At 43.7% G+C, this 220,613-nt stretch overlaps 4 protein-coding genes and 1 long non-coding RNA gene across 10 annotated transcripts; 3 read left to right on the top strand and 2 right to left on the bottom strand.

Annotated features, from left to right (window-relative positions):
- Positions 1–82,193: 82,193 nt before the first annotated feature.
- Med21 (mediator complex subunit 21) lies at positions 82,194–89,441 on the bottom strand. The gene is made up of 4 exons (XM_028891667.2): positions 89,335–89,441; positions 83,874–83,988; positions 83,155–83,255; positions 82,194–82,570 (listed from the first exon to the last, which is right to left on the bottom strand). Exons 1-4 carry the CDS (start codon positions 89,374–89,376, stop codon positions 82,394–82,396), a joined length of 435 nt encoding a protein of 144 aa, XP_028747500.1. The 5' UTR covers positions 89,377–89,441; the 3' UTR covers positions 82,194–82,393.
- Positions 89,442–99,423: 9,982 nt separating this feature from the next.
- Tm7sf3 (transmembrane 7 superfamily member 3) lies at positions 99,424–133,563 on the top strand. Its single transcript, XM_028891636.2, has 12 exons — positions 99,424–99,568; positions 111,479–111,633; positions 113,750–113,900; positions 114,784–114,904; positions 117,193–117,364; positions 118,469–118,646; positions 124,991–125,077; positions 125,469–125,549; positions 126,561–126,713; positions 128,334–128,431; positions 130,392–130,554; positions 132,625–133,563. Exons 1-12 carry the CDS (start codon positions 99,493–99,495, stop codon positions 132,885–132,887), a joined length of 1,698 nt encoding a protein of 565 aa, XP_028747469.1. The 5' UTR covers positions 99,424–99,492; the 3' UTR covers positions 132,888–133,563.
- Positions 133,564–136,488: 2,925 nt separating this feature from the next.
- Positions 136,489–160,380, bottom strand: Fgfr1op2 (FGFR1 oncogene partner 2). 2 transcript variants are annotated; one of them, XM_028891633.2, is made up of 7 exons: positions 160,041–160,380; positions 150,078–150,214; positions 147,235–147,352; positions 145,896–146,038; positions 143,243–143,356; positions 140,301–140,414; positions 136,489–138,383 (listed from the first exon to the last, which is right to left on the bottom strand). In XM_028891633.2, exons 2-7 carry the CDS (start codon positions 150,210–150,212, stop codon positions 138,246–138,248), a joined length of 762 nt encoding a protein of 253 aa, XP_028747466.1. In that variant the 5' UTR covers positions 150,213–150,214; positions 160,041–160,380; the 3' UTR covers positions 136,489–138,245. The 2 variants fall into 2 exon arrangements, with proteins under 2 accessions (XP_028747466.1, XP_028747467.1); XM_028891634.2 differs by lacking the exon at positions 143,243–143,356.
- A 60-nt stretch (positions 160,381–160,440) lies between these two features.
- Ints13 (integrator complex subunit 13) lies at positions 160,441–192,530 on the top strand. 4 transcript variants are annotated; one of them, XM_028891630.2, is made up of 18 exons: positions 160,441–160,973; positions 161,780–162,015; positions 163,447–163,521; positions 172,059–172,261; positions 172,975–173,055; positions 175,016–175,106; positions 176,551–176,679; positions 178,236–178,320; positions 182,088–182,177; positions 182,304–182,393; positions 183,293–183,471; positions 184,484–184,654; positions 184,942–185,096; positions 185,406–185,636; positions 188,877–189,016; positions 191,373–191,508; positions 192,002–192,079; positions 192,179–192,530. In XM_028891630.2, the coding sequence occupies exons 2-18, from the start codon at positions 161,791–161,793 to the stop codon at positions 192,216–192,218; spliced, it is 2,199 nt and encodes a 732-aa protein (XP_028747463.1). In that variant the 5' UTR covers positions 160,441–160,973; positions 161,780–161,790; the 3' UTR covers positions 192,219–192,530. The 4 variants fall into 4 exon arrangements, with proteins under 4 accessions (XP_028747463.1, XP_028747465.1, XP_028747462.1 ...); XM_028891629.2 differs by having other exon boundaries at positions 160,454–160,973; positions 182,286–182,393; XM_028891632.2 differs by lacking the exon at positions 192,002–192,079.
- A 19,823-nt stretch (positions 192,531–212,353) lies between these two features.
- On the top strand, positions 212,354–220,318 carry LOC119087646. 2 transcript variants are annotated; one of them, XR_005091145.1, is made up of 3 exons: positions 212,354–212,783; positions 215,807–215,932; positions 219,154–220,318. It is a non-coding gene; the product is annotated as an uncharacterized LOC119087646 (long non-coding RNA). The 2 variants fall into 2 exon arrangements; XR_005091146.1 differs by lacking the exon at positions 212,354–212,783 and adding an exon at positions 214,495–215,298.
- The last annotated feature ends 295 nt before the right edge of the window (positions 220,319–220,613 follow it).

Genomic DNA, 220,613 nt, shown 5'->3' on the forward strand with positions numbered 1-220,613 from the left:
AAGACACCTGCCAGCATACATGAAAAATTTGCTGACTTACCTCTGAGATGCTAGGACAGCTGGCAACATAACATACAACATTAGGTCGGAAAATTGCCATCATTATCTTCCCTTCCCTCCTCATCAAAGACTTCAGGACCCAGGGAGTGCCTGAAAGTGAGCATAGAGCCACGCTACACTGTGTCCCCCACACAACCGTGGGTAACGTATACATCCTGCACAGTAAGAGAGTAACAGTAAACACTGATTTCAGCAACCTCATCTGGTCTGCCCCTCATTTAAACCAACAACGTTGGAAAGACATACTCTAAAGCCAGGTACAGTGGCTCATGCATGTAACTCCACAACTCCGAAGGCTGGGGCAGGAGCTACAGCAAGTTTGAGACCAGCCTGGGCTACATAGTGAGTTCGAGCCCAGCTGGGGCTACAGAATGAGACCCAGTCTTAACAACAACAAAAGCAGGCTACAGCTTGTCTTTGGCATATCCAGACTGCCTGCTAGGCAGAGACAGGATCTCTGCCGTTTTGGTCTGAGGATTCAGAGAGGTAAGAAGTCTCTGGTGGCTGCAATTCTGCTTCTCTTTCAGCTTTTACCCCGATATTTGACTCCTGGTTTTTATTGATAAGACTAATTAGGAGCATGCTTCACAGACAAATTGTCTTGAAAAAACAAAACAAAACAGCACATGCAGCAGAAAATTTTCACTCAAGAGGTAGAGAGGTGGCTCGGAAATTAAGAACTTTGCTGCTCTGCAGAAGAGCAGAGCTAGGTTCCCAGCATCCGCAGCAGACGGCTCACACTGTAATTCCAGCTCAGGGACTCTGAAGCCCTTTTCAGCCACTGTGGGCACCTACACACAGGCGCATGTGTGTACACATACACAGAGACACGTGTGTACATAAGCAAATAAAAATACCTAAATTTTTAAATATATAGCAATTAAGGAATGAAGAATGGTTCCATCTGTAAAGGGTATAGCTCAGTGGTAGAGCATTTGCCTAACATGAGTAAGGCCTTGAGTTCAGTCCTCTGTATCAGGAGGAAAACAAAACAGATTTCCCTGTAGGATAGTGGTTAAGGGTGATCAGAGGGAAGTTCACTTCCCAGTACTCTGTGTGTCTCACAATCACCTGTAACTCAGGCTCCAGGGTACTGATGCTCCCTTCCTGTTCCCACAGGCAACTGCATTCACATGAACATAGCCACACACCACACATATAATAAATCTGTTTTTATAATAAGGTGGAGAGTTATTGAGGAAGTTGCCTCTGCACACGAATGTATACCTGCATCTGCATGTGCACACATAGAAAAACCACACAGACAGATACACACAAACACTAGTATTTCTAAGTTTGCCAAGAGCTGGTGACATATGCAAAGCCTTGAGGAAAGAATTATAGCGTTATTTCATTCTCTCTCTCTCTCTCTCTCTCTCTCTCTCTCTCTCTCTCTCTCTCTCATATTCTGTACTTTTCCATACACAGCTTAAGAAAACAAGCAGTTTGGCGTTCCGTGTATTTATGAGGAATTGGTTCCACTTGCATAGTCATATAGTTCCACAGCTGTCATATGCAAACAGTGGGTTTAACTGTGATCAAACAAGCTTGGCGGAGGCCTGTATGTACACTCCACTACTTATAGTATATACATATGCATACCGACTCAAGAATGTATGACCAAGAATTTTTTATGGTTTGTTTGATAGCAAATTTGAGTTTCCAAATATGTATGCTTTTTCTCAACACTGCGATAATGTGAACTAATCTAGAATGTTTGACTTGAGCATAAGTTTGGCCTCTAGATAGCTTGAGATCATTCTAAACAACTTCCCTTAGGAAGTCATTGATGTTATCCAAACTGAAACATTTTAGAGCTATGCACCTTTTGAAAGTTTGGTGAATTTTATGGATTACCTTTCAAAGTAATATTCTGAATAGTATTACTTTATATAATATAATATAATATAATAATATTCAAAGTAATATTCAGAAAAATATCTAAACCAGGGAGTGGTGGTGCATGCCTTTAATCTCAGCACTTGGGAGGCAGTGGCAGGTGGATCTCTGTGAGTTCAAAGCCAGCCTGGTCTACAGAGCAAGTTCCAGGACAGCTGTAGCTAGAGTTTTACTGCCTTGCCCACAGGACAAATCTTTGTCACCCACCAGTCCCACAGCTGCTCAGACCCAACCAAGTAAACACAGAGACTTATGTTGCTTACAAACTGTATGGAAGTGGCAGGCTTTTTGCTAACTGTTCTTATAGCTTAAATTAATCCATTTCCATAAATCTATACCTTGCCACGTGGCTCGTGGCTTACCAGCGTCTTTACATGTTGCTTGTCATGGCTGTGGCTGGCAGTGACTCCTTCTGCCTTCCTGTTCTTTCTTTTCTCCTCTCTGTTAGTCCCGCCTATACTTCCTGCCTAGCCACTGGCCAATCAGTGTTTTATTTATTGACCAATCAGAGCAATTTGACATACAGACCATCCCACAGCAGACAACCAGGAACCTGTATTGAAAAACAAGCAAGCAAACAAACAAACAAAAACAAAAACAAAAACAAAAAAGGAAAGTATGTACAAGAGAAATTAATTATACCAATATACACTTATCAAAATGCTAAAAAAAAAACAAATTTGTGATATTGCTATATGGTAGGTAGCTCTTAAGATGATGACCAATTATCCTTATGATTTTTGTTGCCTTGTATAATTTTCTCTCTTGAGTGTGGGCTGGACCTTGTCATGTGTTGTAAAACAGACAGTGTAGTGAAAGCGATGGTTTGTTATTTCCAACACTGGGTAACAAAGGACTCTGGCCTTCCTTCCACTCATCCTCTCTTGTCACTCACTTTGGTAGACACTCGACGATGCTCTACTGTGACCTACATCATAGTAGGGGTCACAGACCCAAGAACTGAGAGAGAGACCCAGTCCAAAGCCACCAAGAGCCTGGTCTTGGTGGCCACACCTTTAGTCCCAGCACTTGGGAGGCTGAGGCAGACAGATCTCTGTGAGTTGGAGGTCATCCTGATCTACATAGTTCCAGGTCAGTTAGGGATATACAGAGACCCTGTCTCAAAACAAAACAAAAAAGCCACCGAAAAGTTGAAACTCTCAACCTAATAATTCCTGAGGAATGGAATCCTGCCTACAATCTTACAAGGAAGCTCAGAGGCAGAATTTTGTATTGCAGCTCCCTTTCAACACCAGGTGTCTATTATTGCAGCTCCAGACCCGGGTGAGCCATGCCGGGTCCTACCCTACACAACTGTGAAGTAATAAATCCTTTTGTTTTTGTTTTTTCAAGACAGGGTTTCTCTGTGAAGCCTGGGCAGTGCTGGAACTCACTCTGTAGACCAGGCCTTAAATGCAGAGATCCACCTGCCTCTGCCTCCCAAGTGCTGGGATTAAAATTGTGATCTACTCCACAAGACAATAAATTGTTTTAAATAAAAAAAGTTTGGGGGTAATTTGTCACACAGCTTTAGATAAAACTAAACAGTTTTCTGCAGTATGCTTTATTAATGTGTTAAACAACATCAAGACTGATAAGAATTTTGTAGTAGTGATACATATCAGCAATATTTTGAGACACTTGAAGTGACTTTAATGTGGTAGATAATGTGCAGTAGCATTTCTACTGGGAATAAAGTCACAGATATCACTAATATTACTGTGATTTCCTGTCTTCTGTTAGGATGAAAAAAATCATCATTTTTGGTTAGTATTGAAAGAAATATAAGTATGCACATGTTGACTAGAACTATACACATATTTTATTCCATAAAAATTTATTCTCAAGAAAATTCTTGGAGCTGAAGGGACTGTTCAGAGCAGTTAGGAGCATGTATGGCTCTTGCAGAAAACCCACACTCAGGCACCAGCATCCCATATTGGGAGGCTTACAACTAACACCAGCTCCAAGCAATCCAGCGCCCTCTTCTGGCCTCCATGGGCACCTGTACTCACATGTTCACACACACCCCCAACACCCACATAATTAAAAATAAATCTTTTTTAAAATCCTTCTTTTAAATAATAGTTAATTTGTGGGACTCCTAAAATTCATTCTATCTATCTATCTATCTATCTATCTATCTATCTATCTATCTATCTCAGTTAATAACACCAGGTGAGTGATATATGCTGTAGCCATTGCTAACCTTATTTTCTGGTGGTTTAATATAGATTTTATGTTCTTCTACCTTTTTCCTCTTCTCCAAATTTATGCTAAATTAATATGAAATATGTAAAGTACTTGATATTTATAAGTGAATATGACTTAGCCTCAGACTATTTGAATTGTTAAAATTAGCTCTTTAGAGATGTGTGAGCTCTTTTAAAAATCCATACACTAAGAAAGGTAATGAAGGAGTTTCCTTTAGTGGTGGGTGTGGTTTCTTTCCTTTTCTTATAGCCACCCTGCTCAGTGGCTTTAAGCACGACTTCAACCCCTTCAAGCATATGTTAACTGCTTGTCTAGTTGGTTAGCTGATGAAACTAGAAAAAAGGCAGATGGAGAATGTCTCAAGGGGCTGGCAAGATGTCTCAGCAAATGAAGGTTCCTGCTACTGAGCCTGATAACACAAGTCTGATCGCACATGTAGGAAGGGGAATGTCTCTGACTTACACCCCAGAAATAGCTCAGATGCCACCTGAGCCTCAAGAAAAAGTCTAATGTGGGCGCACCTAGCAGAAGCGTTTGCCAGCATCTTTGCTTAGAGGGCAGGACAGACTGTAGGCCCATGTGTGAGCATCAATCCCAAGCTGGTGGTGCTGTTTGGGGAGTTTGAGGGATCTTTAGGTCATGGGACCTAGCTGGGGACATGAGTCTTTGAAGTTTATACTCCCCTCTGCTTACTACCCAAGCTGTCTGCTTCATGTCCACCAAGTTGAGGGTCTCAGCTTCAACCTTCTGCCACCATGCATTCTATCAAGCCTTTCCCACCTTGCAGGACTACACTTTCTCAAAACATGAGCCATGAACCACTGACAGATATTCTACCACAGCATTAAAGCCACGAACACAGGCATGGTTCTTCTACTCTCTGCCACAAGGTACTCATCCATATGGGAACAGTGTAGAAGATCCTCATTATGGGAGGATAATTGTTGTGGGGGGGAATCAATGAAGTATTAGAAGTGTTCAGTTGGAACCCCCAGCTTGCTCCTCCATGATCCAGAAAGCCCCATTCCTATATTTCTCTCCAAACCCCGTCACTCAGACTCTCCAACAAAGAAAAGGCACCAAAAATCCCAGTTCCACATTCTTGGTGACCATTGCAACTTCCTCCCCTGTTGTTGCTGGCAGTCCAAATCCCCACCTAAAACATTCAGCTTTTAATCATACTTGGGCACAAGCCCAGCTTGTGGACAGACACATCATCACCCTTGCCTACAGCCTATGATCTTCCTGCTTTAGTTCAGGGGTGTGACTTCTCTGGCCTCAACCTCTGGGACTGGAAAACTTACCCAGGAGTTGCTTTGCTCAAATAAACCGGTTCTACTTTTTTCAATTTGGCTTGTTCTGGCTTACTGTGTCAGTGGAGAAACCTATTAAGAAGGACTAGTATTTGCCTGTAAATATTGAAGAAAATGGGGGGGGGGGTGTTTTTGCCTTTTGGCAGGGAGATTCTGATGCAGTCTAGGAGTCTTGAAATGGATTCATTTTCTCTGCCAGTTAAAAAGTTAAAGAGTAGGAAACATCTGAAGCCTAGCAAGTAGCAACAGAGAAGTATTAAGGCAGAATAGACAGTTGAAGAAAGGTATTTATTGAGGTTGAGGAAATACACACACACACATGCAGCACGCACAGAGAGAAAAAAGACCCTCTGCAAAGACTTTCTGAGATGGTCTCAGAAAGCTGAAAAGTCTCTTGGGGGGGGGCTGGTGGTTTTAAAGCCTCTGAAGCATTTTTCTTCCCTACTTCAGGGTTGGTGACTTTCAAGACAGATGGTTGATCTGTCCATAACTGTTGTGTGACATCCTGACCTGGCCCTGAACTTGCTGAGTGAGTAAATCAGCAGGGGCCTGCTGGTAGCAAGTCAGGAGGGTGAGGAAGAAGCCTGCCACTTCAGATTTGCTATCTCTTATTGGAGAAATTATTTTGGCCACTCCACGTAGTTAAAAGGATATTTATTTAATGGCGTAACTCACAAATTAAGTAATGGGTAGGTCACAGGGTCTGGGGAAGGTGTAACGCAGTCCAGCGGTGTTCTCCGGAGCTCTGCACAGTCAAACTGCACCGGTCAGCTTCTGGGCACCGAGAGAGCGCCCAGAGAGAGCGCTGGCCCATCCAGCTCTCGGGTCCCCCGGCGCCTCCCCCTCGCCCCGTCTCGTAGGCATGACAGTTGCCAGAGTCTCAATGGGGGTTGGAACTTCCAGATCCAAGCTGAAATGGCTACCCACTACATCTCCCCCTTTTTGTCTAAATAAGAAGGTTCTAAACTAATACAAGACTATATACAAAGGAATGGTTATCAAATATTGTCCAGAAATAATGAGAGATAATGACCTAGATAAGATGTAACTACAACCAATGCAAACAATATCAAGCAAGAAACACATACTAAAATCCAGAGAAGTATAGAGCATAGGTAAACAGCATGTTATAAAGATCATTCAAAGGTGTCCTATCCTAAAGAACCTGAATCTAATACTTAATATGTTCTATCTAAGATATTATATATACCAAGTTGTAACTATAACTGCTAGTCTTCAAACCCATCAAAGACCTGAGAAGGAACATAATGGTACCTGAGAAATGGTAGATGGATGCAAGCAACTTTCGGGAATCTTGCAAGAGTAGACCAAGACAGCTGGCAGCCTGGACAGTCACCTAATGTTGGAGACGGCGGGAGCCGCCCAGGCCTTTGGAGTTTGCCCCACGTGAGCGCCAGATATTGGAGAAATTATTTTGGCCACTCCACGTAGTTAAAAGGATATTTATTTAATGGCGTAACTCACAAATTAAGTAATGGGTAGGTCACAGGGTCTGGGGAAGGTGTAACGCAGTCCAGCGGTGTTCTCCGGAGCTCTGCACAGTCAAACTGCACCGGTCAGCTTCCAGGCACCGAGAGAGCGCCCAGAGAGAGCGCTGGCCCATCCAGCTCTCGGGTCCCCCGGCGCCTCCCCTCGCCCCGTCTCGTAGGCCTGACAGTTGCCAGAGTCTCAATGGGGGTTGGAACTTCCAGATCCAAGCTGGAATGGCTACCCACTACAATCTCTCCTATGTAGCCTTGACCCCTCTTCTTACTGTCTGCCAGAAAGTCTGTCTCACTTCTAGTCTTTCAATTTCATCTTGAAGAATGAAACTTCAAATAAAATTATGATTAGAGTTTAAGTTGGGAGTGGTGGAACATAGCTTTAATCCCAGCACTTGGGAGGCAGGCAGCTCTCTGTGGTAGAGCATGAGACTCTTAATCTCAGGGTCGTGGGTTCATGCCCCACATTGGGTGCCAAATAATGCAGGAAAAGGAACTCCATGGATTACCAATAATGAATCTATTTATTAAGGGATTATATGGGGTATCAACTCACTGATACAGGATATGACCATTTCAGTAGCAGAGTCCCTGGAAGGCTGAGAACTGGTCCCACATTGTTTCATGCCACCAGGCTCAGTCTTCACCATCCAAGAGTGTGAGAGAGAAGGGGCCCACATACATGCTCCTCAGGTCTTAAGCTAGCCACTTAAGGTACCCCAAGGTCATAGGTAGAACGAATAACTACTACATATATAGACAGTTCTAGGACACACACACACACACACACACATATGGAGAGAGAGAGAGAGAGAGAGAGAGAGAGAGAGAAGGAGAGAGAGAGAGACAGGCAGACACACACACACACAATTAAAAATTAAATTTAAAAAAAGAGGGGAGCCGGGCGGTGGTGGCGCACGCCTTTAATCCCAGCACTCGGGAGGCAGAGGCAGGCGGATCTCTGTGAATTCGAGGCCAGCCTGGGCTACCAAGTGAGTCCCAGGAAAGGCGCAAAGCTACACAGAGAAACCCTGTCTCGAAAAACCAAAAAAAAAAAAAAAAAAAAAAAAAAAAAAAAAAAAAAAAAAAGAGGGGAAAAAAGACTAAGCCATTGTCAAAAGCTAGAGATAGACCCTAGAGTGGAAGAGAAAAGAAGCCTCCATAGAGATTCAATTGCTGGTTATCTTCACGTTTGGATGGTTTTTGCTTCTTTGCACAATCTTCTAACTATTTGGGACTAAGCAATAAAGACCTAAGAGAGCACCATAAGGTATGAATGACCTCACTTCGCAGGCATGAGTCTAAGTCCCTCTTTCAGTTCTGGGGCTAAAGTTGGGACAAGGCTGTAAAGGGAAGTTATGAAACCTGTGGTTTCTTTAATTATAAAGTCTTCTAGAAGAATCTGGGGAAGGCAAGATCATTTCTTGGATGGGCGGTTACATCATCTATTAATGCTTTTTGCTGGGTGCTTCCCGAAAACTAGAGTGGAGAATAAACAGCAGTCCAGGACCTTCCTCACACTCTGCCACACTCTCCAGCCGCCCCAGGTGTGATTGCTGCCTCCTTCTGCATTCTCTGCTGATTTGGTTTCCTGGTGGAAGTAACCCAAACATGGCTTTCGAGTGGAAAGTGACTCCTCTTCCTCCTCCTCTTCTTCCTCCTCCTCTGTGGTTAGACCACACAGGACCTCTGAAGAAGGTCAAAGTTCACCTTCATGTAATAGCAATGGGCAGCCATGGAAGGTTTTAGAAAGGTGGTTAAACAAACACTTCGATGCCAATGTGAACTCCTCTTCACTCCGATGCCAGGGTGAACTACTCACTCTGATGACAGTGTGAACTACTGCACACTCTGATGACAGTGTGAACTACTGCACACTCTGATGACAGTGTGAACTATTCTGAGGGGAGCCATGTGGACATTAACAGACCATGTAGGTTTTAACCTTAAGCATTATGCTGTATACCATGATGTGTTTGGGACAGAAGTACCTAGATGAGCAGAAATGTGTATCTGGTCTACTGGGAGTACGTCTCATCCGAGCTGAGTGCTACACAGTTTGTGGAAAAATAGATAAATTGTAAAACCACAGAAATCCTCTTTCTTAAGTGCATTTCCAAATGGACTTCCCACTTACATTTCCCTATGAGGCAAGTATGGGCCAATTAGGGGACATGGTTCAGTGGCAGACAACTGGCCTTGCCATGCACGAGACCTTGGGTTCAACCATACCCCAATATGTGCACACACACACACACACAGAGAGAGAGAGAGAGAGAGAGAGAGAGAGAGAGAGAGAGAGAGAGAGAGAGCAGTATTTAAGTATAGAAACATAATAAAGTATTTTATTTAAATGGTACTATTTGAGTTTATCTCAAATATCACCAGTTTTGCCATGGGAAGACCCTTAGTATCTGTCAATGAAGAACATGATTTTATTTTTAAGATTCTTTTAAATTAATGTATATGTGTATGAACCTGAATGAGTTTATGTGCACTGTATATGTATAGTTTCCATGAAATCAAGAAGAGGGTGTCAGATGCCCTGGAACTAGAGTTAAAGGCAATTGTGATCCACCTTGTAGGTGCTGGGAAATGAATTTAGGTCTTCTGGAAAAGCAGCTTGCTGTGGAATATGATTTTTCACTAGACAAAGATGTGTTACATTTGTTTATGCTGTAGAATATTACTTTCACTGTGTAAAGGTGTGTTACTTTTGTTTATGCTGTTTGTTTAAGTATGTAAAGATGTGTTATATTTGTTTCACCTTGCCTGCCTAAGGCACCTGATTGGTCTAATAAAGAGCCAAACAGCCAATAGCTAGGCAGAGAAAGGATAGGCAGGGCTGGCGGGCAGAAAGAATAAATCGGAGAAATTTAGAGAAAGAAGAATGAGAGAAGGAGGGGGAGAGAATGAGGAACATGCCTGGGGCCAGAAGCCAGGGAGATGCCAGACAGACAGACATAGAGAAGCAGTGAAAATAAGACATACAGTAGGAAAGAAAAGTAAATATCCCTGAGGCAAAAGGTAGATGAAGAGAAACAGGTTAATTTAAGTTAAAAGAGCTAGCCAGAAATGAGCCTAAGCTAGGTCATGCATTTATAACTAATGAGAAGTCTCGGTGTCACAATTTGGGAGCTAGTTGGTGGCCCAAAAGACAAAATGCCTGGTACAGCAGCCCAGCTCTCTTAGCCACTGAGCCATCTTTAGCCTCTGAGAAGAATACTTTGTTGGAACAATAAGGTGGCTTAGCAGGAAAGGCTCTTGCCCTGCAAATTGATGATCTGACTTTGACCCCCAGAACCCACTAATGGTTGAAGGAGAGAACCAATTTCACAAGATTGTCTTCTGATTTGTGTATGCATGCCATGGCAGGTACAACAGTAATCAATAAGATAAAAATGAATAATTTGTTACAAATTGCTTCCATATTCCATAAGCACTGTTGGTAAACCTTATCGTTACCTACATAATGATAAGGAGAGCTCCCTGTGCTCAATCAGAAAAGTGTTTAGAGTCTTGTTGCAGCTGACCAAAGAAGAAGGCTATTAAGAACCTTTACAAGCACTACTTTCATCCAAAGATCCCAAAGCAATTGTGTTTACACTTGTGTGTGACAGAGGACAACCCTCATTGTCATTCCTCAGATACAAGGCACCTTAAAAAATATGTGTATGGGTGTTTCACATGCATGTATGTCTGTGCACCACATGCATGCCTGGTTCCTATGGGGACCAAAGAGATCGAGTGCCTTGGAACTGTAATTCCACACAGCTGTGTGCTGGCAACTGGGAGCTGGGATTCTAACCTGGGCTCTCTAGAAGAACAGCCAGTGCTCTTAACTAAGGAGCCAACTCTAACTTTCATTTTGTTTTGTTTTGTTTTGTTTTTTAAGACAGATTCTCACTATGTAGCCCTATGTGTTCTGGGACTATATGTAGATGAGGATGGCCTGAAACTCACAAATATCTGCCTGTCTCTTCCTCCCCAGTGTTGGAATCAAAGGCATCTCCATCCCTGGAGCTTGCTGGCTAGCCAGCCCAACCATCAGTGAGCTTTGGGTTCAGTAAGAGATCCTTCTCAAAAAAAGTGGAGAACAATAGAAGAAGAAGCCTTTTCTTTTGGGCCACTAAGCAGCTCGCAAATCATGACATTGAGACTTGTTCTTAGTTATGAATGCTCAGGCTAGCTTAGGCTCATTTCTGGATAGCTCTTTTAACTTAATCTGTTTCTCTTTATCTACCTTTTGCCTCAGGGTTTTTTATTTTTCTTTCCTTCTGTACATCTTCCTTTCACTGCTTCTCGTGTCTGCTGCCTGGCTTCTTGCCCAGACATGTCCCTCGTTCTCTCCTCCTCTCATTCTTTTTGAACCTAGATTTCTCCTCCTATTTATTCTCTCTGCCTACCAGCCCCACCTATTGTTTCTCCTGCCTAGCTATTGACTGTTCAGTTTTTTGTTTTTTTTTTTAGATGAATCAGGTGCCTTACACAGGCAAGGTGAAACAAATGCGACATATCTTTACATAATTAAACAAATGCATCACAAACAAAAGAAACACACCTTTACACAGTTAAAGTAATATTCTGGAGCATAAACAAATGTAATACATCTTTGCCCAGTTAAAATATATCCCACAACAAGAAGACATTTGGCATTGACTTCTAGCCTCCATACAACAGATTGTGCATGCACACACACCTATACTATGCACACATACACCAAAATAAATAAACCCATATCAGTAGCCTCACTGGACATAAAGCTCTGACTTCAATTCCTAGCACAAAAAAAAAAAAAAAAAAAAAAAAAAAAAAAAAACCAAACTTTTTTTTGTGTTCTTTTTTTATTTTATTTAAATTTATTTAGAACAGAAGCCCACATCAACAGATCCACACCATGCTCAGAGTCACCATGAGTAGTAATATAATCTGGAGACACAAACAGGCATGTAAAAAGCTTCTGGATACAAAGTGTACACTACACACACACAAAGTGTACTCACACATACATACACGTAGATGCACACCCACACATGCACACATACAGTTGTGTACAAACAAACATGCTGATTGAGCATGTGTATCACCATCAAAGGCGCTCCAGAGTCCGCATCAGTGTCAACACTCAGAGGGAAAGTGGGTTTCAGCTTAGAATTCTATGTCCAGGTTTGCTATCAATTCGGAACAGCTTTATTTTCAGATATGCACGCATCGTGTGGACGTCTCCGGGAGGGCAAACAGACAGGACACCAACAACAGACCAAAGACAGATTCTGTTCACCTAGCTTGGTGAACCAGTGATTTAATTAGGGTCACTGGCACAGGCATGGACCTAGCGAGCAGCTACCACGCTGAGGAATCTCCCTCTACTCTGTACCCACCAACCATCAACCGCCTGCGTATTTCAGGGGTCTATTGCCTCTGACAGCTCACCCAGAGTGACTCGTTTCTTTTCCAAATTTTCTATTTCTGTTCTAGTTTTATAAACATTTCTGTTCCACACTTTTTCTCGTCATCATCTTTCCCAGCATAACTTCAATTCTCGTTTGTTCCAAACCTGCTCGAATTAATCAAATCTTTTCCAGACTTGTGGTCTGCAAATGAAAGTTGGGGAGCTGAGATGGGTGGGGCTGGCTTGCCAGGGAAGGAGAAAGTCCAAGGAGGTGAGAGGGCAGTTCAAACAGGGAACTCAAACAGGCACACTCCCAGGCTGGCTGAGAACCCAGCCGTTAAGGTCCCCACCACCGTAGGATTTCTGCGTTTGCTCACACATTTAAACAGGATAGATACGAGACTGTTTCACGTTTGGCACAGGCCTGGACTATTTATTACAAGATTAAAATAACCCAGGCTCTTTCTGGAGCTGCCATGGAGTCACACCCCAGGGACCACATATTTTTGTTCAAGACCTTCTGGCCACACATCGACCTCGAATCCCCAAGGATGCTTCTGAACTAAGATAGATTCAGGGATTGGGAGGGGCTGCTTGCACAGGCAGGAAATGGCCCATGGAGGGGGCAGGGTCGATGGCTTTTGGGGGGAGTGGTTGCCCTGGGAGACCTCCCATCACCCCATGGGCCCGTGGCTGCCTGGCTTTTTCCCCTGCTCTCATAAGGCAGCCTGGCATTGGAGCGGAAAGAATGTGTGTTCCAGTTGGGACTTGCCCCACTGAAAGAAGGTTTCTGATCCATGGACAGTCTGTCTGTCTTGGGTGGGGTGAATGGGAAGTGTGGTCTTTAAGAGGAAGCCTCTTGGGGCATCAGGTTGCACTTACAGAGAAAGGAACCTGCCTTCACCAGCTGTGTTTGTATTTAAGACGGGGCCATCATGAGAAAACTGCAGAAACCAGTCTATAGTTGGTAAAGCCCTCTTGACCAATTGTAAAGGATGAGGGTGTGACTCAGTGGTAAGTGTCTTCCTGCCACTGCCAGGCACTGGATTCATCAGCCCTGCACCCCTCCCAGATAAAAGTTCTCTGTGGTGGCTACCATTGGGGTGTCAACCTCGGGGTCTGGAATCACCTGGGATTATCTTGGTTAGGTTAAATAAGGGCAAATTCAACTTAAGTATAGACAGCAATACTCTTGTGAGCTGGGATCCTGGGCTGAAGAGAAAGGAGGAGAGGTGAACACAGAATTTATCCCTCTCTCCTTCCTGTGGAAGCAATGTGACCAACTGCTCCTAATGTACCATGACTTCCCAGCCATGATGGGCTGTACCCTAAAACCGTGTGCCAAAATAAACCTTCCCTTTGTTGCTTTTGTTGGGGTATTTTATCATAGCAACAGGAAAAATATGAATATACTCTCTGAAGTGGACCCTAACTGGAGAGGGAAGAGGAGGTCCGGGGGTCTCCTCTGTACCTCCAGTCATACCCAAAGGCCAGGCTTGAGTTTTGGGGGCTGGAAGAAGGCAGAGGAAACTCAGAGCCTGCGAGTGGTGGTAATTTCTACTTAGCCTGGATGTCTGTCTTGCTGTGGGCCCAAGAGTTCTAGAGCCAGAGCACCTGAGGGCTGGGGACAACAAGGAGAGAGGGGAAGGGACAGGAAGGAGGACAACGGAGAGACAGGAAGCACACATGGGTGGCCCATTCTACAAATGCCTCTTATGCTCTGATGACCCCACCCTGGCAGCGTCTGCCTCGGGCTAGGCTCTAAGTGTGTCTTCCCCAAACATGGAAGTACTAAGATGAGATCAGAAGTTAAGTATAGAGAAAAACAAGCAACTGAGTGCTTACCGGAGCGTGAAGAGGGTGGGGTGGGAAGGGACAGTGCCAGGGGAGAAAGCTAACTGTACTTAGTAGGGAAGCACAGCTGATGTCTGGCTCTGCCGTTCAGTACTTAGCCCAGCTCGCTGACTCTGAGATCTGTTTTTAAGTTAACACTTGTTGTTGTTGTTTTGGTTTTTTGAGACAGGGTTTCTCTGTGTAGCTCTGGCTGTCCTGGAACTCACTCTGTAGACCAGGGTGGACTCAAACTGAGAGATCTACCTGCCTCTGCCCCCTGCATGCCAGGATTAAAGGCGTGCAAGTTTTTTTTTTAATAGGCTTTATTTTTTTAGAGCAGGTTTGGGTTCTCAGCAAAGCTGAGTGGAAAGCACAGAGAAGGCCCACCTACCCTTGGACCCCCACCCCATTATCCACATCTAGTCCTGCAGTGACGCGTGTGTTACAAATGACAACCTGGACGACTCCAGCTGAGGAGTCAAAGCCCAGCCTCCACTGGGGTTCAGTGTTGGTGGGTGCCTTCAGTGGGTTTGGAAAGGGTCCAGTGACTTGTGTCTGCACCACTGTAGCAGCACACAAAGCAATCCCACCCCCAAAAGTCCTCCGTGCGTTGCCTGGTTGTCCCTTCCCGGGCACTCACTGACCTCTTTGCTGTTTCCACCACTTTTCCCTCCCTGCTTTCTCCTGGAGTCTGAATCATACAGGTGTGGCCTTTCCTAGTGGCTGCTTTCACTTTGTGTGTTAGTGTTATGTAGCAGTTTCTCCAAAACTCAATAATATTTAGGAAATTAAAAGGCAGGCTCACTCTTTAAGATTCGAGAAGTAGCCTAGACCAGATTACTATTGCCGTGATGAAACACCATATCCAAAAGCAACTTATGGAGGAAGGGTTTGGTTTGCCATTCCACATCACTGTCCATCACAGAAGGAAGTCAGGAAAGAAACTCAAACAGGACAGGAACCTGGAAGCAGGAGCTGATGCAGAGGCCATGGAAGGGTGCTGCATATTGGCTTGCTCCCCATGACTTGTTCAGCCTGCTTTCTTTTAGAACCCAGGACCACCAGTCCAGGGGCAGCACCACCCACAATGGGCTGGGCCCTCCTCCATCAACCACTAATTTTAAAAAATGCACTACAGGTTTATCTGTAGCTAGATCTTTTGGAGGCATTTTCTCAACTGAGGCTCCTTCCTCTCCAATTACTCTAGCTTGCATCAAGTTGACATAAAACTACCCAGCATAGGAAGTTAACAACTCAAGTGTCTTAGGAAGTTCCTGAAACTGACCAGATGTACAAGGACCATCTCCATTTCCAAGATTATGTAAGCAAGAGGACTGCTGAGGAGACAGAGACCCACCAAGGTGCCTGAGAGAGGTGCAGACAAACCAAACTCCCTAGAAGACAATCTCCAACTTGTAGAGCTGCCTTCAAGTTATACAGTGAGCTCCAGGATTCTGATTTTTGTGAGCCACCTCCCATGCTGGGGAGGACTTTGGTGATGCAGCTTTCCTTGAGTCACTTCTGAAAGTAAGTAAACCCAGTAAATGCATTCATTCACCAAGTTAGACTTTAGTAATATGCTTACTTTGGCCTCTTATCAATTCTCCATGTGGAGATAGGGGACATCATATATGTTCTTGCCTCCCCAGGAACAGTGTCACTGAATGTACAAATAAAATCTATGCAAAGAGAAGCCCAAAGGATGAGAGCCAGATAATGTTTTTGAAAAGTAGAATAATGGTAATTGAAGATAGACTACAGAAAGTAAGACATTTACTACTTGAAAAAAAAAACCCATTTATATAGAAGATATTTAGCTAAAATATTATTAGCATATCTAAAAATATCAGCTTGTGGCTGATGTGAGTGAGATGTCTTAGTAGGTGAGAGTGCAGTAGTCAAGAGGTGGAGGCAGAAAAGTCAGAGGTTCAAGGTCATCCTCTGCTACCATGGTTCTCAACCTTTGGGGGCTGACTGACCCTTTCAGAGGGGTTGTATATCAGGTATCCTGCATATTTACAGTACAGTTCATAACAATAGTAAAATTACAATTATGAAGCAGCAATGAAAATAATTCTATGGTTGGGGGTCACCACACATGAGGAGCTGTACTAAAGGGTCGAAGCATCAGGAAGGTTGAGAACCACTGCTCTACTATATGGCAAGTTTGAGACCAGCCTGGGCTACATGAAACCTCAAATGTCAGAATGATAGAAGGAAAGAGCTGGTTTTAATCTCAGTATCATTATTGGGTTAAGACTGTATAGAACTGGCTGGTTGGAACTGGCTATATAGACCAGACAGGCCTTGAGCTCAAAGAAATCCCCCTGCCTCTGCTGCCTGGGTACTGTGGTTAAAGATTTACACCACCATGCCCCACCGATTCAGGGTATCTTGGGCATAATAACAGTGTGTGGAACATGGCCCCATTAATTATTTGTGTATATACACATAACCTTTTTGTACATGTTTTATTCATTATCTGTGTTTTATGTACATAAAACATAATGTGTGACTATTATAAAATATTAAGAACCAGACGTGATGTCTCAAAACTGTAATCGCTGTGTTCAAGAGGCTGAGGCAGGGAGATTGGTGTGAGTCCAAGAGGCCAGTCTGGCTACAAAACGTTTAAAGGGATACACTTCTTTTTTTTTTTTTTTTTTTTTTTTTTTTTTTTTTTTGGTTTTTTTTTGAGACAGGGTTTCTCTGTGTAGCTTTGCGCCTTTCCTGGAGCTCACTTGGTAGCCCAGGCTGGCCTCGAACTCACAGAGATCCGCCTGGCTCTGCCTCCTGAGTGCTAGGATTAAAGGCGTGCGCCACCACGCCCAGCTAGGGATACACTTCTAATGCTAACTTAATTCATTCTTGTCTTAGATGGCTCAGTGATTAGAACACAGACTGTTCTTCCAGAGGACCTGGGTTCAATTCCCAGCATCCACAGGGTGGCTTGTGATCAAGTTCCAGGAGATCTTCTGGCCTCCAAGGACACAGTGCACAAACCTGAAGGCAAACCACACATACACATAAAAAAAAAATGAAGCTTTAAAAGCTAAAAACATCATTGAAAAAGGTTAATAAAATTCATTGTCAGTTCTAAATCAAGTTTCTTCTCTTTGTGAGAGTGAAGCTGAGGTGGGAAGTCTTAATTACAAGTAAAGAACAAACATTGACTTTAAATAAAAGTAATAAACATTGGTTAGACTTAAATAAACCAATTAGGATAATGTATTATTCATTGGTTTTCTTCCATTAGCTAATACCCAAATGTATTCTCCATTAGGTGACATTTCCTATTTTTAGACTCCAATTTATGTTCTCAACTGACTTAGAATTAACTAGTCAGCTCCATGTTCTGAGCACAGACCAGAGATGCAGACAGCAGCCAGACACCTCTCCCTGCGCTAACAGAGACAGCCAGCCTATCAGCTGTGGTCTTCACTGCTTCTGACTAGTCTACAGAGACTGAATGGATTTCCCTGTTAAGAGGAGGGAGTTTTCTCTAGCACACTGGTGATACTCCACCTACAGGAGCCCTCGGCATGTAAGAGCAGCAACAGTGTGGTGAGTTCACCGGGGCCCTGAGCTGCTCACCGGGGCCCTGAGCTGCTCACCGGGGCCCTGAGCTGCTCACCGGGGCCCTGAGCTGCTCACCGGGGCCCTGAGCTGCTCACCGGGGCCCTGAGCTGCTAGGCCAGTGTTTGAGACTTCCCTGGAGAATGCAGATTGAGTCTCTGCATCAGCTACAGAGCCTTTCCATTAGTCAGCCTCAGGAGAGAGGGTTAAATCATTGGGCTCTTCCCAGTTTACCATCTAGGAATCAATGAGCCAAAATCTTTATAAGACAAAGGAAACCTTAGTGATGCCAGGGACTTCTAGAGAAATGCAAACTTCGGGGGAAAAAAACCCAAAACTTCAACTCACCATTTGTTTATTTCTACTGTTACCCATCCTCCAGTCCCATTTCTTTTTCAGTTGGCTGGCACTGACTCATGTCAACGCCATAGTCACCTTAAAACCATTTTCCCCGTCAGCATAAAGCCTTCTCCAAGACTAATCATGCCGCTATCCTCTAGCCATTGTCATCTCGAAAACAGAGCCGATGTGATCGCCTACGAGAGATCCTCACAAAGGCTGAGGATATGACTCAGCAGGTAGGGGTGATAGCTTTTCGGGCCTGATTCTTGAATTTGATCCCCAGAATCAGGTAAAAGCCAGGTGTAGGGGCACGCCTACCCTGAGCTGGGAGTTGGGGACAGGAGAGTCATCCAGAAGCTCAAGGGGTAGGGGAAGCATAGGGTGCTCAAGGAATAGGGGTAGCCTGGGGTACTCAGTCAGCACAGGGTAGACCCAAGAGACTCCACCTCAACAAGGTGGAAGGTGAGAACTGACTCCTGAAAGTTGTCCTCTAGGCACAAGCACACATCATAAATAATACATAATTTGAAAAGAGGTCCTGGCACTGTCCATGGACGGTCTCTCCTAGAAGGCAGACAGGTGCACGAGACCCCTTTGATCCCCAACCAGTCAACAGCTGCTGAGGAGGAAGGGGTTTCCTGCACGGGATAGCTGCCTATCAGTTGCCCACGTTCCTATAAATAACTCCAGTTAAATGTGCTGGTTTGTTCAGCCATTGGAAAGATCAGACAACCTCCTCTCCGGATTTCTGTCTTCTCTGGATACCAAACACCAACTCAGCCTCAGCCTCCACTTCCAAACTTGCCCAGCGACTACTTATGCCGAATGTCCCCAAGCCGATCCTCTAACTAGGATTCAAAATAGTTACAGACGCTAAAATGAGATGGGCTAATTTCAGTCTCTCCACATAGACAATGAACCTCCCGTGGTAAGTCCAGGCTTATCCGCACCATGTTCCTGGTGGGGTCCCAGGCATGTTTTGTGTCTGGTTCATGCTGGAGTTGCTGGCTGACAATTCCACTGAGTAGGTTAGTGGAAAGCAGAGTAATGAAAGCAAGAACCGCTGTGGAGTCTTCTAGAGAAAAGCGAGTGTGAAGAGAGAGCGGTTTGGGGAGGTGGGGAGCAGGATAACATCCGGTGTTGGTTTTTCTGAACTAAGAACTGTGGGGAGAGAATAGATTTTGGAAAGTCTGGGGTGGAGGGGACTGAAGAGTTGCCACCAATAAAGCAATGGATGGATCCCTGTGGGACGTTAAGATGTGTCTTGGGCCAGGTGATGGTAGCACACGCCTTTAATCTCAGTACTTGGGGGGTAGAGACAGGCAGATCTCAGGGTTCAAGGCCAGTCTGGACTACAGAGTGAGTTCTAGGACAGCCAAGGCTACACAGAGAAACACTGTCTCAAAACAAAATAAACAAAAAAGATGTGTCTTTGGGAATTTAAATGGAACAGCTGTGGAGGAAGAAGAAGAGAGAAGAGGAAAAAGGAAGAAAACAGCCTTAAGACCTGCCAGAAAACATTTAGCCCCACTGGGCACAAGCTCATTTAACCTCACTTTTGGCTCGGTGGCAAATGTCTCACTTCAAGGTCGGTACCCACAGTGGCCCTGATTTACCTGTGAAATGTCCCCTGTAGGTTCATGTATGAGACAGTATTCCCAGCTGCCGATACTGTTTTGGTTGAGTACAAGACCTTTCGGCAAGGGAGCTTTGCTAGCGCAAGTGGCCGCTGGGGAACAGACCCTGGGCGTTCCAGCTCGTCCTGGGCGTTCCAGCTCGTCCTGGGCGTTCCAGCTCGTCCTGTTCCTGGCTGCCAGTGCAGTGACCAGCTGCCCCACACTCTTGCTGCTGCAGAACCACAGACCTCCCTGTGATGGACTGTATCCCCTCAAAACACAAGCCAAAAGAAATACGACCACCCTCAAGGTGTTCCTTGCCAGATCCTGATCCCGAGGAAAAGAAAAGTAGCGAACACCTTGACTAAATCCTGGAGTTGTCTAGACTAGTTCTTGTCTCATTTCACTGTAGATGTGAAAATTTTGTCCCAGTGCAATCCAAGTTTGTGACCAGCTGTTAGCAACTAGGCAGCACAGTTCAGAGGAGGAACACATACACCTGCTTCTCAAGCCAGGGTGGCCCCATGTATGGACAGCAGGTTCAATCAGGTTACTCAAGCTTGATCAGTACCCATCTTACTTCTTATAGAAAAAAATATGTATGTGTTTACACACACACACACACACACACACACACACACACGGATTTATTAGAGTGGCTTACAGACTGTGGCCCAGCTAGCCCAACAAAGGCTCTCTATCAACAGAAGGTCCAAGAATCCAGTAGTTGTTCAGTCTACAAGCCTGAATGTCTGAGCTGCTCTTCAGTATATGCTGGAATCCCTGAAAAGTAGGTTCTGATGCCAGCTGAAGAAAAGGACTTGCTGGCAAGAGCAAGCAGTCAGAGGGAGGGCTTCCGTCTTCCATCTCCTCTATACAGGCGGCCAGCAGGTGTGGCCCAGATTAAAGGTGGATGTTTCCACCTTGAAAGATATGGATTATAGGTGTATTGTCCCACCTTAGAAGATCGGATTAAATGTGGGTCTCCCTACTTCAAAGGACTTAATTAAGAGAAAAATCCCTTACAGGTGTGCCCAGTCACTTGGGTTTTAGTTAATTCCAGATGCAGTCAAGTTGACAAGAACAGTCATCACAATTGTCCTGAACTATTTGAATGAAGATGGCAGATTTTGACAAGGGGGTCTGACCTTCTGACCTTTTCTAATGACACTTGGACTATTTGGGTTAGGACTGAGTTGCAAAAACTTGAAATATAAGCCCAAATAGCTGGCTTCCACAAATTAGAAATGGGTTTCCTCTTGTGTAAGATAAGTCTAGGCAGCACAGCTGCTCTGTGAGGCCAGCAACAGTTACTACCTCAGCAACAGTCTCCAATCTGTCTGCAGTCCTGCCCTGCACAGGGTCTGTTCTCAAAGTTGCCCACATGTACCAGGCTTTTCCTTTTGCACCACCAACCAGCTCCCAAACCATGACACGGAGACTTATTATTAGTTATGAATGCTCAGCCTTATCTTATGCTCATTTCTGGCTAGCTTTTTTTCTTTAACTTAAATTAACCTGTTTCTCTTCATCTACGTTTTGCCTCAGGGCTTTTTACCTTTCTTTCTGAATGTCTTACTCTGTCTGCTGGCTGGCGGCTGCCTGGCTGGTCCCAGGTCTGTTCCTCTCTTTTTCCCTTGTTCTTGTCTCTCATTCTTCTCATTCCTAGATTTCTCCTCCTACTTATTCTCTTTCCCGCCAGCCCCACCTATTCTTTCTCTGTCTAGCTATTGGCTGTTCAGCTCTTTATTACATCAATCTGGTGCCTTAGGCAGGCAAGGTGAAACAAATGCAACAAATCTTTACATAGCTAAACAAATGCAGCATGAACAAATGTAACACACCTTTACACAGTTAAAGTAATATCCCACAGCATAAGCAAATGTAACACATCTTTTTTTTTTTTTGGTTTTTCGAGACAGGGTTTCTCTGTGTAGCTTTGCGCCTTTCCTGGAACTTGCTCTGTAGACCAGGCTGGCCTCGAACTCACAGAGATCCACCTGGCTCTGCCTCCCGAGTGCTGGGATTAAAGGCGTGCGCCACCACCGCCCGGCTTTTTTTTTTTTTAAATGTGACACATCTTTACACAGTTAAAGTAATATTCCACAACACCCCAGGATCACCAGACGCCACAGCATGTTAGCATGCCAGCAGAAAGAAGCGGGAAGAGAAAAGAACTTGTGGATGTATCTGGGGAGACAATTTCCTAAGACAATTCTAGAAGGATCTACTGTCTTAGTCACTGCCGTGAAAAGTTTTCTTTTGAGGTTGAAACATTCCATCCTACAGGGAAGCTCCTTAAGCAGAAAGCAAACAACTCAAAATAGCTTCAGAGAGTCCCTGAAACTGATCAGATTCATTAGGCCCCACCCTCCCAAAGTCAGCAATAAAGCTGCCAAGTGTCACTTTCAGACAGGAAAGCTATAAAGAAGACTCAGACGAGCCAAGCTGTGAAGAAGACTTGGAAGACAGACCAGCTACCTGGAAGAAGCAGAAACCAGCCAGGCTGCCTGGAAGAGGTTTAGACCAACCTGCTGAGCTGCCTGCAGGCTGTGCAGTGTGTCCCAGTTCCCAGCTTTTGTAAGCTATCACGTGTGCTGGGGTGGGCTTTGGTGATGCAGCTCTCTTCAGTCATTTCTGGTCCTGTAGGCAACCCCTCACCCATATTCTGTAAGTAACTCCATTGTAAGTAAAATTCATTGGTTCTGAGAAGGCCAAGCAAATACCATGACAGGCTCCTAATGACTCAGTTAAGAACTAGGCTTCAGTTCCTACCTCTTGAAACTGGGCAGACAGTTTCTGAGGAAGCCATAAACAAAGGTCAATCCATCACCAACGCCTCCCCACCAACCCCGACAGCAAGGATGAGGGGAACTGCACATGCAAGGCCTGAGCCAGTCCCCAAATGGAAAAACTGTAGCCTTAGTCAACCCCTACTATCCCTAACTAATCAGAAACATACTGATTGCCACTGGTGTAAGCTAATCCTAGATAGAATGACCTCACTGCCTATATTCCTTTAGCTGTGTATAAAAGAGCCTGCAAGCTTCTCTCGTGGTTGCCATTTTGCCTTTGTGTCAGATGTGTGGTGCCAGCATGCTAGAACTCTCGAGATAATAAATGCTCTTGCTAATTGCATACATGGATGGTAGTCTTTTGTGGGACTTCTTGAGAACCCTAATAATTCACAAAGTTGGACTTTTATAATATCTGTACTTGAGATTGTTGTGGAATCCTTATCTGGGATGAGTAGACATATATGTAGAGTTGGTTACACATCTGTCACTGTTCTATTGCTGTGAAGAGATACCATGACCAAGGCAACTCATATAAAAGGAAGCATTTAATTGGGAGCTTGTTTACAGTTTCAGAGGATTAGTCCATGATCATCATGGCAGGAACCAGACAAGCATGGTAGTTGAACAGTAGCTGAGAGATTTACATCCTGATCCATAGGCGGAAGACAGACAAAATGACCCTAGGACTGGTGTGGGCTTTTGAAACCTCAAAGCCCACCTCCAGCTGACGCATCTCCTCTAACAAGGCCACACCTCCTAATCCTTTCAAAGTTTTGCAGCTGGTGTCTGGGGAACATTTTCATTCAAACCACCACATCCTTAATTATCCCTAGCTACAAGGGAGCATGGTAAATGTATTTTTCAGGGATGCCAGACAGCACACTGCACAGGGTATGCTGACACTGGAAGTATTCGTTGTTTATTTGGCGTGCTTATTTAATGGAGAGCCCAGCATTTCTGTTTGTTAAGCACACAGCTGTAACACTTTCATCTGACTAGATATACTGCTACAACCAACAATATGGAAGTTCTCATTCACAGCTGAGCAGAGGGTTAGCAGTCACTGCCTTTAGGGCCTTGGGATTTTTTTGTCTTTATTTTGTTTTGCTATTGCTCTTAATTTGGGTTTTGCTTTTTATTTACCATTATTTAATTCTTTTGTTTATTTATTTATGTATATGTATATGTCTGGTGGGTGTATGGCATGTGGGTGAATATCCCATCAAAGGCCAGAAGAGGGCATAGGATGTCCTGGAGCTGGAGTTATAGATGATTGTGAGTTGCCTTAAGTAGAAGCTAGGAACCAAATCTGGTCCCTGGTAGAGTAGGGAGATTTTTAACTGAATCATCTCTCCAGCCCCTTTTGTTGTTGGGTTTTCTGTTGTTGTTTTGTTTTTGAGACAGGGTTTTGCTAACTCACTCAGGCTGGCTTCCGTGTTTATTTCTTTGTCTACCACTTAAAAAATGTTTATTTTTATTCCTTTTAGTGCTTTTTAAAAAGTATGTGCATGTGTATGCGTGTGTCTGTTTGTCTGTATGTCCACTGAAAAGGCCAGAAGAGGGCTTCGGATCCCCTAAATTGGAGTTCCAGGTAGGCATGAGCCACCAGTGGGTGCTGGGACCCACACCTGGGTCCTTTGCAAGAGCAGCTGACAGAATGCAGCGAGTGCTCTAAGTGCTGGGCCGTCTCCTCAGCCCCTTGTCTACTTCCCCCATCCCCAATTAGCAAGTTTTTCTTTTCATTAGAGCAACCTTTCCTTCCACATGGCCTCATTTATAATATTACACACTTTCATGTTGGGAGCACAGTAGAAAGCATTGTGTATTTGAAGTTTCCCTTGAGGGGCAATTTCAGAGAGAAGCATTTAGCTCAAAGCAGATAACTATGCCAATGGAATCATAACATTGTCTAAATCTCTGATCCTCATCCTCTGGTTTCCATCCTAATCCCTTGCAGCACTGAGCGCTGTGGTTTTGTAGTTAATTTTAAGGAAACAAACATGGGCCTCAAATGGTGATGTCACTGTAAGAAAGGGAGGAAATGAGAGAAGATGTGGGAAAGTCAGATACTTTATCATCCATTGTAAGGGAGTCAATATACCACATCTAACACCAACAAATCACCAATAGTTGAACATTTGAGCTATTTAAAGTTTTTTAAATCCTGTGATTCATTTCTTCCTCTGAAAATGGAAAGGAGTAGACTGTTGACAAGGCGTGGGAATTTCCTTCTTGGAATAATAAGCAGGGTGATTTAGCAAGAAAGCAAAATGATTAGTCATTATGACCAACAGAGTGGACCTTAATCATCAATAAAGTAGATAAGGGGGATCCCTGTGGCTCGGAATCTTCATACTCAGGATTAGATGTAAAGACCCAAGTGAAGCTGAAAGTGATGCTTTTGCCATGAAAAAAAAATCCTTTTTAATTTAAGTGGAAAATTTAAGGTTACAGCGTCAGCAGCAGTGGGAACGGGCTGAAGACTCAGCACCACAGTCGCCTGAGGTAATTGAGGAATTCCAGAGAACTCACTTGGTAACACCAGGGTTCCTACTTGACTGCAGAGAATTTCCAGATGAGCCAGTGGGAAGCAGAGCTACAGGCAGTTAGGAAGAGGGTGTGTGTGTGTGTGTGTGTGTGTGTGTGTGTGTGTGTGTGTGTGTGTACACGTGTGAGTGAAGGTGCCCACAGAGGCTGGAAAAGGGTTTCAGATGATCCCCTGGAGCTGGAGTTACAGGTGGTTGTGAGCCACCTGGCATGGGTCTCAAGAACCACACTCAGGCCCTCTGCAAGAGCAGCACATAGTCTTATCTGCTGAGCCATCCCCGGTCCCACTTAGGAAGAAGTACCAGCTAACGGCAAGGTATAGGGAAAGGATAAGGCACAACCAAGTGTGGGTGTGGGCATGGGTGTGGGTCTGGCTTCTCAAGGGAGTCCTGGGGGTGGGGGGCAGAGTGATGGCTCAGGGGGTAAAGGTGCTTGTCTTAGAGTCTAGAGACCCGAGTTCAATCCTGGAGCCTACATGATGGAAGGAGAGAGCCAGTCACTGCAAGTTGTCCTCTGAACGCCACACCTGCACAAGTGTGCATCCCTCCACAAACAAACAAACAAATGGATGGATAAATACATAAATAACTTTTTTAAAGCATACAATTGAGAAAATTATGGGCTAGAGAGACAGCTCAGAAGGTAAATGTGCTTGCTTCCAAGACTGATGGTCTAAGTATGATCCCTGGGACCCACATGAAAAGGGAGAGCTTACTGCCACAAGCTGATCTCTAACCTCCACACATGTGCTATGGCACACACACACACACACAAATAAATAAATAAATAAAAATAAATAAATAAATAAGAGAGTTGTGTTTAAGTATCTTTACAATTTTGTGTGTATTTTGGTAGTTTCTGACATCTCAATGGGACTTGAATGAGATCATAGATGGTTCCTGAGGGGCCTTGGATAGAGCAAAAGCTGACAAGGTGGAACCCTTGCCTGGTGTGGTACACAGTAAGATGAGGTGTTTTCACTGGACCAAAGCTTTTCTACTATTAGTAAGAGTCCCACAGAATTGCAGTTTCACCTTTGGGAAAGGAGTATATACACTCCAGGGTCATGTCACTTGGGCCTTAAGCATGGCTCACTCTGGTTTTTAGATGCTTATTTGGAAACATCTCTGTATAAAAGGCATACCATCTCTGCATAGGCAGCTTCCACAGTACATTCTGGCTGTCCTGGAATTCTTGATTCCTACCAACAGGCTTCAACCAGACTCTGGAATGGGACTTTCCTTCTCCTTCCCACATCCCTTCTGCTTTCCCTTTCCCTACCCCATTGGTTTTAGGTCTTGGTTGTTAGAGTCTCTGGGATGGCAGACTTTTTGGTAGGAAGCAGTAGGTTCATCTACGCATTAGGAATCATGTATTAGAACTCTGAGTAACTCTTAATTCTAGGAATGGAGATCACTTCTCCAATGTTACTTGGCTTCAAATTTTTTAAATGTTTTAAAAAATTTTAAATAGCTCCAAATGATTCTGGGCAAAACGGACATGCCACTAATGCAAATGCTATTTTATTTTAAAACATTCCATGTGATGCAGCTTTGCGGGACTCTGTTAAAATAGATCACTCTGTGATAATTGTAGGGTGTGCAATCGCCTTTCCTTTTGGTAGAATTGCTTCCTACTGAAAACACTGTAATACAATGTGGACAGGATGTAATGTATGTTTTGTTTCTTTGTGTTAGCAGGATAGAAGAAATACTTCATTTTTTTATTTTGTAGAATTTTAAATTGAAGTAATTTTATATTGGTGTTGCTCATTCTGAAATAAGATGTTCATTGTTAAAGTTAAAACAACACAAAATTATATAAAACATGTAGTAGTAGTATTTAGTAGTAGTAGATAATATTTTGTAGTAGTAGATAATATTTTGCCAGAAAGTTTCTGTCAATGTATTCCCTGTTACACACACTCTCCAATAATGGGAATTCTGACACTGCACCAGGGAAGGTTCAGGAAACCTGTGTTCCCGACTTCCACCGGGGCAGACCTTTCTAACTACTGTGCCAGTCATGACTTCCACAGCTAGATCATTAAAGGCAAGCTGGCTGCAACCTGGTTGTCTCTCTGGACCTGTTACTCCAACTCTCTGGAATCCCAGATGCCATTTAAGAAGTCCAGTGACTATGCAGCCTCCACACTGGGAAAACCAGTGGAGGACTGTCATGGTCGGGATGTGAAAAATCCCTCACAGGCTTGTGTGTTTGAATGTGTGATCTCCAGCTGCCAGTTGGAGACCTTCCCTTAGAGGAAGTAGGCCACTGGGTTGAACTTTGAGATTCTATAATCTGACCCCACTTCCTGCCTGGTTTCCATGTTGAGCAGCCTCACACTCCTGCTGACACAGCAGAGAGCCCTTCCCACAACCATGCCCTCACACTGTGGGTGGACTACCTCCTCTGAAACTATGAGCCCCAGCTGCTCAGACCACCACAGGCCAGGGCCAGATGTGTAAATGAACAGGTGCTGAGACTCCTTCAGCCCCAGCCACAGGTGAACCCACCATTGCTTGAGTCAGCAGAGCCCAACTGAGCTGCCCCCAAATTCCTGAAAGAGCTAGCCAAGAAAATTTGTAAATGATCATTATTGCTCTAAGGACACATTTTAAGGGTGTCCTTATGTGACATCAGGTAACTAATGGCACTCCCAGTCCTTACTTAAGTAAGATGTGGCTACCATTGTCAGTTAAGAGTTACTTGGAAAGATGTTTTAAGGAACATATAAAGTTCTAAGAGTGTGAATGCAAGGCTGGAGAGATAGCTAAAAACAGTTAAGAACTCTTGCTGCTCATCCAGAGGACCTGATTGCAGCTCTCAGCACCCACTTCACAGTTTATAACCACCTGTAGCTCCAGTTCCAGGGGATCTGATCCTTTTTCTGACCTCCATGGGCCCCAGCACACACGTGATGTACAAACATGCATGCAGGCAAAACATTTGTACATATAAATATAAATCTTTAAAAATGTGAATGAATACTACTCTGTATCTTACTGTATAGCCTTTTCATTTAATAGATATGTAATGAATAGCTTTGCACATCAGCATATATTTTATTGTATTTTGCTTATTTATTTATTTTGGTATATTTACTCACTCTGTAGACCAGGCTGGCCTTGAACTCACAGAGATCCACCTGTCTCTGCCTCCCGAGTGCTGGAGTTAAAGCATGCGCCACTCTTTTTTTTTTTTAATATTTTTTTTTTCATTTTACAATACTATTCAGTTCTACATAATAGCCACAGATTCCCTTGTTCTCTCCCTTCCTGCCCCCCTCCCCTTCCCCCCAGCCCACCCCCCATTCCCACCTCCTCCAGATCAAGGTCTCCCCCGAGGACTGGGATCGACCTGATACACTCAGTCCAGGCAGGTACAGTTCCCTCCTCTCAGATTGAGCCAAGCATCCCTGCATAAGTCCCAGGTTTCAAACAGCTAACTCACGCAACGAGCCCAGGACCTGGTACCACTGCCTAGATGCCTCCCAAACAGATCAAGTCAATCGACTGCCTCACCCATTCAGAGGGCCTGATCCAGTTGGGGGCCCCTCAGCCTTTGGTTCATAGTTCATGTGTTTCCATTCATTTGGTTATTTGTCCCTGTGCTTTATCCAACCTTGGTTTCAGCAATTCTCGCTCATATAAACCCTCCTCTTTCTCACTAATTAGACTCCCAGCGCTCCACCCGGGGCCTAGCCGTGGATGTCTGCATCCAGATTCCTCAGTCCTTGGATGGGGTTTCTGGCACAACTATTAGGGTGTTAGGCCATCCCATCACCAGAGTAGGTCAGTCCCGGCTGTTTCTCGACCATTGCCAGCAGTCTATTGTGGGGGTATCTTTGTGGATTTCTGTGGGCCTCTTTAGCTCTTTGTTCCTTCCTTTTCTCATGTGGTCTTCATTTACCATGGTCTCCTATTCCTTGTTCTCCCTCTCTATTCTTGATCCAGCTAGGATCTCCCACTCTCTTTCCCTCGACCCTCGCCCTTCATTGCTCCCACCCATGTCCAGGCTGTTCATGTAGATCTCATCCATTTCTCCATGTCTTTCTCGGGGTCCCGTTTTCCAGGTAGCCTCACTGGTGATGTGAGTAGCAGTCCAGTCATCCTTGTTCCACATCTAGCATCCTCCTATGAGTGAGTACATACCATATTTGTCTTTCTGAGTCTGGGTTACCTCACTCAGGATGATTTTTTCTAGATCCATCCATTTGCCTGCAAACCTCATGATGTCATTGTTTTTCTCTGCTGAGTAGTATTCCACTGTGTATATGTGCCACAATTTATTTATCCATTCTTCAGTTGAAGGGCATCTAGGTTGTTTCCAGGTTTTGGCTATTACAAACAATGCTTATATGAACATAGCTGAGCAAGTGCTCTTGTGGTATGATTGAGCATTTCTTGGGTATATGCCCAGGAGTGGTATAGCTGGATCTTGGGGGAAATTGATTCCCAATTTTCTAAGAAAGCGCCATATTGATTTCTAAAGTGGTTGTACAAGCTTGCATTCCCACCAGCAGTGGAGGAGAGTTCCCCTAGTTCCACATCCTCTCCAGCATAAAGTGTCTTCAGTGTTTTTGATCTTAGCCATTCTGACAGGCATAAGGTGGTATCTCAGAGTTGTTTTGATTTGCATTTCCCTGATGATTAGGGATGTTGAGCCTTAAACGTCTTTCAGCCATTTGAGTTTCCTCTGTTGAGAATTCTCTGTTTAGTTCTAAAGCCCATTTCTCAATTGGACTGTTGGTCGTTTTGATGTCTAATTTCTTGAGTTCCTTATATATTCTGGATATCAGTCCTCTGTCACATGTGGGGTTGGTGAAGATCTTTTCCCATTCTGTAGGCTGTCACTTTGCCTTGTTGACCGTATCCTTTGCTCTACAAAAGCTTCTCAGTTTCAAGAGGTCCCATTGATTGATTGTTTCTCTCTGTCTGTGCTACTGGTGTTATATTTAGGAAGTGATCTCCTGTGCCAATGCGTTCAAGACTCCTTCCTACTTTCTCTTCTAGCAGGTTCAGAGTAACTGGATTTATGTTGAGGTCCTTGATCCACTTGGACTTAAGTTTTGTGCACGGTGACAGATATGGATCTATTTGCAGCCTTCTACACGTTGATATCCAGTTATGCCAGCACCATTTGTTGAAGATGCTTTCTTTTTTCCATTGTACCCTTTTGGCTTCTTTGTCAAAAATGATATGTTCATAGGTGTGTGCGTTAACGTCAGGGTCTTCAGTTCGATCCCATCGGTCCACGTGTCGGTTTTCATGCATGCGCCACTCTTTCGTCACACTTCACACCTCAGCCTGAACCAACTACACTTTATTTTCTCAGCTTTAGTGGAAGAGAGTCTCTGTTTAGTCTTTTAAAAATAAATGAAGTATCTTATAAAAAGACGTATAGCTGTGTGTAGTGCTTTATATATATATATAACCCCAGTTCTCCAAAGTGAGAGGTAGAAGGGACATGAGTTCAAAGCAGCCTGGGCTGTATGAGATCCTGTCCAAAAACCAAACAACTCCCTCCAAAAAAACCTCACAGTAGACATACGATAAAAATTATTAAAATCAATTTGTTACAGTAAAACAAATGTTAGTGTTCAAGGGAACATTAGGCTTAAACAATGAGATCAGGAGCAGTACGAAAGGAAACTTGAGGCCAGTCTCCACAGGTTCCAGCTGGCTCCCGTAAAGCCCCCAACCCAGGAACATATGCCAAGCACAGGTGCCCTTCACAGGCCCTTATATCTAATCATGGCAGACAGACTTGTGGGTAAGGACAGATTATAAACAGCCTCCTCCTCTTCTAGGAAGGAGACCACCCCATACCACACCATAGGCAAGAAGCCAGCTATGAGGTAAGGAGGAAAGCTACAGCTGTGTCTTGGTAGTTGTAGCAGGAGTTAGCTTCCTGTATGCAGAAAGACAGGGTCATGTGAGCTATGGGTACACAAACATGAGACAAAAGACAGCATGTGTAATTAATACAAAACAGTATCAGCCAAGGTGAGCTGGCAAACCATGCCCAGGTCAAAAAAGAATGAACAGGGGTAACCGATTCCTGATCACTGTCCTGATTGGGTGGGCAGTGCATGACCATCTCCCCAGCTAGGTCTGGGGGACATGCACAGGGCATGTGAGCCCCATTAGCTTGGTCTGTTATATGCCCTGAAATTAACCGTCAATAGAAATGACCTTAGTTCTTGTCCACTTTCTGCTATAATTACTATAAAAATTCCCTAGGCGGACTGATGGCTCTTGGGACTCCTAGCATTCTTGAGCACCTTTCTCACTTCTCAATAAACCAACTTTTCACTTCTGTGTCTGAGTCTTTATTCACAATCAGCACAAGACAATGAACTTCAGAGCCACTGACTCAGGCTGACTCACAACCACTGACTGCTCCACCCCCACCAGGTTGAGCTCCCCCTAAGCTGAGAGAGGATCCACTGCTCTCAGAAATCCATATCAAATTCATTATGCAATTTTGTACACTTTTCCCCCTCGGCACATTTAAAATTTAAAATGTTTATTTGTAGTTTTTCTGTGTACACATGTGCCTACAGAAGTCAGAAGCAGGCATCAGATCCCCTGGAGCTGGAGTTACAGGTAGCTGTGAGCCACCTGACATGGGTCCCCTGCACACACTCTTAGCCACTGAGCATCCCTCAAGTTTTCTTTCTGTTTTTATTGGAGCAATCACACTGTTTTTTATATACTGCCCCTGGCCGCCTTTGCTCGGGGATCGGCAAAGCTGGAGATATGATCAGGACTTTCCAAAGGCTTGTCTACCCTTATCACTTTTAGTGGGCACAGAAGTTTGTCAGATGAACTTAACAATTAAAATATTCAGTCTGTCTTTCTTTTTAAATTAAAATTATTTGTTCATTTGTGTGCATGTGTACTGACACTACGGCACATGTGTGGAGGTCAGAGGACAATTTGCAAAAGTCAGTTCTCTCCTTTCTACCACGTGGGACCTGGGATAGAGTTCAGGTCGTTAGTTTGTCAGCAAGCACCGTTACCAGCTGAGCCATCTCACGGGTCTTTGCTTCTTTTCTCTACTTACGTACTCTCTCTCTCTCTCTCTCTCTCTCTCTCTCTCTCTCTCTCTCCTTTCTTTCTCTTCCTCTTTCTATCCTTTCTTCCTTCTTTTTTACTTTCTCCCCTTCCTGTTTTAAACTTGTTCTTATACAGCCCAGGCTGGTCTGAAACTCTCTACGTAACTGAGGTTGGCTCTGAACCACTGATGTTCTTGCCTCTGCCAGGTGCTGAGATTATAGAAATGTGCCACCAAGCCTGCTCTACCACCTTTCCTGTTAATGAGAGAGAGAGAGAGAGAGAGAGAGAGAGAGAGAGAGAGAGAGAGAGAGAGATTGGGCCTTGCCATAGTCAGGGTTTTTATTGCTGTGAAGAGACACCATGACCACAACAACTCTTATAAAGAAGACATTTAATTGGGCTGGTTTATAGTTTCAGGGACTTAGTGTTATAGAATATTATTTTAAGGTGTGTTACTTTTGTTTATGTTGCATTTGTTTAACTCTGTGAAGCTGTGTTACTGTGCCTGTCAAAAACACCTGATTGGTCTGATAAAGATCTGAACAGCCAATAGCAAGGCAGGAGAAAGGATAGGCAGGGCTGGCAGGCAGAGAGACTATATAGAAGGAGATAGAGATCTAGGAGCAAGAGAAGGAGAAGAGATCAGGGTCCAGCCACTCAGCTACACAACCAGCCATGGAGTAAGAAAGAAAGGTATACAGAAATAGAGAAAGGTAAAAGCCCAGAGGCAAAAGACAGATGGGTTAATTTAAAGTTAAGAAAAGGCTAGCAAGAAACAAGCCAAGCTAAGGCCTGGCATTTATAATTAAAAATAAGCCTCTATGTGTTGTTTATTTGGGAGCTGGATGGTGGGCCCCCCAAAAAGAGCAAAAACAAACAACAACAGTTTAGTCCATTATTGTCATGGTAGGGAGCATAGCGGCATGCAGGCAGATGTGGTGCTGGCTACATCTTGACTTGTAGGCAACAGGAAGCCAACTGACTGACTCAGTGGTATCCTGAGTAAACCTCAAAGCTCACCTCTACAGTGGAACACTTCCTCCAACAAGGCCATACCCACTCCAACAAAGCCATACCTCCTAATAGTGCCACTCCCAATGAGATTATGGGGGCCAATTACATTCAAACCACAGGCCTGGTGTGGGTTTTTGAAATCTCAGAGAATACTCCCAATGTCACATTTCCTCCAACAAGGTCATGCCTCCTAAATCCTTCCCAAACAGCTCCACTAACAAGTGACTAAGCATTCAAATATGAGCCTATGGAGGCCACTCTCAAAACACCCATCTATCATAGTCATCCTCAGCTACATAGCAAGATCGAGGCCAGCCTGGGATGCATGAGACTATTATCACAAACAGAACCTCAATTTGGAAGGGTCAGATATGGGTTAATGGTCCTATGATATGCTCATGTACAGAGGCTTGTCACCTTATTGCAAAGCTGTCATTAAAAAATGGTGACCTGAGCTTGGTTATCTGCATGGACAGTCGTGGGTTCCACCCCTTCTAGTGTTAGTCTCTGGTCCCTTCACACTCCCAGGATACCTCATTCCCTTGATGGACACATGTGTTCTAATTGCCCCATATTAATCTTTTTCAGGGTTATGTACCCTTTGTCTAGCCTGCTGCTTCCACAGAGTGTTTCTCAGTAAGCATTGCTCCATGGTGACTGAATGAAAAGATTTCTAATGACATTGGTCATGTGAAATGGGTGACCAAGCCTCAGCAGAAACTCCGACTCTATGCATACACCTCTTTCTTGACTGCTCATCTGGCTTATATCACTTTTTAAGTTGCTCATATGTGTGTACAGAAAGGAAGTTGTCTCAAGAATTCTACACTATACAATAGAACTCTGCTGCTCAAAAAACAAAACAATTCCCTTAAACAAAGACAACTTCTCAGGAGTCAAGCAGTTCTCTCAGGAAGTCAACAGTGCTGTGAGTGGACTTGTTTCCTAGTGTTCACTTCTGTAAGCCACTAACAGGTCAGAAATCCTCTTCAGCGATCTAAACAACAGATGACCACACACCTCTGATTTTTCACCTATGTGGAGTGATATTCACAGTGAGCTTCCATGGAGTCCAACCAGAAGTAAAAAGCACCCTGGAGGTCTTCACCCATTCTAGCAGAGCTGTTGATGGTAAAGTAACAGAAACAGAATTAGCCTGAAAAGCAGAGGGGGTGGGGTGGGGGGTGGAGGTTGCCGGCTTACAAAATCCAAGGAGGAAGTTGTCACTGGTTAAAAGTGAAATGTCCCCCACAGGCTCAAGTGTTCGAACACTTGGCCTCCAGCTGCAGATGCTGCTAAGGGGGCTGTGGGACCTTTAGGAGATGGAGCTGGGTGGCAGATTAGGGCCAGAGGAAAGGAAGTTGAGGGCTCAAAGCTGCCTATGCTCCTAGTGCCAGCTACGTCCTGATCCTCCAAGGCGTAACAAGCACAGCTACCCTCCTGCCACCATGAACTCCACCATGCCTTCCTCACCATAACGGACTTTCAGTCCATCAGTCAAAATTAGTCTTTCTTCCCCTTAACTGTTGGGCCACAGAAAACAATGGGAACCAGGGACTGGAAGTCTGCCAGGCCCTCTCGGCGCTTGGGATCTCTGCTTCTCTCCAGCTGCTACCTCACCTTCACTGTAAATCTACCTTCTGTCCCAGGAAGGAACCCTGATGACACACAACGGTTTTCTTTTCTAAAATCTTACACCTCCATTGTTTAGAAAATCCTAGGCAAAAAACTGGAGGTCCAATAAGATCAAACCGCAGAGGAGATAGAGTCATGCATGAACTCAATGGCTCCTGACCCAGTCATCAGGGTAAGAGGGAGAGACCAAGGGCAAAGGAGACCGAATCCTGGGGGAGGGTGGCTGGAGGAGCATGGGGTAGATGGGTGCACAGATGTGCCCTGCCTCTGTTGGGGATATGGGCTGTCTTACCTAGAAATTCCTAAGCTCCTGAGAAAGCAAAAAAGAGTGACTGAGTCTTAGAGAGTGGTTTTCCTAACAGCTTCTTAGCTCCAGACAAGGACAAGACACTCACATTCTCTTGAAGCTCAGTGACAACAGGCTTCACTACAGACACTGCAGGAAACGCAACAGAGGGGCCTGAACATGTCACACTGGAAACAGACCCTTTGGGTAAAGACCACAAAGCATGACCCTTTCCTATTGCAGAAGGCTAAAACCTCTGCGGACTCAGGAGTTTCCCCAAGTCCCAGGGCTGCTGCCAGCCACAGCAAGGCAGCTGAGCAAACTGGAGAGATGCACTTGAGACCGGGGCTGGGGCCGGGCTGACAGAATGCCTGCCTAGCACTCAAGGAGCCCGGCTTCCCACCCCAGCACCGCAAACCTGGGTGTGAGTGGGCACACCTGCAACCCAGCACTCGAATGTGGGGGCAGGAGCGTCAGAAGTTCAAAGGCATCCTGAGCTACATAGTGAGTTTGAGGTTAGCCTGGGCTAAACGAGACCCTGTCTCAAATATATCTAGAAAGAAGTCCACTTTCCTCCTGACTGCCTGGCATCCTTCCCTTCCCTAGCACTGTGTTGTATCAGCACTTGATTTCTGTCTCAACCTGCCCCACAGCCGGCACTCTGAGCAAAGCCCACACAACTCAAGCATCTACAGCAGCCCAGAGGGAGAGGAGGGGCCGCAGGCTGCCTCCCACCCAAAGCAAGCACTGTGACAGCAGTGGGAACTTGCTCTTGGTGACGCAACAGCAGAAGATGCAGTTTTACCCACTGTAGGAAAGGAGAATCCACCTCTGCAGAAGGAGGCAGCATCACACACACACACACACACACACACACACACACACTGAGAAAAATAATCTTTTAAAGATTTATTTACTTTTTAAATTATGTGTCTGTGTGTGGGTATGTGAGTGTGAGTGCAGGTGCCCTAGATGCCCAGAGGGGGCATCACATCCCCTGGAACTAGAGGAGGTTGTGAGCTGTGGACATGAATGCTAGGAACTGAATTCAGGCTCTTTGCAAGATCAATACTCACTCTTAACTGCTGAACCATCTCTCCAGTCCCCTGAGGGGAAAAGAAAATTAACAATACTATGTAAGGCAAAGAATTAAAGGCCACCACAATAAAAGGTGTGGTTTGCTCACAGTGCACCTGTCTATCATACAAGTGCAAGGTGCTGGGTTTAGTCTCCAGCATGGCAAAAACAGAACAACAAGCCAAAGAGCTTATATAAATAATAGAAAAAGTGGTCAAAAGTCACAAATTAGTAATGAAAAATACAAATCATCTCTAAACATCTGGGAAAGATTAATTAGTGGATTAATCCACTAATACTAAGGAAGGTGGTTTAAAACAACAAAGAAAGGTTTTCGCTGACTGAATTAACTTAATGACCAGGCTTCGAGAAGTCTGAAGCCAGTGTTTGCTCTGTGGACATGTGAAATGTTGCCCTTCTCTCCCAAAGCCACTTGAGGAGAAATATCAAAACATGGCATCTACGCTCTTCAGTGCAACAACCCTCTACTGGTAGGACTTGATTCCAAGGAGATAAAACACTTTGGAGAAAAGGCACTTATACTTTGTAACACCCAAATGGCCCTCAGTAGAGTTGGCAGGGTTAAGGGTGGAACCGGCATCTATAAAATATTATGCAACCTAAAAGTCAGCAACTTCAGACTACGTCAACACACATGGCTTCAGTGACTGAGTCGTGGCATTCCATCGGCTGTATCACGGTTCATCAGCAGAGTCAATGTAACTCTACCCCTCTTAATGATAGACTTTGACACCTGGCTCGTTGTCACCCACATTATCACCATCCAGGGTGGCAGATTATGACACACCAGGCTATTCCAGCCTCAGGACTTTCCCTTTATCTTTTTTCCTTCCTTTCCTCCCTCCCCCTTCTTTCCTTCCTCCCTTCCTCCCTCCCTTCCTCCCTCCCTTCCTCCCTCCCTTCCTTCCTTCCTTCCTCTCTCCTTTCTTTCTTCTTATCTTAGTCAGGGTTACTATTTCTTTGATAAACACCATAACCCAAAACAACTGGTGGAGAAAAGTGTGTGTTTGACTTACACTTCCTAGTCCATCACTGAAGGAAGTCTGTAGTGGGTAGCCATTCCAGCTTTGGTCTGGAAGTTCCAACCCCCATTGAGGTTTTGGTAACTATCACTCCCACAAGGCGGGGCCAAGGGAGTGCCTGAAGACCTGAGATCAAGATCAGGAAGGGCCACGCTTTCTTGCTGCTGGGAGCCGGGACGCTAGAGGTGGATGGAGGAGAGTTCTCCAGAGAACGTCGCCGAACTACTGCTGTGTTTTCCCCAGAACCCTCAACCTACCTATTCCTTCATTTGTAAGTTACACCATTAAATAAATCTTTTAACTATGTGGAGTGGCCTTAATAATTTCACCAATAGAAATCAGGCAGGAACTCAAGCAGGGCAGGCACCTGGAGGCAGGAGCTGGTGCAGAGGCCTTGGAGGAGTGCTGCTTACTGGCTTGTTCCACATAGCTTGCTCAGCCAGCTCCATGGGCTGGGCCTTCCCACATCAGTCACTAATTAAGAAAGCACCTTAGAGGTTTGCCTACAGCTTGCTCTTTTAAAGGCATTTTCTCAAGTGAGTCTCCCCTCTTCTCCAATGACTCTACCTTGTGTCAAGTTGACATGTAAAACTAAGCCAGCCCATGTCTTCTAGCTTTCTTTTCTGATATAGTATCTCACCTATCCCAGTACCCCAAGCTGGTCTTGAACTCGTTGTGGAGCTGAAGCTGGCCTAGAACTCTTGATTCTCCTGCCTCTATCTCCCACATTCTGGGACTGCAGGTTTGTGCTGCCACAACTGGTTTATGCCACGCTGGGGACTGAACCCGGGGCTTTCTACACACTTGGCAATCACCGTGCCACCTAAGCTGCATTCCCAGCACCTGCCACCACACATCTTTAAAATTCCTAATTTTTTTTTTTTTTTTTTTTGGTTTTTTTCGAGACAGGGTTTCTCTGTGTAGCTTTGCGCCTTTCCTGGGACTCACTTGGTAGCCCAGGCTGGCCTCGAACTCACAGAGATCCGCCTGGCTCTGCCTCCCGAGTGCTGGGATTAAAGGCGTGCGCCACCACCGCCCGGCAAAATTCCTAATTTTCAATGAAACACAGTAGAGTGACACACCGTGTGCAAGGCCTCATCTCCACAACGGTGCGGTCAGCGAGTTCACTCCGCATTCTCTCGTGCACTCAGCACCTCCTTTCTCCAGTCCACCTCTGCTCATCTCAGACTTCAGGTCACCAGCTGAACACACCCTCTTGCCGATATTGTGGACGCTTGGCCCCACTGTTCTCGTGGCAGGGGCTGCAGGGTTTCCTGTGCCGGCCCCCTGCTCCCCTTTCACCTCCACGTTAACACACAGCGTTAGAGGATCACACTTGGGCAGACAGGTACATAGCACTTGATAGTCACCAATTTCATCTCAGATCTTGTCTTGGGTTCAGTTCCCACAAAGGCAGAGCAGGAGGCACGGGTTTGAATCTCCTCAAGTACAGGAGTAAAGAGATGAGAGAGATGAGGAAATGATGAAGAGGGAGAAGGAGAGGGAGCGGGATGGGCCAGAGACACCATTCTCAAGGGGCCAGCTGCTTACTGCTCATTTGAGCAGCTGGAACTCGGTTCCACTGCAGAGGGGACCTGAGAGGCTGCATGGAGCCCAGCTGTGAATGCCCCGCCCCGCACTCAGCAGTGTCAGGGGTTCATTCCAGGAAGCCTGGTGCATAAGCCCGGCAGCTTCTCCGGTGACCCCCTCCCCACCCCACCCCCAGCCTCTGCTGCTCTTCGCTGATCTCTCACACTCGCCAGTGGCCTGGTCTCCCCATTCACGTGGGAACACTAAAGATCTCAGAAACTGCACAGAGTCTGGCACCCCACATCCACCATCCCCCTTTCTCCTCACTGTACAGTCAGTGTCTCCCTCCCTCGCTCAGGCTAAACTGCCGGCCCAGCATCTCGTCCTTCCGTCTGCTTGATGACTCTGCTGGGTTGACGGCTTCACGTTTTGTGTCTAGAAACTGTCTCTCTGGCCTCCTTGCTCCTATCCTGGAGCATCCAGACCCCTTCCTATCGCCTGTGCCCATCCCACCGACACTGGTCCCTCTCCTGCACACACGGATTTATCGGAGGACTATCCGTGTGACTCTTATCCTGCCCTCTCTCCTCCCGTTCATTACTAAGTATGAGGGTCAACGGCTGTCCTCGAGGTCACAAAGGAGTTCCCGGGGCAGGTGTGGACACGGGTGACAGGAGAGCAGGGGTCAAGGGGCAGCAGCCATGTGTTCCCTAAGTTAGTGTCTCCCCTGTGCTCATACACCAGCTCCTTTGGTTTTCCTCCTTCTCCCTGGCCACACCTTGTCCCTCCCTCCTCATGCTGTCACTGAGGCTGTTTGTAGTCCCGCCACTCCCCACCGACAGTCAAGTGTTGTGGAATACTATTTTAAGGTGTGTTACTTCTGTTCATGTTGCATTTGTTTAACTCTGTGAAGCTGTGTTACTGTGCCTGTCTAAAACATCTGATGATCTAATAAAGAACTGAATGGACAATAGAGAGTCAGGAGAGAGGATAGGTGGGTCTGGCAGGAAGAGAGAATATATAGAAGGAGAAATCTGGGAGGAGAAAGAAGAAAAGAGATGGAGAAGGAAGGAGGACTCCAGGGGCCAGCCACCCAGCTACACAGCAAGCCACAGAGTAAGAAACAAAGAAAGGTATACAGGAATAGAAAAGGAAAAACCCAGAGGCAAAAGATAGAGGGGATGATTTAAGGAAAGCTGGCTAGAAACTAAGCCAAGCTAAGGCCGGGCATTCATAATTAAAACTAAGCCTCCGTGTGTGATTTATTTGGGAGCTGGCTGGAGAACCCCCCCAAAAAAGCAAAGCCCCCCAACAACAGTCAAGGCCTGCAGAAACATTCCAGGTTTTGCCCCAGAACTCCAGACTCGAATGCTTTTGTTACCTCACAACTCAATTCTGACACTTTAATCGTCATGAAACTTCACCTATGTTCTCGGGAAACGAGAGCAACTACTGCTTCCATCTGCTTAAAATAGTTTTACTGTAAATAATCACTGAGTCCAGAAACTTGCAAAGTTAGTAAACAATGGTCCCTGTACTTCTCATCCCACGTCTCCCGATGGTCACATTTTACAGAGCTGCAGTAACCTCAAAACCAGGAAGTTGACATTGATACAACAGTTCTGCTGCCGGATCACTCAGATCCGTAAGTCTGCCTCTGCTCTGAAGACACAGACCTGAAGCCTGCATGGTTGCTTCTGCCTATATCCCCAGCACTCAGGAGCTGAAGCAGGAGGATTGCCTCAAGTTCTAGGCCATCCTGTGCGAGAGAGAGAGAGAGAGAGAGAGAGAGAGAGAGAGAGAGAGAGAGAGAGAGAGAGAGAGACTATTCTGCTATGACCACAATCCCCTCATTTCCATATCTAAAAATTACATTTGTTATTTTGTGTATATGCGCACACTTGCACATTTGTGTGTTCTGTGGTGTGCATGCAGACATCAGAGGACAACTTGCAGAAGTCGGTTCTCTCCTTCCGCCCTGTGGGTTCCAGGAACTGTTACCAGGCTTGGCAGCCGCCCCCCTTCACCCACCGAGCAACATTTCTGGTTCCTTCATTTACATATGTTTTGAATTTTTATTTCTGTCAGATCCTGAGAGGAGGAAAGTGTGTGTTACTTAGCTCTGGCCTGTCCATGTTGAACACAGTGCCCTGCTCTTAGAAGGCACCCCTAATGTTTGGGGAAAACAAAGATGGAAAAAAAGAAGTTGGATTTAGCCTGGAATCCAGGATAGCTTCTCTGTCATCCCTGGGCTCCTCCCTCGATTTGTGTCCTGTCTGTGATACCAGATGCAGGCCAGCAGTAGGAGTGTGACGCTGACCTCACACAGTCACAGTAACCACAGCCCTGTCTGTCGAAGGAGGAACCTTTTCCATCCAGTTCCTTTTTTGGGAATATGTCCGATCATGCCACATGGCCAGTTACCCTCCCCACCTGCCTGACACAGAGCTTAGTCTGTCTTACATCACTGGCACATTCCTGTGTGCACCAGGGCATTGTCCTGACCTCAGCCTTTCAGGTTCTCAGCTGACCTGTGGGTCAGTATCTATCTGAAGGCCAGAGGAAACTGCTCAGCCCCGGCTCCTGGCTAGTTGCTGCTTACCATGAATTTCTTTGCTTGCTGTTATTCTTTGTTTTTGTTTTTTTTTTTTTTTTGGGGGGGGGGGTTGGTGTTTTTTTTTTTTTTTTTTTTTTTTTTTTTTTTTTTTTTTTTTTTTTTGAGACACAGGATTTCTCTGTGTAGCTTTGCGCCTTTCCTGGAACTCACTTGGTAGCCCAGGCTGGCCTCGAACTCACAGAAATTCGCTTGGCTCTGCCTCCCGAGTGCTGGGATTAAAGGCGTGTGCCACTACTGCCCGGCTGTTATTCTTTGTTTTGTTTTGAGACAGGATCTTGCTGTATAGCCCTGGCTGACATCAAACTTGTGATTCCCTCCTTCATTCACCCACTGTTGGGATCACAGCCATGCACCTCACAGACTGTAGCTCATGGTCACGCACTGCCACACCTGGCTAGCAATTGCTTTTGACAGTCAACATTGGTTTGCTTAGTTACTGTCGGAGTCAAGAGGGGACTCTTGAGATGGAATGAGAGGGAAGACAGCAGCTGTCACCGCAGGGGTGGTGGTGCATGCCTGTAATCTTAGCACCCAAGAAGCAGAGGCAGGAGGATTCCTGCAAATTTGAGGGCTATCTGGTGAGATCCTTTCTCAAAAGAGAAAGAGAGAGCAGGGAGAGGGAGAAGGAAATGAAAGGGGAAAAAAGGAAAGGATGAGTAATAGAAAAATGAAAAACAGCCGAAGAAACTGCATAGATCACTACACATATGTTCAGGGGTATAGACCCCACGTGTGTGTGTGTGTGTGTGTGTGTGTGTGTGTGTGTGTGTGTGTGTGTGATAAGCAAAATACAATAAACTGTTGGAAGAAAAAATAAAGGAGTGTTTGACCAGCAGGGATCCGTGTTGTTATAAGTTCTAATCAGAGCAGAAGCCATTTTTGTGTTTCCTTAAATAGCCTGGTTAAAGTCTCTGAAAAGAGGAACACCAGCTCAGACTCTCTGTGGCAGCGTTGAATCTCTGACATGGGAGAGCAATGATTCCATCTCTAAGCTGAAACTCACTTATCAGCTGCGGTTTGGAAACTATGTACAGTCATTGTGGGGTGATTTCATGCTGTCAGCAGGATAGCTTGGAAACAGTTCACAAGGGGATTCCTTTTCACTGGAGGAGGTGAGCAGCATGGATGGGAGGTGATACCTGGGTGCCTTTGCCCTGAAAACGTGGAGATTGGAAGCAGTTTTATGTCCACTGGGCAGAGGCCCACTGGTCTGCATCACAGTGGGCTTGATGGTGAGGTTCAGTGCTTCAGAGAGCCCATACAGAGGGCAAGGGCTTAGCTCAAGCTCTTTGTTTAGTCAACTAGTGTTTCCTTGACACTCATAATAGTGTCTGGCACATGTTGGGCTCTTGGGAAACTTTTGTTACATGAACAGGCAATACTCAGACCATGAACAAAGAAGAAAGAACAGATAAATATGTGTTCAATTGCCAATAAGCCCAGGGCATTCTGGGTAACAACGGCACAACTCAGACTTAGTCATAGACTGTAGGGTCCCACTGCAAAATGGAGGCAGGGGAAAAACAGGAGTAAGAAAAGCAGGAACTGTGGGACAACCCAAGGAGTTCTGAAAACCTTCATGGTCTTAGGCTAACTTGGGCTCGGCTTGGGCCGTTGGTCTGCTCTGGAAGGCAATGTGCAACACCAGAGTCCTGTGGTTGGCTAGAATCAGAGCTAGGCTAATGGAGAGCAGCCCAGCCTAGAAGAACGCCACCAGCTGGAAGGAGAACAAGGAGGATTTGATCTCCTGACAAAAGCAACTTGACAAGAACTAATCAGGGTGGCTGGGTTCCAATGCCAGCCAAGAGCTAGAGTGTGGTCCCATAGAACTCAGACCAAAGCCCAGACTTGCCGAGAATACCCAGACTTGCCAAGAATACATGAACAGTAGCTTGGGGAAGCTGTGTTTGATGGCTCTGTGCGGATGGCCCAGGCTTTCTAGGTCACTGTTGGTGCGTCTGATTCCAAGGGTCACCAAACTGGGGGAGGGCTGATAGTGTGTGAAGGGTTTCCCCTCCACATATGGCACTTTCTCATAGCGTGATGAAACCCCTGACCAAAGCAACTTAAGGAGAACTAGTCTATTCCAGCTCACCATTCGGAGGTCCAGTCCCTCAGAGTGGCAATGGTGGCAAGAGTGAGAGCAGCTGGAGTTGGTAGCAGGGTGAGGCAGCTGCCACTTGTGTCCAGAGGCAGGAAGGGGAGACTGAGTGCTGCTTCACTGCTAACTTAGGCTTTTTATCCAGGCCAAGACCCCAATCTATGGGATGGTGCTGTCTACATTCAGGGTGGATGTCTCAGAAAACACCCCCACAGACACATCTAAAACTGTGTTTCTACGGTGATTCTAAATGTCTTCAAGTTGACAGTGGAGATTAACTTTCACACATGGTGACTTTCAAACCTCTGGGTAACTTACATCTCATCCAATTATTCCAGTGGCTTTTGTTTTCTTGTTGATGTGTGATGACAGGACTTTTTTATTATTATTTTAATTAACTACATTGACTAACACTATGTCTCTAGCACCAAGACTTGGCACATCATAGGGACATAGTCTGAATTAAGAAAAGAACTAGGGCCTCCCTGTGAGAGAGCATGTAGGGTAGGGTCTCATGTAGCCCAGGCTGGTCTTTGCTTGAACAGCTGATCTTCCTGCCTCTTCCTCCATGTGCTCCCACACATGGTGTTTTCCCATCAGTATTTTCTGTCAAAGAAGAGCACAGCTAGGACAGTATGAGGTTCAGAAACGGAAGAGTGTGGGAGGCCAGCTCCCACCTTTTCAGGGGTTCTTATGAGGAGGAGAGAGGGGTAACAAAATATTAGGTAGAAAAATAGTGAAGAGGAGAATGACAGAAACACAGGCTATCTTTGGGAAGACCTGGGTCAATACTCAATGGCCTTTTCTGTTTATTCAAAAGGGCTTTTTATAACAACATCAAGGGGCAGGGCAAAAGACCTCCCCCTTGCTAGATCAAATCACACTACACAGCCAAGTGTAGACCCTTCCAAACACCTGGTAACCATGCACGTGGTCAAATCATCCCATTATGCAGCCCTTCTGGGTAAAGCAAGCTCAGGTTCTTGGACCCCAAGTAAGTTCTCACTAGGAAACCTCTGTAGGTCTCTATAACTCCCACTTCTTGATATTTTAAAGAGCCCCTCAGATCCCTCAGATAGACTGTGTCTGTTTTAGGTCATCTTCTTCTCCTCTAATCAGCCTTACCTGTCATGGAGATACACTTTCTGTCAAGTGTACTCTGTTTTAGGTTGGCAGCTAGCAAGGACTTACCTGTCTCTGACTACCAGCCTCTGGCAGGGGAAAGTACAGAGCTTGACCTTATGCAGCTCTGACTCAGGTCCCTAAGAACTTGCAAGTAGCTGGAACAACCACAGCAATATTCCTGCTTCCTAGGGCTGCCACAACTCCCAGTAAAGGAATAGAGGATGACCAAGATGGAATGTCCTTTTTGAAGGGGTCTAAGATGTCTATAGCAGTCTTAGCTGCACCAAGCCCTTTTTTTAAATCAATAAACTCCTGATGTAACCACATTAAATAAATCAGTAAATTCCTGATGCAACTGCATCAAATCTAAAGACTCCCTTGGTGTCACCAAACCATGGTTCATTAATATCAATAAGTTAACATAATTCTAGCATGAATATTACTATACATATTTACAATTCTTACAAACTTACATCCAAAAGTAAGCTCTCAATAGGACTATTTACACTTTACAAACTTTAGCAAACATCCAAAAGTAATCTTTTAACAGAACTATTTACATTTTCTTCTAACAAGACAGGGGGTACATAAATTGTGAATCACCATAGTTAAAATTGTAGGTGAAATCGCCGGCGGTGGTGGCCCACGCCTTTAATCCCAGCACTCGGGAGGCAGAGCCAGGTGGATCTCTGTGAGTTCAAGGCCAGCCTGGGCTACCAAGTGAGCTCTAGGAAAGGCACAAAGCTACGCAGAGAAACCCTGTCTCAAAAAAAAATTGTAGGTGAAATCAAAACTGTTTCATTTCTGAAGTTTGAAGTTCAAAGTCAGTTCTGAGACCAGTTTTAAAGTTCCCCTGAAAGTTTGAAAACAGAGCCTAACTCATCAGCAGCTCTGGAGTCTTTGAATGGTGGTCCCATTACCAAAACTTGTTGCAGTGCAGCAACCCAGTCCAAACAAGTCTCTACATTTTCTGGTAGCCTTCTCTAGGAAAACTGCCCTAGGATAAAGGTGGAATTACTGTACTGAGCTGCTGTAAAACTCTTTGAAAAACTTTCTGCTCAGCTAGTAAGAATCAGGAAAACATCTCTTAAAGGAGACACACATTGGTTTGCCACTAGCAGCCAGAAGCAGTGTGGCTCCGGGCTCCATTTACATGCAATCACACTATATTACCCTGGGTGTCTAGCTGTTCATTACTGGGAGCATTTGAAATCCTTATACCTCCTTCCCTCTGCTAGCTGCTTCTCTAATACTGGCTTGAAGGGGAGACACAGGGCTAGCAGCAAGGGTTTGCCATACTCTAGGAGGCTTTTGTGCCAGGGCAATTATGGGCAAGTTTTCCATTCTGATAGATGACCTCCCAAGTGACTCTAATTCTGCCCAACAGAAGGAAGGTGAGTACCCTTCTGAGAAGAGACCTGAAAAGTCTCCAATTTTTGAGAAAGAGAAATTTCTAAGTCTTTCAAGCCCTTCAGTTCTTCCCTTGTCTCATACCAAGACTTCTGTTCCTTAAACTCGGCTCCAAGAGAGAACTGACCCTTATTGAATGATTTTGTAAAAATGTCCCTGTCTAGTGGCAGCTCCAGTGGATTGAAGGGTTTTATTGTGCTCATGTCTACCTCAGGGAAAATTCCCCCCTGCCACTTAGGACTCAGATCCAAACTGCCCCAAATAAGTGCCCACAAGCCAAAAGCTTCCACTGGGACCTTTCTGGCCCTTGCTCCTCATAATGTTGAATTTCAACTCCAATTCTCCCCGATGAGTCTGCATTCAGGGTTCCATAGTCGGAAACCAAGGGCACAGCTCCTCTACAAACTAAGAACTCTGTACTTGTTGCTACTCTACCTTAACTCCCTATTTTTCAAACTCTCTACAAGTGAATATTCAAACATCTATCTACTATTTCCCTGCCCCATATCGGCTTCTCTTTCTCAGACTGCTAAGTCTGCAGTGACTGCTCAGTCCTGGACACTTCTTTCTGTGCACCAGGTCTGGCACTAGGGAAATTCTACTCCTACCCTAAATTTCTTCCTATTAGGCCTACACAATATCTCTATACCTAAACCTTATATTTTTACCTAATTTAGTAAATAGAAATTGAGAGAGGAAAAAAAACAGAGAGACAGAGACAGAGACAGATACTTGCTGCAGCCTAACTTTTACTACTTGCTTTGGCTTAACTTTTAGCCATTCTGCTTTATCTATATACAGTTTTACTCCTGAAGAGTAGAAAACCACTGTCTAATCCTTAATTCATAACGGGACATGTCCAACTGTCTCTGCAGTGCCCACTTCTCATTCTTATTTATTTCCTCTGTATCCAAGTCCCTGTTCAGGTGCCATCTGTGAAAGGCCAGCTCCCACCTTTTCCAGGGTTCTCATGAGCAGGAGAGAGGGATAAGAAAACATTAGATAGAAGGATAGTGAAGAGGAGAAAGACAGACATGGGATAGCTTCAGGAGGACCTGAGTCAATACTCAATGGCCCCTTCTGCTTCTTCAAAAGGGTTTTTTATAACATGCCAAGGGGAGAAGCAAAAGACCTCTCCCTTGTTAGTCTTGTTAGATCAAAGCACACTACACAGCCAAGTGTAGACCTTCCAAATACCTGGTAGCCACATGTATGGTCAAATTATCCCCTTATGCAGCCCTGCTGGGTAAAGCAAGCTCAGATTCTTTGACCCTGAGTAAGTTCTCACTAGGAAACCTCTGTGGGTCTCTACAGAAGAACAAACAGTAGGAAGAAGAAAGGGGAGGAAGAAATGCTTAAGACTCCTTACCAATTGGGCCAGGACTGGGTTTGAGTTGGTTACTCCCAGTTACTGCCATACTCTGACCACTCCTGACTTACCTCTGCTCTTTCAAGCACTGCCTCAGAGAACACTCCAGGACAGAGACCCCACCCACTTCATGCCATCTTTGTTCTGACCTGACTTCTGCAGTGTGCCTGCTGCAGAAGCTAATCCCCTCAGACTCCCTGCACCCAACCCCACCATGAGCACTGCCAGGTCCCACAGACAACTGCCCCCCTAAGTCTCACTCAGTACCTGTGGCTCCTTCCAGCACTTCTCACCCTGCCCCCAACCCTAAAGCTCTCCTGCACAGGGACTGGAGTTCACTTCCCCTCCCCCAGATTCTGATTCCTACATAACTCAGCCATTTTACCTACCCACCCTCTTGGGTCCCATGAGCTCTCTCAGTCCTCTTGGCCCCTCTCGCACCTCTCTTCTCTTCCTCTTTCTTGCTCTCCTCCCCTTTCTCTCCTCTCAAAGCTGGGTTCAGTCTAAACTCTTCCAGATGACTCTGGCTGTGCTCTCACTCATACCTACAATAAAATCCTCCTCCTCGACTATACCTGGAGCAGCCCTGTCCTCACTTACATTCAAGCACCAAACAAGAACTGTGTGTGTGTGTGTGTGTGTGTGTGTGTGTGTGTGTGTGTGTAGCAAGAACTCCACAAATAGAATGTTAAACGGGACCAAACCTTACTCAGTGGGAACTTGTAAATGGTTCTAAGAAATAGCAAAGAACACAAATTGTTTGTAGATGGGCCAATGAGTGACATCATCACCTCTAAAGGAACTTGATGTTTTGGGAAAAAGCAAAAACAAATTCACCAAATAGTTGTGAGAAGTGGTGGGAACCTATCTAGACTGTCAAATTCTTTGCCTCGTTTCTCACAACAGATAAAAATAAGGAATTTTAAGTGTAACCTAAAAGTGGGGAAGGAAACCCAAGCAACAGACCAAGCAAATACTTGTAACTAGCAGAGTGACTTCTGGAAAGACGGTCTGTGGTGACATGGAAGGAGTCGAATGGTCATGTCCCCTGATGTGTTTGTCTCTCAGAAGGGAAGTTTTTCACTTTTTCTTCAAACACCTTGGTCTGGCGAGATCAGCTGCGCCCTAGAATCCAGATGGAAAGCAAACAGGTGGGCCCCCAGAAGAGTCCACTGAGATATAGGTGGAGGATTCACCAGGTGGGGCCCCCAGCAGAGTCCACTAAGATACAGGTGAAGCATTCACCAGGTGGGGCCCCCAGCAGAGTCCACTAAAATACAGGTGGAGCATTCACCAGGTGGGGCCCCCAGCAGAGTTCACTAAAATACAGGTGGAGCATTCACCAGGTGGGGCCCCCAGCAGAGTCCACTGAGATACAGGTGAAGCATAAACCAGGTGGGACCCCCAGCAGAGGCCAATAAGATACAAATGGAGCATTCACCAGGTACATTCCCCAGGAAGTAGGGTTTCAGGGAGAGGTAGGGCTCAGAGCAGCAGGAATGAAGGATCCATGCACTTGGTCCCCCTTAAGACCTTCTAGTGAGCCAAGTATGGTGGTGCAGGCCTACAGTCCCTGTACTCAGGAGCTCAAGGCCGTCCTCAGCTACATATAGAGTTCCAGGTCAGCCTGGGGTACTTGAGAAACTATCTCAAAAGAATTATTACATTAATTTTTTTGGCTTATAATTAGAACAGGATGTCCAACAACTTCCGGAATTTCTCTAAACATATTCCTGCCATTTTCTACTATGTATTTATGTGAACTACTGTTCTTGATTATTAAATCAAATGTTGATCAACTTTGAAGAACACTGAAGATATCCTATGCCCTTCAGATCAAATATTTAGCCAGGATTTAATTCTTTATTTAAAAAAAAAAAACCCATATCCTTCTAATTAACATGTAAATTTCTTTTGTCTTTAGTAAATGGTAAAAGTATACTTATACCAAAAAACTGTTTTTAAATTAACTTCTTTATTGTTTATTATTACTAAATGTTGGGTTTACATACCTAATTTATATACCTATTTACTTAGGATGGTATAAAGAATTCTCAGGCAGAAAAGATTTATAAGTGAAACAACGTAAAAGCATTCTAGATCACCCTAGCATCCGTCCATTCCTCTCTGGCACTCCTGTGTTTGGGTTCAGTCTCTCATTCTCTCCTCTAGGTGAGTCCAGAAGCTCTGAAACATGTGCTGTTCAAACCTTCCTTCCTGCTTGGCCAGTGCCCTCTACATCTACACAAGCTCTGAGAATTTCCCCTTTTCTGCAGTGTATGCAGCACTTGTGAGGTGAAAATGTCATCTGTGCTGAGAAGGATCAACATCTACCATAGACGAGAGAAGGAAGCATTCACTTTTTATTCCATTTTTTTTTTATAATTAAAGAAAATACAAACCAGACTCGAGCTCTCTTCTCTTACTTTCTTTTTGTCTTCCCTCCACCTTTATTTTCTCCTGTCAGTCTCTCCCCAGCAGCCTTGCCTCCTCCGGTCCTGTGCTATTTCTGGAGTCTGTGCTTTTGCTAAGGACTGTCTTCCATGGAGTGCCCCCATCTGCCACCTGTTCTCTCTTCTGGCTAACTCTATCATTGGATACACAGTGATGGGAACTCTGCTGACCCGGATTCCGGCTAAGGTGGTTAAGGCATTTGTCCTCTGTGCTCCCTCTGAAACCCAGGCCCCTCACGTGGCAGCATCCCATTGTCTCTCTGCAATTGCCTCCCCACTAAGTTATCAACTCCCAGAAGAGAAAAAAACAGTTTTTATTCAACATTGAATGGATTCCCATGAATGGGAATGGATGAAATGGGAATCAAATGAATCCTCACATAAAGTTTGACACAATTTAAAATGCACTAAAAAGGGAGTGATTAGGTAAATGAATGCCTGGATTAAAGATGGGCACCAATTCTGTCACTTCATTGTCCATTAAATCTGGGTTGGCATGACACTGTTATGACCATTAGAGGACAGAACAAATGACTGAGTGCTAACTTTGGGCCAAGTCTTTGGGACTCCTGGCAACACTAACTTCTTCCTCTTGGAACTGAGTAGCTATGCTCTGCAAATCCACACAGCCATGGAACGTCCTCCTGGGGGAACCATCGGCTTGGCCAGCCCCTGTTGCCAACATCAGCCCATGTCAGTGCCAACTCAATAGCATGTGACTTGATTATTCTGAAGGTGCTCCTCTGTCCTCAGGAGCAATTGAGCTGCCCCAATGACACAAACAGAATCGAGCTGAACTGTGCCTAGCAAGCCCTGGCCATATTGCAAATAAAGGTGTCATGGTTTTAAAGCTTGAAAATGGCTGTTTGTAACATTAGAGGAAAACAGTGGAATAGTCCTGCTGGCTGAATTGAAGGGTTTTCTGGTCACGGCCACTTTCTTCCTTTCTTACCCTGTGTCCTTCCATCTTACTTCCTTGCTCAGTTGCCAACAACATTCCTAGTGACTTGTTAGGAGGCCCTTTCAATGTTATAAAATACTATAAAAAAGGTACATTTTTTTTTTATAGTTTCACAACTTCCAGAAATATCATAACTATTTTTCTTAGAAAGATGGACCTTTTTGTTGGTTATTTTATGAGAGAGCTCACCCTGTTGTGGAATATTATTTTAAGATGTGTTACATTTGTTTATGCTGTGGAATATTAGCTTAATGATTCAAAAATGTGTTGCATTCTTTTACGTTGCATTTGTTTAACCCTGCAAAGCTGTGCTACTTTGCCTGCCTAAAACACCTGGTTGGTCTAATAAAGAGTTGAACAACCAATAGATAGGTAGGAGAGAGAAACAAGCAGGCCTGGTGGACAAAGAGAATAAATAGGAGGAGAAGAGCAAGAAAGATGAGCGAGAAAAGAAGAGGGGACCAGGGGCCAACCACCCAGCAACCCAGCCAGACACGGAATAAGAAGGGAGGAAAGATGGAAAAGCCCAGAGGCAAAAAGTAGATGGGATAATTTAAGTTAAGAAAAGGTGACTAGAAATAAGCCAAGATAAGGCCAGGCATTCATAAATAAGAATTAAGTCTCCATGTATTTGTTTGGAAGCTGGGTGGGGGCCCACAGAGCAAAGAGTGAAGAAAAAAACCAACTACATCACCCTGCTTTGCAGTCTGGCCTGGAACTCACTGTGTGGCAGACCTTAAACTTGAAATTCTCCTCTTGTCTTGTTGAAATTACAGATGTGCACTTCCATGCCTGTCTAGGAGATGCGTGTTCCTTTCCAACAGGCCTAGTGGCTGTAATCCGAGCACTGTGGCAGCCGAGGCAGGAGGATTGCCATTAGGCCACAATGGACTCATAGTAAGTTCCAAGCCAGGCTGGGCTATGGAGTGAGATGCTGTCTTGGGGGTTGGGGGGGAAACAGGTAGGGTGGCACACATCTTTGATCACAGTACTTGGGAGGCAGAAGCAGGCGTATCTCTGTGAGTTCAAGGTCAACTTGGTTACACAGTAAGAAAAACAAGCAAACAAACATGAAACCAGGGCTGGGGACACAGGTCAGTGGTAGAGAACTTAGCATGCACAAAGACCTGGGTTCCATCCCCAGCTCTGAAACCAAACCGAAAAGAGCATGTCTTTCAAAGACTTTTCCAGAAACAAAGCAGGCTGTCCTCAGGAGCAATGAGCAGGGACACTAAGGGCCCATCAGAGCTCATATGCTCTTCACGATGAGAAAAGAGAATCTTCAGCATCATCTCTGTTCAGGTTTGCACTCAGCTGTCTGCAAACTGATTTTATTCCCAACACTTCTGACACTTCTGAACACAAAGCTTCTCCCTCATAGGCATTGATTCCTTTTGTTTGTTTGTTTGTTTGTTTTGTTTTTTGTTTTTGTGTTTTTGAGACAGAGTTTGCCTGTGTAACAGCTCTAGCTGTCCTGGAACTCACTCTATAGGCCAGGCTGGCCTCAAACTCAGAGATCCACCTGCCTCTGCCTCCCGAGTGTATTAAAGGCGTGCACCACCATCACCTGGTGGCATTAATTCTTTAACTTGGGATTCCACCTGCATGCCCTGCGTTCAGCTCAGTTCTGTCAGCTGCTCAGAGTTAGTAGATTCCACAGGCTGAGAACTCAGTCACTTTACACACTAACACCTAGTCCTGTGACCAACCAGCCACGGAATGTATGTGTGAGGCAAATGGGTGGAGGCTCCTCCTCAGGAGTGGTAATTTGCTCACAAAACTCAGGAAATGCTTTTTGTCATCATCGTCATTGTTGTTATGATTTAAGAGGAGCCAAAAGGAAGGCTACACAGGGTAAGGTCCTGGGAAGCCTTCCTGCTCCCTCTCGGAGCACACCATCCTGCCAGCCCCTATGGCCTCCAACCTGGAAGTTCTCCAGATAACCTTGTTTCAGGTTTTGATGGAGGCTGTGTCACATAGACTTGATTGATTATATCATTGACTGTTGGCGACTAAATTCACCTTTAGTTCTTTACTCCCTGGAGGTTGTGTGGCTCGAAGCTCCAACCACATACTCATTCACATGGCTGTCTCCTCTGGCACACTCTCTTGGGCCACCAAGAGCCAACCAGCTCAGCTATGGCTGGAGGGACTTGCATGAACAATAACAGCATTATTCATCTCCCATTCCCCCTCTCCCCACTACTAGGGCACTTCCGGGGGCTTAGCAGCTCAGAATCAGGAAGGAGGGACAAACCCAGAGTAGGGATTCTTCTTACACATCAATGTTCTGAGCCTTCTTTCTGTAGTCTGTTAACATACACCCATCACCCCCATGCTCTTTTTCACTTTTGGAAAAATGCAGAATTTATTTTTTTGCGTGTAAAGATTCCCACTTTAAGATGAAATTCACGTTAGCATGCCTTTGACAATGGCTCAGTCAGCCTTCCTTCCTTTCTTTCTCTTCTATCCTTTCTTCCTTCCTTCCTTCCTTCCTCCGTCTCTTTCTTTCTTTCTTTCTTTCTTGCTTGCTTGCTTGCTTGCTTGCTTGCTTTCTTGCTTTCTTTTCTTCTAGCACTTCCTGTGTCTCAGACACCACTCTTGGTATTTCAGAGGTCTACCCAGAGACAAAGTCCATCATCATGGATCTGAGATTGTGTAGGGTTGACCCAGCATGTAAAGAAATGTATAAAAGGACTGAAGAGATGGCCCAGTGGTTAAGAGCACTTACTGCTCTTCCAGAAGACTGGAGTTCAGTTCCCATAACCCAAGTTAATCAATCAGTTTAAAACATCAGTAACTCCCAGGTTCAAGGGAATGGATGCCCTTTTCTGACCTCTGCAGGCACATGCACACACGTGCGTGTGTATACACACACACACACACACACACACACACACACACACACACACAAATAAATAAATAAATAAATAATAAAAATAAATCTTTAAAAAAGAAGAGTAAACAAAATGATTCAGGGAGTGCCAATAAGGAACTACAGCCCATTACAAGCTAGCGAGTGGCTGGGAGACTGTTTCAGCTTTGGTATGAAGGAAAGTTCTAGAAGCAGTGGGTCAGCAGAGGGGCTGCTTCTCTCACTACAACTTGACAGGCTAGATTAAGAAGAAAAGCAGAGCCTCGTTATGAAATCCACTAGAGCTTTCTTGAGTGGTGGCTTCATGTGAAGCAATCCTAGGAAGTTGCTTCAGTGTGAACAGATCTCTCCCTCTCTCCTATTTTTCCTGAAAGGATGCCACAGAGTTGCCCAAGAAGCAGGAAGGTATGTGTAAGGGCTGTGATAACAATAACCATAACTTGTGGCTTATGACAACAGAAACACATTCTCTCACACTCTGAAGGGCAGGAGTGCAAAATCAAGGTGTGGGCAGGGCCATACTCTCCTCAGAGCTACACGTTCCTTTTTATGTCTCCAAATCTTCCAGTGACTATCAAAAATCCGAGTGTTCCTTGGTTTGTGGACACATAATCTCTTCTTAATTTCTTCCCCAGTTATGGTATGTGTCTTCATGGCCTTCTCTTCATCCAAATTCTCTTCTCCATTTTTCCTTCCTTCCTTCCTTTCTTTCTTCCTTCCTTCTTTCATTCTTTCTTTCCTTCCTTCTTTCTTTCCTTCCTTCCTACCTTCCTTCCTTCCTTTCTTCTTTCCTTCCTTCTTAGCTGTGCTGGGATCAAACCCAGAGCCTCACCATGCTAACCAAATGCTATTCCAGTGAGTTTTATCTTTCCCTCTTTTAATATGGATACCAGTCACTGCATTTATTGCCTTTTCCCAATATGGCCTATCTTAGCTTGCTTATATCCACAAAGACCCTACCTTAAACAATGCCATAATCATATGTTCTGTGTAGACGTGAGATTTTAGGGCACTGTTCAACCCACAATAAAGATACTCAACTAGAACTCTTATTAGTGGGGGGAAAATGCACCTTAGCAACTTGGTGTCATCTTGGGGTCAAAGAGAAAGGCAAACTGGAGATCTCCTTGGTCACAGGCTGTAGATTCAAGGAGTCATGACATTTGCTTACACGGATATCATTTTGTTTCTGATGTTGCCTCCAAGAGCAGAGTCAAATCTTGTAAGTCACTGAAGCCTCCTGCCAGAGATGGAGGGAATCGCTGACGCAGGATTTGGTGAAGCTGGATGAGATCACAGCAGCCCAGGGCAACAATATTGGCTGCACAGAAAGGTTGTCTGCAGCTCGACCTGAGGTAGAAAGCAGGACTGCCCCATGCTCAGAAGTGCTCAGACACAGAACATAGAGAGCTCTGTGCTTCACTCGCTGATCCGACAAACCTTTATCTAGCACCTTCCGTCGGCCTCCTGGCGTATTAGTGCTGGGAATCAAATGCCACTTGTTCTTGAGCAGGTCACGGTCAGCCAAGCGAGGTGACTCTGCAGTACAGCTGCTGACAGTAATAGAGGAAAATGGGACCCCGAGAGTTGAACGATGAGTGAGTGTTGCTAACCTCCCTTATGCCCCACACACGACTCCAGAAGCAGTACCCCCAGCCTCCTCTACTTTCTAAATTAGTGCTTCAAGAACTATTTACACACTTCAGAACATTAGCAATCTGATGTTTGTGACTTTCCAAAGTAATTCCTTCAGCTGGGGGAGTTCATGGGGAAATGGCCCCATGACAGTCTCAGGCACCATGCCCTTCACTGCTCAGTGTTCCACCCCCAGATGCCCCAGTTTTACTTCATCATCCCTCTTTCAGCTTCTACTTCAGACCCCATGCCATTGTATAACATGCTTTCTATGAAGACAGGCTGGCAGACGCCGAGCACTTAACTCATGGAAGCTATCACTAATCATGTCCAACACTTGGCTCTGTCCATGGTTACATCTGTAGCTTCATTCCTTTTCTAAGTCTTCTGGTTGTCTTTGTAAAACCACACATACAGTGCCAGCACAATGGCTTGAGAGAGCAGCATCAATTCCTTCATCTTTACTCACCATCTGTCACCTCAGTGTAGGGACAGGTGCTTGCCACTGTAGGTGGCCATTGTAGGGAGTCTAGCAGTAAAACTCCAAGTGTCCTTATTAGGGTTTGAACAAAGAAAGGACCATCGCAGTTCAAAAGAGTTAAGACCTTACAAGAATTGATGTCTTTTGAAACCTGGGCTTTCCCCCAGGACTAACTCCTTGGAGTGGGCTTCCTTTCTCTTGTGTTTTTCTGCTCTCCAGTAGAAGTTGAAGTCACTCACTGATCAGTTTCACCAATAACACGCATGTGGTGACATTTACCTCCAAATAAAAATTAGATGGCTAAGATACACCCACTAAGAGCTCTACAGATGAGTGTGAACATAGTGACATGACTTGGCTCCCTTTTCTATATGTGTACATGTGTGTGCTTGTGTATACACAGGTGCATGGAGGTACATGTGTGTTGTTGGGAGGCTTTGCTGATCAGAGGTTGCAGTCTGCTATGGCCTGGCAGCTCTCTCTGAGCTCGGAAACATGGAGGACCCCCCACCCCAGAGTGGGGCTTCCTTCCCTCTATCTGACCTTATTTGGAGAATGTCTCTAGGCCCAGATGCCTGACTTACCTCTAGTGACCATTGATGCAGTTCCCTGCAGGAGCCCTTCCCTGCTGCCCACGTGGTAACTGGACGTTGTGCTTTTCGATAGGACCATGCTTCCACATACGATAGGAGCTTCCTGATAGGAGCGTGCCGTTTAATGTGAATCAGGTGATGCCCCAGCACTGTCCCCATCCTTTATATTCCCCTCACTCTGGGTGAAGTTGAGCTGTCTCACTGAAGCTGTATCCTGGAAGGCTATTTGCCATGTTCACAGGCCGTCCAAAGCTCTCTGTCATCCTTCTGCCCCTTTGTCTTCGTGGACTGGTGGCCAGTGGACCATGAGGAAAAAGGAGAATCCACAGTGTGTGTGTGGGGGGGGTGAGTTTGTCACGGGGGTGAGTACGTGTTGGTGTGGGTGCAAGCAGGTGTGTGTGCATCTTCACTCTGTAGGTCAGGCTGGCCTTGAACTCAGAGACTGGCCTGCCTCTGCCTCCCAAGTGCTGGGGTTAAAGGCGTGTGCCAGCACCCCAGGCTATCCACTTTGTTTTTTGAGACAAGGTCTCTCATTGGGAGTCACAAATTTGGTTAAGCTGGCTAGCCAGTGAACCCAGGATACAAGTGTGCATAACCATGCCCAGCTTTTTTTTTCTTTTCTGAGACAAGGTCTTACTCTGTAGTTTCGTGAGTGCTAAGACTTGAACTTGGGCCCTCATGCTTTCTCAGGGAGGATTTTACCAACTGAGCCATCTCCTTAGTCCCTTGGTTCACTTCTCTTTTGCAGTAATGAGCACCGTAAGTCTTTGAAGAGATGAGCACAAGGCTGAAATACCACCACTTTCTGCCAGAAGGAACATGGCACAAATTGCTTTACCTTTTCAGCTAGTAACCTTGACTATATTTGGGAGCTATATTAAAAAATAGCAATTTTCTTTGAAAACTGTCTGGCCAACCCTGAGCTCTTAGTTCCTAGAGTCTACTGCATGACACTTGTGTGGTCATACCTAGCATGTGCATAAGCTCCTGGACATGTGATCACTTCTGATATTTTCACTTTGCCTTTTAAAAATATGCTATGAATGTCTTTGTGAATATAATGCTAGGGTCTTCCAAACACATAAGCGAACAGACCAATCACAATGACGCATGTGAGCATGAATGTGCTGTGTGATATTAAACAGACTAACTACCAGGGGCTGTTGGTGAAATCATAGCCTAAAACAATTAGGCAGGGCTAAACCAGACTAGCATAGACAGACTTCTGAACTGGCACACAGCATAGAAGGTAGTTCTCTTTATGTCCAAATATAGATGTCGACTCATGCAGTCTGGATTACCCTCTGAGGGGCAAAATGATATCATTGAAGGAGGCAGAATGACATCACTCTGCAAATGTTTCTTGTCTGTCTGGTCTGGGAGACTAGACATTTTCAGTTCCTATTTCTCAGGCTTTCCATGAGTTTCCCTGAACACTGCTCTCCTTGAGAGAGGCTACATCAGCTCCTGCTTCTTTTCAAATTTCCTGCATGTTACAAACATTTATCCATGTCTGACGTGGAAACTGGTTCCCACCCTGTTTGTTCTCCTGGAACTGATCTCAAAGGAGCCACTAAAAGTGGTTCAGCTGCTCAATCCAGTAGGCTTCTGGTTTGTTTTTCTGGAGCTCTGTACAGCTGTTGGGGCTGCTGACCAGCTCCCTCCCCATCAGCCTGTGCTTGTCTCCCGCATCCTCGGATTCTGAAGATCACTTCCTAGGAGGTTTTTCCTTGATCTTCTTCCAGAAGATCCCTTCAGTGTCCTGTGTAGTCATATTTCAACCTTCTGTTCCACCCATAAGCCCAGTTGGGCAGCACATCCCCAGTGTCCCCACATTTTGCTCATTGCACACTGCCTGTTTAGCGTGTGAACACTTGGTCCGGAGCTGGTGGCATTGTTTAGGTTGTGGAACCGTTAGGGGGTGGAGCTTAGCTGGAGAAAGTGGGTCATGGTGGACAAGCCTGGAGGGTAAGCCCATCATCTGGCCTCATGTGCATTCTGTGCTTCCCATTCCTCCAGATGTGAGGCACCAACGAGTCTCAGCTGCACACGCCTGCCACCAAGGACCTCTTGCCCTCATGCCCTCCCCTCATGATGGCTGTACTCACACACTGTGAGCCACAACAAACCCTTCCTTCCTTCCTCAGCTCGCTTTTGTCAGGGATTTTTCCCCAGTACAGCAACAAGAACAACACACCAGGCCTCAGACCAGGTCTCTGCCCCAGCCAAGAGCTTTCCATGTCATTCCAGCATCCTGGAAGACTGTTCAATGATGCTTTGTTACTTGGTCTTAGCAAATCCTTTGTACTCATCTCTCACCAAGGAGCATTACTGCCCCCTTTCGTGTGCCTCTTTATCTCTTAGCTCTCTGCCTTCTACAAATGTCTTATAAATCCTGCATAATCCAACTCAAGCATTTCCCCTGCTGTGTTTTTCCTAGCACCTTGCTGCTGGCTGCCTGGGCTCCCTGGTAGCATCCGTAGCTTCCTCACTGTTTCCACATTTTTACCTTCTATTTGACTAGTGTAATCATTCCCACATTTTATCACTCCCAGCTGCACCCCTGTTGTTCCCTTACATAGTGAGTTCTGGAGAACAGCCACTTCACTGTCTGTTTCCATCCTGGCCACCCAACCCATGGCCTTGCAGGTCACTGCATCCTCAGTAAGCATTTTTCACATTGAGACAAGCTTATTTTTCAAAGAGCATATAATCAGTTGTTTTGCTACCTAAAGTGTATGGGGGGGTGCTTATCATAGATCACTGTATCTTGGACCATATTTATGCTTTTGTGTCAAAGCTCTCTTCCATCTGTATACATCATTAAACTAGATGCAGGAGGTGCTCTGTGATGTCTTATCCCCAGTTGCCTCCCAGGGCAGGCAGCTTCCTGCATGATCAAGATGCTCTTTGGACAAACAGCTCACTTGGTTAAGTCAAGTCAGTTCTTCTAAAACACAAGGTGTCATTTAGTAAATTCCTTCTCCTAGATTAAACAGAGTCTGGAAATATGTTATAATGGATGCCTATAGGTTTTAATTTTGTTCAGTAAAATAAATAGTTACTTGAAAATATGCCTGGCTCAGCTCAAACCTGATGGAGCAGGTCTGGGTATGGCAGCTGGATGAGTACAGCTCTTTGTCTGTCACCTGCCAGGAAGGTCGCCTTCAACAGTGGCCTCTATCAGGACTGTCCAGTGGAAAGCTCCCACTCAAGACATCAGAAAGACAAGCTCCTAGTTTTTCTGGATAATGTTCTGCATCTTGTATTCCTGAAGTCAACTTTATAGTCCTGGGGACTAAACCCAGGCCTCATACACCACTATGCTACACCCTTTTGTTTTGTTTTTTTTTTTTTGTTTGTTTGCTTATTCTTTTAAGACAGGATCTCACATTGTAGGAAGGCTGGCAATGGAACCCACTGTATCCAAGGCTAGCAATAACATCATGGCAACTCTTCTGCCTCAGCCTCCAAAGTGTTAGGATTGCAGCTGTATGTTGCTGAGGCAGAGAAGGAGGTTTAAGCGACATTGAGATTAGCTTATCAGGGAGCCGGGGACAAGGCTCAGAATAAAGCTCTTAGCATGCAAACATAAGGACTTGAGTTCAGATTCCCCCAGAGCCCACATAAAGCAGAATATAGCCATGTGCACTGTAATCCTAGCACCCCTACAGTGAGATGGGAAGCAGACAGGATACTCTCTGTAGACAGAAGTTTCTATCCTGCCAGCAACTCTCAAATAAACACACTGAGGCTTATATTAATTTCAAATGCTCAGCCAATAACTCAGGCTTGTTACTAGCTAACTCTTACATTTTAAATTAACCCTTTAAATTACACTTTGCCATACGGCTTAGTACCTTTTCTCAGTATAACATGCTCATCTTGCTTCTCTCTGTGTCTGCTTGCTACTCCAGACTCTGCCCTCCTTCTTCCCAGCATTCTCCATCTTTCCATCTGGCTATCCCACCCAAACTCTTCCTGCCCTGCTATAGGTCAGTCAGCTCTTTATTAAGCAATGAGAGTCATACATAGTCACAGTGTACAGAAGGATTGTTCTACAGCATTCTTCTCTGACCTCCACATGCATGCCTGGCACATGCACATTTGAACTCTCTCTCTTACACACACACACACACACACACACACACACACACACACACACACACTGAGATAAGTACATAATATTTTAAAAAGCAAATACAAAAAGCCCCAATCAAATCCAAAATAACAAATACAAGAGAAAAAAAAGGAAAAGAGAAAGTTCATTTTTAAGATTTAGTTTTATTTTCACGTGTGTGTGTGTGTGTGTGTGTGTGTGTGTGTGTGTGCATACGCATGTGTGTGTAAGTCACATGTGTGCAGGTGCAGGGACCAAAGGAGGGTTTCGGATCCCCTAGAGCTGAAGCCACAGGTCCTTGTGAGCCACCTGACTTGGGTGCTGGGAATCAAATTTGGTATATATGCAGGCAAAACATTCATACACATAAAATAAAAATAAATGTTTTAAAAACAAAAATTAATGAAACCTTGTCTCTGCTAAGGTGTCCTGTAAGCAGAAGCAGCTGCTTCCTGTGTGTCTGCCAGCCTGCACTTGTCTCTGTCTCCCTGGAGAAAAGCTGGGTACATTCACAACTTTGTGTGTGTGGCTGGAGTGTTGTCGGTACTGTGGAACTGGGCTCGCTACACTGCTTGGCAGAATTAGAGGGCACACACTGTGCCGACAGTCTTCGGCAGCACTGAGAACTAGGTTCCCAAACCTGAACAGTTAATAAGGAGCCACGGTGAAGTCCCTACAGGACCTCCTCAGAGAGTGAGAAAGAGCCTTTGTTCTTCTTCAGAACAACTAATCCCTCTGGTTACAGATGCACATCATGTGACCCCAGTGGACTGAGGCACCTGTCTTCCTGCGGCGGGCCTCTCACAGCGACAGTGGGCAGGTCTCCGAGATGAAACTGTTGTCCTGAGGACAGGCTGCTATTGAATTCCTCTCTGGATTCATTAACTTTGATAGAGAACAGCCGGCATTGTCTTGAATTCTTAGGATTAATCACACAGAAGACTTTGGGCAAACATCTCAGAGTCTGTACCACTGTCAGTTTGAAATCTTTTCTCACTAAATGAATAATTAACTGTGTTTATGTCACAGGAAAATGATGAAAGGAAAATGTCATGCTCTGTAGAATAATTATATTTTGGAAAACTACATTTTAAACTCACAATAGATCTGAGTAGAGGATGTTCCCAATTTCCTCACATGGGGTTTTCTATTTTGAGTCAAAAAAAGGCCCGGTGTTTGGTTCCTATCTGTGGAGATGGTCTAGGCTGCTTCCCCTGCGCCTGTCAAATTATCTGCCTGAGACGTCTCATGTGCCCAGCCAAGAACACAAGCATTGCTTCTCAGATGACCCAGAAACGGCCAAGAACGGGAGCCCAGATGCCAGACTGTTTCTGTCACTTCACACGAGAAATACTGGACAAGCAACACCAGCAGATGGCTTATAACGTCATTGTTACTGAGAGGACTAAGTGACTTCCTGCTTCTAATGTGATCAGAAAAAAGAGGGCAGGCAGTGAGGACTGTGGATGACATTTCATCTAAGTCTAATCCTGATCCTCACACCCACGATCAGAGATTCCCATCAATCCCCCAGAAGACATTATCAGCTATTTTCCTGCCATTGAGATCAGTAACATATGTAGTGAGCACATCTGACATTAAAGACAAGCCAGGTGTGCAACAAATAAAATGGTTGCTAAATTATCAAGATAACATTTAATTTTAGGGACAAAATATACATTTGTTTTCAACAGGTGTTTAAATGAAAAAATCAGGTCATGCAAAGCATATGTATTATGAACTACATTTTGCTGAGATGATATGTATTATATAAGAAGGCAAAAGGACTGTAAACAGACACCAAAATGTTTTCAATACCTATTTTGGGATGGTGAAATAATAGATGTTTTCCGCTGTCTTCTTATTTTTAAAAATCTAGATTTTTTTTACATTATCTCTAAGAAAATTCACTATAAAGTAAAATTTAATATTATTAATAAAACCATGCTGAAATAGCTATAATTTATTTTTCTCTCCATAGTAATATCTAAGGAATTTTTTTTCTCAAAGATTTGCTTTTATGTGGATGAGTATTTGGCTGTGTATCTGTTTGTGCACCATGTGTGTGCAGTGCCCTTGGTGGCCAGAGGGGGCATCAGATAGCAGGAACTGGAGTCACTGATGGTTGTGAGCCACCATGTGGCCTGGCAACCAAACCTGGGTCCTCTGGAAGAGCAGGAAGTGCTCTTCACTGCTGAGCCATCTCTCCAGCCCTTTGTTCTCAGTTTTATGTGATTGATGGAGGTGGGGTGTGCCCATGTATGAAAGTCAGGTGACAAGTTGGGGAAGTCAGTGCTCACCTTCCCCAGTGGCTCCCAGAGACTGAACAGGGCATCAGTCCTGGCATTTCCTCCTTTACCCATGCAAGCATCTGGATGCCACCCCCCACACCAGGTCAGTCTTCAACTCTCTCCAACTTCAGCCTCCCAAGGTCAGAACTACAGTGGGTCCTCCACACCCAGCACGTAATCCAGCCACACTTTGAAAACAGCTCGATACACTAAATCTGAGCATGGAAGTGGACATTAGGCAGATGAAATAACTTTTAATTATGTTTTTTTTTCTATTTAGCAAATAGCAAAACCAAAAACTTGTAGGGAATTATTCATGAGGCAAGATAGATGGCTACTTAAGTGAGATGAATTGTCAAGGGCTAGAATTAGAATATTATTTTGTCATGTTTGGCTGTATTTCTTAGAAGCCTGTTCTTTTCTAATGAGAGACAGAAAGGGAGTGGATCCGGAGGGGAGGGGACGTGGGGAGGAACTGGGAGGAGCAGAGGGACAGGAAACTATAATCAAGATAGATTGTATGAGAAAAGAATCTATTTTCAATAAAAAGGGGTGTGGCTAGAAAGCAGGCTGTGTGACTGACATCTCTCCATTTCTGTCACTAGGGAGGCTTTGCTGTCCTGGTGCTCTAGCTTCCTCTCTCCTGCATGCCTTTGCTTCTCTTCAGACTCAGCTGTGGGATTCTTTTAATCTTATCTGTGGTTTACGTGAAATCTTTGGGAAATGCCAGGCACTACCATTTCGCCTCCGTTATTTGCCACCGTGGAGGTGGCCCTTCCTTCTCAGACTGAGAGAGAGAAACCCAAATGCCACAGAGGAGGCAGCACAGACAGAAGGAACTGATAAGCAGCCAGAGCTGAGGAAGTCAGTGGACCATGCCTGGTTCTCCCCAGAACTGAGAGCAGTCTCTGCCCCGTTGACCCAAGTGTTAACCCACACATTAAATATTAAAACTATCTGTTTAGGCCTTGATAAAACCCATGTGGCCAGCCTGACAGCAGACTTGCTTCTTTTGTGCTAACTGCAGAATTCCCCACTGGACCACAGAAGACTTTCTACCTCGTTGCTTGGATGTGTGTAGCTGGAGTTTTCTCCAGTCCTGCCTGGCCCACGGTCAGGACAAATCTCTCTCACCCCCGAGTCCCACAGCCACTCAGACCCAACCAAGTAAACACACAGAGACTTCTATTGCTTACAAACTGTATGGCTGTGGCAGGCTTCTTGTTATCTACTTCTTCTAGCTTAAATTAACCCACGTCTATTAGTCTATAAGTTGCCACATGGCTCGTGGCTTACCAGTATCTTTACATCTTGCTTGTCATGGTGGCGGCTGGCAGCATCTTCTTGTCTCAGCAATCCACTTCCCAGAATTCTCCTCTCTGCATATCCCGCCTATACTTCCTGCCTGGCTACTGGCCAATCAGCATTTTATTTATACAGAGCAATAGCTACAGCAGATATGTTCTCAGATTTAGGAGGAAGAGGCTTCAAACAAAGACAACCCAGTTTCCAGAGTGAGTAAAAATTCTGTTCCACCATAGTGGAAATTTTACAATATTTTGTCAAAGTTTTAAGACACTGAGAAGGGGGATTTTTAAAAAGAGGTATTGAAAATATGGTATAAAAGATGTCAGACGTTTTACTTAGAAAAATCTACAAACCAAGAATCTGTAGAGAAGCACAGAGATTAGAAACAAGAGAAGCCACCCTCCTTGTTGTCTACCATCTCTGACTACTGCAAGTTTCAATGTTGTTAGAATTCCTGGCCACTCCTCCAGCCACATGACCGTGCATGCACTGGCAAAATGATTAGTCATTCCAGGGCTCTATGTCCTAGCAATCCATGAACTTCATGGTCGTGTAATTTGCGTGCAGCATGAGTACACAATCTAAGCGCATGCGTGGTGTAGCTCCATAAGCCCATATGTGCATGTGCAGGGGAATCCAGAAAAAGCAGGTCACAGACTCCCCCCCTTCTTTTTCTTCTCCCCCCACTTCCCTTCACATGTCTTCCATAGGCCTAAGCACATTCTCTTCTGTCCATCCCTAACAAACTCTGATAGTGGGTTTTGTTGTGCCTCGTGGCTTTTCTCACAGCGCCTTAATAAATAACATTGCACCATAGCATAAAAACCAACACATGTGGCTTTTTTTTCTTTTCTTATTTTATTTTGTTTTGTTTTTTGAGACAGGTTTTCCCTGTGTAGCCTTGGCTGTCCTGAAACTTACTCTGTAGACCATACTGGCCTCAAACTCAGAGATCCATCTGCCTCTGGCTCCTGAGTGCTGGGATTAAAGGCGTGCACCGGGCTGGAGAGATGGTTCAGCAGTTAAGAGCGCTGGCTGCTCTTCCAGAGGTCCTGAGTTCAATTCCCAGCAACCACATAGTGGCTCACAACCTTCTGTAGTGAGATCTGGTGCCCTCTTCTGGCCTGCAGGCAGAACACTGTATACATAATAAATAAGTAAATATTTAAAAAAAAAAAAAAAAAAAAAAAAAAGGCGTGCACCAACACTGCCCAGTTAGTTAAAGCATTCTATTCTTTGTGTGTGAGAGAGACACATGAAGTCACATGTAGGTGCTGGGACATGTGCATGTGAGGCCAGAAGTTGATGTCCCATGTCTTCCTAGATTGCTCTGAGCTTTATTTACTGAGGCAAGGTCTCTTGCTGAAGCTGGAGCCCCCTGATTCAGCATGTACCACACACACAGTACACTGTGGGAGGCCAGCTCCCACCTTTCAAGGGTTCTCATGAGCAGGAGAGAGGGATAAGAAAATATTAGATAGAAGGATAGTGAAGAGGAGAAAGACAGAAACACAGGAGAGCTTCAGGAGGACCTGGGTCAATACCCAATGGCCTTTTCTGTTTATTCAAAAGGGCTTTTTATAACAATGCCAATGGGCGGGCAAAAGACCTCCCCCTTGCTAGATCAAAGCCAAATGTAGACCCTTCCAAATACCTGGTAACCATGCACGTGGTCAAATCATCCCATTATGCAGCCCTGTTGGGTAAAGCAAGTTCAGATTCTCAGATCCTGAGTAAGTTTTCACTAGGAAACCTCTGTGGATCTCCACAACACACACAATAAATAAACAAACAAACCAACAAAGACAAATGGGTAGACGTTTTGGTTCTCAAATGCCTTCTAAGGAATGCCTAGTCCCTGCTTTGGCACTGTAACTGTCAAAACCCAAAACTGCTTCTACCCTGCAACTACTTTAGGGAAAGGCATACCTCAGCCTTTCCCCTCCTTTTTTCCCCTAGAAGGTAAATAAATAATTTTTGTTTCAGTGTTCCCAGTCACCGTCTTTTTATTCCTGTAACATTCCACCCCAGCCCTCCCATTACCATTCACACTGTGTGACTCTGAGTCTTTGCTCAGCTTGTTCGTCTCTAAGGATGCAAAAACACCAAGTTCAGATCACTCCCACAAATAGGGGTAGAGCCCCTTCCTGAGGTCTGCAACCCTTGAGTCCCATCTAAAAGAAAAAGATACCAGGAGGCACATAGTAAGCCCCACCTCTTATAATCACAATTTATGCCTACTGGGCACAGACCCAATGTTACATTGGTTTTCTCAGTAACTGTCTAATTTCCCAGAAAACTATGAGGGTAAAAGAAGGAGAAGGAGAAGGAGGAGGAGGAGGAGAAGGAGGAGGAGAAGGAGAAGGAGAAGGAGAAGGAGAAGGAGAAGGAGAAGGAGAAGAAGAAGAAGAAGAAGAAGAAGAAGAAGAAGAAGAAGAAGAACAACAACAACAACAACAACAACAACAACAACAACAAGAACAAGAAGAAGAACAAGAAGAAGAACAAGAAAAGAAGAAGAAGATCAGTGCTGAATCACATCACCATGTAAGTTCTGAGTTATACGTAGCACACATTCCTTGGCAACTCTTCCTTTTTTATTTAGCCAACATGACAAAAAGCTGACAGTGAAATTCCATCTCAGGCCTAGCAGCCTTCCTGAATCCCTGTGCATCAGCTGTTGTTAGAAATGATACGCACAAATCACAGGAATTAAATATAATCCATGCACTAAAGAAAGAGCTTTAGATAGGCAGGGGAGAAGTCTCTCCAAGCAGCACTCTTGGGAAATGGGGGGACTTGCTGTGACGACTATCTGCTGAAGCATTTGGAAGGAGCAGGTGTTGGAGTGACCATGGCTGGTCAGGACAGTGGTGTCCAGCTGTCTTCAGTAGTTGCAATACCTACAGCAACTCTTACTGGTTTTGGTTTTTGTTTTTTTTTTTTTTTTTTTTTGCTTTGGGACGGACTTGTTATTTCAATAACAATGCCTTCACCATGTGCTAAAAATCATAACTTAAAGACCATCAATACAACCCTTTACCTAGTAGAGACTTCCTTACATTTTTAGCTCTGGCAGAAGAAAGCTGTAACTTGGGAAGACTCTTCCAGCTGAGTAAGGTAGCACAGCCATTATCCCAGCTACACAGGAGCCCGAGGCAGGGGGATCACAAGTTCAAGGCTTGCCTGGACTACAGAATGAGTTCAAGCTCAGATGGTCAAACTGCGAGTCCCTGTCAAAAATTAAAAGACAGCCCAGAGGCAGAGGGCTTGGCGAGCACCCACAAAGCTTTGTCCCCGTACCACAAAGAGGAATCTGTGACTTTAGCCCATCTTCGGTCCAGATAATACACAGAAACACCGTGACATTCTGGCTAATTCTGACAGTGAGGGCAGCTCTCCTCTCGTAGGTTGACATGGTCTATATGGGTCATTCACATCCTCAGAATTATTCTTCTCAAGTTCCAATAATTCAAAATACCAATGACATCAAGCTTGGATTACAAGAGAGAGGAGTGGAAAGAAACCGGGGGCTATCTCAGCAGCAGAATACTTACCCCACAAGGTCCCAGGTTCCAGTCCCAGCATCCAAAATTTGAAATGGAGATGTAATCAGTATTGATTTATTTAAAAGCAATAAGCTGTATCCTATAGAAATATATACACTTTATTTTCTATATACACACATAAATAACTTTTGAAACAGAAAAATTTTGTCAGTGCTGGGTTGTGGCATCCTTTTCTGCTTTGGGTCAGTCATAATACATTGTTTGGTTAAAGTATGTGAAGAAAATCTAAATAACCATTTTATGGAGAAATATATAATTTTTAGGATAAATATATACATTTTTTCACGACGTGGCTTGTTATATAGCCTTGGCTGGACTGAAGCTTGCTATGTAGATAGACCAGGCTGGCCCCAGATTTGCAGCAAACTTCTTCCCTGTGCCTCCTGAGAGCTGGGATTAAAGGTGTGTGCCACCATGCTTGGCCAGGAGGAAGATTTTAGTGCCATTTCAGACAGTTGTGCTTATCCTTCTTTGAGACCCTTTTGTGAGACAGGGTCTCACTCTATCTGTTCTGGATCTCACTAACTGGACAGTGCAGCCTGCTTCAGCCCTACCCAGTGCTGGGATGGCAGGCTTGCACCACCATGCCCAGAGTTTTACACAATGCTTCCACGCAGTCATTGTTAATATTACTGGCTGCATATCAGAAACAACCCCATGTATAAGGAAACTGTCATACTCATAGACAGAATACAGTCTTCTAAAACTCTTGATTTTTCACCTGAAAGCTAAAATTTTATCATTGGCAACACATGCCCTTCCTCGAAGGGACAGGGTTAGTTGCATTGCTTGTGTGAAGTCACCTGGTTACGACTAACCAGCCTGTGTCAGTCATTAACACACCACTGCATGGAGCCCATCCCTCCTGACATGCAGCAGACATACTTTGCGGATGCAGGCTTCACGGCTGGCCCCACAGAGTTCCGAGGGTGTGTGGTCATGAGTCCAGATCGCAGGAATTTTCACTGCTTCTTCAAATGGGTTCTTAAGCAAAGTAATTGTTTCCTCTATTCTTTCCTGAGAACATAAGCCTGTAAGAAATATATGACAGGCTGGAAAGATGGTTCAGTGGTTAAGAGTGCCTAATGCTGGAGAAGTAAGTACACACTAACACTCACAAAGGCCACTCACAACCCTCTGTAACTCCCGCTCCAGGAGATCTAATGCCCTTTTCTGACTTCTAAGGGCACTTGCGGTCACAGGTATAACTCCCCCCCCCACACACACACACAAATATGCATGCATCAAAATAAAATACCTATTTCAAAAGAAAAGAGTACAATGACGAATTTGATTTTGTGTTGAACTCTAAGGCTTGGTTAATTTTACCAATGGCTGCTTTAAAAAAAAAAAAAAAAAAAAAAAAAAAACTAACGCTAGGGGCTGGAGAGACAACTCAGCAGTGAAAGTGCATTTGTTGTTTTCAAAGATCCAGGTTCAATTCCCAACACCTACACAATGGCTCACAATCACTAGAACTCCAGTTCTAGGGGGTCTGGTGCCCTCTTTTGGCCTCCCTGGGTACTGCATGTACATGGTACACAGATATGCAGGCAAAATACTCATACACACAAAATAAGAATAAAATTAGAATTTTTTTGAGTCAGGGTTTCTCTAACCCTTGCTGTCCTGGAGCTTGTGATGTAGACCTGGCTGTCTTTGAACTCATAGAGAACTGTCTGCCTCTGCCATCGGTGAAATAAAATAAGACAGAGAAGTGAGTGAAGAAGACATCCCGATGTCAACCTCTGGTCCCCACATGTACACACACTGTGAGCACACCTGCATACATACATACACCATACACACACTGTGAGCATACCTACACACACACATATACACCACACACAGACACACACATACACCACACACACTGGTGAGCACACCTGCACATACACACATACCACACACACACATACATACACTTATACCACACACTTTGGTGAGCACACTTGCACACACCACACACACACAGACACACACCACACAGACACACACACACATATATATACCACATGCACACTAATGAGTATACCTTCACACACACACATACACACACCCCACATATATCACACACACTGGTAAGCACACCTGCACCCACACATACATACACAACATGCACACTGGTGAGTATACCTGCACACCACACACACACACACACACACACACACACCACAAACATTGGTGAGCACACTTGTACACACACACATACACACACACCACATGCACACCAGTGAGCGCACACACACACACACACACACACACACACACACACACACACACACAGGTGGAGCCTCTGGCCTGCCCTGTATGGTTTAGAAAGCCCCATTCCTGTCTTTCTCTCTCTCTGTCCCACCTTCTCAGAGAGTCTCCAAACGAAGGAAAGGCATCAAAAAGCCCAGTTCCTCATTCTTGGTGACTATTGCGGCTTCCTCCTCTGTTGCCACCAGCCACCCAAGTCCCCACCTAAAAGCCCTCAGCCTCTGACCATATTGGGCACAACCTCAGCGTGTGGTGGACACATCATCACTCCTCACCTACAACCTATAGAATCTCCCTGCCTTAGTGTGGGAGGGCAGTGGCCCTCTGGCTTCAATCTCTGGGACCAGTGAACTTGCCCAAGAGTTGCTTTGCTCAATAAACCTGTGGTTATACTTTTCAATTTGGCTTGCTCTGGCTTACTGCATAGGCAGAGAAAGTGATTATGGGGGGCTCTGTAGAAAACCTATTAACACACACACACACACACACACACACACACACACACGCCTGCACATGCCTGCACACATATATATCACACACACCTGCACACATATACATCACACACACACACACACACACACACACACACACCTGCACACATATACATCACACACACACACACACCTCCACACATATACATCACACACACACACACATACACCTGTGCATATACATCACACACACACACACACACACATACACCTGTGCATATACATCACACGCACACACACAATTATAACTGAAATTTAAGTAGCAAATTTAGATTTGCTAGATTTCAAAAACATAGATTTCATACTTTAAATGAAAGGGTTCAAAGCTAACTTTGGAAGATTTAAAATAGATGAGATAAATGGGTATAGAGTTGTCTTAAGCGGTCACATAGATTTTTATTGATGGCATATATCATTTTTGGCAACAACATACCAAAGATGAAAATATTTCCAAACATCTGTTGCCAAAAAGCTTCAGAGAGCCATTCTGGCAGTGTAGGTGGAGTTTTCCGGTCCTAGGAGCTGCTTCCAAATTACCACACTGAGGCTTATATTAATTACAAATGCTTGACCCATAGCTCAGGCTTGTTACCAGCTAACTCTTATGCTTAAATTAACCTATATTTCTTATTCACTCTCTGCCACGTGGCTCATGGCTTGTTACCTCATTTTCTACATGTCCTGCTTTCTCAGAGGCTGGCTGGTATCTCCTGACTCCTCCCTTCTCCTTCCCAACCTCCTCAGTTTGATTGTCCCACCTAACTTTATTCTGCCTTTCTGTAGGCCAATCAGCTTCTTTATTAACCAGTGAGAGTGACACATATTCACAGTGTATAGAAGGATTATCCACAGCATAGCAGAGAGGTACAGATTCCACATCAGGTGCCTTTCCCCTTGAAATGACAGATTAAAGTGTGTGTTGGGTGTGCACACAGACAACTTCTTGTGTCCAGTGTTCCAAGTGGCATTGTATTGGTCCTAGTGCTTAACTTTTCTGTGGCAGGCCTAAAATTCTTTACCATGAATATGTGTCTACACACTTTGGTTTTCATGTTTAAAAAAGAATATTTCATCATTGGACATGAGTTTCTGCCTGCAGGGTGATACTAGTTCAAACAGAATCATAACACTAATTTTCAGTGGACTTCAGGGAAATCAGCTTTCTGATACTGCTACCAAGCTAGCTAACCAGGCTCTCTCATGTCAGGAACATCGCTCCAGTCAGGGCCTGTGTAGGGCCTAAACTCAAGGTCAAACTGCCCTCTTGTGGTCTTCTAAGACCCTTAATGTGGAAGTTTTAAGTGCATTTGGCATAGAAATTATTTATGAGTGGGTGGATGGATAAATAGGTAAGTAGATTTGATAGACAGACAGACAGACAGACAGACAGACAGAGACAGGCAGGCAGACAGATAGACAGACAGATTTCTAATACTGGAGCCCAAGCCCAGGGCCCTGCACATCCTAAGCAATTACTAGGTGGTCTATATATCCTGTCTGAATTTTAAATGTTCTTACATTTATTTCACATAATGTAAAATTCACACTTTAATGACACAATGAAGTATTTTTAGTGTAGTCACAGATTTGTACAGCTGTTTAACCTCTGAACATTTTAACTTCCCTGATCCCCATAATCATTGACTTTATTGTATGGTATATGTGTGTTGTGTGTGTATGTATAATATACACACAAACGTACATATCCAATACCTACATGTATGCACATCATATATGTATGTATGTAAACGGGTGTTCCAGCATGCAGTGTTTTCATTCTTTCCTCAGTGATTTGCAGCATCTCCTGTGACACCCCAAGTTCAAACACCTGTGTAGTAGACAGTGCTTCATCTCTGTGCTTTCTCTCATTGATCAGTTGATCTGACCCTGTAATAACTGGAAGGGAAGTGTGGTCGGCAATCTCTACCACTGAGCTACATCCTAGGCTCCTGTGATAATGATGAAAACAAGCTCCATCATGCTTGTCCTCATGTGGATCTTAAGTATCTGGTGCCTTCTTCTGGTGTTCAAGCATACACACAGAACACTGTGTACATGATAAGAGAGAAAAATATTACAATTGTAACTTGTTCTGTGCTTCAACGTCTTGGTGATGTCACAGGCATAAAGAGAAATGGACCTGGATCTCAGGCTTACAGGGAACGCATCTGACCCTGCAGTACGATGTGTGTTATACATTTACATATACATTTTATTTTTTAAGTATTTTTATTTATATAGTTTATGCATATAGGCGTTTTATCTGCACATATATCAGTATACCAGAAGAAGGCATGCATCTCAGGAGACTACAACTATGGATGGTTGTGAGCCACCATGTAAGTGCTGGGAATTGAACTCAGGACTTCTAGAAGAGCAGCCAGTGGTCTTAACCACTGAGCCGTCTCTTTAGCTCTACACTTTATAATGTAAAATACTTTCTGTTTCTCCTTTATTAAAAGTTTTTTTTTCATGGATTTAAAAAAGTGCTTGTCCTGCACCAAGATGGATTATTGTATGATTCTCATTTTAATTTATTAGTGTGTTAAGTTATATTATCATATTTAGCTGGATCAAAGATTCCATTAATTGCAAAATACATTATTACATTTCAAAATGATCAATGAATTTTAGTTTTAAAAAGTGAACATTTAGCCAGGCAGCGGTGGTGCACACCTTTAATCCCAGCACTCAGGAGGCAGAGCCAAGCAAATCTCTGTGAGTTCGAGGCCAACCTGGTCTACAGGACAGGCATCAAAACTACATGGAGAAACCCTGTCTCGGAAAGAGAGAGAGAGAGAGAGAGAGAGAGAGAGAGAGAGAGAGAGAGAGAGAGAGAGAGAGAGAGAACATCTAAATTAGCAAAAATGTGAAGTTATTTATTTCTTAAAGGTAAAACTGCCATGCATTCATTCCTGAGATTAAACATAGATTCAAAGGGATTCATTCAGTTCTCTAATTGCCAGTGAATTTGATTTGTTAGTATTTTTCATGTTTATTAGTGAAATAGGTCTTAATTTTTATTTTTGGACTACCACTATCAAATTGATGGTTTTTCCTATATTTTGTGCAAAATCAGAATTCAAAGACTAAATTTTTAAAAATATTAATTTAATTATTTATTTATTTTGAAATAGAGTCTCAGTATTTAGCCCTGACTGGCCTGGAACTCACTATGTAGACCAGGATGGTCTGGTCACAGAGATCTGCATGCCTCTGCCTCCCAAGTGATGGGATTAAAAGTATGTACCAGCATGTGCAGATAGATTTATTTTATATTTAATTATGTGTATGTGTGTATGTGCATGCACCTGTGAGCGTGTGTAATGCAGGTCCCCAAAGAATCCAGAGGATGGTGTTGATCTGGGGCTGTCAGATGTGGACACTGGGGATTGAACTCAGGTACTCGGCAATACATCCTCTTATTGGCTCAGCCACCTCTATAGGCCCCAAAGACCAATTCTGAATGAATAGTAAAACCTTCCAAAACTCTAGCTTGGTGCTTTATTTGTGGGGAAGTTTTAATTCTTGTTTTAATTTCTGTAACCTAAAGAGGTATTGTGCATATATCTTCTTGTGCCCACTGCTAAAATTATTTTTCTAGAAACTTCCCTTTTGTCAAGATTTTCAGTATTGGCATATATCTTTAACTTCAACTGTTCTCAATGTTTTAATGTCAGTGCTAGGCTTTGGCTTTTTGTTTAATATTATTTATGTATGGCACCTCTTTTCCCTTGATCAAACATGCTTGCCGATTCTGTACCTTTACATTCTAACGTTGTGTGCCTATTTTCTCCACCATATGATTGTTTTCCATCTTGCTGTTACCTTTATTTCCTTTCTTCTCTTTCTCTAACCCAGTGGGAAACTCAGCTCAGGTTTAAGCTTCTTTCCTAATAAGAACAGGAAGTTGAATCTTAGATTTTTGACATAAATACTGTCTTAGCTGGGCACAAGTTATTTTATTTCATTAAGTTCTGGATTCCATTGTTTTCTATTATATTCTCATTGACCTGAGGCATTTATGCTTCTCAGTGCTAACAATTGTTAGAGTCAAAGCACTGGCCTTAACAACACCAGCAAGCCAGGCTTGCCCACCCATCCCCAAAAGACCAATTAAAGAGACAAATAACAGGGAAAAGCAGAGAAAGACCTGTGGTGATATTGTGTTCCCCAATATAGTGCACCCTAATAAACTTATCTGGGGTCAGAGAACAGAACAGCCACAATATTAAACATAGAGGATAGGCAATAGTAGCACACACACCTTTAATCCTAGCATTCAGGAGGCAGAGATCCACCTGGATCTCTGGGAGTTCAAAGCCACACTGGAAACAGCCAGGCATTGTGACACACAACTTTAATCCCAGGAAGTGATGGCAGGAAGCAGAAAGGTATATAAAAGGCAAGGCATGAGAACCAGGAACTAGAGCTTGGTTAAGTTTTTAGGCTTTTGAGCAACAGTTCAGCTGAGATCCATTTGGATGAGGACTTAGAGTCTTGCAGTCTGAGGATACAGGATCAGCTGAGAAGTTGGCAAGGTGAGGTCAGCTGTGGTTTGTGTTCTGTCTCTCTGATCTTCCAGTATTCACCCCAATACCTGGCCCTGGGTTTGTTTTTATTAATAAGACCCTTTAAGATTCGTGTTACAAAGACTATTTGTTCAATGTGGTCACATGAGGACCAGTGGTCCCACACCCCTCAATCCATCTTCCTGAGGCAATAACTAAGCAGTTCTGGTCAAGGCGTGGTCCTGCCCATCAGGGACCCACCATTGTCTAGGATCCATTTTCTCTTGCAAGGTTCTGACATGTTATCAGGGCTGTGGGATCTCTTCCTGGGAGATCATTCCTCCTCTGGCTGGCACTGTAACCATTCTGACCAGAGTGAAGAAATTGTAAGTGGAAACACTGTGTTCCTCCCTTCAGCTATCAGACTATTTAAACAAAGGTCTCCAGGGAACTGGAATTTCACCAAGGGTTCATAGTGGGAAAAGGAAAAGGCTAACATCTAGCTCTCTAACCACAAAGGTTGTATTTGTCTCCATAGCTCAGTGGTTCTCAACCAGTGGGTTGTGATCCCCCTTTGGAGGTTGCTCAAGACTACTGGAAAATGCAGCTATCTATATTACAATTCATAACAGTAGCAAAATTACAATTATGGAGTAGCTATATAAATTATCTTATGGTTAGGGGTCACCACAACATGAGGAACTATGATAAAAGGTTGTAGCATTAGGAAGGTCTCCATACTGAGGCTTAGAGCTTGTGGTCCTTCAGGATCAGAGATGATGAGCCCTATTGAGGAATGGGTGAAAGAAGGGGTGTAGGACACACTGCCATCTGTTGTTGACTCTGCTTCTTTCTGTGTTGAGCGTCTCTAGTCTACCCACGTCTACAGTTCTCAGAGCAGAGACAAGGGGTACACCCCTAGGTCTCCTGGGCCTACCTGGCACCATGGCAACACTTTCTGTAGTACCCACTTTTACACATGGCATTTCTTGACCTGATGTACACATGAACAACGTACATCAGGAGGGGCCAAAGAGTTTTCCAGGAGTACAGGGTTGACCACTCCTTTTTCCTATTTAAATCTTTATAGTAAAGGTTGCTTTGTGCTATCATTATTGAGACAAGGTCTCACTGTGGTTGACCTTGAACTCAGAGATCCTCCTGAATCCTGGACTTAAAGGCATATGCCACTATACCCATTGTTTTGTTACTTACTGATGTGCTGATAGTTGGGTGTGGTAGTGCAGGTGTAATTCCACCACCCCAAAGGCAGAGATAGATCAAGAGTTTAAGGCTATCCTCGGCTACATAGTGAGTTCAGGAACAACCTGTACAGTATAACAAAGAGCCTGTCTCAAACAAACAAAAAGCAGAATTTGGGAATGTGCCTCACATCTGTAATTCCAACACTTAGAAAGTTAAGGCAGGAGAATTGCCATGAATTTGAGCCCAACTTTTGCTACATAATGAATTCCAGGCCAGCCTGGGTTATAGAAAAAGATGCCATCTCAAAAAATCAAACCAAGCCGGGCGGTGGTGGCGCACGCCTTTAATCCCAGCACTCGGGAGGCAGAGGCAGGTGGATCTTTGTGAGTTCGAGGCCAGCCTGGGCTACCAAGTGAGATCCAGGAAAGGCGCAAAGCTACACAGAGAAACCCTGTCTCGAAAAACCAAAAAAAAAAAAAAAAAAAAAAAAAAAAATCAAACCAAACAAAACCAAAACTTAAAGGGTTATTTTGGCTCACAGTTCAAGGGTACAAACCATCACAGCATGGGAATCATGGTGGCAAGAACTTGAAGCAGCTGGTCACACTGCATCCAATCAGGAAGCAAAGAGCACCCCCAAAATTATAACCAGGCATGGTGGTACATGCCTTTAATCCCAGCACTTGGGAGGCAGGGACAGGCAGATCTCTGAGTTTGAGGGCAGCCTGGTCTACACACGTTGTTCCAGACCAGCCAGAGCTATACAGTGAGATCCTATCTAAAAAAAAAAAAAAAAAAAAAAAATTTAATATTCTCCATGTCTATATGAGTACATGTGTGATTTGCAGGCCAGAGGAGGGCATCCAACTCCTCTGAGCTGGAGTTACTGTGTTTGCAGGTGCCCAGCTTGTTACATGGATGCTTTAATCCAAACTTTGGTTCTCGTGATCTCACCAAGTGCTATTAACCACTAAGCCATCTCTCCAGCCCCCATTTAATAGAACTCATGGTTTGATCTGCTGATATGTCTATGGTGATATTTTATACTAAAATGTTATTTATATATTAATAAATAAAGTTGCCTGGGGGTCAGAGCTATTAGCAAGCCATAGGAAAGCTGGGCAGTGGTGGTGCATGCCTTTAGTCCCAGCACTTGGTAGGCAGAGCTAGGTGGATCTCTGTGTGTTCAAGGATACAGCCAGCATTAGAGACACACGCCTTTAATCTCAATACCAACCATAGAAGACCTGGAGGTCTGTACAGACAGGCAGTGACAAGGCGGTCATATGGTTGGGTTTACAACCAATGAGAAGGCAGAACCAGAAGTCTTTATAAAGACTTTAACACAGGAAGTAGTTCTCTTTTGGAGAGGTAGGACCACCGCAGGAGGAAGGGTAAGGTTTTAGCTTTTAGCTCTGACCTCTTGGCTTTCTTCTTTGCATTGGTTCTGTGTTTCTTATTTAATAGGACAGTTGGTTACATCTACATATGTCCTTTATGGTTTTCATTTATATTCAAAAGTGATATTGGTGCACTGCTTTTTACACAATACTTAGGGCCTTGAGTGAATCAGAGTGTTCTTTTCTCTCTGCTTTTAGAAAGATTATCTGTGCCTTGATAGTTAGCTACGCCCTACCAACAAAACATACCAGTTAGAATACATCGGTTAATCTTTGACTTCCTTTTATGGTTTGATCACAGAAACAGGCATTTGATTGTTCTTTATATCAGGTTCTGTTCTAGTTACTAAGAACACAGCAGGAGCAATGTAGGAAGCCAGTCACATGACTACAAACAACAGAAGCAAGAGCTCAAGAGGACATAGAGTGAGTGGGATGAGTTGCCGTCTCAGGTAAGGAATGGTCTCTGAGGTTTCTTTTGTACAGACATGAAGAAAGCTGACCCCAGGATGACCAGTACAGGTGTTGTGGAAAGAGCACCCAGGACACAGTGCTGTGGTGAAGGAGCCTGTTCTGATTAAATATGAACAGTCAACTAAGAACAAAGCAACCATCTGTCAGATTAGCATGACATTGGGAGGCGGTTTAAAGAGCTCAGATTGTTCCTCTGAAAGAGCAGAGTATCTAGGTCATTGTTTTTTGGGGGGTTGGGGTGGGGAATATATTCCTTTTGAGATGGCTAATGTCCCTATGTAGCCTTGGCTGTTCTGAAGCTATGTAGCCCAAACTGGCTTTGAATTAATGGCAATCCTCCTGCCTCTCCCTCCCCAGTCCTGGGATTATAGACTTAGTTAGCATAAGGCCCAGCTTCCACTTGATTCCTCAATAGAGGATCATGTCAAACTCTCAAATCCTAACGCTTTGATTCTGTGATCTCTTAACACACACACACACACACACACACACACACACACACACACACACAGACACAGAGAGACACAGAGAGAAACAGGGAGAGGGAGAAGGGGAGAGAGAGAGAGAGAGAGAGAGAGAGAGAGAGAGAGAGAGAGAGAGAATGATACCCCTATATTCTCTAGAAGGATCTGTGGTGATATATTACTTGTACTTTTAATAAAATTTGCCTGAAGATCAGAGGACAGAACAAGCCACTAGATTAAACATAAAGACCAGTCAGTGGTGGCACACACCTTTAATCCCAGTACTTGGGAGTCACATGCCTTTAATCCCAGCACTAGGAAGGTTGAAACAGGAAGTGATATGGCTGGTGGAGAAAGGCATATAAGGTGTGAGGAGACAGGAACTCGAGAAGCCTTTCAGCTGAGGACTCAGAGGCATTCAGTCTGAGGATTTGTGGAGACAGGATCTTCTCTTTTTGGATGAGGAGCTGTCAAGGTAAGAAGTGGCTGTGGCTTGTTTCCTCTGATCTTTCAGCACTTACCCCAATATCTGGCTCCAAGTTTTTATTATAAGACCATTTAGGATTCATGCAACAAAGGATCCAGAGGATACTTTCTTCAAAGGCTTTTAAAAACAAAGATCATTATTGGGACTGGAGATATGGCTCAGTAATTGGGAGCATTGGCTGCTCTTGCAAGGACCTGGGTTCAGTTCTACATCTACATAGTGAGTTTCAGGATAGCCAGGGCTATGGAGAGAGACCATGTTGCAAAAACAAAACAAACAAAAACAAACCCCCCCCCCAAAAAAAAAAAAACTGGCACAAGAAAACAGTAACTTCAGCTAGCCCTGGTAGTATAGACCCATACTCCTAGCTACTCAGGAGATACAGAAAATGGCAAATTCAAGGCCTGCTTGGGCTCAGTGAGATCAGGGGAAGTTAGAGAGACACTGTCTCAAAAAGTAAAAAGAGGCCGGGCGGTGGTGGTGGTGGTGGTGGTGGTGGTGGTGGTGGTGGTGGTGGTGGTGCACGCCTTTAATCCCAGCACTCGGGAGGCAGAGCCAGGCGAATCTCTGTGAGTTCGAGGCCAGCCTGGGCTACCAAGTGAGTCCCAGGAAAGGCGCAAAGCTACATAGAGAAACCCTGTCTCGAAAAAAACCAAAAAAAAAAAAAAAAAAAAAAAAAAGTAAAAAGAGGACTGTGGATATAGGTCAGAGGTAGAGTGTCTAGAAAGCATAAGGCTCTGGATTCAATTTTTAGTACACACACACAAAACACAAATAAAATCCTCTAACTTCATGAAATGTCCATGCTGGCATACAAGATTAGGGTTGGGTTTTGTTTTTGTTTCAGTATTACATATATTTAATGTTAGCAAGGTTAGAGGTGGTCAATGAAAGGAATTCTATGATGAGGCACTGGCTAGTATTGCAAGATGCTATGGGTTTCCATTGTTGAAATACAAGGCATCCAGTGAGCAGGCAGCATTAGGGACTTGGCTCCATGCCAATGACAAGGTAGCAGTTTCTACGCAGCAGCTTTCACAAGATTGTTCCCAAACTTTCCCTTTATGTTCTGTTCAGTGCCACATATCAGTTCCTCACATCTGTCACAATCTTTTACATGCCTATTCACATCTTCAGGATGACATTATTTTTCTGTTCTTTTTGGTCCTTTCCTTCTCCCACTTCTTGAATTCTGTGTGCCAATTCCCTGATCAAATCACTCATTCCTGTAATATCTGTAGGTCTCATTTCCATGGCTACATCCCTTTGACTTGCCTTACTAGTAGTAGGAGAGACATAGATCCTTAGTGCCAGGAATCTGGATTTGTTCAGATATCACTCAATGAAAGGTCTTAATGTTCCCACTGCTGTGGTAAATGATAGTCCATGGTAAAAGTTCACTTCTCGGATGCAGTCACTTAGTAACTTGCTCGACAGTATCTAGTCAGAAGATTGTTAATAAAAGCAAGATGCCAGAATATTATTAGTATACAGAGAACGGCATGCCAAGACTCCAGGAAAGACATAAGTTAATTCATTATGTTCAACTTAGCTCTATATTCTCTGGAAGGAGCCAGAGGATACCCTCTTTAAAGGCTTTTAAAAACAAAGATCATTGTTGGGACTGGAGAGATTGCTCAGCACTGAGACACTAGCTGCTCTTGCATAGGACTTGGGTTCAATTTCCAGTACCTACATGGTGGCTCCCAACTATCTTTTAACTCCAGTTCCTGATCTGATGCCCTCTTCTGGCCTCCAGGGGCACCAGGCACACCCCACACAGTATGTATGCATATATGCAGGCAAACACTTATAAAAATAAAATACCATTTTTAAAAGACCCTAATGGCTGTTGTAGTAAAAGATGTTCACAGTGACATTGGCTCCTTAAATTCAATTGAATGGTGGGGGAGGCAGAGCAGTGGGAGACAAGGATCAAACCCCCATAAACAAGAACACTATTCTATTGACAAGTTTTTTTTATAACATTTGATAATAAATGACTACCACAGAAAATGTTACAACAACAACAAAGTTCAAGAATGTCTAGGCTTAACCAATAAGTTGCAACTTTTGTAGCTAGGGCTGGAACTCCTGAACTTTGAAACATAGGAGAACTTGATTACAAAGGAAATGATGGTCAGAATGCTCTGGATGTTGTTCTGGAGGGCTCTTCAGAAATTTAAGACTTTGGACAACAATGAGATCCAAGAGTTGGATGAGTAATCCCAGTTGCAAATGCTGATACAAATGTTGGCAATAACAAATTCAAGTAAAATGGAGAAAACATCACTGAGTTACTGATGTAGTAGAAGTATATTGATTAAAATACAACAATAAAGGTCTACATGTTAGTAATATCTGAAAGAGTGGCTGGAGATAAAGTTCAGAGGTTAAGAGTAAGAGCACTAGTTGCTCTGGCAGAGGACTGGGCTTCGATTTCCAACACCCACATTATAGTGCAAATACTTGCAACTCCATCCAGTTCCAAGGAATCTGAAACCCTCTTCTGACCTCTGAGGGCACCAAACACATACATAGTACACATGTATAAATATAGGCAAAACATAAAATGAATAAACCTAATAAAATTAAAACATCATCAGGAGAAATACTTTCAGGTAAAGAGAATGAGAAAGAATCAACAATTCAAGAAATGTACCTCACTATCAAGACAAGGAAATTAAGAATACAGGGGAAATAGGGTAAGATTATTTGAACATGGTTCAGGATGACAAATTCTCACAATAGCACTGGAATTCTATAGACAGTAAAGACGTCACAACAAAGGTAGAAACAAATTAGAATGTGTGACATTCTGGTAGAAGAAAGCATTTCAGATGATTACTATTTCCTATCTGCTCTAATTGTTTCTTAAAAATACTTTCAGAAACTTTTGATATAAATTTACATGGTACCACTTAAGGAAGCTAGACACCTACCTAAACTGAAATGTCCTATATCTCTGCCTTTAAGATTATGTTGATCTGTGGAATGGATGCAATAATACAATAAAGGTAAGAAGAGGGTTGGGGATGGCTCAGTAGCAAAGTGTTTACCCAGCACATACAAGATGCACAAGGTCTGGATTACACACACACACACAAACACACACAAAACAAAACAAAACAAAAATAATATACACAAAACCTCAAAGAGCTTTATTGTATATTTGTTTAATTATATCCTGAACATTAGTACAGTATCTACCTTGAAAATTCTAGTCAGATAAAAAATGACATAATGATGTTTGAGGATGACTCAACTGCAATTTTAAAGCTTTTTATTTTATTAATAGTGGATCAGAAAATGGTGAAAACTAGTTAAAAAGGTAACACAGTCAAAGCATGTGATGTTCTGTAGCTGTTGGTAGAGCTTACACTGAATCTGATGCAGCACTCTTAGTGTCATCCAAACAGTTCTTTTCTCAGTCACGTGTTCTGTTGATGCTACGAGTCTGGAAGAGACTGGCTATGGGTAACACTTCTGGTCTTCAGCTGTGACTGTGCAATATCAGCAAGTGCACTTTGGATCTTCTCCAGAAGCATATCTCCCCGATAAACAACATCCTCCAGACATGTAGCAGCTTCATGGTTTTCTTCTTCTAGCTTATATAAGCTAGCAGCCTTTAAGACATGAATTTTAATATACTCAGAGATGAAATGGCTAGAAACTAAAGTACAAGTATTTATTTTAAAATCAGAATGATTTTCCAACCATTGTGTTTTATCTTTTAGTAACAGGTATTCTAAATATCAACTTAATTTTTTCTCTGAGTTATTAGAAGACTAATTTTCTGTCAGAATATATAGGTATATATATGTGTCCTGTGTATACAATGCTTATAGACACTGTTTTGTCCATATTCAGAATGCCATTCTCCACTCACTCTTCTGGTCAAACAAAATGAAGGGCATTAAGGAGACTTCTGCCTAAGATGAAACTGCTCAATGTCAATCCTGCCTTGAACACACATGATCAGATCTTTTAAGTCAAAATTGGACAATTATTCAGCATAATTTTCCAGAACGAGACCCTGGATTTGAACACACATACACACACACACACACACACACACACACACACACACACACACACACACTCCAAAATAGCTCCCATTTAAAATTTAACCTTAAATTGAATGTCACAACCTCCTTTAATTCAAAGTTCTCTACCACTAGTCATTTTATCACAAGAAAAGAGTTTTCACCTGTAAAGCAGCTGTAGACTCTTCACTGGGTAAGGAATCTATCAAAACATCAATATCTTTTGCTGTTCGTGCAATCAGTGCTGCAAAAAGCTGGGCATACTCTGAAGAAAAACATTAAGTTAAATTATCAAAGTCTTACATTTTTATAAGCAGAAATTATAAACTTAATAAAACTAGAAAAGCTCAGCTAACTTTCCAATACAGCAATTCTAATGGTAAAGCATAATATGTCATTTTATTTCCTAGGACATTTTGGTACCTTGAACAAAGGAATCCATAAATGAGACACTTTTCTTACTAAAGTCATACAAACAAAACTCAGCTCAACTCATACAAGCTTTCCTCTAAGGGAGTAACAATCTTTTTTTTAATTGGACGTGAACAGAATTATGAAGCATAATGAATTGAGTTGATGAATTCATTCCTTGGCCATCTCTGAGATAGCTTTGCACATAAGAGCACTTGCTACCAAATCTAAGGACCTCAGTTTCATCCCCAGAACCCACATGGTGGAAGGAAAGAATAGCTCCAGATCCTTTGACCTCTTGCATGCATGCTATGGCAGGCACACCCACATATACACTAAATAAATAAATAAATGTAAAAAAGAAGAACTATTTATGGCAAAACTTACAGTAACAGAGTCCAACCACAGTCACATTTTTACGAAGAAGCTATAAACTGTAGAAGAAATGTCAGTCAAACTAAGAAGACCTCACCTTCTGTAGGATTGGCTGGTTGGTCTTTATTAATTGCTGTTTGAATGTTACTGAAAGAGGCGGGAGGACCACACTGCTGTAACACTCCAATGGCATTACAAAACTGATCTGCAAGCTTGAAAAAAAAAGAAAAAAAAAAATCAAGGTTACAAAGAGTTGTCAGTTTTAAGGATTTTATGAGACATGGTAATAATTTCGTCATAATAATGATCTCAAAGCAAACTCCTCACACAAAGGAATATTTTTATATAAAATGAGCCAGTTATTACTAACAATGACAGAGTTTGTACAGCTAAACATGCACTCTTACCAGCAATCTATTTATATCTAGCCTGGATTAAATGGTTTAATCACACAAAGAAATTTAAGTTTGGTATCAGTCTAGGTGCTGTGGGATGGTCTGTATGTCAAATTGCTCTGATTGGTCAATAAATAAAACACTGATTGGCCAGTGGCCAGGCAGGAAGTAGGTAGGACAAGGAGAGAGGAGAAGTCTGGGAAGCAGAAGGCTGAGGCAGAGAGACACTGCCAGCTGCCTCCATGACCAGCAGCATGTGAAGATGCCGGTAAGCCACCAGCCACGTGGCAAGGTATAGATTTATGGAAATGGATTAATTTAAGCTATAAGAACAGTTAGCAAGAAGCCTGCCACGGCCATACAGTTTGTAAGCAATATAAGTCTCTGTGTTTACTTGGTTGGGTCTGAGCAGCTGTGGGACTGGCGGGTGACAAAGATTTGTCCTGTGGGCAAGGCAGGAAAACTCTAGCTACAGTCTAGGTGAAATTAAATTTGTATCAATCTATCTTAAAGAACTGATACACAAGAAATCTGAAGACTCAGCCATAGTGATTGTTTTATTCTCTCTAAGTGGTTCTGGAGATTGAGTTCTCAAGAGAAGGCTGCTCACAAATAATAAAATCAGATATCCATCCCAGCAGATACACAAATAGCAATAGAGAAACAGACACTAAATGGTTAAGAGCACTAGCTGCTTTTTGCAGAGAACCTGGATTCAATTTGCAGAATCCACAGCTCACAACTGTAACTCTAATTCCAATGGATTCGGCATCCTCTTCTGTTCTCTGTGGGCACCAGGCACCCATGTGGTACACAAGCACAGGTGTAGCAAAAAACACACACATTGAAAAAAAAAAGGCTCCTTCAAATCATAACTCAATAAACAAATCCTAAGATACCAAAGTGGTTGAACTGGTGGACAACAAATTCTATTCTTATTCTAAGAATGATGGTTGCAAGAGTCTGTTCTTCTTCTACAGTGTGGTTCTGAGGTTCAATATTAGGGTGTTAGACCTAGTGGCAAGTGTCTCTACTTACTGAGCCACTTTGTCAGCCCCTAAATTATTGTATATGCTAACTTTATTTATGTGTATCTATGTATGTGGACCAAAAGCATTCAGTGCCCACAGAGGCCATCAGATCCTCTGGACTGGAGTTTTAGATGTGGGTGCTGGGAGTCAAATTGAAAGAGCAGGCAGACTCTTAACTGCTGAGCCATTTCTCCAGCTCCATATGCTAATATTTAAAACCAAAACCAAACAAGCAAAAAAACAGGGTTAGGAAAATGTTAAACATGAAGACCAGAATTTGGATTCCTGCACCCACATCAGAAACCCTTCAGTCACAATGGTCATCTGGTCTATCAGAAAACATGAGCTTTTGGTTCAATGAGTGTAGCTAGAGTTTTCCTGCCTTGCCCACAGTCAGGACAAATCTTTGTCACCCACCAGTCCCACAGCCGCTCAGACCCAACCAAGTAAACACAGAGACTTATATTGCTTACAAACTGTATGGCCGTGGCAGGCTTCTTGCTAACTGTTCTTATAGCTTAAATTAATCCATTTCCATAAATCTATACCTTGCCACGTGGCTTGTGGCTTACCGGAGTCTTCACATGCTTCTTGTCATGGCGGCAGCTGGCAGTGTCTCTCTTTCCCTTCCTGTTCCCTTAATTCTCCTCTCTTAGTCCCGCCTATACTTCCTGCCTGGCTACTGGCCAATCAGTGTTTTATTTATTGGCCAATCAGAGCAACCGATTTGACATACAGACCATTCCACAGCAAATGAGACCTTAATCAAAAGAGAGAGAGAGAGAGAGAGAGAGAGAGAGAGAGAGAGAGAGAGAGAGAGAGAATGGTACAAGAAGTTATCCTCAGACAACGCTGGCCTCTACAATAAGCATGCAGAGGTAAATGCACCTGCACACACCCACACATACTTAAACCACACACACACACAGAGTTCAGTTGGTAGAGTATTTGCTTAGCATATATGAAGCCTTGGGTTTGATCCACAGCACTGCTTAAACTGCACATGGCAATACACACCTGTAATCCCAGCACTTGGTGGCAGGATGAGAATTTCAAGGATATCCTTAGAGTCATAAGTGTTTGAGGACAACCTGTACTACATGAGAGCCTGTCTTGACCAGTGGTGGCACACACCTTTAATCCCAGCACTCAGAAGGCAGAGGCAGGCAGATCTCTGTGAGTTCTAGGCCAGCCTGATCTACAGATCAAATTATAGGATAGCCAGAACTACACACAGGGAAACCCTGTCTCCAAAAACAAAAACAAACAAACCAAAACAAACTAATCTTTCTTTTCTTTTGTAAGTATTGAGATATATATGTCAGTACTTATTTCAAGCAAAAATAAATACTATTAAAAAGCAGTAGTCGTGGGATTGCCTAAATCTGACTAGCAAATATATCTACTATGTTCCCAAGGTTAACAACAAAAAAGTAATGTAGAAAGCACATGATTTCTTTTCTGTGAACAGAGCAGTTGCCAAATTTAAAGAAACAGTGGGAGTGTTAAGAATATAGCTCAGTTGGTAGATTGCTTGCCTAGAATACATGAAGCCTTGAATTGGATCCCCAGCAATGAACAAAACCTAGGAGTAATAGCACATACGTGTAATTCTGGTACTCAGAAGGCAAGGAGAACAGAAGTTCAAAGTCATCCTCAACTATATAAGAAGTTCCAGGCCAGTGTGGACTACATGAAAAAAAATTCTGTAAGTTGCCAGAAATGTAATTCTTCAAGACTCAAATTATAATCTTGATGCTCAAAATATTTGTTGTTGGGGCATGGCTGTGCACACCTTTTTTTCTAGCACTTTGGGAGGCAGAGGTAGGTGGATTTCTGTGAGTTTGAGGCCAGCCTGGTTTATGTGGAGAGTTCTAGTCCAGCCAGAGTTACATTAGATGACTCTGTCTCAAAAAAAAAAAAAAAAAGCAAAACCAAAAAACAATGAATTCAAGAAATTTGAATTCGTACCATTTGCAAACTAAACACATGTATACCCCCCACCCAACTTCTCACTAGTCCTGATCCCTGAAACTTCAATTACTATTTCCAATCAGGAAACAGCATTTCTATTGTTTTGCTGTCATCATTTCAATGACAAAAATTTGGGTTATTATTGAAAAGCTAACCTGGGTGGCTTTTCTTTTCTTTTTTCATTTTTAAGTTGCAGCATTCCATTTTGTAGCGCTGTTATAACACATAGAAAAATATAAATGAAACTTATTCAGTACAGTAGCTATGTGTTCTGTCCTGCAAATGCTTTCAAGACCCATTGTTCATCTGTTCAAAAAAATATTTATTGAAAACCCAACCCCATGACAAGTACTGTATATAAATATTATAGAGATGAACATGACATAGCTTCTGTACTCAGGAGTTTCCAGATGGTAGAACAAATGTTAATATTGCTCTATGTTCCAATCTACTTTAGCACTTAAGAGCTGAAAACAATTTCCTCTAACTTCCTAGCCATGTGTGGGGTTTCATCATCTAAAAGTCTCTTGAGTTTATGGCATCTTTCTAAGCTCCTTGAGGAGTAGCTTTTTGTAAACACATTGCCTATAGACACAGTAGGCATCCATGTTAGCTAAATTATCAGTATTCCTAAGATGAGTCAAGACCATATGGTATTTTTACTGTCCTAACTACAGGACCTACACAATATGCGATTTTTTCCCTGAGATGAGCTCCTACACTGCATTATTAAGATTTGTAAAACCTCAAAGGAGTATTTTCTTGGGAGAAGTTGGCTGGCAGCCCACAGAAATCTTTGCAAAGCAGAATTTAGCTTAGTGAATACATCAACATTTAAGGCACAGCCCTTCAACTTAAAAATTATTTACACAGAGTAGGCAGTTTTCCCAAAAGTAGATTCACAATCTCAAAGTACTCTCAAAGTGATGTATTGCCAAATAGCCAAGTTATGACCTCCTGTAAGAAAAACACTGGCCAGGGACCAGGTATTCTTTTCAGTAGAGGCGCTTTTCCTAGAACATCAGGCTACAACCAGAATGACACTGAGATTTTAACTACCAACGGAAAACTGTTGCACTCTTAATGGAAATAAGCAGAAGTATTTTTTATTTTTGTTTTTGGAGTCAGGGTCTCTCTCTACATAGCTCTGGCTGTCCTGGAGCTCACCATTCTTGCTCAGCTCAGAAAAATTGTTTAGTTTGTGTGTAGTTACCATTCATGTATAGTAAGCAAGAATAACAGCCAGAAGGGACAAAGTTAGTACAGCCAGCAGTTTTCAGGAGCTTCTGTTGTAGATTTTGATTCCTAAGTTGTTGGGCAACCTGGTCTCCACAGTGATTTCCAGGTCAGCCAGTGTTACACAGTGAGACCCTATCTCAAAACAAAACAAAAATTGTCCTTGTGTGCAGTTGTTGTCCGTGGTAGTGCGTTGCAAGAACTTCATTTCTGCCTGTAAGAGCCATTCAGGGCAGATCCTAAAGCGGACCTAAACAAATGGAAAGCCATCGAGAACCAGATCTGGAGACTCCTCTAGTACGTGGGACTCTTTAAGGACTGGTCAGAGTGGCCCACAGGAGCCAAGGCAAGCTCACATTCCAACACAAACACTCAACACTTTGTGGTGGTCGTCTGTGTTGTTTTCTGAGGTGGGATCTCACTCACACTGGAGCTCAGACTGGCCCCGACCCCTGGGACCTGAGCTCACTCGTCCCCTGCTACCCGGCCAAGCACCTTGAGTCCCCTCAGGACGGGCCGCGGGTCCCCTCCCCAGGACGGGCCGTCGGGTCCCCTCCCCAGGACGGGCCGCGGGTCCCCTCCCCAGGACGGGCCGTCGGGTCCCCTCCCCAGGACGGGCCGCGGGTCCCCTCCCCAGGACGGGCCGCGGGTTCCCTCCCCAGGACGGGCCGCGGGTCCCCTCCCCAGGACGGACCGCGGGTCCCCTCCCCAGGACGGACCGCGGGTCCCCTCCCCAGGACAGACCGCGGGTCCCCTCCCCAGGACGGGCCGCCGTCTCCTCAGACCCCGCCCGCGGCCCCCCTGAGGCCCGGCCGCCCTCTCCTCAGACCCCGCCGGCGTCCCCCGCGCGCTCCCCACGGCAGCGCGCCCCTCCGCGCGTCTCCGTCCGGAGGCAAGGCCGACGGAGGAAGGGAGCCCTCACCGAGTTCACCGCGTCCTGCAGCTGCGTGAGCCGGTCCGCCATGTCGCCAGCGTACGCACAGACGCCAAAGCTCCCCGCTCGGCCGCGATTGGGCAATTTATGGCGGATCTGGACCAATCGCAGGGCTCCGTTCCCGGGGGCGTGGCCGAGGACGCACGCTGCCGGGAGGGGCGGGGCTGTTGGCCCGGGCGGACCCGGCCAGGGAGGCGGATCCCCGTGCGCAGGGGCCCAGGAGCCAGGCGATGCTCGCTTCCTCCCGTCGTCCGCGAGCCGCCTGCAGGCCGGCCTGTAATGCGCTTTGTTTGTGCCCGGGTTTTGCTCAGTGCATTACCTGGAATCCTTGTTTTCCTTCACTTTCACTTTCCAGGCGGACCACAAAACACACACGCGGCAAGCCGGTCACAAATGCTCGGGGTCCCAACATTTAAATCCAACAGATTAACCTTCGCCAGGAAACCAAAATGGCTAAAAGAGGGTGTCTGGTTCGTTTGGGGCAGGAGGTGCTTAGCCAGCTGGAGGCCAGATTCGTGCTTTCATTCTGAGTGGGGAGGGGTGCCTTTTGGAGAAGCGGGCACGACAGAAACGGAAAGCGGGGGAAAACGAAGCATTTAACTGCGCCGTGCTGAGGAACGAACGACAGGAAAGGTGAAAAGGAAGGGCGTTTGGGGATAGGAGGTATGTAGTCGGCACTGGTAGCTAATGCCTTCTGTGTGACTGTGAGGAGGACTGGAGGAGAGGGCAGGACTCTGGCCAGAAGAGAGGGTCCCCGAAGATAAGCAAGTCAGCCGGGTTCAGTCTTTTTTTTCATCCCAAGATAGGGTTTCTCTGTGTAACAGCCTGGCTCTCCTGGAACTCTCTCAGTAGACCAGGCTTGCCCCGAACTCACAGAGACCCCCCCTGCCTCTCTGCCTTCGGAATGCTGGGATCAAAGGCGTGCGCCACCACCGCCAGGCCTCAGGTTCAGTTTTAAGGAATTTAGATTTAGAATTGAGACCTATTTACAGTTTTACATGTGAAGAAGGATGTTGTGAGAGATCTGTACACTGTGTGAAGATGTATTGCTGTGATTGGTGTAATAAATAGCTGACTAGCCAACAGCTAGGCAGGAGGCTGGACTTCTGAGTAGAGAGAGATCTCTGGGGGAAAAGGCGGGGTTGCCAGCCATGCGCAGAGGAAGCAGGATGGGCCGTAGGGAGTCAAGGTAACCAAGCCACATAAGAGAATGTAGATAAAAAGACGTGGGCTGCCAAGCACGGTGGTGCACGCCTTTAATCCCAGCCCTCGGGAGGCAGAGGCCAGCCTGGTCTACAAGCGAGTTTCAGGACAGGCTCCAAAGCTACACAGAGAAACCCTGTCTCAGGGTGAAAAAAAAAAAAAAAGACATGGGTTAATTTAAGTTATAAGAACTAGTTAGAAAGAAGCCCAAGCAAAGGCTGAACTTTCTTAATTTGTAGGAAGTTTCTGTGTCGTTATTTGTGAGCTGGGGGCCCAAGAAAAATCCGTCTATAGAATGATAGCAGGAAGGTTATTTCTGTTAGTTTGGGGATGAGCTGATGGGAAATAAGTCCTGAATCTGCAGATGCCTGGTTCCTGGATTTTCCACAAACTCTTTATCATAGTCCCCAGACTGACTATTCCTGGGTATCTTCCTGGTGTTGCGGTGGGTGGATGTGTTAGCCTGTTTTCTGTTGCTGTCACTGAATAGCATAGACAAGTAATTACAAAGCACAGTTGACTTACTTCAGTGTTCTGGAGACTGGGAAGTCTGCTATCAAGGTGCTAACATCTCGATGAATCCTAACAGAGGAGGGTATAACACGGTGAGGCTGTTGTGAGGTGTCTTCTTCCACCAGAGAAGACTGCTCAGACATGGATTTAAGCCAATAGGAAGTCTTTATTAGCTAACCAGTGACTACACTGCGGATTCAGGATCTCATTTGTAGTACCAAGCTTTCCTCGGGGGAGCTTTGAATCACAAAAACCACATACTGGGCTGACATACTTCAGTTACGTTGTGTTAAGAACAGTTAGCCAGAAGCAGAACTACAGAAGTAAAAAAGCAAGGTCAGTACATTTAGAGAGTTTCCCCAATCTATGGACTTTGATAGATTAGGTCTTCGTTTTCATTTTGGCAGGTGGTGCTGTCTACGTGCTGAGTTTTATGACCCAAATGGTACAATGTCATTTCCATCATGGAGTCAGTTGTGCTAAGATCTGGGGGCCTGTTACAAGGCAGAACCAGAGAGCCCAAGAGAACACTCTTTAATCACATTAGCCCATTAATACATGGATGAGCCTTTAAGGGGCTTTGAAAATCCAAACTATAGAGTCCTTAAGACCCAGTCACCTTCCATAGGTCTCCCCTCTTAAATCCTATTCACATATGACTTTTAAATTTAAATTTTAAATTTTAAATTCCAACAATTTGAAGGGCATTTTGAAGTCATATCGAGGAAATAATTTTTGAGTATCTCAACGTCTAAGATTTATCCCACCCATCTCTGGGAAGTTCCACTTTGGTTTCGCACCTCTCTTGATTTCCACCAACAGTCACTATCTTTGTGGCCAAACTGGGAACCTCCATTGGTATTGAACTTCCTCATGTAAATGAAATTAATGGTTAGGTGTGGTAGGGCTTAACCTTTAATCCCAGTATGGATCTCTGAGTTTGGACCAGCCTGGTCTACATATCAAGTTCCAGGCCAGCCAGAGCTACCTAGTGAGACCATGTCTAATGAAACAAAAAGTTAGCCAGATGATGGTGGCACATGCCTTTAATCCCAGCACTTGGGAGGCAGAAGCAGGCAGATCTCTGTGAGTTTGAGGCCAGCCTGGGCTACAGAGCAAGTTCAAGGCAGCCAGGGCTACACAGAGAAACTCTGTCTCGAAAAACCAAAAACAAACAAAAAGCTGGGCATGGTAACACACACCATTAATCCCAGCACTCACAAGGCAGAGTTAGGCAGATCTCTGGGTTTGAGGCCAGACATGCATGTAGACAAAACACCCATGCATATAACTATACAAAAGCAAAAAAAAAAAATAAATAAATAAAAGCAGGCAGAAAAATAAAAACATTTTGAAATTATTTATTGTGTGTATGCATTATGTGTGTGTATATATGCTACAACATGCCTGTAAAGGTCAAAGAACATTGTTCTCTATTTCAGGTGAGTCCTAGGGATTGGACTCAGATTGTTAGGCATGTACAGCAAACACTTCACATTCTGAGCCATCTTGTCAGCTTGACCAAACATTTCTGAAGGAAAAGTTAAAACAGATGGTGATTGACTGATAGGATGTAGTTTATCACTGTATTAAGTGGGCTTAATTACTTTATCATTTTATTAAGTGGGCTTAATAAAGAATTCTGAGTTTTCAGCCCAAGAGAACTTGAGTGTTGGCAGTATAGGGACCACCTCAAGACAACCCATGTTGCAATGGCCAAAGATTCTTGGCCAAAGTTAAGTAATACCTGTGAGTCTTCTTCTAGGCCCATCTACTTCAGCACACACACAGACACCCCAACCGCTGGCTTTCCTAGCTTATCTGTGCACTATTTGAAGAGTCCTGAAAAGGCTGTGGATCTGTGTTAGCTTTTTGATACTATAATATGATCTGAGATAATCAACTAGTCAACAAAAGATATTTTATTCATGGTTTTAGAGGTTCTGCCTGTTACTGATTGGCCTAATAGGGTCAAGTGGCAGCAGGTTGTAATGGTGGAACTCACTCTATGGGCAGGACACAAAAGGAGAGAAAGGAGAAGGGGCCTGGACTCTGTTATCCCCCTTAAGGGCCACCCCAGTTACTTAAGGTGACCCCTCCTAGAATATGTAGTAGTATTGTGTTCCCCAAAATATTGTGGACCCTAATAAACTTATCTGGAGTCAGAGAACAGAACAGCCACTAGATACAGAGGCTAGAAAATGGTGGCACTCACGCCTTTAATCCTAGCATTCCAGAGGCAGAGATCTACCTGGATCTCTGTGTGTTCAAGGCCACACTGCAAACAGCCAGGCATGGTGACACACACATTTAATCCCAAGAAGTGAACATTTAATCCCAGGGAGTGATGGCAGAAAGCAGAAAGGTATATAAGGCGTGAAAGCCAGGAACTAGACTGGTTAAGATTTCAGGCTGTGAGTAGCAGTTCAGCTGAGATTCATTCTGGATGAGGACTGAGAAGCTTCCAGTCTGAAGAAACAGGATCAGCTGAGGAATTGGCAAGGTGAGGTAGCTGTGGCTTGTTCTGCTTCTCTGATCTTCCAGCATTCACCCCAATACCTGGCTCAGGTTTGTTTTTGCTAATAAGAACTTTTAAGAAAAAGCCTCTTGCCTGTGACCTTGCGGGCCCCATCTCAGACCCAAGCTACACTCAGCCAGTTGTGGTGGCACACTGGTTGGATTTACTGAAGAAGGCAGAGGCAGGAGGATCCCGAGTTTGAGGCCAACCTAGGAGAAGCTTCGACCAGGGCTGAACCTGGCCACAAAACAGTGGTGGTGGAATCAGGGAGGCAGTGGTTGCTGCTCCACGTTGCTAGCTTCTTCTCATCGTGTTGGTGACTGCGGTGATGCTGCTACCTGGAACAAAGGGTTTACTGCTGCTTGTTCAGAGAAGAATTGCCAGGACCATCGTGTTACAAGAAAGCATCGGCAAAGGTCAGTTTGGAAAAATTTGGCAAGACAAATGATGGGGAGAAATTGCTGTGAAGATATTCTCTTCTAGGGAAGAACATTCGTGGTTCTGAGAGACATTTATCAGACTGTGATTGCTCCAAATCACAGAGGAGGCAAAAAAAAAAAAAAAAAAAATTCTGCAGGGAACCAAGACCATGTATAATAGCAACTTTGAAATCTTCAGAAAGATGACAGGATCCCACAACGATGATTCCACATGGACTATGGTAAAGCCATTAAGCTGATTAACACCACCAAAATATCGACTTTGGACTACAAATTGGTCAGGACAGTTTTGAGATAGCTAGCTGAGATGATCCAGCCTGACAGACTACTTGAACAAGGACTTGAAACAAGCCCTGCACTATTGGAGAAATTATTTTGGCCACTCCACGTAGTTAAAAGGATATTTATTTAATGGCGTAACTCACAAATTAAGTAATGGGTAGGTCGCAGGGTCTGGGGAAGGTGTAACGCAGTCCAGCGGTGTTCTCCGGAGCTCTGCACAGTCAATTTGCACCAGTCAGCGTCCTGGCACCGAGAGAACGCCCAGAGAGAGCTCTGGCCCATCCCCAGGCGCCTCCCCTCGCCCCGCCTCGTAGGCGTGACAGTTGCCAGAGTCTCAATGGGGGGTTGGAACTTCCAGAACCAAGCTGGAATGGCTACCCACTACACTGCACTTTCTCATTATGCAGAGACTGGACAAATGATAGAGGACTTGACAATTAACCCAAAAATTTTCTTTTCAGGATTCCCTAAAGATGTCTTCAGCCCCAGAAAGCAGTAATTTTAAGAAAATGATGCCCATATACCCAAGAGGTGGCATGAAAGGTTTTCTGGTCATTTAATGAGTTATGGATATTGTCATTATTTATGATGGTTGGTTACAAGTTGTTAATTGTTAATGGTCAGGAAAAAAGCTGAACATGGAGATTAGATTCAGAAGTTTTGTTTTTTTTTTAAAAAAAAGAGAAGGAGGAAAAGGAAAAAGAGAATATAGATATGAAGTAGATCATTGAGTCTACTCTGAGAAAAAAAGATAAAGAAATAATAAGGTAAATGGGCAGATCATTGAATCTTCTCTAAAAAGAAAAAGGGGAAGATATAAAAATGACAAAAGGTAGATTATTGATTCTACTATGAAAAGAAAAAAGAGAATATGGATATGAAGATAAAAAGGCCAATTATTAAATCTACTTTTAAAAAGGAACTACTTGTTTTAAATAGGATAAGTAATGAAAAATTTTGTCTGAGTTTATCAAATGTTACTGGACTGGACATTGTTATGTATTAATGAAGTTTTTTGTCTGAATCTGTCAAATGTTAATGGACTAAACATCATTAATGTAATTCTTGACTGTATATATTGTATATACTTATTGGATATAGTTTTTCTTGTATTAGTTATAAGCTTAAAAGCTTTTTTAATTTTAGACAAAAAAAGGGTGAAATGTGGTGGTATTGTGTTCCCCAAAATATTGTGCATGCTAATAAACTTATCTGGGGTCAGAGAAGAGAACAGCCACAATATTAAACATAGAGGTTAGGCAGTGGTAGCACACGGCTTTAATCCTAGCATTCCAGAGGCAGAAATCCCTCTGGATCTCCGTGTGTTCAAGGATACAGCCAAGCATGGTGACTCACACCTTTAATCCCAGAAAGTGAGCCTTTAATCCCAGAGAGTGATGGCAGAAAGCAGAAAGATATATAAGGTATGAGGACCAGAAACTAGAAACATTTGGCTGGCTAAGCATTCAGGCTGCATTCGAGAAGCAATTCAGCTGAGATTCATTTGGATAAGGACTCAGAGCCTTCCAGTCTGAGGAAACAGGATCAGCTGAGGAAATGGCTTGTTCTGTTTCTCTGATCTTCTAGCGTTCACCCCAATACCTGGCTCCAGGTTTGTTTTTATTAATAAGAACTTTTAAGATTCCTGCTACAAGAATATACCTCTTAAAGCTTTTGTCACCTTCCGGTAGTAACATTCTGCAGAAACGTCTGAGGCATGTGGACTGCTTGGAGACTCCTAAAATCCAAGCTATCATAAGAGCCTTCCTTCTAGACAAGACTCAAATGTTTCTATACATTTTTGTTTGTTTGTTTTTGAGACAGGGTTTCTCTGTGTAGCCCTGGCTGTGCTGAAACTCAGGGGCTCTGTAGACCTTGAGCTCCACCTGCCTCTGTAACCTGAGTGCTGGGATTAAGGTGTGTATCACCACTGCCCAGTTAATGTTTGCATACGTTTAAACTGAAGCCGTGAATTTTCTGAAGCTGTGGCAATCTCTGAGGCTGTGCAGAGAGCCTAGCCAAGTGCGTGAGCCCCAGGTCTGTTGGAGACTCCATCTTAAAAAATTAAAAACCAGCATGGACTCCTGAGGAACAGCATCCAAGACCTGCCTCTGGCTTCCATGCACATGTGCACTTTGCAGTTTTCAAAAGCACCCTTATGCAAGGACACAGGCCCAGAAACTGTCCCACCGCAGAATGCCGCTTCAAACGGTCACCACTCTTTATTCATCGTTATGGCGAAGGGCTCCTGTTTCAAAACGGCTGATGCAACTCTTCTAATTTTGTCTATAATAACTTCCCCTTCCTCAGCCTTTTCATGCCCTTAGTTTACTATGGTCTGTGCACCCCATTGCAGTGTCTGTTCCCGTGGCAACTCTCTATTCTTCCCAAAGAAATAGCAGTCTGTGGAGAATCTCTGGGTCTGGTTAGGTTGACAATGTTTTCTTATAAGCAAACTTTAAAAATTAAACGTATCTCTTAAAAATCGTATTTTCTTATTCAACAGACACAGATCCTAAACATAGCATTTTAATATAGAAATATGCAGAGAAAATCATTAATTCAACTACTTGTTAGTATTTTAAACACTGATTACATATGATATACATATAATATATGTGAAACCTATCTTTCTATGAACGTAACCATAAGTGCATATTTTAAAGGAAAGAAAACCCCGTGTATACATTGCTTCATAAATCAATTGTCTTTTCCTAAACACTTCAAATAAGTCAGTTACTTCCTGAAACATTGCTAAGGGCCACATAGCGTACATGGCTATCATAGGCTATCACAGACTATCACAGGCTATCTGGTCTAATGTCAAGCACTTGTCTTTTCTTACAAACAACACTTTGAACATTTCTTGACACTGATTTGAAGTTTTATTTTTACATTTTATTTATTTACTCATTTTGTGTGTGTAGGGGGTTGCACACATACCACAGTAGAAGTCAGAGGGCAACCTGACTTCTCTTTCTACCACGTGGATCTCAGGAATCACACTGAAGTCATCAGGCTTGGTAACAGGTCCGCCGCTGAGCCATCCACTCAGCCAGTTTTTGAGGCTACTTTTTCTATCTAGTTAAAGTGCTGCGCTAACACCATAAAATTTTTTTTTAGGGGCTAAAGAGTTGGTTCAGCAGTTAAGAGCACTGGCTGCTCTTTCAGAGGACCTGGGTTCAATTCCCAGCACCCACGTGGCAGCTCACAACCATCTCTAACTCCAGTTCCAGGGGATTCAAAGCCCTCTTCTGGCCTCCTCAGGCACTGCACGCACATGGTGCACAAGCACCCATTCAGACAAAACACCCTCACAGAAACTTAAACCTCAAACAGAAAAGCAAGGCAGCTGCCCCAGACGCATCCCTAATGGAACCCCATGACCCTCTTCTGTACACAGACTGTGGTCTCTTCAACAGCACATCGGGCATGAGACTTGAGAAGGGCAGTGAGGTTGGGAGTTTCAAGGACGTTTAGCTTAGAGGAGACAAAACTTTCATTTTTGCTGTGGTGCTCAGGACAACTCAGCACACACTTCAGAAGCAGCTCTGAGGGCAGCTGTAGTAGCTCAGGCAGTTGCTGCAGGAGGAAGCAATTTTCCTATGTTGCAAAAACCAACCAACCAAACAAAAACTTTATCAAATAAAGGACCACATGTGTGTAACTGATACTTGAAAGACGCAGGCACATGCTTACTGACTGCGGTGTGACGACTTGGGATGTGTGTCCTCTCTTACCATTCCCTGAAAGTGATGGATACCTTCATGCTAGCTTTCACAGCACACCCGTAAGCACAAGAACACTTTAGGTCAGATGTTCAGACATTTACGATTCATAACAGTAGCAAATTACAGTCATGAAGTAGCAATGAAAATAATGTTATGGCTAGGGTCACCACACATGAGGAGCTGTATTGAAGGCTCGCAGCATTAGGAAGATCAAGAACTGCTGCTTTAGATGGCGTTGCATGGGAGTGAGTGCATTAATGCCCACTACATTAATTTGCTTATTGATTTTATCATCATGATGATGATGATTTTGAGACAGAGTCTCACTATGTAGCCCAGCCTGCTTGCCAGCTCTTAGCAAGCATAGAATTACAGGCACCAGCCATTCTGCCTTCCTCCTTTAAAAAGTTAATTGATTTATTTTAGAAAAGGTTTAGGCTTACAGGAAAAAAAAAAAATCACAAGAGTTCTCACACTTCACATCAGTTTCTATTATTGCTGTCATTGTTTTTTTGTTTTGTTTTCTTTTTTCAAGACAGGGTTTCTCTGTATAGCACTGGCTGTCCTGGCTTGAACTCACAGATATTATTTTATTTTATTTATCTGCCCGCCTCTGCCTCCTGAGTGCTGGAACTAAAGGCCTGTGCCACCACTGCCCACCTTGTTATTGGCATCTTACATTGAAACACATGTCAAAAAAAAAAAAAAGTGATACTGGTTACATTATTAACTCAAGTCCAGGTTTTGCTTGTTTTTTGAAGTTTTTTTTTCCCCAATGTCCTTTTCATAACTGCTTTTTAAGATACTGAACAACCTGTTTGTACTCCATTTTATAATCGCACCCTGGGGAGGCTGAGGCAGGAGGACTGTCCTCAGTTCCAGGCCAGTGTGGGCTACATAGCAAGACCCTATCTCAATAAAGTAATATTCATTAGTGATGGTACAAGTTTATCTCCCTTGGGAGGAAGTGGCAACAAGTCAGAAGTTCAAGGCCAGCCTCCACAGCATAGTGGTCGGAGGCCACCCTGGGCTCCATGAGACCTGGTCTCAAAAAGAAAGTTAATTTGCACTGTTAGACACGATAGGCCTGGCGTGGTGGCACAGGCCTTTAATCCCAGGAGGCGAGCAGAGGCAGGGGGATGGATCACTGAGTTCGAGAACGGCCATGTATACAGAGGGAGTTCCAGGGCAGCCAGGACTACACAGAGAAACCCTGTCTCAAAAAAGAAAATAAAATAGAAAGGAAAGACGCAAAGCGTAAAGCGAGAGCACCGCCCGCCCGGGAGCCCCGGCAGGAGGCGCGCGCCCGCAGGGCCGGGCGGGCACGCGCGCGGCCGGCCGGCCGGAAGAGCGCGCCTGGCGGGGCTGGGCGGCGGGCGAGCGGTGCGCGCGGGCGCCCGGGGGCAGCACCCCGACCCTGCGCGGGGCCCCGGCCCGCCCGCGCCTCCGGCCCGCAGCGATGTGGCGGCTGCGGCTGCTCGTGCTGGGGATGCTGGCGGCGGGCACCGCCGAGGCCCAGGCGAACTCCACCGACGGTGAGCTCCTCTGCAAGGCCGCAGGCCGCCCGCGTCTGTGCAGCCCTCCCCGGGCAGCAGGCGCGCCTCCGGCCGGCCGGCCGCGGGTTCGGGACCTGGGCCATCCTGTCAGCGCCTCACGGGGGCTGGGAACCGGGAAGAGATAAGTAGCCCCCCTCTCCGACATTCGTCCCTGTAGGGAGCAGCCATGTTTGTGGTTTTAAGTGGACTCGTTGAAACGGCCCTCTCAGTTTACTCCTGTTGGCACAGCACCCTGGAGGCTGCGGCAGTTGGGTTAGGAGTTCGAGGCCAGCCTGGGGAGTGGGAGTCGCGGCCCAAACAAACAAAAACTAAAACCAGACCTAAAGCCTCGGCGGCGACAGGCAGCTGCATCTGTCGAGGAACTAAGGCATTCCAAGCAGCAGGTGGCAAGCGGGTCAAGTTTTGCAGTTTGAGATGGGACTTGAAATCCTATGTCATGTGCTGAGTGAAAAGGCTTTAAGTGACTGCTGGGGGTGCGGGTGGGCTTTAATGGGAAATATGAAAAGCACTAATTGTGCCAGGCTGGTGATCACATGCTTCTTCTGGTGAAGTTATTCCTTGTTTGGAGCTTGAGACAAGTAGCAAAGACAACGAACAGTTTTCTGGGCGATGGGACCGTTTTTTTTCCCCCGGATGCTTATCTCTGAAAAGCCTTGGTTAGAACAGCATTTTAGGAACTTTTCGTACAACTAAGGCCAATGCTGAAAAGTAAAAATACATGTGTTTTGAATGAATACACGCGCGCGCGCACACACACACACACACACACACACACACACAATTTCTTGGAGAAAACTCTGGCTTATAGAAGGGGGAAGCACTAGCCACTGGCATTGTGCCTTTCCTTGGCTGAGTTCCCTAATCCTGGAAGCCTCAGGAGATAATGGTTTCCCCTCTGCAGGCTCAAGACGTTCACTGCAGGAATGAGCAGCTGGTAGCAACAGTGTGGCGCCCTGGAAATTCCCTTACACTTCAGCAAAGCCCCTTTTTGAAAAGGATACCTTGCCGAGGGGGGGCGGGGAATTGGGGATGCAGCTTAGTTGGTAGAGTGCTTGTCTAGCACCTAGGAAGTCCTGATTTCCACCCCCAGCCCACAGGGACCGGGTGTGGCGGTACATGCCCAGAGCCCAGAATTCACAAGGTGGAGACAAAAGGTTGTTCAAAGTCAGATTCAACTACATAAGGAATATGAGGCCAGCCTGGGCTACATGGGGCCCTATCTCAAAACAAAGCAAAACTTTCACAGCATGAGGCTTTCCTTGTCTTTCTGTGAATCCTTGCCTTTGAAACAGTCTTCTGAAGAAGATGAGAGAGCGGAGGGCTTGAGTTTTGGGTTGGTCTAGAAGAGTCCCTGAGTCTGGAGGGCCAGGAACCAGACTTTCTTATTTCTAGTTTGGAGTTTCAGTATTAATAGTATTTTCTTTTGCTCTCTCACCTCGGATTATGGCAGGCGCCTGGGCGTCCTTTCTGCCCTGTTACTGTTGCTTCTTCAGGAGAGGGATGGGACTCGACTCAGCAGCCGAGAAACACTTCATTCCCCACGCCTGGCTAGCACGGAGCCACAGTAGAAGGCTTGATGACCCTCCCGGGAAGCCGCTGGGTTGTTAGGATACAAGTGGCAGGAACTGGACAACCTCTGCAATTCAGGAGGATCTGCCGGACCCCAGCAGGATGAGGGGCCGAGCCCCCAGGTGGTGGCTTGATGCTTAGCTAGGGTTGGGAGAGAGATGGAGATCCTGGGGTGGCTGGAGAAGCTGCTTCCTCGGACAAGCTGGGGGGATGAGGGGGGACTGTCTGTATGTCTAAATAGTCCCCCTTCTCTTGGAGTCCCAGTCTCTGCTTGCCTAGGTGTTTTCATTTTTGTTTTAGATTCATACCCAGTTGCTCACCTGGAAACCCACCCTGTAAGAGTGAGTGGGGCGCACCTTTTGTACTTTGGGAAGTGCCTTGAGTAGGCCATGGGTGCTTCTGTGTATAGATGCACATGGTAACTTTCTTCCAGAAGTGTTTGAAAGGCCATGTGTTCATTGTTGTGTGTCCTTTTAGTTTATACATTTACTTTGTGGAATTGAAGAGTGGACCCTGATCCCTGCACATGCCAGGCAAGCATGCCACCACTCAACTAGATCCCCGATTCTTGCCTTTTAATTTTTTTTGGGCTAATGACAGTTCATCTGAAGATAAAAACAAGTAATCAGTAGCTGAACTGTAATTCTGAGCACCTCAGAGGCTTCGGTAGAAGGATTGCCTCCAGTTCAAGGCCAGTGTAGGTTACACAAGACCCTATCTCAAAACAAGCCAACAACCTACAAACAAATAAAAATTGTGAGAGACAGTTGAATGCCAGCCTGCTGAAGTGGCTGGGTCATTCTTGCTCAGTGTTTGGACGGAGGAATTAGGAAAGCTAGACTTTGTTGGCACTCCTAAAGTTGCCTGCTGCGTGCGTGTGTCACTGACAGGGAGGGAAGTGCGAGGTACATTTTAGTTACGCAGCAAAAGAAGGAGTTGGCATGTTAAGATGGGGTCTGATTGGGAAAGAGGAAAAGATTAGGAATGGAAGGCCTTTCTAGAATGGAGTTAGTGGAAGGAAAAAATGTTTCTGTCTGATTAAGGATGGGAAGTGCGTGTGAAAATAGAAAATCAGTCCCTTCTATTCTATGGCAGTTGGGTTGTTTTTAGAATGTCAGACAAAGCAGAGGCAGAGCACAGTGAGTCAGCTCGCCATCCTGACTGGGCTGCCGCTCTCTAGGGCCCTTTGATGTGCAGTCTGTCTTCTCCCTCCCCACCCCACCCCCAGTCATAGGAGCTAATTATGCCTGTCAGATGCTTCTGGTGACTCCTTTTCCAGATGGCCTGGAGGTGAATTAGGCTCCTGTTAACTTCTGCAGGATGTATTTTGGGTATGTCTTCTCTTGCCAAGTCTCTTTTGTGAGAAGAAATTAAATCAGTTTCCAGACCAACTGTTTGGGAAGTTGAGGCAGAAGGATTGCAATTTCAAGGCTCATTTGGCCAGTAGAGTCAGTTCAAGGGTAACGTGGGCAACTTAGGCCCTTCCTGAAATGCAATACTAGAGAGGAGCTGGGGTGTGGTTTTTAGTGGTGGACTGCCTACTTAGTGCTCGAGAGGTTCTGGGTTTATCTCCAGTACCAGAAAACAAACAAAAACAACAAAACCAAACAAAAGGGAATTAAATGAAGTTTCTATCGTGTATGCAGTAAAAACTGTTTGACTTCTCTCTCTCTCTCTCTCTCTCTCTCTCTCTCTCTCTCTCTCTCTCTCTCTCTCTCTGTGTGTGTGTGTGTGTGTCCTCTGCGTCCTCTGCCCAGGGCCTCATATGTTAGTACACACAGTTTCTTCCTACCCTTCTTTTCTTTCTGGATTCTTTTGGTGATGCTGAGGATTGAACCCAGAGCCCTGAGCAAGCTCTACCACTGAGCTATCCCCCAGACCCCACAGTTGAGTATCTCTCATTGTTTCTGTGGAAGTCCCTCATTGCTGCTTTTGATAGGCCCAGCATCTCTGGGAATGTTCACCTCCACTCCCTCTACTTTCTCTGTAGGGCCAATTTGAGAATGCCTGGATATTTTTGGTTTTTCTTTGAGGCGGGCATCTCCAAAGCGCTGGCAAGCTAAGGAAGCTCATGATCCATACTCTGCAGCAAGTGATGGTTATAAAACCATTTCCCCATTTGTTTGGTACTTATAGAAGCCCAGCGGCTTCTGTAGCATAGTTACCTCCCTTTTACCGTGAGAGAGGAGAGGCCCAGAAGAAAGAAATACCTTGCCTCAGGTCCCGTAGTTCCGTCTCTGTTGAACAAGCACTTACTGCCAGACGACTGGTACAGTGCCGGACGCTGGGTCGTCAGATGTGACAAGGACCTGCATCACTAGAAGGGAAACCACACAAGCTTGGGCTGAAATGCCATCTTCTATACACATTGTGCAGTGACTCCTGGATGGCCAATCTCTTCTGTACACATTGTGCAATGGCTCCTGGATGGCCAATCGTTCCCACACACAAAAGAGCTCAGTTAAGAATGGAGAGGGGTGTGTATGTCTCTCGTAGTCACCGAACGTGGTGTTTGCAGTTCTCAGTTACCTGGAGAGCTTTCGGTTTTGTTTTTTGAGACAGGCTCTTGTACAGGCTGGGCTAGCCTTGAATGACCCACATAGCTGTGCCTGACTTGAACTTCTGACCCTCCTGCCTACACCCTTCTCCCCAGTGTTGGGATTACAGCACCCAACACCTGCTTCTGCGTTGTTGGTGATCAAATCCAGGGCTTTGAGCATGCTAGTCAAGCCCTCTACCAACTGAGTTATAGTCCTAGCCCTTCTCCATGTTGTTTGAATGAGTGTTTGTTTTTAAATTCATGTTTGCAGCTACTGCTAGGGATTTTTATTTAAGTGGTATGGCTCAGTCTTGGCAACACATCACCTCCACGTGATTGTCACAAACAACCAAGATGTATTGTAATTTCCTTATGATAAGGACAATTCTGATAACTATAGAAAATGTGATAAATAAGGAGCTGTGTTGGAAAGAAGGAATAATTTAAGGTACCCGTTATTAATGTTACTGATATTAAAACAACAGGACCAGGTTTTAGATGCCGTAGACAGTGTCTCCCCACCCGCCTTCACTATCTGCCTGGTTCCTGCTGCATGTGTGTGGGGGTGGGACTTCCGTGAAGCACAGTCTCTGAAAATGCAGTCCACACCAAGCAAGAGTTCTGGTGTTTCCTGGAAGTCTGGGTGGAGTTCTTAAAGGAGGCAGAGGCTTAGACTTTCAGTCCTACCCTCTAGATAGTGTCAAGTGTTTGCTTTCATTTATGACTTTTTAGACAGGAATACACCTTAAATACAGTTTAACCATAAGGCCATCTTATGTAACAACTAAGAAGCCAGCAAAAATCTCACGTAAGTTAATCATCTGACCTATAAGCTTTCTAGAACACTCCCACAAAACAGAACCAGTTTATTTTGGTAAAATTTTGAGAGAGAGCCTCATGTAATGCAGGCTGTCTTCAAATTCACTATCTGGCTGAGGATAATCTTGACCCCGCTCTTCCTGTCTCTACCTCTGAGTGCTGAGATTAAAAGTATGCTTGCCATGCATAGCCATTTTTCTTAATTTGTTTTCATACTAGAATAGCAGCATTTATCCTCATCAATAGATGTGTTTAGTCAATATGATATGCATACACAATGCATACTAAATAGCTTTAAAAAGGACCAAGCTATCCAGGCAGTGGTGGCGCACGCCTTTAATCCAAGCACTGGGAAGCAGAGGCAGACAGATCTCTGTGAGTTTGAGGCCAGCCTGGTCTACAGAGTGAGTTCCATGACAGACTCCAAATGCTACACAGAGAAACCCTGTCTCGAAAAACCAAAAATAAATAAATAAATAAATAAATAAATAAATAATAAAAAGGGCCAAGTTAGACTTACTCTTTCCCCCTCAGTACTGGTATGGATTCCGGGGCCTCACACATGATACACAAATGCTCTATCACTGATCTACAGCTTCAATATTTATCAATATTGACACAGACAGATGCCTAAATTTTAGTAAGTGGTCTGTTTTAAACATTTACCTGTCCTTCTTGCACATATGTGGAAATAAGCATTACGCATCTTGATACTAAGTCCTCAACACAGAGTTGGCCTGCATACCCACAAGCAATGTATCCTGCAGATTCAACCAGCTGCAGAGTGAAAATAATTTTTTAAAGTACATCTGTGCTGAACGTGCACAGACTTTTTCATGTTGTTGTTCTCTAGCAATATAGTGGCGTAGCACTTATGTTAGGTACGTAAATAACACACAGATAAATTATGCATGTGGATAGATGTCTATCACAGCACCATTTTTAAAATACCTATGTTATGTGTGCATGCACTTGTGCAGGCAAGCAGGGGGACATAGAAGCCAGAGGGGCATGTCAGGTACCCGATCTACTGCTCTCTGCCTTATTCCCTTGAGAAAAGGTCTCTCTCCGAACCTGGAGCTACACTGGTGGCCAGAAAGCCACAGCGACCTTCCTCTCTCTCTACTCTTCATAGCATAGAAATAACAAGTGTATGTGCCTGTGCCTGGCTTTTTTAAGTGGGTGCTGGGATTTAAACTCAGGTCCCCATGCTTGCTCAGCAAGTGGTCTTATCCACTGAGCCATCTCTTCATCTCCTACTGCGTGTACCATTTTATGTGAGGCATAGGTAGGGATTAGTAGTCTGGAGAGTTTGGGACTTGTATCCTGTGGATGTGAGGGATGATGGTACACATACCAGGTGACAGCTGTGGGGTGTCTGTGCGAGGGGAAGCAAAGAACAGGTGCTGAGAGTCCCCATATTGTTTAATGTCTCTTTTCCTTCTAAGCACTGAGAATTGAACATAGCTTTTTTGTGTGTGTATGTGTGTGTTTTGTTGTTGTTTTAATGAATTTAAAATGTAGGCTCAAGGCAGAACTTGAACCCTGAAGCCATCAAAGCTGGAAGCTTTCATCAGATCATGACATTTCTTTCTGATAAGAACACTTTGAAACTTGAAAAAAAGATGTGTAAAGAAAGCCACTTTGTAGTTGGAAGGTTTCTCCTGTTCGGTCCAGCCCCAAGGTCCCGCAGCTGCTTATAAAATAATCACTCAGAGGCTTAATATTATTTACAAACTGTATGGTCTGTGGCAGGCTTCTTGCTAGCTAGCTCTTATATCTTAAATTAACCCATTTCTGTTACTCTGTGTTTTGCCACATGTTCCACGTCTTACTGGTCTGCTGGCATGTTGTTCCTTGGGTGGCAGGCTGGTGTCTCCCCAGACTCTGCTTTTCTGTTTCCTGTCTCTCTCGTTGGATTTCCTGCCTGCTTCTAAGCTGCCATGCCATAGGCCAAAGCAGCTTATTTATTAACCAATGGGATACAGCATACAGAAACACATCCCCCAGCACTTCCCCTTTTCTGTCTAATCAAAAAGGTTTTAGCTTTAATATAGTAAAATTATATATAACAATCAGTTATCAAACAAGAGTTACAGTTATAATATCTAGTCTATTTGTATTTGGCAAAGTTAAAATATTTTTATCATCTATCCTATATTTGTGAGTCTGATGTTTCATATCTAATTTATCTTTTATCATAACCAAGGAAAATTATAACTATCTAGTCTTTAACTCCATCAAAGACCCCAGAAGGATACAATATTACCTCAGTAAATAGGAAGTGCATTGTAAGCAACTTCCAAAAATCTAGAATGACAGAGACAGCTGGCTGCCTGGACAGTCACCCAAAGTTCTTCTGCAATGTTGGGGCATCCATCTTCAGCCTACAGGTCTAGATTCTCTCAGTCACTTCTCTCTGTGTCCTGTAGAATGTCTGAGTGTTTCTTTTGTGAAGCAGGAACCTGAAGGACCATTTCGCCAAGCAAAGTTCAAGGGTCACCTTTCTATGGGTCCTGCATGTCCAGTCAATACAACATTTTGTCAAGCAGTCCAGGCAAGAACAGTTTCTTGCCCAATGGCTACCTTTGCCACAATGAAAGCAAACTCCATAAGGAGTTTCTTTGATGCCCATCATCTTCTCTGAAGTAGATTGGTGCTGCCAGGAGCAGACATGTCTCATAGTTCAGAAAAGTCAAAGTTCTTAAAACATTTTAAATGCCATATTCTGTAGGTTTTTCAAGTGTTTGAAGATTATCTACCTAATTGCACTATATCTATGTAAACGAAGAAAACTTAACTAATGTGACTATAAGTTAGATTATCATGGATGACTAATAATTAATTTGTATTTCTTAATTATACATTACAATTTCAAATGAGCTGCACAAATGTAGTACCTTAAACTAGAGTAGAAATATACATGCATTATAACAAAATGAACTTTAAATTTGTATCAATAAACTAAAATCCATAGCAATGTAAAACATTTCAAACAAGTTGCTTTTTAAAAATAGATTCAATAATCTACCCTTTTGTCCTATCGTATCTATAATATCCCCTTTTCTTTTTTATAAAGAGATTGCATTTTTTTGTTTTTGTTTTTTTGTTTTTTTTTGTTTTTTTTGCTTTGTTTTTTGTTTTTCGAGACAGGGTTTCTCTGTGTAGCTTTGCGCCTTTCCTGGAACTCACTTGGTAGCCCAGGCTGGCCTCGAACTCACAGAGATCCGCCTGGCTCTGCCTCCCGAGTGCTGGGATTAAAGGCGTGCGCCACCACCGCCCGGCTAAGAGGTTGCATTTATAGTCAGCCTGCTTTAAATAAAAATAAACATTTATAAATAATATTTTGGGAATTTGGGCATAGCTTCTCCTACTACTTCCTGCTGGTTGGGGCACTGGCATTTTTATGGGGATCCTGAGAAAATTAAGAATTATAGTTAAATCTTAGATGTGAGGCTGTATTGACCTTTCAGGGGGGTCTTGGTTGATCAAACCATATTAGCTTGGAAGCAATCCACAGGTTCTCATCTTCTGTGGAAACAAAAACAGAACCTCTTTTCCAAAGCAATATATCCTTAAACATAAATTTTGAAGTCAAGATACCTTTAAAATACATATATTGGTTTAACTCAGCAGCCTTTACAATCAAAAAATTGCAATTAAAAATCCCAAAGACAATATAATCCAGACTCTGTGTATAATTTCTACCTTTACATTGTGGTAGTATTGTGTTCCCCAAAATATTGTGTACCCTAATAAACTTATCTGGGGTCAGAGAACAGAACAGCCACTAGATACAGAGGCCAGAAAATGGTGGCACACATGCCTTTAATCCTGTCACTTGGGAGGCAGAGATCTATCTGGATCTCTGTGAGTTTAAAGCCACACTGGAAACATCCAGGCATGGTGACTCATGACTTTAATCCCAGGTAGTGAGGGCAGAAAGCAGAAAGGTATATAAGGAGTGAAAACCAGGAACTAGGCTGGTTAAGCTTTTAGGCTTTTGAGCAGCAGTTCAGATGAGACCTATTCTGAATGAGGACACAGAGGCTTCCAGTCTGAGGAAACAGGATCAGCTGAGGAATTGGCAAGGTGAGGTGGCTGTGGCTTGTTCTGCTTCTCTGATCTTCCAACATCACCCCAATAACTGGCACCAGGTTTTATTTTCATTAATAAGAACTTTTAAGATTCATGCTACATTACATGACTTAACTTTTATATTACTTTTTACTGTTTCTTTAAAGACTTTATTTTTTAAAACTATCTATTTCTTTATATAACTGCATATATTCCTTTTCCTCTCTCTTCCAAGCCTACATACATTTTTTTTTCACACACTGTAAACTGTTCCATCTGAATCTGTCTTATTGTGAATCTGTAATCCTTCTCTGCCCAGGAGAGATTTTAAACTGTTAAACTGAGTGGCTAGGACAAAAAAGTGGCAGCCTTGGCTGCTGACTCTGCCCACCTCAGCTTCCCAATGTGGTGGAGATATCCAGGGGAGTCCGGCTTACACTGCCAACTCTGGAGTCCATGCTGCCAACAGGCAGTGTGCAGCTGGCCCATAAACCCTTCCTGTCTGTATGAGTAAAAGCTAAATCCGCCATGCAGCATGTTGCGCAGCTTAGAGATAGCTCTGTGTACCGCAGCAGGAATCTGCCATGCTGTAGGTCAAGTCCAAATGCCGCAGTTTGCCTGAGACACAGAACCAGGAAGCCGTTTTTAGCTCCATTTTAGAATCTTTTTTTAAAGCTTTCTCAGGTTTTGGGTGGAAATTCTTGCAACCACTTCTGGGCACCAAATGCAGTCAAAAGGTTTCTCCTGTCCTGCCCAGCCCCTCAGTCCTGCAGCCACTTATAAAATAATCACTTAGAGGCTTAATATTATTATTCACAAACTGTATGGTCTGTGGCAGGCCTCTTGATAGCTAGCTCTTATATCTTAAATTAACCCATTTCTATTAATCTATGTTTTACTACATGTTCTGTGGCTTACAGGTCTGCTGGCATGTTGTTCCTGGGGTGACAGGCTGGCGTCTCCTCAGACTCCACCTTTCTCTTTCCTGTCTCTCTCCTTGGATTTCCCACCTGCCTCTAAGCTGCCTTGCCATAGCCCAAAGCAGCTTATTTATTAACCAATGGGAAGAGCATATGTTCACAGCGTACAGAAACACATCCTCCAGCACCACTTGACTAATTGACATGTACTCTCACTGATGATATCACTCCTCATGTTATCAGTGTTAATCCCAAAGGTGAGAATAACACCACTACCACAGTTTGAGCCAGATTTGAAGCAAACTTGATTTTTATTGGGGTGCACCAAGAGCTGGCAAGGGACTGCCTCCTAAGTTGAGAGCAGTCCCGAATCCATCTCTTAGGCCCTTTTAAGGAGTAAAATCACTAGTAGTTTTACAGAAGGGAGACAATGAGACAATAAGGAAATACAAAAAAAAAAATAAAAAAAAAAATCGTGTGGTCACCCACCATGTGATTAGGGAGGGTCTGGGAGGGTCAGGGTGTTCTCAAAAATGAATCAAGGTCATGGGCTGGGGAAGGTTGGGTTTCAGGAAACAGCAGCTCAGCTCTCACAGTAATAGAAACTTGTCTTTACAAACACAGCGCAATGGATCCTGCCTCTAAAATGGAGTCAGGCAGGTTCTTCAATCAGCTTCCAGTTGTTTGATCATTTTAATTACCGTGCTCCTGCGTTTCTTTCTAAGGACTCTATTTTATCTTATTGTGTGGGTGTTTTGCCTGCATGTGGTCTGTGCAGTACGTGTATACCTGGTGCTCAAGGTGGGCCAGAAGAGGGATCCCCTGGAACTGGACACAGGCAGTTCTGAGCTGCCTTGTAGGTTGGGAACTGAACCCGGGTCCTCTGGAAGAGCAGCCTTAACTGCTGAGCCTTTGGTCCGTGGTTCTCCACTGTCCCTCTAGTATGTTGGTGCCTTGGAGATTCTGGGTTAAAGATTTAGGTTAAGGAACGTTGACCACCAACATATCTCTAGAGATGGCTCAGTCTCTTCCAGGCCTTCTGACCTGTTCTGGCTCAGAGTCTGTGTCATGGGAGACAACAAGGGCCACCAGAACATCTTCTAGAGCACATTGGAAGCAAGCCCAAGAGATGATAGCATGCGCCTTGGATAGACAGGCTGTAATGAATTTGTTTGCATAAGTTTTCGGTACAGACAGAGTGATTTTATAAGTACTTCCCGATACTTGCCAAATGGAGAACATGAGGGGAAATGTGTGTGTGTCTGTGTGTGTGCTGGGGGTGGGGGGGTGGGGTGGTGGGGGGAGTGGGGGTGGGGTGGGGTGGGGTGGGGTGGGAATGAAACCAGAAAATGGATGACAGATATGAGCTGCGAGCTCCTAGCACAGTGGAACATTAGTGATCCCTGAGGGCCAGGACAACTGACCCCATTGCAGCAGACAGGCCAGAAAGCACATTTGCGTTCTTAAGACAGGGCCGTTTTAAAAAATGAATTTAATTCTCTGTCATTGTCATACATGGGTTTGGAAGTACCTGTTGGAGACTGATGGGCTGAATGGTGGGACCACAGCTGCAGAGAGTGTCATCCTAGAATGTATCAGTCCTGGTTCAGCAGGGAGGGTAGGGCCAGCTCTTCCTGTTCATCGTTGTTGACAAGGCTAGTCATATGCAGACCTAGTCCAGGCAACCATGGCTGCTGTGAGCTCAGGAATTCAATGTCTATGTCTGCTTCACACCCACCACCCAACAACAACAGGCTCTTGATCTGCCTGTAGCCCAGGCTGGCCTTGCCCTTACATAGATCCCTCTGCTTTAGGCTCCCAAGTACTGAGATAGCAGTCGTGCACCACCACACCTGACTGGGGGTTCTGAGGGTGAAATTAGCGGTGCACGTTTGTTTATGAGTAAAGTTTCCATAAACTGATACTAGAGGTACAATATTGTAACGAGAAAATTTTCCATTGTAGGTTTCCTTGAATTTTCTGTGGGAAAATTTACATACTTTCTGCTCAGCAGGCCCTTTCCACAGGGCGCCATTCTGCGTCATATTTCAGGCAATGTGACCTTCCTTCTTTTCCAAATACACTCACAGTATCAGAACACCACCGTTTCGTTTACTAAGGTAAGTAGAAAGGATTATTCCATAAAGAGATCATCTCTGTAATGTTGTCTTGTGTGTTCACATCTGGTGTCTGTTTAGGTGTGGGCCTGGTCTCCAGGAGGCCTCAGTCATCTTTAGTTACAGGATCTCATTGCCTAGGCTGCCCTCCGTTCCCTTGATTCACAGACTGTCTAGAGGAACAGAACTGCATGGGGTTCTAGAAATGACTTTCCTCTGCCCCTTCTGATGGCAGTGGTGCTCTTGTGTTTTGTTTTTTGGTTGTCATGGCAATGGGTCTTTTGAAGCCACTGGCCCTATGCTCTGACCACTCTCTGAGGCTTGCCAAGGTGAAACTCAGCTGCTGCATTTTTCCTTCTCAATCCCTTGGCTTTAAGAGAGCGTTCTGATTCCACGGCGGAGGACTGAGGGTTTAGGACAGCTTCAGCTGCCCAGGGAGGCTGGTTGCCTGGCCAACACGAACTCTTGTCTTAAAGGGAAAGGCTCACCAACAGGCTGGAGACATAGCTGGTGGTTAAGGAGCACTGGCTGCTTTTGCAGAGGACCTGGGTTTGGTTTCCAGTACCCACGTGATGGCTCACAACCATCCCTAACTCCAGTTCCAGAGGCTCCGATGCCCTCCTCTGGCCTCCACAGGTGCCAGGCACACATGTGGTATGCAGACATGCATGCTGGCAAAAATATTCATACACACAAAATAAAAATAAGTGACTAAATAAATAAATCTTTAAGACAAAAGCTTTTTGTAAACTGAACTCTTTGGGGCCAAAGCTCCTGTTTTGTGTTGTTAGCCAGAACCTGACAGAATAAATCTTAATTCAACTGAACTGTAGTACTTGAAAAATTCCATGTACAATTCCTAGAGTTTCTGTTTATTTCCCCCCACCAAGCTGGGAATGAAACCCAGGCTGTCACACTTGATAGGCAAGTGCTTTACTGCTGGTCTACACCCTGACCCCTAGTGTCTTGGTTTTAAAAGATGGAAGCTGAGGACCGAGGAGATGACCCAGTCTATAGGGCTTGAGTTTGATCTCTAGAACCCACCCAAACAAAAAAAACCCAGCCAGGTCTGGTGTGGGTTCGTTACCTAGCACTGGGGAGGTGGAAACAAGGCTCACTGGCTAGTCGGTTTAGCCAATCAGTGAGCCCCAGGTTCAGTGAGAGAACTTGTCTTAAAAAATAAGCTGGAGGGGATGGAGAGATGGCTCAGTGGTTAAGAGTACTTGTTGTTCTTGGAGAGGACCTGGGTTCAGTTCCCAGCATTCACAGGACAGTATCCATCTTTAGCTCCGGTCTCAGGAGACCTTTTGACTTCTGAGGGCCCCAAGCAGGCACGTGGTGCACATACATACATGCAGGCAGACTACTCGTATACATAAAATGAAACAAATAATAAATCTAAAAATATATAAATTAATTAAAGTAATAAATTGGAGAGGGATAAAGGACGACACCCAGTGCCAACCTCTGGCTTCCACATATATGCTCACATATTAGCATATGCACATATTCACACTTGCACACACACGAATATATACACATACAGATACTTAAAACCATAACTGGGAGGTGTTCGTGAGGAAGCCTTTACCGATAAGATAGCGCCCCTATAAAACAGGCTCCACAAGAGCGCCTTCCTCACTCTGCTGTGTTTATGAACTCTAAAACCTGTGGTAGTTTGTTACAGCAGTTCAAACTTACTGAGGCAGTTAGTATATATTGCTAAATTTCTGTTTATTTATTTTATATGGGTATATTGTTAGGATATGTGTTTGTGTACCATAAATGTGCCTGGTACCTGTATAGACCAGAAGAGGGTATCAGATTCTCCGGAACTGTTCTGAGCCATCATGTGAATGTTAGGAATTGAACTCAGGTCCTTTGGAAGAGCAACCAGTGCTCTTAACCACTGAGCCATCTCCAGCCCTCAATGATGATGTGTTTCAGAGAATTCTCCTATGCGAAGGTGTGGGTATGTGAACATAGGGCTGAAAACGCTATGAAGATTTTTTCTTTTTTGTTTTGCGGGGTTTGGAGAGGGCTGCACTCACTGGCTAGCTCTGCAGTGTATGTGATTTCTCAACTCTGTCTTCATGGTGGCTTTGCTTCCCAAATGCAGACTCTCCTTCCGGGCACCTCAGAGACAGGTAATGACAGAGGGCTGGTTTTCATCCTTAGACCCGAGCAGACTATGTGCACTTGGTACTTGGAGACGAAAGATGCCAAGCCTGTTCAAAATGTGGCCATTCCACTCTCCTACTCAGAAAGAGGTAATTTCCCAAGTTCATCTGTGGAATATGAGCTTTGTTTGTAGAAACCTAAGGAAAATTATCCTGGTAAAATTGTTTATTACAATTGCAGTTTATTTAATCAGAGTGTTTTAGTGTAAGCGGCAGAGAAAGCAGCATTAGAACCAGCCCTTCATAGTTCCATGTTATTCTAGGCAGAGGCGGCAGTAGGCTTATCCGAAAGAAGGTGCAGGGTTTAGAGAGTGGTGAGCAGTGGGAGTATCTAGAGCTGAGAGCAAAGAGCCTTGAACACAGTTTGCATGCAGTGCTAAGCTGGGTTCAGAGGAAGCGTAGAGGGTCTGGGCAGAGGAACACTGTCTGTTTCGTCTTTAGAGGGACTGATGATGTCGCTTGGTTGGTCAGGCTTTGCCCAGCATGCATGACACCCTGGGTTCCATGTCCAGAAAACTGGCCACTGTGTCGCGTCCTGTAATCCAGGACAGGGGAGGTGGAGACGGGGGACTAACAGTTCAGAGTCAGCTCCATGGCAAGTTGAAGGCCAGCCTGAGCTACAGGAAGAAGAGCAGAGTGACAGAGCAGTGGCGAGTCGGAGCTCTTTCGACAGCGTGGGGATGAGACAGGCCACAGTGATGGCTAAGTGACGTGGGGTGAGGAAATTTAGACTGTGGACGTTGGGGAGTAGGGCTGGGGAGCAGCTCTGTGGTAGAGTGCATACAGCCTGGGTTTGAAAAAGACATTTTGACGGGGAAGGGGATGAAGAACCTGTCATGACTCAGTCATGATCCAGCAGCAGCACTGGTGTTGTGTGTTGACATATTGCTATACAGGAAGTTCTCGTGAAGGATCTGTTTCCTGGAGCATGATAAGAATTCTTGGGTTACTAATCTCACCATTTTTCATGCAGATCCCATTCCTGGAGGCTGTAATTTGGAGTTTGATTTAGATATCGATCCCAACATTTACTTGGACTATAATTTTTTTGAAACAACTATCAAGTTTGCACCAGCAAACCTAGGCTATGCAAGGTATGGCTGCCTCTCCACCTCTGCCAAAACCCCACTTAGGATGCTCATGGCTGCAGCACAGCCAACTGCCTCAAGCCCCTCATTTTCTATAGTAAAGTTGGATTGCTTTTTGTTTGGGAGGGTTGGCATAATTTAAACCTCAATGCTAATATTTGAGCTATTGTTTATACTGAATAATCTCCTTCTTAATTCTTTTGAATTCTTTATTTGAAGAGACAGGTGTGATGTGAGCCTGTTGCGAGCTTGGAAGTGCATCTTAAGATTTATTTTTATTATCAAGCGTGTATGTATATGTGTCTGTGTGGATATGTGTACATGAGTACCTGTAAAGGTTAGAGGTGCCCGATGCCCTGGGGTAGCAGGCTTTCTTTTAGGCCACCAACCAGCTCCCAAATCATGACATGGAGACTTATTATTAGTTGTGAATGCTTGGCCTTGTCTTAGCTCTTATTTTAATCTGTTTCTCTTCATCTACATTTTTACCTTTCTTTTTATATGTCCTACTCTGTGTCTGCTGGCTGGTGGCTGCATGGCTGGCCCCAGGCATCTCCTTCAGATCTTTGATGCTCTTCTCCCTCTGGAGTTAGATTTCTCTTCCTACTTATTCTCTCTGCCTGCCAGCCCCTAATGTCCCTCTCCTGCCTAGCTATTGGCCATTCAGCTTTTTATTAGACCAATCAGGTGCCTTAGGCAAGCAAGGTGAAACAAATGCATCACATATTTACATAATTAAACAGATGTAGCACAAACAAATGCAACACATCTTTACATCCTTAACAAAGGTAGCACAAACAAGTGCAACACACCTTTATACAGTTAAAGTAATATTCCACAGCATAAACAAATGTAACACATCTCTACATAGTTAAAGTAATTTCCATGACACCCTGGAACTGGAGTTACAGGTGACTGTGAGCGGCCTAGTGTGGGTGCTGGGACTGAGCTTGGTCCTCTGTAAGAGAAATATGTGTACTTCACTGCTGAACCATCTTTCCAGCCCTGTCTTAGTTTTCTCAAAGCATTTAAATATAGCTTTTTAAATATAGCATTTAAATATTTAGGGCATTCCATAGCCCTAAATTCTTACACCTTATGAGGATTTAATTTTCCAAAACTCTGCCTCAGTTTCCACTTTATAATAGTAAGGACCGATTGACAGCTCTCTGCCCACCCACCCCCACAGTGCTGACTGGGGAGTGCTCTTGTTGTTTAGTCCTGGTGCTCTAATGAAGAAGCACTTGTTTTATTTTATTTTCTGGGGTCTTTGAGGTTAGACTCCCTCTTCTGAATTCCATGGGTACTCACACTCACAAGTGCAGGCATGCACACGTGCGCACACAAACACACACACACACACACACACACACGCTAACAATCAAATCAAATCTCTTTGTAACCACATGATACAGTATCAAATGGCAAAGGTGTCATTGATCTGGGCCCATCCCGCTTCAGAATCTCTTTTTTCCTTCAATGATGTCGGCCTCTGTGTATGTGTGATAGTCAATGCTGCTGTCATAGAGAATAGGCTAAGCATCCCTTCTCTGAAACATCTGGGGTCAGAAGTGTTTGAAATTCCCATAGGCCTTAATGGTTGAACATCCCTAAATAATCTGAAAACCCAAATTACTAACAAATCTGAAACTTCAGATATCATAGTAGAGCCCAAGAAGTTCTAGGTTTCAGATTTTTAGATTAAGGATTGTCTGTACTGTAAACTCCATGGGTGGATTATGAACAACAGAAATTTACTAACTTACTTACTTAAAGGCATTTGTTTATTTGCTTACACGTGTCCCTGGCTGGCTCAGAAGTCTCTGTGTAGACCAGGTTTGACCTGAACTTGCATTGACCCTCCTTCTGCCTCCCAAGTTATAGCCATGCACCACACCCAGAAGTTTTTCTCACACTATGAGGGCGGCACCTTTGGGTCTGGCGGGGCCCCTCCTGCAGGTACAGACTTCTTATTGAGTCCATGTGAGAAGGGAAGAGTGCCTGAGACCTGTCGGGGGCCTCGTCTGTAAGGACCAGTTTCACTCAGGAGGGTTCCTCCCTCATGACCAACTTCTAACACTGTCACACTGGAGGCAGGAACTTCAGATACGAATTTTGGGCAACATAAACCCAGCCCATCACTGTGTGCTGCTTTTCTCTACAGCACCACTTAGATTCCAGCCCTAAACTTGGAACTGTGTCTGCAGAAGTTTGAAATGAGAGCTCTGGCTCCTTCTCCTAGACGGGACTTGAGCCACAAGGGACTGATGCTCAGTTTTGTTGGTTGGCTTTAGAGGTGCGGAGCCTCCACCGTGTGACGTGGGCACGGGCCAGGAATCCAGGTGGAGGTTGCAGTATGATGTGTATCAGTACTTTCTGCCTGAGGGCGACCTCACTGAGGCCTCGCTGCTCCAGCATCTTCAAAGGATGGCCCAGGTGCCCCAAGTGAAGGCCAGTGCAGTCAAGGTGAGTCTTCTTGCAGCTCATGTGGCTGGGTTGGGTGCTCTGACATGATAACATTTGAGGAGAAGCAAGTCAATTCTGTCTTGATTGCAGCCATATCTGTGACCTCATCATCCTGAGGTAGGAAAAGAAGTAGGCGATAGTTTTCCATACACTTCAGTAACTTAGATAAGAACTTCTGGCAGGTGTAAAGGGAAAAGTCTAAAAACTGAGAAACCACTGGAGGATATACAAATAGGTATTAATATTTTTAACATATTTTACAAATTCTTTGAGAATTTCATACATGAATGCAATGTATTTTGATCATATTCACTCCCAACTCCTCCCTATAACAATCCCCAGATCCACAGCCCCCCCCCCACTCCTTCCCAACTTCTTATCTTTTGTTTATTTCAAATAACCCACGGAGGACAGTTGGTGCTCCCATAGACTTGTGGGTATGAGCCATCCAGTTGAGCATGGTCAACCTACCGGAGCTACACTCTTAAAGAAAACTGACTCAGGGCTGAAGAGATGGCTCCGCTATTGGGAGCACTGGATGCTCTTGCAGAGAACTTGGATTCAGTTCCCAGCACCTGCATCAGGTGGATCAGAACTGCCTGTAACTCCAACTTCAAGAGGATCTGCATCCTCTTCTAGGCTCCATGGGTACTGACACTCACAAGTGCGAATTCATACATGCAAGTACACACACACACACACACACACATGCACACATGCACATGCCCTTAAGAAAAATAAAATCTGGGCTGGAGAGATGGCTCAGCGGTTAAGAGCACTGGCTGCTCTTCCAGAGGTCCTGAGTTCAATTCCCAGCAACCACATGGTGGCTCACAACCATCCCTAATGAGATCCGATGCCCTCTTCTGGCCTGCAGGCATACATGCAGGCAGAATACTGTATACATAATAAATAAATAAATTTTTTAAAAGAAGAAAAAAGAAAAGAAAATCTTTTAAAAAAAGAAACTGATTTTCCCTCCCCCAGAAGCCATCAGCTGTCAATAGCTCCTGGGGACTCTATACCGGAGTGTGGATTGGCCTGGTTTGTGCAGGTCTTGTGCACAAAAGCCATATAAACACCACTTGTTATGTTTGGCTTTAGGTGGTTACCCTAACAGCGGATGATAAAACGACTGTGTCTTTCTCTTCCCTCCTGGGACAAGGAGTCATTTATAATGTCATCGTCAGGGATCCGTCCCTCAATACATCTGCTGCTTATGTTCCTGTGCACACATATGCCTGCAGCTTTGAGTCAGTGGATGGTAACTGTATTTCTCCTGGTGAGTATCTGGACTTAAACCTGGACAAATTCTTCCTTGACTTTAAAAATCAATTTCTACTAGTGAAGCTTAAGATTACTCAAAAATGCTTTGTCTAGCTTTCGTTCACCAGTTACATTTGTAAGACACGCCCACTCCCCACCCCCACCCCCGCATCAGGGCTGAATTCACTAGTTAAGAGCACTTGTTCTTGCAGAGGACCCAGGTTGGCAGCTCACAACCATCCATAACTCCATTTCCAAGGTATCTGATTCCCCTTGCTGACCTGTGAGCACCAGGCATGCGTGTGGTGCACAGACCCACATGCAAGCGAAACACTCGACACATAAAGTAAATCACTCTGAAAAAGGCGCCATATGCTATACTCCGTGCAAGGTGGCAGAATAGATCAGCGCAAAACTAGAGTACCGAGACAACAACAGACAAACCCAGAGCATCGAACATTTACCGGGGGTCAGTTTCCCCACCATATACTCTGTGTGTGTGTGTGTGTGTGTGTGTGTGTGTGTGTGTGTGTGTGTGTGTGTGTGTGGTGAGGGAGATAAGATGGGTATGCTATATTTATAATACACACACACACACACACACACACACACACACACACACACACACGTGAGAAGCTAGTGGGTACCAGAAAGGAAAAAACAGCAGGAAGAGGAGCAGTTGCATGTAGATGAGAGGAAGGTCTTAGCCACCATGGCTGGTGAAGGCCTTGCAGGCAAGAGCATGTCTGGGCACCGTACATGCCCGGCAGAGGGACAGCCATGCCGAGCCCTGCTCCTAGACACCTGCCTGGAGGTGTGAAGCAGGACAGTGAGAACAGCAGTGGCTGGAGGACAGGAGCTGTGAGGCCAAGGGTGCGGGGTGGTGGCTCCAGGTGGGCCTTGAGGGGCAGAGTGGGCTCTAGTTTTCCTTCTAGAGGAGACAGAAAGCACTGGAAGGTTTTGACCATAGGGGAGGCATCCTGATCTGACTCAGGCACTGTTGGGGTCACCCAGTGCCTGAGGAGAAAAGAGAATGGAGAACAGAAACAGCCAGATGCGTCAGGAGGCTCCTGAAGTGATGCAGGCGAGGGATGCTGTGGTTTAAGGAGAACGATGTCAGTGGAGAGGTTATGAGGGGTGGGGTGTGCACAGGTGGTTGTAGCTAGAGTTTTCCTGCCTTGCCCACAGTCAGGACAAATTTCCCACAGTCCCACAGTCCCACAGCCGCTCAGACCCAACCAAGTAAACACAGAGACTTATATTGCTTACAAACTGTATGGCCGTGGCAGGCTTCTTGCTAACTGTTCTTATAGCTTAAATTAATCCATTTCCATACATCTATACCTTGCCATGTGGCTGGTGGCTTACCAGCGTCTTCACATGCTGCTGGTCATGGCGGCAGCTGGCGGTGTCTCTCTGCCTCAGCCTTCCACTTCCCACAATTCTCCTCTCTCCTTGTCCCACCTACTTCCTGCCTGGCCACTGGCCAACCAGTGTTTTATTTATTGACCATTCAGAGCAATTTGACATACAGACCGTCCCACAGCAGGTGGTGCACCTGCTTACACTTTATTTTGAGATAATTTCACAGGAACGATGGAAGGTAATATAAAGAAGTGTGCATGCTCCTCACCCTGCTCTCTCGGGGTCAGTTACTGTGCAGTGCTGTTTACTTCCCTTCCTTTACTGTGTGTGCACAGTGCACACTTGCCTGTCTTTCCCAGTCACTTGAGAGTAAGTTGCATGCACACATACATGGGCGGGACCGTTCCCCGGATGAGGAACCTGTACTGTGTAAGGTGGGGAACGTGAGCTGAGCATTAGCCAGGTGTTCGTCACTCTGCTTTCTCACTGCGGGTGCAGTGTGACCAGCTCCCCAAGTTCCCGCTACTGCGATTTCCCCACCGTGAAGGGCTGCACCCCTGAAATGTGACCCGGAAGAGTTGCTCCCCCTCCCCCTCCTCTCTCTGTCTTTCTTGTTTGTTTGTTCTGTTTGGTTTTTTGAGACAGAATGCCTCTGTGTTCTGTGTAGCCCTGCTGTCCTGGAACTCACTCTGTAGACCAGGCTGGCCTCAAACTCAGAGATCTGTCTGCCTCTGCCTCCTGCGTGCTAAGACTAAAGGTGTGCGCCACCATGGCCCGGCAACGCTCTCTCTGTTAAATTGCTTCTATCCCAGCAATAGGAAAAGAAACTGCGGCTTAGATTTGGCTTGAGCTGACGCTAGAGAGGGAGAGCTGACGCACTAACGTAGGAAGGGCCTTGGTGTTGGGCTTGGGGCACGCTTTGAAAGTCACTTTGGGACCTGCTCGTTTGAGAGCCCCATGAGACGTTGCCACAGGCCCTTCCAGGGCACACAGCAGGGACGGCTAGGACTGGAGAATATCTGGCTCAGGATGTGTGGCCACAGCCCGTTGGCTTCCTGCTGGGAGTGAGAATGTGGAAAAGGAGAGAAGGGGGGGCCTGAAAGGTCCTGCTGAGGTGGCTGAGGAAGAGGGGGGTGGGGTGGGGCAGAAATCGATGTTTCCTGAGGGCAGTGTGAGAAAGCTTGTCAAGAGCAAATGTGGCCAGCCGTGTTAAAGCTGAGGAGAAGCCCTGTTGAAAAGCCACCACTGGCTTCGAAGCACGGGGGTCATTGATGCCAGTGAGGGCAAACAGGACAGGGTGGGGGAAAGTCCAGTAGCTCTTACAAGGGGCTTCCCTCTAAAGAGTCGTTGGTTGTGGTAGAGCCAGCGGTTAGCTTCTTCCCTCTGCTAGAGTTGTATCCACTGTTAAAAACACTTGGACCCGTGTTCCCAGCACATGGGTGGTAGAGGCTAGAAGATCAGTTGTTTGAGGTCATTCTCAGCATATAGAAAATTTGAGGCCAGCCTGGGCTTCATGAGGCCCTTGTCTCAACCGTTTCCTTCCTCGGTAATTTATTCTAAATGTAGGGCCTTGTGCATGCCGGCCAAGCAGGGCAGCTCTGCCACTGAGCTGCCATCCTGCCCCCAGTGACTCTTGGTAAAGCTGTGAGGAAGAAGGGGGCTTCCTCCAATGGGATGATGTCACTGCAGCGAGGTGGAGGGCTCTAAAGACAGCGCAAGCGGGTGGGATTGATAATCAGGTAGCAGGGGATTTGGTGGAAGGAGGGTCACGAGGGGTGATGTCGGGGTGGGGTTCGGTATGAAGTGCAGTGTCAGGATTCTTGCTGAAGAGCGCCAAGGTGATCGATGTCACTTTGAGGGTGGGTGGAGGACGGGGATCCTGTTAGATATTTAGTGCAGTCAGGTAACAGGGAGGCTAGTTCTTGCTCATAGGAGTTTTTAGAGACCCTTGTTGAGACTAAACTTTGCAAGGATGTGCACAGAGGGCCCAGGAGAGGGTTCCAGAACCTGACTCATGTGGTCACACAAAGACAGTCACCTGACTCAAACACAGCCACCCCTGCTCAAGATCCTTGAGAGAAAGAGCGGGTTCCTGCGAGTGTGAGCTTGCCCATTGGGGTTCCTCCAGCTTTCTCCCTCAAGCCCCTGCTGGTAGGTCCCCGGCCCGCCCTCTCCATGCCCAGTTGTCCTTCAAGCCCAAGTGGAGGCTCTCGGGGATGCTAGTTCAAGTTTAACACGGAACAGGCCCTTCCAGGGCACACAGCAGGGAGGGTGTGTCCACCTTGCTTGTTCCTGCAGGCCTTGGCTTGTGGGTCAGAGCCTCTGGTCCCTGATGGCTGAAGGCAAGCTTTGGCTTTTCTGACTTGTTCACTCTTTGTTCACACTGCCACTGTTATATCTAGATTCTAGTTTTTAAATTTTCAGTTAATTAATTGGTAGCTTTTTTTTTAACTTTAAAAAAAGCTTTACATGCCAGGCAGCAGTGGCACACACCTTTAATCCAGCACTGAGGACACTTTACTATAAAAAAAAAACTTGTGAATCACAGAAAAAAAATCTTATCTAGGAGAGCAAGATTTATACTGTCCATGGGAAATTAAATACAATGTTTCTAGGGGTGTTCTGAGGTCACTCAGACTTGCTCTGTACTGAGGATGACCTTTCACCACCTGGCTCCCTTCGGCCACCTCCCCAGTGCTTGGATTACAGGCGTCTGTCACCATACATGGCTTAGATTCTTAGGACAGTTTCCCCACCCCCAGGTTAATGTGAGTAATTCTTCCCTTACCCTTCTATCTGGGTCTGTGACAGGGGAGAGCTCCTCTTCCGTGCCAGAACAATGGGTAACTCTCTGTATAGTCTCGGGCAACCCCCGCTATCTTGGTGATCTTACATGCTACTTACTAGAAACTACTCCGTGTGTGTGTGTGTGTGTGTGTGTGTGTGTGTGTGTTTGTGTGTGTGTGTGTGATGGCGGTTTGAATGAGAACGGCCACCATCCACCATAGGCTCATATATTTGAATGTTTGGTCCCCCGCTGGTGGAACTGTTTTGGAAGGATCAGGAGGTGTGGTCTTGTTGGAGGAGATGTATTACTGGGCACTGAGGTTTCAGAAGCCCACGCCAGGCCCAGGCCCAGCCCCATTCTTTCTGCTTCCGGCTTATGGGTAAGATGTGAGCTCTCAGCTCCTGCTACAGTCAGGCCTGCCTGCTTCCATGCTTCCACCGTGATAGGATGCTCCTGGACTCACCCTCTGAAACTGTAAGGAAGCCCCAATTAAGTGCTTTATTTTCAAAGTTGCTGTGGTCATGATGTCTCTTCACAGCAATAGCACAGTAACTAAGGCAGTGTTCATGTGTGTGTGCATATGTGTGTGTACATGCGTGTGCGTGTGGAGGCCCGAGGTTGGTGTTGGATGTCTTCCTATGTCACTCTCAACGTCATCTTTTGAGACAGAGTCTTTCACAGACCTGGAGCTCTCTAGTGTGGCCGGCAAGCCCCAGGGATCCTCTTCTCCACCTCCACAACAGGGAGGCATTCACTGCCACATCCACTTGTTATGTGGATGTGGACCTGAACCCCTCCTCGGCCTTGGGGGGCGTTTCACCAGCTAAGCTGTCTGCTTCGCCCCCAGGTTTTTAATGTGAAGAAAAACCAGGCAGGCAGAACTCTCCACCCAGCTCCATGGTTTTGGTGACAGTCACCCACGTTCTGAAGCAGAATGTGCATTTTTATCCTTCATGCAGTTGTCCTGTGGATCTGCCCTGATTCACAGACTGGCCTTATGCCTTTCATCTGTAGCTTAAACACATGTCCTCACGCTCTCTCCATTGGACACTCTGGAGCAATTGATGTATTTGACTTTGTGGCCAATCTGTAAGTTTTTCAGAGTGTGTAGGTGTTTTGCATCTCTACTTATACAAGGATCATTTCCTCATGCTCATTTTGAAGGGTTTCCAAGGAAGGTGAATTTGGTGAATGGTGTTTTCTCTTGATAAGGGCTATCTTTTTTAAAACATCAGAGTAATTTATTTACTTTTATGTATGTGGATGTTTTGCTTGCACATGGTCTTTGCACTCTGTGAGTGCAGTGCCAGCAGAGGCCAGAAGAGGGCATTGGATCCTATGGAGCTGGGGTTAGAGCTGTTGGTGAGCCACCATGTGGGTGCTGGGAATGGATCTGCATCCTCTGTAAAAGCGACAAATGCTCTTACCCTCTGAGCTGTCTCTCCAGCCCCCATTGCTCAGTGTTTCTGAGACAGGCCTCACTCTGACTGTAGCACAGTTGGCCTTGAATATGCAGTGATCCTCCTGTCTCAGCCTCTCGGGGCTGGGGTGACAGGCATGCATCACCACAGTGGCTGAGTCAGGTTGTAGCTGAGGAATTTTCTTTGAGTCGCCCCACTTTTCTCCCTGCAGTTTATTTGTTGACCACACAGACTTGTCGTAGGCACATGTTCTGCCATACCCTTCCTAAAGAAACAGCGTGGGCGCCAGGAGCATGCGCTGTCTGGTTCCATACCCTTCCTAGAGAAACAGCGTGGGCGCCAGGAGCATGCGCTGTCTGGTTCCATACCCTTCCTAAAGAAACAGCGTGGGCGCCAGGAGCATGCGCTGTCTGGTTCCATACCCTTCCTAGAGAAACAGCGTGGGCGCCAGGAGCATGCGCTGTCTGGTTCCATACCCTTCCTAAAGAAACAGCGTGGGCGCCAGGAGCATGCGCTGTCTGGTTCCATACCCTTCCTAAAGAAACACCGTGGGTGCCAGGAGCATGCGCTGTCTGGTTCTCCTTGTTATAAAAAGCAGCGGTTGGGCGTAATCACCTGCACAGATTAATTCATTAGGGGAACAAGGATATTTTTAAGAACATTGATCTTGTGTGGAGTTAACGATTCTCAAGCCAGTTCATCTTCCTTTCTATCCTGCTTTGCTTATTGATTAATGAAGATGCATTGACCCACTAATTTTTATTTATCTATTTACGTATTTTTAAGGAAGAGTACCCACCAAAGTGTTCTTCACTCTGCTTGCCCTGCTTGGGCTCTTCATTTGTTTCTTTGGACACAGATTCTGGAAAACAGGTACCATTTCCCACATAGACCCTCATTCTGCTACTCTGTGGCTCGCTTGGACTACATAAAGGAGACTCTTTCTCAAAGAAGAGGGAAGCATGATAAATGAACCATGAAATTAGCAAATAACCATTAAATTATGTAAGAGGTACAGCACAGGCCAATACAGCTAGTGTCTGATGATGCAGCCTAGAACATTGATTATCCATTTAATAATAAAACTGTTACTACTGACTTTTAACGTTTCCCTGCCTTCCCGGTAACTGTTCTTCTGGGAACGGCCTGGTGTATGAGTTCTAGATGCTTGGCACAGACTTGTAGATTAGATGCCTCCATTGTGCTGTGCAGATGCCTGACGAACGTTTTCACTTGTTTCCCATTTCCTGATGGTTCCTGCTAGAATTATTCTTCATTGGCTTCATCTTCCTGGGGTTCTTCTTTTACATCCTCATCACCAGACTGACGCCCCTGGAGTATGATGGTGAGTCCCGGTGACGGTTTAGCTGGATGTGCAGACAGGAAGCTGCTGGGTTTGCATCCACTGTGCCTCCCCTCTTTACCCGGGCTGTGTGTCATAAGCATCAAGTGTGGGATGAGGGGCAACCTGTGCCTGGAACAGCACTCCACATCCCGGCTTGCTCTCCTGGGTACAGCAAAGAGCTAGTGCTAGGGCACACGCCTGTAATCCCAGCACTAGGAAGCTGAGGCAGGAGGATTAAATATCTGAGAGTAGCCTGTGCTACATAGTGAAACCATGTCTCAAAAAACAAAACCAAGCCAGGGCGGTGGTGGTGCACAGCTTTAATTCCAGCATTTGGGAGGCAGAGGCAGTGGGATGTCTGAGCTCCAGTCCAACCTGGTCTACAGAGCGAGTTCCGGGACAGTCAGGACTATACAGAAAAACTTTGTCTTAGAAAAACAAACCAACAAAAATCAAACAAACAAGAGGTACAAGCCAGGAGTGGTTCACCAGTAAAGCTTTTGCCTGGCCAGGTAAGATCCCAGGGCCACAGAAACAGAAAACCTGGGTGGGTGGCATGGACCTGTTACTCCAGTAGGTGTCAGGCGGAGGCAGAAGGGTCAGCATGAGTTTAAGGCCAGCCTGGGCTACACAGTAAGGCCCCAGATAGCACACATTCCCCACTGGGGGGGAAACAGCTCAAACACTTCATTATTTCTTGAGACTGTGCCTGATGTAACTCAAGCTGGCCCCGAACTCACTGTGTAGCAGAGGATACCATGAGGTTCTGATCCTTCACATTAGTGCTGGGGATGGAACCCAGAGCTTCACGCCAGGAAACACTCGACCCACCGAGACACATCCTCAGCCTCCCCAATCACGCCGCCCCGCCCCCCAGCCCCCATTTAAGGTTCTTCCTGACCAAGCTGGTCTGTCCCCAGCCCTGGGGTGACAGTGTCTTTAAGGACATGTAGGCTGAAGTTGAGGTTGAAGCCCACTGATCCACCTTCCTGTGCCTTCTTCCGTGTGCAGTTCGTCTGGTCCTCACGGCTGTAGCCGGCAGCGTTGGTGGGATCTTCCTGGTGGCCTCATGGTGGCGGTTTGGAACCCTCATGCTCTGCATGCTGTGCGTTGGACTCGTGTTGGGCTTCCTCGTCTCTTCTGGGACTTTCTTCACTCCTCTGGGTAGGAGACAATGACTCTCATGCTGGCGGTGTGTGTGTGTGTGTGTGTGTGTGTGTGTGTGTGTGTGTACACACCACGCGCGCACTGAAGCTAGTCAGGAATCAGGATCCTGGAGTGTGTTGCTTATCTCTGCCTTCTGAAGAGCCGTGGCACGCGCACTGATGGCCTGGCACTTTTAGAGAGGGTCAGCTCAGATTAAGAGTCCTTTTCTCAGAGCACCTTCCTAGGGGATCTTAGAATGTCCTCAGAATGGCTTTCTTGGGACTTCTGTTACAGGTAAGGTAGGTAACGGGGCTCGTAGGGCAGAACAGAGGTTTTATTTTTATTTTATTTTTAAATTTTCTTTCAGTTTCATTTATTTTGATACAAGGTCTTTCTTTGCAGTCCAGGCTGGCTTCAACTCATGCCAATCCTTTTGTTTCTGTTTCCTGACCTGACCTGAGATTACAGGTGTGAGCCAGTGACCTTTTGAACATTTTAAATCCTCAGCGTCATGCCCAGTATGTCTCACCGATGACCAGTGCTGCTCTGATGGCACTGACTTGAAACCTGGTGCTGTGACCAGTGTTCTCTTGCTCCGTCTCCACTCCGCCCTTTGTCATTTCCACCTCCAAGTGCTCCTCAGGCAGCTCTAGGCTGGTTCTGCAGGGTTCCTTCTATTTTGCAGAGGACCCAGTTTTTAAAAATTGTTTACTTTTTTTTCCCTTTGGGAACAGGATCTCACTGTGTAGTTCTGACTAGCTTGGGACTCATTGTGTAGACCACATTGGCCTTGAATTCACAGAGATTCTCCTGCCTCTGCCTCCCGAGTGCACCACCACACCTGCTTCGGCCTCCCAAGTGTCTGGGAGTGCAGGTGTCTGTCACCACATGCAGATTTTTTAACCTATTCTGCAGAAGAGGACCCCTGTAGCTCTGGGTCACCCAAGGTGTGTCGCCCACTGGATTGTAGCAGCAGGAAGTGCATGGCGCACCCTGGCGGCCCACACCCTGGCGGCCCATGCCAGCCTGTCCTGGAGTTCCTTATGAGCAGGAATTGGCTTAGTGGTTCAAATCTTGATTTTGAATGTTGTCTGTGGGGATCCCCCCATTACAGATCATGAAAGCTTGGAGCTGGAAGAGAGACAAGGAGACTTCACACAGTATAATCCAATCTTCCCACTTTGGGTGTAGGAATCAGACCCGAGCCACAGGGCTGAGGAAGAGGGCAGGGGGTGTGTATGGCAGCCTCTTCACGTCATCCTCTAGGTCCCCTCCACTTTCTAAAGCATGCCTTTAAAAAGAGACTAAGTCAGCTGGGTGAGGCTGCACACACCTTTAATTGCAGCACTGGGGAGGTGGAGACAGGTCGCGGATCTCTGAGTTCAAGGCCAGCCTGGTCTACAGAGCGAGTTCCAGGACAGCCAGAACTGTTACACAGAGAAACCCTGTCTACAAACAAACAAACCAACAGACACAGGGTGTGTGTTGATTACACTGACCATTAAAGAAAACCAGTGTGCTGGCTGCCAGCACATTCCCTGGCTGGCACTTTAAGCCTTGTGTTTGTGGACAGACACCGAGACAATGAAATTTAATTTGTGAACATCTTGTTTATTCTTGATTTCTATGTTTTTCCAGGAAATCTAAAGGTTTTTCATGACGATGGAGTGTACTGGGTGTCGTTCTCTTGCATAGCTCTGCTCATTCCCGTCATCTTCATGGGCTGCCTAAGAATAGTGAGTGTTCAGTACAGTTGGCTTCACTCATTAACACACCCATCCAGCCTGCAGGGAATCACTCATTGAATCCTTTTTGTGTTGTATTGGCCAGGGAGGGGTGTAGCTGGAGAGTTTTCTCTCTGGGTTCCGCCAAGCCCCAGCAGTCTGACAGCCCACTTATAAAATAAACACACAGATGCTTATATTATTTAAACTGTTTGTCCTAATGGCTCAGGCTTCTAGCTATCCCATTCTTACATCTTAAATTAACCCACTTCCATAAATCTATACCTTGCCATGTGGCTCGTGGCTTACCGCCATCTTCACATGCTGCTTGTCATGGCGGCAGTGTCTCCCTCCACCTTCCTGTTCTCTCAATTCTCCTCTCTGTTAGTCCCGTCTATACTTCCTGCCTGGCTACTAGCCAATCAGTGTTTTATTTATTGACCAATCAGAGCAACACATTTGACATACAGACCATCCCACAGCAGAGGGGTCTGTGGTTATCTGGGCTGAGGAAGTTCTGTGATTATCATGTGTGTTTGTCCTTGTTTTTCTTCAAACAAAGTGGTTATGTAAGGGTCTCAAGTCAGGTTTGCTTTCTCCACTGATTAAAGAATTAAAAGGCAGGAAAGAAGTCACACTCTTAGCAAGTTTTATTAAAAGCAAAAGTGCTGGTATACATAACCCATACACACACCTTACACACAGAGACACCACACCAATGTGGAGGGGACGAACCCCTCCCGCCGCCCCCACATATAGACACCATACTAGTACAGAGAGGACACACACCTCAAACACACACCATACCAGTATGGAGGGGACCCCTCCCCATACACACACAGATACTAATGTGGAGGGGACATACACATACCATACACAAAAACGGACACACCAGTATGGAGGGGACACACACCCCCTACTCACACAGACAACACACCAGTGTGGAAGGGAAACTGAACCCATCTCAACCCCCAAGGGCTGGGACTGCGAACTGTCTCTGGTGGCCTGGGGTGGGCTCCCTCCTCTGACTCTGGACTGGTCCACTTAAACAAAGAGAGGGAACCGACAGGCCTGATGCCAAGTAAGCGTGTTCTGGACCAGCTTTAACGGACCTGACCAGCCTGGACTGGTCAGCCAGAGGGCCGTCAGGTAGATAAGCCTACTGGCTTGTTTCCTGTAAGAGGATAAAGAATCAGGAAGGATGCCATCTGCATCATCTGTCTGTCTGTCTGGCATCTGTGCAGCCCCTGTCCTCAGAGTATCAGTGCCTTCCAGGACCGGGAGCAGAGCCAACCACCTTCCTCCACTGCAGCAGCCCAAAGAGGCTTCAGCTTTAGCCGCCTCTGTGGAGTGGGTCCCTGATTAGATTTTACTGTGGAAGTTTTTTGGGGAAGATTGTTTTCTACAGTCTAGCTGTGCATTGCTCGGTGGCAGCACTACATTCTAAGGACATTGTTAGACAATTTTGCTATGGTTCAGACATCAAAGTGTACTGCCCAGACCTGGAGGGCCAGTCACCATGTAGCAGAATCCTACGGAATGGTGTCATTGGCTGTATCAATGTACAGTGTTTAACTTTTTACCTAGCATATGCCTGGTGCCCACAGACACTAGAAGAGGCTGTCAGATCTGAATATCCACTTGGGTGCCAGGTCCCCTGCAAGAGCAGCAAGTGTTCTGAACCACTGAGCCAACCCTATTTTGATAGCCCAAACAGTGTGGTAAGAACCTACTATGGGGGGTGGGAGGAGCCAGGAGGAGTTAGGGGACAGGAAAGAATTTGATAAAAATAATGCTGTCAGAATTCTCAAAGAATAAAACCCATTCTGGACATTAAATGTGGGTTTTACTTGTTTTCTTACTACCCCTTGTCATTGCTGTCTTGGGTCCTTTCCATAGCACCAGGCAGTGGTGAGAGCTGAGGCTGGTCTTGCTGTGTGGGTGACACCCTGTCTCCTCTGCTCTTCCACAGCTGAACATCCTGGCTTGTGGCGTTGTGGGCTCCTACTCTGTGGTGTTGGCTGTTGACAGTTACGTGTCCACAAGCCTCTCCTACATCACTCTGAACGTCCTCAGGAGAGCTCTCAACACGGGTTTCCGAGGAGCTTTCATCAGAGTGCCCTTCCAGACTAACGGTAAGATTCTTGAATCCAGAAATCAGAGTGATGTTCGAATAGGTGCGCCGACTACTAACCCACCCTCCCAGGAGCACGCAGGCATCACCTGGGGCTGAAAGATGAAACACAGTTCAGATGCCATGAGAGTGCTCTGCCAATAAGCAAAGGATTCAAATGTCTCTTTCTAAACATCTAAGCGGACTTTGTTAGCTGGCATACCTGTTCATTCTCACTCAGATGGGGAAGCTTTTGACAGCCATGGGTGGGGGCAGATGAGGAATGAGAAAGGTATCCTAATTTAATTTAAAATGTATTCCTTCATTTCCTTAATGAAGATTGTATTTATTTTCAATTAGTGATCATGTAGTTGCCTTAATTAGACAATTTTGTCCATTACTGACTTTCTATCTTAAGTTGTCTTTGAGACAGGGTCTTACTCTGTAGCCGAGGCTAGCCTCAAACTCACCGTGATCACCCTGTCTCAAGCCTTCCAGAGATGATGACAGGCGTGAACCCCAACACACGGTGGCCTTTGTTACCTTTTAAAGGAAACAAATGATGCACTACACATCTACAGGGTTTTCAGGTTTTGTTGATTGCAGGAAAGCGTGTCTTAGAACTGGGGGCTTAGGAATGGCCCAGCAGGGCCTGTTGGGAATGTTTAGGGCAAATCTTTGCCTCTACTTAGCAACAATCCACATCTTCCCCTTTGGATGAGAGGTCAGCAGTGGAGACCTTGTGTTCAGAGAATTTTCTCCCTGGGGGTAGAGGTATCTACCCCTGTCCTTCTAAGTTCTCCACTACAAGGATGGTTCCACCAGAGTTCCCTGTGGAGACCCAGTGAGTTTTTGGGCTTAATTACAGAGCCTGGGCAAAAGGTTGTCTTCAAGAGCTTGGGTGACTCCAAGGCAGCCACTCTGGAAAGTCTACACCCAGCACAGGCAATGGCGTTCCCATAGCTACGTCTTTGCTGGACGCTCATTGGAATCTGGGCATCATCTCACGCCATACTGTGTTCCCTGTGTGAGCAGTCTGTCCCCACCCCGCCCCCTGGAGAGGACTGGTGTATGTGGAGAGTGACTGGGGCAGCCATGTCTGTGGGCGCTGCACACACATGTAAGGCTGGAGCTCCAGGGAGCAAGACAGCCAACTTTTCACCACTTGCTTTGACTTTCTGGATGCCTGTAGTAGAAGTCTGTGGTATCTCCTCACACCTTACTTGTAAGTGCAGAAATACATGTTTGGACACAAGTCCAACCCTGGAAAGGAAGACGTGGGTTTAGCCCGTTGCACATTAGAAGTTAAACAATCAGAGGCAGGTGTCGTGGTGTACAGCTGCACTCCCAGCATTCAGCGACCGAAGCAGGATTGCCATGAATTTGAGGCTAACACAGGCTCATAGTGAGTTCTAAGTCAGACTACAGAATTCCATCCTAAAAACAAAATGAAAAGAAAAAGGAATAAAAGGGGTGAGGGAAGATAAAAAGAGAAGGACTCGGGGCCAGGGAGATGGCTCAGTGGGTCAGGTGCTTGCTCCGTACCATGAAGACCCGAGTTCAGGTCCCGGAACCCAGGAAAGGCGAGCTGGACAGTGCGTGTGTGACTCAGTGGGTGGGGCTTGCTGTCAGATCAGGGTCAATGGGAGAGCTGTCCAGACATGACGGTGCCAAGCCATAGAGACAGACACCTGCTGCCTACTCAGGCTCCCACACACGTGACTCTGCACACACTGAAAATATACAATTTTGGGGGGAGGGGTTGAGACAGGGTTTCTTTGTGTAGCCCTGGCTGTCCTGGAACTCACTCTGTAGTCCAGGCTGGCCTCGAACTCACAGAGATTCCCCTGCCTCTGCCTCCCGAGTGCTGGGATTAAAGGTGTGCGCCACCACCTGACTACAGTTGTGGGTTTTTTTTGTTTTGTTTTGTTTTTTTTAAATAAAAATATCTGGACTTGGTGGCTCATGTCTATAATCTTGGTATTCAAGAGGGCAAGGCAGGAGGATTACCAAAGTTTAAGTATAGTCTGAGCTATAGATTGAGACACTGTCTCCATGAGCACATGAGTACAAAGTTACTTCTTCCCTTTAGACTTCCTCGTCCTGGCCGTGTGGGGGATGCTGGCCGTCAGTGGAATTACACTGCAGATCCGGAGAGAAAGGGGACAGCCACCTTTCCCACCCCATCCCTACAAGCTGTGGAAGCAAGAGAGAGAACGCAGAGTGACTAACATTCTGGACCCCAGCCACCATATCCCTCCGCTGAGAGAGAGGCTGTATGGCCGACTCACTCAGATCAAAGAGCTCTTTCAGAAGGAACAGCCGGCCGGAGAGCGGACACCCCTGCTTCTGTAGACGGCTGGGGGCTTGGTCAGTGGGCCTCACCCTGGAGTTCTCGTCTAGACTGCCCAGCTGTCCAGGTCCAGTGCGGGATCAGCTACGGTCAGTGATAGGGTGGGTGCCCGTTGACAGTAGTGGAGTTAGAACATTCTAGGTGACGGTGAGAAAAAAAATCACCAAACAGCTGGTTGTAGAATGCTTTGCCTCATTTCCCACAATCCTGAGAAGTTACCCTTGGTTTATAAATACGATTGATGTGTTTTATAAAATATACCAAAAAATAAAAGTGTCAGTTCTCCTTCAAGCCCTGGGGTTTTCTCTTACAGCTTCCCGAGCAGTTTGACTCGTCTGAACCTGTGGAGGGAAAGGCTGGCACTGGGTTTTTGTTTGCTTTGTGTGTAGAGGTTTAGGAATTTGATCCTAGGTCCCTGAATGGTAAGATTAAGGGAAAAGCAATCCCCCTTTCCATTAAAAGCAGTCTGATTATTTGGCTGCATCTTATGTTTTAAATCAGGAACCCTTCATTTCTTTCAATGTTTAAACATTTTTTTAAAGCTGTGGGAAACTATCCTAAAATGTATCAACATAAATTCCCTGTTGTTTTGCCTCTGAGGCTTAAAGTGGTAATTTATATAACTAAATTATTTCTGTAATTGAAAGTAGCTCAGTTTATTAAAGATAATAGAACTTTTGTATTGCTAAGTTATTTATAGCCCAGATGCTGTTCTTGTTTGGGGCCATTTAAGGCAGTGTTGAGGGTTGCATTGGATGAAGAGTGGACTGTATTTTGTCAGGACGGGTGGTTGCTGCCTTCCTGAGTGTCACTAACAGGAAACCTTTTTACCGCCTGGTGCTGTGGGAAGCGGCCGTATCAGCGCCCTGTGAGGTCACTGCTAATGACTGCTACTGGGTTATGGAGGCCGGTGCTCTGCAGCTCAGAGGGAGCCAGCTAGGGTGGAGACACTCGGGAGCTGCTCCTTAGGGCGCCCTGGGTTCTGTAAAGAGGGCCTCTCTCAATGCCCAGGGCCGCACACCTCCCTCTCGGGGTTGTGGGCTGAGCCGGCTTCCTGACGTGTGGCAGCTGGTTGTGGCTGTGGTGTGCTATACCAGTGGTTAGTGAGGCGTCCACCGAATCCTCGATGATGCTTTTTAGTCTCTTCACAGGTAGTGGGAGGAGTCTTCGGTTTGGGTTTTGAAATGTTTTGAAGATAAAACATAATGAGAAAATGACAAAATGAACCACTTTTGTTTCAAAAAATTCTTATTCTGTTATTAGTGTCTAGCTTCACAATGAACTTGTTTTTTGAAAAAGACTTTACTGTAGTGACTCTGGCTTCTGTCACACGCCTGTATTTGAGTGGTGTGGACTGTTGGAGAGCAGTTCTCTGTACTGTCGGAACACACTGCCAGTCAGAGCTGTAAACGGCAGAATATGCTTTCTTGGAGGGAGAATACAAGTTATTTTTAAATTTTCATAATAACTTTCATTAATTCCACTTGTATAACTTTTGTAATAAATACCTATTTTGAAAAATGCTTAAGGCCTCCTTATTGTGATGTCTCTAGAAGTTTATACTGGCCATGTTTGTACTTTTACAAACAAAATTATTTAATCTGGAAAATAGTTGTTTTAAAAAACTTAGCTTAAGGCTAATAGGAAGTAAAGGATATACAGGGTGATATATTATAGTTTGCATATATATGTATATCTAAATTTATTAAAAAGAAATTTTTTCCGAGACAGGGTTTCTCTGTGTAGTTTTGGTGCCTGTTCTGGATCTCGCTCTGTATACCAGGCTGGCCTCGAACTCACAGAGATCCACCTGCCTCTGCCTCCCAAGTTTTAAAATATTTAATGATTTATTTTATATACATTAGTGTTTTGCTTGCATGTATATCTGTGTGAGGGTGTTGGACCCTGGAACTAGAGCTACAGAGAGTTGTGAGCTGTGATGTGGGTGCTGGGAAATGAACCTGGGACCTCTGAAAGAGCTGAGCCATTTCTCCAGCACCTAAATTTAATTCTTGAGACAGGATCTCATGTGGCCGGCCTATGCTGGCCTTGAGCTTGCTGTGTAGCTGAGGATAACCAAGCTGTCTGAGACGAGCATGGCCTAAGGCAGCGTAGGTCATGGTGGAAAGGCTCCAGATGCTCACAGCCTGATTACGGTGTGGGGATTTGCATTGATGCACTTACTCCCTTTGTCTTGACAGCAGGAGTTAACATAAAGCCCTTTCAGAGCAGGCTGGTATTTGAGAAACGGTTGGAATAACACTGAGCTTTTGGCCACAGATTCCTGCTAAAATCTGAGAGTGGGAACTGATAGGGCTCTTGTGTAGCTAGAGTTTTCCTGCCTTGCCCACAGTCAGGACAAATCTCTGTCACCCGCCAGTCCCACAGCCGCTCAGACTCAACCAAGTAAACACAGAGACTTATATTGCTTACAAACTATATGGCCGTGGCAGGCTTCTTGCTAACTGTTCTTATAGCTTAAATTAACCCATTTCTACAAATCTATACCCTGCCACGTGGCTGGTGGCTTACCGGTGTCTTCACATGCTTCTTGTCATGGCGGCAGCTGGCAGTGTCTCTCTGCCTCAGCCTTCCGCTTCTCCAAATTCTCCTCTCTCCTTGTCCCACCTACTTCCTGCCTGGCCACTGGCCAATCCATGTTTTATTTATTGACCAATCAGAGCAATTTGACATACAGACCATCCCGCAGCACTCTTGTATTTTAAAGGCATCACAAACAGAAAGTGCTAAGTCTGTGGTCATAATCTCTGTAGGTAGCCTGGATCCCAACCAAGCAGCTCCATTTCCTGCAGTTGTACTGAAAGTCCCCATGCAGTCTTCTGGCCCCAGCTTCTCGAGAAGAATGGCCTGTGTTTCAGCAGTTAGCAGTTCTATCCTGAATACAGGGTTAACTGCTGGTACTTGAGGAAGGCTCCGGTTGTTTGAAAATGTGGGCTAGTTGATGTATTTTGCGGAAATGGAGAATGTCAGGGATGAGGTTGTATGCTGTGGTCTGCACTAGGGCTAGCACCGATGTTCTGAATATACAGCCAGCAGGATTTGCTAACAAATTCAATGCAAGATATAAAGAAACTACGGTCTAAGATGCCACCATCTTTGTACCCTGCAGCTACCCTTGTAAGGATGGGGAAGACTGAAGACGTTTGGGGATGAAGAGTTTGGCTTTGGGCAGTCTCAGTCTGAAATGTCTCTGTGGCAGAGATGGATTAGTGTGGAAGGTGGGAGAGGTCCAAGTGGGAGCTGTAAGTCTGAGAATCCCAGGGCATCAAAATACTCCATAGGTTACAGATGGGTGAGGCCTCAGAAGAAATGAGGGGGTTACAGCACCGTACAGGAATAAGGCATTCATGTGCATGAACACATCTCCCTCATACACTGGTACAAATAGTCCCCCACCCCCCACACACAAAGAACAGGCCTAAGGGCCGAGGACACAGCTTAGTGATAGAGCATTTACATACAGAGCTCTGGGTTCAAACCCCCGCACCACCTACCCCTCCTGCAAAGAGAATAAGCTTCAAAAAAAAAAAAAATTGTGTAAGAAATGTTAAGTTTTGTTTTAAAATTAAACCTGAGACCATACCAGTTTTAAACACTCATCTTTATTGATAAAATAGGCTCCTCTTCAGCACACACTCTTAGATGTAAGCTTAAAGCTGGGGTTTTTTGTGGGGGAGGGGGCAGTGGAAAACTTGCTAGAAACAAAGCAAATGTCTTTCAGTACTCACAACCGTAAAATTATATTCAAGAAGACAAAGGATAAATAATTTTTTTATAAAAATAATTACTTCTCAAGTAACATTTCACAACAGAGCTGCTCAACTCATTGCCTCCAGCTCACCTCAACTGTGCAGGCTTTCTTCTCTTAAAGTTCTGGCCCAGGGTAAGACTATGTGGACGGATGTACCATTACATTAAGGGTACTCTCCAAAAACCAACAGAAAAATCTTAAAAATAAATTCACTGATGTATAAATTAGTAAGGCCTCTGCATAAGAACTGTTTAACTGTTTGGAGCACTGGCCCTTCCCTAACAGCCCTGTGACCCCACTCACCTCAAACAAGACTGAAAATTTCTCAAGTGAAAAGTCCTTTGAATTTTGCCAATATATGAGATTACATGTAAAATTTTAATGCAAAGTAATATTTACTTAAGTGATATACTTTAAAGTAGAACTTTCTATTTGTGCTAATTTTAATATGTACTTGACACACAAGTATAAATACATTTTTAACCACATTTCACAATCTTTTATCCTTTTATTCTGATCTCTACACATTAAGAACAGCTTGGGTTTCAAGCACACGTCTGTGTCTTCACATGTTGTAAATGTATCCTAAGTGCAAAGGAGAATGTCCATGGGTCTGCACTTTGTTCTCATTTTCTGAGTCACAGGTTGTAGGGAAAACCTCACAGGTTCTAAGAACAAAATGGAGCTTAGACTCAGACCCAGAACTTTGTTTTTGGAACTTGCATCTACTTTTTAAGTATTTGAAGGGTAATTCATTAAATACAAACAAAGGAATTCCAAATTTACTTGGAGACAACCATACCCATCTTGTTACATTAAATATGTTAACTGTCCACTAGTGAGCTGTCTCAGATCCTTAAACATCAAGTACAGAGGAGGAAAACCAGTTTCATTGTTAACCAAGAACCAAAACATTCTTTCAGAGTAGTTTAACCTACTAAATGTGTCTATATATGGCTGTCTTTCTTAGAAAGTAATATTCCTTCTCTTTCCTTCCTGAGATGGTACTGCATACACTCAAGCAAGTCATGGATAACTGCTAGCAAAAAGTTATGCGAACTAGGTATGCTGTAAGTGTATGCCTTCAGTGTATGGGGTGAGCAACACATCCCTAGAGCCTTTGACAGAGACTGAACAATGAGAAGGTTGACAGATAACCACGAAGGCAGAAGCCTCGTGGTCCATAACCTGTTCTGACTCAACAGAATGGACAGACTTAGAACAAAGTCTCCCATTCAGAAAACCACAGCAAAACTTACAATGTAAAGCTGGGATAATTTAGGATTTCCAAACGTTTATTGGGAGTATTCAGGGTGGCCCATGTATCACCCATGAAGCCAACAGCACTTCTGAAACTGCAGTGCTCAGTAGCACCGTGAAGACTCACTGTTCATTCCGCTGCTCAGCTTCTACTTTCTTTTATATTTTGCAATCTAGTTTACAACCACTGATTATACATTCTTCTGTTCTGTCTCTTTGCCAGTGTACTTGGACATACTATAGAGGAAAAAAGGCTGATTGAAGTTGGGGTTATGTTCACTCATCCACTCACTTCTGGGCCCATCCTAGTGACCACGCAGAAAGCCACTCAGCTCTTCCTCAGACTCAGGTCACTGTTAGTCACTAATGCAGATAAAGAGGTACTCTCTGATGCATCATCCTTTCGCAGGTTCAGAAAGGACTCTCGAGTTATCTGAAGGATCTCTCGCAAGCCTTTGTTTTCTTGCTAAAAGGAGACAAGCAAAACTGATGATAGCTTACGCCCTATGCAAATGGGAAAGCACTACATGTGCAGAGACAGAAATCGCTTTTTTGGCCACCTGTAAGATTGCTACAAGGTACCTCTAAGAGGAAAACGTATTTTAAAACAGACATATGAAGGTGTGCTATGAGAAGCAGGCTCTGGGACCACATAAATGGACACATGTACTACGTGCTGCGGACAGTTCACAACCTGAATCTAAGATTTTAAAGCTGGGTGGTGACACCCACCTTTAATCTCAGCAGTTGGGAGGCAGAGGCAGGGGGATCTCTATGAGTTTGAGGCCATCCTAGTGTACATTGCAAGTTTTAGGCCAGTCAGGGCTATACAGTGAGACCCTGTCTCAAAAACGAAAACCAGATTTCAAATGCTGTTAAAGACATAGGGTAAGTATTCAACCTCCCGAGAGCTGCAAGTCTTAATGTGTGCAGATGGAACAGGTAAGGAGGCAGAGATTAGCTTGTTCTGTGAACAGACTGGAGATGAGTAACAACCACATAAACTGATGCTAGTTATAAATTTATATGAATAATACCTTGGGGTAGATTTCATCACTCAGCAATAGTTACTATATGTTTCCCTCAGCAAAATATGAGATCAGCAAAACTAACTGAAGTATTATTTTTCAAAAAGAAATGTAAATGATTATTTGGAATCGTGAGAAATTTTGTCATCTTATAACCTATTCTCTACAGCTGTCTTTGGCCTCACTTTCTAGGTCTCAACAGTTTGGCCTAGGGTTGTTTCTCAACATAGTCCTGCCTATCTGCTTTGTCTGTGACTGCTTTTCATTACCACGATAAATCTGAGCAAATGTAAACTGTTCAGTTTGCAAATCCAAAGTACTTGCTTTCTGGTCCTTTGTTGATCTACCCTTATTATACAAATGGGAGCATACTATATGCTCAGAGACAGAAATAGGTTTTATGGCCATCCATAAGGAATTTCCTGATCATTGTTGGGTTTATGTGTTCTGTGTGTGTGTGTGTGTGTGTGTGTGTGTGTGTGTGTGTGTGTGTACACACGTGGAGGCAAAAAGCTGACACCAGGAGTCTTCCTCTCTGCAATCTACTTTATGTTTTGAGACAGGGTGTCTTATGCAACCTGAAGCTTACTGTCCTGACTTTTACATGGGTGCTGAGGGTCCAAGGCCAGGTCCTCGTGCTTCACGGTAACCTTTCACCCCCTGGGTCAGCTCTCTCGCCCCACTGTTGTTTTTTTTGAGACAGGGTCTCATGTAGTCCAGGCTAGCCTAGAACTCACTGGGGGCAGAGGGTGACCTTAAATTCCTGATCCTTCTACCTCTGCCTCCCAAATTCGAGAATTACAGGAGCACCACACCTGGCATTATTTGTGCATCATAGTAACATTTTTCTAGATCAGTATGATCTTCAGCACAAGGAACTGAATTTTAAAAATTATGAAATCAAGGAAATTCATACACACACATTCACACACACACACACACACACACACACACACACACACACACACACACGAGAACAATACAGACTCAAAACTCAATTTTCTCTTTTCAAGATAGGGTTTCTGTGTGTAGTCTTGGCTGTCTGGGAACTTGCTCTGTAGACCAGGCTGTCCTCGAACTCACAGAGATTCAACTGCCTCTGCCTCCCAAGTGCTGGGATTAAAGGCGTGCACCACCACGCCTGTCTTAAAAATCAACTTTCTCAAGTACTGATGTATTCATGTGTCACTGATGATCCCAGATTCTTGCATTACTACCCAATGGCCTATTTCACACTATCACCACCGTCCACACTCAGAAATCATTACCACCAACTCAAAAAGAGTGTATGTGTTAAGATTGGGACTGTTCTTTGCAGGGATACTTTCCACCCGTATTTGAAGTTTAAAACTCACTTCAAGTTGAAATATTCGCTCCTGTTCCTTGCAACCCTGCTGTTCGTCGATTTCAATGGCCTTTCTCATCACTGCTGCCATCTCGGTGATCTGGTCCACATGTGCTTGCAACTCCTGGAAGAGAGGGCAGGCACGGAAATGAGAGAAAGATTCCGCTAGCTCAATCTGGATTCTCTCTTCTGACAGAACCACACTGCCACCCAACACAAGCATGATATCCTTATGTTGCCTTGTAACATGAATCATGACAACGCTGGTGCACATCGGTGTTAAGAATAGAATTAATTAAAGAATTAAAGGGGCAGGAGGAGCTCTTTGAGTTTGAGACCAGCCTGGTCTACATAGCAAGTTCCAGGACAGCTGGGACTACACTGAGATTAAAAAAAAAAAAAAAAAAAAAAAAAGAATAGAATTAAGGATACACATCACAGTATAACTCAACCCTATAGCAAAATACTTAGTTCATTTCACAATGACCAAGGAGATTTTCTTTTTCCCAGCTGCATGTACTATGGTTAAAGTGATGGGAAAGATAAAAACCTGCTGGCACAGGCAGTGTCTTTCCTTCCCTCAAGCCTGCATGATTCAGTCTCCTCTGCAGGAGTAATGCCTACATGCTGATCCCAAGTCAACCAAGAGCCTTTCTAGACCTTAGCCCTCCTCAAGAACAGGATGTGTATTGTTTACATCTGTCTATTATTTAGAGCTTGCTGAATAAGAATTATTGAGCAAAATTAACAAGTTGCTATGGAGTATTAAAACACGAAGCTTTTTTTTCCCTGACAAAAACAGAATTAATTTCTGCATGATATAGATACCTGTATTATTGTTTTATAAATTCTTTCTATCGTTCCTTGTTTTTTGCACTGCTATGACATGTCAGGCACTAAACCAGGTAAAAGAAGCACAATTCCTCTTAAGATACCTTCCCTGAACTTATGAGCTTTTGTTTAGCAAAGGAGACAGACAGTGGGGTTTAAAAATGGACAGGAGCTCTTGAATAATCATTCTCTCTCTCTCTTGGGGGGGAGTTGAGACAGGGTTTCCTGTGTAACTGTCCTGGCTGTCCTGGAACTCACTCTATAGACCAGGCTGGCCTTGAACTCACAGAGAACTGCCTGCCTCTGCCTCCCGAGTGCTGGGATTAAAGGCGTGCCACCACTGCCCAGCCCACTTTCTCAATAAATAGTTTCTATTGATCATTCTTCATTGGGAATAGAATTTACTATATTAATACAAAAACTAAATTTGAAATTCAATGAAAAAAAAATCCCCAAATGAACATCAAGTCTTTCAGACATCTGAAGCTGATCAAGACCTTAAAGAACCCACATAACTGTTAAACTGGAAGATGGAAATACAACAGAACTATCTTTGGTAATTATATTTAATATATGTGTATGTGTTTCTAGGAGTTGAACCCAGGACCTTTAGACTAGGCAAACACTCCATCACTGAGCTACACCCCTAACCCCATTTAATAATCTTCAAGAAAAGGATGTAGGCCCTCACAAGGTTTTGGTTCTAGGGATGGATTCCAGGGCTACACTCCTAAACCTGTCTTAATGGAGAATCTCTGTAATGGAAGCACTTGGAAGATGCCATAAAGAACTATCTGCTCTGTCTTGTACAGTAGAGTTAAAATGAAAACCAAGTATGTTAAAAATTGGTGATTCTGTCTCTCACTTGTATGGGTGACACTTTTAAGTATTTAATGGTGACATGTGGCTAAGTACCTTCCACATGATACACAGATGCCATCAATTCAGGAAGGTGTACTGGACAGCCCTGGATTAGCCTGTGGTAGCAAAGCTGTTACCAAGGCAATTGCTCGCCATTCTCTGTAGCACCGCAAATCCCTAAGACCCTGTTACAGAGGACACACAGAGAACTGAAAAACTGAATACCAATGACTTTCTCAATTTATAACTGGTCAGTACTGTGGCACCAGCATAGGTTTAAAAGGCACATAGGAAGCCAATAATTTCTTGCCTTTGAAATGGAAGAAAAAAAAGAGGGTGCTGATTTTTCAGTATAGAGTCTGTTTTAAAAAGATCATAGGAAAAAAACAAAACAATGCTTAGTGTGCGTTACAGGCCCAGTGAATGGCTCACTCACTCATTGGAAGTACCACACTGCTTTTCTGGGACCCAAAGCAAGAACTGTGGCTCCCAAGCCCAAATGTCAGCACATCATCCTGAAACTGTCTTGATCTCTCTCCATTTCCAAGTCTGTCCTATTTATTATAATAATTAATCATTATCAACAATACATTAGCAATAGATAAGTAATATTTATTATTTCTACTCTGCAGCAACAGCCCAGATCTTCAACACTTCAAAAAGAAAGAAAGCGTCACTATGTAGAGCTATAATGTCTATGCAAAAGGCATTCCTGTGTGTGAACTCAAACCAAAGAACTACAAATAATTAAAATCTAAATTACAAACTTTAAGTTTGATGGACCAGCCTTTTATAATACCAGGCTAAAGTTATTATCAAGAAAAAATATTTTTCTTTTTTTAGACAGGGTCTCACTGCATACTAACCCTAACCCTACATAGTTACATAGACCAATCCAGCTTCAGACTCATAGATCTCCCTGCTTCTGCCTCCTGAGTAAGAAAACACTTAATGTGTAGTAAAGCAGTTTTATAACAACAAAAACTGCAGTGATGTCTAGTAAGAGCAAACAAAAGACGGTAAACAGCTCTAAATCTGTCACATAATACACAGTGGCTTACATCCTGTGCATGAAACACAGAGCATTAAGGACAAAGAGTTTTAGACTCAGCAGCATGGCCATGAAAAGCACACCGTTCTTCGATTGATTTCATTTATTTGCTGATCTAATCTGGAAGGGCAATTCAAAATAAGACAACTTTTAAAATGGACCCCACTTCCATCCACCCCCGCCAAAGTTGACTGTTTGATTTAGTGTACATTCTGATTTGCTTCCAAGTGCCGCCTCTCCAGTCCATGCTGAGGTGCTTCAAGGACGTGCCGAGATGCATCAAGGAAGAATCCTTCGCAGCTGTTACGATGTACCATGTCAATCTGTAGTACAGAGTCATTATAATGTTAATACGGAATTCATCCGTAATTTAAAAACTGAATGAGTGGTTAGTTCATGCGTGTTAGCCAACTGTTGGAATGTTTGTTTTTTTAAGATTTCCAAAAAGGCATCTGTTAAAAAAGTAATGTAAAAATAAGTACTTGGATGAAACTGAGTTATGTTTTCTAGTGATTTTTAAATATGGACTCAAGAAGCTCTAGGTGAGTGCAAATTTCTGTATTACTGTAGCCTCAAGCAGGACACATGCTCCAAAGTACAGCTATACTCAACTGTGTTCCCCAAAGTGTGTCACAGAATTATTTCTATGTTTAGGCATATTAGACCACTTTGTTTATGAAAACTGATACTGCTCCTCCTCCTCTAGTGATGACTCATTTTCCCCACACTCTACCTGTTAGAGTTACGTTTGTTTCTCAACCTCCTCTTACACTGCAAGCTCAACAGCAATGTGACCCATTCCTTCAATTATCTTGCTCTTGCCCGTAACGACTAATCCAATGCAGGGTGTTAAATGTTTGATTTACTGAACCAAAGTGTCTCCTTTTTGGGAAAAATCAAAATCACAAACATTAATATGTATTAGTTAAAATTAATAGCAAATAACTGAACAGTCATTTTATGGAAGGCAAGGATCAGCACTTAGATGAACTCAATCTACACAACCAATGTTAACGGAAGGTTCATGGCTACTTAGGAAGTGTTTAACTTTTTTACCTAACGGGACAGCACTGATGAATGGTACACCCAATGGGCTTTTTGGGGGGGGGGTGTTGAACTCAGGGGTTCAGGTACACTAAGCACATATTCTACCATGGAGCTATGCCTCTCCCTCTCAATGTGTTTCAGAAAACATTTGCTCTGACACAGTCACTACAATATGGGACTAACAAGATCTTAGTCTACAAAAATTTTTGGTGGTATTTACTCTTCTTTTAAAACTTCAAAATTTTGGTTTTCAAATTGTAAAACAAGAGGGCCTTTTGGAATCTCAAGACTGCACTTCAATTCTTCTTTATACTTAGTTATACATTTACTTAATGTTTGGAGAGGGAGAGTAGAATCCCATCCCATGGGCATCCCACGTAGCCAGGCTGGCCTAGAACCCTGACCTTCCTGCCTGTATCTCACAAGCACTGGGATTAAAGAGCTATGTGACACCATACTTGGCTTAGATATACATTGAAATACTCCATAACAAATATTGACATTAACCAGTGACTTTACATTCAAAAGACCAGTTAAATACCCAAAGTCTTCCATTTTGTTAGGGCATGAGTATTATAAATAGATATTATTAAACCCAATTTTAGTTCTTTATTCTCCTACTAATTGACACAAAAGGTAGCTATTACAGTCTCTAATATGTATAACTGTCACCTAAAGAATATTACTAGTTATTAAATTCTGATGGAATAATTTAAAAATACTACAGACACCAACTGGAAGAAATATTTTAAAGAATCCAAAATATGTGTAATAATTGAGAAATACATGTATCTTATAACTATCATTACTTCTTAAATAGTATTAGTTGTAAGTAGGTTACTTCACCATTGCCTGAAACAGGTAAGAACCAGGCATCCAATCTAGTTTAATATCTTTATTTCCACTGGCACTCAGAATTCAGTTTAATGTAAACTATTCCGGTATCTGGACAGCAACTGCCCCCAAGTGACCCCAAGTAAATGACTACGAAAATACTGACCACTCCAGCTTTGGTTCTAAAAGGATGTCAACTACATGCAGTGTCCCCAACCCCATGGTTTTTCATGAAAATAAGTTGTCCCCACTCAGACTGAACTCTTCAGGAAAACAATCTACACTCAGCAGCTTGCAGACTTTGAAAGCATTTCAGTTCCTGTTTGTGTAACAGGTAGCAGTACACAAATTTACTGGAAAAAATAATACTTAAAAGTAGAGAATCTTAAAAAATAATTTTAAACTCAACATACTTTTATTTTTAAAATAGTTTATTTCTGAGTTCATACACACACACACACACACACACACACACACACACACACACACACAGAAACAACATTTTAAAGTTACTAAGGACACCAATAGGGAGGCAGAGACAGGTGGATCTCTGTGAATTTGAGGCCAGCCTGGTCTACATAGTGAGTTCCTGGACAGCCAGAGCTACACAGTGAGACCCTGTTACTAGGGAGCAATGGGAGTTAGAAGAATAAGCCAAGGAGAAAACAATACACAACAAGAAATGGGCAGAGAGGATGACAACAACAGAAAATGCCAATTAAAAATGTGAGCTATTTCTGGGTGTGGTGGCGCATGCCTTTAGTCCCAGCACTCAGGAGGCAGAGGCAGGAAGATCTCTATCAGTTTGAGACCGGCCTAATCCACAGAGTGAGTTTCAGGACAACCAGGGCTACAGAGAGAACCCCTGTTGTGGAAACAAAGATGGGGAGGGAGGTATTCTACATCACTGAAAGAATCGGAACACAGGTTAAGGAATGGCCCCCAGTTTCCATTTCAAGTCAAATTCGTAGACTGGTTTACCTTTGAGTGTTGCTCTTTTAACTTCATTATTATACCCGGGTCATCTCTCTTGCTAGCCATTAGCAACCGGAACATTTGCTCTCGATACTTGCTCATTATCAGTTCCAAGGCTGACTGGTGTTCTTCCAAGGATGTTCGAAGTTCTATCAAGAACAATGTGCTTTATTCAAGTAAGTTAAGATTATATAAACTATGTTCTTCTATATAACATTCATCAAAACAGTGACATATAGGATATCTTAAAAAGAAAACATGCAAAAAGCTCTTCATTACTTTCTATTGAGATAAAAGTTTATGCTGTGTGTGTGTGCGCGCATGTGCGTGCGCACACCATGGCACATGCACAGAGGTCAGAGGACAACTTGCAATTTCACCTTCTACCAGGGGTTCCAGGAATGAAATGCAGGCTGTCGGGCTTGGTGGCAAGTGCCCTTGACCCACTGAGACATCTCTCATTAGGTTTTTAAAGTGTTCACTTAAAACTCATTTCTTAAAAATCATTTCAGAGCTATGAGGCTGGACTGGGGAAAGTTCCACCAAAGTCTAGCACTGCGATGAACCTGGGCACTTAGGCTGAACACTGAAGGAACGAGAATCCTAAACAAGGAGCATCAGTGTGAGGCTCTACCAGGAAACTGATCTGCGATGGCAGAACAAATGCTGTGTGGAGGAGAGCGTGGAAGAGGACAGAAAAGAGACCAGGAATTGACTGAAGGTCCTTGTACAAGGAAAGAAAAACAAATGTTTAAGCAAGAGCATCATGGTCTTTATTCTGGGAGTTCAGACTAACGCTTCTGTTGAAGGGTGGAGGGAAGGCAGAGACTGTGCGCAGCCACGCCAGGACACGGAGGAGGGAGCGGAGTTCCTTTACAGGAAACAAAATCAGTGCAAAGCAGATGGTGAGGAAAAGCAGCTAAGATGATGCCAAGCAGGGCAGACCTTCACAGAGAGGACTGGGTAAAGCAGCAGTAAGTACCATCTAGGCAGAGACCAGAAAATGAGATTAAATATAAAAAAAAGAAACTTCAGTTGACTATTTTCCCCTTTAAAAAGAGGATTCTATTTTATTTTATGTGTATGTGTGAACACCTGCATGTATGTCTCTGCACCACATATGTGCCCGGTGCCCCAGAAGAGGGTGTCGGATCCTCTGGAGATGGAATGATGGGCAGCTGTGAGATGCTTGATGTGGGTGCTGGGAATTGGACTGGGTCCTCTGCAAGTACTCTTAACCACTGAGCCATCTCTCTAGTCCCTCTGATTTGTGAACATACGAATTAGTCCCACACCAGTACCACAATGGCAGATGAAAGTCCTCTTTCGTGACAATATATCTTACCTTTGTTCTCTTGCTGCAATTCTCTGATCTGTCTGTTTTCTTGCTGGATTCCCATAACTAGTGTGGACCTTGGCCGATGTCTTGCAACTTCATTAAGTTCTTGGATTTCTTCCTGATACTAATGAAAAGATTAAAGTACAACATATGGCAAGTCAGTATTTGTAAATTTTTACCTGCTATATGAATATAAATGAGCAGACCCTCCAAGAGTTAAACAGAAGTATTATATGACCCAACATTCCTTCCTAAGGAAGAGAAAATGTCCATAGTGCCATTACTCATAATAGGAAAAAGAAAGAAGAGTTCAGTACCCACCCACTGAAGAGAGAAGAAACAGGACACCATGTATCTCCTTGCAGTATTACTGGGCAATGAATAGGAGAAAACAACAACAACAAAACCTGACACATACTACAACCCAGATGAGTTTTAAAACCTGATAAAAGGCCAATCACAAAAGGCACATATCTCATGTCCTACTCACATGCAGTATCTAGAGCAGTTAAATCTACTGGGAAAGGAGCTTAGGGGGTCCAAGGTTGAGAGGGTGGGAAGCTAGAACGATACTTTAAAAAAAAACTATAGTTTGCTTAGCATGAGCGAGGCCCCAGGTCTCATCCCCAGCACTGCTGATGAGGGGAGAGGGGGTTGAGATGAAGTCTGTCTATTATGTAGCTCTGGCTGTCCTGGAACTCTGTAGACCAGGCTGGCTTTGAACTCACAGAGATACATCTGCCTCTGCCTCCCAGGTGCTGGGATTAAAGGCATGTACCACAACACCTGGCTGGATTTTGATTTTTTTAAAAAGTAGGAATTTAACTTTAGAATTATTCATTTTTCTTGAGGCATTCTTACTGGATAGCTATCAATGATTTCATCATAATATTCCTGGTTTTTTTTTTGTTGTTGTTGGTTGTTTGTTTGTTTTGTTTTTTCAAGACAGGGTTTCTGTGTGTTGTTTTGGTGCCTGTCCTGGATCTCGCTCTGTAGACCAGGCTGGTCTTGAACTCAGAGAGATCCACTTGGCTCTGCCTCCCAAGTGCTGGGATTAAAGGCAAGCACCACTGTGGTGGTATTCTAATTGTACTGAAATGTGATTTTAATTGTATGTTAATAAAGTTGCCTGGGGGTCAGAGCTATTAGAGCCATAGACAGAGTGTGGCGGTGGTGGCACATGCCTTTAATCCCATAGATCTCTGTGTTCAGGGATACAGCCAGCATTGGAGACATACGCCTTTAAGACCTAGGGGGCTGTACATTCAGACAGTGACGAGGCAGTCACGTGTTTGGGTTTACAACCAATGAGAAGGCAGAATGACTGGAAAATAGATTTACACACAGGAAATAGCTCTCTTTCGGGAAGCTGGGACAGCAGAAGGAAGGGTGAGATTTTAGCTCTGAGCTCTGACCTCTCTCTTTTACATTGTTTCTGTGTTTCTTATTTAATAAGACGGTTGGTTACATCTACACACCACCACCTCCTGGCTCACATTCCTGGTTCTTAACTTCAGGTGTCAAACTCTTTTGTAAAACAAATCACTCCCAGGTCTACATTAATCACTGCCATCAGGCTGGATGGTCAAAGAGCAGGTGGCTTAGGGAGACACAGCAGCAAAACAGTCACAGGGAACTTGCTCCATCCACTATTTCTGGTGACTTCCAAAAAGCCCCAGTTCAGGGCTGCTTTCTTTCTTTGTTTTTCGAGACAGGGTTTCTCTGGGTAGCCCAGGCTGGCCTTGAGCTCAGAGACCTGTGTCTGCCTTCCTAGTGCTGGAACTAAAGGTGTATGCCACCACTGCCCGGATAGGGCTGCTTTCTTAAAAGTTGGAAATCTTTACGGGGGGATGCCTTACACAGTAGGTGAACTTAATCATTTACTGGAAGATTCTTCCACATGTTATTAGCAAGAAGCAAAACCTACTTAATTCCTACTGTAAATGACAGATTTAAAACATGCTAGCAAAAATGAACTTGAAATGACTGCATAGGATAAAAATTAGCTATTTCCTTACATCATTTAAAAAAAAACTATTTGCTTGTTAAATAACACCCAAGCACTTTTATAAAAAGTATAAACGTCTTGACATTATATAATACAGCAAAATAGCTAATGTGTGCCAATATTAGTGACATGTGTTATCTGGTCTTTATCAAATGCATTTAGATTTAACAATTTCACTTATTTTTAATTCAAATGTGCTTTTCTGTCAGAAGAGGGATAAAATTTATAGATCTGAAAATAAACCTACCTATGTACGTGTCACCAAAACATTTTAATATACCCTACTCCAAAGTGAAACACACACACACACACACACACACACACACACACACACACACACACACACGGGAGGCGACCTGAAAACTCTAATTAGAAATGATTTGACCAGGTAGTGGTTTACTGTGGTATCTGAACGAGAATGGCTCCCATTGGCTCATAGATCTGAACACTTGGTCACCAGGGAGGGACATTATCTGAAAGGATTAGGTGTGGCTTTACTAGAGGAAGTGTGTCACTGGGGATGGATGGGCTTTGAGATTTCAAAAAGCCCATTTCCAGCCGGGAGCCTCTTTCTTCCTGTTGCCTGTGGATGCTGATGTAGAATTCAGTTACTTCCGCAGCACCATGTCTGCCTGCAAGCAGCCATGGTGATACCTATGATGATAATGGACAAAACTTTTGAAAACTGTAAGTCAGCCCAATTAAATGCTTTCTTTTGTAAGGGTTGCCGTGGTCAAGGTGTCTTCACAGCAATAGAACAATGACTAAGACATTTATGATTTAAGTGTTGCCCAAGTATCAATGAAGCTTTGTTTAAGTGAGCCAGCAAAGAAAAACAAACCTGCTTCATCGCTTCCACTCGCTTGCTGAGGGCCGTGGTCTGCTCGATGAGAGACTCTGCTGCATCGTCATGGTCTCGCAACCTTTCGACAAGGGCTTTGGCATCAGCAAGTGCCTTCTCAATTGTGCAGCTCATTTCTAAAGGAATACCAATAATAAATTAAAATCAGGACTCAAAGTCAACGTATCACCATACCTTACTTTTACTGCATTATAGATATGCTTCTTAAGCTTCACTTTCTAAAACTGTTCATTATTTGGTATTCTGTTGGGATACTATGAACTTAAATGAAAATCTAAAAAGATTCTCCCTATGCCCCTATACACACACACATTCTCTCTCTCTCTCTCTCTCTCTCTCTCTCTCTCTCTCTCTCTCTCTCTCTCTCTCTCTCTCTCAAAACAACAGCCAAGCTGGCTTTTGTGTGCTTTGCTATGTCAAAGTCTCAACCTCCTCCTGGATGAGCTACTGAATGTTATGTAAAGTGACATAATCTCAATTCCTGCATTTTTCTTATGGGAGGGAAAAGTTTCAACAGAGAATACCATTAGCCACTATAGGCAACTTTCAGTATGTTTTAAAGAGACACTAAAGGGGATGTTGAGATGGTTGAACAAGGAACAGAAGCATCGGGTGTTCAGCTGCATTCTGAAGGAGTCACCAAGGGCAACACTTAACAGCAGCAAGAGAGAGAGGAGCCTTGAAGAGGCCAGGCCTGGGAGGCAGTGTAGCAGCAGCGACACAAAGGCTGGCCATCTGCTGCACGGGGGCCACAGTCCAGAGGGTAAACCTCCCCTCTGCAAGGTGGGGGTGAACAAGAGTTCCAGCAGTGATCACAGCTGCTGAGAAGGATAACCTGGAACCCACACAGTGGTCTTACAGTGGAGGCTGATTGACAGGCTAATCTCCAAAGCAAAACAGAAATTTGAAAAAACAAGGGGTCCCTGCCTATAACAGATTCCACAAAAAAAGAGAAATGTAAGAAATGCTGGATATAGAATTCAGCAAAGCTGGGTAGATCTCTGTGAGTTAGAGGCCAGCCTGGTCTACATAGTGAGTTATAGGACAGCTAGACTACAGTGAGACACTGACTCAAATAAATAATACGTAAGGAAACAAACAAAGAATTCAGGAGAATAATTTTTAAAAGAGAATGGTTAACAGTGTTTGCTGCTCTTGCAAAGGACTGTAGTTTAGTTCCCAGCACCCATGGGGTGGGGTGGGGGAGACGGCTCACAACCATCTTTAACTCCAGCTCCAGGGATCCAACATTCTCTGGCCTCTGCAGATACTCCAATGCATGTGTGCATACCTACACAGACACACACAAACCCTGAAAAAAGAAAAAAAAGAAAGAAAAAAAGAAAAAAAAACTAAACAGAAATCTTAGAATCTAAGAAGAATTCAATAAAATGGTTTAAGATAAATTTTGTTGTTGGTTGTTTTTGCTCTTTTACTTACTCTTTTGGCTCTTTGTTCTTTGGACTTTTGAGGGCCCACTACCCAGCTCCCAAATAAATCACACATGGAGGCTTATTCTTAATTATAAATGCACAGCCTTGGCTTGGCTTATTTCTTGCCAGCTTTTCTTAACTTTAAAATATCCCACCTACCTTTTGCCTATTGGCTTTTTCCTTTTCTCTATATCTTACTTTCACTCTTACTCCATGGTGGCTGGCTGGGTGTCTTATCCCTAGCATCCTCCTCTTTCTTGTTTTCTTGCTCCTTCTTCTCCCAGATTTCTCCTTCTATATATTCTCTCTGCCTGCCAGCCCCACCTATCCTTTCTCCTGCCTCCCTATTGGCTGTTCAGCTCTTTCACAGACCATCAGGTGTTTTAGACAGGCAAAGTAACACAGCTTCACAGAGTTAAACAAATGTAACATAAAAGAATGCAACACATCTTTGCATCATTAAAACAAATGTTCCACAACATAAACAAATATAACACATCTTAAAATAATATTTCACAACAGAACTTATAGCACATAAAATGTTTGTATTGGAATCTAAGATCTCTAAAATCAATTATCCAAGTCCCAACCTTGAGAAAGTAGGAAAAGAGCAGAATAAACCCCAAGTAAATAGAAGGTAAAACCCAGTAAAACCAAAGGCCAGTTCTTTAAAGCAAAGAGGGTGGTGTGAGTGTGTAATGGGGGTGGGGGGCGTGTAGAGAGAGATCCCAAGAGAGATTGAATAACCAACTCAAGAACAAATGAAGAGCCAGCAGTGGTGGCCCATAATTTGGTAACCCCAGTACCCAAGAGTCTGCGGCAGGGGCATCAAGAGAAGGAGTCCAATCTGGGTCACAGTCTGTCTCAACTCCCAGTCCCTTAAAGAACAAGAGAAATCACTGCAGAACCATAATTCACTCTAAACACATCTTATATACATGAATTAGATAATTAAGATTAAACAGATTTGTGGTGGTTTGAAAGAAAATGGCCCCCAAAGAGAGTGGCACTATTAGGAGTGGCCTTGCTGGAGGAAGTGTGTCACTGTGGGGTGGCTTTGAGGTCTCTTGCTCAAGCTTCTCTCAGTGTGACAGTCAGCTGACTTCCTGTTGCCTCTGAGTCAAGATGTCAAGATGTAAGGACTGTCAGCTCCAGCACATCTGCCTGCATGCTGTCATGCTCCCTGCCATGATGATGGACTGAACCCCGAAACTGTAAGTGATCCACCCCAATTAAATGTTTCCTTTATAAGACCTGCCCTGGTCATGTCATCTCTTCACAGCAATTAAAAACCCTAACTAGGACAAGATTAATTCCTCAAAAACCACAAAGGACAAAAAGTCATACAAGAAGAAACAAATAATTGGTAATACACCTATAACTATTATAGTCACTGGAGTTACATAACCAAATTCCTAAAGCTATTTTCTAATAAGTTTAAATAGTAAAGAAATTGGAGTTAAAAAATATCCTGCAAAAGAGGCTCCACATCCAGAGAGCTTCAGTGGCAAGTCCTACAATACACCAAGGGCTGGAGACATGGCTCAGCAGTCAACTGCACTGCTGCTCTTGTAGAGTGGGTACCCATGAGTGGCTCACAACCATTCCTAACTCTAGTTCCAGGGGACCTGACCGAGACCCTCTTATGAACTCCATGGGCACTAGGCACGCACCTGGAGCACATACATACATGCAGGCAAAAGGCTCATACATACAAAATAAAACAAATAAGTCTAAAAATTTATTAAAAAACAAAACACCAAAAGAAATAAAATCATGTCTTGTTCAAGGGTCAGGCAGGTCAATATGGGCACTATCTTAGAAAACAAAACAAAGCAAACAGTATTATACAATTTCTTTAAGGAAACTGAACACTTATATGGTGGGGAATGGTGGCACACACCTTTAATCTCAGCACTCCAGAAGCAGAGGCAGATAGATCTTTATGAGCTTCAGGGCAGCCTGATCTACAAGGAAAGACCCTATCTCAAATAAACAAACAAACAAACAAATAATGAAAATAAAAGGAAAGAAAAGAAAAGAAAACACTTTCAGATTCATAAAGCAATTCAGCATTTAAAAGATCTCAACATTATTCTGACACCAAAACCATATAAAAAGACTAGGAGAAAAACAAAATAGGGGTTGGGGATTTAGCTCAGTGGTAGAGCGTTTGCCTAGCCAGCACAAGGTCCTAGGTTCGGGCCTCAGCTCGGACAAAAACAAAAAACAAACAAAAAAACAACAAAAAACCCCACAGAATAAAATTTCTCATGAATATAGTATAAAGACTAAATACTTTCCCCACTAAAATTATAACAAGGTAAGGATGTTCCAAATACCGATCTTGTTGCTAGGGCAATAAGGGTAGGGGGAAAGTATCAACTGGGGTGCATACAAGAAAACTGCTCTGATTTGTGGTCCATGCTGCTACACTGAAAATCCCAAAGAATAAAAACAATGTCTCTCAATGTGTTTAAAAAGAGACAGGAGTCAAGTGAGGTACACAGAGAACACAAACTTGGGTGGGGAGGGAGGTGGGGAAGACATGAGAGGAACTGGGGGATGAATATAATCAAAATACAGTCTATGAAATTTTCAAAAACTAAAAATGTAAAACATAAAATTCCTACAATCTATGATTTTAGCATGTCCATTGGATACAAGAACCAACTGTTCTTCTATAAGTTAGCAATGACAATTTGGAAACAGAATTAAATATACAAAAATTAGGTAATGTATATTACATGAATTAATTCCTGAGAACCCACCAATGACAAAATGTCACAAAAAGAAATGAGGGTATAATAATGTTCCTAGAACCATTTAAAAAGCTACATTCATAATTATGCATACATTATAATTGATATAATAGATAAATGAAATTCTTAGGCATACCCAAAATATATACAGGATCTATATGCTGGCAACTACAAAATGCTAGCAGAAAACGAAGTGGGATCTAAATATGTGGAGAAAATACTGTGCTCAAGGATTTAAAGACTCAATAGGTTTTCAGCTATCAGTCTAATGCATCTAGAAACTGACAAGCTGATTTTTAACTCCTATAAAAAGCAAGGAAACCCAAATCACCAAAACCATCTTGCAGAGATATCAAAGTGTATGATTTAAGACTCACTTTGCATAAAGCATAGCAACAAGACTGCTCTGATAGTCTGAGACAGAACAGAGACCCAGAAACAGGCCCACAGAAGGGTGACCCATTTATTTCTGAAAATGTGCAAAGGGAGCTGGGTGTGATGCTCACACTCCTGTAATTCAAGTATTGAGAAGGCTGAGGCAGGAAGATCACTACTGGGGAATATTATATTAAGGTGCGTTACTTCTGTTTATGCTGCATTTGTTTAACTCTGTGAAGCCGTGTTACTGTGCCTGTGTAAAATACCTGATGGTCTAATAAAGAACTGAACGGCCAATAGAGAGTCAGGAGAAAGGATAGCCGGAGCTGGCAGGCAGAGAATACACAGAGGGAGAAATCTGAGAGGAGAAAAGAAGTAGCCAGAGAAGGAGGACATCAGGCCAGCTACCCATGGAGTAATAGTGAAAGTAAGATTACAGAAATAAGAAAGGTAAAGACCCAGAGGCAAAAGATATACAGGATAACTTAAAGTTAGAAAAGCTAATAAGAAAAAAAAACAAACTAAGGCCGGGCATTTATAATTAAGACTACGCCTCCATGTGTAATTAATTTGGGACCTGGGTGGCAGCTCCCGCCCCCCCAAAAAAGGAGAAAAACCAACAAACATATCACTGCAAGCTTGGGGCTAGCATGAACTACCACATAGTGAGTTCAAGGCCAGCTTGGGCTACACAAAGTCCAAGGACGAAAGAGCAAGGTTTGAAGGCAAGTCAAAGACTATTATGTGCTAGAAAGATACTCAGTGGTAAACAGTGCTGGCCGCTTAGCTATGAGGATGATAGTTTAGACACCAAGACCCTTGTCAGGCGGCTCACAAGTGTCACTAACCCGAGTTTCAATCTGAAGCCCTCTTCTGATTGTCAAGGGCACCCGCACATGTGTGTACACACATACCCACTTTTTTTTTTTTTTTAAAAGAAAGGTTAGTATTTTTTCAACAAATGGCATTGGAAGAACTAGACACCTATATGCCGGAAAGTAATCACAGCACAATTCTTATTTGGTTTATATAAAACTTTATGGTTTATAGAAAGCTTTTCTCAAAATGGAGCACAAATTTTAGTATAAAATGAAAAATGGTGATATTATAAGGGGAAAAAAGGGGGCCAAGAAAAATTTCTGTAATCTGGAGATAGTCAAAGTTTTTTAGGCATGATACTGAAAGCATGAAACTTTATGTAAACCATAAAAACCACTGATAAATCAGGTTTCATCCAGATGATAAACTGACTACCAGACAGCTAAGCCAGTCTGGAGAAGACAAAGGAGACCTGGAGTAAGCATGTCCAGGTTACACATCTGATGAAGTACTCATCTAGGAAAAATGTCAACGTAGCAAGAAGAAGTCTAATTTTAAAAATGGCCAAAAGACTTTAATTTACACAAAAGACTAAAAGATACACAGATGGGGGGGGGGAAGCACATGGAAAGATGTTTACTGTCCTTTAATTTCTGACATCCATCACAGCCCTACTCAGACTGCTAGGTAATGCGACTTGGACTAGGCTCTGTCCCCCCACCGTCTGTGCTGAGGGTCAAACTCAGGTTGTCAACGTTGGTGGCAAGCCCAATAATTCTAGTTAATTGAAAATGGTAGCTTTCTGGACCTGAAGAATACCATCTTATTTTGTTGAAATGTTACTCTTTTTTTCCACTAAGGAAATAAACTCAAGGGTTCCAAATGCAGGAGCTGAGCCGGTAGGGCCCGGACTGGACCTCCACAGCCAAGCTGGTCCTGAGACCCCGCTTGCTTCTTCCTATGTAGAAACTGTCTCAGCATCCTGAGGCAGAAAGAACAAATTCCCTGACTCCACAAAATGGAACTTCTAAAAGATTTAAATTTTTTCAAGTCAGCCAAGGTAGATGTATATGAAGAACAATTTAAAAAACAACAAAATTTTACTTTTTTCAAATAACTACAAAAATCTAGCAATCGTTTTAAGTATACATTAAATTAAGCAATGAACATGGTGGGTTTTTAAAAAAAGGACTACTTTAAAAATGTTCTCTAGGCTGCACAAAAACTAACAAAGTGAACTACATTTTTACATCTTAGAAGTATAAAAATCCATTTACCCAGAAAGAATCATAAACAGATAACTCAATGCCTAATTTTATTAACATTTCAGAAAAACAGTGACGCTTCTTCTGAAAACCTGTGTACTCATTTCCTGTTTGCAAAACCTCAAAAAAGCTTAAAATATTTTATAATATGAATTTGCTTTGCCATTCTTTTTGAAAGATGCTTTCTCTCCCTTTTTAGCTAGTAAGTAATGTGGGAGAGATACTCTTTTCCATATTCTGCTTTAAATTAAAAAAAAAACAGATTCCAATTTAAAAAAGGAATATTTTCAAATTTATCTGCCTATTTTCTCAGTACTTGTCTTAACTACTCATAATATATTTAAATTATCTCATGCAGGTGGGCTGAAATTCCAGGGGTATGCTTTTAAGAAACAACCTTCTCTCTTCTTTTGCTCCCTGCTTTAGCCACATTTTCACCCACTCCACCACTGAGACATCTGCAGCCCGATTCTGACAGATGGCTTAGTGCTGTTGCTGACTCAGGAGAAACCACCTCCCACCCACAACAGCAATTGCCAGCTGTTTACTTTTAGCTCTTAGTTAAGAAAAATATAAAGAAATTCAAGTAACTCTTGCTTCTTTTATAAACTGATTTACACATTATTCAATTGTTGGAGATACACAAATGAGGTGTGATATATGACAGATGTGTTTTTAAATGTCAAAAATTTAGTTTAAAATTTTTATTGCTCAGGCAGGTACCTCTAATGTTAGTAGTTAGATAATATTGTATTAACTGGCACATGGAAATAACAAAATAAAAATGTGTTTCAAGTCTTTCAGAGAAATTTTATTTATTTATTTATTTATTTATTTATTTATTTATTTATTTATTTTTTTCCCCCCGAGTCAGGGTTTCTCTGTGTAGCTTTGCGCCTTTCCTGGAACTCACTTGGTAGCCCAGGCTGGCCTCGAACTCAGAGATCCGCCTGCCTCTGCCTCTCGAGTGCTGGGATTAAAGGCATGCGCCACCACTGCCTGGCTCAGAGAAATATTTTTAAGAAATTAAGAATGTATATAGATAGCCAGGTATGGTGGCACACACCTTTATCCCAGCACTCAGGAGGCAGAGGCAAGAGGTTTATCAGTGAGTTCAAGGCCAGCATGGTCTAGGACAGCCAGGGCTATGTAGAGAGACTCAATCTCAAAAAAAACCAAAAAAAAAAAAAACAAAAAACAAGAAAACAAATGTACATAAACTGTAGTCAGATTTTTCTTTGGGCCACCAACTCACAAATAACACAGAGACTTATTAATGAAAGCTTGGCCTTAGCTTAGGCTAGTTTCTCCTCCTCTTCCTTTCTCTCCCAGGAAATCCTGCTTATACCTCCTCCTTCCTAACTATTGGCTGTTCAGCTTTTATTACACCAATCACAACAATACACCTTCACACAGTGTACAAATATCCCATAATGGGGCTGGAGAGATGGCTCAGAGGTTAAGAGCACTGACTGCTCTTCCAGAGTTCCTGAGTTCAATTCCCAGCACCCACATGGTGGCTCACAACCATCTGTAATGAGATCTCCTCTGTGTACATAATAAATAAATTTAAAAAAAAAATCCCATAACAATAAATGACACATAAAAATGAGCATCTGTGCTGACACATGCACTATTTGAATGCACAGATAATTTCTACTCCATGGACATGAATGTACTTGGAGCTTTATGAAGAAAATCTAAAAGGAACACAAAATTTGAGAGAAAGAACAAATCAAAACCAATTTACATGCTCTCTAGAATGGTGGCTAGGCTGTGTGTGTGTGTTCAAATTAACAATCCAAAGAACTAACCTAACCTAAACCAGTTATTTCAAACATATGGATCTTTGCATGAATGCATATATGAACACTATCAAAAGCATTTGTGTCATATAAAATCCTACTTGTCAAATATAAAGATACTAGCATAATCACTTGAAGCCATGATGTGTGTGCATGCACATGCATTTGCTATTATATACAATCTCCCATCAACTAATAGCAAAAGTACAATTACATATATGTTAGGAATACAGGGCTGCTCATATTCAAAACAGGTTAAGGGCACTGACCCTAAAATAAAAAAGTCCCTTTGAGTTTTAATGTCCTGATTTTTAAGGGACTGAGAATTTTTACAGCAGATTCTTTAGAATGATTGCATTATAAATATGTATATATGTATGTATAAATAATGCTTGCTATGTGCCAACACTGAACTACCTTTTGTTTTAAAGATTAGTAAGACATGATCCCAGACTCATGTTCAAGCTGGCAGGAGAGACAAATAACTAACAAATACATCCTAATAAATACTGCAGAACTATCAAGAGCTCTGGGAGCTCACTGTATTATCAATGCCACCCAAGGGAGTCTAAAAAGAATGATCTATGAACTGGGTTTTGATAGATGGTGAAACAGCAGGAAAAGCAAGCATCCCAACAGACTACACGGTCGTACAAAAGGCACAGTGGTGGAAATGGGAGGCGCGTCTGAGGAAATATTCAATAGCCTGGCATGGGTGGATGGTCAAGAATTAGGGGCAGAAACAAGGTGACACTAAAAAGGTAAAATATGATTTGAGATAGTACGGTAAAAGGCCCTGACGAATCAATATGCTTAAATTAGAACTTGAAAAAGTTTCAAGAGAGATAATGCATTTCACAGTAAGTATGGAAGGCGGAGGCAGGGGCACCCGTTTGGGGTGGAGGAAAGGTAACCGTCACCGTAAAAGAAGAAATAACCTGGGGTGGGGTGAGTGGAACACAGAACCTCAGACAATTCTGAGGTCCGTGGTCTGGAAAGGAGCGTGGACACTGCCGATCAGGGTCGGAATACAGAAGAAAAGCAGGGGAAAAAAAGAGTCCTCGCTCTTGTCAATTAGTGGCTGACCATGGAAGTAGCAATATAAAAACATGCGTCTTTCAAAGAAAACCTCAGAATGGGATAAAGAAAGGTCTGCGGATCACATATACACACAAGCATCCTGTCCACACGCATCACCTGAAAGCAGAGAATTGCACTGTTCTTGAAAAATGGACACCTTTCTGAAGAAAACCAGTTCTTCAACTTGGAACAGAATTTGCAAGGGCACTGCAGGGTTAAAACAATTCCGGCTGCTCCCTTAGGGCTGTGGCTGGTCCAGTGTGCAGAGGTAAACTCAAGTGACAAGTCCCTCCCGCCACCGCCCACGGAGCTCCCGAGTGGCCGGGGCCGGAAGAAAACAAACCCGGAAGGGGTGCCCTGCGGTGAGCGAGGGCTTGGGGTGTTCGTGGAACTTCCGTACCTCGGTCCCGACCGGAGCTCAGCGGGAGCACGGAGAGAGGGAGCCGGGCTCGGGGACTCGCCCACGCGTGCTATTCCACTCCCTCGGCTTCAGCCCCGCTCAGCCGTCAGCGGCGACAAGGACCCGCGGGATCCCGGCGCCCAGGGGCAGTCTCCGCGCCCTCGCTGCGCCTGCTCAGGGAGAAGACGCACAGCGCTGCACAGACGGCGGCGGCTCGCAGCGGCAGCCCGCGCGCCTCGGCCCCATTCCGGGCCGGTTCAGAGCCTCCGCGACCGGCAGCCGCGGAGCGACAGGCCTCGCGAGACTTCCGCCGACCCCCGCAGTTCTCTTCCCCCACCCCCGGCTAGCGGCTCGCCGCCGATTGGCAGAGGGGCGGGGCGGGGGCAGGCCCCGCCTCGCTCCGCCCCCCCCCGTCCTGCTCTCAAGCTTCTGCTCGGCGGATCGGAACTCTCGCGTGGTTTTCCAGGGACTACAGGCGGGTTGAAAGCGGAGAGGGAGAGGTTGCGGGGCTGCGCTCCGCTTCCGCAGGGCCGAGGCCGGTTTGCTCCGGGCCGCGGCTAGTGTTTTGCTTTGGGGATCCTCTCAGGCCGTCCTGGCCATTCTTCCCAACGGTTGACTGGGGACAGTCTTTGAAGGCATTCCCCCCACCACCTTCACTAGCTCCGCCCTCTTCCGGTTCGGCCTCTCCTCGGAGGGGAAGGGAAGATGGCGGGGCTGTGCGAGAGCGCCGTGCGCACGCGCCAGCCCGAGTGCGCTCTTGTGCGTGCACGCGCATGCGCGCGCTCCTGCGTTTAGGAAGCCGGTGTGTTGGGAGATGAGTGGGGCAGCCCTCTGCCAGTGGTACCAGACTCCGGCTGTGCACCGACTCCCTACCCACCCTCCTCAGCCTTCTCCCTCAGCCTTCGTTCGTTCACTGCAGGACCAGGCTCGAAAGTAAGCGAACCTCGATGCCGAGGGCTTCCCTGTGCACTCACCTTGTGCACCGCCCCCCCACCTCCAGCCAGGTGTGCTGGAGGTGCTGAGAGGGACTTTTGCGTGGAGGGCGGTGCGTGGCAGAGCGGCAGAGATAGTGGGACCGTTAGGATGGGTTGTTCCTGTGCACACTCGTGTTCTGCTTCCCATGTGCTTTTAGAATGTGGATTTTTTTTTTTTGTCTGTTCCGTGTAAGATTTTATGAGCGAAGGAGGGGAGTGCACCACATGATCAGTGTTTATAAGAAAAAGTTTCAGGAGTGTTTCCTCCTCAGCATCTGTTTGTTTTGGGATACACGGTGAATTACTAAGGTGTATTGCAAGTTGCCTGAGGAGGATGAGGGTTTGGGCTCATGGGAAGACCCAGTATGCTGTTGCCTTAGGAGATGTGTGTTATTTTGGGTTGTACTTTGCTGTCACTCTTTTCCTGTGGATTTTCCCTCAGCCCCTAGCAAGGAGGCTCATAAATGTATTTGAAGAATTGATCTGTGATATATACGTAATAGGAATCAAATACAGATAATGTGTGCAGATGTTTTCTTCTATTTTAAGTACTCTGAAAGAAAAAAGTTATGGACTCATTTTGTCTGGTAAATTGACTGCATAGTTCGATATAGCTCATCCCTTGAAATGGCACCATAACCTTGCCCTTTGTTGGACAGAATTCTTGGAACTTAGTCAGGCTCCCTCACCAAATCTTGAGGAAAACACACCCAAGTGATAAATGTTAGGTATCAACATTTGACTAGTATGTTTGTCCTTTTACAGATTAAAACAAAATGAAGATTTTTTCTGAATCTCATAAGACGGTGTTTGTTGTGGATCACTGCCCGTACATGGCAGAGTCATGCAGACAGCATGTAGAGTTTGATATGCTTGTGAAGAATAGGACCCAAGGAATCATCCCTTTGGCTCCCATCTCTAAATCCTTATGGACTTGCTCAGTAGAATCTTCCATGGAATATTGTAGAATAATGTATGACATATTTCCTTTCAAAAAGCTGGTGAGTGTTATGAACAAAATAATGACTTGGGATGTATTTAATTGTGTAAAAAGTTATGTGAATTTACTGTAGATTTTAACTGTATAGTTAAAAATTATGCAGAATTGCCCTTTATGATTAATATTGTAGAGTATTTAATTATGGCTAGCAGTAATGATGGCTAAAGAATACTGAGCACTTACAAGTTCTAGGTGGATTCCTAAGTGCTTTATAGTTATAGTTTATATTTACTGGTCTATCTAACAGTCCAGTGAGGTAAGTACTATGCATGCTAGGCTATATATAAAATATTTGTAACAAGTATGGAACAGACACTAAACTTTGAGAATAACTGGTATCTCAAGTGGAAGGAATGTTGGGAGTTATTATTTTGTAGCCCTGGCTGTCCTAGAACTCACTCCATAGACCAGGCTGACCTCAGACTCAGAGATCCACGTCCTTCCCTTCTGCCTGTCAAGTGCTGGGATTAAAGACATGTGCCACCTTATGAGTTCCAAAAAGCTAAAAATTTTGTTGTTGCTGTTTTAATCAGTAAGAAGAGACGTTGACATTTGACAAAGATTCCAAATATTAAAGTTACCTTTAGGTTTCGGTATTTTAAATGGTTCAGGATTAGCTGCAAGTAGATGGCAAGTATTCCATTTTATTTGCAGCAGCCTGAGCTGGGACCCAGCAGGTCAGGTCCTTTGCTTGGCAAAGGTCTTCATCTTACCAGATAGGGCTTTGTTTTGTGGTGCTAGGATCCAACCTAACACTGCCTGCTAGGCAAGCGTTATACTAGTGCCCTGTACTTTCATCACTTACAGTACTTCTTAAGTTTGTGTTTCACTGAGGGGAAGAAAAGAATAGAGTTTGTGTCCATTATTTGGCTGTCAGTGCCTTGATGGCTTTCAATGCTCTGCCTGTTTCTTCAGGCTTATCTCCAAACCCTCTGCTTATTCTGGATTTTGCTTTTGGGGTGTGCATTTAAATTTAAAGGCCTTTGCATCTGCTGTTTGCTGTACTTGGACTCATCTATCCCTGGCTTCTTATATGGCTGGTTCAGTAGTCAGTTTGTAGTCCTCTCAGTTGCTGCCTCTGTAGAGAGCCCATCTTTTACCACCTGATCTTGAGTAGTGAACCAAGTTGTTTCTCATAGCATGTACTGTTCGCTGAAATTTTCCACTTCATTTATTTGCTTGTGTTCTTCCTACACTGCTTTACCACATTTTCTACCCCAGACATTCTCCATGTGTGACAGAACTGTTTTATCTATTACTGCTTTCCTGTATACTCAGTGCTGAATTGCAGCTACATGTACTAGACATTCACACTTACAGAATGAATGAATCAGATAGTTGCCAGTGTTAGGAATTGTGTGTTATTTTACAATGTGATGGCAACTGAGTGGAATTAGAGTTGAATACTAATTGTTTCTTCAATATCTATTAGGTGAATTTCATTGTGAGTGACTCGGGAGCACATGTTTTAAATTCTTGGACTCAAGAAGACCAAAACTTACAGGAGGTATGCTTAGGTTTTGAAAACTATCTAAATGTGGTAAAACTTTATAAGAATGATTACTTTTTTTAAAAAAAAATTCCTGTATCTTTGCAGAGTTTTAAAATCCCAACTTATATGAAAAGAAAAACAGCTCTTTGTCCCACTCACTCCAAGCAAATCTCAGCTCTAGTTCCTGGTTTTAATTTACATGTTAAATGTAATTTCTATATAACACGTTTTGCTTATTGAGTTCTTAGTTTTAAACTTTATCCTGATTGTTAGTGGTGATTTACTAAGATTCTTCCCCACTCATGCCTTTCCCTTGTTTTTTCTAATTGTTATATCAGAATTTTGTTTAGAATTCTACATTTGCATTAAAGTGTTTTTCACTGCTATGCCAAATATTGTTAATGATTATTTATTTGTAGAATTTATTATCTCCCTTTCCTCCCTGTATACCTGTTGTTGCTCACATCTCTCAAAGCTTCTTTGTATTTCTTTTTCCTCAAATGTATCAGATAATTCAGCAGTTTCCTGAAGCCCAGTCTGCACTGACTGCATGACACCTTGCTCTACTGCTTCCCATATCACATCGTTTCCTCTTTGTAATCATTTGTCTGGTAGAGTGTGGCCTCCACAGTTCATGTAACATGGTTCGTTTTGTCGATAGTTTGAATATAGAAGTAATACTTTCTCAGAATTGTAAGTGTCTCACTCCACTTTGTTCAGGCTTCTGTTGATGCTGCTGTAGAAGTCCAGTGTCATTTAATTTCTGAACGCTTTCAGAATCTTTTCTTTCCTCATTTATATTCTCAAGGTGTTTAATGATGTGCCTTAATGGGTCTTTCTCATGTGCTAGATTGGACCTTACATTCTTTAGTTCAGAGAAAATTCTGAGTTGTATCTTTGATATTGTTCTTGTGTCTGCGTTCTGTGTTTTTCTAGAATATCTATTAGTAGGGTGTTGGACTTCCTAGATTAAAGTCATTTTCTTTTCTTTTCTTTTTTTTTGGGGGGGGGGTTTGTTGTTGTTGTTTTTCGAGACAGGGTTTCTCTGTGTAGCTTTGCGCCTTTCCTGGAACTCACTTGGTAGCCCAGGCTGGCCTCGAACTCACAGAGATCCACCTGGCTCTGCCTCCCGAGTGCTGGGATTAAAGGCGTGCACCACCACCGCCCAGCTAAAGTCATTTTCTTATCGAGCACCTGTATGATTTGACTATTTGAACCTTGTAACTCTTATTTGGAAACTTTATTTGACTGTATTTTAATTTCCAAGAGCTTATCCTTGTTCTCTCATCATGCACTTTTTGTCAGTCTTCTCTTGTTTTATGGTTGTATATGTATTTAAAAATGGAGGTTGTTAGGGTTTATTTGAAGATCAGTTTTGATCTTTATGTTCCCAGAGTTCTTTCCATGTTGAGTCTTTACCTAAATGCCTGCTGAACTGTGGCTGTGCAGTCCTGTTTATCAGCAAGTCACTGACCAGTGGGTTAGAAGATCCTCAGCTGTGGATAGATATTCCTGACTGGGCTTCACTGTGGTATAAGCCAGTTGTTTTTCTTAAGGATCCTCAAAATGTCACAGTCAACAGATCATCTCTTTATGACCCTGCAAGCAAGGTCTCCAGATAAGGCACTCCACTGTTTTACCTGTGTGCTGTGGACCTCAAGTGTCAAGTTCTGCCACTCACAGGTGGACTCTGAAAGTGTTTAATCTTGCTACATTTAATCTAGTACTTTGTTATCTAAGGATAGTTCTGGCTTTGTGTGGTAACTTAAAATTGAAATTATAGTTCTTTTGTAGTCTTTGCTATGTTTAGATGCTTAGTAAGCCGCAGGTAGTAGTGGTTCCTGTATAGCATAGGACAAACAAGGAACAGATGCAACCTTTTATAAAGCTCTGTTGGGCAGTGCTAGTTCAGGGCTTTGCCCTTATATTCTGCTATGCTCAGTGGTGTACATGTGTGGTACATGTGATTCTCTGTGTGTGGTGATGTGGGAAAGGTAATTCGTTAATGGGTTAGGGTCTGAGTCAAAGTGTGCTGTGTACTGAGTTCAGGCTATTTGTACGTTTTTCAGCACCTTCCTCAACCTTGGTTTGTGTGATGCTTGGTGCCTCCTGTAGGCAGAGTTTTTCTGTCCCGTAGCCATTCTCAAATAAACACACTGAGGCTTATATTAACTATAATTGTTGGCCAATAGCTCAGGCTTATTACTAACTAGCTTTTACATTTTAAGTTAACCCATATTCCTTATTTTATGCTCTGCCATGTGGCAGTGCCTTTATTAGCATGGCATTTTCATCTCCTGCGCCCTTTGTGTCTAGCTGGCAACTCCAGACTCAGCCCTTCTCCTTCCCAGCATTCTCATTTTGGCTCTCCTGCCTAACCTTATTTTGTTCAGCTTGTTTATTAAACCAATTACAGCGACAAATCTTCACAGTGTACAAAGGGATTATTACACAGCAGCTTCCTACTCTGAAATGTCTCTCAGGTTCTATGGAGTGTATCATCATCTTGTCTTTTCCCCTGTAGATACCTAGACTTGAGCTTGTTCAGTCCTGTTCTGCTCATTGCCATTTTTTCATTTTTATAATTCTCATTGACATTTCTCATATTGCTCTTACTTGTCTGTTATCTCCTTTTATCTGTGGATTTTGTGCTTTTTTTATTGTGGTGGTGATAGGAGTGTTCTTGGGGATTAAACCTATGGCTTCCTGCATGCTAGACAAGCACTGTACCATGAACTGGATCCCCTTTGTAGATGTTTCAGATGTTGGATTTATGCCTCACCTCCATTAGCTAGTATTAGGTGCCTGCCCCATCAGGACTGGTAGATTTATGCTTTTTAAAGGTTACTTTACTGTGGTCTTAGTGGAGGGAGCACAGATAAATTTAGGCTAAATTTATTAAGTTTATCATTTATTATTTAAGAACATTGAGTTTCTGGTAGCTTTGTTTCCTGCTATTGTTTAGTTTGGATAGAAGATGTCAGTCTACTAAATCCTTCACTAATGCATATGAACAACATGAGAGAAAGGGATTAGTGAAATATTTGAATACACCATTTGAATTCATTTAAATTTTTTTTTCTGTTAATGGGTATTCTTCAATGGAAGTAATCCCTTCCAAGGTGAGTTTAATAGATCACTTTAAAAAAAAAATGTGTTTATCTGGCCGGGCAGTGGTAGTGCACGCTTTTAATCCTAGCTTTCGAAAGGCAGAGGCAGGCAGATCTCTGTGAGTTCTAGGCCACTAGGCCAGCCTGGTCTCCAGAGTAAGATCCAGGACAACAAGGGCTACATAGAAAAACCTTGTCTTGAAAGCCAAAGAAAGAAAGGAAGGAAGAAGAAAAATGTGTTTATCACAATGTTTGGTCTTAAATATTTGTGATTAGTCGTTTAAACTGTAAGCATGTCTAACTTGTGATTGTTTTGAGATAAGTCACTGAAGAAATAGGGTTTTTATTGGCTTGGCTTTATACTTTTACCTCTCCAGAATATTTTTAGTATTCACTGTTTTTCAGGAAGTATCATGAAAAAACGTTGGAGCCTATGTAACTGTGTGTGAATAAAAATGAGCACACATTTGCATAGGCCTTCTTTTCTGCACCTCTGCAGTAGATCCCATAGTATATGACCGGAAGAGAAGTTGCTGGGCATGATGGCACAGTCCTATAATCCCATCATTCAGGAGGAATAGACAGGGAGGGTCAGGAGTTCAAGATAATCTAGACTACATAGTGAGGTTGAGGATAGCCTGGGCTATGACAGATGCTGTCTCAAAAAAACCAAACTCAACATACCCAGTCAAGCAAAAGTACATGAATGTCCAGTGTTGGGAGGAACCCTTCTTTAGTACCTCCTTCAACACTCTGCAATTGTGAGTGTATCAGGAAGAAACTACTATGAGGGCAACTCTAGCAAATCACTGATGTTGAAGATGTTTTTGTATAAAGTGGATGTAGTACATTGTGCTTTGGTTCTTCTTATCACAAGTAGTTGTCAGAAATCCTCATGAATAGGGAGTAAAGTCAGCTGGTTGTAAATATTTAGGCTGGAGGGACTTTAGACATTCTCTGCTATAATTCCTTCCCCATGCAGGCACAGAGCCCAAGACCTACAGTCTTTCCATTGTGGCACACATCTCTAGCCTGTATATGTGGTTTTTACAAAAAAAAAAAAAAAAAAAAATGGTCACACTGCAGGAATTTGGGTCTTATTGTTGTCTGTTAAATAAAGCTTGAGAGTGCCACTGTTGTGGAACAGGTTCTATTATTATTTTTATTTTCAGGTTAGGTGAGGAAAAGGGCCAGAAGAGATTGACCAGGGTCACATAGTTAATAAAAGGCTGAACAGAATTTCAATCCATATCTGACTCCAAAGTTTTATTTCTGCTGCGTTCTCAAGGAAATATATCATCCCCTCTTATAAACCAATACTTGTTAAGCTTTTCCTACATTACTGGGCTATATAGTAGTTTATAAATATACTTTTCCTTCTTTTGGTTACTTTTTTAAGTAGACATTGTCCATCTGATTAATTTTTCCATCTGATTCCGTACATGTGCACCTTACATGTGCTTCATAAGCTAGTGCATTACTTTTCCTGTTCAGGGCTGTGACAGAATACCAGTCAGGAGCAGCATCGGGAGGGAGGCAGGCTTTCCTTTGCTTCACAGTTTCAGAGGAGGCACAGTGGTGGAGCAGCCCTGTTTGGAGCTGTTTGTGTGGGAATGTGAGGTTGGCAGATCAGGAGGCCGAGAGGAAGACCAGAAGCAGGGCCAGGCAGTACCCCTCAAAGCCCCGTGTTAAGTGGCTTACATTTGCTTTCTGGGCACCTAGACCCAAATGATTCACAGCCTTGAAAAAGGTGCCACCAGCTGGGGTCCAAGTGTTCAGACATAAGAGCCTGGGCGGCTGTTTTGACCTAAACCATAATAAGTACAAGTCGTTTGTTGAAGCACTGACCACTTTTCATTTCCTCTCTGGATTAGTGGTGCTAAAACCTGTTTGTAGTAGTTGAAGAGAGCTGAGCCAGTGTCTTTCTAAACAGCTCCACTTCCGTAGTAGGCTGAAGCCCGGCATTCACATCTGTAGCACAACATAAAGCCCAGTGTGGGGAGAAGGCCTGCAATCTTAGTGCAGGAGTTGAAGGCAGCAGGTTCTGATGTCAAGGTTGTCCTCAGCTGCATAAGTTTGAGCCTAGCTTGGGTTCCCTGAGACCTAAATAAACAAACAAATGAACAAATAAATAAACTATCTTAGCTTTAAAAAGTATGTACAATATATTGTCTTTATGTATGTAAAATTACCTTACGAAGCAGTTCTCCTTTTTCTTCTATGTGGGTCCTGGGGATCGAACTCAAAATGTCAGGCTTAGCAGAAAGCTCCTTTCTCTACTGCGCCATTTAGCAGCCCTCCTTTCTTATTTTTAATGCTAAAGCTGAATCGCTCTGGCTCCCTTGAACCCTGTGAAGGTTTCTATGTGACATAAAAATGACGTGTGCAAATGCAGTACAAAGCGATGTTTAGCACATGTGTACCTTGTATAATGTTCAAATCCGGTAACAATGTTTAACATTGTTTTTAGTCCAAAACCACTTTGTGGTGATACATTGGAAATATCTAGGAAATAAAGCTTGCCTGAAGACATCCATGGTGATGTTTATACTTTTTTTAAATTGTGTGTGTGCATGATGTGTGTTTGTGTATCTATGTGGAACTCCGGACAGCTTTATGGAGTCCTTTCTCTCCATCTTTGCATGGTTCTGCATTGAACCCAGGTTGTCAGGCTTGATTCATTAGGTAGCAAAAGTACTGAACCTTCTCTCTAGCTCTCTTCATTCTTTTTTTTTTTTTACCCAGTATTGGGTAGATGTGTACCAATACATTTTGTTTAACTGTCAGGCATTGGACATTTACATCTGTTATGAAGAATCCTGCTGTGACACCTGTATATGGTTTTCATGTGAAAATTATGGCCCCTTTCTCGTTTTTTTTTTTGATACACACTTAAGAGTGGAATTGGTTGGTGATTTGGTAACCTGTATCAAGCTGTTTGACAGTAATAGCTGCACCTTTTACCTCCTTCCAGCAGTGAATGGGGGTTTGATTTTATTGGTAATGTGTCTTACGTTAGCTTTGTTTTGATGCTAAGTTAACTTTCTTTTCCCTTTTATTTTTTTTATTATTTAAAACAATTTTTAAATTTAAATATATGTTGATCCTATTCTTTCTACCCCAAGTCCTTCCAGATCCTCTCCCCATCAGTACCCACCCAACTTTTATTTCTTTCTCAAAAAACAAACAAAAACCCAATACAACAGCAAACCCTCCCCAAAACCAATAAAGTAAAATAAAACACCACCCAAAACAAGCAACAACAATAACAAACCACCAAACAGCAACCAAATAAAAGCACACAAAAAACTGTGGAGTCCATTATATGTTGGTCAGCTAGTTACTCCTGATCATGAGGAATGTCCTGGAATGGTTGATATATCTAGTGTCACTCCATTGGAGAAAACTGATTTGCCCTCTCTAAGCATGTATAAATGACCGTTCAATTGTTAACCTTTACACTAGTGACTAGGTTTTCATTTGTTGATTGATTTTTTTTAAATATATAACAAAATGAAATGTAATAAGATTTTTAAAAACCAATTGCATTGAAGTTGGATAAGACAAACCATCAGAAGGAAAAGAGACCAAGAGAACGCACAAAAATCAGGGACCTACTTGTTCACTCATTCAGGAATCTCATAAAAACACTAATCTGGAAGCCAAAATATAAACACAGAGGACCTGGTGCAGACTCATGCAGGCCCTGTGCATGCTGCCTCAGTCTCTGTGAGTTCATATGAGCTTTGCTCATGTTGAGTTAGGGGGTCTTGTTTTCCTGGTGTCCTCTATCCCCTCTGGATCTTACACTCTTTCTACCTCCTTTTTCAAGGGGTTCCCTGACCTCTGAGGGGAATAGTTAAAGACATCCCATTTAGGACTGAGTGTGTGTCTTAGGGTTTTATTATTGTGACTAGATGCCATGACCATGACAACTCTTATAAAGTAAAATCTTTAATTGGGGTTGGCTTACAGTTCAGAGGTTTAGTCCATTATTGCCATGGTAGGAAGCATGGTGGCATGCAAGTGCTGGAGAGGTAGCTGAGGGTTTTACCTCTGGATCCACAGGCAACAGGAAGAGACAGTGAGACACTAGACCTGGATTGAGTTTCTGAAACCTCAAAGCCCACCTCCCCCAGTGACACACTTCTTCCAACAAGGCCATGCCTCCTAAAAGTGCCACTCCCTATGGGCCTGTAGTGGCCATTTTTATTCAAATCACCACAGTGTTCCAAGGTCTCTCATTTCCTGTGCAATGTCTGCCTGTGGGTCTCTGTATTTGTTCCTATCTTCCAGAGGAAGCTTCTTTGATGATGGATGAACAAGGCATTAATCTATGAGTATAGCAGAATACCATTATGAGTCATTTATCACTACATATTTCTAGACCACTATTTGGTTTTACCCTAGGTCCCTGATTTTTCTAGTCTCAGGTTCTTGGTCACATAAGCAATATCAGCTAAGGGTTCCATCTCATGGAATGGGCCTTAAGTCAAATCAGTTATAGATTTCTCCAAGCTTTGTGCCACCATTACCCTAGCCTATTTTGCAGGTAGGACAACATTGTAGATAAAGGATCTTGGTGTTTTGAGAACATGCAGAGTACCTTCCTACACTAAAGGTGTTAGAATGTAGGGGTGAAGGCTCTGCAGGCACCAGCTCCACATACCCATGTTCAGTGAGTTGTGTAGGTTTTGTCTTCAGCAATGGGGCCTCGTCATCAGTTTGTGGACAGTAGTAACCTATAGTCTTGGCAACAGCCTGGGTTGTTTGGGGATTCCCATGGGGCCCCTTTGGCAGACAATTAGATGTAACTCAGTCCTGGTACTGGAAGCTTTATTTGGTGACAAGAGATGGCCACTTGAGACTCTGTCTTCCCCATTTATTCGAAGATTTCACTTAGATCTCCTTCATATATGTCTATATTTTAGAAAGTTTTCTACTGTATTGGGTTATATTACCCTGAAAATATGCTGTAATTCTGTCTCTCCCTGCCTGTATTCTCTCCCACAACCTCTGTCCCCTCCCCTTCCCCATTTGATACTAAATTAACTTTCATTCTTGATAGAAATCTTCCATTGTCATGGTGTATGATTTTGTGTGTGCATGTTGTTAGAGTTGGCTTGCTAGTATTTTGTTATGGGAGTGTGTATCCATATGTATATATATATAAATTATTTATTTTTATTTTATGTACATTGGTGCTCTGCCATGTATGTCTGTGTGAACGTGTTGGATCCCTTGGAACTGGAGTTCCAGACAGTTGTGAGCTGTTATGTGGGTGTTGGGAATTGAACCTGGGTCCTTTGGGAGAGCAGCCAGTACTCATAATTGCTGAGCCATCTCTCCAGCCCCTTTAAAGAAGTTTTTTAAGTAGTTTTCTCAGTATGTTTTTGTCTAATGTGTCATATTGTCAACATGGTTGTTTCTCCCTTTGCTTAGCTCATGGCAGCACTGGCTACTGTGGGCCCCCCTAACCCTCGGGCAGACCCAGAGTGCTGTAGCATTCTGCATGGGCTTGTCGCAGCAGTGGAGACCCTTTGCAAAATTACTGAGTACCAACATGAGGCGCGCACTTTACTCATGGAGAATGCAGAACGAGTTGGGAATAGAGGACGGATAATCTGCATTACAAATGCAAAAAGGTGGGTTGTTAATCACAGTGATTATGTTTTTATTTTACAAAGTGTGAGTAGCCTATAAATATGTAAGAATATGCAAGTGGATTTCTCTGATTTTTTTTATTATTATTATTTGCCTTTAATATTGAGACTGGGCTTATTCACTTCTAAATGAAAATCCATCTTGATAAGTTGCATATGTTCATGCATACCTGTAATCCTAGTACTTGGGCGGCAGGGGTCAGAAGATCGCTCTGACCAAGGTAGCCAAGGTAATGAATGAGTTCTAGGCCGGCCAGGGCTACAGCGCAAAACTGTCTCACAAAAAATCATCTTGGTGAAAATTGTTTAGATTATTATGTAAATTGATGAGACTTTTTTTCTTCACTGATTTTTTTTTTAATCTAATAGTTTGATATTATGCTCAAGATAGTCTTTGCTGAAGTAAATTTTTTAAATTATGTGTACGTATGTGTCTGTACGTGGGTCTTGTGCACATGAGTACAGGTGCCACAGAGTCTAGAAGGCAAGTTACAGGCGGTTGTGAGCTGCTAGATTTGGTTGGGTGCTGGGGACCAAACTGAGGCCGTCTGCAAGAGCGGTACTTGCACTTAACCTCCGAGCTCTCCCTCCAGGCCTGCTGAAGTAATTTTAAATGCCAGTGTCAGCATACCGCAGCTGAATAGTGGCTTTGACATTTTCTTACTGCTTGTTCCTTTTTCTCTCTTTAATAACAGTGATAGTCACGTACGGATGCTTGAAGACTGTGTCCAGGAAACAATTCATGAGCATAACAAGCTTGCTGCAAATTCAGATCAGTGAGTATAATTTGTAGATGAAATAACTGTCTTTAACTTCACATGATGTATATTTCATATTTATTTGCAGTAATTTTTTGTTTGGTAGCATTTCCTTGATTTTTCTTACTTAATAAATTAGCTTAAAGCTGTAAGTTTGATCAGAATTTTTTTCATTTTCCTTATATTTTAGAATATTACTTTCTTCTCATAAGAAAGGTGCTCAGAATGATAAAATAATACATAAATTTATAATGCATATTTGTTTTGATTGTGGATGTCATTACTCATTATTTACTAGTTCAAAATGTAGCAGCTCATTGCATTGTGTGAATTTATTTTTAAATAATAACAGTTGAGAAAGAAAACATTCTTGCTTTATACTCATAGTAGTATTTAGGGATGATCAAAAGTGTTGGATTTTTTTTTCCTGCACCAAACAGTCCTGGCACTGTATGGATAGCATCTGGGTGTCCTGCAGTTAAGACATCAGCTCTGTGGAGTTATTACAGCCCCTACAGATTAAGAGCTCAGTTCCTCAGAATCACATACCTCTCCTACCCTTTCAGAAACCAGTGTCAGGCTGACTTGCTAACTGGTTAACAGTTGTTCCCGCAACCCCATGTTTGACAGTTTACTGTGAACACTGAGAGTGCTAGTGTGTTATGTAGGATACTGATGAAGCAGGGAAAGTTCTGAGTGCAGGCGTTTTTACTCCTTAGAGATTAATGTGCTGTCTTCACAGTGTGTGGATATGTTCATGTTACAGAAGATCCCTGTGGTAGTTTGAATGTAAGTGGCCCCCATTATCTCATAGGGAGTGGCACTATTAGGAGGTGTGGTTTTGTTGGAGTGTGCATGTCCTTGTTTGAGGAAGCGTGTCACTGTGGGGGCAGGCTTTGGGATTTACTATGCTCAGGATACCACCCAGTATCTCAGTTGACATCAGTACAAGCCAAGGTATAGCCACCATCATGTCTGCCTGTATGCTGCCATGCTCCCTGTCATGATGATAATGGACTGAACCTCTGAAACTAAGCAAGCCACCCCAGTTCAATGTTTTCTTTATAAGAGTTGCCATGGTCATGGTGTCTCTTCACAGCTATGGAAACCTAAGACAGTCCTTGAGCCCTTTATCTCTGGGACTTTTATGAAGTTGTCACATAGACATGACTGGTTATTTATTTTCTGGCCTCTCTTTACTTCCTAAAGGATGGCAGAATAGGTTCCAAGTCTGACAGTATGAATTCAGAACTAGATGGTAGAAGGAGACACTTCCCAGGAAGTTACTCTCTGGCCTTCACATGTGCACCGTGTGCTCCCTCCCATAAATAAGAAAAAATACAGTTTTAAAACATAGCAGAAATTTTTTAGTCTTATATTCTTAGAAGTAATCATTTATAGGTAATGATTAGTATTGCCTGATTTTTGTCCTTAAAAAAAAAAAAGGAAAGAAATTCAATATATAGATACTCATTTTCTTTGTGATAATTGTAGAAAATTATAAGGTCTTTATCTTTATTGTTATTTCTCAATTTTAAACAGATTTTTATTATGCAAAGATTGTCACATAATTGGGTACCTCTCTGCTTTGTACAGTTTCTTACTCCACAGAAAAGCTTTTTCTGAACTCGGTTCTGGTAGTGGCAGCAGTAGCAGAATTGCCTCCGTGACTTCAGTTGAAAGCAGGGCCCTGGTACATGGCTCTGGCACCCACCGTCAGTGTTTGTATTATTTAACTACACAGAGAAAAGTTCCACATTTCATTTAAACTTGTGTAATCGATAAGTATTTATACAAACACAGCAATTGTATACCATGTAACTGCTTAGCTCAGAGTGTTAGCAGTAGTGTCTGGTCATGGTCATACATTATCTGTCTAGAGTCATACGCTGTTTATTATGATGAGGTTGAAGTAGTTTGCTTGCCTGAATTCTTTACAATGTCTGTTGTAATATTTTAAGTGAAAGTTTTTTTTAAGTCTCATGCAGATTCAAAACTGTGAGTTGGTCTTGATTCACACCTACCCCGTTGGTGAAGATAGCCTTGTGTCTGACCGTCCTAAAAAAGAAGTAAGTGTAGAAGCACTGCAGGCAGAGACGGCTGAGTTAGGGTTAAGCAGTGCTGAGAATGACAGCAGCTACTGATCACATTGCTGTGTCTTTCTGCCAAGAAAGTATTTGAATGTCTGATAACAGACCTCTATGTCGGACATATAAGTGTCTCCTGCTTTGCTTCATCATTGTCATTAATCTAGTATAATGTGTTGCAAGTCCATAAACTTTATTCTGATCTGTGAATTTTAACTACTCAGTAACTTTAATTTTTACCATTTTAGAAAAGAGTACATTCTAATAAAATACTCTCTGATAACAGAAACCAAGCTATATGTTCAGGAAAACCTACTTTCCAACTTTTACTTTAAAAAAGAAATAAAGACATTTTAAATGAAAAGATAATTTTGTTGGTTAGTAAGTGTATTCATATCACACCTTTATTGGTAGTCTGTATTTAGAAATGTAAATCTATCCATTTATGTAATTATAGTAAATGTATAGTAGTATATGCTAATGTTCTATTTTGTATTTTTTTTTTTTTTTGGTTTTTCGAGACAGGGTTTCTCTGTAGCTTTGCGCCTTTCCTGGGACTCACTTGGTAGCCCAGGCTGGCCTCGAACTCACAGAGATCCGCCTGCCTCTGCCTCCCGAGTGCTGGGATTAAAGGCGTGCGCCACCACCGCCCGGCTATTTTGTATTTTTAATTTAACCATGTCCACTATTACTTTAGTCTTTGAATTATTTAAGTGATACTTTCAAGTTGTTGACTCTTGTCATATTTTAGATGGTTTCTTGATTATTTTATGCCTCTTAATGATATAATATGTTGGTTTTCCTTTTTAGTAACTAAAAAAATTAATTATATTATTATTGCCTTGGAATGTATAAATTTTGTTAGTTTATTATACTTTTTTTTTTTTTTTGAGACAGGGTTTCTCTGTGTATCCTATCTGCCTGCCTCTGCCTATTGGGTGCTGGGATTAAAGGAGTGCATCACCATGCCCTGCTTTAGTTTACTAATACTTTTTGCTGCCTTACCTCATACTAGTAATGAAGCCAGATGTTTGTGGTGATTTCCATGTTCCTTCTTAATTTTTATCTGTGGGTTTTGTTCTCTATAGATTGAATTATTTTTCTTACAGTAGTGCTATGTCATTTCAACTCTATTTGCATATCAATAAGCAGAAGTTAAAAAATATGCATTTGTATTTAGTGAATGGTTCTAGTCTAGGTTTTCAGAGGGCAATGACTGTACTGTGGCCATACCAATGGCTTACATAGTTCCTGGCTTATAGTATAGTAATCAGATTATATATGTTACAGATGAAACTTCACTGATGAAATAATTACCCTGGCTAGCTTTTACACCCCCCACCCCCCCACACACACATTGTAAAAAGCCACTCAATACTAAAAGTAATGTTCTGTGGGTTATCTCTCTTGGGTACTTTTCCTGCAGTTGTCCCCGGTTTTGACGAGTGAAGTTCACAGTGTCCGAGCTGGGCGACATCTTGCTACCAAGTTGAATGTTCTAGTCCAGCAACATTTTGACTTGGCTTCAACAACCATCACAAATATTCCTATGAAGGTATGCAGTTCTGAGAGCTCTTCTGTACTTTTTAATTATTTGCTTGATATTCCTTATTCGCTTTAATTGAACCTTTACTTTTTCTCCCTATATCATATTTTGTCTTGCTAGCCCACATTCAGTGTCTTTGAACAGGTTAGTAAATACTGAGAATCAAAAAGAAAGGATCACAGAACAAATGTTTGTATTGTTACTATTTCTAATAAGAACATGTCATGTGAGGATTTTAAGAACTATGTTCTTATTATTTTTATCAAAATCTATATTTTAAATTATTTATCTGTGATTCTTTTCCTGAGAGCTGTGTTATTAGATTTTACTTTGTATATTTGAGTGGATCTTTTATTTCCATACTTTCATTCTTACCCACCTAAATGTGAAGATGTTGATAGGTAGTAGGTCTGACTATTGAAAAATATCTCATGGCTTCCAGTTAATTTAGTACTCTTCAGGGAAAGAGCCATGGATGAGAATATATAGTTTCAGCAGTGGATTTTCTTAGGAATCTGTCACTCTATTCATATTGTCATTAAGTTGTCAGGACCAGCAAAACGCCTGGTCATAACAAGCTTTAGATGAATTGTTACTAAAATTGAGTCTGTACAGTGACTACTCTTACCTAAAATTCATGGTGACTTTCTTGGAATCCAGTTTCAATTTCTTCTTTTTTGCTCCTTATTTTTGAGACAGGGTTTCACTTTATAGTCCATACTGATTTGAAACATGTGATCCTCCTGCCTCAGCCTCCCTAATGCTAGGATCACAGATGTGGCTCATATTACCCAGCCTTGTTTTCAGTTCTTTTGCCATTATCCCATGGATACTAAATTGCATGAGAAATCTTAGCTTTTCATTTTTCATGTCCTCCCAACTTCATTGGCTGATTCTTTACTAGGAGTTCCAGGAGACCATTTACAACGACTTGATGAGAGGCAGTGAACAAGTAAAATAGTGTAACAAACTCTAGCTTATACCTGAGTTGTAAGTGAGAGACTTGGTGGGAAGGCAGCAGGCGGCTGGCTTGTTGGACCTGACACTTGCCTCTGTAGTCTGTTCTCTCTGTTAGTAGATAATGCCCAAAACAAGCTACTAAGCTTGTTTATTAGTGTTTGCCACTTTAAATAATTGTGCTCATTAACTCACTGCAAGTATTTAAAGATGCTATTGCCTATTTTTAAAATCTATTTTAAGTTCAACTTACATACCTATTTCAATGATATTGTATTTGGGTATAAAAACTATTGACAAGAAAATACATTTGTAGTTAAACAAACTCAAAATTTCTAGAAGAGTCATTTATGTTACTTCTGACATGAGAACGTCATTACCTCAGTGCCTATGTTCCACTAAGAGTTCTAAAGTAGAGTTCACTACACTGCTGGAAAGTGTTGCATCTTTAAATAAATGATTGGGCAAACCATCCTCTTATTTAGCTAACTATGAACTATGACAGATTGTATTTGACCTCACTTTAAGTAAAAAGCAAAGTGAGTAATTTATTTCATTATTTTGGAAGCAAACCCAAGTTACTAAAATGTCTTAAACTTTGCTTAAAGGAAGAGCAGCATGCCAACACATCGGCCAACTATGACGTGGAGCTACTTCACCACAAAGATGCACATGTAGATTTCCTGAGAAGTGGTAAGAGGCCTGACCAAGCCAAACACACAGACTGAGCTCCTCCTTGGCCAAACTGCAATGTCACCATCATAGTTTGTGTCAACTTGACACAAATTAGATCCACCTGGGAAGAGGGACTCTCAACTGGAAAATCACTTTCCTCGGATGGGCCTGTAGGCACGCCTCAGGGTTTCTATCACTGTGGTGAGACACCATGACCATGGCAACTCTTATAGAGGAAAACATTTCATTGAGGTGGCTTACAGTTCAGAGGCTTAGTCCATTCTCATCATGACAGGACATGGTGGCATGCAGGCAGACATGGTGCTGGAGAAGGAGCTAAGAATCCTATATCGTGATCTACAGGCTACAGGAAGTGAACTAAACTAGGCATAGCTTGAGCATAGGAGACCTCAGAGCCCACCTCCACAGTGACACACTTCCTCTAACAAGGCCACACCTCCAAATAATGTCTCTCCCTAAGCTTATGGGGTCAGTTACAGTCAAACCACCACAGCATGTTTGTGGGGCATTTTCCTAATTGCTAATTGATGTAGGAGGGCCCAGCCTGCTGTGGGTGGTGCCATCCCTGGGCAGGTGGATCTGGGGTATATCTGAGAAAGGTAGCTGAGGAGGCCCAGGGAAATAGCATTCCTCCATGGCTTCTTCTTCAGTTCCTGCCTTCAGATTCTTGACGAGTTCCTGCTTTGGCTTCCCATGATGATGGACTCTAACTTACAAGCTGAAGTAAGCTCTTTACTTGCCCAAGTTGCTTTTGGTCACAGTGTTTATCACAGCAACGGACAGCAAGCTAAGACAGTGTCCATGAACTAATAGTCTGTGATGAAAGATGAAAGTTGACTTTCATCTCCAAGCTGTGGTTTCCATCACTGGACCCTCATGCTTTGGGGTAGGAGGGAAGAGCTTTCTTTGGAAAATTTTTGTGTTTCTATGCTTCACTTTATTTGTTTAAAAATTGCAGATGCTGTAGCAGCATGAATTGTAATATTCTGTTCACTCCTAAAATTGAGTGACATTTTAAGGTTTGAAGACCATTTAAATTCCAGAGGTTCTTCTTTGTAAATTGATGCTGGTAGAATTACATGACTGATGTTGAGCATGTTGTGCACATTCATTCTGAAGCATAATTGTGAGCCAGCTGGGGCGATGGTTGTGTGTCTTCATATTCACTGACTGAATTACTACCAGGAGAGAAACTACTATGATAAATGTATCTACTAATGTTTAGTAAGGGAATGTAGAGAACGTGTTTTTGAAAGTGTAACTCATGGAGATTGCTAAGAACCCAAGAGGTGATTCCAGTTTGTAAGATTTTTCTTTTTTAAAACTCAGAAGACTGTATAAAATAGCCTTGGGTATGAAAGTATTTCTTCCTGTGGAGAGGGCTTGGTGAGTAAGCATTTGCTGTGAAAGCAGAAGGACCCAAGGTCAATCTCCAACACCTATGAGAAGCCTGTAAAGCCACAGTTTGGAACAGAGACAGGTGGGTCCCAGGAGTCACTAGCCACCTTCATCCCTATACATTACACACATGTGTGCATAAGTAAATAAAATCTTTATACTCCTGTAGCACTAGGAGCAGAGCCCTGTGCCTGTACATTACACACATGTGTGCATAAGTAAATAAAATCTTTATACTCCTGTAGCACTAGGAGGCTGCATGAGGTTTGGTAAGCCTCACTGAGGAGGGACTGAGTGGGATCTCAATTAGTAGTCAGATTGTATTTTAGCCCAGGCATCTCCCTTAAAGCTCCATATCTATATTCTACTGCCTCACGTCAGCACTCCATCTCAAACTCAGCATTCCTCTGTGACTGACACTTGGCACTTTCAGTGGATAGTCTAATTGTTTTTCACACATTTCCATTAGACAGACTTCCAAGATCATCTTTTTTTTTTTTTTTTTTTTTTTGGTTTTTTCGAGACAGGGTTTCTCTGTGTAGCTTTGCGCCTTTCCTGGATCTCACTTTGTAGCCCAGGCTGGCCTCGAACTCAGAGATCCGCCTGCCTCTGCCTCCCGAGTGCTGGGATTAAAGGCGTGCGCCACCACCGCCCAGCCCCAAGATCATCTTTGAGGTGCCTCTCTGACATATTGTTTATTTATTTATTTAATTTGACACCCCCATGGCAGTTTCCCTTCCTTCTTTTCCTCCTAGTCCCACCCCCTACCTCCTCCCTGTGTGCCCCACCCCCCATCCTCTTCTCCTCTGTTTCTGTTCAGAAAAGGGTAGGCCTCCCATTGATAGCAACAAAACATGACATATCAAGTTGCAGTAAGACTAAGCACCTCACCCTGTAATTAAGGCTTGGCAAGACTACCCAATATGAGGAATAGGATCCCAAAAGCCAGTAAAGGAACCGGAGACAGCCCTTGTTCCCACTATTAAGAGTCCCAAAAATAGACAAAGCTACACAACTGTCACATACATGCAGAGGACCTAGGTCGGCTCCATGCAGTGGTTGTTGGTTCAGTCTCTGAGTCCTGGGTAGTAGATCTGTGGGTTTTCTTGTGATATACTTGGCCCCTTTGACTCCTACAATCCTTCCTCCCTCTCTTCTGCAGGATTCCCCAATGTTTGACAGTGGGTCTCTGCATCTGTTTCTACCTGTTGCCGAATGAAGCCTCTCTGATGACTCTTGGGCTAGGCACTGATCTATGAATATAGCAGAATATCATTAAGCATCATTACGTTGACATTTAGTTTTACTTCAGTCCTGTTTGGTTCTATCCTATGTCTCTGGACCACCCAGCCTCTGGGTCTTGGAGCTCCAAGCAGTGTCAGGGGTGGGCCCTCTCTCGTGGCATTGGTCTCAGGCTGGACCAGTCATTGATTGGCCACTCCCACAATCTCTGTATTTCTGACACTTTTTATATCAAATTTGTTATCCTTGATTTCATCTTGTGTCTCTCAAATACAACCATATCTGTATCTTTGCTACCATTAACCACTTCCTGAGTGAAGCCCATTGTTTTCTTACCTAGCATTCAAGGAAGACAGTGAACTGAGAATGTATCCACCATGTTCTCATGGCTCTGGTGTCTAACAGGCCACAGTGCTTGATCCTTTGCTCTGCCGCCCTGCTGTCATATGGTCTTGACGTCCGCTGTTCTCTCTGCCTGGGTGCTTTTCCTCTGTTTCTTTAATGTCTTCACCATCCTCTGAGAACTTAAGCCAATCTCCGTATCTAAAAGAGGCTTTTTCCATGTCTTAAGTCGGTCAGAGCTCCCTGTTGGAGGCTGTCCTAGCCCTGTGTAGTAGCTTCTTCAACACTGTCAGCTTGACAGGTCTGTTCCACGGTACTGCAGGTTCCATGAAGGGAAAGGTGCTGCTCTGCCTTCTTACGTGTTTACTCCAGAACCTTTACACATCTTCGGAAGAAGCACACTAGGGTTTAGTTGTGCATTTTAGACTTTTAAACCTTCTGAGTATTGACTGTCCATCATTTATTGGCATAGGCAGGGAGAGACAGTTACGATGTTTGAGGTTTGTAAAAATTTTATTTTTGGCTATTAAAGCTGCAACCTAAATTAAATTAGTGAATGAAAAAAATAAAATGAAAAATTTGAATGGAAATTACTTACTGATGTTAATATAGTTTTTAATCTATCCTCTACTTGGTCTTTTTTTCCAGACTTTGTAAAAAGAGTGTTCTCATAGAGCTCTTCTCTCTTCCAGAGCTTAAGCTTACTTTGAAAAATTAAATAGCTATTACTTTGAAGCTGGTGACTCTTTAGTACAATTAGTGTTTCTGTGAACTTTCCGAAGGTGACAGCCACTCAGGCGGCAGCAGTAGAGAAGGCCCATTTAAAGAGACAGTGACCCTGAAGTGGTGCACGCCCAGGACCAACAGCATTGGTGAGTAGACAGGACTGGGGGCCAGAGCACGCCAGAGGTCTTCTGACTGATGCCAGACCATGAATTTCTTTTAACTGTAGGATATTTCATTATATTCCTTCAAATCAGTGTTTTCTTTTGTTTCAGAATTACACTATTGCACTGGAGCTTATCGGATTTCACCCGTAGATGTAAATAGTAGACCTTCTTCCTGCCTCACTAATTTTCTCCTCAATGGTAATTTTCCTATTTTAACATCTTAACTGCAGCTACTGTTGAGTGGAGTCTTTATTGTCACCATAGTTGGAAGTAGCCTTTGACAGTTTTGCTGAGGGTCAAAAAATGACTTTCTTTCTGATTTCCAGGCTATTATTACATCTAAGTAAGTTTTATCCAACATAGTTTTAAGAATTTTTGTTAAAATTTTGATCTTTAAAGTGTGACTTGACACTTATTTGGAAGCTAGAATAGCAGACCTTCATCTTGGCCCACTGAATTAAATAGTATATGTGGATGAGTTTTCTTTGAATACTTCACCCTTATTGTATATAAATATTATATTTCCAGCATCTCACCATATGATTCTTACCCAGACCTAAAATTTATGGTTTATTTTACTTATTTTACATCTCAATTATTGATTTCTATCCTCTAAATTTTCCAAGCTCTTCTGGTAACAGGATAATCTTAAGTTTTGGAGCTATTGATCTAAAAATCTGTCTTTTTTGTAAGTTTCTTTTCATTGTTATATTAAGTATAGTTTGATTATCAGAATATATAAAATCCAAATTCATAGCATTTGGCATGTGAACTAGAAACTTACAACAGCTGTGCTACCAAAGTAGTATTGTGGAAGGATTGAGACTGTGCTTTTCCTCAAATACTTTATAGCTTAATAACCTGAGAATTTCTTGGTAGTTTAATTTTCATTTTAAATGTCTATGAGGAAATTGAGTACAGCATACAAACATGCCATTATAATTGTTTTTGGGAAACTAGCCATATAACTATGTAAACTTTAAAGAGTCTGAGAGAAGCTAAGTGTTAGGAACGTGTAGATACACTAGCTTAGCTGTGCCGATTAAAATATGATTGTTTGAGTTCTGTTACTGACAACTTGATCTGGCTTCTGACAGGTCGATCTGTGTTGTTGGAACAGCCACGAAAGTCAGGTTCCAAAGTCATCAGTCACATGCTTAGCAGCCATGGAGGAGAGATCTTTTTGCATGTCCTTAGCAGTTCTCGATCCATTCTAGAAGATCCGCCTTCGATTAGTGAAGGCTGTGGAGGAAGAGTTACAGACTACCGGATTACAGTGAGACTTTTAAAAAGATGTTTATTTTATGTGTATGTTTTGCTTCTGTGTATGGTTGTGCACTGTGTGCATGGTGGGTACCTTTGGAGGCCAGAAGAGGATTTTGGGTCCTCTAGAACTGGAGTTCCAGACAGTTGTTAGTCACTGTGTGGGTGCTGGGAATCTAACTTGGGTCCTCTGCAAGAGCAGCCAGTGCTCTTAACCACTGAGCATCTCTCCAGCCCTGGCATAAAGCTTTATTATCTGTAGATTTTGTTTCGAGTCACTTAGCAAGAGTTGTATGTTCTATGTTAAGGTTATGGGGAAAGTGGTCTCAACGAAGCTGACGGTTGTTTCCGTAACCAACATCACTGTGTCATCTCTGTCATGTGATGTAATGAGTGACTAGGAAGTGTCTGGGTTCTGAAACACTGGAGTTACAGAAAAGATTAAATGAGTGCTTTCCTTTGCATATATTGATATTTCAGGGCCACTTGTTTTGTTATGGTTGTGGAACTTAAATGTGGATTTATGTATATAACTATACTTGATAAACTACCAAGTATTATATAACTTAAATATTTTATTAGGCTTTTTGAGTAATTATTTTTAAGGGGCTGAAAGTCAGTCAGTGTTCATTATGGAAAACTGAGAATGTACAAACATCTAAAAACCAACAAAACAAAAACCCTGATTTACCTGTAATTCCATTATCCAGAGATTAACACTCATCATTTTGATGTTCTGTCAAAGCAGCTTTTTCATAAGCAAACTGGACTTGCAATGTGATTAACTCACACACACCTGAAAGAAAACGGTTAAACCATAGGAACGAAGTGGGACATGCTTCATTTCCATGGTGTAAATGTTGATAGGCTTCAACTTGAAGGGAGGAGGCGGGGCAAGCACTGAGATGGGGCCACGTTAGAGAAGGGCTGACAGTCACAGGACAGGACATGAGGGTGACTGTCAGATGTAACCCATGCCGCAACACTAGACTATTTCTAATTGTGTCTTATCTGGTTATCATTAGGATTTTGGTGAATTTATGAGGGAAAACAGGTTAACTCCTTTTCTAGACCCCAGATATAAAATCGATGCAAGTCTAGAGATCCCGTTGGAACGTGCAAAGGATCAGTTAGAAAAGCACACCCGTTACTGGCCCATGATTATTTCACAAACCACCATTTTCAACATGCAAGCGGTGAGTCTCATTTTACTTTTTTTTTGGATTAGTGTGTGCTTATAAACATATTTGTAGAAAAAATTTGAAAAGTTTGTAATTGGTGCCATTTCTCAAGAAAGGAAACATGAGTTTGTTGCGGTTGAAGAATTAGTGACTGAGGATAGAAACAGCAGTTACGTGCTCCTCCCTGTGCCCTTCGTTAAGCCAGCTTTAAATCAACTTTGTTCTTAATACTGTGATGCTTGGTTTTCAAGACAGATTTTCTTTTTCTTCTCTTTTTTTTCTTTCATTTTTTAACCTAACAGGTAGTACCATTAGCCAGTGTTATTGTGAAAGAATCTTTGACAGAAGAAGACGTGTTAAACTGTCAGAAAACTATATACAACTTGGTTGATATGGAAAGGAAAAATGACCCTCTTCCTATTTCTACAGTTGGTACCAGAGGAAAGGGCCCTAAGAGGTAGTGCTGTTTTCTTTACTTTTTCACATGTCATGTTTACTTAATGGATGTGATTTTGTAAGATAATTCTTCATGTATAAATTATCTGAGGGGGTGTATGTGTATGTATGTGTAGGTATGAGGGAGACACACGATAGTAGGCACTGCTACAGTGTAACTTGGTTTCTGCCATTAACTATGCAGTAAAAGGAAAGAAAAATATCTCCACTTCTGTTTCCTTTGCCATTGCAAGTGAGGTCAGCAGCACTTAATGTTTAGATGTTTAAACATAAGGAGCATTTCTGAGAATGCGTTTGACCTTTACTCCAGAGATGAACAGTACCGTATCATGTGGAATGAATTAGAGACTCTTGTCAGAGCCCATGTCAGCAACTCAGAGAAGCATCAGAGAGTCTTGGAGTGTCTGATGGCCTGTCGGAGCAAGCCCCCGGAAGAAGAAGAGCGGAAGAAGCGAGGGAGGAAGAGAGAGGACAGGGAGGACAAGTCAGAGCAAGCAGTGAAGGAGCACGGACCAGAAAAGCCCCGGCCAGACTCAGACAGGTGACTTGTTTTGTTAGCAGGCGCCTGTGCCTGTGCTTTGCCGGTAGCACTCCATCTCATAAGAGCTTGTCCATTCTTTAACTGCACTTCAGTTACAATGTCTTTCTTTGCTGTAAAAAGGTGCAAGCTTTTAACATTAGGGTAAAAAAAAAAACTGTTAATTTTTCATAACTAGTTTTTTGTTATTATTATGACATTTGATGCCAGTATGCACTTTGAATATTGTAAATTTCGAAAGCATAATGTTATGTTCAGTGAGTGATTTGCCAGGCATTTGTCACAAGATCCCATTCTAAAAGAACATTCTGCCTTATATTAGAGGCAGGCCACACTTCAGTGACCACAGCAAAGTGTGGAAGGCACTATCTTATATGAATTAATGCAAGCTGCCCTTTGGAACAATCCTAATTCTGACATTTCTGAGCAGCATGATGTCTGCTCTTTGTGACATCAAGGTTGATTTATAAAAACTATAAAAAGTAATAAAATGTTACATTGTGGGCCAGCAGGATGTCTCATGGAATAAAAGTGCTTGAGGCCATCCTTGACTGCCTGAGTTGGATCCCTAGGACCAACATGGTAAAGGAGGATTAACCCTGGAATGGTGTGCTCTGACCTTCACACACATGCCATTGTGCATATATTGGCCCCCCACCTCCAACCCCATTTTAAAGTTTTAAAATTTAACAAATATTGTAAATGTATTATCTTCTACCTTCTTGCTACAAATCAGGCAAGACAGCTAGTTGAGTATTGTTAGTGGCACTGGGACATGTCCCTAAAAACAGAACTTTTCATTATAGAAAATTTCAAACACACACAACTGTATAACAAATAGCCCCTGCCTTCACAATTACTAATTCATGACAGATCTACTTGCACATACATGTTTCCACATCTGCTACCTTCACCACTGCTCTGTAGAAATACAGCAGTTTGGAGATCCTGTTCATTTCTAGGTAGGTAGAACACTTTGTGTCTCAGCAGTTTAAGAAGTGCACTTTTTCCTGCCAATTGTCAGAAGAGGAAAGAACTACTTTAGCCCCAACTGACCTTCAGTGTACAGCCTTGTGCATATGTGAGAGGTATTTCTCTTGCTGGAGAAGCCTAATAAAAGTTTAGAGTAGGGCCTTTAATCCCAGCACTTGGGAAAAAGAGGCAAGTGGATCTCTGTGAGTTTGAGGTCAGCCTGGTCTGTGTAATGAGTTTCAGGCCAGCCAGAGCTATATAATGAGACCCCATCTCAAGAAAAAAACCTTAGAGGCTTCCAAATAATGAAACCTAAATACATTCTGTACGTAAATTGGTTGTAACTCTGTGGGTTTGGTCCCGGGTTTTGGCACCAACAATGTGAGTAAATTTGTTGCAACAACTCTGGGGAAAGGTGTCCTGACTACCTGGAGAGTCAGGCAACACCTTGAGCAGCTCTGACGGCTGGAACTGCAAGGAGACAGTTCAGCCCTGGAGGGCAAGATATCCCAGACTCCTTGAGCTGCTCAGAACAATAGCTCTGCCCTGAAGGTGTCCCGGACATCTGGAGCTGTTTAGCACAGCTCTGACAGCTGGAACTGCAAAGAAACAGCCCAACCCTGAAAGGGAAATTTTTCTGACTTCTCAGAAAAGTCAGGACTGGAACTTCAGCAGGGAAGGGTATCCTGACTGTTCGGGAAAGTCAGGGTATACCTGGTGTGGTGGAGGATGGTCTCCCTGCAGGATATAGCAATCCTGCTCCTCTCCTGGATTGCTGCTTCAGCTGAGCTTTGCTTAGCCCCCACCTAAGGGGCCTTTGTAGCAGAGCTCTGCTTCTCCGACCTAAGATGTTGCTTCTTTTGCTTCACTCTGCAAAAGGGGAAACCCCTGCAGAAATGTAGCAATCTCCTCTGGCTCCAGAGAGAAGTGTTACTTTTTAGCTCTCTCTTGCTCTGTCTTGTACTTTCTTGAGGGAAGTCTAAGCAAAGATCTTCTGTTCAGCTCCTCCTTGCTCTGTTCTTTTCAGTTCTCCCTTGTTTTGTCCACTGAGGGACATCTCAGCAAGGATCTTCTCTGCACCAGTGAATGAAGATTTTCACACCCAAAACTTTTGAGAAAGATTTATTTGGGAAGGAGTCCAGGAGAGTAGCTGCCTCTACCAGGGTGGAGAGAACAGCCTTTTTTTTTTTTTTTTTTTAAACTGACCAGGCAGGGCGTTTACACAGAATGTCTTGGGGGTGGAGTCAGCCAGGGGTTGACTTGGGGCCCAGGGTTCTACTGTCCTGCTCTGTGATTGGTTGGTTTCACAAGTCAGTTGGCCAGGGGCAGAGATGGCTCTGATCTGACTGAGCTAAACTGTGTTTCTTTCTGCCCTGATCTGAGCCATCTTTTCCTAGTTCTGGGCTCTAGGGTCAGGGTGGGTTTCTTTAGCCAGCTCCTTTTCCCTACATTGCCCCACTTTTTTTGTTTAGTAATAAACAGCTGGGGGTTGGAAAGAGGGTGAAGTCATCATTAGATTGCTTCCTGCTGAATTGGGGCGTTGAGGTTCTTGGGACAATCGTGATCTTCTTCCTCAGGATGTAACCAGGATCTGCACATCTCTGGCTTTGTTGATAGGGACTGGTAATCCTGTAATATTAACTAGTTCAGAGTTTGATTAGAAATATTTTGGATCTGTTGCTGAAGAAAACTAGCAAAGAGGTTCATAATAGAAAAGTCTAAAGGTGAGGACAGCCCTGGGAGCCAGGTACAATTAGTAGTAGGGCTAAGAAAAGGAAGAAAAGAGGGGATAAGAAGGGTAGTATCTATTTCCATATCAGACTATTAGTGATCCACTGTCGAGAGGTATCAAGCTGTTTCTGAGTCTGAAGATTCATTTGCATTTGTTGGATCTTATCTTTCATATTCCCCATTACATAGACCGCACCACACATGACAATAAGGTCATAATCTTATTTGTAATTTGAGTAGATTTTTTTTCTTTATTTTTAAAATGTGAAATGTCTTCTGGGCATTACATTGTTTCTAACTTTTAACTATTAACTTAAGTTCTCTTCTGGTTTGGTTTTCCCATTTATCTGACCAATCCCTGAACTGTTACTGCTAAAAAGGGAAGTAAAGTTGTGTTGAACTCATTAAATCCTTTAATATGGTATTTTAGATTCTTTTGTGAGATCAAATATTTTGTGAAAACTGATATACACAGATAGTGTACTTACTGGGCCATTTATAGACTTGTAAATTAAACTTCACTATCTGTCCCTCTGCAAGGTTGAAGGGGATTTTAGAACGAGGAAAAGAAGAGTTGGCCGAAGCAGAGGTTATAAAGGACTCACCTGACTCCCCAGAACCTCCAAACAAAAAGCCTCTTGTTGAAATGGACGAGACACCACACATGGAGAAGTCTAAAGGTGAGGACAGCCCTGGGAGCCGGGGCAGTTTTCAGCACAGCTCTTGTTTGTGCAGTATTACTTCACACTGTGTCTATGAGGAAGAGCTCCTCATGTCTGGATATCAGATAGGAGAGGCTGTTCATAGACATCATTCAACATTTCAAAAAATAAATAAATAAGAAAAATAGTAGTAGTACATTCATATAATGAAGACTTTTTAAAAAAAGAAGTGCTTCATGTAAAGTCTATACAAAAGAAACTGTAACTAGAAGGTGAAATCTGCTTGTGTCCTGAAACTACCAGGTGCTGCTTATGGAGACAGACTTTTTCCTAAGCCCCTTTATCGTTACTCGTTTTTTCAGTTAATGAACAAAGTCATTGTTTTATTCTGACATTTGTAGTACGTACATTATAGTGTGTTGCTCATAGTTTCCCTCCACATACAACACTGTCTTGTCCCTGCTCTCCCCTCAACAGTCCTCTCTTCTCCTAAGTAGCCCCCCTCTACTTTCATGTATGCATGTACATCACATAAAAGTGTGGATTCTACATGTGAGAAAAAAAGATATGTGCTATTCTCCCTCCACCCAACTCATAGTATCCAGGGAAGAATGTAGTGATACTTATTTAGTAGTAAATTAAGATGTGACCTGACCAAGCTTAAGTGAAGGTATTGCTATAAACCATATTTTTACCATAAAATCATTAATCTTATTTATAGGCTGAGAAGCTTAATTTCTTCTTGAAGTAATTCTAGGTCTAAAAGATGGGGCTTGGACTCAAGTTCCTGATTTCATTCTGGGCCTTGGTGTCCTTGAAAGTTTCCTGGGCTCAGTCCTCTTAGGGACCATGGAAAATCATCAGACTATCTGGTGCCTAGTACCTGTGTGTCTCCTAGATAGCAAGAGCAGGGCGGCCTTGCTTGCAGTTGGCTGGTCATCCTTGCAGCAGGCATGCTGGTTTGCTCGTCAGAGCTCTGTCAGTATATTGGGACACACTGATGCTTCAATTCCCTAATCTCCTTGCAGTTGGGCAATCAGAGGTCGCCTTGAGGTGGTCTTCTGGTGTCCACTTGCTGTGGGATAATCCTTTTATACACTGTGAAGATGTGTTACTCTCATTGGTTTACTAAAGAGCTAGCTGGCCAATAGCTAGGCAGGAAGAAATCAGACAGGAGAGCCAGACTGAGAGAACACTGGGAAGAAGGGTGACATCGCTAGCCAGATGTAGAGGAAGCAGGACGTGTAGAAAATGAGGTAACAAGCCATGAGCCATGTGGTAGCACATAAATTAAGAAATATGAGTTAATTTAAATTACAAGAGTTAGCTAATAAGAAGCCTGAGCTATTGGCTGAGCATTTATAATTAATAAGTTTCTGTGTGGTTATTTGAGAACTGGCTGACGGGAAAAAAAGAGGCACCCACCATGGGTTGTGTTTCTTATAGTTTCTTATTAACTTCTTCATATGCATATGTATATGTTGTGTGTGTGTGTGTGTGTATGGGCTGCTGTTAACAAAATGTAGACTAGAATTAAGTTTTGATATAGAAAGAAAAGAAACAAACCATGGAAAATAGAAAAGAGATACAGAGTTCTGTGCTATAGACCCATCCTTGCTTTGTGCTGGAATCATCACAGGAACTGTTCCCATTGGACTTAGATTAGTCTCAGAATCTTGAAGAGACATGGATTGAAGGAGATGAACTTGCTGTACTGAGGAAAGGTACCAAGCCACATGGCAGGGCGTAGATAAGAAGTATAGGTTAATTTAAAATGTAAGATGCTAGTAACAAGCCTGAGCTATTGGTCCATCATTTATAATTAATAAGTTTTTGTGTGGTTATTTGGGAACTGGCTAGCAGGAAAGAAAAGTCCTCCTACAACCACTTCTCAGGCTATTGCCAGAGTTAGAAATGATAGGATTTAAATCATTGTCTACTTCACATGTGGATTAGAATGAGAAATTTGGGTATACTTTAAAGAATTTTTTTTTATTCTTTGCAATTTCATACATATATAAAGTGTATCTGAATCATACGACCAATTCCTGCTGCCCTCTGCCCCTATATTTCCCTCTCCCACCTTCATGTCTTCCATTTTACGTTACAACCTAAACCTCTGTGTCTTGTGACCAGCAGCATTCCTGTTTGATCTGTTCTGGAGAAGACTTCTCCCTCTCCGTCCTCCCAGCCAATTGTGTGCCTGGTGAACACACTGCCCTTAAGGCTAGTTCTTCTAAGTTCCCTGTGCATTTGCTGAAATGGTTGAGCTTTCCTGGCAGGGTACAGTGCCTGAGTAGTATAACATGAACAATGGAAGTGAGAGTTAAGTTTGTTACATTTAGTTTTTCTCTTCTTTCTGCTCTAACACCAGGGCCAGTGTCCTTATTATCCTTGTGGAGTAACAGAATCAACACTGCCAATTCCAGAAAGCACCAGGAGTTTGCTGGACGTCTGAACTCTGTCAATAACAGAGCTGAGTTATATCAACACCTTAAGGAGGAAAATGGGTTTGTGTAATTTCCTGTGGAAACTGATTTGTTGATTGTTAGTCCCGAAATGAAAATTGCTTGCTTGTGGTCAGCAGTTTTTTTTGTGTTGTTTTGTTTTTTGTTTTTTAACTGCTATTATGAGCTAATACCTACTGCCTCTAAGGAGAAAGTGATTAACCTGTTAGACCTTTGGTGCTCATAAAAGGTCCAGTTTATTGATTGTAATTATGAAACTGTCTGTTGCTTATAGCACTGTTTTCAGGGGGAAAATCACATGCTGAATATATGTAATGTTAAGTGTTAGAATAAATTTCAGACATGAGTATTTTTTAATCAGTTTAAGAAGAAATACTCCTACAGTATATTGTTAAAATAATTTCTTGTGTAGAAATCTTTGACTAAATGGAGGAGAGTTCCCTTCTCTTTGCTTGGAGAATGGAGGGTGGTATGGGGAGGAATCTTAGGGAAGTTCCCTGATCTTCACAGGCTCTGCTCTCTCTCATGTGCACAGTGAGGAGGTCGGACTGACTGGAGGACCCCGAACTTCAATCCCTTTCTTAAAGTGCTCACATTCTCCTGTTGTGAATAGGTTAGATTTTAGTTCCAATGGGTAAAAGTAGGTAAAAATACAGATTTCTAGTAAATGTTTTAACTTACCATCTCATTTTCCCCCTTCTAAACTTTTCAGGATGGAGACAACAGAAAATGGAAAAGCCAGCCGTCAGTGAAGAGTGACTTGAGAAACTAAGTTTAGTATATTGCAAAAATATTTTGGGCAGAATTTGATATAAGTACTTTTACAGCAAGATTGTATAGCTATGTTGCCTGGACTGGTTTTTACATTTTTAAAGAATTTCAACAAATTATCTTTTTTGTACTAATTCTAAGATTGGCAGAGTCAAAATATATACATTTGAGATTTGTCCTCCCAAATCACAGTTTATTTTATGGTAAAAGGTGTTCCCTCTGAAAATGTTTTTTAAAAAAATTCATAGGCTCCTCTTTGCCAAATAAAACTATTAAAATGTATGAAATGCAAAGTATTGGAGTGTTGCTTTAGAAAAAAGATATATTACTCTCTCAGTTCTAACAGGAATTTATAAAACTCAATCAGAATTTAGGGGAGATTTGTAGTGTTTAACATGAGATCTTAATTGTCTGCATGATGTACAGCTAGCCCTTCTCCAAGGCAGACTACTGGGTAGGTTTCATTTTTAATGCTTTGCCTTTGTGTGCACATGAGTTTGTCTGCTACCCATTTAAGCCAGAATTTTCAAGTAGTCAGTGTGACTTTACATTATCAGTTTGATATAATACATTTTTTTTTCTATTAATTTTTTGTTTCGTTTTGTTTTTCAAGACAGGGATACCCAAGTGACAGATCTAGGCTTCAGCATGCAGACACAATCCAGAATCACTTTAGTTGAAGCAATTTGTATTTGTTGAAAGACAAACTGTACCTTGCCTAAATCATATCTCTGAAGATTCTGTAATGCATCCAGATATAACACTCAATTTAGATATTTATTGCAAACAGACCCTCCTCCCCAAATTCAAAATGAGTATCAGTTTCCATTCAGGTCGTCTTCAGTTTGGAAGTTCTGGGGAATTGCCACAGAGGGAGCCACATGCCAGATGTTGTGCTAAGTACGTATTTCATTTTGTCTTTACAATCAGTGCATTGAGATAATCAAGAAAAGCGAAAGTAATAAGAACTAGGTTTTGAGCCTCAATTTTTCACTATTGATAATGAAAATTTTTTTTTAAAAAAAAAGGATTCATTTTTAGTGTGTATGAGTGTTTGCCTCAAGTATGTATGTGCACTGTGTGCATGCTTGGTGCCCATGGAGGCCAAAAGGAATATCAGGTGCCAGGAACCAAACCCTGGTCCTCTGCAAGAGCAGCCAGTATTCTTAACTGCTGAGTCATCTCTCCAGCCCTTTGTTTTGTTTTTAAAAGATTTTAAATAGTATTTTCTATTTGACAGCTTCACATGTATACTGTGTCTTTTGATCATATCAGCTTCCTGCCCTTCTTTCTAACCTTACTGTTCCTCTTTTCTTTCTTAAAACCCATTGAGTCCAGTTAGTGTTCCCTGAAGATACATATAGCTATGCAGCCATCAATGGGAGCTTGGGCAGAGGTTACAGCCCTGAAGAAAAATGATTGCTTCCTCCCCCAGCAGATGTCGAGTGCTGGTACCTCCTCAGTCAAGTAGGGATGTCACCTCAAGCCCCACCCTATCCATGCTGGAACATTAACTGACCTGATCTTCTGTGAGTGTGCAGGGTGGTGGGGGTGGTACCATAGCTGCTCAGAGTTCATGAGTGCAATGACCATAACAGAAGACCATTCACCAGATTCCTCCCTACCCTCTAGCTCTTACACCCCTCTTCCATGCGATCCCCTGAGTATTGGCAGTGGTTGATACAGATGACCCATTTAGGGCTGAGCACCAGACAGTCACTTATTCCCAGGACTTGGACAGTTATGAGTCTGCATCGACTGCTGCCCACTTCAAAAAGAAGCTGCTTTGACTAAGAATCTTAGGCACTGGTTTTCCCAAAACATGGATGCTGTAGAAGCTCTCCCCTGTGGGGAGTGGGGATCTATGAGTAAGCAGTTAATAGCGTGAGAGGAATGGATTTAGGAAACACTGAAGGATTGCAGGCTTGTTGTCAGGCCCTCTTCCTGTAATGAATTCTGCAGTACTGCTTATTTGATGGCCTTGTAATCTTTGTACACTCTTGAAGTAAATTCATAAGCTGGGTGAGGCATGATTCTGTAGCAAATAATCTGGAAGTTGATAATATTCTTTTGGCATCTGGCAAGCTGTTGGGGTAAGTAAGGAAAACAAAGACTTGACTATTTCATGCTCATTTTGTTTGGCTCCATTGAAGTTACATTAGCCCTTCACTCCCTTGGAGCATCTTTGAGAATTTTGAAGTAGTCTCCAGCTTACTTACATCCTATAATTCAGGTAAGATGTGCAGAGGGAGCTTGCTGCTGCAAGTCTTGCAGTAGTGCAGAAATGTAACACGAATCTTAAATGGTCTTATTAATAAAATCAAACCCAAAGCCAGGTATTGGGATGAACGCTGGAAGATCAGAGAAGCAGAACAAGCCACAGCTTCCTCACCTTGCCAATTCCTCAGCTGATCCTGTTTCCTCAGACTGGAAGCCTCTTGAGTCCTCATCCAGAATGAATCTCAGCTGAACTGCTGCTCCAAAGCCTAAAAGCTTAACCAGCCAAAAGCTTAACCAGCCTACTTCCTAGTTTTCACACCTTATAAACCTTTCTGCTTTCTGCCATCACTTCCTGGGATTAATCACTTCCTGGGGTTAAAGGCATGAGTCACCATGCCTGGCTATTTCCAGTGTGGCTTTAAACTCACAGAGATCCAGATGGATCTCTGCCTCCCAAGTGATAAGATTAAAGGTGTGTGTGTGCCACCATTTTCTGGTCTCTATGTCTGTCTAGTGGCTGTTCTGTTCTCTGACCCCAAATAAGTTTATTAGGGTACACAATATTTTGGGGAACACAATATTACCACACAAACAGTATTCCATAGGCAGCAGAGTGACCTAGTGAAGCAATGGCTAGCATGCCATCTCAGCCAACACTGGGATGGCCTCATGGTCCCTAAAGAAGGATTCAGGTGGAAGTGGTCTGCCAGACTTTGTACCAAAGACACTCTGGAACACCAGGAGCCTTGGCAGCTGCTCTGAGTGGTTTCAGGTAGTCTGTGGGCTTCATCTTTGAACTCTCTTCAGCCCTAGCAATGAAGATAACAACACCAGCACAACCAGGTGGGTGGTGCACGCCTTTGACCCCAGCACTCGAGACAGCCAGGCGGATCTCTGAGGCCATCCTGGACTACAGAGCAAGTTCCAGGACAGTCGGGTACATAATAAGACCCTGTCTCAAAAAACAACAACCAAAAACAAACCAGCACAGCCGGGGCTTCTGCTTAATCAGCAGTCCTTTATCTGTGCTCCTGCAGATGATGTTCTGTGTTCCATACTTCCTGTACCACCAAAGAGGGAGGGGAGTGTCCTTAAGTAGTGGAAACTAAGGTTCAGACTAGGTGGCTAACATGCCTAGAGGCACAAAAGAGGGCTTGATTGAAGTCCAAAGTCCAGGTGTTTTTGATTTCAAACTGAAAGGTGCGATGCCACACTGGAAAAGTAGCAGATTTTGGAGTAAAAGATACATAACCAATCTGCTAGACTGGTTAGATTTTACATTAACTGACAAGAGCCCCAGTTTCTTCAAATAAAAAAGGGAATGAACTTACCTTGCAGTGATGTTTCCATATTAATTGATATACTTCGTGAGTTTCTTGGCAAGAGATCATCACTCCACCAAGCTTATCTGTTCTTTTCTCTTGCCTCTGGCCTTCCCTACTCCTTGCTTCCTCACCCTCTTTCCTGTCTTTCTCTTCACCTACTGGAGTCATTGCCTCTCTCCACCCATCTTCACATCATAGTGGAGTCTTCCTTCCATTCCCTCCTCTGCTTGTCCTTTATTCTCCATCTCATACCCAGACCAACAGGAGTCCACTCTCAGATGGAGTACTGCTTAGTGGCCCTGGGTACCTCCTGCACTGCTTCTGGCCTTGTTCTGACCCATGGTTGGGCTGTGCCTCAGCTGGAGTCATTGAAGAAAAGCAACTAGAATGCTAGCTCTCACAGATCCTTAGTTACTATGGAGATATGCTCTAATGCCAATCCCCAAATCATAGAGAAGATAAAAATTGTCCTAGGAAAGGGAAGTGGTGAGAAATATATTCAGTTTTTATGCATTCTTATAGGACTGCCATTCCTTTTTTTCTTTTCTTTCAAGACAGGGTCTCACTTTACAACATAGGCTGACCTCAAATTCATGGCAGTCCTCCTGCCTCAGCCTCCTGAGTGTGAGGTTTCACTTGCAAGATTTTCAAATATATTCATTTTGTAAAATGCTATGTGGATTTTTAAAACCCAGGGTCTGCTCACCTCTCCAGCCTCATTTCCTGTCACTCCCCAACTGTCCCTGTGTATTAGCAATAGGAGGCTGCAGTGGCTCCCAACACACCTTGCTTAGTCCTCCTTTGGGCTCAGTGGTTTTTGACTTCTTCAGTATCTAGAAACCTGCCTTTAAAAAATAACAATAACAACAACAAGTCCAGCATTGATACTTACTCAGCTTTTGCCAACATCTTCCCAAATAATGTTCAGACTGAATGTGGCCTCCAGAGCATGCCAGTGTTCCCACTGAGTCCACTGTACTGTATTACTTAGACCTTTTATTTTGTATTTCTGTGTACCTTCCTGGTGTATTAACTGTGAACTCTGTCAGAGGCTTCTTCATATTAACTCCTAGACCAGAACCCCAGTAAGCAGATGATACATTCTTCTGAAAGAGACATTAAATGCGGAAATGCAGAAAGAAGAGACGAGCTCTGCATTGATATATGTGGAAGTACTTGATAAATTGTGGGCTGCTGTTTGGGGGCAGTTGGCTGATGCTGCAGTTCTGCAAATACATTGAAATTATTTTAGAAGCTAAAGGCAGCTTTCTAGGGGACACGTTTAAAATTGTAGGTTAAAAAAAAAACCACAGATGACAGTTGTCTCTATTTAAAAGTTACTTAAGAAGGGCAAGGGAAATGGCTGCAGTGTCACAAGAACCTGGGTGCGATCCCCAGCACCCACATAAAAGCTGGCATGGCAGTGAGTGCCTGCAGCCCCCACAGGAGCCAGAGATGGGAGGGCCTCATGGACTGGCTGGCCAGCCCCTCCGGCTGAATTAGTGACAAACTCCAGGTTCAGTAAGAAATATCTTAAAAAATAATGTGGGAGCCAGGCATGATGGCACATGTCTTCAGTCCCAGGCAGTTCAAGGACAGGGAAAGCGACAGAGAGAACGCTGTCTTAAAAAATTAGGAATAAAAATGATGAGGGAAGCTGGGTGGTGGTGGCGCATGCCTTTGGTCTCAGCACTCGGGAGGCAGAGACAGGCGGATCTCTGAGTTCAAGGCCTGCCTGGTCTACAAAATGAGTACCAGGACGGGCTCCAAAGCTACACAAAGAAACGCTGTCTTAAAAAAAAAAAAAAAAAAAGATAGGATAGAGGATGATACCCAAAGTCAACCTCTGGCCCCCTCATACATACATGGAGTTGAGCACACTTGAAAGTAGGAGGGACTTGTGGAAAAGATGCGGTTCAGTGAAAAGAGAATTGGGAGGGATTGTGATCATAGTACATTATATAGGCATGGAGTGGTGAACACATTTAAAAACAAGGCTATAAAAGAAGAAATGGAAGAAAAATCTGTATGACCTTGGATCATGCAAGCAATTCTGAGGATGTAAGAATTGCATAGTGACTAGAATGGTTACTTCCAGCTGGCAGTATTGGGTCCTGGCAGGAAAACTGGGGCATTCATGCACAGTTAATGAGGTTGCCAAAGGGCTCAGCTACTGTGAAAAAGAGAAAGAATCAAATTGATCATCAAAGGAATGAAGCGTTCATTGGATTTCTGAATTTTCTGGCTTAAGAATTGGCAAAAGAAAGGTGGTCCTGTCACTGTCAACAGTTACTGGGAGCCCTCTGTATGCACTATAACTGCTCAAGCATAGGAACCATCCTGTTTCTATACAGTCAGGGCAGACAGAAGCAGGAACAAAGCAACCTTACCAATACAGCGAGCCAGGAATGTGGGGCAGGCTTGTAGCCCAGCGTTTGGTAGGCTAAGGCAGGAAGATGGTGAGTTGGAAGCTAGCCTCGACTAAAGAACAAGTCACTTCTGTCTTTCTTATTTTGAGAGTAACAGCTTTAAATATTTGAATTTTTAAAATATCCACTTTAACATTTGCTATTTATTCATTTAAGTTGTGATGCTAAAAAAAAAAAAACAAACAAAACAAAACCTAGCACCTCCTGTTTGACTGGCAAACCCTCTGCTGAGTCACAGCCCGCCCCCCTTCTTTTGCTTCCTTTGTTGTTTGTTTTTGTTTTTTGAGATAGAGTTTATTTAAACTCAGGCTCCTGATCTTTTCTGCCACCCCCAAGTGCTAGAATTGCAGAACTATACTGCCATGCCAGGCTTCTTGTTTTCTTTTAACAGGAAATCCCTCCTTTTAAGTTGACTTTTTTCAGGTATTCTGTTCCAACAATAGAGACATGACCAATTCACAGCTGTTATCTTGATAGATACTATTTCTTCCTCATTCCTTTATGTCATTACCTTGTTCTGGAATAATAATTAGACCTCACTGTTTTGTGTTTGTATGCACGAGCCATAGCTCACATGTGGAAGTCAGAGGAAAACTTGTGGGAGTCGTTCTTTCCTTCCACTTGTGGGTTCCAGGATTGAACTCAGGTCGTCAGGCTTGGCCTCATCTGAGCCATCCTACTGACTCTAAATCTCACTCTTTCAACTTTTGTTTCATATTTTCATCTCTATTTGGGATATGTTCAGAATTCCTTTGTATCTATCTTCCCATTTGCAAATCCTTTCTTCAGGTATAGACATTTCTTTCTTCTGTGACCACTCCTGTCTACTCATACTTTTATTTTTGACTTCTAAACATTCTATTTGGTTACTTTAAAACACGTTGCTGGGTGTTGGTGGCACATGCCATAGATCCCAGCACTCTAGAAGCAGACAGAAGCAGGCAGATCCATGAGTTCAAGGCCAGCCTGGTCTACAGAGTGAGTTATAGGACAGCCATGGCTGTAAGGATTTGATCCTTAATTACGTCATCAGCCTTCGCTGGCTTCCCAGCCTAAAAAGAGGGCGAGCCCTCTGTGGGCTCTCTCTGTCCCCTCTCCTCTCCGCTCCTTCCTCCTGTCGGCTCCCCTCTCCCCCTCCCCCCTTTTGTGTCTCTGTTTCTCTCTCTCTCTCTCTCTCTCTCTCTCTCTCTCTCTCTCTCTCTCTCTCTCTCTCTCTCTCTCTCTCTCCCCTCTCCCCCCCCAATAAAGCTTTAAAAGGTAACCATGGCTATGATTGTTTTAATCAGCACGCTGCTCCAACGGCATGGTCGCTGCAGGCGGCGACCAGCCACGAGAGGCAACGCCGCGGCATAACGACCAGCCAGGAGGGGCAACGCCGCGGCGGCGTAACTAACAATGGCTACACAAAGAAACCCTGTCTTGGAAAATAAAAATAAAAAAAATAATAAATTTATTATTTAGGATGCCTTGTTCTTTGCCTTCAGTATCTTACTTTTAAGGATGTTATGCCCCCAAACTAGGAATTGGACAGAGGGGCAAGCAAAGTGAGAATTTTGTGGTAATTTTTAGGATTACATTAAAATAAGTAAATAAATAAAATGAAAAATACATTAAAACATCCGGGTAATAAATTTAAGAAAGAAAATGTCAAAGCATTTATCTATAGTTCCCTAACTTGGGTGGAGAGAAACTTGTTTGGCAGAGTGTTAATGGGCTGGCAGGAAGTGTTTTGTTTGTATTCAAATAAGCTTGGAAACTCTGGCTGAGGGTAACATAGGCAGGACTTCTAAAGGACCATGTAACATTTAAACATGTAAACATGGGTTTGCAAATGAGAATAGGTCCTTGAGCTCTTAACTTTACACACACACACACACACACACACACACACACACACACACACACACACACTCACACTCCACTGTCATTTCTGATGATGACTGCTATCCCAAGCCAACTGGAAGTGGGTAGAGCCTGGTCACCTGACTATGACTCTTCCTTTTGCAGTTAGCTTTGGTTATTCTCCTTTCCCAACTCAGTCCATTTCTCCCTCCTTCCTTCCTCCTCCCTTCCTCTTGCCCTCCTGCCTCTCTCCTTTCTTTTTCTTCTTTCCTTCTCTTTCCTTCTTTCTTTCCTCCTCTCTTTCCTTCCTCCTCTCTCCTCTCTCCTTCCTTCTCTCTTCTCTCTTTCCTTCCTTCTTTCCTTCCTTCCTTCTTTCCTTCTCTTTCCTTCTTTCTTTCTTTCCTTTCTTTCTTCCTTTCCTTCCTTTCTTCCTTCTTCCTTTCCTTCCATTGTCCTTTCTTTCCTTTCCTTCTTTCTTCTTCCTTTCCTTCTTTCTTCTTCCTTTCTCTCCTTTCTTTCTTTGTTCTACCACCCAAGCCCACCCTCCTGCTTTTCTCCACACCTCTCCTTTGCTAAGGGTCAAATCCAGGGTACCCTACAGACTAAACAAAGGCCTACCCTAAACCACACCCCCAGCCATCCCTCCTACCCCTTATATCTGGGTCAGGCCTTCCTGTTTTCATAAGTAATCCTTTTTCTTATCCATTTGACCTTATTACTTAACAAATATACCAAAGAGGAGGAGCAACCACTGTTGTCCCCAATGGTTCAAGTTACAACACTTCAAAGAGATTGGCTTCAAGGTTGCCCTTCCCCAGTTTGAGCTTGCTGCTCTCTGGAGTGGAGATCAACTCAAAAGTGCCTGGAATACGCAGGAGCCACTGTGGGCATGGTGCACACAGAAGAGCCGTGACAAAAATATATTGAACAGTGATTACTACTGAAAAATATCCCACCTCATAGTCTGTTGACTAATTCTCTAACAGAGGCAGTTGGGGTGGCATTTGAGAATAAACCCTAAATTTTCATTTCTATGCTTGCAAAATGAAACATGCAGGCTGTAATAAAATACCTTGGATTTTTTAAGGAAAAAAAAAAAGACTTGGGGCTGGAGAGATGGCGTGGCAGTTAAGAACACTGGTTGCTCTTCCAAAGAACTCAGCACCCACATGGCAGCTGACAACTATCTGTTACTCCAGTCTCAGGGGACCAACACCCTCTTCTGGCCTCTGTGGGCACCAGGCAAAACATCCTTACATATAAGAATTAGTAAATTAAAGAAGAAACAGCCCTATGACACATTGAAACTATTAATATCATTTCAGTTAATTCTTTTGGTTACAATACAAAGAAACTGACATATATATATATATATATATATATATATATATATATATATCGTCAATAAATAGAAGTTATTTAGGATATAATCAGGCCACACAGGGAAGAGGCCCACTTTCTGCTTTGACCGAATACCGAACCCTGAGCTTATTGCTTCCCTTCTAGGCATAAGACTTTGCATTTCTTAGGTGAGTACATTTGTTCTTTAAGGTGAAGTTAGTCCCTCTCTCCCTTCGTCCCTCTTCTCTCCCTTTCTCCTTCCTCCCTCCCTCTCTTCCTTCCTTCCTCTCTCCCTTTCTTTCTTCTTCCCTTCCTCCCTGCCTCACTCCCTCCCAGTCTCTCTTTGTAGTGCTGAGGAGCAAACCAAGGGCTTCATGTTCTAGTCCCCTACCTGCTCCATACAATTTTTGTGGAAATTGAATTCCACTCTCTGTCCTTCCCTCTCTCCCTCTCTTCCTTTTCCTCCACACTGGGCATTGAACCTATAGCTACACATGTGCTAAGCAAGCTCTGTACCAGTCTAGCATGAGGCTACACCCCAATCCTCATTTTACTTTGAAACAGTCACACTAAGTTGCTTAGGCTATCCTTGAACTCACTCCGTAGCCCAGATAGGCCTTGAATTTATGATTATCCTCCTGCCTCAACCTCCTGACTTCCTATGATTTCAGGCTAGCACAGCAGACCTTGCTGGGGATGAGCTTGAAGCAGTGACCAGGTACAGGGGCCCAAACATTTATTTGTCTATTTCACCAGGTCTGCCCCTCTGTGGCACGATTACAGCCGAAGTTGATGCTATAGACATAGGTTGTAGGGTGGGTGTGGCTCCAGTATGGCTGTTTGTCAGTCACTTGCAGATCCACCCTAAATAAGATCAGCACAGATAAACCCTGGATTCACAGTTCCCAGGGACCTGATGAAACAGTATTCATGCCCAGGGTCTCCTTGGGCCACAATTAGGGGAAGGAGTTTTGAGCAGAAATGGGTCCTTTCTTCAAAAGAGAGCTTTCAATCATGTACATGATCAAGGCACCACCTTCTGCTTCTAAAAGGATATCTCTCATGATGCTCTCCATGCCTCATCCAGAGAGTAGACTATTATGACTCCTCCCAACGTTCTTAGAAAACCTCTATTTTAGTTACTGTTGGAACTCCTGGGTCAGTGAGCTATCTCTCTAGGAGTTGATTTATAGTTCAGGGGATGGACAGAGGGAATGGACTGCCTTGGTTTGCTCTCTGCCCTCCACAAGTGACACATACACCCACCTACGTCCCAATAAATAAATAAATCAAAAAAATATTAAGATTTATTTTTATTTTTTGTGTATATGTGGTGGTTTGAAAAAAAAAAAAAGGCCCTCAAAGGGAGTGACAGTGTTAGGAAGTGTGGCCTTGTTGTAGTGGGTGTGGTCTTATTGGAGGAAGAGTGTCACTGTAGAGGTGGGCTTTGAGGTCTCATATATGCTCAAGCCACACCCAGTGAGACAGACCACTGCCTGTTGCCTGTGAGTCAAGATGTAAGGACTCTCAGCTCCAGCACCATGTCTGCCTACATGCTGCTGAAACTGTAAGCAAGCCACCCTAATTAAATGATTTCCTTTATAAGAGTTGCCATGGTCATGGTGTCTCTTATGGCAATAGAAACTCTAAGACAGTGTGGGTGTTTTATTTTGGCTATATGTATGTACATGTAATATGTTTGTTCAGAACCCACAGAGGCCAGAAGAGAGCATCAGATTCCCTGGAACTATTGTTAAAGAGGGTTGTGAGCCACTAAGTGCATGGGGATTAAACCCCTCTGCAAGAGGGGTCTCTGCAAGAGCAACCAGTGTCTCAATTGTCAGTGTGAACACACACATTTATTCTTTTCCAGTTCTGGATGTCTAAAGGGTAAATGAAATACCAGGACTATGTTCCTTCTGGAGAAAACAGTCCTTGTCCATGGTCCCTGAGCTCTGCTTCTGCTTGTCACATCTGACTGGACCTGATGCCTCCTAAGAACTCTCATGCTTACTGTGGGTTCCCTCAGCTAATGCAGGCCAGTGTTCCGTTATCAAGACCCTTGACTGTGTCTATGAAGTCCTTTCTAACATTCAGTGTCACATCTCTTTCGGGCTTGGGACATGCACATCTGTGGGGAAACATTGTCCAGCCTGTTCCAAGGAGCTGGCAGCAGGAGGTTATTGCCAAGAGTGAAGGCGTCACCAGGTCCATTGACAATGCAGATGAAAGATTTCTTCAATAACACCTACTAAGCATGTCAATTTTACATCAACATTAAGTTTGTGGTTGCCAAGACACAGGAGTCCAAATGATTATTATCTGAGTGTCTTCTTAAGATTCCCAAATAACTGTGTTTCATCTTTGGAGTCACACTTTTCAATATAATCAGACTTAGATATAATCAAATATTTTGGAAGGACATCAGAAGGAAGAAATGCAATATAGAATTGGGGATGTTTACTGCAGAAAAATGTCATGAGGCAGATGTTAACTCCCTTTCCTCATTGAAGGGATGACATAAAGGCAAACTGTGAGAGCTAGGCCAGGGTGATGATTCCACACCCAAGAAAGGAAGTGCTATCCACTGTGTGGGTGCCCTTGAAAGCTACTGAATTTGATGTCACTAGAGACTCTGGCACATGGAATTCTTACGGTTTCTGTGAAATCACAGCAGCCTGAAACCACGCCCACCCCTCCTCACATTCTCTTAGTGGTTCTAGCAACTCTACGTCCTGGCTTGAGGAAGCCGAGAGGGGCAGCCACAGCACCCAGGAGCAGATAAGGCCTCTGTAACTGTAGGATGGGCTTCCCACTGGCTGACAGATTTATGGAAGGATGTTTCCTGTGTTTGTCTCCCAACTAGCCTGTGTACTTTTGGGTCTGCAAAGGCCTCCTTGCCCTGTGATCACATCCAGATGGATTTCAAAGAAAGGAAATGGTTTCACTGAAGTGACAATTAGCAGAATTCCTGCTGATTAATTTTTTCCTTATTGTTTCCACCAATGGCAATAGGTACCTATTTATTTCAAGGCAATGAATCTCATCGTGTCATTTCAAGATAAAGGTTTACACTTAGTGTATATTTACACAGTATATGATTTCTGTAACACCTATACTATGCAGATCCTTTCATCCTAAGTAAAAGTGAGTGTGGAATTTGATGCTTGCTACCCAGCTAATATCCATCCTCTCCCACAGCACATGCTGCTTTCTGAAGAGACTGCTTGGTTTGTTAGTGATCTGTTTTACAAAAGAAGGTTTTCCTCCTGTGCTCAGCTCTCTCTCAATCTCCACAGTTACTTTGCATATTTCCTCTGTTTAGCCCTTCTCTTACTTCTTCCTCCTTTCTGCAGCCCTGGGGATTAAACTCGGGGCCTCAGTCCACTACCACTGACTTGTATTTTTACTTAGAAGCAGGATCTCATAAGCTGCCTAGGTGGCCCAGAATGTACCTTGTAGGCCATGTGGGTCTTGAAGTTTTATCTTCCTGTCTCAGCCCCCTACGTAGTTGCTATCTTCTGTCTGTCTCTCTCATCTTGGTTTATGGAGATACAAAGGGCAAAACCACCTGTGTTCCCTCGTCTCCTCATAGAACCCCATGGACATGCTTGTGTCTATACCTAATGCTTCTTTTTGTCTCTTTCAGTGAAAGAGGTAGCCTACTGCAATGGTCAGTCTTTACTGTCAACTTGACTAGATTTCAAATCACCTAGTAGACGTTTCTAGTGGTGTCTTCAGGGTGGTGTAACTGAGGACTGAAGATCCACCCTGTGCATGGGTGGCACCATCCCAAGGTCTGCAGCCCAGAACTGAACAAAACAGCAAAATCGAGATGCATGACAGCATCCATCTCTCTCAGCTTGCTGACTATATGATGGGACCAGCTGCCACAAGCTTCCCCAACATAGTGGACCGTATCCCCTCGAGCTGTGAGCCCAAACACATTCTCCATGTGTTTGGTTGGTTCTCCTCAGCCGTCAGCAATGTGAAGAGAACTACTATAGCCATCTTGTTGGCTGCCAGTCCAGTCATTTGTTCTCTGGATGCTTTGACACTCCTCTTGATCTCAGCAAAACTACTCTTGCCAAACACATTAACAACATCCAAATTGCCTCATTTTAAGGCCACTTTTAAAAAAGGAGGTACAACTTGCTGGTAATGCACACAGGGATAAGCCTGATCTGCAGCACTGCAACTGAGGGCACCCCCACTTTCTTGTTCAGTAGCACACGATTCAGTTTTGTATTTTTAAAAAGATATATTTCTTTAATGTTAGCGTGCATGTTGCCTATGTAAGTGTATTCTGTATGTGTGCAGTGCCTACAGAGGCCAGGAGAGGGTCTTAGATTACCTGGAACTGGAGTTACAAGAGAGTCTGAGTTTCTGTGTGTGTGCTGGGAATCAAGCCTAGGTCCTCTCTCCTCACTGCTGAACCACCTCCCTAGCCCACTCCCCCACTTTGTGTTTTAAATCAGATCCTCTCTTGTAAATTTCAGTTTCTTGGATCCAAGTTAATTTATTCACATCATCAAGTAGATCCTTCAAGTATCTGGAACTTATATGGATCAAAATGATCTTTCACCTTCACAAAGCTCTAAAACACCCAAGCTCACCTCCTGCCTGTCCCCCACAGCACAGTTGATAGTCTCATCACTTTTCTGTAGTTAGAAGTTTTCCTGTGTCCTGGCTGGCTGGTGGTCGGGACAAATCTCTCCCACTAACGTCCCCCAAGTAAACACACAGAGGCTTATATTAATTATAACTTCTTGGCCATTAGCTCAAGCTTATTACTGACTAGCTCTTACACTTAAATTAACCCATAATTCTTATTTTTGTTTAGCCATGTGGCTTGGTACCTTTTCTCTGTTCTGCCTTGTCATCTTGCTTCCTCTGTGTCTGGCTAGTGACTCCTGACTCAGCCCTTCTCTTCCCAGAATTCTCCTCTCTGCTTTCCCTGCCTATACTTCCTGCCTGGCTACTGGTCAATCAGCATTTTATTTATCAACCAATCAGAGCAACACATATTCACAGCATACAGAACGATATCCCACAGCACTTTTCCTGTTATCCACCTTGTAACTTGGGGCTCTCTCTGCTCATCTGCCTCTTTCTTACTCTCAGCCAATGATCACAAGTCTGTGTACACTTTATCTTACCCCACCTCCAGAGCTCACCACACTGTTGTTTCTTACCTACACTATAGTAGTCCCCCCATCCTCTCTTTTTAAATAGCCAAATACACATTCCTTTAAGGTTGTCATCTTGGGAAGATGTATGCTGATGTCTTGTTCTGAAATCTGTTTGGGGATGGCCTTGGAAGTAGTCTGTGAGTTGTATCATGAGATCATCATATCATTTTTGAAATCACATATGGTTTAGACTAGAGATGATTTTGAGTTTATTGTTTTCAAGAGTTAAGAAGAAAGACACTATTTTAAACCAAGAGAATAACTTGAACTGGCCCCAACCTTGTACAGTGTGTATTCTAAAGGAACAGCCTATGTCCCTGTCTCCCTCCCTCCTCGTAGGCCTTCACCCCCCTCACTGCCCTTACGAATGGCATTTGACTGCTAAACACATGTTCTGTCTTAACCCTCCTTCCTCTAACCCTTCTATAACCTTTAGTGCTGGTGATCATCCTTCTATCATCCATTCATAAAACCAGTCAATCAGCTATAAATGCTTTATGAATGTCTATGTCTAAAGCATGTGCTAGGTTCTAGAGATAAATAAGTATCTTTTTTGCCATTTTAAAGTTTCATTCCAGAGACATATATATTAAATAACTAATTGAAAGTGCAGTAAGTGTCACATGTAGAGTAATACTAGATGTAAACAGAGTATCAAAATCTGTGTATATACACATACAAAAATATGCACATGTATGTACACTATCTATACACAAGTATCTTTCTAAGTGCTTTCTAGTCAGACAGGATGAAGTAAAGCAAAGCTGAATGCTGAGTAATCCAGTGAAGCTTCATTTCTCCAAATCTAGTGCAGACTCAAGTGAACCTTGCAGGGCCTTCTCCTTGTTAAACCGAGATGCCTACATATCCGACAGCCGGACAGATCAAAGGCCTGCTCTCCCTACTTCTACCCAAGGTCAAACCCCAAGTCTAAGCTACCTATGACCAGGTGGGCATTTTATCAAGGAAAAGAGGTGAAGGGCGGGTCCAGGGTGAGCTTGCCCCTTGGCCTTTCCTGGGTGGGGTGAGGAAGCTATGGGCTGGTGAGAATGAAGTGAGGTCAGTTTTAAGGAGGAGATATTCTTTCATGGCATCCCTTTCCTTCACTTCCTGGGCATACCTTCTCTTAGTCACACCTTTCCTCTCCCCTGCACTGCCCTTGTTCCCTGGGTCTCTATGGACATCAGGGTTTCTCAGCCTCTGCTACTGAGCCCTCTCCATGGCCTACTTGGATGTATTTCATGTACTTGTGTGTTCTACTTCCATCCTCAATTCCTGGCTTTTAAGGCTATTTTCCTATTTGACAACCAGTTGATAACTCACATCTAGCATGTCCTCAACACAATTCATTGCTCTGTCTCATAGGCCCACTCTGCCTCCCCATATACTTATTTTTAAAGTATTTATTTATTCATTTATATATATATATTTTTTTTTTTGGTTTTTCGAGACAGGGTTTCTCTGTGTAGCTTTGCGCCTTTCCTGGAACTCACTTGGTAGCCCAGACTGGCCTCGAACTCACAGAGATCCGCCTGCCTCTGCCTCCCGAGTGCTGGGATTAAAGGCGTGCGCCACCACCGCCCGGCTTGTTCATTTATATTTATTTATTTATTTATTTAGGTTTTTTGAGACAGGGTTTCTCTGTATAACAGTTTTGGATGTCCTGGAACTTGCTTTGTAGACCAGGCTGGCCTCAAACTCACTGAGATCCATCTGCCTCTGCCTCCCAAGTACTGGGGTTAAAGGCATGCACCACCACTGCTGGGCTTATTTATTTTATTTTTTGAGATTATAATATAATCACATCATTTCCCCCTCTCCACCTCCTCTCTCTAAGCCATCCTATAACCCGCTCCCTGCTCTCTGTTAAATTCGTGGCCTCTTTTTCAAGAATTGTTGTTATATACATATATGTATACATACATACATACATACATACATACATGCATAACATCATATATATTCCTAAATATACAAGTACAACCTGCTCAGTCTGTATATTGTTCCTTGTATGCACACATTTTCAAGTCTGGCCATTTGATGCTGGATAATCAGTTGGTGAGCTTTCAGCTGGGAAGACTATTTCTCCCTCCCTTAACGTCCCTTAGTTACCCATAGTTCTATGTGTAGGGTTTGAGGCCTGCTGGGCTCTCCTTATCCATGTTAGCATGTCTATTGTCTTTGTTCAAGTCGTGTTTAGGCAGCTATGCTGGTGAGATTTCGTGGGTGTAGCTTCTGACCTTCTGAGGAAACAGTCTCAACAAACTCCCTGTCCCCCGGCTCTTACGATTCCTCTACCCCTTCCTTCATTGGACCCTGGAGCCTCAGGTGCCGGAGTCGTAGATATATCTATTGCCCCCGTCCCCTCTTATCTGGAATATCACTTTCCACAGTTTTAGTTTCCTGTCCTTAATTGCAGCTCCAAAAAAAAAAAAAAAAAAAAAAAAAAAAAAAAAAAAAAAAAAAAAAAAAAGAAAAAGAAAAAAGAGAAAGAAAGAAAAATTCTAGAAATAAACAATGCCTAAATGTTTAATTATAACCCAATAACAACATGATGAATTCTCCCACCTTGTCCCACTCTTTCCTGCTCTGGCAAGAATTATTCCTTTGTCCAATGTGTCCACGCCATAGACACTGCCTTCCCTTTAGTCACCCAGTAGCCATCTAAGTTATCAGATCAGTGGTCATGGTGTCACAGCGACTGTGTTCTGTAAGATTTACATAGAAACCCAACACTGTGCCATAGTGCCTGCCTCACTCACTTCCTCTGCCTCCTCATGTAGACACTGCATTATCATCTCACATTATCATATGGAGAAGAAGAGTGAGTCAGATACATAGAGGACACAGTCCTATCACTTTTACGACAGTACAGTGTTATCATTGTTCTGCTTCACTGTTAGTCTCCCTGTGTGCCTAATTATAAAATACATTCCACTGCAAGCATTATACTGAAGGAAAATGCTGCTGTATCTATGGCATTCAGCACCGTCCATGACTTCAGCATCCTGTGGAATCTGTGAATGGGATTCCTGGGAGAACAGCAAGCTCTGTGTGACCTCATCAGTGCCCCTGCCTCATTTCTGCTTCTTCTGGGATCCCTCCAACACAGCTAGGACAATCTTGTGTACATGCTGCTGAGCATAGGCTGGAAGGTGTCTGTTAGACCTGTGTAGATGTCTATGCAGTGTAACACAGACTTTGGGGTTCAAGTTGAAGTGGAAAACTTGTGAGTGAGGGTTGTCACTCTTGCATCCTCAGACACTTCCTGTTTAGATGCTGGGGATATAGAAGGCACCAAGGAGAAGGAAGTTGGCCACTATGCAAATGCTGCTGATGGGCTGGGTAACATGAAAATGGAACTGGGGGAGCATGAACCCCTAAAGGTCATAGAGGACCTCAATAAGAGCCATTTTGATGCATCAATGTGGGGAGAGGCAAAAAGTTCAAGAGGGAACAGGAGAGAACTAGAGACTGCAAGTGTGTATGTGTTGATTTTCCAGGAGACTTCGTGGGGAGATGTGTTTCTAACAGAACACAAGCTGGGCACAGCATGGCCCAGTCAGCTCAGCAGCACTGGCAGCCGTTTGTGGGGTTGTTCTGATTGCTCTGTTTTCCTCATGAGCCAGGCTACGGCAAAATGAGAATAAGGCCTGGAAAGGATGCTTTCGCCTTTGGGGAGGAAGCAAGACAGTGTGAAGTGGTGGGCCGATGGAGTACCCCTGTTTGCCATGCTCGGCTGAATTCCATAGCTCTTAACGGAGAGGGTGACTGGTCAGTGTGGCTTCACCACTTCCTCCTGTGAGACTGGTCAGGGATGCAGCTGTGGCAGACAGGCATTGGTTTTTGCCAGGGTTGGAGTTTCCCATATGAATAATGGAGACAGAGAGCAAAGGGTGTGACTGTGGTGATGAGCTCCAATCTCACTAGAGAAGGGAAGCAGGACACAGGAAAGGCAGACAGCTGGCAACATGTGGTCAGTCAGTGGGATTATGGGATTGGAAAGCAGAGTTAGAAGGCACAAGAAGAGGGATGGTGCAGGTGGTAGGCACCAAGGAAGCTGTGGGAAGCAGGGAAGGGGAATGAGACTGAGTAAGAGGATGGAATATGAGGAATTTCCCTTACATACGGGTACTGAAAGTGTTATGACTCGCCAGAAAGTGCTGGAAGGGTAATGGTGAGCCAGGAGGCCAAGCCACAGGGAACAGAGAGGGTGTCTCAGGGATCTGCCGGCGTGTACAGCAAGGACACAGCTCTGACGTGGAATAGTCCAGCTGTACTCAAGCCATACTCAACAGACAACAGAACTCAAGCCATAATGTTGGAATGAAGCAGATCTCTGGGCATGTTAGTACACATCTTTGATTCTAGCACTCAGGAAGTCGAGGTAGGTGGATCTCTGAGTTCGAGGCCAGCCTGGTCTACATAGTGAGTTCCATGACAGCCAGGACTACACAGAGAAACCCTGTCTCAAAAAACCAACCAACCAACCAAACAAACAAACAAACAGGGATGGAAATTTAGCTCAGTGGTAGAGCACTTGCCTAGCAAGTACAAGGCCCTGGGTTTGCAAAGTCCTCGGCTCCGGAAAATAAAATTAAAAACAAACAAACAAATAAAAGAAACAATTTTGAGGGCTCAAAATTGTACCAAGAAAATTCACAAGAAGACGAGATTGCTTGCTGGAAATTGGAGGCTGGTGGAGAATAAGATAATAGCAATACATGCTGAGTCGGCAGAAAAGACGCCATGTTCCCTTTTAGGTCATGTATGCCTTTATTGTCTCAGTTTCTCTTCCTGTTGCTGTGATAAGATATTCTGACTAAAACAACTTCCAAGGAAAGGGTGTATTTCTGCTTACAGTTCCCCATTACAGTTGGGGAAACTACAGCCACAGGCACTGGAGGGAGCCGATCACTTCACAGTCAGAGAGCAATGAGTGCGGGCGGCGTGCCAGCTCAGCTGGCTTTCCTCCCTCTCACACAGCCTGGGCCCCTGCTCAGGTGCCACTCACAACTGAACCAAGTCTTCCCGTGAGGAACCCAACCAGGACAGCCCCTCTCACACGTTCTCAATGATTCCTCACAGGTATGCCCGATCAGCTGATAATCCTAACCAACGCACCAAGACGGAAGTGCAGAGGAGATATAGGACCCTGGACTGTCAGAAACAACTGATTTTCATGAGGCTCTGTCTCCCGGGAGGCTGGGAAGCAGCTGATTTGAGTTCTTTCCAGGTGGAAATGTTAAACTGTTGAGGTGAGTCCTTTGGGGTAAGATGTTTGATCTTTTAGGTTGCACCTGACAGGATGTGGTTTTGTGACCTGGTGGCTTTGAGAGGATGGGATTCTCAGTTCTCTGTGGGGCTGTTCTGTCTTGGCTCTCTCTGTGGCAATGTCCCTTGCCTGACAGGTTGCTGCTGGCTCCATTGACCCTTTTGGCTGATACCTACAAATGGTGTGACTTGACATCTAATGACTTCTGCAGACTGAGCTGAGAGAGCCTGGCTGTTGTGGCCCCTTGGCCTTTCTCCCCTGTTCTCTATTAGGTCCCTGGGCTAGCAGAGGATGAGGTCCTTCTACCCTTCCTTGTGAGGGGAGAAGAGCGGCTTGCAGGCAGCAGTGGTAGCCACCTTGGTCTCTGTCCATGGCTTTCACATTCTGCCCCTTGTCACCAGCACTCTGTTCCCATCTAGACAACCACGGAGAGGCTGCGTCAGGCACTAGGGTGATGCCCTCTTACACTAGGTCACCCCATTTCCTCCCCACTGTCTCTAAGCATGGGATTGCTGGAGAGGCTACCTCCTCTACAAACGCTAAAATCTCACTGGAAGCAAGGCCTCCAGCCTCCCCCAGATCAGCCTCAGTGCTCACTGGAGGCAGCCAGAGACTCCAGCTGCTTCTCTCACCTCCTGATCAACCTGGTCCTTACTGTGCTCCATTCAAGGTGCACAATCCTGCACCCAGTCCATGCTGAAATCTCTCAAACTTACAATCCATGTCACAGGGGATGGAGAGATGGCTCAGCAGGTCAAAGTGCACACTGCTTTGCAGAGGACCCGAGTTCAGTTCCCGGCACCCACATCATACAGTTCACAACCACTGGAGACTCCAGTTCCAGGGTTCCAAATGACACTGTTCCTGAGGAGACATGAACAAACATCTACTCACCCTAAATAGGAAACCAGTATCGTTCAAGGTAAGGACACCAGTAAGTCCAACTTGCTGAACCAATGAATCCACTGGGGTTCCATAGAGAAGTAAGGGTAAGGAGTTATAGGAGCAGAAATAACTCAAAGACAGCTGCATCACCAAAGCCCACCCCAGCACGGGTGACAGCCCACAAAGCTGGGAACCTGGAGGGCACTGCCCGGCCTGAAGGCAGATCAATAGCTGCAGTTTTCTCCAGGCAGCTCTGTTGGTTGAGCCTCTTCCAGGCAGCCAGCTGGTCTAAGAGTACCTCTTAGGAGTTCTTACTGCTCGTACACACTTGGGGAGGGAGAGGCCTAGTGAATCTGGTCAGTTTTAGGAACTTCTTGAAACTTTTGAGTTGTTTGCTTTTTAAGCTTAATGAACTTCCCTGAAGGATGCAATGTTCCACTTTCCTTTAGAACATCCTGTGTCTTAACAAGTTTCCCACTAAGATGGAAGGGTTTAACATCTTTTTTTAAAAAATTTTATTTATTATGTATAGTGTTCTGCCTACACATATGCCTATAGACCAGAAGAGGGCACCAGATCTCATTACAGATGGTTGTGATCCACCATGTGGTTGCTGGGAATTGAACTCAGGACCTCTGGAAGAACAGCCAATGCTCTTAACCTCTGAGCTAGCTCTCCAGGTTTTATCTGGAGCAGACTGAGAAGCAACAAGGGGATCTGATACCCTTTTCTGGACTCTGCAGACACATGCACAAACCCACACATATGTCCACCCATTTAAAAAAAAAAAAAAACTTTTCAAAAAAGAGAGTTCATGTTACATTAATTAGTAGATTGTTTTCCTTCTCTTTTGTCATCTTAGTCCATTTCTATTGTAATTAGAACACCTGAGACCGGGTAACTCTAAAGACAGTGAAGGCTGTTAAGGTCACGGTTCTAGAGGCACAAAGCCAAGGATGGGTGGCGTCTGGAGAGAACCTCTGCTGCTTCAGGCACGGTGACGACAAGCCGGAGCACAGGCAGACTCAGTGACAAGCCGGAGCACAGGCAGACACACTGTAAGTTAGGGAATGAGAGAGATCAGGTGTTCGCGGCTACTCTTTGAGATGACCAATCCACACCTGTGGGAACTACATGACTCTCTTCACGAGGGTGGAGTTTCCATGACCCAAACACCCATCAAAGACTCCTCACACAGGAGCACGGCTATACTGGGTATGAAACTACAAAACAAGTTCACCAGGGACAGACCATGTGCAAACTGCGGTGTTGGTGTGAGGATGAAGGTTGCAGCCAGTGATGGCTGAGACTCCTGAAACATGGCATTTCCAGGCTGTTAAGATGACTCAGTGTATAAAGGTGACTGCCATCAAGCCTACTGACCCAAGCTCAGTCCCTGAATCCCACATAGTGTGTACTGGTTAGTCATTATGGACTTGACACACACTAGAGTCACTTGGGGAAAAGGAGCATCAGTGGAGGGATTGCCTCAACCAGGTTGCTCATGAGCATATTTAAAGAACTTGTTTTGATTGCTAGTTAATGCAGCCGGGCCAGCCCCTGTGGGTGGTACCATTCCTAGGCAGCTGTCCAGTCTGTTAGAGGAAGCTCGCTGAGCATGAGCGGGTGAGAGGGGGAGTAAGGCAGAGGCCCCTCCATGGCTCCTGCTTCAGTTCTGGGGTAAGCGTCCATGACTGCTCTGCAGGATGGACTGTGCCCTGGAAGTGTAAGCCAAATAAACCCTTTCCTCCCAAGATGATGTTGGTTATGGTGTCTTCCACAACTACAAAGAACAAATGTGGAAGGTGAAAACATGATGGAAGGTGAGAACAGGTTACCTCAAGTTGTCTGCTGATCTTCACATGTGTATCATGGCATTCCCCACCCCCATGTAATGCAAACAATACATAAACAAAGAGCGACATTTCTGCACCTCCACTGTATCGCCATCTGATGCCTCTCACTTTGTCTTGAGTTTATGTTAATAATACATTATTTGGAGAGAAAAATTGGTTTCTACATAATTCAGAGAGGATTTAAATTTTTCATTGACACATTCATTATCTCTATAAATATACATGAATAGTCAATGCTAAAAAGATTCATCATAGTGATGGGAGCATGTACTCTGTAAGGATAATGGTGTGTTTTTCTATGATGAGCCATTGTTTTCTATTTTTCTATTGCAATATGATCTTTTTGTATGTTATCAGAAACTAGGCAGCGTTACTACAGACAGGACTTTTGTAGTCCCTCTTTATTGATGAATGATGTGGTCCAAAGTCCCTGAAACTGTGGATACTACAGAACCCGATGCTAACTATGTTGTGTTTTCTTACTCATACATACCCACGGCAAAGTTTCAGTTATAAACTAGGCAGAGATTAACTAATGGCAAAATAAGAACATTTTACAGTGTACTGTAACAGACATTTGTTTCTGTTTATCATTTTCAGACACTGACGACCTTTGGTAACTGGTCCTGACCCAAACAAAATCTTGGGTAGAGGAAGATTCCTATGCTCAGCAATAGACGGACATCTGATGCAATAGTGAGAGGAGAGGGTGGGGAGGTTAGGATTTATGGATGAGTCACCTCATTTATATGGTTCTTTGTTGTTTTTTCTATTTGTCAAAAATGGAAAAAAATGATATTCATCTAGGTGTGGAGATGTTATCCAGTTTGGGAGTGTTCCATTTGCAAAATCAATAGGAAAATTGGGTCCAAAACAAAACAACAAACAGAAACATAAAAAGAGATTGCAAAGCTTAAATTCAAGAGGGTGGCTATTTCAGTAAATCATGAATCATGAACCATCCAGAGAGAGGTTCCCATTTTTTCAACTCATTTGCATTTTGGTAGATATTGAGAGAAACATCTACGTGATTATAGGTTTTACTTTCTTCATGTATGAAATAATTTAAAAATACTAGTTGGAAATTTTGTATGGAAATAAACACCATCTCATTGCTATGGCGTGGGAATTGTATTGAGTGAGCCATTTCTTAAACAGAATTGAGTTATATGAAGTTCACAATCATCTCTTTCATTTCTTCCAGAAATAGCCCGTATTCCCATACTGCATCTGGAGCATGAACGGCCAAGGGATCCAATGAAGAAAGCATTTCCAGTTCACGTGGAATAATCAAGTGGCACAAGAAGTAAGACACAGAAAACCTTCCATTGTAAGTTAATGCTGACATTGTAGAATACCTGCTAAATGTATAAAATTTGTCACAAATTTGTCTAGTAGCTTCCTTCAGATCACATAAAATGTAACAATGCAGCCTTCAGAATTGTACCAAATAGAGAACAATAATTTCTGCTAATAAAAGTCCAGTTTAAGAAATTTTTTCTAGCCAGGTGGTGGTGGTGGCGGCGGCGGCGGCGGCGGCGGCGGCGGCGGCGGCGGTGGCGGCGCACGCCTTTAACCCCAGTACTTGGGAGGCAGAGGCAGGCAGATCTCTCTGAGTTCAAGGTCAGCCTGGTCTATAGCGTGAGTTCCAGGATAGGCAGGGCTACACAGAGAAAACCTGTCTTGAAACTCGCGCCCCCGCCCCCCCAAAAAAAGAAAGAAAAACATCCTTTGTTAGTGCAAAGAAAAGATGAGAATCTCCAATGTGAGTGTTCTAAGTGCAGCTGCAGTCTACTAGATGCCATTTTTTCAGTGAATACCAGGAGATTGATCATAAATGGGGGAGTGCAAGTTTATGTTTTGAGAACTGTCACTGTAGAAATAAATTCTAGATCCAGTCACATAATCACCTACTGTTATCTACCCTGCTTTCAGACGACACTGCCAGGCCTTCCCCCTCTTTCTCATGGTAAACACTGGAGTGTAGTTCTATGAATATAAAATAACTCTGAAAATCGAGTGAAGGAGTTGTTCTTGGTGGCCGTGTTAAGAGCGATACTTGATATCAACGTTGAGAGAATTAAGTCTCTACCTCTGAAGACGTTGTGAGGTGCTGGACAAGTTACTGGGAGGTGGTGGGAACTCTGAGAGGTGGAGTCTAGTGGGCGGTGGCTGGGTCCCTGGATCATGCTGTCCTCCCGGGGTGAGTTAGTCCCCGAGAGGGGAAGTGGGCTCACTTTGCCTTAGCCGTTCCTGTTCTCTCCCATGCTGCGATGCAGCCAAACTTGCCCTCTCGAGTAGCCACATAGATGGAGCCTCAGATTTTGAACCTCTGGCTTCAAAACTGTGAGCTAACTAGGTCCGTCTTTGTCATGAAATACTCAGACTCAAAAATATTCAAAAAATGCATTTTGTCATAGCAACACACAGTGGAATAAATGGTAAATTTGTTCGTATGTGTGTTTTGGAGGGCAGGAATCATTATACTTACAGCAACAAGAGGCATATAAGAAGTCCAGAGGCTTAATTTTTCTTGTGAAGGCAAAAGAGTCAAATTTAGAGTTTAACATTTTGTTTAGAAAAGTAAAGAGCAGAGTATCAATTTTAGTAATGGGGAGGCTTGCCTCTTCAATGGTGCAGCTCCTGCTTCAGTGGCACTGTGCCTTTAAGAGTCCGTCTTACACTTCCTGATGTAATTCTAATGCATACAAGGTAGTTTAGAAATACCCAAGTTACACCTAGGCTCTGATTGTGGAACTCGGTAATCTTCATGTACGATGCAGTGACATCAAATTAGCCATGCACAATGGTCACTCTCCTTTCTCTCAGTGCGCCATTGTGTGTGGCCTCCAGAAGTGACTGCTTCTGCTAGGGGTTAGTTAGGCCGAGCGCCTTGTAAGCACACATCCTGTCATCTCCACGCTTGTATAAATGTCCCTTGGGGTGGTTGGCACATCCCAGATGCTCAGCAAATATTTGCTGGGTGAGCACAGTGGCCACAGTACATCCCACTTCTTAAATAACCAGTTACAGCTTAAAGCACTTGACCACTTCTGTTTCCTTACTTTACAAGAGAACCTCTGATAGATGACAGCATCTTTGGTTTTGTTTGTGGGTCAAGCACTCACCGGCTATGAATGGATTCAATTGTGGATGGAAAAGAGAAACAACCAACCTAAGAGTAACATCAGGGAAGCTCTGCATGGTGGTTATTTTTCTTGTCATGAGGCAGAGTAATGAGCAAAGACAACTTAAGGGGGTTTGTTTGGCTCACTGTTTCAGGCTTATAATCCATCATGGCGGAGAAAGCTTGCCGGAGCATATGGCTATGTCCTGATGGACCAGGAACCAGAGAGGAGATAGGAAACCCACAAGGCTATCAGCTACAAGGCTGGCCCCCAGATACCCACTTCTATGCTAGACCCCACTTCCTCCCTGAAGCACTAGCTGCTAGAGACTAAATGTTCAAGCACACGGGATGGGGCCCAGGGCAGAGGGCACAGGGCAGGGCCCAGGGCAGGGGCCCAGGGCAGGGGGCCCAGGGCAGGGGGCCCAGGGCAGGGGGCCCAGAGCAGGGGCCCAGGGCAGGGGGCACAGGGCAGGGGGCACAAGGCAGGGGCCCAGGGCAGGGGGCAGGGGCACAGGGCAGGGGCCCAGGGCAGGGGCCCAGGGCAGGGGGCAGGGGCACAGGGCAGGGGCCCAGGGCAGGGGCACAGGGCAGGGGCCCAGGGCAGGGGGCCCAGGGCAGGGGCACAGGGCAGGGGCACTCACATCCAAACTGTACCATTTAGTTGGGGGCTGGGGAGAAGGAAAGCTAACGCTTCCATTATTGGAAGGAAGAAATGAATGGCTATTCAGTATTCAAAGTGGAACATATCTAGTGTGACTGATCAAAGCCACACTGGACAGAATCATGAGTGAGGGAGGAGGCACAATTTGGTGGAATGTGTGGCAAGCAGGAGTGAGGGGTTCAGAGTCATACCCTGAGATAGCTCTTCCTGTTTTCCCACATTTTGCCTAAGAATAGATTGATAAGAGTAAAGGAAAACATCTTAGCTCAATGTTGTTAGAAGAAAATACTCATGACTTAAAACCAAATGATTTTAAATTGTGAGAATACCATGTAAACTTAATGTAGGTTGGTAATATGACTGCTGAAAAACCAATATGCTGTGTCTTCACACAAATATGTGTTTGTATATGGCAGGGATGGTAAATATAAATAATTCTTTCGTTTTTATAAACATGACAGTGATACTTTTCGCTAATTTAAAATTTTATTGCATTTATTTGTATGTTCCTGTGCATGCCATGGTGCACATGTGGAGGTCAGAGGACAACTTGTGAGCATCAGTTCTCTCCTTCCGCCATGTGGGTCCCGGGGATTGAACTCAGGTCACCAGGCTCATGGCAAGTAACTTTCCCTACTGAGCCATCTTACTGGCCCCTCAATAATTCTTTATATCAGAAACAAGAGGAAATTATAGGATGTTGTAGAAATGATAGCATCCTAGAAGGTTGTGTTGTTGATATGGAGTGTCACCTTGACAGGATTCAAAGCTCTGGACATCCGTGAAGGAGTTTCTACATCAGGTCAACCGAGACAGAAGACCCATCTTAAACGTGGGCAACACCATTGCACAGACCGGGCCCCCAGCTGCATATAGAGAAGAGAGAAAGCCAAGGAGAATTCACTTGGCTCTGCTTAATGACCAGCTGCTCCATCTCCCGCCACTGTGCCTTCTCCGTCATGGCGCCCTCCAACCCAGAACCCAGCCAGACTCTTCCTTCCTCCAATCCCGTTTGTCAGGAGTTCTGCTGTGGCAACGAGACGACCGACTGAGGAGAGGCAGCATTTCAAGTGACATGGAACACTGGCTGGCAGCAGGAACAGATGCTTTTCTGGAGAATGTTCTGCAATCTCCTTCACCCACCTATCCCTTAGTTCCTCGCCACGCTGTTTTCACAGGGTCTCAGCAGTTCTGCCACACAAAGACAGGCTCTTCTGTGGCCCAGGAGGAAGTGAATGTCCTGTTGTCTCCCTGTACAGACGGCTTTGAGTGGAAGTGACATCTGAGGCAGGTGTCTTTCCCTTTGGGGAAATGAAAGTCTGTGTGAAGTGGCCGTGAAGACAAGACTTTTTAAGGACAATTTTGTTTTCTCCACTGTAGACCTTTTTTAACAGGAAAAATACTGGGTCTTGTGACATTCATTGTTGAGAGTAGATGGGTGGAGTTGGGAGCACTTGGGAAGCTGAGTTGAGGCCCATAAATTTGCTCATCATCTACAGACAATTCCTATTAGGAGAGGTCAGCATTTTATCTCTGTCAGCATTCTATCATTTAATGCTAGGATTGTTCAATACAATACCTGTTCTGGTTTGATAAACTGAGATTAAAATATGAAAGAAGCCAAATCTCTGCTTAATCTGACATGGTAACTAAGGCCAAAACTGTGGTTCAGTGGCAGCCCTCTCCCGGAACGTGGTACCTAGAGACAAGCAGGCCCCAAACCCTGATAAGGTTGTCATGAAGGGCTACATTCCAATCTTTCTCAGCCTCTGCCAAGATGGGTGGATTCCAGTTCTAACAGGCTTCATGAATTTCTATATACACTTTTCCATTGAGATGTCCTGAAAGATGAGATACTGGCTGCACTGGCTGGTTCTGTGTGTCAACTTGACACAAGCTAGAGTCATCAGAAGGAGGAGTCTCAGCTGAGGAAATGCCTCCATGAGACTCAGCTGGAAGGCATCTTCTCATTTAGTGATCAATGGGGGTGAACCCAGCCCATGGTGGGTGGTGCCATCCCTGGGCAGGTGGTCCTGGGCTCTATAAGAAAGCAGGCTGAGCAAGCCAGGGGAAGTAAGCCAGTAAGCAGCTCCCTCCATGGCCTCTGCATCAGCTCCTGCCTCTGGGATCCTGCCCTGTTTGAGTTCCTGTCCTGACTCCCTTCAGTGATGAACAGCAATGTGAAGCAAGAATCTTAAAAGGTCTTATTAATAAAAACAA

Source organism: Peromyscus leucopus, chromosome 3 (genome assembly GCF_004664715.2).
Source record: "Peromyscus leucopus breed LL Stock chromosome 3, UCI_PerLeu_2.1, whole genome shotgun sequence".
Classification (NCBI taxonomy): domain Eukaryota; kingdom Metazoa; phylum Chordata; class Mammalia; order Rodentia; family Cricetidae; genus Peromyscus; species Peromyscus leucopus.

Coding starts and splice junctions, on each gene's coding strand:
- Ints13 (XM_028891629.2), top strand. CDS start 161,791: ATGAAGATTTTTTCTGAATCTCATAAGACGGTGTTTGTTGTGGATCAC. Junction 191,509..192,001: donor CACCTTAAGGAGGAAAATGG/GTTTGTGTAATT, acceptor TCATGTGCACAG/TGAGGAGGTCGGACTGACTG. Junction 192,080..192,178: donor CATTCTCCTGTTGTGAATAG/GTTAGATTTTAG, acceptor TAAACTTTTCAG/GATGGAGACAACAGAAAATG.
- Tm7sf3 (XM_028891636.2), top strand. CDS start 99,493: ATGTGGCGGCTGCGGCTGCTCGTGCTGGGGATGCTGGCGGCGGGCACC. Junction 111,634..113,749: donor CCACCGTTTCGTTTACTAAG/GTAAGTAGAAAG, acceptor TCCCAAATGCAG/ACTCTCCTTCCGGGCACCTC. Junction 128,432..130,391: donor TCATGGGCTGCCTAAGAATA/GTGAGTGTTCAG, acceptor GCTCTTCCACAG/CTGAACATCCTGGCTTGTGG.
- Fgfr1op2 (XM_028891633.2), bottom strand. CDS start 150,212: ATGAGCTGCACAATTGAGAAGGCACTTGCTGATGCCAAAGCCCTTGTC. Junction 147,353..150,077: donor GAGTGGAAGCGATGAAGCAG/GTTTGTTTTTCT, acceptor TCTTTTCATTAG/TATCAGGAAGAAATCCAAGA. Junction 138,384..140,300: donor AGCGAATATTTCAACTTGAA/GTGAGTTTTAAA, acceptor GTCTCCTTTTAG/CAAGAAAACAAAGGCTTGCG.
- Med21 (XM_028891667.2), bottom strand. CDS start 89,376: ATGGCGGACCGGCTCACGCAGCTGCAGGACGCGGTGAACTCG. Junction 83,256..83,873: donor ACCAGCCAATCCTACAGAAG/GTGAGGTCTTCT, acceptor GTTTTTCTTCAG/AGTATGCCCAGCTTTTTGCA. Junction 82,571..83,154: donor AGTCTACAGCTGCTTTACAG/GTGAAAACTCTT, acceptor CATGTCTTAAAG/GCTGCTAGCTTATATAAGCT.